Consider the following 203085-nt stretch of genomic DNA (forward strand, 5'->3'; position numbering starts at 1 on the left):
TTCTCCTACTATGGTGTTGGGCCTATATATCACATACCAGGTATCATGGATCAGTTTGGATATGTCAAAATACTTGAAGAGGTCATGTTGCCTTATGCTGAAGAGGACATGCCCTTGAAATGGGTGTTTCAACGACAATGACCCCAAGCACACTAGTAAATGAGCAAAATCTTGGTTCCAAACCAACAAAATGCCTCGCAGATGTGAAGAAATCATGAAAAACTGTGATTATACAACTAAATACTAGTTTAGTGATTCACAGGATTGCTAAAAAAGCAGTTTGAACATAATAGTTTTGAGTTCGTAGCGTCAACAGCAGATGCTACTATTATTGTGAACACCCCCTTTTCTACTTTTTTTTTTTTTTTTTTTTTACTAATAGCCCAATTTCATAGCTTTAAGAGTGTGCATATCATGAATGCTTGGTCTTGTTGGATTTGTGAGAATCTACTGGTACCTTGTTTCCCATGTAACAATAAGAAATATACTCAAAACGTGGATTAATCTTTTTGGTCACATAGCACTACTATTATTCTGAACACTACTGTACAGGTTGGATTTAATCATAGCAGCGCTTAAAGCTGAAGGGAAACCTTGGGTAACCTCCAGGAGCCACAGTAGCAGCCAGTCACTGAAGTTTTAATTGTTGATGCAGTTTTAAGGAAATGAGAACAGTTTTATCAGTACAAACGGTCTTCATTCCTGCCATTTGATAGTTTAAAAAAAATTGGGATAATGAGATTCGTTTGACATCCAAACTAAAAGCTGCACAACACTTGTGCAAAAAAACAATGGATGAAAACTTCCAATGTAACCAAAGATTATCAATAAAAATACTATACTCAACAAATATATAAATGCACGAGCAACAGCTCTGGTTGACATTCCTGCTATCAGCATGCCAATTGCACGCTCCCTCAAATCTTGCGACATCTGTGGCATTGTGCTGTGTGATAAAACTGCACCTTTCAGAGTGGCCTTTTATTGTGGGCAGTCTAAGGCACACCTGTGCACTAATCATGGTGTCTAATCAGCATCTTGATATGTCACACCTGTGAGATGGGATGGATTATCTCAGCAAAGGAGAAGTGCTCACTATCACAGATTTAGACTGGTTTGTGAACAATATTTGAGAGAAATGGTGATATTGTGTATGTGGAAAAAGTTTTAGATCTTTGAGTTCATCTCATACAAAATGGGAGCAAAACCAAAAGTGTTGCGTTTATATTTTTGTTGAGTGTAGATGGTAAAGGTGAAAATTCCCAACAGGAAAGGTACAGAACCAACAACATAACTGAGAAAGTTTCCAAGTGGAATAAATGGCAGCAAACATTCGTAAAGACCCTGACAGGTAATATTTTTACCTCTGCCAAAGAAGTTGGGCTTCTATTTTCGCCCATTTGTCTGCAAGGGAAAAACAACCCCGAATTTTAATGACCTTTCCCTGGTTTTATTTAGTTTAAATATGTTGTATTTTAATTTTGTAAAAATTGTAACTCTAACCACTAATTAATTTTGTTCAGAATTAAAGAGATAGTTCTTGTGTCCTGTGCAGTGTCAATTTTTCCAGGCTACATTTAACATTGAACAAACTTGTTAAAAATTTATAACTAAAAAAAAGATGAAATTTCTTTCATATTTGTAATGTAGGATGGTATCCTTTATCAACTGACAAAGCTTGATCCGGATCTAGTCCGAATTGTGGATTTTGTGGAGATAGATATATGGAATGTATGGGAATGTAAACATGAATTAAATACAGTTTAAAACATAACTAAACATTTAGGGCAGTGATTGTGAACACTGATTGTGAACACTGGGGGAACATGCCAGTGCTATTAAGGTATATGGGTTGTTTGTTGTCTGGGGAGGGAGGAGCTGTTTGTGGGAGTAGGTCTGTGGGTGAGTAGAGAAGCTTGAATCTTCAACTGGACTGGGTTGCTTGATGCGAGTACGTTTCGCCTCAAATCGCAGAGAAGAATGATTCTTCTCTACAAGAGTCAAGACAGAAGTCAGACTACCAGAGCAAGAATTTTAGCTGAGGAAGCTTCTGCTATTAGAAGCAAAACGTACTCGCGTCAAGCAACCCAGTCCAGTCGAAGATTCAAGCTTCTCTACTATTGAAAACCACCTGGACAACTGAGAGCCTACACAGAAACTTTGTGGGTGAGTGTGTGTCTGTATCCATGGGTGTTTGCAGTATGTATGGCCCAGGGGAAGAAGCTGTTTGCCAGCCTGCTGTGGGACTTTGTTGACCTGTAGCATCTCTCCCGAAATCCAACAGGTCAAACAGGAGGTAGGCAGGGTGTGAGGGGTTTCCTGTGATGGCACTGATTTTCCTGGAGCAGCGAGATGTGGCGATGTTTTCCAGGCTGGGAAAAGGGCTGCCAGTGATCTTTAGGGTAGTGTGTTGAGATTAGTTTATAATTTTAGTTGTGTGTGTGTGTTTTTTTTTTTTTTTTATTCTAGTTGATTCATAAATAAGTAAGTAGTTCTATTCATATGCATGTTTATAATTTTCATTGTATTTGTGGATGTTTTCATTAAGTTCTTTTATGGGTATAATCTTTAGTCCAAAATTGTGCAGGCATAGCCTCATTGCCATAACAATCAGTTTTCTCTTCGTATCTGTAAATTCTTCAGTGCACCAGTGTGAAAGCATTCTGTACAATATACAAAAGTGAAAAAACTCAAATTTTATGCTTCTTTTTAATTTTTTTATTTTTTATTTTTTTTTTTTTTAGAAGATCAGCTGTTTGCATCTAATATCACAGCTGCCTTGCAACCTGGCAATTTACTTTGTATTTAATCAGGCAAGGGTTAGGATTTATTTTTCTCTGAAATAGGTAACAAGTCTAGAAATTAAACTATAATTCCACATTGGAAAATGACTTTGCACACTTCTGGAATCCTGCCCAGCAGCAGAATTCTGTTGGGCCCCATAAAAAACAAACAAACAAAAACATTAGTTTATCATCCTTGGCATTATAAAAAAAAAAGTGATAAGGTAGATTTTTTTTTCGTAGAAATAGAAAACAAACAACACAGAAAAATTCTGAAGTTGGGAAATGAAACTTCCCCTTGTAATACGAATTAACATAAGTTTATGGCAGTCTGTTCATTTCATTCTCAAGGACGAGGAAGTGGACAAGGAAAAACTCACCTTGAAGCGGACAAGGAAAAACTCACCTTGAAGCGGACAAGGAAAAACTCACCTTGCAACCGTTGTACTTAGCGTCCAATCTACTGCCATTATCCAGCTTACCACATGCATACTGGCTGTAAATGTCGTTTATGGTTGCCTCGGGGGTACGCTCACCCCGTACCATGGCCTCAGCTTCTTGGCCTTATCACCAATCGTCCTCCTGTGTGTGGTTGTCAATGACAAGTGGCAACTTCCCGGCCCGACTCGGTAAACTTTGGCCGTCTTCGGCCAAAGCATGCTTGCCACCTAGCGGACGAGCTGATTTTTGTACCAGCTGTACTGCTGTCAATGACATTCACCAAAAAAAAAGAGAAAAAAAATTGATTTAGCCCAATTTCAGCATGCGGGGATGATAAACTAATGATTTTTTTTTTTTTTTAATGGGGCCTTATGGTCTGGGTAAAATTCTGTAATTTTCCACTTTAACATGGGGGGGGAGGGATTCTGGAAATAAATGCTACCTTTGAAAACTCGCGGGGGCTTTTTTCCCTTCAGCCCCCCTTGTTGCTACGCCCGTGTGTGTCGTTACTTTTTTTTTTTTTTTTTTTTGTCGGCTAAAGTCTGGCGCTGCTGTCTGGGATTCTTAAAGGCGACGCGCCGCTGGCTGCAGCAGACGAAGAGAACATTTAAAAAAGATGATTGTCCAAGTTGAGGCCGTGAGAAAAGCGGCAGGTCGAACTGCCACCTGCTCCCGCAGACGCTGGACTCCTCGGGGCTGCAGTGTCAACTGAAGTTGTGAGTCTGAATCGGCTTTTTGTTCGCGGCGCCTCGAAGCTAGCAGGTTAGCGTCGGGCTAACTGTGACGGCTTTTAAAATATGATTAAAAATGTTTTTCACGGCGAGGACGGGTTCTGTTTCAGTCAGCCGCTTTTGTAGCCTAAACGTGTTTGCTGTCCAGCTGTGGATTTTCTCTCGTGCCAGTGTAAACAAGTGGCGTGTCGTCGTGCTGCACGAGGACATTTTTAGTTTGTTTTCGTCATAGAGGTTGTGTGTGACGTAACAACTCTGACACGATCACCCGTCGTAACCTGTAACAACCAACCACATATAAATACGTTATGCTGCAGCTAAGATTTACAGACCTTATTGATTATATTTATTGATTAAATGATGGAGACTTTGATCATTTGATACTTACTTTGGACTTTATGTTAAAACATTTCAAATCCGCATCCTAATTAGTATATTTGCATGTATTGCTGTTTGTGTCACCATAATATGCATATATTTATGCTGTAAGGTGTAAATTATAAAGCATTCTTCAATAATAGCTGTTTAAAAAAAATCTCATAATCATTAATATGCAAATACTTGCCACAGACAATCTTCAAATCAAATCAGCTCATCTATTCTCCAGGGGCATCTATGGTGTACATCTCAAGTGTTTGTCATGTATTGTTAATGGGTTGTTGTGTTTACAAGAGATTGCTTCTTCCTCATTAATATGCAAATACAAATTTAGCATAATCCTCAAATCAAATCAGCTCATCTACTCGCCAGGGGTATTTATGGTGTAAGTGTCAAGTGTCTGTCATGTACTATTAATGAATTGTGTTTACAAGAGACATTACTTCTTCCTCATTAATATGCAGATATATTCATCAAACAGTCTTAAAATCGAATGAGCTCCTCTACTCCCCAGGAGGTACTTACACATTATTTATTCTCACACGGAGGTGGCAGCAGTTCAAAACTGAAATATAAATATTCAGAGAGTCCACAATGGAGCTGCACATTCATTTCGGACATGTTTGGCACCAGTTACACTTTCTAATGCAGCTTCAAATGTATGAGAAGGATGGGCTCGCTGGGCTTTGAACCACAGACCTTCTTGCTTGGAGGAGGTTTCTGCAGCACAGTGCTAATATGTGGCTTAATCTCATTCCGTGTGTTCTCAGACTATCTGGATTCATGTGCATATCCTCCGCAAGTTGCATTCGGTTTGGCTCTTGATTGGTAACCATGTACCAGACCTACAGTCCAGCCTCATCTCTAGAGAATAACCTCCTCTCTCTGCACCTTCTGGTGTTTTTTTTTTTTTTTAAAGTCCCCATCTGGTTTATTCTTGGTGTTGAAAAAATTTAAAAGCGAGGTAAAACAGATTGTCTCTCATTTAGCCAGAGTAAATTCAGAACTTTTTTTTTTTTTTTTTTACAAACATTTAGGGCCAGTTTAAAATGTACAATAAGAGAAGGCCTCGTTAAAGTTAGATAAACTAGTTTACATTATTGGTAATGGAATATAATAAATGAGTTGAAGCTGTTTTATACCAGTTAAAGCTGAAATGGAGCAAATCCTCATATTTGAGAAGATGCAATTAATGAAAATTCAGCATTTATTCTTGATACATGACACTTTGTTGTTATTCACAACTGTAATTTGTGTTTGTCAGGAGGAATTCACTCCTGACAAACCCTTGTATCTAAAAGCTCAAAGAACTGTAAAATTCTCAAAAGTGAAATTTTGATACATTAATACTGGGAGGTCAAAGTTCTGTGCCCCCCCCCCCCCCAAAAAAACTCCATTAATTTCTGACATTTATAAAAGCCTTTTATTTTTTTTATGAAATTTGAGTTTCAAGTAGGAAATGTACCACAAGCCCTGAAATGCTGCCATCGCCCATTAGATGGCGACAAAAATTGCTCAAATGTGCAGCAAGGTCTCGACTGTATTCATTTAAGTTAACTTGTAGTGAAAATAAGATGGGCTGACAACCAAAAATCGACTTAAAGTTGTGTTTTTTGCTCTTATGGCCAACTTTCTTACTTGTGGGGTCTTAAATTCAGAACAATTTCAAAGTTGTTATTTGCTGTTATGCTAATGTTTGTCCTTATAAATCAGTGATGCCTTTTAGGATTTAACCCACAAAAAAAACACACACAATCCAAGCAGCAGTGACATGGTGGAGTCATGTGATGATATTATTTGTTACCTCCGCCAAGGAGGTTATGTTTTTGGTCGGGTTTGTTTGTTTGTTTTTCTGTCTGTCTGTCTGTTTGTCAGCAGGATAACTCAAAAAGTTTTGAATGGATTTTGATGAAATTTTGTGGAGTGGTTGGAAATGACAAGAGGAACAAGTGATAAAATTTTAGTGGTGCTCCGGATCACGATCCGGATCCCGATGCCAATGCGTTAGCATGTCTATGGCATTTTCAATGTTAAAAGTTAGCATTAAGCAGTTGCAGCTGTTATGACGTTTGGGTGCATTTGTTTTCAAATTCTAATGTTTCTTAAATTTATTTTTACCTCTGCCAAGGAGGTTGGAAATGACAAGAGGAACAAGTGATTAAATTTTAGTGGTGATCCGGATCCCGATGCTAACGTGTTAGCATGTCTATGGCATTTTCAGTTTTAAAAGTTAGCATTAAGCAGTTGCAGCTGTCATCACTTTCGGGTGCATTTGTTTTCAAATTGTAATATTTCTTAAATTTATTTTTGTTTATATATTAATAATCTAATGCTTATTATATACAATTTTAGAGAAAGAGACAAAAAGAAATAGATCACTGTGCCAAGGAGGGAATCTCTTTAGGGTCAGTGACCCTATGGCCTTGTTTAGAGAAGTGTTTCATGAATGTTAAAAAAAAATTAATATATTTGCAGTTTAGTTGAATAATAAATTGAATTTTGTCTCATTTGTTTTTGTCTATAAGCACATGCAATATCAATATCAGTGCCTCCTCCAAGCGCTAAGGATACATGCTATCCAGTCACAGCAGATGAAACTTTTTTTACTATTGAGCAAACATCACTGTTAGACTTTTTTAGGTTCAATGATTCCACGGCGTGTAGATGTTATGGCGTCAGTGACCCCATGGCCTTGGCGGAGATTTGCACTCTCTGAGTGCTTCTAGTTTTATTTTATTTTTGGGGGGTGTGTCCAGATGCAGTCCCTGCCAGCAGAAGTGGGCAGCAGCTCAGCTCCCGGTGATGCAGGCGGCTCGGTGGTGCAGGTGTGCTTTCCCGGTGCTCAGGCCTCAGTCCTGGACAGCCTGAACCGGCAGAGAGAAGACGGCCAGCTCTGCGACCTCTCCATCCACGTCCAGGGACAAGTCTTCAAGGCGCACCGCTGCGTCCTAGCCGCCTCCTCACCGTACTTCCATGACCAGGTTATTTATTTGTGTCTTTTTTTTTTTTTTTCATTTTATATATAGCGCCAAATCACAACAAAGTTGCCTCAAGGCGCTTCACACAAGTAAGGTCCAACCTTACCAACCCCTGTCCTCATTTATTATTAAAGCTTGTGCAATTAAACAGTTTGCAAAACAAAAAAATTTATCAATCAATCAATCAATCAATTTTTTTATATAGCGCCAAAACACAACAAACAGTTGCCCCAAGGCGCTTTATATTGTAAGGCAAGGCCATACAATAATTATGTAAAACCCCAACGGTCAAAACAACCCCCTGTGAGCAAGCACTTGGCTACAGTGGGAAGGAAAAACTCCCTTTTAACAGGAAGAAACCTCCAGCAGAACCAGGCTCAGGGAGGGGCAGTCTTCTGCTGGGACTGGTTGGGCTGAGGGAGAGAATCAGGAAAAAGACATGCTGTGGAAGAGAGCAGAGATCGATCACTAATGATTAAATGCAGAGTGGTGCATACAGAGCAAAAAGAGAAAGAAACAGTGCATCAGCAGTCTACGTCTATAGCAGCATAACTAAGGGATGGTTCAGGGTCACCTGATCCAGCCCTAACTATAAGCTTTAGCAAAAAGGAAAGTTTTAAGCCTAATCTTAAAAGTAGAGAGGGTGTCTGTCTCCCTGATCTGAATTGGGAGCTGATTCCACAGGAGAGGAGCCTGAAAGCTGAAGGCTCTGCCTCCCATTCTACTCTTACAAACCCTAGGAACTACAAGTAAGCCTGCAGTCTGAGAGCGAAGCGCTCTATTGGGGTGATATGGTACTACGAGGTCCCTAAGATAAGATGGGACCTGATTATTCAAAACCTTATAAGTAAGAAGAAGAATTTTAAATTCTATTCTAGAATTAACAGGAAATAAATGCATGAATTAGTTTTTCAGCATCACTCTGAGACAAGACCTTTCTGATTTTAGAGATATTGCGTAAATGCAAAAAAGCAGTCCTACATATTTGTTTAATATCCGCTTTGAATGACATATCCTGATCAAAAATGACTCCAAGATTTCTCACAGTATTACTAGAGGTCAGGGTAATGCCATCCAGAGTAAGGATGGCATTGTTTCTAAGATTTGTGGGGCCAAGTACAATAACTTCAGTTTTATCTGAGTTTAAAAGCAGGAAATTAGAGGTCATCCATGTCTTTATGTCTGTAAGACAATCCTGCAGTTTAGCTAATTGGTGTGTGTCCTCTGGCTTCATGGATAGATAAAGCTGGGTATCATCTGCGTAACAATGAAAATTTAAGCAATACCGTCTAATAATACTGCCTAAGGGAAGCATGTATAAAGTGAATAAAATTGGTCCTAGCACAGAACCTTGTGCGACTCCATAATTAACTTTAGTCTGTGAAGAAGATTCCCCATTTACATGAACAAATTGTAATCTATTAGACAAATATGATTCAAACCACTGCAGCGCAGTGCCTTTAATACCTATGGCATGCTCTAATCTCTGTAATAAAATTTTATGGTCAACAGTATCAAAAGCAGCACTGAGGTCTAACAGAACAAGCACAGAGATGAGTCCACTGTCCGAGGCCATAAGAAGATCATTTGTAACCTTCACTAATGCTGTTTCTGTACTATGATGAATTCTAAAACCTGACTGAAACTCTTCAAATAGACCATTCCTCTGCAGATGATCAGTTAGCTGTTTTACAACTACCCTTTCAAGAATTTTTGAGAGAAAAGGAAGGTTGGAGATTGGCCTATAATTAGCTAAGATAGCTGGGTCAAGCGATGGCTTTTTAAGTAATGGTTTAATTACTGCCACCTTAAAAGCCTGTGGTACATAGCCAACTAACAAAGATAGATTGATCATTTGTTTATTATTATTATATCGAACAAAATCCGAGAGGTCTGTTTTTTTTATGCAACCTTGTACAAAATCCAAAACCACATTTGTGTCTTTTGATGAAGTGAACAATTGGCTATGTAATTAACGATTCAGCGTGCACTGTGATCATCTGCCATCTGCTGCTGCGGTTATCAGTTACTCTGCTGAAACGACCTGTAGGATTAGTCCCCATGGGGGCACCAGCAGCCCAATTAGTATGCAAATGTATGCACCAAACAACCCTAAAATCTGTTCAGCTCATCTGCAGCCTCATTGACATCCATATGTCAGCATATCTCAGAGTTTATCAGAAAATTTAAAATGCTCAAATGTTGTTGTTCGAACAATGAATGTTTTTTTTTCCATTTCTGTACAAAAGTAAGAAATTATAAAGTTACAAACTTAATTTCTGAAAACCTTTGAGTATTTGTTTTGCCAAAACAGTTTGTTATGACAACACAAAGAAAGGTGCTGATTTATTTTTCATCATATCAGGTGTTTGTAGCTATTTTAAAATAATTTTTTAGGTACATTTATTTAGGATCCTAATCTATCATATTAAGCAGGGCTGGAGTGGGGAAATTTTTCAGGCCAGGCATTTTTAACCAAGACCAGGCCACTACCAGGTATCGAAGGGGAAAAAAATTAAGCCTGCTGTGACAGTTTTTTTTTTTTTTTTTGGTCCCTTAACCGATCATTGTGCACCAGGAGACACATACATTTTAACACTATAAGAAGCATTATGAAAAGTTCTCCCGAAATACAGTTATCATAGGCTTATCAAAAGTACGATCTATTGACAGTAGGTCACATTACTTTTTAGACATAATAAGCCATCATTTCATTCAGCCTTGTTACTTAAATTTAGAAATAGAAATTATATAAAAACATTTGTTATAGAAATACTGTAGGCTATACTATAAATAATATATCATTACTTGTGTGATACAATTCATCATATAAAGCAAGAAATGACTGGATGACTGGATACAAAGGTTGAACTTTTGAAACTGCAATACACAAAAAGGCCACAAGATGGAGACGGTTGTCTATCACTACAAGCTACAAGTAACATCAAGGATTTCTTTTATTACCAATTTGTGTTGCTAATCAACTTAGAGAATGACTCTCACTTTAAAGTAAAATGTTAGGTATGTGAAATTATGCCAGGACTTGGGAAAATACATTTTAGACAGGGACGCCGTTACACCACGCCACCGCACCGCAGACTGTGCAAAACAGCATACTTCGTATGACCGATGCACGACCGTCACACAAATAGAATAAAGAATAAAGAAACAACCTGGCGGCGGCAGCATGGTAGCTAGCCATGCACACAATTTGCACAGGTTACATTGCTAGGCTAGGTTACGTGACTGGCAGAGTTAGCACGAACGAAAATAATATCCAACCTTAATTCATATCTGAGTGACCCAGTTAGACAGGACTTTACTTCTGATCAGAAGATCAGAATGTCTCTCTCACACACAGATGTCTGATTTATGAACAAGTTAGGTTGCTGTTCATCAATTAATAGCTGAAGTTAACCTTCACTTACCATCATGGCCATAGTGGTCCCCGCCTCGTCCACCTGTTGAACTTCTTTTCTGCCACTTGCTGAGGCTGCCTGCCGCAGATGGGGATGCTCCGCGTCTACGGCGCAAACATGTCTGTTATTTTAAGGCATTTTGCAGCATCTGCCTGAAGGGCTACTCTCTTCTGATCCCTGGCTCTTTCAGCGCCACCTTTTCTCTTCTTGCCACCATCCATATCGCTCATTATCGCTCTGTCCGGCACTGGCGCACTGTGTAGCCCAACCGAGGTCCGAGATGGAGGGGTAATTGGCCTGCCCCTCACCTCATTGGTCCACAGTCAATCATGACTAAAGGGCCAATCTACCAGTTTATGCACCAATAGGAGGGTTTATATACCGGTATCCAGTGTTGCCACAGTTACTTTGAAAAAGTAATCCAATTACTGATTACTCAATTGTAAAAGTAACTAAGTTAGATTACTAGTTACTTTTTAGTTACTTTCCCCAGCTGCCCACAACAACCCTCTGCCACCTCAACATGACAATGATACTTGTTTTGCCAAAACTCACTTTATAGTCACCTTTTCTTGACTTCAATGAAAATATATACTTGTTTTATAAAAAGTAAAATAAAGACCTCTTTCTTGACCTCATATTTAACTGTTGACAGCACTGTAACAGTAAAACTTGTCATTTCTAACCTACATTGTTAATAAATGTAACTATTAAATTCTTTCTAACATTTTTGTAACATTTAAATTTTCTCTAAACATTTTACTTGTCGAAATTATTATTATTTTAAGTAGTATTAGTAGTTGTAGTAAAAAAAAAAAAAAAAAAAGGCTTCAAAACTGGACCTTTAATCTAGGGGTGTTGTGGGGGAGGGGGGCACATCCTTGCCCCACGCCCCCATTCTATCTGGATTCGCCCCTGCTTTGGCGTTTGAGCACAAAGAATGGATAACATTTATTTATGCAGAAAACAGGACCAGATTTACAGGTAAAGTTTTATTGTGTTTTCACATCATGTGGTCCTCAGAAAGAGAGTTTAGGTGAATTTGAGTGGAAAATAGTGTTAGTTGTTGACGCGTCGCGGAGGATCAGCTGTTTTTAACGTGCAGATACGGAACGGCTCACAATTCTAAATAAAGGAGAAAAAAGCATAAAATGTCTTTGTAAAGCTCAGTGCAGGTGTGCTGTTATCACCGCGCTTTAAGAGGTGAGGACGAGTCGTAGCTGCTACAAAAAAAAAAAAAAAAACGCGGATGAAAAGCTCACAGCTCGCTAAAAAAAAAAAAAAATCCGCAGGCCAGTAGGCCATCAGGCCAGCGGGCAAATGCCCGGTGTGCAATACTATCAGTCCAGCGGTGATATTAAGGTACGCAATCCTCTTTGTGTTGCCGTAATTTAAACCCATTTAAATGCTTCACTTACAGCCTGAATCCAAAATGGATGAAATTTATTTTTTTCCTCAAAATTGTACACACAACACCCCATAATGACAGTATGAAAAAAGTTTTTATTTTTTTATTTTTGCAAATTTATATATAAAAAAAAAGAAATCACACGTCCATAAGTATTCACAGCCTTTGCCATGAAGCTTAAAATTGAGCTCATGTGCATTCTGTTTCCTCTGATCATCCTTGAGATGTTTCTACAGCTTAATTGGAGTCCACCTGGGGTAAATTCAGTTGATTGGACATGATTTGGAAAGACACACACACCTGTCTACATATAAGGTCCCGCAGTTGACAGTGCATGTTAGAGCACAAACCAAGCATGAAGTCAAAGAAATTGTCTGTAGACCTCCAAGACAGGATTGTCTCAAGGCACAAATCTGAGGAAGGGTACAGAAACATTTCTGCTGCTTTGATGGTCCCAATGAGCACAGTGGCCTCCATCATATGTAAATGGAAGAAGATCAGATCCACAAGGTCTTTTCTGAACTGAGCAGTCGGGGGAGAACGGCCTTACCTTAGTCAGGGAGGTGACCAAGAACCCGATGGTCACTCTATCAGAGTTCCAGCATTCCTCTGTGGAGAGAAGAAAACATTTCAGAAGGACAACAATCCACCATTCAATCAGCCAGTCTATATGGTAGAGTGGCCAGACAGAAGCCACTCCTTAGTAAAAGGCACATGGCAGCCCACCTGGAGTTTGCCAAAAGGCACCTGAAGGACTCTCAGACCATGAGAAACAAAATTCTCTGGTCTGCTGAGACAAAGGTTGAACTCTTTGCATGAATGTCAGGCATCATGTTTGGAGGAAACCAGGCACCATCCCTACAGTGAAGCGTGGTGGTGGCAGCATCATGCTGTGGGGATGTTTTTCAGCAGCAGGAACTGGGAGACTAGTCAGGATTGATGGAAAGATAAATGCAGCAATGTACAGAGACATCCTGGATGAAAACCTGCTCCAGAGCGCTCTTGACCTCAGACTGAGATGACGGTTCATTTTTCAGCAGGACAATGACCCTAAGCACACAGCCAAAATATCAAAGGAGTGGGTTCAGGACAACTCTGTGAGTGTCCTTGATTGGCCCAGTCAGAGTCCAGACCTGAATCTGATTGAACATCTCTGGAGTGAAAATGGCTGTGCACCGACGCTCCCCATCCAACCTGATGGAGCTTGAGAGGTGCTGCAAAGAGGAATGGACAAAACTGCCCAAAAATAGGTGCACCAAGCTTGTGGCACCATAATCAAGAAGCCCTGAGGCTGTAATTGTTGCCAAAGGTGCATCAGCAAAGTACTGAACAAAGGCTGTGAATACTTATGTACATGTGATTTCTTAGTTTTTTTCATTTTTATGAATTTGCAAATAAAAAACTTTTTTCATGTTGTCATTATGGAGTATTATATGTAGATTTTTTGGTGGAAAATTAATTTATTCCATTTTGGAACAAGGCTGTAACATAAAATGTGGCAAAAGTGAAGTGCAGTGAATACTTTCTGGATGTGCTTTATACAAGTATATATATTATGGGGCATTTCTGCATAATAGCTGTTAGAAAAAATGTTATGCTCATTAATATACAAATATATGAACCAACATAACCCTAAAATGTAATCATCTCATTTACTCTTCAAGAGTTTAACTTAAAGGTTATTATGGTTCTATGCAAAAGTCTGTTACCAATAAATGGCTTCACACAACCATTAACCATGAGCGAACAAAAAGGTTTTGTGTTTCAGTCACATTCTCTGAAAAATGGCCAAAAAATCAGAAATTTTGCCAGTGTATGTAAACCTATATTATTATTATTATTATTATTATTATTTTTTTTTTATTAACAGTAACATCTGTTCAGAATAAAAAACAGGTTCATGGCCCAATGCGTGATTTCACAAAGATGACAAGCGTGACAATAATCATATAACTGATCCACATGATGACACCCTAAAATTGTTCACCCAAAACAATCCTGTTTCAAAGATCGTTTGTTCTTTAGTACTTGGTGCCGTCATGTGTTCGTAATTACACTCAAAAATATAAACGCAACACTTTTGGTTTTGCTCCCATTTTGTATGAGATGAACTCAAAGATCTAAAGCTTTTTCTACATACACAATATCACCATTTCCCTCAAATATTGTTCACAAACCAGTCTAAATCTGTGATAGTGAGCACTTCTCCTTTGCTGAGATAATCCATCCCACCTCACAGGTGGGCCATATCAAGATGCTGATTAGACACCATGATTAGTGAACAGGTGTGCCTTAGACTGTCCACAATAAAAGGCCACTCTGAAAGGTGCAGTTTTGTTTTATTGGGGGGGGATACCAGTCAGTATCTGGTGTGACCACCATTTGCCTCATGCAGTGCAACACATCTCCTTCGCATCATCCATGAAGAGAACACCTCTCCAACGTGCCAAACGCCAGCGAATGTGAGCATTTGCCCACTCAAGTTGGTCAGTAGATTTACTGTCGAGGTTGCGCGCAACGGTGCAGTAAGATGCAGAAGAGAAGGTGATGAGGACGAGGAGTGAGGAAATTTGTCCTTACAGATGTTCTCTGTCCACCTCCAGGTCCTACTAAAGAACATGTCGACTGTCTCCATCCCGGCAGTGATGGACCCGCTGGCGTTTGAGAGCGTGCTGAGCTGCGCCTACACGGGTCAACTCCGAATGCTGCGCGATGACATCGTCAACTACCTCACAGTGGGCAGCGTCCTGCAGATGTGGCACATCGTGGATAAGTGTACGGAGCTGCTCAAAGAGAGCCGGGCTTCAGCGGGGGGCGGGGGAGGTGGCAGCGTGCTGGACGCTGCCAACGCTGGCGGAGGTTCAGCTAACCTGAGGTGTAGCAGCAGCAACAGTGATGGCGGCTCAGGTGACGCTGTGGCTGTCAGTGAAGGCAAAGATGGGGATCAAGCCCAGGTCGCGGAGTCCCAAGAACCTCATCGTGCCCCCCAGCCCCCCAGCCGGCCGTCAGTGAGCGAGAGTCAGTCTCCAAGCAGCACCAACTACTTCAGCCCCAGGGACGGGAGCGCTTTTGGAGGAAGAGGTGCCGCAGTGGCCGGGCCTTCTGCCGATGACGGAGGGCAGAGCAACACGCCCAGCTACTGCACGCCGTCCGGAGGAGAGGAGGCCTTTCTGGTGGAGGAAGAAGAGGAGGAAATAGAGGAAGAAGAAGAGGAGGAGGTGTTGTACCATCAAAGAAAAAGGGGAAGAGGAGAAGGAAGTGGAAGGAGGAAGAAAATTATGCCGGAGCAAGGAGTCGGCGTCAGCGATAGCTTTGGCGTGTCGTCGTATCAGGTGAGCGAAGAGCCGTGACACCTTTAAGAATGTTTTTTTTTTTTTTTTTTTTTTAAAGACAAAATGATCCATTTTTACACCCCGTTTACTAGTTCTTGTTTTTAGTTTGTGTGTTTTGTAAAATGAGTCAAAAATATTTTCAAACTAACACCTTCATCAAATCAGATCTGCTCGTTAGTCTGCATCTAAAAAGGAGTGATCACACCTTATGAGAGCTGTTGCACCAAGTGGACTGACATGAATCATGGCTCCAACATGAGAAATGTCAACTGAAACAAAGGAGAGGATTATCAAACTCTTAAAAGAGGGTAAATCATCACGCAATGTTGCAAAAGATGTTGGTTGTTCAGTTAGCTGTGTCTAAACTCTGGACCAAATACAAACAACATGGGAAGGTTGTTAAAGGCAAACATACTGGTAGACCAAGGAAGACATCAAAGCGTCAAGACAGAAAACTTAAAGCAATATGTCTCAAAAATCGAAAATGCATAACAAAACAAATGAGGAACGGATGGGAGGAAACTGGAGTCAACGTCTGTGACCGAACTGTAAGAAACCGCCTAAAGGAAATGGGATTTACATACAGAAAAGCTAAACAAAAGCCATCATTAACACCTAAACAGAAAAAAACAAGCTTGAAATGGGCTAAGGAAAAGCAATCGTGGACTGTGGATGACTCGATGAAAGTCATATTCAGTGATGAATCTCAAATCTGCATTGGGCAAGGTGATGATGCTGGAACTTTTGTTTGGTGCCGTTCCAATGACATTTATAAAGATGACTGCCTGAAGAGAACATGTAAATTTCCACAGTCATTGATGATATGGGGCTGCATGTCAGGTAAAGGCACTGGGGAGATGGCTGTCATTACATCATCAATAAATGCACAAGTTTACATTGATATTTTGGACACTTTGCTTATCCCATCAATTGAAAGGATGTTTGGGGATGATGAAATCATTTTTCAAGATGATAATGCATCTTGCCATAGAGCAAAAACTGTGAAAACATTCCTTGCAAAAAGACACATAGGGTCAATGTCATGGCCTGCAAATAGTCCGGATCTTAATCCAGTTGAAAATCTTTGGAAGTTGAAGAAAATGGTCCATGACAAGGCTCCAACCTGCAAAGCTGATCTGGCAACAGCAATCAGAGAAAGTTGGAGCCAGATTGATGAAGAGTACTCTTTGTCACTCATTAAGTCCATACCTCAGAGACTGCAAGCTGTTATAAAAGCCAGAGGTGGTGCAACAAAATACTAGTGATGTGTTGGAGCGTTCTTTTGTTTTTCATGATTCCATATTTTTTTCCTCAGAATTGAGTGATTCCATATTTTTTCCCTCTGCTTGGTGTAAAAAAGTAACCGTTACTGACTGCCACAATTTTTTTTCCTGATTTATTATAGTGTTTCTTAAAGCCAGAAAGTTGCCATTTGAAATGACTTTAGTTTTGTGTCATGTCTGTGATCTGCTTTTTTTTCTACAAAATTAAACAACTGAATGAACATCCTCCGAGGCCGGTGATTCCATAATTTTTGCCAGGGGTTGTAGTATGCAGACATGGTAATGTCATCTGTGATGGCATACAAAAGTGAATTGATCCTAAGCAGAATCTCGTCAGTATTATGTTGTTATGTATTTTTATCTAGTCTGAAAGAAATTATCTAGTCTCTAGTCTGAAAGCATTATGAAGTTAACTAGTTCTTTGAATGTTGAGATTTTAATTGCCTAGTCTTTGAGCCCAATCAAAAACAAACTAAATCAATAAAGTTTTTTGCATGAGTTAGCTATATTTGTAAACTATTGTGTTGTTATATTCTGTATATACTCCTACAGGATGGTACAACATGCCATACTGCATGAGATCACAAGAGAAATTTAACAGCTGTTTCAAGTCAAAATTTAATCCAAATAATGCACCAAAATGCACCACAGGGCACTTAAATTCTTAAAATTTCCTGAGGGGGGTCCCCCCCTTTTCCGCTTCACCATGAATAGTTGCTGTCTTTTAATTTACCAAGACTTTGGATTGCTGTCTTTTTTTTTTTCATCCTAAGCATCCATGTTACAGATACCTGATGAAATTTTCATGTGAATAGCACCTTTACAAATATATTTACTAAGAAAAATGGTGATGTGTTCAATACTTATTTTACACACTGTGTGTGTGTGTGTGTGTGTATGTGTATATATATATATATATATATATATATATCCCCAAAAATATGCAACATTTTATCAGCAAAGAAAATGGTCAAAGCATATGTCTAGGAAATAAATTTATGGCTGGATAGAAAGCTGAAAGGTTGAAGTTTTTCATACCAATGTCAACATTGGCCATGCATTTTGTCAGTCTCTTAGACAACATGTTCAATGTAGGCTCCGTGTTGGCCAATTACGGCCTGCACACGCTTTGGGGAAAGTGTCCTGAGGAATGTTTCGGATTTCTCGGCAGATGTTTTCCTTCAATGCATCGATGCTTGGCATCAACATAAACTTCAGGGTCTCTGCAAGTAAAAAAGAAACATAAGTGATTAAGTTTGTAGCATTTAATGGTCAAACCGAGTGTTTTAAATGTATATATTTTTTTGGGACACCCTATATATATATATATATATATATATATATATATATATATATATATATATATATATATATATATACAAACAATTCCGATGAAGTTATGAAGTTGGGACTTCGTGTAAAATGTAAATAAAAACAGAATACAATGATTTGCAAATCCTCTTCAACCTATATTCAGTTGAATACACCACAAAGACAAGATATTTAATCTTCAAACTGATAAACTTTATTGTTTTTGTGCAAATATTTGCTCATTTTGAAATGGATGCCTGCAACACATTTCAAAAAAGCTGGGACAGTGGTATGTTTACCACTGTGTTACATCACCTTTCCTTCTAACAACACTCAATAGCTTTTGGGTACTGAGGACACTAACTGTGAGTCTCAAGATTAGGTATAAAAGGAGCATCCCCAAAGGCTCAGCCGTTCATATGCAAAGATGGGGCGAGGATCACCACTTTGTGAACAACTGTGTGAAAAAATAGTCCAACAGTTTAAGAACAATATTTCTCAATGTTCAGTTGCAAGGAATTTATGGATTCCATCATCTACAGTCCATAATGTAATCAGAAGATTCAGAGAATCCGCCACCATGCTTCACTGTAGGGATGGTGCCTGGTTGCCTCCAAACATGACACCTGGCATTCACACCAAAGCGTTCAATCTTTGTCTCATCAGACCAGAGAATTTTGTTTCTCATGGTCTGAGAGTCCTTCAGGTGCCTTTTGGCAAACTGCAGGTGGGCTTCCATGTGCCTTTTAATAAGGAGTGGCTTCCATCTGGTCACTCTACCATATAAGCCTGATTGGTGGATTGCTGCAGAGATGGTTGTCCTTCTGGAAGGTTCTCCTCTCTTCAGAGGGATGCTGGAGGTCTGACACAGTGACCATCAGGTTCTTGGTCACCTCCCTGACTAAGGCCTTCTCCCACGATGGCTCAGTTCAGACGGGCGGCCAGCTCCAGGAAGAGTCCTGGTGGATCCGAACTTCTTCTATGTACGGATGATGGAGGCCACTGTGCTCATTGAGACTTTCAAAGCAGCAGAAATGTTTCTGTACCCTTCCCCAGATTTGTGCTTTGAGATAATCTTGTGTTAGTCTTCCTTTGACTTCATGCTTGGTTTGTGCTCTGACATGCACTGTCAGCTGTGGGAACTTATATGTAGACAGGTGTGTGTGTCTTTCTAAATCATGTCCACTCAACTGAAATTTACCCCAGGTGGACTCCAGTTAAGCTGTAGAAACATTTCAAGAATAATCAGTGGAAGCAGGATGCCCCTGAGCTCAATTTTTAGTTTCATGGCAAATGCTGTGAATACTCATGTACACGTGATGTCTTATTTATTTTTAATAAATTTTCAAAAATCTAAAAAAAACAAACAAAACAAAAAAACTTTTTTTCACATTGTAATTATGGGGTACTGTGTGTAGAATTTTGAGGGGGGGGGGGAAAGGAAAAAATTAATCCATTTTGTAATAAGGCTGTAACATAACAAAATGTGGAATAAGTGAAGCACTGTATGTATAATATGAATACTAGTTTATTCCAGTGACATTAAGGTGAAAATGAATGAAAGAGAAGAGCATAGAGCAGTGAAAGTGTGTTGTAACTGGACATTGTCTTGATCAACAGAGGGCAGTGAAATTGCATTTGTGGGTAAACTGCATTTATGTGTACAGGGGATAATGTAGTTGAGATGTGGAGAGGTGCTCTGTGTAATGTGTGTGTGTGTGTGGGGGGGGGGGGGGGGGGGAGTAATGATTTTTATTCAAAAACGGCATTTGTTCAACAAGCTTTGACTTTAACGGGTTCCTCTTCTTACACACAACCTCTCCATCCTTTGAAAACACACGCTCACAGGGAACAGACAACATAGAAGTACATAAAAACTGAAAGTATAAATGAGTTGGAGTAAAGTGTTCTGTGTGTATTCCAGTAACTGAGTGGATCCTCTGCTCTGTGTATGTGTGCTTCAGTCATGCATTTTTGGACTTCCACGATGCATTTGTTGTGCAATTATGCGTTTTCCTGCACTACTCTACAGTGACATCCAAGTGGCACCACAGTTACACTTTATGTAAAGAAATAATGAAATGCCAACAAAATCTACAGCACTTTGAGCATGCCAGCGGAGGTGGAAGGTCCCTGCCCTTCACTGGCTGCTGGAAGTCTTGCTGTTGGAGGTGATGGTGTCTGTACTCTTGAGGTAATAGATGGACACTCAGCAGTGAGACTCATCGGCCCTGGATGGACTCAGAAAGCCAAGTGATTTGAAGCGTTGTTCCAGGAGAGTGGGCACAGTTTATTATTGCTGGTACAGATTATGTTCTCCCTCAACTTTTGATATATTAGTTCTGCAAGTTTCTTGGCCCTATCAGATGTTTTTAAAGGGATTTTTTCTGCAATGGCAAACTCCAACATTTTCAACATGGGGAATTGCTTTTGAGGCAGACACCCTCTTTTCCTCAGATAGTTCATTAAATGGGGTAAGCATACCTACATGCTCCTCAACTAAGATCTCTGCAGAATTCAGCATAGTGACTTCTGTGTGGAGGGAAGCCATGGCTGCACTCACTGCCTCTCTTTCTGCATGCAGCCACTCCGACATGTGGAATGTGCCGTTCCAGCGTGGATCCACTTCTTTTATTAGCTTATGTGCAGGTCGTCCCAGGTGCACCTGCATCTGCAGAAGCCTTTACTTTACACAGAACATAGTTTGTCTCCCTAATATTTGAATTGTCAGTCACACATTAAACAGAATAAAAAGGTATCACATGCAACACCAATTATAACACAACATACCTTAGGGCCCCTTCACACATAGTACGAATAAATACAACTCAGGGCGACTCACGGCAAAACAGCTCGTATGAGCGAATCATGAGAACATCGTGCCGACGAGCAGGCATGCACGATCCTGGTGCAACGGTTCATACATGCAACGGTGTATTTCACGCATGAACACAGTGCGAGCAGCTGCATCACATCACGTTGCTGATGTGGAGAACAATAAAATAAAAACCAGCTGTATAATTAGTGAATATCACTGGGTTGATATAAATAATACATAAAAGGGGACGCAATACAGAACCCTGCGGTTAAATAACTCTGGATAAAAAAAGTCACTCACAGGATTCAAACCCATAAGCTCTGATTTCATACAGAAACTTTTCCACTGCCCTACTATCGCTGGCCTGTAATCAGTGTGGAAAAGTGCTTGAAATCAACAGAGACATGGAGGAGGTGCACTGTGAAAGATGTGTGCACCTCCTTTGTGCATATGAGGACAGGTGTCCTCATATATTTCCACATGAGGACAGCATGCAGAGACACACGCCTCACGGAGGAATGTTGTCAGTTCATGTCCTTCCAAACACGGAACGTGTACTCAAGCTGGGACGTCCAGGAGCAGAGATCTTTACAGCTGTGGCTGTGAGCGGACCCCCCCTCCGTTCAGTGCCCAGAGCAACGTGTCACTCTGTGTTATGTGGTCATTGATTTTCATTATTTGTTATGTAATTGCGTATGTAGGTATTGTCGTAATTATTTATATAACTGTCCTGGTGGTGGTTTCTGTGTTTGGAACGTGTGCACTGAGCCGTCATCCAGCTGGCAGTGTGCTGTGATCAGCTGACAGGCCCCTTCCTGTGCTGTGTGCGATCAGACGTCACTGTCTGGTCCCAGTGTGATCAGATCTGTACATACATATAAGCATTTTATGCAAGTGTGCTCCCCCCGAAACGCCAGATGTGTTGGGGCGAGCCGGGGGGGTGTGACACACACGCACAAGTGCGAGACTCGTGCATCACGTGTGTGGCTTTTTGCAACTCCACACTCGGAGGGACACTAAGACAAATTTCACATCCAGCTTGGCAGTGATCGTCTGCTGACTGTTGTCGTGTTAATAGTGCTGTTAGATATATTTCTGTGTTCAATTATGGTTTTCTTTATTTGTTTTCTGTACTTGTTTGGTATTAAGATAGTTATTTCTTTTAGGGTTACACTTTTAGTTTCATTCTTATTCTCATTTTCTTTTGTTCTCTCTTGGTATGTGCATGTAGAACTGGATTTAAGCAATTTGTACTACTTAGGATAAGGAGAGTTAGGTTACAATTATAAATCATATGTCGCCCATTATTGCACAGGCCTGGGGCAGGGGGATGGACCTCCCTTGAATGTCCACAGGGGCCAGTAAGAGAAGGATTTTGCAAAATAAGGTCCGCCTCTGTCATGCATATGTAATCCTGTATAAAAACTGCTTGTATCCATTGTTCTGGGTTCTGTAAGAGCGGATCTTGTCTGTAAGAGAAGTTCTTGCAGGGCCCAGGCCTGATTATTTTTGCTGTGACTTTGATTAAATTTAAAAGTGCAGAATAGTTTGAGTTTGTACTTTGTAAGGGTCAGTATTACAGAAAGAACTGGGGGAAGAATTAATAGTGCGAATGGCCACACATTTTCTAAGTGCCAAACGAGCAGTGTTAGATGTTCGTGTGTGTCAGCTGGAATTTGGCCGACACCTGACGCGAGAGGGTTCGATGGGCTCTCACAGTGCTCACTCTTTCAGCCACTGGTGTGCACAAATAGTTGTAGCAACAGGTGTACAAGGCGTTAGAGGCAGCTATGATTTTACATGTTTGCATATGATTCTTGCTTCATGCGCACTTCATGCGCAATTTGACTAAATTCGCACTATGTATGAAGGGGCCCTTAGCAGTGGTACTGCATTTGAAAACATTTACTGTTTTTCTTGCCCTTACCCACAGTCCTGAGGTTTCTTTCTTTACTATCAGGTTGATAAGGTGCAACGCACACAGCATGTCTCAAACTCAGCTTCTTGCCACAGTCATTTTTGGTGCTGCATCAGTTACCAGACACATGTGTCTGATTCCCCACTCCTCCACAATGGCACATTAGCTAACTTATAAATCATGGAGGGGTCTGACTTTTTCATCTTAGGTGCATTTCCACTGTGAGAGACATAATCTAAAAAAAATTCCAGAAATCACAATGTATAATTTTTTAATAATTTATTTGTATGTTACTGCTGCAAATAAATATTTGAACACCTGTGAAAATCAATGTTAATATTTGGTACAGTAGTCTTTGTTTGCAATTACAGAGGTCAAATGTTTCCTGTAGTTTTTCACCAGGTTTGCACATACTGCAGCAGGGATTTTGGTCCACTCTTCCATACAGATCTTCTCCAAATCTTTCAGGTTTGGAGTTTCAGCTCCCTCCAAGATTTTCTATTGAGTTCAGGTCTGGAGACTGGCCAGGCCACTCCAGGACCTTGAAATGCTTCTTACGGAGCCCCTCCTTAGTTGCCCTGGCTGTGTGTTTGGGGTCATTGTCATGCTGGAAGACCCAGCCATGACCCATCTTCAATGCTGTTAGTGAGGGAAGGAGGTTGTTTGCCAAGATCTCACAATACATGACCCCATCCATCCTCCCTTCAATACTATGCAGTCGTCCTGTCCCCTTTGCAGAAGAGCACCCCCAGAGTATGATGTTTCCACCCCCGTGCTTCACGGTTGGGATGGTTTTCTTGGGTTTGTTCTCATCCTCTAAACATGGTAAGTGGAGTTGATTCCAAAAAGCTCTATTTTGGTCTCATCTGACCACATGACCTCCCATGCCTCCTCTGGATCATCCAGATGGTCACTGGTGAACTTCACACGGGCCTGGACATGTGCTGGCTTGAGCAGGGGGACCTTGCTGCCCTGCAGGATTTTAAACCATGACAGCATCATGTGTTACTAATGTAATCTTTGTGACTGTGGTCCCAGCTCTCTTCAGGTCATTGACCAGGTCCTCCTGTGTAGTTCTGAGCTTTCTCAGACTCATCCTTACCCCACAAAGTGAGATCTTGCATGGAATGCCAGACCGAGGGAGATTGACAGTCATCTTGTGTTTCTTCCACTTTGTAATAAATAATCATAACAGTTGTTGTCTTCTACCAAGCTGCTTGCCTGTTGTCCTGTAGTCCATCCCAGCCTTGTGAGGGTCTACAGTTTTGTCCCTGGTGTCCTTAGACAGCTCTTTGGTCTTGGCTATGGTGGACAGGTTGGAGTGTGATTGATTGAGTGTGTGAACAGGTGTCTTTTATACAGGTAACAAGTTCAAACAGATGCAATTAATACAGGTAAAGAGTGCAGAATAAGAGGGCTTCTTAAAGAAAAATTAACAGGTCTGTGTGAGCCAGAATTCTTGATGGTTGGTAGGTGTTCAAATACTTATTTGCAGCAGTAACATACAAATAAATTATTAAAAAATCATACATTGTAATTTCCGGAATTTTTTTTTTTTTTTTTTTAAGATTATGTCTCTCACAGTGGACATGCACCTAAGATGAAAATTTCAGACCCCTCCATGATTTCTAAGTGGGAGAACTTGCAAAATCACAGGGTGTTCAAATACTTATTTTCCTCACTGTAATTGAGCTGTGTGGGAATCTGGGAAATGATGCACTCCTAGCGATCTGAGTGATTGCTTCAGAGGAAAAAGCAAGACATGCAGAGGAAATGTGGAATGTAGTCCAATGGTCCTGGGCTGGAACACCTGTTTACAGGTACCAGAAGGTGGTCGACTCCATGCAACACAGATGTGAAGCAGTTCTCAGAAACAGTGGTTATACAACTAAATATTAGAAGAACTCTAGCAGCCCCCTGACACCCTTGCTTGTGTGCCTGGAAGACGTCAAGGCTTGGTTGGCTCAAAATTTTCTTAGCTTAAATGAGAACAAAACCGAGGGATGGTGTTTGGGCCCAGTGTTGGTTCCACAGTTCGATTAGACCTGGGCCCTCTCAGTCAACACATGAAGCCCACAGCCACCAACCTTGGCGTCATTATGGACTCTGATCTTAAACTGGACAGGCAGGTCAAGGCGGTTGTTAAATCCAGCTTTTATCAGCTTCGTCTTTTAACCAAAATTAAATCAATTTATCCTTTTCTGACTTGGAGCGCGTCATGCATGCTTTTATTTCTTCACACCTGGACTACTGCAATTCACTTTTTTTATGGAATTAATCAAAATACACTGCTGCACTCCTCTTAACTGGGAGCAAAAAACATGAACATATTACACCTATTCTTGCGTCTTTGCACTGGCTCCCTGTTAATTTTAGAATTGATTTTAAAATTTTATTATTTGTTTTTTAAAGTTTTAAAGCTTTAAATGGACTGGCCCCACAATATATTGTAGACCTCCTCCAAATTTACTCCCCAGCGTGTGCTCTGAGGTCTGAGGGCCAGCTCCAACTTGTGGTGCCTAGGACGAGACTTAAGACCAGGGGGGACAGGGCCTTCTCTGTGGCTGGGCCCAGACTCTGGAACGCTCTGCCTCTCCACGTTCGAACAGCCCCCACAATGGAGTGTTTTAAGTCTCGTCTGAAGACCCACTTTTATTCTCTGGCTTTTAGCTCTGCATGAGTTGTATGGTCCTCTGTTGTCTTTGGCCTAGTGTTTTATTTATTTATTGTTTTCTTGTTTTTATGTTTATTTATTTATTAGTATCTGAGTGGGTTTATTGTTTTGTATAGTTGTATAATAATTTTTATGTGCAGCACTTTGGAAACTGTTCTGTTGTTTAAATGTGCTATATAAATAAAGTGGATTGATTGGATATTAGTTCAGTGATTCACAGGAAAGATAAATCTTCAAGCATTTTTCAGTTTATACAGTAAATGTTTGAGTTTGTACAGTGCATCTAGAAAGTATTCACAGTGCTTTACTTTTTCCACATACAGTTGTATGCAAAAATTTGGGCACCCCTGATCATTTTCATGATTTTCCTTTATAAATCATTGTCTAGATCAGACGTTTCAGTTAAACATAACATATATGCAGACGAACACACTGATATTTGAGAAGTGAAATTAAGTTTCTAGTATTTAAAGAAAGTGCAATAATTATTTAAATAAAAAAATTAGGCAGGTGCATAAATTTTGGCACCCTTGTCATTTTATGGATTTGAATACATTTAGCACTCATTATTGGATCACAAAATTTGTTTGGTAAGCTCATTGACCTTTGACCTCTTTACACAGGTGAATCCCATCATGAGAGGGTATTTAAGGTGGTCATTTACAAATGTTTCTCTGCTTTGCATCTCTTCTAATGAGTGGCAGCATGGGAGCCTCTAAACAACTCTCAGATGACCTGAAAACAAAGATTGTTCAACATCATGGTTTAGGGGAAGGATACAAAAAACTATCTGAGATTTCAGCTGTCAGTTTCCACTGTGAGGAACATAGTGAGGTAATGGAAGACCACAGGCACAGTACTAGTTAAGGTCCGAAGTGGCAGGCCAAGAAAAATCTCAGATAAGCTGAAGCGAAGGATGGTGAGAACAGTCATAGTCAACCCACAGACCTGCTCCAAAGACCTACAACATGATCTTGCTGCAGATAGTGTCTCGATGCATCGTCCAACTATACAGTGCACTTTGCACAAGGAGATGTTGTAATGCAGAGGAAGCCTTTTTTGTGTACATGCCACAAACAGAGATGCTTGAGGTATGCTAAAGCACATTTGGACAAGCCAGCTTCATTTTGGAATAAGGTGCTGTGGACTGATGAAACTAAAATTGAGTTATTTGGACATAACAAGGGGCAGTATACATGGCTGAAAAAGAACACAGCATTCGAAGAAAAACACTTGCTACCTACAGTAAAACTTAGAGGAGGTTCCATCATGCTGTGGGGCTGTGTGGCCAGTGCAGGTACTGGGAAGCTTGTTAAAGTTGACGGTCACATGGATTCCAGTCAATGTCAGCAGATTCTTGAGAACAATGTTCATGAATCAGTGACAAAGTTGAAGTTCCGCCGGGGCTGGAGCTTTCAACAACACAACGACCCTAAACACTACTCAAATCTACTAAGGCATTCATGCAGAGGAACAAGTACAACGTTCTGGAATGGCCATCTCAGTCCCCAGATATGAATATTATTGAAAATCTGTGGTGTGATTTTAAGCGGGCTGTCCGTGCTCGGAAACCAACAAACCTGAGATGTTTTGTAAAGAAGAATGGTTCAAAATACCTTCAACCAGAATCCAGACTCTCGTTGGAAGCTGTAGAAAGTGTTTAGAGGCTGTTATTTCTGCAAAAGGAGGATCTACTAATTATTGATGTATTTTTTCTGTTGGGGTGCCCAAATTTAGGCACCTGCCTAATTTTGTTTAAAGAATTATTGGACACTTTCTGTAAATCCTATAAATTTCATTTCACTTCTCAAATATCACTGTTTGTCTGCTATATGATATATTTAACTGAAATTTCTGATCCAAACAACCAATGATTTATAAAGGAAAATCATGAAAATTATCAAGGGTGCTTAAACATTTACATACCACTGTAGATGACTAAATAGCTACTACATCTTAACTAGTGACATTCCATAAACGATGCCCTGCATCATTGGTATGTCATCTCTGAAGTGCAAGTTTTTGTGATGTTTTTACATACTCTGTAACAGGAAACAATAAATGAGTGTACATGTTCCCATGCAACAAGCCCAAACTGAGCAATCAGGGGAGAAGGGCCTTAGTCAGGGAGGTGACCAAGAACCTGATGGTCACTCTGTCAGAGCTCCAGCATTCCTCTGTGGAGAGAAGAGAACCTTCCAAAAGAACAACCAACTCTGCAGCAATCCACCAATCAGGCCTGTACGGTAGAGTGGCCAGACAGAAGCCACTTCTTAGTAAAAGGCACATAGCAGCCCACCTGGAGTTTGCCAAAAGGCACCTGAAGGACTCTGACCATGAGAAACAAAATTCTCTGGACTGATGAGACAAAGATTGAACTCTTTGGCGTGAATGCCAGGTGTCATGTTTGGAGGAAACCAGGCACCATCCCTACAATGAAGCATGGTGGTGGCAGGAACTGGAAGACTAGTCAGGATTGAGGGAAAGATGAATACAGCAATGCACAGAGACATCCTGGATGAAAACCTGCTCCAGAACGCTTTTGACCTCAAACTGGGGTGAAGGTTCATCTTTCAACTGGGCAGTGACCCTAAGCACACAGCCAGGATATCAAAGAGTGGCTTCAGGACAACTCTGTAAATGCCCTTGAGTGACCCCGTCAGAGCCCAGTCCTGAATTTGAGTGAACATCTCTGGAGAGATCTGAAAATGGCTGTGCACTGACGCTCCCCATCCAACCTGATGGAGCTTGAGAGGTGCTGCAAAGAGGAATGGACAAACCTGCCCAAAGATAGGTGCACCAAGCTTGTGGCATCATATTGAAGAAGATTTGAGGCTATAATTGCTGCCAAAGGAGCATCAACAAAGTACTGAGCAAAGGATTTGAATACTTGTGATTTGAATACATGTGATTTCTTAGTATTTTACTTTCAATAGATTTCAAAAACCTTTTTTTCATGTTGTCATTATGGGGTGTTGTGAGTAGAATTTCGAGGAAAAAAGAAATTTATTCAATCTTGGAATAAGTCTGTAACATGACAAAATGTGGAAAAAGTGAAGCGCTGTGAATACTTAATGGATGCACTGTAAAAAAAAAAAAAAAAAAAAAAAACACAACAAAAACCCTTAAATACCCAATTTCACTTTTGGGATTAATAAAATATTTCTGATTTGAAATTTACCCCTAATTTTCGATTATTGTGATTCAGAAATAATTTTAGTTGTTTCTGTCTTTGTAATGTGAAATATCACAACATGCAGGATGGCGAGGACACCGCGGTGCCACTACAGAAGCGTCCCACCTACATCCAGCCCAGCATCATGCCGCGTAAACAGTGGGTGGTGGTGAAAAGTGAACGCATAGAGGACGATGACCTCATTGTAGTGTCTGGGGAGGAGGGAGGAGAAGAGGAGGAGGATGATGAAGAGAGGGAGCTGGAGCTGTCCAGGGAGAAGGACAGGACAGATTTTAACATCTCCAATGTCAGGAGCCTTTCAGCGGAGCTGGCAGGCCGCTCTGAAAGTGAGATGGATGCACAGGTGAGCCACAACATAAATAAAAGTCAAATTAAATTATGCTCTGAAGCCCAGCATCGGGTTTGCAAATTTTCTTTTTAAAATAATTGCCAAAATTACACCATTTATTATTGCTAGAAACTGTATAAAAAAATATCAGGTTTTCAATTTTCTTAGGCTTCTTGAATGAACCATGGTCACTGAAAGCTTCCGTATTTCACCAAATAACTTTATTCTACGAGTTTCATTTAATAATCCACCAAAAATAAACCTTATGCACGATCCAGATTCAGTCAAAAACCAAAAATTCTGTCCTCATCTGTTTAACATTGAAGCTCTGAATGACTCAGCTGAGACCAAAAGTAAAAAGTAAGTCCCTTCGGCTGCTCCCTTGTTTGCACGCGGAGTCGCCACAGCAAATCCAAGGTGGATCTGCATGTTGAATTGGCACAGGTTTTACGCCAGATGCCCTTCCTGACGCAACTCCACATTACATGGAGAAATGTGGCAGGGGTGGGATTTGAACCCAGAACCTTCTGCACTGAAACCAAGCGCATTAACCACTTGGCCACCACCCCTGCAGCTGAGACCAAAAGTCTCGGCACAAAACTTCAGTGAACCTTTGAGCTGCAGGCTGATGGAGAAGAGGGTAAGAATGGAGAGAAACCATCAAGAGAAAGTAGAGTAGAAAAAGAAACGTAGTACTATATAATATATGTACAGCGTGTGAGGACTTTTTTACTCCAATACCAGTAACAAGTGTGGTCATGGAGTGTGTTTAATTATTCATAATAAATTCTCAATTAAAATTTGTTATTATTATTAAAGATTGATGACATTATACCTGTTATTCTGCACAAAAGACGGTTTTGTATTCTGTCTCCTTGAAGCCACGGCTGCTGATTCCATAGAGGTGCAGGACTTGCATGTGTTGTGAAAAATTTGCTGTTTGGGGTTCAGAAGGTTAATTAGTGATGAAGATAATTAGTTTTACTCTGCATGTTTTTAAAGTCATACCCAAATGTTCCCTTTCTGTCTTCAGATGGACTACTGCCAATCCTCAGAAGACTACCTCAAGTACGAAGGAAACTTAATGGACCAGACTTTAGCTCAGCACCTCCACGACAGCGCCACAGGTCAAAGCCAGAGCGCTAACCGTGCCATGTCGGCACTGCTGGGTCAGGTTCAGTCTGCGGCGGCCGCCCGCGCTCAGCTCTTCCCTCTGGACATGCAGGGGAACCAGATCCTGCTCTACAGCCAGGCGTCTGGACTCGGCCTGGACGCCGCCTCAGCTCCTCTGGGAATGACGGGTGGGATGGTTGGAGGTGGATCTTTCAAAAGTCCCACCATGGAGCATGGCGCCGTGCACTTATCGGTGCAGAGTGGTTTGGCAGCAGATGGGATGGAAGCTGCAGGGATCAGCGGCAGTGCTGGCACCAGCAGCAGCAGCGGCGGCAACACGGGAGGTTCTGGGAAGGTGTTCATGTGCCACTGCGGCAAGACGTTCACCCACAAGAGCATGAGGGACCGCCACATTAACATGCACCTGGACCTGAGGCCGTTCCATTGTCCAGTGTGCGCCAAGAAGTTCAAAATGAAGCATCACCTCACCGAGCACATGAAGACGCACACGGGTCTGAAACCGTACGACTGCCCCGGCTGCGGCAAGAAGTTCATGTGGCGAGACAGCTTCATGAGGCACCGCTCGCACTGTGACAGGCGCAGCGGAGCGAGAGACGGCAGAGAGGGCGGGTGCAGCGGCGAGGGAGGGAGGAGAGGAGGCGAGGATGGATCTGATTTGATGGCTGCATCACACCTCCTGCTGTCTGCCAGCGAGGGAGGTCAGGGCGGCGTTCTGGGAGGAGCAGGAGGTGGGGGCGTTTCATCAACGCATCTGTCTGGCGCTGTTAGTGCACAGCATCCAGTTGCTGGAAGTAGCAGCAGCAGCTCTGTAGTGAGCGGCGGCGCCGGCAGCGTGCTCTTAGGGGTCATCTCTCAGAGTGCAGGTCAGGGGTCGGGGATGTTCGCTGATATGGGTTTGGGTCGGAGTGTGTGCGATGATGACGTCTGTGAAGTCGGTGACCACGACAGCGTGGCTTAAACGTGCGTTTGCAAAAGCGGGCGCCGCTTTTCAGAGAGCTGCCGTGTTTCTGGTTACTGCTGTTTGTCAAAATGTTGTAAATGTGGAAGAACAGCGGCGCGGCGTTAAAACACTGCCAACCATCTACACGAGATGCAAAAACCAATGATCGAAAAGTAATTGGAACTGTGACTGTGATTAATCTGCTGATTGGTTTTTGTGATCGTTTCTATTAATAATACTCGGCTAGTACCCATAAGGCACTAAGGGCTACGGTAAACTGACATTTGACCCCAGTGACGTCAACCTTCACCCATCTGATTGACCTCTGCATGACCTCGCGGAGGCAAATTCGGTTGAAATTGAGGAATTGGACAACAGACAGATAGAACCTTTGACTCCACGATTGACATTTGATGAATTTGACCAAGTCCAGTGTAACAGTATACCTCCCCCCCACTCCACCCCACCCTGGATATCTTACCCACTCCCACTGAAAGGCAGCATTCCTTCAGGGCAGCACTGATTAAAGCTTACCCAAACCTTGGCAAGGCCCAGTCAGGATAGAGCAACCTTTAAACTCTAGTTCTCACGGATTTCTTATGGTCCCAGATGAGGCAGATTGATCGATGTTGGTATTCTTTCTGTATCCATCTACAATAGTTATATGTATTTCCTATTCTGTAGTATCTTCTCTCCCTTCCAAATATACTCTACAAATATACGGACCTGATTGACACCCTGAAATATACATCATCTGTCTATGATGGGGTGGGGAGGTAAGATATCTTCACCTGGATATCTCCCCCCAAACAACATCAACAATTCTTATACAATAACATACTTTTGGAGGGTGGTATGCATTTTCTGAGGCCCCCCGTCCATGCCCAGTCGCCCGAAATGACAGATGTTTGCCCTCGTCTAATTCAAACATCTGTCATTTTGGGTGACTGGGCATGGACGGGGGGCCTCAGAAAATGCATACCACGCGACAACTGCATGTTATTTGCATTATTATCACTTACTGAGATACACAACACATGGAATCACATGAACAACATTTAATGTCATTTCAAAACACACGACATCCAGCAAACGCGCACATAAAAATTTGGCTCACTAACTTTTGTTATGTCGGCTGGCGTGCGCTGCTCTCCAAATTCGGCAGCGTCCTCATCAAGCTGGCTGTTTTGGCTGCTGTTCATTGTCGTACTATCCATGAGAAAATCATCAGAATATCCATACTGGGACCAACACACACTTCTCGCCTTTTCATATTATCGTCTGCGGACAGTTCTTGGCTTGCGCGGTGCTATGACATCATCACTTTATGCACAGCCCACTACTGCGATAAGATATTGTGACCTGGATCTCTCCCTCACCACCCCGATATGTAGAACTCTGTACTATATTGCCAAATTCAGCCCGCCATCACCTTGACATCATCAATAATGGCTACATCAGTGATGTCGGAACCTTAAAATTATATTTCTAATATAGTATCAGTATTTTTTCCCACTCTGTCAGCCATGTATAAATCTGGATAGGATGAAATAGGTGACAATATTGCAGCTGACTTCTTTTGCAGTGGGTGGGGGGGGAGTAAACTGGGACACCCGAACTTGCCTTCATCTGTGTCTCAAGTTTGGTGCAAATCAGTGAATAATAAACCTTTACCTTTGACCCCAGTAATTGATCTTCATGCCCCCCTTCACCTGAGCAGTTCCAGAACCCAGTAAGCTTGACCTTTGACGAAACAAGCCCTTTTACAACCAGTTCCGGGGTTAGTTTTCATCCACATGTAGAGTTTGGTGGAAATTGGCTGAAGGAAGTGGAAGGAGCCAGAGAACAAACAAATAAATAAACAAGCAAACATTGCTGCAATTAGTCTATTGTCCCAATCAGATGATTTTAAACAAGTTCTGAGCAAACAGGTCAGACTGGAGTTTTTTTTTTTGAAAGTCACTTTAGACTCCTGGAAATATTTTACGGTTGAAAATTTAAAAACTAATCAGACTAATCAATAGCAGGAATAAGCTTTAGCTGCAGCTGCTTTGGATTTGGGCTCCTGTTGGATAAACGGCCTGACGTCAGAGAACTCGGACTCTCGTAGGGCAGTTTATTTTTTTAAAAATCCACTTGTAGTTGTGCTGATGGTGTCTGATGTTACGATTTTCCCAGTCTTGGTTTGAGAAAAGTGGCCTCGTCTAAACAGATGATTTGTCTCAGTGATTAAGCTATTTTATATATCGAAGATATTATTTACTGTTCGTTAATGTTGGGAGGAAACCAAAAATCAAGACTGGCGGTGTGATCTCGTCTATGAAGTAGAAAATTGCTGGAACAGAGAACTGATTTTCTGCAGTATTGTCATGCATCGTTACAGATTAAAAATGTGCAAATTAAACCAGTTGTTTGATGATTATCAGACATTTACCATTGTTGCACTTTAATATTTTTAAATTCACTAATACCTCTGTATGCATATATATCACATATACTTTAGGAAATGGCTGTTTAAATCATGCAACCCCTGGCAAAAATTATGGAATCACCGGCCTCGGAGGATGTTCATTCAGTTGTTTGATTTTGTAGGGAAAAAAAGCAGATCGCAGACATGACACAAAACTAAAGTCATTTCAAATGGCAACTTTCTGGCTTTAAGAAACACTATAAGAAATCAGGGGGGAAAAAAAATTGTGGCAGTCAGTAACAGTTACTTTTTTAGACCAAACAGAGGGAAAAAAATATGGAATCACTCAATTCTGAGGAAAAAATTATGGAATCATGAAAAACAAAAGAACGCTCCAACACATCACTAGTATTTTGTTGCACCACCTCTGGCTTTTATAACAGCTTGCAGTCTCTGAGGCATGGACTTAATGAGTGACAAACAGCACTCTTCATCAGTCTGGCTCCAACTTTCTCTGATTGCTGTTGCCAGATCAGCTTTGCAGGTTGGTGCCTTATCATGGACCATTTTCTTCAACTTCCACCAAAGATTCTCAATTGGATTAAGATCCGGACTATTTGAAGGCCATGACATTGACCCTATGTGTCTTTTTGCAAGGAATGTTTTCAGTTTTTGCTCTATGACAAGATGCATTATCATCTTGAAAAATGATTTCATCATCCCCAAACATCCTTTCAATTGATGGGATAAGAAAAGTGTCCAAAATATCAACGTAAACTTGTGCATTTATTGATGATGTATTGACAGCCATCTCCCCAGTGCCTTTACCTGACATGCAGCCCCATATCATCAATGACTGTGGAAATTTACATGTTCTCTTCAGGCAGTCATCTTTATAAATCTCATTGGAACGGTACCAAACAAAAGTTCCAGCATCATCACCTTGCCCAATGCAGATTTGAGATTCATCACTGAATATGACTTTCATCCAGTCATCCACAGTCCACGATTGCTTTTTCCTTAGCCCATTGTAACCTTGTTTTTTCTGTTTAGGTGTTAATGATGGCTTTCGTTTAGCTTTTCTGTATGTAAATCCCATTTCCTTTAGGCGGTTTCTTACAGTTCGGTCACAGACGTTGACTCGAGTTTCCTCCCATTCGTTCCTCATTTGTTTTGTTGTGCATTTTTGAGACATACTGCTTTAAGTTTTCTGTCTTGACACTTTGATGTCTTCCTTGGTCTACCAGTATGTTTGCCTTTAACAACTTTCCCATGTTGTTTGTATTTGGTCCAGAGTTTAGACACAGCTGACTGTGAACAACCAACATCTTTTGCAACATTGCGTGATTTACCCTCTTTTAAGAGTTTGATAATCCTCTCCTTTGTTTCAATTGACATCTCTCGTGTTGGAGCCATGATTCATGTCAGTCCACTTGGTGCAACAGCTCTCCAAGGTGTGATCACTTTTTTTTGATGCAGACTAACGAGCAGATCTGATTTGATGCAGGTGTTAGTTTTGAAAATTTACAGGGATGAAAATGTACAGGGTGATTCCATAATTTATTCCTCAGAATTGAGTGATTCCATATTTTTTTTCCCTCTGCTTGGTCTAAAAAAAGTAACCGTTACTGCCACAATTTTTTTTCTTGATTTCTTAAAACCAGTAAGTTGCCATTTGAAATTACTTTAGTTTGTGTCATGTCTGTGATCTGCTTTTTTCTAGAAAATTAAACAACTGAATGAACATCCTCCGAGGCCGGTGATTCCATAATTATTGCCAGGGGCTGTATAAATCAAGCAGCTCCCCAGGCCACAGCTTGGAAGTTTGCCGAGGTCAAAGTTCATCAATAAAAGTGGATCTTTAACTAAATTCCTTGAAATATTGTAAATATCCCCCCCCCCCCCCCCAACCATCCCAAGTTTGATCCACATTGGATAAAAAAAATTTTGTTGTTCCCAAACACAACACGGCTGCGTGTAAACGTGTAATTATTACTGATTGTAATACTAATCATCCCAGCACACACACACACACACAAAAAAAACTCAATTAAAATGTGTTCCTATAGAATGTGTTTTGGCGCAAAGCAAACTGCAAATCTATTCATTTGATCTTATGTTTTTGTTTGTTTATTCCAAAAACGAAGTATTTAAGTCAGTATTTCAGGCATCAATGGTGCTGTGCTCGCCCTGTAGTGAACTGTAAAGGTAGTAACACTGCAGGTGATGCGCACACACACACCCGTCTTCACTTTAAATGCTACAGTAAAATTCAGATTCCTTTTTAAACTGTATCAAAGTGTTTCAATTCCAGATTAGCCCAAACCTTTTCAATTTATTATTTGGAGTTCCAAGCTTATGTTCCATTATTACCTTTTCAATTCATGTGTGTCTACAGCAACACTGAATCTTAACTTTAAAAGAAAATGAAAAGCTTCAGCTATTTGAACTTGGTTGCTTGAAGCTGTGACTGGCTACATTCACATTACTGGCTGAAGTGACTCACTTCAGATTCTGTGATAAGCAGATCAAACAAAACACAAATCCAGTCTGATGTCAACCTCTCAGATGAAAATTTTCTTTTCCCCTCGTATTTGAGTCACTCGCACCTGTAATACCTGATCTAGATTGAATCTGATGACACGTCTGCTGTGAGAAAGGTCAGCTCAGTCCACTCAGCCGGTCATGTAAACACAGCTTAATGGATGTTTAGTCACTGCATGAAAACCAAATGACTGCAACAAAGACAGAATGGAACCACTTTTATTATAAAAAGATTCACAGTGAAAGATGGAACACCCCTCAGCAGAAATGAAGCTGTCAGCAGCCATTCCAAATTAACATCAGAAGAACTGAAAAGAAAGATGTTCCCTTCAAATATTAATTCACTTGCATCATGGTAAAATAGAATAAAAAACACAAAAATGTGACAATGTGAGATGCTTCATCCACCTCCAGAAAACTGTGCAGACCGACCAGAAACAAAGAACCCCAGATGCAATCCATGTGAAGGGGGACACTTTCCAGTGCTGCATATTTAATATATAAATGGGGGGGGGGTGTAATAATAAAACTCATTTGGAAAACTGATATGACAAATTCAGCACAATTCCTGACTTACTCAAAACAGTGATTTAGCTTCACTTTTCACTTGAGCCTAAACGTCTAGTGTAAATTGGCTCTGGGTTTTTCCCAGTGTCATCTCCACTTAAACCTTTGACATTTGTCAAAGTGCTACTTTCAAAAAACAAAACTAAGTACTAAACATTCAATGTACAGGTGTGAGGAAAATAAGTCAGGTTTGAAAAAGCTAGTTAAGAGAAATCTAAAAAAAAATAAAAAAAAATTGGAGGGGGCACCGCTGCTCACTGATCAAAGGATTTTAAAATTCCTGAGAATCAGAACAGGATGTTGTCATCGTACACGGCAGCAGCCAAGCAGTCTGACAGGAAGAAGAAGAAAAGGAGCAACACTGACACCAGGGAAAACCCCAAGGTCCAGATTTCAGTATTTGCCAAACTTAAAAATGAGTGCTGCAAGCCTCACCTCGAATAAAGTACAAACATCTGCACAACCCACTCAATGTGCATGATTTACAAAAGTCACCTCAAATAGGAGCCTATCTGCCTTCCTAGAAAAGTGTAAACAAAGCGACGGTGAGCTGAGAAACAGCTCTGATGCCGAACATGTCTGAAACAAGTTCAGCATCAGTTATTTATACCCCCCCCCCCCCAAAAAAAAGTTCAGTGTTTACACCGTATAAGATAGAGATGACTTATTACAATGCACCAGTAAAAAAAAAAAAAAAGAAAAAGTCAAAAATCAAGTGGAGAAGAAGAGTGAGTCCTCCTGCGCAGAAGGTCAAAGGTCATTCAGAGTCCGACAGAATAATGACCTCGTGAGGGTCATACTGTGTGGCCACATTGACCTGCACAGAAAAACAAACAAACCGTAAAACAAAGTTATACACTGTCAAAAACCCCTGACTCATTAGTCCATAAGCATCCCAATAACATACACAGAATTAATTATAAATTCAGCTCTGTAGCTCCACCCACCTTGTTTATTTTTGGTGGTGGCGTGGACTGTGAGCTGCTGACCATGTTCTCGATGGGAGTGTTGACTCGTGTGGACTCCACGGACAGGGGAGAACTGCAGCTAAACACACCCATGTCCAGGGGGATTTCTGTCTCGCTGTGGGGGCGGGGGGGCAAAGTAAAAATATATATAAATAAATAAAAATTATTATTATTAATGAAAATGAATTAATGTTTCACTAACTTTATTTGTGGCAGCACGGTAATTTACAATTTACTTTGAAATATAAATTACAACACATTGACATTATTTTGGCCAAAATACTGTTCAAAAGATGTTTTTTTTTTTTTTTTTTTTAATTAACACCTGATTGTGGGTGACAAACCTCACCTCTCACAAATGACAACATGCTGCTTATGCTGCGATTTTTCTGACACCATTTCCTCCCTCTTCCTCTTGTGGCTCCGCGTGATTCTGGGGCTGGGCGGCGGCGACCTGCTGAGAGCCGTTGGCGTGTTGCCATTTTCCTCTGACAGATCCTTAACCTCCATGACCCCTGCTGATGGTGACGGAAGTGAAGAAAGCCCATTGGCCGTGTCTGGAGAGAGCCCTGTGGGCTGCAGAGAGGCGTGGCTTGCAGTTATGGCCACAAGTGGCACCTGACTGGAGGAATCTGCAGGCTCCTCCCCTCCTGCCATCACCAACAGCTGCTTGTCATCAGTTGGGACGGGCTCTGATTGGCTGGGGCTGTTGGACGAGGGGGAGACTCTGGATGTGTTCTCACCAGAAAGGGGACTGAGTCCACTGGTGACCGCCGCTTTGTCGTCTTCGTCCTTCACACTATCCTGCTCGTCTGCGGTGATGCTTGAGTCTGTCTCCTCTTTTTGCTCGTCGCCGTTGCTGCTGTCGCACGTTTGCTCCGCCTCATTGCCGCCATCAGCTTCATCATCTAAAAGTTAAAGAAAAGGGAACACTGTTTTCTCAAAGTGTTCATTAAATTCAAAGATGATATGTCATCACAGAATGGTAAAGGAGCGTGCACACGCACCGTGCAATCAGAAACTTCTCATTCCTGACATATTGTGCAAATGTCCGACATCAGCGTGACCTCGGCAGACCGATCATTACAAAAACAGGCACTGCACGCTGTACGTGCGTCGCACATGCAGGGATTAAAGCAATAATAATCTTCTGACTTTTTTTTTTTCCCCACTTCCTAATCATAAACTGTTAACCATCTACCTTTTCACAGAAACCATTTTGTTCTCGTGCTGAACACGATTATATTAAACTCACTAACCACTGCTGCTCTTGTCTAATGGAGCATCATAAAGACTTTTACCTCCACATTCTTTAAATACTTCAGGATAAACAATTTAAGACAGATTTTCTAGCGCTTTTACATCATTCAATAGCCATTAAAATCTCAGTGGTGCATTCTGGAGGGTTTTATGATGACTATTTTCTCACCTCGATCCCCCCAATTTAGTTGTACGGTTTAATATGTGTTGTATTTTCTTTTGCACTTTTTTTTTTTTTTTTGCCTTTAACCAAAATTGATCACAACCTACATGTTTTTGATAAGACTACTAACCACGAGAAGTGTAATCATTTTCATTTTTTGGCTTCCCTCATCTTAACTAGTCTGCCTAGACAGAGTAGCAACATGATGAGCTGGAGAGGGAAAAAAAAAAAAGGTCACATGACTCATGGTGCCATCTTGGGTTCAAAATAGCGTTCGCTGTTAATCTATCAGCTTGTAAATCCAGCTATTTTATATATTAATTCACTGAAAATGCCGGGTTGTTGTGCATTTGGATGCACAAATAGACACAGCGAGGGCTTCAAGATGTACAGATTCCCTTCAGATCTGAACAGAAGAAAATTTGGGAAAATAAGATCAGCTGTGTGGGATGGAAGCGACTTCATCGTCAAAGCTTTGAGAGGTAAATTTATTGTTCAGTCTCTTGTACAGTAAAACTCACCTAAACCGTCATCGTATAAACCAGATAGTTACAGTCACCAGACAAAAAAGTCCCAATGTTTTTGTATTGTTTTCCATGTAATAAACACCATAATTAATGGATTTTTGTACAACGGATTTTCGCTCACATCGGATAAAATGTCCCGCCCGATCGCAATGTATTTCTATTAAACCCCTCACATCTGGGACCGGAGTCATTTACATGATTAAAAGCCCGACCGTTTATTTTTTTGACAGCAGCAAACACGTTGCTGCTTTCACTGCTTCTGCAGTGCGCACGCTGATGACATTTTCTCAGAGTGATGCTGAAAAACTAATTCATGCATTTATTTCCTCTAGGCTGGACTATTGTAATTCATTATTATCAGCCCACAGCGTCTGAGAGCGCGGCGCACTCCGACAGGCTGACACCCCGCTGAAACAACCAGATCATTTCCAACGTGAAGGCTTTGTTGATCCGGGATGTCGTCTGACTCTCACAAAAAAGGCATAAGGCGTCGACATCAGCACTTTTTGGGCACATTCCACTGTTACAGGAGTTTTTTTCATGGAAAGAAAAGTGGAGGGACGCGGCACGGAGCCGTTCATTACGCGGCACAAAACCACCTCCGTGTTGGTCTCACAGGACGGCTTTGAGATGGATTTCAGACGGCTGTCGGTGGCTTTTTAGTCGTGTGACTATCCGAGAAATTGTGCATGAGCTGGACATGCCCCAACATGTCCTGTGAGGCTTCATCACAGCGTTGCTTTGTGCCATGCGGCTCCGCCGCGACGCGCAGAATTCCTCCGCATGTCTGTCTCAATGTGCCGAAAAAGTGCTGATGTCCACGTCTTCCGCAATTCCTGTGCTAGTCAGAGGACGTCCCGGATAAAACACAGCGTCCAGTTTAGAAATGAACGGCACATTCCACTGTTACAGGAGTTTCTGTCATGGAAAGAGGAGCGGAGGAATTCCGCGCGTCGCGGCGGAGCTGCATAGTGCAAAGCAACGCCGTGATGAAGCCTCAAAGGACATGTTGGGGCATGTCCAGCTCATGCACAATTTCTCGGATAGTCACACGACTAAAAAGCCACCGACAGCCATCTGAAATCCATCTCAAAGCCGTCCTGTGAGACCAACACGGAGGTGGTTTTGTCCTGCGCAATGAGCGGCATGGTGGCGCATTCGTCCGCTTCTTTTTACATGAAAAAAACTCCTGTAACAGTAGAATGTGCCAAAAAAGTGCTGATGTCCACACCTTATGCCTTTTTTGTGGAAGTCAGACGACGTCCCGGATCAACAAAGCCTTCACGTTGGAAGTGATCTGGTTGTTTCAGCAGGGTGTCAGCCTGTCGGAGTGCGCCGCACTCTCAGACGCTGTGGGCGGTCTTTAAACCGGCTGGAGTACTCCTTAATCTGTGTAATCCCCATAAAATGGTCCCCGAAAGTCATCTGAATTTTCTGAATGGTGTCCACCTGGAGGTCTCTCACAGATTCTGGAAAAATTTGATGCAGCAAAGCTACAAATCGTTCAGACATTTATTCGCAATAAAAATCCGACAAGAGGGGTGGACCACTGCTCACTCAAAGCCTACTCACAGGCGAATGACACAACTGACATGCGTGGAAAAACTCACGCATGCGCATGAAGGTTCAAGCTTGGCTGATGCAATCACACGTGATTCAAATCCATATGGTTTTTGCAAAAAATAAAAAGGTCCGATACTTTTTGGACAGACCTCGTACTCCTACAGGATGGTACAACATGCCATACTGCATGAGATCACAAGAGAAATTTAACAGCTGTTTCAAGTCCAAATTTAATCCAAATAATGCACCAAAATGCACCACAGGGCACTTAAATTCTTAAAATTTCCAGGGGTGGCAACCCCCCCCCCCCCTTTCCACTTTGCCGCGAATAGTTGCTGTCTTTTAATTTACCAAGACTTTGGATTGCTGTCTTTTTTTTTATCCTAAGCATCCATGGCTTAACTATTTTTATATTTATTCTGATAGCACCTGTACCTGGATGTGTTGCTTTATGTGGTTAAATGATTTAAAAAAAAAAATGCTGAAAACACTGAAGGTTCATTCAGTAGTTCAGTGCAATTGGAACCAAAATGGCGCCATGTTCTGAGTTGACACCACTCTATCTAGGTACACTAATCCTAACTGACCTGATTTTAAAACTAGAATCCCAAACAGACTGACCTGATTTTAAAACTAGAATCCAAAACAGACCTTACTTCACATTAAATATAAGTTCTGCAGAAAAGTTAAATTAACTATATGGCTCATCAATTAAACTTAGTCCAGAACTACAGTAAAACTTAAGCCCAGAGAAATACAGATATAAACATTTTAGTTGTTAAAATTATTATTATTATTAAGTAGTAGTAGTATGAAAAATGTCTTCAAAAGTGGGCCTTTAATCAAAGGGTGCTGGGGAGGGAACCCCCCCGTAGCACCCTCTTTCCACCTTGACTCGCCTCTGGTTTGGCAATGAGTAGGAACAATCAAGAATGCGGAAAGCGCGACCTGATTGAGAGATAATAAGGTTTTATGAGAGTATTTTATGTCATGTCATCCCCAGAAAGTGATTTTAACTGTTTTTTGGGTGGGGTGGATCTGCAGCTGTTTTAGTTTAACCACAGCGAGGACACTCACAGAGACACTCAGAGCAGAGTTTGAACGAAGAGAAAAGTTTAAAAATATGTTTGTAAAAGTGTGTTCTTTGTTAATCTGTGTCATCGCCGAGGCGCTGTGACACATGCAAACATACTAAATACGAAAACTGCTGCATCCCAGTAAGAGCAGAATACTACTGGAATGAATTTGAATAAGGAAAGTTGTTTTTTTTTTTCCTCACTAAATGGATGCTGCACTCACTGCATCATCTGGAATAGTCCCAGATTGTATTTCAGAGCTTCTAGAATTGAAACATTTTCGTGCAGGTGGTGTTGGGGGGTAATTTTGGGTTTCAGCTTTTTTTGTTTTTCACCACTTTCATCCCTGATTATGAGTCGTGATTCACTTTTGTACAGATTAAAGTTAGTAACTGGGACTCCTGTCTTGTTGCGAGAAAGAAATGAGAATCGTCCTCCGTTCTGTTCACACAGCTCCAAACGTTGCGCGGCTCTCTGACGAGTCAAGTTAGAACGATAGAATCCAGTCTGAATTAATAACTTCAAAGCGAAACACCGTTTTGTTTATTTTTATTTATGTCCAGAGATCAAGGGTACAGTGACTAATTTCATATTTATTTACTTTAAGACTCAATGAAATACATAGAAAACCTGTAAAGCCTACTTTTAGCACAAAATTCACGAGGTATCGATAAGGAATCGGATCGATAAGCAGAATCGATAATGGCATCGATAGATAAAATCTTATCAATACCCATCCCTAGTCATGACCCAACCCTCATAACCATAGGTGAAAGTAGGAACAAAGACTGACCAATAGATCGAGAGCTTCGCCTTTTGGTTCAGCTCCCTTTTTGTCACAACAGTACGGCAGAACGAATGCAATACTGCCCCTGCTACACCGATTCTCCGGCCAATCTCACACTCCATTGTTCCCTCACTCGTGAACAAGACCCCGAGATACTTGAACTCCTTCACTAGGGGGAAGACCTCTTCCCTACCCTGTGTAGGCAATCCATCAGTTTCCTGCTGAAAACTGGATTTAGAGGTGATGATCCTCATCCAAGCCGCTTCACACTTGGCCATGAACAGATCCAGTGAGTGCTGGAAGCAGAGGCCAATGAAACCAACAGGACCACATCATCTGTAGAAAGCAGTGATGAGAACCCTGAGCCCACCAAACTGAAGACCCTCCTCCCCCTGACTACGTCTCGATATTCTGGCCATGAATATCACAAACAGGATTGGTGACAAGGCACAGCCCTGGCAGAGGCCAACCCCCACCGGAAACTAGTTTGACACTGCCAAGAACCTGAACACAGCTCTTGCTTCATGGGTACAAAGATTGGATGGCCCTGAGAAGGGACCCCCTCACTCCATACTCCCATAGCACCTCCCACAGTACCCAATCATATGCCTTTGCCAAGTTCACAAAACACACAGACTGGATGGGCATATTCCCAGGTGCCCTCCAGAATCCCTGTGAGAGTGAAGAGCTGGTTGGTTGTTCCACAACCAGGATGGAACCCGCATTCCTCTTTTATCTGACGTTCAACTATCGGCCAAACCCTCCAGCAGTCTACTCCAGCACCATGGAATAGACTTGACCAGGGAAGCCGAGTAGTGTGATGCCCCTGTAATTGGCACAGACTCTCTGGTCCACCCCCCCTTTTCTTTTCTTCTTTTTTTTTTTAATTTTTTTAAATATGGCGACCACCACCACAGTTTTCCACTCCTCAGGCACTGTCCCAGACCTCAACGCAATGCTGAAGAGACGTTTCATCTAAGACATTCCCTCCACACCCAGAGCCTTCAGCATTTCTGGGCAGATCTCATCAACCCCCAGGGCCTTGCCACTGCAGAGTTGTTTGACTACCTCAGTGTCTTCCAACATGGAAACTGATGAAAATCCTCCATCAGCTTCCAGCTCTGTCCCTACTATAGAGGGCGTTCCAGTCTGACGCAAAAGTTCCTCAAAGTGTTCCTGCCAGCGTTCGATTACCTCCTCAGTTGAGGTTAACAGAGTCCTATCCTTACTGCAGACAGCTTGGATAGTTCCCAATTTTCTTCTCCTGAGGTGCCTCACGGTCTGCCAGAAGCACCTTGGTGCCGACCGAAACTCCGAACTCCTCCCACAACCGTTGCTTTGCTTCCATCACAACAGAGGCTGCCGCCCTTCGGGCGTCCTCGGAGATGACATATCCCGGAAAAACTCCTTCAGTCAGATGGCTTCCCCTACTACCAGTGTCCACCACAGTGTTCGAAGATTGCCAACCCTTGAGGCACCTAAGACCTTCAGGCCACAGTTGCCTGCTGCAGCTTCAGCAGTGGAAGCTTTGAACATTGCCCATTTTGGTTCACAACATGGAAAGTCCATGTTGCCTTTTTGGGCTGTGACTGACCGTGCTCTGTGGTAAGCATAGCTATAAGGCGCTTGCTGACGGGCCCTCTGTCCAGGCCTGGCTCTAGACGGGGGCCCCGGACTTCCTCCAGGCCGGGTCACATTTCCTCTTTTCGTTTTTCCATGTAGTCTTTTGGCAGCAATCCATTGTAGCGATGGAGAACTTTAATCCCTGCACATGTGAGCCGAGCTTACGCAGTCTGTGGAGGGATATTTGACTCCTGCCATAGCTTTGCCAATTGATCGCTCCGTCACACTATACAAACAAGGAACTGACCTTAAGTTTATTGTACATGGACACAATAAGGTAACACGAGTGGGATTCAAACCCAGGTCCATCTATATTAGCAGGTCAGCACCTTATCACCAGTGATATTTACATATTAAATAAATCTGTTCTAACCAGATCCATTCTGCTGGACGCTGGCTTGAATCTCCTCTTCTATATCTGGGTCTGATGATTCATCGTCATCATCATCATCATCTTCATCCTCCTCCTCCTCTTCCAGACCATTCACCTCTTTGGTTTTTTGGACCTAAAAATAAGAATTGCACATGAGAGGAACAAAGACAGCAGAAGTGAGTGAGTGTGTGAGTGTGTGTGTGTGCGTGCGTGCGTGTGTGTGGGGGGGTGTCCCCTTACTTTTTTTTTGAGGAAGACAATTTGTAGCTTGGGAACGCCATCAATGGCTGAATGACTGCATATACAGTTCTTATGCATTTGTTCAATGTGAAATACAACAAAAATCAAAAACTAAGGAAGGAAAACTTTGGGCTAAATAAGTGTACTGCGCAAAAGTCTTAAACTACAATGGATTCCGATAAATAAATCATCGGATTTTTTTTTCTTTTCAAGTAAATATGTCAGATGACACTGCTGAGATAGGCTCCAGCCCCTGTGACCTTTAACTGGAGTAAGCGGGGATAGAAACTGAATGAATGTTAAGAGCATTCTGTCAATTAACTAAAAGTATATCAAAGGACAGGGTTCTCCCCAGAAGTTTTTCATATAGCGGTGCTGTTGGCAATTATTGCCAGAGGTGGCGCAATGCTGATAAGCTATAGGGTTTTATACCTCTAAAATTTTATTGGCAAACCCTATTTTAACTAATTTTGAGTGGTTTCAGATGCACTGAAAGCAAGAATAAGACAAAAAAGATATTTATGTTGTAATATCAAACATTTTTGCATGTTTCTGCCTAAGTTAATAAAATAAATAACGTTGAAATTGTCATAAATAATGTTGAAATGGTTAAAAATCATTCATATTTGATGGATATATCATTTGGTCTCTTCTTCAAAAATGACACACAGCACCTTTAATCTAGTCAGGAAGAGAGCTGTGTCTCCCAATCTAACACCCTGACACTGACTGTAAATGTAAATTTACATGCGGTAGCTTAGTATATCTGTCATCTTGACAGTTATTTTTTCAACATTTTTCAGTGGGATTGCATTGCGTTTTTCTTTACAGTGTATATATATATATATATATATATATATATATATATATATATATATATAATATGAAACAATGAACAAGAGCTGAACCTGGACTGATTTGACAAACATGCTCTTTTAAAGTTGAAACCTGGATGAAAAACTTTCTGAATTACTTTTTCACACTTTCCTGTTTCACTGAGGCTGTATGGGGAAGATGATCGTTTATGACTGATAAGTTGCTTAACAGTTGTTTAACAGCATTTAGTGCTGTTCAAGCCTGGTTCACACAGCAAGATTTGAAAATTGTCTGTAGGTTTCCAATACCTGAGAGACCACACATATGGAGATAAAAAAAAAAAAAAAAAATCATAGATCTAATAGTTTTGGTCGTACAGTGTGTGGTATGCAGCCATACGGGAAAGACAACACACCACACACAAACAGATTTCACACATGAACCAGGGCTGTGAAATGAAAATTGTGAAATCCGAGGAAAATTTGCAGGGGGTCGCAGCCCACCCAGGAGCCAGAGTCTAGGGCCCGTGGGGCCCCAGAAACCAAATTAATTTTTTTATCTAATGATACATTTTCAGCATCTCCTGGGAGAAAAAAAAATGATCTTATATTCAACCTTTCATTTGAACTGTCAATGATAATGTTGAAATAACAGAATATGACATGGAAGTAGGACCTAGAAAGGTTTTCCTTTTAATTGTAAACCAATTTATGTACTAACTCAGAACAGTTAAACTACACAAAATGACTGAAAAAAAAAAAAGACTGAAAAGACTGTTAAAGCATTTCAAAAACCACAGCTAAAGCTTGTAGAATATTTTGAAAATCATGGTAAAATATTAATAACATACCTTATTGTAAAAAGCCACATATTCTTGTGTAAATTTCTGCAAATCCACTCAAAGCCATAGTCTTTCTCCCATGAAAAAAAATCTACATTAATAAAAACTCATTTGCATTCTTGTGTAAATTCATGTAAATCCATTATTCAAAGCCACAATGTCTTTTTTCCAATGAAAAAAAGTCTAGATAGACTTATGGGGGGGGGGGGGGGGGGGGGTGTGTGAAAAAAAAAAATCATGTAATCTTGTTTGATGGGCACAGTTCACTTTTCCCGCTTCTTTTAGCTTTCAGGTATGTTCATGAAGCCAGCGACAATTCCACGGATTCTTGTCCTTAGACTTTTTCACACAGTCTTTCTAGCCATCTTCTCTCTGTCTAATGTCGGTCCGTGACACAGATATGCTGCAAAATTATTTTTAAAACTTGAGAGCTCTAAAAGTTAGCGATGTCTACATGCTGCGTTTATCTTAAGCGTCGCGCAGGAGCCACAGTGTCACTGCAGCAGCCAACCAGTCCCGCTTTACGACAACTGTCGCAACAGCCAGGCTTTGAGTGGCATTTATCCTCCGCGAAGTTCAGCGGATCCGAGGAAAGTGATATGTATCTGTAACACACAGATCAGCGTCCGCGGACTTATAAAACTTGCACGATGTTGTAAAAAAGAACACTTTGCGACAGACATTTTAAAAACTCAGTGACAATCATGATTACAGAGTAAAACACTAACACCCACCCCCCTCCTCCCCATGATGAAATCCACGTTATTTCGCAAAACTTCTCGAGATTAAATGTGACTTCAGAGTAAACAAACACGGTGAACAAAGAAGACGCAATGGAGATAGTTTGTGGACTATTTCTAACAGAGAAAAAAAAAGGATACAAAAAGAAAAAGTGTTGTTTAAAGGAGTGGAGACAGCGCGGTCACCGGACTTTCTGGTAAGCCATAACAGCCATTTTGATTTTAAATTCCACTCTGTGCGTCCATCATCTTGCTTTCTGATTAACTGCATGTCACATTCAACAGGCTGTGTGCTCGTTTGTGGTCGGGGGACACAACACTCTGGGATATCGGGCCAAGACAATCCAACATGTTGAATATCCCCGATTTGTGGTCTGAGTGCACCTGACATCCTGACCAGACTATAGTGCTCTTAATGCACCACACGATAGGAATATTTGAGATCATCTTTAGTGCCATAACAATAGTCGGAGCATCCTTAAGATTGTCGAAGGGGAAGATCAGGTGCGAAATCGGCCTAATTACCCTGCAGTGTGAACCAGGCATTACACAAATGATCATGGGATCGTTTGTAAATAATAAACAGTTTGTAAACAGTTCCAATGAAAACTATTTTTTCATGTGAAAATGAGTTAAGCCCTACTCCCCCCCTCATTTACACAGTCTTGTTTTTCCTTGGAGCTTTTTGGAAACACAAAGCCTTTCAACTCAGACTGCGGGCTTACTTGTAGTTCCTAGGGTTTGTAAGAGTAGAATGGGAGGCAGAGCCTTCAGCTTTCAGGCTCCTCTCCTGTGGAACCAGCTCCCAATTCAGATCAGGGAGACAGATACCCTCTCTACTTTTAAGATTAGGCTTAAAACTTTCCTTTTCGCTAAGGCTTATAGTTAGGGCTGGATCGGGTGACCCTGGACCATCCCTTGGTTATGTTGCTTTAGATGTAGACTGTGTTTCGTGGTTATTGTATGGCCTTGCCTTGCAGTGTGGAGCGCCTTGGGGCAACTGTTTGTTGTGATTTGGCGCTATACAAGAAAAAAGTTGATTGATTGATTGATTGATTGAACTCTAAAATAAACCTGTGCTCTGAGCTGCTCTTGTCTGTCTGTCTGCTCTTGTCTGTTGTTGCGCAACAACAGACAAGAATGCCGTTTAGCGAGTTTAATCAGCAGAGTCATGATTGATATCTTTAAATGGCTTTGACAAAGGTTCATGAATAAATTGTCAAATCAAAAAAACATCACAAGATAACGCCACAACAGTGCCATGATGAGACTATAATGGCACAGTGCCATTATTCCATTGTCTGGGAGAACCCTGAAGGAGGAAGCAGGCTTTTTCACATTAAGAAAACTCTGAATTTTGATTCACAGTTCAACATATTCTCCCCCACAAACCTGAGGAAGAAAAATCAATGAACTACTCAATATGATGTTCTCATAAAATCATGAGACAATTAACCATAAAAGAAAACCATTTAAAAAGGAAATCACACTAAGAACATCTTTGGTGTTCACTGCCGTCTGAACAACTTCATAATAAACTACTGAGTGCTATTTTTGAAAAAATGTATTAATTTAAGATTAAAAAAAAAAAAAAAAAAAATCATACCAAGGATTTGTTTTAGTGTAATATAGCACAATTACAACTGCACAGAAGACACATGGAAAAGGCTTTGAAGTGAGGACACTTTCAAAAAATAAAAACAAACCAGATACTTTTCACTTATTAAACAACAGGAGAAAAAAAAGATAAAAAAAAACAAACAAGAGCAATCAGAGATTTCTGATGTCCACCAATCCGGATCACCTCCAAAGTTCAGTGTAGTCTCTTCCATTCCCAAAATATCTAACTGTGGTGCAAATTTGGTGAGAATCTGTGAAGTAGTTTTGACATAATCCTTCAAAGCCTATATAAAGGGAAATCTTGATCCAGAATGCGGATTCGGTGTCGCAGACCAAATGGTCCCCCCTAAAAATTGGTCCGCCCTGCCTCCATTGCGCATGTGTCATTTCGGAGCGTTAACAGCTCATCTGAGAAAGAGTCTCTTCACTCAAAGTGATCAAATGGATTAATGTCATTAAACATTCGTTCTAAAGTCAGTTTTAAGCAGAAACGAGGCAATATTTGGTGATGCTTTGAAATGATGGATGCACAGTGAACGCAGCAGCAAGCAGCTTGTGTAGCTGCAGCGCTCTGATCGCTTCCTTCGTCTTTTATGATGAAATAATGCTGAATTTATGTGCAGTCTGAAGCAGAAACAAGATGATAATCCGCGGCTGATGACGCATGCGCAGTGGAGGCAGGGCGGACCAATCTTTAGGGGGGACCGTTTGGTCTGCGAAACCAGATCACCTCCAAAATTTAACAAAGTCTTCCATGCCCTAATATTTATCTGTGGTGCAAATTTGGTGAGAATCCATGAAATAGTTTTGAAGAAATACATCAAAGCCTATGTAAAGGGAAATCCTGATCCAGAATCTGATTCTGGATCCATATCACCTCCAAAATTCAATGGAGTCTTCCATGCCCTAATATCTATCTGTAGTGCAAATGTAGTGAGAATCCATTAAGTAGTTTTGACATAATCCTTTAAAATGTATATAAAGATAAATCTTGATCCAGATCAGCTCCAAAATTTAGTAGAGTCTTCCATGGCCTAATGCAGGGGTCACCAACCCTGTTCCTGCCCATCATGCTTTTTAACTCTCCCTGTTCCACTCCTGGTCAATTAACTATGTCAAGTGTGCTCATCCAATCAAGAGATGAAAAACACCAATTTAAAGAAACAGGTGTGACTTGAGTAGGTAGATGTGTGTGTGTGTGTGTATGTATATATATATATATATATATATATATATATATATATATATATATATATATATATATATATATATATATATATATATATATATATATATATATATATATATATATATATATATATACATACATACACACACACATACACACACGCTAGTGTTCAGAATAATAGTAGTGCTATGTGACTAAAAAGATTAATCCAGGTTTTGAGTACATTTCTTATTGTTACATGGGAAACAAGTAGATTCAGTCTCAAACCGGTTCCAGAAAGGACCAAGAGGGTGCAGGCTTTCTGTGCAACCACCCACTGCAGCGGGTGATTTCACTGATTAACATCACTTTGAGCAGGTGAAATCAGTTAATCAGTGAAATCACCTGGTGGAGTGGGCGGTTGCACAGAAAGCTTGCACCCTCTTGGCCCTTTCTGGAACCGGTTTGGGACCTCTGCAGTAGATTCTCACAAATCCAACAAGACCAAGCATTCATGATATGCACACTCTTAAGGCTATGAAATTGGGCTATTAGTAAAAAAATAAAAGTAGAAAAGGGGGTGTTCACAATAATAGTAGCATCTGCTGTTGATGCTACAAACTCAAAACTATTATGTTCAAACTGCTTTTTTAGCTATCCTGTGAATCACTAAACTAGTATTTAGTTGTATAACCACAGTTTTTCATGATTTCTTCACAACTGCGAGGCATGGAGTCAACCAACTTGTAGCACCTTTCAGCTGTTATTCCACTCCAAGACTCTTTAACAACATTCCACAATTCATTCACATTTCTTGGTTTTGCTTCAGAAACAGCTTTTTTGATGTCACCCCACAAGTTCTTAATTGGATTTAGGTCCGGGGATTGGGCAGGCCACTCCAAAAAATTAATTTTGTTGGTTTGGAACCAAGATTTTGCTTGTTTACTAGTGTGCTTGGGGTCATTGTCTTGTTGAAACACCCATTTCAAGGGCATGCCCTCTTCAGCATAAGGCAACATGACCTCTTCAAGTATTTTGACATATCCAAACTGATCCATGATATCTGGTATGCGATATATAGGCTCAACACCATAGTAGGAGAAACATGCCCATATCATGATGCTTGCACCACCATGCTTCACTGTCTTCACTGTGAACTGTGGCTTGAATTCAGAGTTTGGGGGTCGTCTCACAAGCTGTCTGTGACCCTTGGACCCAAAAAGAACAATTTTACTCTCATCAGTCCACAAAATATTCCTCCATTTCTCTTTAGAGAGGATTTTAACCCGAGTGAACATGTAAAAAAAAAAAAAAACAACAACCGTGGAGCTGCCTTTACTTCTCTCTGCACTTTCTCTACTCGTGCGGTTCTGATGGCACCATCCTGTTCACACCATGTGCGCATCGTATACTGATTTTATGAGATCATGAGATGAAATAAACAGCTAAATATCCTTAAAAATGAGAATAAATAAATGAATGGAGCATACACGGGTTAAAAAAACCCTGCTGTGGAGAAGCTGATGTTCAGACGCACAGATCCCATAAAGCAGGCGAGAACTCTGAACTAACAGCTGTTATTTTCCAAAGGTATTTATTTGTTCAATCTTAAGCTTAATGTAGTGTTCAAGCACAAAACATGACTGATAAGGAGAGAGAGAGAGAGAGAGAGAAAAAAAAAGACTTTTAAAAAGGACTTCATCACACTAAAATGAACTGGAGTCAGAATAAAAATACAAGCTGCTGATTTTTATTTTTCAAAGTTATAAGCTGCAGCTATATGTTTTATTCATTTCAAAGTGAGTTACCTCTTATTTTATTCTGATTTATTTATACAAAAAATATGGGGAGTCAAATCAGCCTGCATTGTTCTGATCAGTTTATATCAAAGTTTTCCTGCACGTCTGTGTATTTTTTCCTTCTTTCTAAGAGTTTGGTGTTTGCATTTGCTCCACAGAGTTTTAAAACACAATAAAATGTTCACACTTTTCTTTATAGCAGTTCTGTAATTTTAGAAATGCAACAGAAACAACCATAAATCAGAAAAAGTTGGGACTATATGTAAAATGAAGATAAAATAAAAACGTTGCACTCAGTTTCTCCACTCACAGAAGCCAAAAGTTCTTCCACAGTTGTGTCTTGGTGGCTTCCCTCACTTGTCTCCTTCCAGAATGGACATTTACTTTTTGAGAACTGCCTACCTGACACATATTTACTATAAAGTACCACACTGTTTGTATTTCTGAATGGTTGATGTAAATGAAGTCTAAGAAAGTCATTGATTTGGAAATGTTCATATTTTCATCCCCTGATGTTTCTCGGAAAATGCGGCAGACCTTAATTTAGGAAATTACGTATGATCCGACTAGTCGACTAATCGCAAAATTAATCGTTGACTAGTCGACTATCAAAATAGTCGTTTGTGGCAGCCCTACTTCACAGGCGTCTTCTAACTGTCACAGCATTTACAGGTAACTCCAGACTGTCTTTGATCATCCTGGAGCTGATCAATGGGTGAGCCTTTGCCATTCTGGTTATTCTTCTATCCATTTTGATGGTTGTTTTCCGTTTTCTTCCATGCGTCTGTTTTTTTTTTGTCCATTTTAAAGCATTGGAGATCATTGTAGATGAACAGCCTACAGTTTTTTTGCACCTGCGTATAAGTTTTCCCCTCTCCCATCAACTTTTTAATCAAACTACGCTGTTCTTCTGAACAATGTCTTGAATGTCCCATTTTCCTCAGGCTTTCAAAGAGAAAAGCATGTTCAACAGGTGTTGGCTTCATCCTTAAATAGGGGACACCTGATTCACACCTGTTTGTTCCACAAAATTGACGAACTCACTGACTGAATGCCACACTACTATTATTGTGAACACCCCCTTTTCTACTTTTTTTTTTTTACTAATAGCCCAATTTCATAGCCTTAAGAGTGTGCATATCATGAATGCTTGGTCTTGTTGGATTTGTGAGAATCTACTGAATCTACTGGTACCTTGTTTCCCATGTGACAAACAGAAATGTATTCAAAACCTGGATTAATCTTTTTAGTCACATAGCACTACTATTATTCCGAACACTACTGTATATATATTGGATTCTATTATATCCCGGGTAGGAAGGCACTTCATGTGACCAAGTCAACATACAAGCTGTGCAAAATAAAGGTCACGCACTTTGGAAACACAACAAATGCTCCGGCACATTTAGCGCATCATCACCCTGAGCTGAAAAAAGTAGAAATGCTGCAGCGGCAACACCAGCAGGCAACCAGTGCACACTGCATCACTTTAACAAACTTTTTTAAACAAATATTGATTTTTTTAAACGATTTGTGATGCCATCCGATAAGAGCTCAGACTTTGCCGCTTGCAGTTATGTGTTCATGAAAATTCAGTTAGGTATATCTTATATATTATATTCCAATTCTAAGGTAGAACTGTGCTATTATACTAAGGTATATCTAAGTATCTAAAAAGGAAGAGTAAAACAGAAGAGCAGAGTAGAGTCACTTAGGTGCCTGGTCTTGAGAACCAGGGATGGTAGGCTGAAAAGCTTTGTTATCCCATGGGAACTCTCCCTAACCACCCAAGCAGCTCAAGAAAAAAGTATATATTATAATAATAAATAATAAGACATAAGAAAGATAAGACATCATATATATAACTATATTTAAATATTAAGGGTAATAAACAACATATACAAGAAATATGGTACTATGTAATATACAGGAGTAGGTATTAAAATCTAAATATGAATACAGGAGAAGATTTGGTCATGGTATTTTAATTATAGAAACAGAAGCTATGATGTAATGTGTATTTATCTAAAGTAACTCTGCTAGCATACTATAGGAAAATAAAAAGCACAATCTATATGCTATCAAATGGAAACCTAAGAACTAAGGTACTATTTGTTGATATCTTTAAAAAGAACACATAAACTGATGAATCATTAAAAATCTACACCATGTAAAATAAAATTGTAAATAACGAAAATAAGCTAGTTCGAGTTAGAAGAGCTAAATTAGCCATTAATAAGCCAACCGTACCTAGCAAGCTAACAAGATAAACAAAAACAGTAATTAGTGTATAAAGTATAATAGCGTCGTTAAACCTACAATAACGGTATTAACAAATACATCTAAAAATAAATGTGGACAAAAGTATGAATTAATGTGGGTTATCAAACAGAAAAGAACCAATTATTTTGTAAGCTATGATAAACGGTGCTACAGCCGGCTAGATAAGCTAACATTCGCTGTTAGGTATAACTAATTGTACCCCACTCCTCCAGTATTTCCATAAATATAATAATATTAAAAAGGGGGAACAAGAAAAAGTAAAGCGTGTTGAAATGTATATGGAGACATGATATAAGTACCTTAGTGAAAGGATAAAAAGGTGGAATATTCCTGGTTAAAGAGAGCTCGAGGCTCATGGCTGCAGCAACATGTAGGCAAGGTTAGCCTATAACTAACATGACGGAGAGGCATAAATTCCAGGTAAGCTAACGAACATATATGTAGCTAACGTAAACAGTAGTAGGTGGAAAAGAGGATGGAGAAGAAGAAGAAGAAAAACAAACCCCACAATCCTCTGTGAAATGCTGCGGCACCTCTTTATCCTGATTGTCCTTCTTCATCCGCTTGCACCTGTCCTGCTCCTCAGTGTTCTCCTGCTTGACAGCATACTTGGTGATGACGTCCTCCAGGTGGGACAAAGACATCTCTCTGTTGGACCGCAGTTGTCGCTGCAGGGCCGCGTCTGACAGGGCTGGATCTGATGCTTTAATAAGAGGTGGGGCAGGGGGAGACAGGAAGAGGGAGAACCAAGGACACGGATAGAAACATTAAGTCATGAACCGGTAAGGACAAAAACAAACAAACAAACAAGCAGAGAACCATATCAGTTTTTTTTTTCCCCCTCGCTGGAAGTGAATAGTTTTACACTATTCCAAAATGCAACTAATTTAGTGGCCAAAGTGTCACTCTGCAACAATCAGATTTACATTCAAGGATCACTAGACTTGGGCACCTGCTTAAAACCTTACTGGTCTTGTAGCTGTCAGTCAGCCAGGAGCCAAAGTTGTAGACCATGTCCAGGTGGCGTCTCTCCTGCAGGCGGCTCCCCGTCTCTGTGAAGGCCTCCTGGGCGATCTGGTTCAGCTGCTTTCGGCTCAGGGACAAGTTGTGGCGCTCATTGGCTCGCAGCACCTGTTGGAGGATGTCCTGGTAATCTGGAGGGTTCCTTTGAGCTTCGGGACTGTTGATGAAACGCTCAATCTGACAGAAAGGAGGAACACAGGAAGGGATCATATCTCCAGTAAAATCATCATAATCCCGCTCTGAACAGATGCCGTTAAATGCTGCAGTCTGTCTCCAAAACATACTGTATGATTGATTTTTTTTTTTTTTTTTTGTAACTTTGCTCCTGTGTCTTATTGTCGTTGAGAAATGCTCCACAAATAATAAAAAACAAATTTCTACTGCCAAGACAACTGCCGTTAAAAAGAGAATTCAATATTTAAGTGATGTGGTTTAAGAGATTTGGGTTAATTTATTTAATATTCAGAATACATGAAGATCAGTCCAGGTTTGGGCTGTAATCGTTAGAAGTACTGATATAACGAATCAGAATTGATCAGTACAGGATAGTGTGCCTTAATGGGGGATTTTCAAGTTCCGCCGCCCCCTTGAAACTGAGACTTCCGGTTAGTGTATTGTATTGTATCACTTCCTGTTCCGGAGCACAGCGGTGTTTTTCTGTATCTGTTAGCTGTTTAATCTGCTCAGTTAGATTGATCTAGTTATCTAGATTACGATTTGTTTCCCAGTGTAATCTTTACGTGCCTTAACTAAAGCACTCCTTCTGCTGAATCACCTCTAAATTATTTACACATTATTCACTTTGCGTGTTTTTAGGAATCCGCTAGCTTAGCGCAGATACTAGCTCTTAGCCGATTTAGCATGGCGGCTTCTCCTGTCTCTCCCGCACTTTTCTGCTCTGGGTGTGAAATGTTTAGTTATTCCTCGGCCTCCTTTAGCAGTAATGGTACTTGTAATAAGTGTAGCTTATTCGTAGCTTTGGAGGCCAGGCTGGGCGAATTGCAGACTCGGCTCCGCACCGTGGAAAATTCTACAGCTAGCCAGGCCCCTGTAGTCGGTGCGGACCAAGGTAGCTTAGCCGCCGTTAGTTCCCCTCCAGCAGATCCCGAGCAGCCGGGAAAGCAGGCTGACTGGGTGACTGTGAGGAGGAAGCGTAGTTCTAAACAGAAGCCCCGTGTACACCGCCAACCCGTTCACATTTCTAACCGTTTTTCCCCACTCGGCGACACACCCGCCGAGGAACAAACTCTGGTTATTGGCGACTCTGTTTTGAGAAATGTGAAGTTAGCGACACCAGCAACCATAGTCAATTGTCTTCCGGGGGCCAGAGCAGGCGACATTGAAGGAAATTTGAAACTGCTGGCTAAGGCTAAGCGTAAATTTGGTAAGATTGTAATTCACGTCGGCAGTAATGACACCCGGTTACGCCAATCGGAGGTCACTAAAATTAACATTAAATCGGTGTGTAACTTTGCAAAAACAATGTCGGACTCTGTAGTTTTCTCTGGGCCCCTCCACAATCGGACCGGGAGTGACATGTTTAGCCGCATGTTCTCCTTGAATTGCTGGCTGTCTGAGTGGTGTCCAAAAAATGAGGTGGGCTTCATAGATAATTGGCAAAGCTTCTGGGGAAAACCTGGTCTTGTTAGGAGAGACGGCATCCATCCCACTTTGGATGGAGCAGCTCTCATTTCTAGAAATCTGGCCAATTTTCTTAAATCCTCCAAACCGTGACTATCCAGGGTTGGGACCAGGAAGCAGAGTTGTAGTCTTACACACCTCTCTGCAGCTTCTCTCCCCCTGCCATCCCCTCATTACCCCATCCCTGTAGAGACGGTGCCTGCTCCCAGACCACCAACAACCAGCAAAAATCTATTTAAGCATAACAATTCAAAAAGAAAAAATAATATAGCACCTTCAACTGCACCACAGACTAAAACAGTTAAATGTGGTCTATTAAACATTAGGTCTCTCTCTTCTAAGTCCCTGTTGGTAAATGACATAATAATTGATCAACATATTGATTTATTCTGCCTTACAGAAACCTGGTTACAGCAGGATGAATATGTTAGTTTAAATGAGTCAACACCCCCGAGTCACACTAACTGTCAGAATGCTCGTAGCACGGGCCGGGGCGGAGAATTAGCAGCAATCTTCCATTCCAGCTTATTAATTAATCAAAAATCCAGACAGAGCTTTAATTCATTTGAAAGCTTGACTCTTAGTCTTGTCCATCCAAATTGGAAGTCCCAAAAACCAGTTTTATTTGTTATTATCTATCGTCCACCTGGTCGTTACTGTGAGTTTCTCTGTGAATTTTCAGACCTTTTGTCTGACTTAGTGCTTAGCTCAGATAAGATAATTATAGTGGGCGATTTTAACATCCACACAGATGCTGAGAATGACAGCCTCAACACTGCATTTAATCCATTATTAGACTCTATTGGCTTTGCTTAAAAAGTAAATGAGTCCACCCACCACTTTAATCATATCTTAGATCTTGTACTGACTTATGGTATGGAAATAGAAGACTTAACAGTATTCCCTGAAAACTTCCTGCTGTCTGATCATTTCTTAATAACATTTACATTTACTCTGATGGACTACCCAGCAGTGGGGAATAAGTTTCATTACACTAGAAGTCTTTCAGAAAGCGCTGTAACTAGGTTTAAGGATATGATTCCTTCTTTATGTTCTCTAATGCCATATACCAACACAGTGCAGAGTAGCTACCTAAACTCTGTAAGTGAGATAGAGTATCTCGTCAATAGTTTTACATCCTCATTGAAGACAACTTTGGATGCTGTAGCTCCTCTGAAAAAGAGAGCTTTAAATCAGAAGTGCCTGACTCCGTGGTATAACTCACAAACTCGTAGCTTAAAGCAGATAACCCGTAAGTTGGAGAGGAAATGGCGTCTCACTAATTTAGAAGATCTTCACTTAGCCTGGAAAAAGAGTCTGTTGCTCTATAAAAAAGCCCTCCGTAAAGCTAGGACATCTTTCTACTCATCACTAATTGAAGAAAATAAGAACCCCAGGTTTCTTTTCAGCACTGTAGCCAGGCTGACAAAGAGTCAGAGCTCTATTGAGCTGAGTATTCCATTAACTTTAACTAGTAATGACTTCATGACTTTCTTTGCTAACAAAATTTTAACTATTAGAGAAAAAATTACTCATAACCATCCCAAAGACGTATCGTTATCTTTGGCTGCTTTCAGTGATGCCGGTATTTGGTTAGACTCATTCTCTCCGATTGTTCTGTCTGAGTTATTTTCATTAGTTACTTCATCCAAACCATCAACATGTTTATTAGACCCCATTCCTACCAGGCTGCTCAAGGAAGCCCTACCATTATTTAATGCTTCGATCTTAAATATGATCAATCTATCTTTGTTAGTTGGCTATGTACCACAGGCTTTTAAGGTGGCAGTAATTAAACCATTACTTAAAAAGCCATCACTTGACCCAGCTATCTTAGCTAATTATAGGCCAATCTCCAACCTTCCTTTTCTCTCAAAAAATCTTGAAAGGGTAGTTGTAAAACAGCTAACTGATCATCTGCAGAGGAATGGTCTATTTGAAGAGTTTCAGTCAGGTTTTAGAATTCATCATAGTACAGAAACAGCATTAGTGAAGGTTACAAATGATCTTCTTATGGCCTTGGACAGTGGACTCATCTCTGTGCTTGTTCTGTTAGACCTCAGTGCTGCTTTTGATACTGTTGACCATAAAATTTTATTACAGAGATTAGAGCATGCCATAGGTATTAAAGGCACTGCGCTGCAGTGGTTTGAATCATATTTGTCTAATAGATTACAATTTGTTCATGTACATGGGGAGTCTTCTTCACAGACTAGGGTTAATTATGGAGTTCCACAAGGTTCTGTGCTAGGACCAATTTTATTCACTTTATACATGCTTCCCTTAGGTAGTATTATTAGACGGTATTGCTTAAATTTTCATTGTTACGCAGATGATACCCAGCTTTATCTATCCATGAAGCCAGAGGACACACACCAATTAGCTAAACTGCAGGATTGTCTTACAGACATAAAGACATGGATGACCTCTAATTTCCTGCTTTTAAACTCAGATAAAACTGAAGTTATTGTACTTGGCCCCACAAATCTTAGAAACATGGTGTCTAACCAGATCCTTACTCTGGATGGCATTGCCCTGGCCTCTAGTAATACTGTGAGAAATCTTGGAGTCATTTTTGATCAGGATATGTCATTCAAAGCGCATATTAAACAAATATGTAGGACTGCTTTTTTGCATTTACGCAATATCTCTAAAATCAGAAAGGTCTTGTCTCAGAGTGATGCTGAAAAACTAATTCATGCATTTATTTCCTCTAGGCTGGACTATTGTAATTCATTATTATCAGATTGTCCTAAAAGTTCCCTAAAAAGACTTCAGTTAATTCAAAATGCTGCAGCTAGAGTACTGACGGGGACTAGAAGGAGAGAGCATATCTCACCCATATTAGCCTCTCTTCATTGGCTTCCTGTTAATTCTAGAATAGAATTTAAAATTCTTCTTCTTACTTATAAGGTTTTGAATAATCAGGTCCCATCTTATCTTAGGGACCTCGTAGTACCATATCACCCCAATAGAGCGCTTCGCTGTCAGACTGCAGGCTTACTTGTAGTTCCTAGGGTTTGTAAGAGTAGAATGGGAGGCAGAGCCTTCAGCTTTCAGGCTCCTCTCCTGTGGAACCAGCTCCCAATTCAGATCAGGGAGACAGACACCCTCTTTACTTTTAAGATTAGGCTTAAAACTTTCCTTTTTGCTAAAGCTTATAGTTAGGGCTGGATCGGGTGACCCTGAACCATCCCTTAGTTATGCTGCTATAGACGTAGACTGCTGGGGGTTCCCATGATGCACTGTTTCTTTCTCTTTTTGCTCTGTATGGACCACTCTGCATTTAATCATTAGTGATCGATCTCTGCTCCCCTCCACAGCATGTCTTTTTCCTGGTTCTCTCCCTCAGCCCCAACCAGTCCCAGCAGAAGACTGCCCCTCCTTGAGCCTGGTTCTGCTGGAGGTTTCTTCCTGTTAAAAGGGAGTTTTTCCTTCCCATTGTAGCCAAGTGCTTGCTCACAGGGGGTCGTTTTGACCGTTGGGGTTTTACATAATTATTGTATGGCCTTGCCTTACAATATAAAGCGCCTTGGGGCAACTGTTTGTTGTGATTTGGCGCTATATAAAAAAAAATTTGATTGATTGATGTTTGGCTTCATTAGAAACAACAGGTTGTTATGACCCCTCACGGAGCGGCTGACCGAACGGATGTTATGACCCCTCACGGAGCGGCTGACCGATCGAAACTGGATGGCAGTTAAACGATGTCTCCGAAAGTCAACTTAAGTTCAGATTTCTTGTTTCTTTTTGGCTTCAGTGTCCTTCGTTAGTGCTGTGTGATCAGGGTTTTACATTCGTTGCTAGGAAAGTTCAATGACCAAAATACCAACATTCTGGGCGCAATGAACACGTTTTCACTATTATTTGATTTGTTTGTGTGACTGACATCGTTATTCAAGCATTCAAAAGGCTGTTCCTACCTCTACACAACTCCAAACAGCGATGAGAAAGTTTCTTGACAGTTCTTGTTGTGGAACAAAACCACGTCTCACTAACCAGACAGAGTTGTGACGTCATCACACATAGGCGCTGCTCTACCGCAATTTGAAAAACCCCCATTGAGAGAGTGGCGTCAACTCAGAACATGGCACCATTTTGGTTCCAACTACGCTGAACTACTTAATGAACCTTTAATGTTTTCAACATTTTTAAAAATCATTTAACCACATACAGCAACACATCCAGGTACAGGTGCTATCAAAATAGATATAAAAATAGTTAAGCTATCAAATTTGCAATTTATGATGACTCATTTAAAGCCTGATTTATGCAGCTGCACAGCTGTAATTCCGTGTCGTGCAATGATGACGTGACAGTTTTAAAGTTCTCCGTAGCTGGATTATACTTTATTCTGGACTAATTTGACCCTCAACAAGTTTTTCTTTCTACAATCATCACCTCCAATTCAAAGGTAAGCTGAACAATTTCCTCTTTTACCGGCTTCGTGCTGTAAAGTTGCGAACTTTTCTGATCCATTTTTAATCAGCGTGCGCACTGTAAAAACTATTATAATATGATGGCAGACGAAGGAGCAAAAGCAGAAAAATGTCAAATCACAGCCTTTTGTGTCTGATTTAACAGGTGCACGTCAGGCTTCAGGTCCCAGGCTGAACGGGTGGTCCATAAAAATGGTCAAAAATTTTTTTTCAAAAAACTTCGTCTCACCCTCTAAATTTGTTGTACCTAACATAAAAACACATCATGTACAATTTCATAAAACTAATCATTTTTACTGGTAGCACACAGCCCTTAAAGATTTTGCTGGCAATAACTTTGTCATATAGTATGGTCATTTCCAGATATTTCCAAATTATTTCTGTCAGTTTAATATTGATATGTCACGACAGAAATTATTGCAATACATTGGAAAATCAAATCTTTTCATATCCCATAAAATAGTTAACACTAAAACATGAATTGTGAGATGCAGTTCTTCTCGTACATGTATCATGCTCCTACAATACCTACATACTGGGGTAGCGAAGATTTTGTAACAATCAAACATTGCATTTTCATTTTATTGATGAAATACTGTTTCATTATTGATAAATTTAAATAAGTCTATGCTTTATATATTTCCACATATTTTGATCTGAACATCCTTTACATAATAATGATATTTAAGTTGCTTGCATCATGACCAAGACTTGCTCCCGTTTCAGTCAGAATATAGGTGGCACTTCTGTCTGTTGTTTTGGTCCTATCCAATGCTGCTGCAAGTCCTGGTGTTACAACAGCTTTAATTTTACTGGCTTTTTGTGGCACTGGCATAACAAATTCTTCATCTGGACTTTCTGTGTTCTCTTCACTCTGGCTGGAGACAGTGTCAGGTAGTGAGACATTAGATGGTCCAGGCTCCTCCAGTTTCTCTTTGTATTTTGCTTCTGCAGCTTTCCTTTTTTCTGCTCTTTGTTCTTTGGCAGTTTGTATTTTATCCATGCCTGTCATGCATCCTCTACCTTTCTCTCGCTGAGCAAGTAGGAACTGTCTGTCATCTTCAAACTTTATCACTGTTAGGACATCCTGATGTGCCATGTCAAACAAGTCCTCCAAAGATTCACAAAACACTTTCATCTTTCTTCTGCTTGTCTGTATTGCGATTCTTGGTCTTTTTCAATGTTTTCCATTTTCCGAACACCTTTTCTAACTTTGTGATCAGATGCTGCTTTGCCCTCAGTGGGATTCTAGCTCTCTCCCAAAAAGGAATTGCCATGTCTATAGAGTTCACAGCAGCATCATGGACAGTTTTCTTCAAATCAGTGTGTTTGAAGAAAAATACCTTGAGTATTTTCCCATTTGAGGGCAATTTGTTTCCCTTTATTTCAGTCGGTGGAACCAATAAGGTATACAAATGTTCTACTTCTAGTAGCTGACATGTTTTACTGAAGTTTCCAGTTAATGGTTAAGCATGTTAAGTCAGCAAGTGTCTCTTTTTACATTTATCTCATGTTAGATTCACCATCACCAAAGATCTGAAAGAAAAGAAGCTGTGAATTGAAGCAAAATTTTCAGCTTGTAGCCTAAAATAACATTTTTGAAAGTATGTTGTTTTGAGAAATATTTAAACAAAGGTATAGTTTTAAATTGAATATAAAATTATACTTTAATTACACTCAGGTGGTTAACTTCTATCCTCTTTATAAGTGATGTGATTAGATACTGGATAATGGATAACCTATTGCACGGGCACTCGGGCAGCGATAACTGATATATTTACAACCTTCAGCTATGATGTGCTACCTCTAAATATTAATGTATGACAAAAATATTTGGCAGGCTTTCTTTTTTCCCAAAGCATCATAAAATGAAGGGGTGAGAGTAATGAATTTCCAACAGATACTGGATAATGGATAACCTATTGCACGGGCACTCGGGCAGCAATAATTAATATATTTACAACCTTCAGCTATGATGTGCTACCTCTAAATATTAATGTATGACAGAAATATTTGGCAGGCTTTCTTTTTTCCCAAAGCATCATAAAATGAAGGGGTGAGAGTAATGAATTTCCAACTTTTATTTTTTTGAACCACCCTACTGAACACGGTTTGAAAAAATAAACGGTCGGACTATTAATCAGGGAAATTACTCCGGTCCCACTTTCCTCAAATTGGCGAGTGTCAGAGCACTCAACATTAATTTGTTCCTCTGAGCATGTTCACAATGCTGGGCATCAAAACCAGATACCTTCAATTCAAGTTTCAGAAACGGACAAAACTAATTTTTCAAAGACGTTATTGGCCTTATTGTTTTGCCATTGTTCCTACGAATCTGTCAAGACAAATTCAGGTGGCTGGTGTGTTTAATAGTCCCACAGTGAGTATTAATTGACCCAAAAATATGATGTGTTTTCCAAAAATAATGTAACATCTTTGATATAATGCAAATTCAGCTGGACAGAAAAAAGATGTACACCTATTAATCATTAAGAAACATCATATTTACAGCATCCTTATTGTTTCTAGTTTCCATTGATATATGACGTGGTACTTTTGGGGCAATTACAGCTGGTCCGTCCTGTTTTTATTCAATGAAGCATAATGCAAAAATACCAAAATTTACCATACACACAGGTCACCTTGCATTTAGTGGATAAAAACACGTTAAAACTTCTGGAAGTACCCAAAACACCTATTGAGAGTCGAAAGAGTTTGGGAAAAAACAAAAAAACAAACAAAAAAAACCCTTTTCATTAGGTTTTTGGAATTTCATACTGTAGTCCTTTTATTTTGGGCATTTTTTTTCTGTCCCACAGTGTCCGTCCATAACGCTACATGTTGCTCCTCACTGTGGGAAGATTAAAAAAAAAAAATGTTGACCTAAGTGTGATGAAGACTTACCCACAAGCATACTCTATAATGACATCGATGAAAAAAATTCAAGTGGCCAAATCCCCACAACCGATGAACCATTTCTGTCCCACAAAATGTCCGCCTGTCACATGTGACGGACAAACATGTTGTGGGACATTTTTCCTTTGGTACTGTACATTATTTGTATGGAAAAGGTATCATTTGTATGTATAATTTTTGCATAGTCACAGTGTTTACAACAGATATTTGTGCATTTTTCACAAATTACATTTACTTTTGCATGACAACAGATCTGTTAAGGCTCATTGATTTTGTTCTTTTTATGATACTGGAGATATAAAAACTCACACATATATAACTTTGGGATATTGAAGGTTTCAGAGATGGAAATCATCATTTTGGTCCCACTGTGTCCATCTGTCACATGTACAGTCGGGAGCTCAGTCTAATATTATTAGTCATTATAAGTAACCTGTCTTTTAAAGATGAAATTGGTCAAGTACTGATTACATGTTTATGCTTCACTGAATTTAGGGCCCTCAGATCAATTACTTACAATATATCACTTTAGAATTCGGCAGCAATGCAAGTGCAGAAGCACCAAGTGCAGTTCAAAGAGTGCATGCTAATTGAAATCAGTGTCACAGGGTGCAAGTTGTTAACAACATGTTCATTTTGATCGGTGACTTCAGAATCCTCATTTGGACTGGAAATCTTGAACTGTACAGATATCGCCCTACTCTATAAAGCTTTCTGAAGGTGAGTCACCATGAGTTTCCTGACTTTCCATCAATTCACATTCTTTCAAAAGCTGTTTGTCAAATTCGACTTTTGATAAGTAAAGAAATGCATGCGTCAATTATTCTAGGGTGTGCTGAGGTTGGTTTTAGGATGATTCCTTTTTATGCACATCCTGCTAATTTCCCTTTAAATTCACATCCCACTCTGATAAATCAAGATGGCTACTACATGCATGACGGCCATATTGATTTTATTTTCTGCCTTATAAATTTTAAAAATGCCCGGTCCTTTTGTTTCCATTTTCTCAGGGTACTAAAAGTATGTTAGGGTGGTAATGGTAAGGATGTTTCATACAGATTTGTGGCATGCTCCAATAATCAAGATGCCCCCATGGCAGCCACCTTGATTTTGGTTTCCACTAAATAACACGTTAATATCTTGTCAATTTGTTTTCATTTCAAGGTATGTTTGGGTGCTTAAAGGGACACTTTACTCATCAATGTTAACCCCTATATATACTTAAATAGTGGCATCTTAAATAAAAACAAGATTTGCAATAGATTAGCTTAATTTTTATGATTTTTAAAAAACTGATCAGCCTTCCATGTGCTGCATGTATGAAGTAACAAGTGCTGATTTTGCACAGCCTGGTGTACATACATGTATAGATACTGCAGTAAAACACCTGAAAATCTTACACTTAAATTCTAATGTGACATCAGAAAGTAGTAAATTATATTTCTTGCTCTTATTTATGAATATGAGTCAAATCATTAGCCTATTTTTGAGATTTTGTAAGGAGTGTTACTGATATCTCTATACATGTGTTTACATTTAACAGTGTGTTAAGAGCACTTGTGATGTCATAGCACAGGCAACTGGAGGAAACTTCATTTGAAAAATTCTCAAAAAAAATAAATTCCAATAATTATCAGAAACTGTATTTCAAGGTTGATATGATCATTATCTTTATCTTTTATAAATTGCTATTTTAATATGAGTGGAGTGTCCCTTTAATAAGGCCTTTTCAATTGCATGTAAATCCTTAAAGCTATGGTCCATTCCGTGTAAAATCAGGCTTTTGTTTCCTTTTAGTAAATTATTCTTACAAAACCTTGCCCTTTAATTTGATGTTGTATCAGCAACCTGGCTAAAAATTCTCTATATAAAACTATACCCCTTCCAGCAAAACCTCTTGCATGAGGCTTGGGTAAAACAGAAGGCATGTTTCAAACAGTTTTGTTTTGTTTTTTTTTTCTTCTGGTTTTGTTTTTACAGCAAGTGAAATAATGGACCTATAAAAAAAAAAAAAATTGAACTTAACACATTGTTTCCCATGCTGCTGCATGGTGCAACAACTGGCATCAATGAAACTGTGTAGGACGTTAGCATAGTTCCATACCTATTTGGAAATTTGTCTTTTGATCATCTGTGAATAAAGACACTTTTGTGGGGCAGGGCACATTATTTTGGCAAAATATTCCAGTTTTTGGGCCTGTTCATGCAAAAGAGCGACCAGGATTTTATTCAGAGAATAAAGATTGTATTAAAAAAAAAGAGCAACATTCTCAAGACTGTAGTCGTCCACACTTAAAAACAATACATGTTCTACTTGTTTTGAAGATTTTTTTTTTTTTCCCCCCCACTGTTGCCGTTACATTTTGATGCCCAGCTTGGTGAACACACTCCCCTGTTACTGTGCACGTACAGACTGCTTGGGATTTTTAATGGAAATACATTGCGATCAGATGGGACATTTTATCTGATGTGAGCGAAAACCCACTGTACAAAAATCCATCATATATGGTGTTTATTGCATGGTAAACAATACAAAAACCTTGGGACTTTTTGTCTGGTGAAGGCGAATATCTAGTTTATACAATGACAGTTTAGGTGAGTTTTACTGTACATGGGACTGAACAATAAATTTACCTCTCAAAACTTTGATGATGATGAAGTTGATTCCAGCCCACATGGCTGACTTTATTTTCCCAAATTTTTCTTCTGTTTGGATCGGAAGGGAATCTGTACAACTTGAAGCCCTTGCTGTGTCTATTTGTGCCTCCAAATGCACAAAAACCCATAATTTTCAGTGAATTAAAAAAAAAAAAAAAAAAAAAAAAAGATGGATTTCCATGCAAATACGTAGATTAGGAAGGCACCATGAGTCACATGACTTTTTTTTTTTCCTCGACTCCTCATGTCATCACTCTCTTAATTAAGGCACACGCGTACAGGACACCCTCCCAACAGTTCAGCACACGTCAATAAAGATTATTCACAAAGTTCATGTCATTGGGACTTGTTTTTAAAAGTGATAACTTAATTTTGACACAGCTGTGATGAAATCAGTCTGGGTGGAGGTTAATGCAGCTGCGTGCTCATATTGTGAAGTTGTGAACACATCTTCATTAACAACACCCTCGTGCTCTGCTCAAGACAACCTGCTGCAGGCTCAGTGCACCCCTGGGTCCAAACACAGAAAGACTTTCAAAGACCTTGGGAGTTGAGGGCTGAAGTGTCTGCTGTCCCAGCGAAGTTGTGAGGCCAGTGAACCCAGCACTGCGCTTCATTTTCATTTATTTATACAGCACCAAATCACAACAAGGTTGCCTCAAGGCGCTTGGAGCACATGTATGAAGGGTCAAAGTGACCAAAATTAATTGAAATATTGAATGTGGTAAATATGAACGCAGTAAAACATAGATTGTGGTAAAAATGAAAGCAGTAAAACTTTGAATGTGGTGAAAACGAAAGCAGTAAATATTGAATGTGGTTTAAAAAAATCAAAAGGGTAAAACTGGACTTGATAAAAATGGAAGGTGTGAAGTACTAAACATGAAAATGAGTGACATAAAAATATAACATTGGCTAATTTAATTCACTGCCTCGATTTTAGTCCCTCTGCTTTACCCATTTCAATTGTATCATTTGCTGTACTCAATTTAATGTTGAATGTTTTCCTTCACTGCCTCAATTTTAGCAGGTCCAATTTACATGCTTCAGTTTTATCATTCACCGCGTCAAATGTGCAATTTTGCTCACTTCCGCTGGATCAAAATATGGCAGCAGCCACTGTTGCGACAGCGGAAATCTGTAGTCCAGAGCCACTGCGCATGTCACTGACCGAGGGGTGGCGCCATTGGGAGTCGCAGACGAAGAGTGACCAAATGACGTTTTATACGCGACACAAAAATAAACAATGGCGGACTCTGTGTGTTTGCTGCTCTATGAGTTTTTAAGAAAAAGTTGATGGCGACGAGACGAGGACGATTGAAAAGTACAGAAGACTTTGGGAATACGAGCTGCTAGAGACGAAGAGACAAAGTTCTGTTTTTATAGGCATTCTTTATAATACAGCCTTTTATTGTCATTGTACACATAAATACAATGAAATTTGTCTGCATTTAACCCATCCAAATTAGACACTTCTCCCAATTTAAGATCAATATGCGGCTTAATACCTGCTTGATGTGTAACAGAAATAATCCACACCGTTTACCAGATTAAATGCCCCAAACACATTTTTTTTTAAATATACCTGCAATTAAATGATTCATTTAGATTAACTAATCACAAACCCTGTAATCAATTACATTATTTTTTTTAATAACCTGACAGCACTAATTAAAATATGTATGCTGTATGTGTGTGTTTCAGATGGTTTTCTCAGAGACACCGCTGCAAAGGTTCATGCCATGGAATGGGACACCTGTCATCATTTGCCTACACGTCATACACCGGTTATGTTTCACAGTGAATTTTGAATAAACTTTTGTACTTTTTGCTAAAATTTCTCCACTTTTGTGTAACATCAATTTGATTTGTAAGTTACCAAGCAGTGGCGGATGCTGGTCTTTCAAGGAGGGGAAGCTCAATTTCGGCCTACATCATAAAATGTGTTGGTTTATTTATACGTAAATTCTACCCTCCGTTCCTTTTCAAGAAAATGATCTGTGACCCTGTCGTACCAACAAGGCATCTTTTCCAGGGACTTGACTAGTGTCCTCTCAATGGCCAGCAGAGCTAGGCTGCTTAAACGGCCTTGGCCCATGGTGTTGCTGGTGTAAGACTTGAGCCGCTTTAAACAGTTCGTTTGCCACTATTGCCACTAATGACAATAGTTTGTACACCTGAGGCATTGCACCGTCCAACTCCATGTCTTTCAGAAACAGCAAGAAATCACAGTTTTCCCCTGTTGCCCTGCAAGTCCTGGTTTGAATATAGGACTTGAAGTTCAGACCTCAGTTTCCCTGAATCAAAGAACTGGCCAAAACTTTTCAGGACACTCTGAAATGCCTCCTCTGGAAACACTTGTCTCATCTCATCAAATTTCCCTCAATTGACCAATTCCAAGAAGCGCAGACTTTCCAAATTTGCAAAACGCCGAGGTAGCTGCTCTGTGAGATTGTCTAGGATGGCCATGTACAGATTTCTGTAGCGCTCCTTGGGATCCTGTAGTTGTGACAGATGGCATTTTCTCATGGGCTCAGTTTGTGGGTCTGATGTGAGATCTGCTGCTTTGGCATAAACAGCTTGGAAAGCCCCCTCTGACCTCTTCTTTGACAAAAGCAAGAAGAGACTCAATTCTTTTCTTGCAGTACAGAACATCCATAGCTCTCTGCTGGACAATGTCAAACACCACATCAGTCTCAGAGAAGATTTGTCCGTATGTGTACAACAAGAACACAAACTCAAAATCCTCCAGTTTCATCAGAAGGCCTTTGGCACAGTCTAATGTGTCATCATCCATGGACTTATCTGCAATGATCATCTCAAAAGTTTGCAGGAGGGCATCATAATTGTTTGCCACAGTACTCACTATCCGTGATGTGAAATTCCATCGAGTAGGAGCATTTCTGGGCAACCTTGAGCAGCCTGCAGACTCAAGAAAAGACATCCTCTTTGTGGATTTTGAGAAAAATGTGGCAAACCCAGAGAGTGATGCAAAAAAAATTCTGCACTCAGATAAGCATTTAGCCACCTGAGAGAACCAGATTCAGTCTGTGTGCATAGCAATGCACAAACATTACATTGGAGGCTATTGCTTTAACTTTGGCCTGCAAACCATTGAGAGCTGAAGCCATGACAGCAGCCCCATCATAGGTTTGCGCCACAAGTTTCTCCCTGAAATTGTAGCCCTGCATGTTCTCATTCAAGACTTCAAAAACAGACTGAGCATCTCTCCCCCCAGAAACATCAAAAAAATCCAATAAAGCGCTCCTGAATTTTACCTGCCCTATCCACATAGCAACAATGACAGAGAGTTGAGCATGGCAAGCTATATCAGTTGTTTCATCCACCTGCCATGCAAAAAAGGGAGCAGCCTGGATTTCATCCTTGATCTCATCAGAAACAGTGGCTGAAAGAGCAGAGATCAAGTCATTTTGGATTGCATGGGACATACCAGAAAACACAGCTGATGACTGGAATTGTGTGGCCAGGACAGAGTCATATTTAGCTAATGTTTCATTAAACCCCCTGTAATTCCCCTTGTTGGATGATTCAACACTCTCATCATGCCCCCTAAATGACAGCTCCTGAAGGCCAAGCAAGGAAGTCACATCAATAAGGCAGTTTAGGAAAGCTCTGTTTTGTTTAACTGCTTCATTATGTTTTGCCACTTGAATGCGAGCGCCTTCATTGATTGCATGCTCAACCCTGACTCTGCCCAGGCAACTTAACCTTGCACATGCACTCACATGTTCATTGCTTTTTTCATGCCTTTTGTATGCCCTGTCAAAGTTGGACAGATCCCCAAAACCCACTTTTGACCAGACAACACATCCCTGAGATGGTTTCATCAAGAGGCATGGCCAACAGTACATTTGATTTGTTACAGCACTTCCAGTCAGCCAACACACTTTGTCATACCACGACAGCTGAAAAGACCTGTTACTTTTCCCCACCTTTTGCACCAAATTAATCTGAGGAGTTGATCTGCCCTGCTGTTTAACTCTAAGTTTTTCTTCGTAAGGAAGACTATCAAATGGCTTTGCCAAAATCCGGTCCACAACATTCAAATTGTCTAACATATCAAATGGCTTTGCCAAAATCCGGTCCACAACATTCAAATTGTCTGCCATTATGTGCAGCTTGCTACCTAGCTAGCTCGCTAGCTGGGACTGGCGCGAGGCTAATGTGAAGTGTGTCCGCCTGTGAGTGCTTTGTGACGGTGGAGGAGCTCAGCAGCACCCGCTGCTCGGTAGGGACAGAAACTGTGATAGAAGTCAGAAAGAGTGATAGAAGTCAGTCTCCAAACACAAGCAGCTACAAAAAAACAACAACAAAAAAACCCCACCAGAAATAGAAGCTCGATTTGTCGCTAGTCGTTTTTAATAAAGAAAATGCCGCTAAAAGGATTAGGAAAGTCTCCAGTTCAACTCAGAACAGAATGAAAATTAAAAAATGCTCCCACGGATGTTTACACCAAAAGATCGCTGATTCGCTCATTTTGCTGTCAATCAAAAAGGGATTCAGCCTCAGACAGATCATCCAATCATCATGCAGAAGCTGAGCATCGGGGCCAGCCGAGACCCGCCCACTGCCCCATAGACCCCCAGAGACGCTGAGCGTCCGAAGGGCGGGACAAAGCCCAGCATTTATCCAATGACTCGTCTCGTTTCGCTGCACTCTTTGCTTCGCTATTGAACTCTGTGGACGCTCAGCATCCACACTGTTTAAAGCACTGTGAAGCTGCGGGAATGAATGACAGGAAAGCCGCATCATTACCAGTGATAAGAAGCTGATTCTGAACAAAAGTTGAGCGCACTTTAGCGCATATTTAGTCAATGACATGTACACACAACAGTATATATTTGATCACTTATTTTTTGACATTTTAGGGGAAGCTGAGCTTCCCTTGCAGTCTTAGAGCAATCGCCTCTGCTACCAAGGTTTACTGAATTAAATTAAATGCTAACAGTTTGAAAAGCCGTTTAAGCAAAATCCAGCAGTAAAATAAGTTTTACATTTAATGGGGTCATAAATGTAAATGGAAGTAAACAGACAGTAAACCTGGTTCTAAATTGCACTAAAATGATATTAAAAACTACTATAAATGCCAGGTGTTCATATCTATAATTCAAACTGTAAACCCTTACTAAGACCATCTACTGTACATGTGTATTTTTGTGACCAAAATATTTTTTCATTACTAGACGTACTTGATTTTCAGCATTCTCCACTTTCAGCATGGCACACTTGTCAACAAACATACATGTATATCCTCAAATACATGTACATGTATAATCCAATGTTCTATGTCCATTGAACTGTCAGACCATATAAGGTTTATATTTAGTTGATGTGATCTCCACGTATAACACTGTCATCACGTGTATACATGTATATAATATACACACATACATGTATATATAATTACAATGTTCTAGCACACTACAATAACGTCAATGTTTACATAATCCCCTGACTGTGTGTGTGTGTGTGTGTGTGTAACACCGAAGAAAGGGCGGGAGAAACGCATATATAACCTTTGTGCTGATTGGTCAAAAGCTTTGTAATAACCAATGAAAATGTGCGTAAGTAATAGCTTCGACTGTGCTTCGATACCGTCTCGGTTTTTATGATTTGTTGGAGGGAAAACTACCAAATATTGGAAGCTGAAAGACTACACAGTTGCCTCCCTTACACTACATGCTCATTGTGCACCTACTTCATACTGGTCACTGTCAGCACAGCATTACTTCCGCGTTCGGCTGACTGACAGACTGATCGAACTTGCTGCGTCTGCGATAACAAACAAAGACCACTCAGTGTTCTGAATAGACGACAATTTTATTAAACAAAAGGGCCTGTCACAGAGGCGTATTCTATCAGACTCCTTAAAATAAAATAAAACAACTCTCTTGCAAGCGCTCCCTCCCTCTCTCTCTCTCTCTCTCTCTAATCAGAGCTGTGACTCTTTAACCCCTTAACGCCTGAATTTATATAGCTGTATATAAAAAAATGTTTTGTGTGTGTTTTTGCCTTTAAGTAGATGGTAAATAATGTTGAGATTATTAATTACACTTTTGCACAAAAAATAAATAGTAATTTTGGTATTTTGGTAATAATTTATGTTATAATGTTATAATAATAGTAATGGTATGTTGCAAATTTGCAACAACAGGCATACTGGTCAATTTGGTATGTTGCATATTTGAGTCAAATATTGTAGCATATACGTATGCAACAATAGGCGTTAAAATAAACGCGCACTCGCTACATGTCGGTGCGCTTATCAAACGCCCTGATTGATCAGTCTGATCAAAGCTGAAAAGAGGTGTGACTCTAAAATAAACGCGCACTCGCTGCATAAAAAAAAAAAAAAAATAATAATAATAATAATAATGTTAAATGACTGTTTTTGAGCCGCACCACACCATGCAGCAGAGCGCACTTCCACAGAGGCAGAAAATAGCACTGAAACTGGTGCAGCATGGCACACGCGACTGTGTTCACACATTAAAAAGCGAACACATGCAGCTGCAAGTATGAACATACACTGTTAAAGGCTGAGTACGCGCGTATTTCGGCCGTATTTAAATGAAACACAACGCTGTAATGAGCAGCTCTACGAATACACCACTGTGAAAGCCCCTAAAGGTACTCCTGGCATTCTTTTTTTTTTGCAATCTTACCCCCCCCCTAAAATTTTCTCAACAGATTTGGACGTTTCACAAAATCGACCCCCGGGACTGTCAAATCCGCGGAAAAATGTCATCCCTGAAAAACGTCAATAAAAAAATGTTTTTTACTGTTGACTCAGCCAGAAATTACAAATTATGATACAATCACATAAGTGAAAATGTTTACTGCAACTAAAAGAAGAGAAAACACCCCCCCCCCCCCCCCCCAAATAAATAAATAAATACATAAATCTGTGCAAAACAAACTATACAAAAGTTCCATGTGTCTATAGTCCTGGGGTGGGGGCACAGGACACACGCCCCGGTCATGCATCGCGTGGATAAGCTCACCCAACACGTCAAGGATTGCCCGATTAAACGCAGCTTCCACCTCCGTTGCAGAATTCGGGGATCAGTCGGATGCGTCGATCACACTGAACCCAGTTCAGCTTCAACCTCAACATCGCTGAATGGACAGATTCTCCTGCTGGAACAGTCTCCTTTTACTCTTGCCTGGACAATAATGAAGGCAGAAATGGGAAGTGATTAACAAAAGCAAGTTTTAAAAAATTATATATATACATACACACACACACACACACGTACATACATACAGAGTGACCCCCCCCCCCAAAAAAAACAAGAATGGTAATTTCTATATGATCATTCTCCAGACTTTCAGTTATCTTGGTCACATTGCATAAAACTAATGTTTTTTCAAAATTTTGCTCCAACAAATCAGACCATTTGGAGTATAATTTCAAAGAACCTGACTTTTATGCAAAGCAACTAAGATAACTGAAATTTTGGAAAAGGTTCATATATATACACATACACACACACACACACACACACACACACACACACACACACACACCACACACACACACACACACACACACACACCGTATTTGGGAATACATTTTGGAGCAAAAAGCTACATGATGTGAGACATTATTCTTACCAGTGATGACACGCTGCTGTGTGGTGCTGGACGTTGATGTCAAACCCTCCTCGCTTATGGAACTGGATTCTTCAACAAAAACACAATCACGACATGTTAAAAAAAAAAATACAGTACTGACACTAAATTAGATGTAAACTTTTGTTGTCATGCTGACTTGAGGTGTTTTTCTGTCAGAAGTTAATAGTACCTTAAAGCTGAGCACAGCGTTAGCTAGCTCGCTAGTTAGTAGTCAGCTATTTGACATATTTTTCAATTTGGCATATTTTTCAATAAAAATTATATATATATATATATATATATATATATATATAAAATAGTCAGCTAGCTCACTGTGTCTGCATACACGAGACAACGATGTTACTTTAACAAGTTTAGACTCAAAATCTTCGTTTGTTAAAGTGGGCTTCCCACCAATGGGATAAGTAACATTAAACGGTGCTTTCAAGCAGACAACAGACAAAGTCATAAAAACACTTACCATCCGTCTCTTCCAACAAAGCCATGACCGAGTCGCGGTCATCCTGCCTCCGGGTGCTCTTCGGTCGGTGTCCGTAAACAGTGTTCCTTCGGTCAAACCGTTTCCAGCCCTTACAGTCCGACCTACTCCGGTCTTGTGGCCCTGTAATCACTTTTAAGCTTTTTCAGCTGTGTCGCTATAATGTCCGGTGAGCCGGGCGCGGCCAAAGACTGGGAGATTTTCTCATTTCGGGTCACTTCATCCACCTCTCTGTATTCTCTCCTCCGCCATTAAACACAAACGTCTGCAACTCATCCACGGACCAGTGCGAGTAAAAAAAAAAAAAAAAAAAAATCGCCGTGAAACGAAAGAAAAACCTGGTTTCTGTAATGACGCAGTGATTATTTAAAAATGGCGGGTTTGATTCTCGTCTCGGACGGAGCGCTCATGACTCGTCGAGTGACGACATTCTCTGACCAATCAGTGGCCGACAGCCTGTTGACGTCACATTTTAGTATCGGCTCGGCTCGCTTGGAACCGCTCCTGAGCAGGTACTAAAAAAAAGCACTCGGTACCAGGTACTAACCCTAATAGAAAAGCAAAAAAAAAAAACAAAAACGAGTAGAGTCGAGCCGAGTAGTGCTACTTTTGTGAAGTAGAAAAACGCTTTTCTTCGCCTGCGACTCCCAATGGCGCCACCCCGCGGTCAGTGACATGCACAGTGGCTCTGGACTACAAATTTCCACTGTCGCAACAGTGGCTGCTGCCGTATTCTGATCCAGCGGAAGTGAGCAAAACTGCACAATTGACGCGGTGAATGATAAAACTGAAGCGTGTAAATTGGACCTGCTAAAATCGAGGCAGTGAATGAAACATTCAACATTAAATCAAATACAGCAAATGATACAATTGAAATGGGTAAAGCAGAGGTACTAAAATCAAGACAGTGAATTAAATTAGCCAATGTTATATTTTTAAGACATAATATTTATAAGATTAATATTTACCATAATGTGATTTTAATGGCATCCAAATTTAACGATTCTAATTTTCAAAGGGGCAATATTAACCAGATCTTGTTTTTTTACGTCACTCATTTTCATGTTTAGTACTTCACATCTTCCATTTTTATCAAGTCCAGTTTTACCCTTTTGATTTTTTTAACCACATTCAATATTTACTGCTTTCACTTTTAACCACATTGTTTTACTGCTTTCATTTTTACCACAATCTATGTTTTACTGTGTTCATATTTACCACATTCAATATTTAAATTAATTTTCATCACTTTGACCCTTCATACACATGTGCAGCCACAGAGTCTAAAAGTCCAGAACGCAAAAAAAAAAAGAGAGCATTCTTAATTCTTTTCTAAGCATCTGCTCCGCTGGAACATTGATCTGAATTCATTCAGATTAGTTGGTAGTACAAATGTATTTATCCTGAAACAATTAAAAATTATTATCCCCCCCCCCCAAAAAAAAACAGACAATATAGGTATCCTCATCGTTTTGAAAAAATAATTTGAAGTTATAAACTTAGATCAGCTTTGCTCCATTACTGTTTTATTATTCATGATTCTGATTAGGGATGGTATGATAAGATTTATTGATAGATATCATTATCGATTCCGCTTATCGATACCTCTTGTGAATTTTCTGTGTACTACAAGTAGGCTTTAAAGGTTTTCCTATGTCAAAAACATTTTATTGAGTCTTAAAGTAAATAAATATGAAACCTGGACTCTGGACATAAATAAACTCTACAATGGTGGATCCTTGATCGCTGGATATAAATAGAAATAAACAAAATCTGTAGTTTTTGTCAAAAGCATTTCCTTTCAGACATTACTGGCATGAATGTCTTTCCATATGTCTGAGCTGAGCTCTTGCAGCTGGTTGTGCTGCATGTCAGGATGTAATTCATAAGAATGCAGGATGTCTCATTTTGGGAGGGAAAAAAAAAACGTTTTAGTCTATTGTAATTTCTTGTCTGTGTCATTTATTTAAAGCGGCAATTCGTTTAGAAGTTATTAATTCCGAATGGATTCTGTCTTGGCAGAGAGCCATGCACCGTTTGGAGCAGTGCCAATGGAACAGAGGACAATTCTCATTTCTTGACTGCAACAAGACAAGAGTCCCAGTTAGTCACTTTAATCGCCACAAAAGTGACTCACGATTAACATATTTTAATGGCTTGAGAGGGGTTAAGAAGCGGAACTTACCGCTTGTGTAGAGATGCGAATCAAAGAACCAATGAGCCAGTGGATCGAAGCCTTGCTTCACTGGTTCACGCTTCAAATGGAGTCGCGCTGCAGAAACGTTGATTACAGAGCCGCTGCAGGTTCCTGTAATCAATGTAAAGGAGTGATCATTTTCCCGACAAACACCCTCAAAACAATGGCTCCTCTGAAGGATCATTAAGCAAAAGACAATTGATATCGGGTGGATCGAATAATTTATTAACGATACCCGAAAAGAACCGTTCTCGATACCCAACCCTAATGCTGACAGAAGCTATTTTTTTGTTTTTAATTCACAGATAATGTCATAATGCAATTTAATCCAAGCACAATCAGAGATTTCTGACGTCCGCCAATCCGGATCCGGATCACCTCCAAAATTCAGGGGAGTCTTCCATGCCCTAATATCTACATGTGGTGCAACTTTGGTCAGAATCTGTGAAGAAGTTTTGACATACTCCTTTAAAAGCCTATATAAAGTGAAATCTTGATCCAGAATCTGGATCTCCTCCCAAATTCAGTGAAGTCTTCAATGCCCTATATCTATCTGTGATGCAAATTTGGTCAGAATCTGTTAAGTAGTTTTGCATAATCCCTCAAAGCCTATATAATATGAAACTTGATCCAGAATCCAGCTCCTTTATTTTAAAATACTATGCAAAATACTGTTTTCTTTGCTCACCAAGTTCTTGCAAAAGGAACTAAGTAGTAAAAGCAATGTAGAGTTTCTACCTCTCATTTTTCTTTTTTTTTTGGCTGATCTGTTCAGTTACTTAAAAAGCAGTGATCCACTTGAAGGATTTATGATCTGTGACACCCATAGGTAGAAGCCATGACAAATATCTGCACCTCAACTGAGACCACCAACGAGGCGCCGCTAACTTTTATAAGCCGCCGCTCACCTTCCTGTTGATCTCGGGATAACGTGTGCTCTTGTAGATGATCATCTCTCGATGACCCTGCCCGTTAGCGTGTTGCAGCCCTTTATTTCACACAGCTTTTCATAAATCTTCATCATCTGGAAGAACACAGCGTGTGAGGAGGTAGAGGACAAAGAAAGGAGACAAGAGGCCAGCCTGGACATTAAACAACTTCACAGCTGTTTTTTTTTTTTTTTAATTCATTTCTGAAAGCTAAACTCCAGCCTGACCTTGCGTTTGAGTTTGTGTTCCTGGATGTATGAGGAGTGCTCCATGCCGAGTTCGTCCAAACTCAACTCAGCCTGCTGCAGCCGGTGGATTTCATCATTGTACACTTTCAGCAGGTTCTCCAGGTAAGCTATCTGAGAAAAAAAACAGATAAGGACAATATGAGGAAAAAAACAAACACCACCTATTGAGAGTCGAAAGAGTTTGGGAAAAAACAAAAAACAAACAAAAAAACCCTTTTCATTAGATTTCTGGAATTTTAAACTGTAGTCCTTTTATTTTGGGCATATTTTTTTTCTGTCCCACAGTGTCCGTCCATAACGCTTCATGTTGCTCCCCACTGTGGGAGGATAAAAAAAAAAAATGTTAACCTAAGTTGATGAAGACCTACCCAGAAGCATACATGTAATTTCATGTAATCCATGAAAAAAATTCAAGTGGCCAAATCCCCACAACCAATGAACCATTTCTGTCCAACAAAATGTCCATCCGTCACACATGTGACTGACAAACATGTTGTGGGACATTTTTTCCTTTGGTACTGTACATTATTTGTATGGAAAAGGTATCATTTGTATGTATAATTTTTGCATAGTCACAGTGTTTACAACAGATATTTGTGCATTTTTCACAAATTACATTTACTTTTGCATGACAACAGATCTGTTAAGGCTCATTGATTTGTTCTTTTTATGATACTGGAGATATAAAAACTCACACATATATAACTTTGGGATATTGAAGGTTTCAGAGATGGAAATCATCATTTTGGTCCCACTGTGTCCATCTGTCACATGTACAGTCGGGAGCTCAGTCTAATATTATTAGTCATTATAAGTAACCTGTCTTTTAAAGATGAAATTGGTCAAGTACTGATTACATGTTTATGCTTCACTGAATTTAGGGCCCTCAGATCAATTACTTACAATATATCACTTTAGAATTCGGCAGCAATGCAAGTGCAGAAGCACCAAGTGCAGTTCAAAGAGTGCATGCTAATTGAAATCAGTGTCACAGGGTGCAAGTTGTTAACAACATGTTCATTTTGATCGGTGACTTCAGAATCCTCATTTGGACTGGAAATCTTGAACTGTACAGATATCGCCCTACTCTATAAAGCTTTCTGAAGGTGAGTCACCATGAGTTTCCTGACTTTCCATCAATTCACATTCTTTCAAAAGCTGTTTGTCAAATTCGACTTTTGATAAGTAAAGAAATGCATGCGTCAATTATTCTAGGGTGTGCTGAGGTTGGTTTTAGGATGATTCCTTTTTATGCACATCCTGCTAATTTCCCTTTAAATTCCAATCCCACTCTGATAATCAAGATGGCTACTACATGCATGACGGCCATATTGATTATTTTCTGCCTTATAAATTTTAAAAATGCCCGGTCCTTTTGTTCCATTTTCTCAGGTACTAAAGTAGGTTAGGGTGGTAATGGTAAGGATGTTTCTACAGATTTGTGGCATGCTCCAATAATCAAGAGCCCCCTGGCAGCCACCTTGATTTTGGTTTCCACTAAATAACACGTTAATATCTTGTCAATTTGTTTTCATTTCAGGTATGTTTGGGTGCTTAAAGGGACACTTTACTCATCAATGTTAACCCCTATATATACTTAAATAGTGGCATCTTAAATAAAAACAAGATTTGCAATAGATTAGCTTAATTTTTATGATTTTTAAAAAACTGATCAGCCTTCCATGTGCTTGCATGTATGAAGTAACAAGTGCTGATTTTGCACAGCCTGGTGTACATACATGTATAGATACTGCAGTAAAACACCTGAAATCTTACACTTAAATTCTAATGTGACATCAGAAAGTAGTAAATTATATTTTCTGCTCTTATTTATGAATATGAGTCAAATCATTAGCTATTTTTGAGATTTTGTAAGGAGTGTTACTGATATCTCTATACATGTGTTTACATTTAACAGTGTGTTAAGAGCACTTGTGATGTCATAGCACAGGCAACTGGAGGAAACTTCATTTGAAAAATTCTCAAAAAAAATAAATTCAATAATTATCAGAAACTGTATTTCAAGGTTGATATGATCATTATCTTTATCTTTTATAAATTGCTATTTTAATATGAGTGGAGTGTCCCTTTAATAAGGCTTTTCAATTGCATGTAAATCCTTAAAGCTATGGTCCATTCCGTGTAAAATCAGGCTTTTGTTTCCTTTTAGTAAATATTCTTACAAAACCTTGCCTTTAATTTGATGTTGTATCAGCAACCTGGCTAAAATTCTCTATATAAAACTATACCCCTTCCAGCAAAACCTCTTGCATGAGGCTTGGGTATAAACAGAAGGCATGTTTCAAACAGTTTTGTTTGTTTTTTTTTTTCTTCTGGTTTGTTTTTACAGCAAGTGAAATAATGGACCTATAAAAAAAAAAAAAATTGAACTTAACACATTGTTTCCCATGCTGCTGCATGGTGCAACACTGGCATCAATGAAACTGTGTAGGACGTTAGCATAGTTCCATACCTATTTGGAAATTTGTCTTTTGATCATCTGTGAATAAAGACACTTTTGTGGGGCAGGGCACATTATTTTGGCAAAATATTCCAGTTTTTGGGCCTGTTCATGCAAAAGAGCGACCAGGATTTTATTCAGAGAATAAAGATTGTATTAAAAAAAAGAGCAACATTCTCAAGACTGTAGTCGTCCACACTTAAAAACAATACATGTTCTACTTGTTTTTGAAGATTTTTTTTTTTTTTCCCCCCCCACTGTTGCCGTTACATTTTGATGCCCAGCTTGGTGAACACACTCCCCTGTTACTGTGCACGTACAGACTGCTTGGATTTTAATGGACATACATTGCGATCAGATGGGACATTTTATCTGATGTGAGCGAAAACCCACTGTACAAAAATCCATCATATATGGTGTTATTGCATGGTAAACAATACAAAAACCTTGGGACTTTTTGTCTGGTGAAGGCGAATATCTAGTTTATACAATGACAGTTTAGGTGAGTTTTACTGTACATGGGACTCGAACAATAAATTTACCTCTCAAAACTTTGATGATGATGAAGTTGATTCCAGCCCACATGGCTGACTTTATTTTCCCAAATTTTCTTCTGTTTGGATCGGAAGGGAATCTGTACAACTTGACGCCCTTGCTGTGTCTATTTGTGCCTCCAAATGCACAAAAACCCATAATTTTCAGTGAATTAAAAAAAAAAAAAAAAAAAAAAAAAGATGGATTTCCATGCAAATACGTAGATTAGGAAGGCACCATGAGTCACATGACTTTTTTTTTTTCCTCGACTCCTCATGTCATCACTCTCTTAATTAAGGCACACGCGTACAGGGACACCTCCCAACAGTTCAGCACACGTCAATTAAAGATTATTCACAAAGTTCATGTCATTGGGACTTGTTTTTAAAAGTGATAACTTAATTTGACACAGCTGTGATGAAATCAGTCTGGGTGGAGGTTAATGCAGGCTGCGTGCTCATATTGTGAAGTTGTGAACACATCTTCATTAACAACACCCTCGTGCTCTGCTCAAGACAACCTGCTGCAGGGCTCAGTGCACCCCTGGGTCCAAACACAGAAAGACTTTCAAAGACCTTGGGAGTTGAGGGCTGAAGTGTCTGCTGTCCCAGCGAAGTTGTGAGGCCAGTGAACCCAGCACTGCGCTTCATTTTCATTTATTTATACAGCACCAAATCACAACAAGGTTGCCTCAAGGCGCTTGGAGCACATGTATGAAGGGTCAAAGTGACCAAATTAATTGAAATATTGAATGTGGTAATATGAACGCAGTAAAACATAGATTGTGGTAAAAATGAAAGCAGTTAAAACTTTGAATGTGGTTGAAAACGAAAGCAGTAAATATTGAATGTGGTTTTAAAAAAATCAAAAGGGTTAAAACTGGACTTGATAAAAATGGAAGGTGTGAAGTACTAAACATGAAAATGAGTGACATAAAAATATAACATTGGCTAATTTAATTCACTGCCTCGATTTTAGTCCCTCTGCTTTACCCATTTCAATTGTATCATTTGCTGTACTCAATTTAATGTTGAATGTTTTCCTTCACTGCCTCAATTTTAGCAGGTCCAATTTACATGCTTCAGTTTATCATTCACCGCGTCAAATGTGCAATTTGCTCACTTCCGCTGGATCAAATATGGCAGCAGCCACTGTTGCGACAGCGGAAATCTGTAGTCCAGAGCCACTGCTGCATGTCACTGACCGAGGGGTGGCGCCATTGGAGTCGCAGACGAAGAGTGACCAAATGACGTTTTATACGCGACACAAAAATAAACAATGGCGGGACTCTGGTGTTTGCTGCTCTATGAGTTTTAAGAAAAAGTTGATGGCGACGAGACGAGGACGATTGAAAAGTACAGAAGACTTTGGGAATACGAGCTGCTAGAGACGAAGAGACAAAGTTCTGTTTTTATAGGCATTCTTTATAATACAGCCTTTTATTGTCATTGTACACATAATACAATGAAATTTGTCTGCATTTAACCCATCCAAATTAGACACTTCTCCCAATTTAAGATCAATATGCGGCTTAATACTGCTTGATGTGTAACAGAATAATCCACACCGTTTTACCAGATTAAATTGCCCCAAACACATTTTTTTTTTAAATATACCTGCAATTAAATGATTCATTTAGATTAACTAATCACAAACCCTGTAATCAATTACATTTATTTTTTTTAATAACCTGACAGCACTAATTAAAATATGTATGCTGTATGTGTGTGTTTCAGATGGTTTTCTCAGAGACACCGCTGCAAAGGTTCATGCCATGGAATGGGACACCTGTCATCATTTGCCTACACGTCATACACGGTTATGTTTCACAGTGAATTTTGAATAAACTTTTGTACTTTTTGCTAAATTTCTCCACTTTTTGTGTAACATCAATTTGATTTGTAAGTTACCAAGCAGTGGCGGATGCTGGTCTTTCAAGGAGGGGAAGCTCAATTTCGGCCTACAATCATAAAATGTGTTGGTTTATTTATACGTAAATTCTACCCTCCGTTCCTTTTCAAGGAAAATGATCTGTGACCCTGTCGTACCAACAAGGCATCTTTTCCAGGGACTTGACTAGTGTCCTCTCAATGGCCAGCAGAGCTAGGCTGCTTAAACGGCCTTGGCCCATGGTGTTGCTGGTGTAAGACTTTGAGCCGCTTTTTAAACAGTTCGTTTGCCACTATTGCCACTAATGACAATAGTTTGTACACCTGAGGCATTGCACCGTCCAACTCCATGTCTTTCAGAAACAGCAAGAAATCACAGTTTTCCCTGTTGCCCTGCAAGTCCTGGTTTGAATATAGGACTTGAAGTTCAGACCTCAGTTTCCCTGAATCAAAGAACTGGCCAAAACTTTTCAGGACACTCTGAAATGCCTCCTCTGGAAACACTTGTCTCATCTCATCAAATTTCCCTCAATTGACCAATTCCAAGAAGCGCAGACTTTCCAAATTTGCAAAACGCCGAGGTAGCTGCTCTGTGAGATTGTCTAGGATGGCCATGTACAGATTTCTGTAGCGCTCCTTGGGATCCTGTAGTTGGACAGATGGCATTTTCTCATGGGCCTCAGTTTGTGGGTCTGATGTGAGATCTGCTGCTTTGGCATAAACAGCTTGGAAAGCCCCCTCTGACCTCTTCTTTGACAAAAGCAAGAAGAGACTCAATTCTTTTCTTGCAGTACAGAACATCCATAGCTCTCTGCTGGACAATGTCAAACACCACATCAGTCTCAGAGAAGATTTGTCCGTATGTGTACAACAAGAACACAAACTCAAAATCCTCCAGTTTCATCAGAAGGCCTTTGGCACAGTCTAATGTGTCATCATCCATGGACTTATCTGCAATGATCATCTCAAAAGTTTGCAGGAGGGCATCATAATTGTTTGCCACAGTACTCACTATCCGTGATGTGAAATTCCATCGAGTAGGAGCATTTCTGGGCAACCTTGAGCAGCCTGCAGACTCAAGAAAGACATCCTCTTTGTGGATTTTGAGAAAAATGTGGCAAACCCAGAGAGTGATGCAAAAAAAAATTCTGCACTCAGATAAGCATTTAGCCACCTGAGAGAACCAGATTCAGTCTGTGTGCATAGCAATGCACAAACATTACATTGGAGGCTATTGCTTTAACTTTGGCCTGCAAACCATTGAGAGCTGGAAGCCATGACAGCAGCCCCATCATAGGTTTGCGCCACAAGTTTCTCCCTGAAATTGTAGCCCTGCATGTCTCATTCAAGACTTCAAAAACAGACTGAGCATCTCTCCCCCAGAAACATCAAAAAAATCCAATAAAGCGCTCCTGAATTTTACCTGCCCTATCCACATAGCAACAATGACAGAGAGTTGAGCATGGCAAGCTATATCAGTTGTTTCATCCACCTGCCATGCAAAAAAGGGAGCAGCCTGGATTTCATCCTTGATCTCATCAGAAACAGTGGCTGAAAGAGCAGAGATCAAGTCATTTGGATTGCATGGGACATACCAGAAAACACAGCTGATGACTGGAATTGTGTGGCCAGGACAGAGTCATATTTAGCTAATGTTTCATTAAACCCCCTGTAATTCCCCTTGTTGGATGATTCAACACTCTCATCATGCCCCCTAAATGACAGCTCCTGAAGGCCAAGCAAGGAAGTCACATCAATAAGGCAGTTAGGAAAGCTCTGTTTTGTTTAACTGCTTCATTATGTTTTGCCACTTGAATGCGAGCGCCTTCATTGATTGCATGCTCAACCCTGACTCTGCCCAGGCAACTTAACCTTGCACATGCACTCACATGTTCATTGCTTTTTTCATGCCTTTTTGTATGCCCTGTCAAAGTTGGACAGATCCCCAAAACCCACTTTTGACCAGACAACACATCCCTGAGATGGTTTCATCAAGAGGCATGGCCAACAGTACATTTGATTTGTTACAGCACTTCCAGTCAGCCAACACACTTTGTCATACCACGACAGCTGAAAAGACCTGTTACTTTTCCCCACCTTTTGCACCAAATTAATCTGAGGAGTTGATCTGCCCTGCTGTTTAACTCTAAGTTTTTCTTCGTAAGGAAGACTATCAAATGGCTTTGCCAAAATCCGGTCCACAACATTCAAATTGTCTAACATATCAAATGGCTTTGCCAAAATCCGGTCCACAACATTCAAATTGTCTGCCATTATGTGCAGCTTGCTACCTAGCTAGCTCGCTAGCTGGGACTGGCGCGAGGCTAATGTGAAGTGTGTCCGCCTGTGAGTGCTTTGTGACGGTGGAGGAGCTCAGCAGCACCCGCTGCTCGGTAGGGACAGAAACTGTGATAGAAGTCAGAAAGAGTGATAGAAGTCAGTCTCCAAACACAAGCAGCTACAAAAAAACAACAACAAAAAAACCCCACCAGAAATAGAAGCTCGATTTGTCGCTAGTCGTTTTTAATAAAGAAAATGCCGCTAAAAGGATTAGGAAAGTCTCCAGTTCAACTCAGAACAGAATGAAAATTAAAAAATGCTCCCACGGATGTTTACACCAAAAGATCGCTGATTCGCTCATTTGCTGTCAATCAAAAAGGGATTCAGCCTCAGACAGATCATCCAATCATCATGCAGAAGCTGAGCATCGGGGCCAGCCGAGACCCGCCCACTGCCCATAGACCCCAGAGACGCTGAGCGTCCGAAGGGCGGGACAAAGCCCAGCATTTATCCAATGACTCGTCTCGTTTCGCTGCACTCTTTGCTTCGCTATTGAACTCTGTGGACGCTCAGCATCCACACTGTTTAAGCACTGTGAAGCTGCGGGAATGAATGACAGGAAAGCCGCATCATTACCAGTGATAAGAAGCTGATTCTGAACAAAAGTTGAGCGCACTTTAGCGCATATTTAGTCAATGACATGTACACACAACAGTATATATTTGATCACTTATTTTTGACATTTTAGGGGAAGCTGAGCTTCCCTTGCAGTCTTAGAGCAATCGCCTCTGCTACCAAGGTTTACTGAATTAAATTAAATGCTAACAGTTGAAAAGCCGTTTAAGCAAAATCCAGCAGTAAAATAAGTTTTACATTTAATGGGGTCATAAATGTAAATGGAAGTAAACAGACAGTAAACCTGGTTCTAAATTGCACTAAAATGATATTAAAAAACTACTATAATGCCAGTGTTCATATCTATAATTCAAACTGTAAACCCTTACTAAGACCATCTACTGTACATGTGTATTTTTGTGACCAAAATATTTTTTTCATTACTAGACGTACTTGATTTTCAGCATTCTCCACTTTCAGCATGGCACACTTGTCAACAAACATACATGTATATCCTCAATACATGTACATGTATAATCCAATGTTCTATGTCCATTGAACTGTCAGACCATATAAGGTTTATATTAGTTGATGTGATCTCCACGTATAACACTCGTCATCACGTGTATACATGTATATAATATACACACATACATGTATATATAATTACAATGTTCTAGCACACTACAATACGTCAATGTTTACATAATCCCCTGACTGTGTGTGTGTGTGTGTGTGTGTAACACCGAAGAAAGGGCGGGAGAAACGCATATATAACCTTTGTGCTGATTGGTCAAAAGCTTTGTAATAACCAATGAAAATGTGCGTAAGTAATAGCTTCGACTGTGCTTCGATACCGGTCTCGGTTTTTATGATTTGTTGGAGGGAAAACTACCAAATATTGGAAGCTGAAAGACTACACAGTTGCCTCCCTTACACTACATGCTCATTGTGCACCTACTTCATACTGGTCACTGTCAGCACAGCATTACTTCCGCGTTCGGCTGACTGACAGACTGACGAACTTGCTGCGTCTGCGATAACAAACAAAGACCACTCAGTGTTCTGAATAGACGACAATTTTATTAAACAAAAGGGCCTGTCACAGAGGCGTATTCTATCAGACTCCTTAAAATAAAATAAAACAACTCTCTTGCAAGCGCTCCCTCCCTCTCTCTCTCTCTCTCTCTCTATCAGAGCTGTGACTCTTTAACCCCTTAACGCCTGAATTTATATAGCTGTATATAAAAAATGTTTTGTGTGTGTTTTTGCCTTTAAGTAGATGGTAAATAATGTTGAGATTATTAATTACACTTTTGCACAAAAAATAAATAGTAATTTTGGTATTTTGGTAATAATTTATGTTATAATGTTATAATAATAGTAATGGTATGTTGCAAATTTGCAACAACAGGCATACTGGTCAATTTGGTATGTTGCATATTTGAGTCAAATATTGTAGCATATACGTATGCAACAATAGGCGTTAAAATAAACGCGCACTCGCTACATGTCGGTGCGCTTATCAAACGCCCTGATTGATCAGTCTGATCAAAGCTGAAAAGAGGTGTGACTCTAAAATAAACGCGCACCTCGCTGCATAAAAAAAAAAAAAAAATAATAATAATAATAATAATGTTAAATGACTGTTTTTGAGCCGCACCACACCATGCAGCAGAGCGCACTTCCACAGAGGCAGAAAATAGCACTGAAACTGGTGCAGCATGGCACACGCGACTGTGTTCACACATTAAAAAGCGAACACACGCAGCTGCAAGTATGAACATACACTGTTAAAGGCTGAGTACGCGCGTATTTCGGCCGTATTTAAATGAAACACAACGCTGTAATGAGCAGCTCTACGAATACACCACTGTGAAAGCCCCTAAAGGTACTCCTGGCATTCTTTTTTTTTTGCAATCTTACCCCCCCCCTAAAATTCAACAGATTTGGACGTTTCACAAAATCGACCCCCGGGACTGTCAAATCCGCGGAAAAATGTCATCCCTGAAAAACGTCAATAAAAAAATGTTTTTTACTGTTGACTCAGCCAGAAATTACAAATTATGATACAATCACATAAGTGAAAATGTTTACTGCAACTAAAAGAAGAGAAAACACGCCCCCCCCCCCCCCCCCCCCCAAATAAATAAATAAATACATAAATCTGTGCAAAACAAACTATACAAAAGTTCCATGTGTCTATAGTCCTGGGGTGGGGGCACAGGACACACGCCCCGGTCATGCATCGCGTGGATAAGCTCACCCAACACGTCAAGGATTGCCCGATTAAACGCAGCTTCCACCTCCGTTGCAGAATTCGGGGATCAGTCGGATGCGTCGATCACACTGAACCCAGTTCAGCTTCAACCTCAACATCGCTGAATGGACAGATTCTCCTGCTGGAACAGTCTCCTTTTACTCTTGCCTGGACAATAATGAAGGCAGAAATGGGAAGTGATTAACAAAAGCAAGTTTTAAAAAATTATATATATACATACACACACACACACACACGTACATACATACAGAGTGACCCCCCCCCCCAAAAAAACAAGAATGGTAATTTCTATATGATCATTCTCCAGACTTTCAGTTATCTTGGTCACATTGCATAAAACTAATGTTTTTTTCAAAATTTTGCTCCAACAATCAGACCATTTGGAGTATAATTTCAAAGAACCTGACTTTTATGCAAAGCAACTAAGATAACTGAAATTTTGGAAAAGGTTCATATATATACACATACACACACACACACACACACACACACACACACACACACACACACACACACACACACACACACACACACACACACCGTATTTGGGAATACATTTTGGAGCAAAAAGCTACATGATGTGAGACATTATTCTTACCAGTGATGACACGCTGCTGTGTGGTGCTGGACGTTGATGTCAAACCCTCCTCGCTTATGGAACTGGATTCTTCAACAAAAACACAATCACGACATGTTAAAAAAAAAAATACAGTACTGACACTAAATTAGATGTAAACTTTTGTTGTCATGCTGACTTGAGGTGTTTTTCTGTCAGAAGTTAATAGTACCTTAAAGCTGAGCACAGCGTTAGCTAGCTCGCTAGTTAGTAGTCAGCTATTTGACATATTTTTCAATTTGGCATATTTTTCAATAAAAATTATATATATATATATATATATATATATATATAAAATAGTCAGCTAGCTCACTGTGTCTGCATACACGAGACAACGATGTTACTTTAACAAGTTTAGACTCAAAATCTTCGTTTGTTAAAGTGGGCTTCCCACCAATGGGATAAGTAACATTAAACGGTGCTTTCAAGCAGACAACAGACAAAGTCATAAAAACACTTACCATCCGTCTCTTCCAACAAAGCCATGACCGAGTCGCGGTCATCCTGCCTCCGGGTGCTCTTCGGTCGGTGTCCGTAAACAGTGTTCCTTCGGTCAAACCGTTTCCAGCCCTTACAGTCCGACCTACTCCGGTCAGTGTGGCCCTGTAATCACTTTTAAGCTTTTTCAGCTGTGTCGCTATAATGTCCGGTGAGCCGGGCGCGGCCAAAGACTGGGAGATTTTCTCATTTCGGGTCACTTCATCCACCTCTCTGTATTCTCTCCTCCGCCATTAAACACAAACGTCTGCAACTCATCCACGGACCAGTGCGAGTAAAAAAAAAAAAAAAAATCGCCGTGAAACGAAAGAAAAACCTGGTTTCTGTAATGACGCAGTGATTATTTAAAAATGGCGGGTTTGATTCTCGTCTCGGACGGAGCGCTCATGACTCGTCGAGTGACGACATTCTCTGACCAATCAGTGGCCAACAGCCTGTTGACGTCACATTTTAGTATCGGCTCGGCTCGCTTGGAACCGCTCCTGAGCAGGTACAAAAAAAAGCACTCGGTACCAGGTACTAACCCTAATAGAAAAGCAAAAAAAAAAAACAAAAACGAGTAGAGTCGAGCCGAGTAGTGCTACTTTTGTGAAGTAGAAAAACGCTTTTCTTCGCCTGCGACTCCCAATGGCGCCACCCCGCGGTCAGTGACATGCACAGTGGCTCTGGACTACAAATTTCCACTGTCGCAACAGTGGCTGCTGCCGTATTCTGATCCAGCGGAAGTGAGCAAAACTGCACAATTGACGCGGTGAATGATAAAACTGAAGCGTGTAAATTGGACCTGCTAAAATCGAGGCAGTGAATGAAAACATTCAACATTAAATCAAATACAGCAAATGATACAATTGAAATGGGTAAAGCAGAGGTACTAAAATCAAGACAGTGAATTAAATTAGCCAATGTTATATTTTTAAGACATAATATTTATAAGATTAATATTTACCATAATGTGATTTTAATGGCATCCAAATTTAACGATTCTAATTTTCAAAGGGGCAATATTAACCAGATCTTGTTTTTTACGTCACTCATTTTCATGTTTAGTACTTCACATCTTCCATTTTTATCAAGTCCAGTTTTACCCTTTTGATTTTTTTAACCACATTCAATATTTACTGCTTTCACTTTTAACCACATTGTTTTACTGCTTTCATTTTTACCACAATCTATGTTTTACTGTGTTCATATTTACCACATTCAATATTTAAATTAATTTTCATCACTTTGACCCTTCATACACATGTGCAGCCACAGAGTCTAAAAGTCCAGAACGCAAAAAAAAAAAAGAGAGCATTCTTAATTCTTTTCTAAGCATCTGCTCCGCTGGAACATTGATCTGAATTCATTCAGATTAGTTGGTAGTACAAATGTATTTATCCTGAAACAATTAAAAATTATTATCCCCCCCCCCCCAAAAAAAACAGACAATATAGGTATCCTCATCGTTTTGAAAAAATAATTTGAAGTTATAAACTTAGATCAGCTTTGCTCCATTACTGTTTTATTATTCATGATTCTGATTAGGGATGGGTATGATAAGATTTATTGATAGATATCATTATCGATTCCGCTTATCGATACCTCTTGTGAATTTTCTGTGTACTACAAGTAGGCTTTAAAGGTTTTCTATGTCAAAAACATTTTATTGAGTCTTAAAGTAAATAAATATGAAACTGGACTCTGGACATAAATAAACTCTACAATGGTGGATCCTTGATCGCTGGATATAAATAGAAATAAACAAAATCTGTAGTTTTTGTCAAAAGCATTTCCTTTCAGACATTACTGGCATGAATGTCTTTCCATATGTCTGAGCTGAGCTCTTGCAGCTGGTTGTGCTGCATGTCAGGATGTAATTCATAAAGAATGCAGGATGTCTCATTTTGGGAGGGAAAAAAAAAAACGTTTTAGTCTATTGTAATTTCTTGTCTGTGTCATTTTATTTAAAGCGGCAATTCGTTTAGAAGTTATTAATTCCGAATGGATTCTGTCTTGGCAGAGAGCCATGCACCGTTTGGAGCAGTGCCAATGGAACAGAGGACAATTCTCATTTCTTGACTGCAACAAGACAAGAGTCCCAGTTAGTCACTTTAATCCGCACAAAAGTGACTCACGATTAACATATTTTAATGGCTTTGAGAGGGGTTAAGAAGCGGACTTACCGCTTGTGTAGAGATGCGAATCAAAGAACCAATGAGCCAGTGGATCGAAGCCTTGCTTCACTGGTTCACGCTTCAAAATGGAGTCGCGCTGCAGAAACGGTTGATTACAGAGCCGCTGCAGGGTCTGTAATCAATGTAAAGGAGTGATCATTTTCCCGACAAACACCCTCAAAAACAATGGCTCCTCTGAAGGATCATTAAGCAAAAAGACAATTGATATCGGTGGATCGAATAATTTATTAACGATACCCGAAAAAGAACCGGTTCTCGATACCCAACCCTAATTCTGACAGAAGCTATTTTTTTGTTTTTAATTCACAGATAATGTCATAATGCAATTTAATCCAAGCACAATCAGAGATTTCTGACGTCCGCCAATCCGGATCCGGATCACCTCCAAAATTCAGGGGAGTCTTCCATGCCCTAATATCTACATGTGGTGCAACTTTGGTCAGAATCTGTGAAGAAGTTTTGACATAATCCTTTAAAGCCTATATAAAGTGAAATCTTGATCCAGAATCTGGATCTCCTCCCAAATTCAGTGAAGTCTTCAATGCCCTAATATCTATCTGTGATGCAAATTTGGTCAGAATCTGTTAAGTAGTTTTGCATAATCCCTCAAAGCCTATATAATATGAAACTTGATCCAGAATCCAGCTCCTTTATTTTAAAATACTATGCAAAATACTGTTTTCTTTGCTCACCAAGTTCTTGCAAAAGGAACTAAGTAGTAAAAGCAATGTAGTTTCTACCTCTCATTTTTCTTTTTTTTTTTGGCTGATCTGTTCAGTTACTTAAAAACAGTGATCCAACTTGAAGGATTTATGATCTGTGACACCCATAGGTAGAAGCCATGACAAATATCTGCACCTCAACTGAGACCACCAACGAGGCGCCGCTAAACTTTTATAAGCCGCCGCTCACCTTCCTGTTGATCTCGGGATAACGTGTGCTCTTGTAGATGATCCTCTGCTCGATGACCCTGCCCGTTAGCGTGTTGCAGCCCTTTATTTCACACAGCTTTTCATAAATCTTCATCATCTGGAAGAACACAGCGTGTGAGGAGGTAGAGGACAAAGAAAGGAGACAAGAGGCCAGCCTGGACATTAAACAACTTCACAGCTGTTTTTTTTTTTTTTTTAATTCATTTCTGAAAGCTAAACTCCAGCCTGACCTTGCGTTTGAGTTTGTGTTCCTGGATGTATGAGGAGTGCTCCATGCCGAGTTCGTCCAAACTCAACTCAGCCTGCTGCAGCCGGTGGATTTCATCATTGTACACTTTCAGCAGGTTCTCCAGGTAAGCTATCTGAGAAAAAGGAACAGATAAGGACAATATGAGGAAAAAAACAACAGCTGTTAAGGCTTTGTGAACCTAACGTCATATAGGGAAATTGAAAACTGGTGTGTCTGTGTGTGTTTACTCTGCGGTTAATTTTTTAATGTGAATGCAAAGTCTCAAATGAATTAATGCAATCAGTATGTTGACTATATAATAGCGAAACTCGTGTGCATAAAAAAAAAAAAAAAACCCACCCTTACTGAGGTTATTTACATGGAGCAGATAGACCTCATAGGTCGTGCCTGAATTACAGTGTTCCCACCAATGCAAATGAAAGGATAACTGTCTCAAGTCTTGCAGAGGTTTTAAGAGAATTGCAGTATTTTCGTAAAAAAAACAGTTTAGCATTAGTACTATATAATTTAATTGTTATTATCTGTCACTAACAACCCCAGATAAAATAAATAAATATACATCACTATCATGCCGACACTAACCTGTTTCCTTGAAGCCCTCTGTTGCTGTTTATCCACATCTGTGTCTCCTACTTTGACCTTCTTGTCTCCTTGCAGACCTGAGGTTGAAGGCTGCTCGTCAACATCTTCCATCTTTGCACTACCATCCTTTTTTTCTACCTTGACATTACCCTTGTCCTCTCTTTTGGCTGGCTTTGAGGTAGACTGGAAAGAATGTGAAGTTGAGGTAGAAGGTCCAGGCTCAACCTTGACAAAGGATGTCCTCTTTTTGATGGTGTGCTGCTTGAGGACAGTACACAGTTCATTGATATACACAAAGGTTTTGGAGCGAGTGGCCTGTGCACGAGTCAAACATCGCCCCAGGGTGTTCCTGAACTCTACCGATGACAGAAAGTCAGGGGAGGCCTTATCGTGCTTGGCACACAGGTAGTTCAAGACCTCGGGGCAGTCCTGGGTGAGGGGTGTGCAGTGATCCACAAACTGGGTGAAAGGACATAAGACAAGACACGGGGGGGGGGACACTTCATTTCAAGCTTGTCCAGATAATATTCTATTCAATGATTCTACATGGTCTAAAATTTCTTCACTGGACTATATTCTGCTTTGTACTGCATGCTCATGAACTTGATTTTCATTATTAGACAGTTTAACCAACAACTGTGCAGCTTTACCCCTGATTTCCATCTATACAATTAACAATGATTTTACCAAGATTGCATTTGATCCACATTTTAATTTTATTCTTTTTTTGCTCCTGAGATTTACTTTCTAAACTTGTTTAGGCCTCCACCTGCCATTTCACTACATACATACTATTAACATGCATCGAGTTCAGCATTTTTTGTTGTTGTTGCTGAATGTTTTACTAACTCATTACTGCAGCAGAGTATCTTGATTTGAAGGCACTCCTGGACTGAAATTAATCTTGAAAGCTTGAGTAATAGATGATCACCACAAATGGCAACGCACTGACCATGCTTTACTCACCTCAGCAAAGAGCTTTTTATTTTCTTCCTGCAGAACATGTTTATCTTTTTTTGCTGTGGCGAAAGGTGACTGGGTGATATGAGTGGGTACAGGCTGCTTGGCTTTGAGTGGAGAGACATATTTGGCCATGCGTTGGTTTGATGAGGTGGTTGTAGAGCAAAAGGTCTTTAGACTCTTCTCTTCATCATCATCATCAAGGACAACAATTTTATCAGCCATAGATGCAGGGGCCACAACCATCCAAGAAGCTGATCTCTTCTGATTCTAGAGGGACGGAAAAGAAGAAGAAAAAGCAGTGCTCATTAATGTCACACAAACAGCAGATTGCTGAACCCACCAGATAGAACATATGAAATTTGCACATGAGGCAAATATTAGCTTATGTTAAGGCCTGTATATACTAATAGTACGCATATATCCACATTGCATTTAATAATTACTAACTATTAATTGGTTGCTATTTGTATTCTGGCTCATCGCCACAGAGGTACAATGCAGTACAGATCCACATTGGCGGAACTAGGTATACACAAAGCAGAATGTCTGCTCATTTTTGTTCATAGAAGTGTTAATAAAATGTCCAAAAAGACAGAATTTTTTTTTCACCTAGCCAAGCGCAACTTGTTCACATCATATTTTTATTTAATCCATAAACATTTATCGATATTCCTCTAAATGCCATAAAAACACAACAAAATCATTACAATAAGTGAATTCCATGTCAGATAAACAGATTATGGGAAACTTTCCAGATTGACCATCTTGGATTTTGCATCATACTGTTAGATAATATCTGTGCTAATTCCTTATTTTATGTTAGTGATCAAGTATTTGCCTTTGTTATTTGATTGGAAGTCTCTGAGATCTGGTTTAAAGTTTAAACACGAGTTAAGTTTCACTTCCATCACACATGCAAGTTTTAGATACAGGGAGGGCTTCCCCTATCTGTGAGAGCCAGTAACATGTAGACTAAACCACACCCACAGGCCCTGTCCCAATACCCGCACTTCCACCCTTGTGCCCCTCAAATGCGCGTTCCCGCTGAGGGGTTCAAGTGTCCCAATTCTCCGGAGAGGAGTTCGCCCCGCCCCATTTCCGCACTTGGTCTGCACTTCGGCCAAGCCCGCATCGATGCGAACTTCGCCGAAGCCGAGTACCCACAATTCTTTGCTGCATGTGACGTATTTGAGCAAAACGGCTGAAAAATCTTGGAAAAAGATGGATGCGATCGAGCTCCTGTGCCCGTGCCGAAAAAATGTCTTTTCAAGTGTAAATATTTTATTCTTAACATGTGTAATTACAATGGACGTTTGCTCTGCCATGACATTTTGGTGTGTATTTACGGACATTCGTGCGAACAATTTTGTTACTTTTTGTAGTCATGTCATAAAACAACCAATTTAACAGCCAAATAAAAATATTAATATTTATTTAAAACATTTACTGGTTATTTACCCACTCCTTTAAATAAAAAAAATAAACAACTACCTTAAATAAATAACCAATCACTAATTTACATTTCTGAAGACATGTGTCAAGATGTCATTGCCTAAACACTTTTTTTTTTTTATTTCACAGGGACAGATGAAATGACATATAATTACATTCCGGTCTGAAAATGATCATCTTTTCACTGGGCACAGGAATGCTTCAACTCAAGGCTATGAGTAAGTTTACAGCTGTAAACAATATAAACAAGTTTAAGTAAGTAAAAAAAAAAGAAAAAAAAAGTATGTTTATTTAATGACTCTTGCAGCGAAATCATAAAAATTATGGACCTGGAGGGAAAGGTAACTCCTCAGCAATGCAAGAAAAAATGGGAAAACCTTAAGAAAAAGTATAAGGTAATTTGCTTGCCAAAATGCCTTTGCATCTGTGATATTTAAAAAATGTAAATTTAATTCTATGTTATATATAAATGTTGCGGAAATGACAGTGGCGCAGGTATATGACGTAACCCGCGCTGTCCCAATCCTGCAATTTTTGGCCACTTGTGACCTGCACACTCGAACCCTAATGCACACTTCTTCTGAGTGTACACGTCACACAGGGGTGTAGGGTGTAGTGTGGGTATTGGGACAGGGCCACAGTGTATAAAAGTGTTGTGCAAACTATGTTCGTGGTCCCTTCACGAGATGGACGCTGCCTGTGGGGACCCTGGTCTGGATTCAATGTGACTTTCAATAAATTCAAAATGATGAATATAATGTTTTGGTTCTTGGAAAGGAGCAGAATTTTACATAAAGAACCGGGGGAAAATTACAATACTTTACGTAAATAAAGTCATTGCACGCAACAACTAGTGTAAAAATTACTGCTGGATATAAAAACAACATTTATGAAGAAAACAGAAGATACACAGACTGTACATAATCCAGTTAACAAGATCACTGAAACAGAAACGTGACGTTTTGGTTTGATGCATATGAAATGAATCAATTTCTTAAATTTGTAATGATTAATTTCCAGTAACTTCAACATGTCATACTGTTAGGACACAGTGTGTCGTCCAACAGTGAAAGAAGGAATAAGGTTTATTTATGTTTATTCCGTGTAGTTTCATGACGTGGTGTGAAAAGAGGTGTCGCTGTCTGACAGGAGATCAAGGAAGTGAGGCTGAACTCACAACCGGACAAATAATAACAGTGACTTGTAAACAATGTACATTACTGGCATGAGACAGAAAAAAAGACGCATAACTTACATCCTTTTTCAGGAACCTGGGGAAATAACGGAGATAAAGGGTCTCACTCAGCGCATCTTTTAGACGACAAAATTCAGCAAGCTAACATTAGCCAAAGCTAGCGCGTCAACGTTTGGAAATTACCGTTTAGTTGTGCTTCAGCGACAAAAATCTAACCTTAAGTAAAAGCAAGATAATTATTTTATCACTCTGGCCTAGTGAAAAAGAACCTTGACTCCCACTTTAAAACCTATTTTTAACACATAAGTTTCTTTTTACCGAAAAAATGTACGTAAACTCACTGCCAACGCTGACCGCCAACGCTCTCAACGTATCCCAGTCAAGCCTTGCGATTGGTTGACACGCTGACAACAGTTAATAATGGCGGTTCCTATTGGCTTGTTTACCCTCATTGCTTTGGCGGCATTTAAGATCAAAGATACACATTGCTTGTTAAGATGACAATCTGAGGCAAGAGCCGATTTAAATTAACGCGGAACACTGAAGTGTATGGCAAAACAAAAGCAATTACTTTAAGTAATTTTTCTGTTTACAGTCAAACAGGAATTAATTAGTAGTACATGGCATATTATGTTTGTTAATATCGATATATCACTCATAATATGCCTAAGGCAAAGCCTTGGATCAAACATCAATGTAGGTTGATGTAAATATATCATGTTGATAGTGGGATGAAGGTCCCGGGTCCTGATTGAAAAGACGTTCCCACTAGCTTGGCTAACAGGGAATTCCCTTTTGGCTGACTTGGTACAGGAATGGTCTTTAGTGCGAGCCGTCCGGGTTCGATCCCACCACCGTCCCGGCCACAAAGGTTCTGCGGTCACAATCTGGCGTCACAAACAGGATGTGGGTAGTCACAGAACATGCTTAAATGCACCTGTGACTTCGGGACAAGGCAAAAATGGTGGAGAGATATGTAGCGGGATGAAGGTCCCGGGTCCTGATTGAAAAGACGTTCCTGCTAGCTTGGCTAACGGGGAATTCCCCTTTGGCTGACCTGGTAGAGGAATGGTCTTTATTGCAAGCCGTTTTGGTTCGATCCCACCGCCGTCCCGGCCACAAAGGCCCTGCGGCCCTGCGGTCACATATGTGATACTCCTAGTTCAAAATTGCTTAGGTTGATGATACATACATAAAGGTATTTGAAGCAGCAGGACCTTCGTGGCCGGGACGACGGTGGGGGATCGAATCCATGCGGCTCGCACCAAAAGACCGTTCCTCTACCAGGTCAGCCAAAGGGGAACTCCCCATTAGCCAAGCTAGCGGGAACGTCTTTTCAATTGGGACCCGGGACTTTCATCCCGCTACAGTATTCATGAAAATAATATGTTTCATGTTGCCAACATTAATAACCAGGTCATTTAGATCCTGTAGACATTTTTCAGTAAAATGGTTCAGGGGAGCATTAGCATAGATAGCACCAAGATAGCACCACAGTGGGCTGCAACAATGGAAATGGTGGTCCACTCTGTTCATCGACTGGGAAGAAAAGAGGAGGGCAAACATCCTTGGGTTATTGTGTAGTTTGTCATGAGATACCACAGGGATGCTTTCTGGAGGATGACCAAAAACTATAAGACCTGCAAAGACCTGGGTATTCTCTTCAAGCAAGACTTCTGTAAAGCTGGCCGGGAGGCTTGCACGGCGGTCTGGCCAAAGATGAAGCAAGCCCAGGCTGCAGGGAAGAAAGTCTTTTTCAGAGGACATGTGGGCTACAAAAGTGGTAACAAGGTTCTTTTGGATTAATCTGGTTAAAACTAGAGGTGGGTGGAGCGATCCTAATATCGATAATATCGATACCAACACTGGTATTGATACTGAACGATCCTCGTGTAAAAAGATCAAGCTTTTTTTCTCTCCCGCACGCACTGACTGCTGCACATGCAGATTCATCAAAGTCTACTCTCTGTCTGTAAGTGCAGCGCTGCGCTGTGTCACACAACACAGAGCAGCACACCCTCCCCCCTCTGGTCTTATGTTGTGCCGTCACGTGGCTTAGTGGTACCAGCCAACAGCCATGCAGGTAGACTCAGCCTGGCCCACCCACTCAGCGCTCTCCACGAGTCAGCCCTCTACCTCAGGAGATTTTAAGTTGTGTTGAGTGAGATTTATTTTTAAACAAAAATGTTGATTGTGATAATAAAGTATTTTGTTGTCATGTACAATGGTTGGCGAAATTCTATCTTAGGTCTTTTGGATCCTTTGGATCTATGAAGCTTAAATATGAAAAAGTATCTGTATCAATATCGGCGATACTGGGCCTGTATTTACTTGGTATCGGATCAATACCAAAATTCCCGGTATCGCCCACCTCTAGTTAAAACAGACTACACTTACTTTGCACTTTTAAGGTGTTTAAAATACTGCCTCATAATAGTTAGACTCATTCTTTAAAATGTTCTTTTTACAAAGAAAAGTTTAGTTGGAACTGACTCATGTTATCTCGAGTCTACTTAACCAATCTTATACCTGTGTACTACTTTAGAAAGATGTAAGGAAAATGTTACATTTTTTTTCATATCCTTTCATACCTGGATGTAATCTGGATTATGATGTTCTGTAGAGTTCTTATTCATACTATACACTGGTTATAAAAATTCTGATAAGCTATGCAAAAGATTTGCTACAATTTGTTGTTGTTTTTTTTGTAGAATTTCAGATAAAATCCTCAATTTTATAATAACTGGAAAATCTCAGGGGCTTTGTTAATATTTAGCTCAGTATACCAGCTCATTACCTTTTTTTTTCCTCCCCCTTTCATGTCTTTGTTATATTCTGTGTGCTCTTATGTTTCACTTAATGTTAGGGGTCTGAGAGATTCTCTTAAAAGAAAATCTGTCTTTCTCTTTTGTAAAAACCAAAAGGTTCAATGTTTTCTTCTTCAAGAAACTCATTCTAATGAAATGGATGAAAAATTATGGTGTAATCAGTGGGGTGACAAAATATATTTTAGTCATCATGGCAGCAACAGGTCAACAGGGGTTGCTATACTCATGAACAATTTTCCTGAGAAGATGTTTGTATTGATGACATTTTTTGTGTCCTGGGGAATGTATACAGGTACAATTCTGCAAAACTAAGAGATGTTATCTAGATTATCAAATTCTCTTAGAGAACTATGTCAGAACATTACAATTGGTAGCGATTTTAATATGGGGGTAAATGAATGGTTTGACAGATCTCCATCAGCATTTCAGAATAATTTCTATAAGTAGCAGTATTTTGAACCAATTGAAGGCCCCAAATGCTGGACTGTGGTAAACCAGAGAATAGAACAATGATCCACTGTGTCAAACGTAGCGCTAAGATCTAACAGTAACAAAACCGTGGTGTTGTCCAAATCCAGAGCGAGCAGTAGATCATTTACTACTTTAGTAAGAGCTGTCTCCATGGAGTGGTGTGTTCTAAATGCAGACTGCAGTGGCTCAAAGAGGTTATTCTCAGTAAGGTGGTCCACAAGTTGCTGCATAACTACTTTTTCAAGGATTTTAGAACAAAATGATAGATTTGATATTGGCCAATCATTTTTGAGGAAACTGGGTTCAAGGTTTAATTTCTTAAGTATTGCTTTAATTACTGTGGATTTAAAGTATTTTGGAACACATCCTGAGGTTGGTGACAGGTTAATAATTTCCAATACATTAGGCCCAAGTGTAGGCTACAGGTCCTTAAACAGTTTCGTTGGAATAGAGTCAAAAAGACCTTGTGTACAGTACTTAGTAGAAATTCCAAGTTTTATCATTGTACCCAATAAGGTGCTATCAAATCCAGTAAATTTAGGTGAGGTGTCAGCAATGGCACCCACATCAGTAACAGGGTGCAGTGGCGAGACTAAGGCATGCTGGGATATCAATGTCATCAATCTTATTTTGTGTATGTAAGCCAAGAAATCTTGAGCCGTAAATGGAGAGCGGCTTACCGGTGGTTGCCCTTGCATAAGTGTTGCCACCATGTCAAACAAGAACTTTGAATTATACTTGCTTTTGATTATCAAATCAGAGTAGTAGGCCCATTTTGTACCCAATAGTGAGACAAAATAGTCCAGAAGGTGGAATACTTCTAGTGTGGAGGTACGCCATTTTCGGTGTAGACCTCTAGACCTATGTTTGAGGCCATGAAAATAATCATTGCACCAAGCAGAGTGTTATTTATTTATTTTTGGAGGGGTGGGGGGGCTCTTTGGCCTGCTGTAGAGTCCTAATGTTACCCTCCCTGTAGAACTCTATGTTTGCAGATAAGATGGCGGCGCCTTCCTCAGTAGGGTGAAGGTCATCAGGCATCAGCAAACCCTGGCGACCCCAGAAAGAGGGCTAGTTATCAATAAAACTAAAACCTTGCTGGCTGCGAAACTGTGCCATCCACCAGTTCAAAGATACCAGCCTGTTGAACGCCTTGTCATTTCAGTAACAGTAAGGGTAGTGGCTATCTTAGTTGCTCTAGCTTCATTTTGTTTCCTCATACAACCACTTCTAGCAATAATGGACATCACAAATGTTTTACGCACTTGTACACACACGGTGCACATACTTGTGGTAAAACCACTGTGTTGCTCCATCTATCTTTATTATAGCAACAAAACAAAGAAGAAAACACACAGCACACAAAACATTCTGCCCCCTAGCGTCCATGCAGGGTATAAATAATTACAAACAAAATAAATTACCATAAGATGCAAAAAATGGCGCTTACAGTAACATTAGGTCCTTCTTAAACAAAACTCTAATATACACATTCATATTTTCACCAACGTTCTTGACAAAGTGGCCACCATGCAGCAAGTTTATGAAAAAAGTGAAGAATTAATTTCACACTGCATTGAATTCAGAGATTTATGAGATCATCACTGCAACCACAAACCGAACAACACACAAATACACACTGCAAAAACTGGCCCTCTCAAAATAAGCCAAATAATCCTAAATCTAGCCAAATTGTTTTGTATTAAGCAAAAAAATCTACCAATGGGGTAAGAAAAAATTGCTTGGTTAGAATTCTCAAAACAAGCAAACATTTTCCCAAAAAAGGACATTTTTTCTTATGTATAAAATGCTCAACAAGATTATTTTTCTATTTAGACAAAAAATAAGTCAAATTTTCTTTAAACAAGTCTTTTTTTACTTTCTTAGATATCAGTTTTTGCAGTGCATTAAAGCAAATTATAATGTGAGCTACTAACATTTAAACACATACATGGAAAAAGTAAAACAAAAACTTACTTAATACATCGTATCTTCTTTTAAAAAAGGACATCAGTTTGGACAGTTTTGTCCACATGTCAAATTTGAATTTACAGGAACGCTAAAGTATTGTAAAGTGCACCACAGCACACGCTGACATGGATCAGTGTTTGCAGAAATGCAGTTCCATTAAACTCTTTTTTTTTTTTTATTCCAGCCTTTACATCTCCATGTGGGTTCTACAAAAGCGTCAATATCTTCATCTGCATCGGTCTGACTGTTACCACGGCTACAAAAAAATAAATAAATAAATAAAACTGAATTTCAGAATTCTGATGTGGAAAAGCAGCCAAAAAACTGTAGAGTGGGAAATTTCAAGCATTTGGCAAGATGGAATATTTTCTGCTCCGGCACAAGTACACACTAATAACTTCCTATTTAGTCAAGGATTTTAATTAAATTTGACCACTTTTTTTTTTTTTTTGCATTATCCAGTGTTCCCTCCGGGTGCTCCGGCTTCCTCCCACATCCAACACATTCTGTGTTTGTTTGTTTATATGTGACCCTGTGACAGACTGGTGTCCTGTCCAGGGTGAACCCCGCCTCACACCCTATGACTGCTGGGATAGACTCCAGCCCCCCGTGAGCCTTAACTGGAGTAAGCAGGTATAGAAAATGGATTATCCAGTGTTCACAATAAAATACAGCATCATCTGATCAACATGACATGAAGACTGGATTGTTTTTACGCAGAAGTAGTAAGAAAATGTTACAAGAAACCTCTCCCTGGTACCCGGGCAGCCCAAACCCACTCTAGGTCTGGTGCATTATGACAGAAAATAATAATAATAATAATAAAAAAAGATTTGTGAGGAATCCAGAATATGAGCTCAAACAGGCCGATGATTTCTGGGGTTTAAATTCACTCTTCCACTGCAGTGAGGTTTTTCATCTTCACTTCTCTTTCTGAAAACGTAATAAGTGGAAAATCATTACAAACAAGCAGCCTGAAGGTCAATAAATGATATGAGCAAATAGATTAAAACTTACCTTCTCTTGTTTTTCAGCCTCATCTGCAGATTTAAACAACAATAATAAATAATAATAATCACATGGAGTCGTGGACTGAATGGAAACATGTTGCATGACAGACAGTTTGTTATTTTGTGCTACCTGAGCTGGAGAAGGTCCAGGAGACAAACTTGATCAGACCGTAGAGAACCAGCGCCACCCCAACCAGCGCCATGGAGTCCTCAATGGAGGGCACTCCGAAGCTTGCAGGAGAGAGAAAAAAGTCACGACTTCAACCGCTGCACAGTCAGTTTTACAGTGTCAAATTAACACTGCAGCCACACGCATGTGGTTCCATTCAACACTGTGACAAACAACTCCATCATAGAGTACTAAGTCCTACATTGGCCCAGTCATAGAGTTGGGTATCGAGAACTGGTTCTTTTCAGGTATCATTAAGAAATGATTTGATCCACCGATAGCAATAGTCTTTTTCCTTAACGATTCCCTTATCAGTCCGTCAAAGCTGCCGTTGTGTTTGAGGGTGTTTGTCGGGAAAATGATCACTCCTCTACATTGATTACAGACCCTGCAGCTGGTCCGTAATCAACCGTTTCTGCAGCGCAACTCCAGTTTGAAGCCTGTACCAATGAAGCAATGCTTCAAGCTGCTGGCTCGTTGGCTCTTTGATTGGCTGCTCTTCAGAAGCGGTAAGTCCGCTTCTTAACCCCTCTCAAAGCCATTAAAATATGTTAATCGTGAGTCACTTTTGTGTGGATTAAAGTGACTAACTGGGACTCTTGTCTTGTTGCAGTCAAGAAACGAGACTCGTCCTCTGTTCAGTTGGCATAGCTCTAAACGCTGCGTGGCTCTCTGCCGAGACAGAGTCCAGTCGGAATTAATAACTTCAAAACGAATTCCCGCTTTAAATAAAATGACACCTCTTTCCAAACGCTGTAATACAGACAATAAACTACAATTGACTAAAATGTTTTTTTGTCCTCCCAAAATGAGACGTCCTGCATTCTTTATGAATTACATCTTGACGTGCAGCACAACCAGCTGCAAGAGCTCAGCTCAGACGTATGGAGAGAGATTCATACCAGTAATGTCTGAAAGGAAATGCTTTTGACAAAAACTACAGATTTTGTTTATTTCTATTTATGTCCAGAGTTTAAGGATCCAGCAACCAATTTCATATTTATTTACTTTAAGACTCAATAAAATGTTGACATAGAAAACCTGTAAAGCCTACTTGTAGTACACAGAAAATTCACAGGAGATATCGATAAGGGAATCAATAAAGAACTGGATCGATAAGCGGAACTGATAATGGTATAGATATCGATAAAATCTTATCAATTCCCATCCCGAGGCCTAGAGGCCCACTGCTTCAGGTGCGCGTCCTCGGATTACTCCTCAACCTCTGCTATTGTGAAAAGTAACTCTATTAGTGTCAATTTAAAACTGAGTTATTATAACAGAGTTGATTTCACACTCTTTTCAGTGGGACCATGTGCACTTGTTACAGAGTTAATTTAACACTGCAGTGAGTGAATATCTGCACACACACACACACACACACACACACACACACACACACACACACACACACACACACACACACACACACACACACACACACACACACACACAACACTATATTTAGTGATACGTGTGGAGACCCCAAAAAGTTTCAACAAATGAAGAAGAGACTTTGGTTATTTGATTATTTTTGTCCTGTTTGTCTTGAGTGTGTCAAGTTTTCTATGTTGGGACATTTTTCAATCAAAAACCTGATCCTGATGCGTTACCGATCACGTTGAGGGTCATGGCGGCCCGTCCCGTCCCTGCCGGATGGACGGCCACGCAGCTGAGCTGGCCTCCTCTGCCCAGGTCCAGCTGTGACGGGTCCAGCTCCAGGTGGCTGCTCTGACTGCAGGTGCCGTCCCAGGCCTGCCTGTGGCCCGTCAGCCTTCCCGAACCCAGAACTCTGGACGTCTCGTCAGCACCTTTAAACTCCCAGCTCAGCTCCAGTGAGAGCGGGACGAATCCGGACGCATCACACTGGACCGTCAGCTTCTGGCCGGGAACGGCGAGCGGCAGCGGGAACGGGTGGATGGACACGGACGGTGATTCTGGGAATAGAGTTGAGTCGCGACCAAAATAAATGCAGACATTAAACATTCAAGGTCAAAGATGTGTTTTAACATGGTGATTTTTTTACTCACCTATGACCTCCAGCTGCATCACCATCTGAGCCATGACGTACGGCAGATATACCGAACAGATGTAAGTGCCCGAGTGCTGCACTTTGGCTTCCTGCAGGATCAGGGACACGTTTCTGTTCTTGAACAAACTCTCAAAGTCCAGTGTGGCCCCTTCCTCCTGTTCATCCGCCACCCGGTCCGTCTTCCCATTGTAAGCCAGAACCAATCGTCCGTCACCTCAGAACTGGTAGCGCCACTCGACGGCGAAACCTGACCTGGACAGAGGAGAAGACGGGTCCACCCAGAACCCACAGTCCAGCACCAGTGGTTCTCCAAGTCTGGACTTCAGCGACACGGTTTGACTGGACACAGTGAGGATCACTGAGGAGACAAACGGTAGTGAGGAGCACGAAACAGGTCAGGTGACGCGGATAAGTAGATTGTACAAGAAGGGCTACCGTCGTGCTGTTTGGCGGCTGTGGGAGCGCGCGTGATGCTGGAAACCACCAGCCGCTGGTTCAGCCCATGAATGGCAGTTGAAAACCAATCACCTTGCAGATATACAGGGCTGAAGGCGGAGTCAGTGAGCGAGGCAACCCATCTGAGGGACGACGGCTGCGGCAGGAAGGGGTTGACCTCACACTGGGGCTTATGGATCGAGCCTCTGCGAGGGTTGAGGGACGGGTGGCAGAGAGTGCCGTCTGGGTCTGCAGACAGTCCAAAAAAAAAAAAATTAACATTATTCAGGGAAGAAGTGGGTCATTTTAAGCAATTACTTTTTAATTTATGAGTCAACTGGCTGAAAAAAAAAAATCTAATTTTACACTAGTCCAAGATGATCAAATGTGAATATTTCCTTATTTTCTGTTTTAAACTAATTTATTGCTTTAAAGTGCTTTTTAAAATAATTTTTGAAGGCACTTTAAAATGCTTTTAAAATGTTTCAAAGTGATTAAATTATGATGTTTCTTCAATTTTCAGTGGTTTCTAAACATCTATGAACCAATAAAAATGGTTTAAACTTGATTTAACTTGTCAACATCAACTGTAATCTGGTTTGAACACTGAGGACAAACTGGTTTAAAGAGTTTCCAGCTCGTGTAAACTGGACTGCAAATAGTTTCAAACCTATTCATTGTTTTTTAACTTATTTTAAAGAACTCTAAATTAATATAAAACTGAACACTTGGAAATCTTGTCAATGCTGATGTGCACTTTTGCCATTTTCCATATTTGCTGCACAAACTGATTTATCAGTAAATGATGCAAAATAATTGAGAGATTTCACACAAACTCTAATAACTGGAAGTTTCAGCCTCAGATCGACTGCAAACTGTTTTCACTGCAACTGATTAACACCGAAATATGGACATGGACTCTGCAAAAACAAACTGCTGCTGGAGTGTTTTATTATCAGGTCACAGGTCACGTGCAGAAACACACCTCCAGTGCTCAGCAGTGTCCGTGCGCACACACACACACACGTTTCGTCCTCGTGCTGTGTCCTGACCTGTAACGTAGTAAACTCTATCGGGGTTGACATCGGACGGATGCTGCTGCTGGGACTCTGCACTGGGACCGAACGCGTCCCTCCTGACGTACAGCAGAGACGTTTCCTGAGTCGTACCTCCAGCTAAACCTCCTCCTCGACCCACTCTGTCATGCACAAACCAGCACTCCAGGACGGGACAGACGCTGCTGCTGCTGCTCACTTACAAACAACAAAGACACAAACAACAATATAATATCAGAAATTTATAAAACCCAGAAACTGAATCAACTTTATTTGGAAATAAGTGACTAAACACACACACACACACACACACACACACACACACACACACACACACACACACACACACACACACACACACACACACACACACACACACACACACACAAATCTTAAAATATAACTGCATAATTCTCAGATTCACCCGAAATGATTTGATAAATCAACATTTCTTCTATAATTAATGAATTCATATTTTAATGTAATTTATGAAACATAAACATCGATAATCATCATCATGGTGACAGTTTTGTAAATGTGATTATTTGCTGATTTGATCTCATTTTGTATCTTTGTCAAGCTAATATTCTCACTTTTTGAAATGTTGGCAACAAATCATTTACGAAGTGATAAATAGTTTAAATATCTTTATATCCAGTCAGTTGAACATTCAAACACTGCTAGAAAAAAAGCAGAGGTCAGATCAATGATGCTGACTGCAAACATCATTTCTATTTTCCACTAAATTCAACTTTTGAATGACGTAAAAATAATATGACGTCACATGCAAACGACCATGAATAATTCAAAATAGGCTTCATTTAAGAATAAGTCAACTATTGTTCAATAAGCGCATAAATGATTAAACCAGATGAACATGATGACAGTAAAATAACGTGTGTGTGTTTTTTTTTTTTTTACCTTGTACGAAGCAGAAAACTGCAGCAACCACAGACAGTTTATAAATGGTAGAAAAGTCGCTCATGTTGTCCTTCTTCTGTCCTGTGAAGAATTCGCTCTTCTACCCTGTTATCGCAGATGAAAGTCGTGTTTAAATCGGTGGATTTCCCCTGAAACTCAAAATATATTACATATATATATATATATTTAGTTTCACTTTCACCAACTCGGTCTGTCAAGTTAGCTAAAAGAAATTACGACGCATTCTGGTCGCGATTTCAAAATAAAACTACGTCACACAGCGGCGTAGAGTCAAGTTATGTGACTATTGCCAGTTAAACTACTAAAATTTAGAATAGCATGTATATCTAGACAGATAAAAAGCTTTTTTATGATGAAAAGTTAAACGCTCCATTCAGGGGCGTAGGTTTGCATATGGACCATAGTGACAAGTCACAACCAATATTTTGGGATGGCAAAATAGTCCCTACCAATATTTAGAATTTTTTTTATATAACAAAATCATTCACTATTTTTTTGCGAACTCGATACTATAATTTTAGTCGTCACGTATTGTGTTTTCGACGTGCCAGAGTGACAGGGTTACCCATGTTGCAATTTCATTAGCTCACGTTCTTCTCACATGGACGTAAACAAAGCGCATCTCGTGGCAGGCAGTGCTTCATTTGTAAAGTGGGAGGTCCCGGAGCGCAGAGGATGGGTGGCTCCGGTGCAGTGTTGCCAGATGTACGATAATTATCGTATTTGTACGATAGTTTTGCCCTCTGTACGATGTACGATCAATAATGGGAAAAAAAATCCAATATGTACGATAATTTCAGTTGGTTGCCCAAACACGCATCTCTCTCTGACACCCAAGAATCATTTTGCAGGTGTTGCACTCAGGCGGCATCAAATGCTGGCTCTGGGCGACCGTCATTTGAAAGCCCGCCCCCTCTCCATACAAAGTAATGAGTTCCCATCCAATCTCTGCCGTGACAGGAAGATTCCCCAACCAACATCTTTTTTTTTTTTTCGAAACTTTATTTCAACAAATGCAATAACAAACGAACAAAACACAAGAGCAAAGAGATATACAAGAAGAATAAAAAAAGTTAAAGTTCCTTATGGAGGTGTCAACATTTTTTTCTGTGTTCAACAAAATCTGCACAAGTGTCCATGGCATCGGATGACGACAGCGACCTCGAGGTTGAATTCGACTCTTTCTAGTCTGGTCATTAACACGTTTGTGTCCCTTCACAGAAAAAAAAAATCTTTCTAGTCTGGTAGTGCATTTGCTTGTGCATTTGCGTTCTTTTTGTGCCATAGTTTCCCCATTACTATAATTACTGTTTAAAAATGTGACATAAAATTCTTTGTAAATTAAAAAAAAAACGCTAAAATAGCTACGTTGTATGCGTTTTGTTTGTGTACGATAATTTCTCCGAAAATACGATAATTTTGAGGTTTTGGTACGATAGTTTCATATTTCATATCTGGCAACACTGCTCCGGTGCAGAAAAACAAGAAGGGCGGGGCTTGAGAACAATGCTGTGCACCACACTTAAAATAAACTGCACACCCACACAAACACGCACGCACACCTTCACAAATGACACTAACACCCTGCCTTTTCCTCAAAAATTACTACATTTATATTTGCTGTCTGTCTCTGTACTTTTCTGTCACTTTTGCGCTCTTTTTCATACTTTTCCCTCGTTTCAAAAGTCACCGAACGCACTTTACCGTAATATATGCAACATATAGCACGCTGTTGGAGAGCACGGGTTCTTGGCTTGCTGTCAGTGTTGAAATTTTTCAGCGTGAGGGCTTACATGAGAATTTACGGTAATGAGAATCAGCGGCGCACTAGTGTGAAACTTCCGTGTTTTTCCTCTGCGTTATGACATCACAGGCTTACGTTTACCGTAATACACCATATATATCATTGTAAACCCTTTTTTTTGTTGGCAAATTAGGTTGCCAGATACCTACAACTGCATTATTGATGAAGAGAATAGATTATACATCTTGGTTGCAAAAACTTTTTTTTTTTTTGTTAGCTCCACAAGTATTTTTTTTGTTGTTGTCTTGTTCTCTCAGGTGTAGGCCTATAGAATAGATTTGTGATTTTGGGTGCAATTTTGTTATTTAAGCTATTTGTTTGTCTGCCTACACACTTAATAATGTAAATAAAGTGTTAAATTATTCAGCATTATGTCGTCATATGTTATGTATTATGCTGTACTTGTGCGTCTAATGGTATGAGTGGGTTAGGGGGTGATGGTGGTGGGCAGGGGGGCTGGGGGTGGTATTGTCCCTACCAAAGCTGAGACCAAACCTACGCCCTTGGCTCCATTGAAACGATTTAACTGTGACCTCAGAAGTTCTCTAAATCGACCGGTAGATGGCGCACTTTGTCCAGTAAAAGCCGAGTTATTCTCGGTTTTGACGTTTTAAAGTTGTTTATTTATTTATTCATTACTTGTGCTCTGGTGTTCATAATTACAGTTTGTCACAACATATTAAATGAGACTTTAAATCTGGTGAAATCAGTGAGAAAAAGTGGACATGTGAAGTTTGACTCTGAGAGAACACAAGAAATTAAACAAATACATGAACTTGAAGGCCCTCGTTATGAGAAAAACACCAAAATATTAAATGTTATCTGTTCAGTAAACACGCAGAAAGAGGACATTGTTATTTTTTTTTTTAAACTGCATGCATTCTGACACCACACACGTTTAAACTTGTGGACTTGATGTGCATTCACTCATCTGCTAGACCTTATTCACTTATTTGACAGTTTTTTATTTATTTATTTATTTTTGGTTTGAATGACATCCAAGGGATCCACAGAGATGTACTTTTTGGTCAGAATGGCATTCATTTGGTCAAATAAGTGTCTGAATAAGTAACCAGTAACTGAATAAGTGTCTGGGCAGATATTCAGACAGATATTCACAATTTCTACCCAATTTGCAGCTGTAACCCTGTTTTTTCAGTCAAAACCTATATCAATCATTTCCTTGGACCAAATGAATGCCATTCTGACCAAAAAATAAACATAATTTTTTCTAACCAAATATGTGTCTGGACTGGACAGATATTCAGACAGATATTTGCAATTTCAGACCGATTTCCTATATTATGCATCTCTGTGGATCCATTTGGATGTTATTCATAACAAAAAAAAACTAGAAGCACTCAGAGTGCAAACCTCCGCCAAGGCCATGGGGTCACTGACGCCATAACATCTACACGCCGTGGAATCATTGAACCTAAAAAAGTCTAACAATGATGTCATCTGCTGTGACTGGATAGCATGTATCCTTAGCGCTTGGCATCACAGTTTACTGCAACTTGCACCTTTAACCAGAAGCTACTGTCATCTGAGCACTGATATTGATATTGCATGTGCTTATAGACAAAAACAAATAAGAGACAAAATTCAATTTATTATTCAACTAAACTGCAAATATATGAATTTTTTTTTAACATTTATGAAACACTTCTCTAAACAAGGCCATAGGGTCACTGACCCTAAAGAGATTCCCTCCTTGGCACAGTGATCTATTTCTTTTTGTCTCTTTCTCTAAAATTGTATATAATAATCATTAGATTATTAATATATAAACAAAAATAAATTTAAGAAATATTACAATTTGAAAACAAATACACCCGAACGTGATGACAGCTGCAACTGCTTAATGCTGACTTTTAACATTGAAAATGCCATAGACATGCTAACACGTTAGCATCGTGATCCGGATCACCACTAAAATTTAATCACTTGTTCCTCTTGTCATTTCCAACCACTCCACAAAATTTCAACAAATATAAATTTAAGAAATATTATAATTTGAAAACAAATGCACCCGAACGTGATGACAGCTGCAACTGCTTAATGCTAACTTTTAACATTGAAAATGCCATAGACATGCTAACGCATTAGCATCGTGATCCGGATCACCACTAAAATTTAATCACTTGTTCCTCTTGTCATTTCCAACCACTCCACAAAATTTCAACAAAAATAAATTTAAGAAATATTATAATTTGAAAACAAATGCACCCGAACGTGATGACAGCTGCAACTGCTTAATGCTAACTTTTAACATTGAAAATGCCATAGACATGCTAACGCATTAGCATCGGGATGCGTATCGCCACTAAAATTTAATCACTTGTTCCTCTTGTCATTTCCAACCACTCCACTAAATGTCAACAAAAATAAATTTAAGAAATATTACAATTTGAAAACAAATGCACCCAAACGTGATGACAGCTGCAACTGCTTAATGCTAACTTTTAACATTGAAAATGCCATAGACATGCTAACGCATTAGCATCGGGATCCGTATCGCCACTAAAATTGAATCACTTGTTCCTCTTGTCATTTCCAACCACTCCACAAAATTTCAACTAAAATAAATTTAAGAAATATTACAATTTGAAAACAAATGCACACAAACGTAACGGCAGCTGCAACTGCTTAATGTTAACTTTTAACATTGAAAATGCCATAGACAGTTGGCATTTAAGTTGACCGTAGTGTGAATATTTGTCTGTCTGTAACAAGGTGAAGTCCAGATTGTAAAGATAGGAGCTTGCCTAGGAGCTTGTCTAGCTGGGAATTCCCCTTTGGCTGACCTGGTAGAGCCTTGGTCTCAAGTACAAGCGATCTGGTGTTTGAACCCCACCCTGAAAACAAAGATATGTACCTGTCACATGTCTGTCTGTGGTCCTGTGACAGACTGACCTCCTGTTGTCTCACAGAGCTCAGATCTAAATTGCCTTATGACTGCTGGGATAGACTCCAGCCCCTTGTCTATATAGACAAGGGGTCTAGCAGATAGAGGGTAGATCTATCGATGCATAGATCTAGATAGATTGACAGATAAATGCATAAAATGTCACAGTCCAAACTGAAATCCAGGAAGATTTTAAATCAGCATAGGTGAGATTAAATTTTTGATGTTGCCTAGACCAGAGATCAGAATTTTAATATGGCCTAGGCAGAATCTGTCTAGACCATATTCAAATTTTGACATTAATCTCGCCAAGGCGGATTTAAAAATCTGTCTGGATTTCAGTTTGGATTGTGACATAAATTTAATTTATTTGATACTCGACAAACTGCACTGCACACTGAACACCAGGTGGCGCAGTTTACCACATTTAAAAAATTTAGTCATTGAATTATAGATTTTTTTTTTTACTACTTTTGTTTTTAAAACCATCAAATTGCAAAAAACTGTCTCATCCACACAGTCTGCACAGTGTTGATGACCTTTAACCTCCCAGAAAATGAACATATTTGGCCAAATTACATAAAAATATTAATATTACAAAAGTAGATTTTATCATCATCATCAATGTGTGAAATCTGGAAATGTGGAAAAAATGGCATGAAAAGATTCAAGTGTCTCATTTGCTTTGGTGCAGATTTTCAACTTGTGGGTTGGGACCCCTGAGTGGGTCACAGGTTACATTAGAGTGGACACAAATAAATGATTGTGACAGGAAAGAAAATTTAAAAGCAGTTTTTCAGCAGAAGATACTTGACCTTTGACCCAAAACTGAACATTCTCCGTGTGGATGTGCTAAAACAATATTTCTGCTCTTATAATTATAACACAGCACATAATCAGAACTGGAACTGCTTCAGATCCAGTTGGATCCACTCCTGAGTTCACACACAGATTTTGACCAGGATCCAAGTGGATCCACGAAGAACTCGACTGTTCTCAGCTCACAGACAAATCAAACTAGTGATGAAGAGTCGACACTGGTTTATTTGAAGGGGTCACAGGTCAAAAGAACCACTTTTGTGGGCTAAAAGTAGACAAAAACACACTTTCTCTTTCATTCACAACCTGTGTGGATCCGGTTGACCCAGATACAAGTGACGCGGGGCTCAGACTGAATTGTGATTGGCTCAGACGGAGGACAACGTCAGATCTTCTCTGTTTCCTTTGATCGTCGTCGGTTCTGCTGCAGATTCTGTTTCTGTTTAACTTCAAAATCCAAAACTCTCTTCGTCAGTCTGTTAAAGCTTCGTGTCAGAGCGAAAAAAATGAACATCTTCTTTGTTCTGTTTGTTCTCGGAGCACAAAGAGCTGCAGCTGGTGAGTTTAAACAACATTTAGATTATTTTAAATAATAATGATGTCGACATTTTGTGTTTTAGGTTTGATTTATAACTTTTACTGTTCATTATTCTATGTGTATTTTCACGAGGTACCTATTAAAAATACTGATAGTTGTATGTTTTTTGCCTTTATTTTTTCCTCCGTCAGTAACGAGTTTTTGATCGATCACATATTTATATTATTTTTAGTTTATTTGAGGTGTTTTAAATGATTTCAGACGTTTTATGTCTTTAAAGATGAAGTTTTATTTGAAGGGATCATTAATTATTCACTGTTTATTTTCGGGACGTTCTTACAAAGTAATAAAACTAATCCGCGTGTTGTGTGGGCCGCTGAAGAGGAGGTACTGCTGGCCCACCACCAGAGGGCGCAACCGCCTCACGGGAGCAGCCAGGAATGACAGCTGTCCCTCATCACCATCTCCACAAAAGCCGGACAGCATCTCCACCTGATCGCCGAGAAATCAGCTACCACTGAGGTAATCTTCTCTGCTGTACCTAACGGTATTATTATTATTCTGCTTTGCAGCCGTGTTCCTGCATCTCAGTCCCTGCTGGAGTGGTATACAGTGAGAGACAGCGACGTCTTCGCCTCTCACTCCTCCTAAGGAAGCGACTGACAGGAGCTGCACGTTTGTTCTTTATTGGAGGTGGAGGTGCTCCCTCCCGGAGGAACTTAGATTGAAGGATTACTGGGTGTGCGTTCTCACACCCACCATTAACTGTTTCTGTTTCTGCCAGCAGTACCAGGTCTGACAGCTGGAGACGGTGGCCACCTGGGGACCCAGGACTTTGGCGGCTCCGGTGACTCTTTTCCGGACAGGCGTCTCCTATCCTCGAGCCTGCCCACACGTCACCTATAGTAAAATTGACTGTAATTGAAAGTGGTATCTGTATTCCGTTGTGCACCTTTCACAACATTAAATTGTTACATTTTGGCATTTCCATTGTCCGTTCATTTACGCCCCCTGTTGTGGGTCCGTGTCACTACACTTTCATAACAGGATTTCTCGGCCATCGTCATGGATCCCGAGGGGCCTCAACCAACGACTGAACCACCAATAGAAACGCAGGGTGCACAGGCTCCAGCAGGAGGCGTGTTGGGTGAGCTGCAGCAAATCATAACCGCCTTCACTGCTCGGTTAGACTTGGTAGCCGAGCAGAATGTTATCCTCAATCGGAGGATGGAGGCTCTCACCGCTCAGGTGGAGGCGCCCGCGCAGGGCGCTGCTGCAGCACCTCCTCCTGCTGACCAAGTGCCACACACGGATATTCCAGTGGTCATTCAATGACCCCCCCCCGTCCCCTGAAGCATACATAAGCCCTCCGGAACCGTATGGGGGTTGTGTCGAGACGTGTGCAGACTTCTTGATGCAGTGTTCGCTCGTCTTTTCACAGTGCCCCATCATGTACGCGTCAGATGCCAGCCGGATGGCTTATGTTATAAATCTGCTTCGAGGTGAGGCACGCGCCTGGGCTACGGCGCTTTGGGAACAGAACTCACGGCTTCTATTAGCATATACTGAGTTCGTTAGGGAGTTCAGACTGGTGTTCGATCACCCTCATAGAGGCGAGACCGCTTCAAGCGTGCTGCTGTCGATAAGACAGGGGTGTCGGAGCGCAGCAGTATGCAGTCGACTTCCGCATCGCGGCAGCGAGAGCCGGCTGGAATACTGTTGCTCTCCGCGCCGCCTTCGTAAACGGACTGTCTCTGGTCCTTAAGGAGCACCTGGTGGCTAAGGACGAGCCGCGGGATTTAGACGGGCTTATCGACCTGGTGATCCGGTTAGACAACCGATTAGCAGAATGCCGACGGGAGCGAGACGAAGGGCGTGGTCAGGCACAAGCTGTCCCTCTTCCTCCCGGGTCCGAAAGGGAGCCGTCTTCCCCACGCTCCACAGCCAGGGCACTCCATGCCACGACAGCTCCCCCTGCTGGCGTTGTTAGGGAAACGAGCAGGGCTAAAAGGAGATCAGAGCAGAGATAAAAGAGGCTGGCCTGTGGGGAGTGTTTTTTCTGCAGCTCAACCAAGCACATGCAGAAAGACTGCCCCAAACGATCAAAACAGCAGCACTCACCCTTAGAGACTGGGCTAAGGGTGGGTCATAACACTCACGCTGGGAAACCCCGCAAATCTGCATGCATCCCGGTAACGATCCTGAGTGGGGATCTAACCCTTCACGCCCCAGCACTGGTGGACACGGGGTCGGAAGGGAATCTGCTGAACAGCAGATGGGCTAAGGAGGTGGGGCTCCCTATAGTGGCCCTTCCCTCACCATTGAGGCTACGGGCACTAGATGGCACCCTTCTCCCACTAATCACACACCAGACACAGCCCGTGACATTGGTTGTGTCTGGTAATCACAGGGAGGAGATCGTGTTTTATGTAACACCTTCTACCTCCTGAGTGATTTTGGGCTTTCCATGGATGGTGAAGCACAGTCCCCAGATTGATTGGCCGTCTGGGGTTGTGGCTCAATGGAGCGAAACCTGCCACTGGGAGTGTCTAGGATCCTCGGTTCCACCCGGTGTGACAGCTAAAGAGGAGGTTCAAGTCCCCCCCAATCTGGCAGCGGTGCTGGCTGAGTACCACGATCTCGCTGACGTCTTCAGCAAAGATCTGGCACTCACGCTGCCCCCGCACCGTCCGTACGATTGTGCCATCGATTTGGTCCCGGGCGCTGAGTACCAGTCCAGCAGGCTGTACAACCTCTCACGTCCTGAACGCGAATCGATGGAGACCTACATCCGGGACTCTTTAGCTGCCGGGTTGATCCGGAACTCCACCTCCCCGATGGGTGCTGGTTTCTTTTTTGTGGGCAAGAAAGACAGCGGACTCCGTCCATGCATTGACTACAGAGGGCTGAACGAAATCACGGTTCGCAACCGATACCCGTTACCTCTGTTGGATTCAGTGTTCACGCCCTTGCATGGAGCCCAAATCTTCACAAAGCTGGATCTTAGGAATGCATATCACCTGGTTTGGATCCGGAAGGGAGACGAGTGGAAGACGGCATTTAACACCCCGTTAGGTCATTTTGAGTACCTGGTCATGCCGTTCGGCCTCACCAATGCGCCTGCGACATTCCAAGCCTTGGTTAATGACGTCTTGCGGGATTTCCTGCATTGGTTCGTCTTCGTATACCTAGACGATATTCTCATCTTCTCCCCGGACCCTGAGACTCATGTGCAGCATGTACGTCAGGTCCTGCAGCGGTTGTTGGAGAACCGGCTGTTTGTGAAGGGCGAGAAGTGCGAGTTCCACCGCACTTCTTTGTCCTTCTTGGGGTTCATAATCTCCTCCAACTCCGTCGCCCCTGATCCGGCCAAGGTTGCGGCGGTGAGAGATTGGCCCCAACCAACAAGCCGTAGGGAACTACAACAGTTCCTCGGCTTTGCGAATTTCTACCGGAGGTTCATAAAGGGCTATAGTCAGGTAGTTAGCCCCCTGACAGCCCTAACCTCCACTAAAGTCCCCTTCACTTGGTCGGATCGGTGCAAAGCCGCGTTTAGGGAGTTGAAACGCCGGTTCTCGACTGCACCAGTTCTGGTGCAGCCCAATCCTAACCGCCAGTTCATTGTTGAAGTGGATGCCTCTGACTCAGAGATAGGAGCCGTGCTATCCCAGAACGGGGAGTCCGATAAGGTTCTCCACCCTTGTGCCTATTTTTCCCGCAGGTTGACCCCAGCTGAAAGGAACTATGACGTCGGCAATCGGGAGCTTCTGGCGGTGAAAGAGGCCCTTGAGGAGTGGAGACACCTGTTGGAGGGAGCTTCGGTGCCTCTCACGGTTTCCACGGACCATCGGAACCTGGAATACATTCGGACCGCGAAGTGTCTGAACCCCAGGCAAGCCCATTGGTCACTGTTCTTCGGTCGGTTTGACTTCCAAATTACGTATCGCCCCGGGACCAAGAACCAACAGTCTGATGCTCTGTCCCAGGTGCATGAAGAGGAGGTCAAACCAGAGCTGTCAGATCCACCGGACACAATCATCCCCGAGTCCACTGTCGTCGCAACCTTCACCTGGGACGTGGAGAATACCGTCTGGGAGGCCCTGACACGACACCCGGACCCTGGCGATGGACCTAAGAACAGACTGTATGTCCCACCAGGCCAGAGCTGCAGTATTGGACAGCTGGAGACAGTGGCCACCTGGGGACCCAGGACTTTGGCGGCTCCGGTGTTCTTCAGATCCGTTGGCAGTGGAAGGCGTGTGGGCCCGACTCTTTTCTGGACAGGCGTCTGCTATCCTCGAGCCTGCCCACACGTCACCTATAGTAAAATTGACTGTAATTGAAAGTGGTATCTGTATTCCGTTGTTCACCTTTCACAACATAAATTGTTACATTTTGGCATTTCCATTGTCTGTTCATTTACGCCCCCTGTTGTGGGTCCATGTCACTACACTTTCACAACACCGCATGTTTTCTAAAGTATCGTCGATATTTATTTATTTTTTCTGTATCGAGTTTATTGATCCGTCAAATGTGAAATTATTCTTCCTCGATTTAGATTTGAGTTAAATCTTCATATTATCTTCATGAAGTTTCTGATGTCTTAAATTTACGGCAGGAGTTTGTCACATTTTTATTAAACATGACATTTGTTTTCTTTTTTTAACAGTGACTCACACAATGAAGTATTTCTTCACCTCCTCCTCTGGAGTCACAAATCTTCCAGAGTTTGTGGCTGTTGGTTATGTTAATGATGTTTTAATAAGTCATTATGACAGTAACACCAAGAGAGCAAAACCAAAACAGGACTGGATGGAAAAAGTCACAACTGATGATCCTCAGTACTGGAAGAGAGAAACTCAGACCAATAAGGGAAACCAGCAGCTCGGAAAACACAACATTGAAACAGTAAAAAGTCGATTCAACCAAACTGGAGGTGAGTTTGTTTCACTTTTACTGACAAAATGTTTTTTCATTATGTAGCTGCTAAAACACACACACACGCGTGTGTGTGTTCTTGACTGTGTTCTTAATATTCATCAATCTTCACTCATTAACACCTGAAACAAACAGATAAACTAAACTTTTCTCTTTTTATCTGCAGAATCTCTCGTAGTTTCATTCAGTTTATTAATTTTGTCCAGATTCCACTTGAGGAAAATATAAATGTTGTGTTTGTGAGTTTATGGAGGATCAATTTAAAATGTGAGATAAAGTCGTGAGCTGTAAATATTGATGATAATAAATCTGAGTTCTTGTCGTATTTAAAAATGTAAAGTGTGTGAATCTCAGAGTAAAGTCACTAAACTGGACCACAAGTGTTCTAAGTGTCAGCAGGAAGAATCCATGATTTGAAATCAAGGCAAGAAATCAGTGCTGGAGGCTTTTGATGATTCCTGAAGTTTGACTCTGATGGACTGTTTCAACACTTTGTTTTTTTTTTCTTCCAGTGTGACTGAGGCCGTGTTCTGCCCGGATACAGTGTTTGTGTCCATCCCATAATAACCAGCAGAGATTATTAACAGTTTATCTCCATTAGATCAGATCAGAAGGACTCGACTGAACGGCCCACGGTCACTTTATCCAGAATAACTTTAGTCCACAAACCAGTTTATCAGCACACAGCTGAGAGAGGAACAGGACTGGACGGGTTCTCAAAGCACGGGGCAGGGCTGTAAATGGGACGCAGGCTGCTTCTGCTGGGTCCACATGTGACAGTAAGAACGGTGTGTTTAAATCAACCTGACTGACAGGACGACACGGTAAATGTCTCATTTAGATCAGACCATGAAACAGTGTCACAGCTCAGATCCACTGGACTGAAGCCAAACTGTCAATCAAACATCACGAGTCGTTATTCTGCTCTCATGTGTTCATCCATCAGCAGACCATCAGAACATCTTCATTAAACTAATAAAAGACATTTTCCACTTTCCTCAATGAGATATTTGACTGAAGCAGAAGATCATCTGACTGACAACCATCCAGGTGTCGACCTGCAGGTTTTCTACTAAAATATGAATCAATGAATCAAAAACTCCTGAATCCTCACTAAAGTCTCAGATAGAAAGTAGAAGTCCAGATTAGATGAAGTCTGCTGACCACAGCGTGTTGCTTCATCCAGCAGGCAGCATCAAACCAACATCTGTGTGCTGTGATTGGCTGACGGACAGACCAATCAGGACACACAGACGCCTCCTGGTCTCCATGAAGGTCCTGCTGGTCTCCGTCTCATTGGACCAGTTGTAGTCAGACTCTGCTGAACATCACTGAGCAGGTGGAGTCCAGTGACTGATCCAGGACTCAAAGCGTCCTTCAGTGGAAGCTTCTAGAACAGCTTCAGGACGCTCTGCTTTGGTTCTCTGGTTCCTTCCTGGTCCTCTGTCTGCAGGGCTTCAGTGGACGTGATGTGAAGTCCAGGATCAGGTTTCATGTGCGTCTGATGGTCAGGACGGGTCTTCAGTGTGTGACAGTGACTGTGTCAGGACGTCTCACTGTTTGGTCCACTGTGTCCACGTGATGTTTGGCTGTGAGTGTCTTCAGTGGGGACAATCACAACAGGAGATGTGGATCCTGTGATCTGGGGTCTGAGGATCAGTGTGTCTCTGTGGTCAAGATGTGACATCAGCTGATAACAGCTGACTGTGCTGAGGTCTCACTCTGCTTCACTCACGTCTCTGTGTCTCTCTCAGGTGTCCACATTGTCCAGAGGATGCTTGGCTGTGAATGGGACGATGAGACTGGACACGTTAATGCTTTTAAACAGTATGGTTATGATGGAGAAGACTTCATATCACTGGACATGAAGACGTTGACATGGATCGCTCCAAATCCACAGGCTGTCATCACCAAACACAAGTGGGACAATGATCATGCTTTCACGGCAGGACAGAATCACTACTACACCCAGGAGTGTCCTGAGTGGCTGAAGAAGTACCTGAACTATGGGAGGAGCCAACTGCTGAGAACAGGTGGAGTCACATGACCTGATGAGGTTTCATTGACACACGGTTCATGAAGCTCTTCTGTGTCAGATTCACAGGAACATGTTTCTGAACATGAACCAACACGTAGAGACTCACTGTCCATCAAACTGTCCTCTTTTTATTTTCAGTGTCACTTTTTCTTTCTCTTCATTTCTTTTTCTCTTCATCTCACTTTCTTTCCTCCTCACTTGTCCATCTCTTTCTTCACCTTTGACCTCTTTTAAAACGTGAATGATAATATGAGCGAAGTCAATAAAACAATAAAATGACGATTCAACAATTAACAGAAAACAAATGAAACAACTGATAATTAATTCTATGATTTAACAGAAAATATCAAATTTTTAATTTTTTTCAGCTTCATAAATGTGAAATTTTCCTTTGTTGTATTAGATAAGCTGGTTTTTGATTTCAGTTTTTAACTGTTTTTAAACTGTTCTGTTTAATACATTTTAACCATTTAAATTGCTCTAAATTCATTTTAAAAAGTGAAGTTGGATTCACATTGACTGAATTTGTTAAACTGGTTTTGACTGGTTTCTATAAACTGATTAAATATGTTTGAATTTTGGAACAAGATGTGATTTTTTTTTTTTTTACATTTATTTTACATTTTATACACTAAATGACTGATTAATAAATTCAATCTCTCTCTCTCTCTCTCTGTATCTCTCTCTCTCTCTGTATCTCTCTCTCTGTATCTCTCTGTCTCTCTCTCTCTGTATCTCTCTCTCTGTCTCTCTCTCTCTGTATCTCTCTCTCTCTCTGTATCTCTCTCTCTCTCTGTATCTCTCTCTCTCTCTGTATCTCTCTCTCTGTCTCTCTCTGTCTCTCTCTCTCTGTATCTCTCTGTGTCTCTCTCTCTGTATCTCTCTCTCTCTCTGTCTCTCTCTCTCTGTATCTCTCTCTCTCTCTGTATCTCTCTCTCTCTCTGTCTCTCTCTCTGTATCTCTCTCTGTCTCTCTCTGTGTCTCTCTCTCTCTCTCTCTCTCTCTCTCTCTCTCTCTCTCTCTCTCTCTCCAGACCTCCCCTCTGTGTTTCTCCTCCAGAAGTCTCCGTCCTCTCCAGTCTGCTGTCATGCTACAGGTTTCTATCCTGATAAAGCCGACATATTCTGGAGAAAAGACGGACAGCAGCTTTTTGAGGACGTGGATCACGGAGAGCTGCTCCCAAACAACGACGGAACCTTCCAGATGAGTGTGGACCTGAACTTTCCATCAGTCAAACCTGAAGACTGGGACAAGTACGAGTGTGTGTTTCAGCTGGCTGGTGTCAAAGACGACATCATCACCAAACTGGACAAAGACGCCATCTGGACCAACCACGGTGAGACAACAGTCTCAGTTCATTTGCTTGAGAGTCAAACTGCTAAATGCATATTTACAGTCACTCAGTTCAAAGTCAGAGATGATCCTGTTTGATCTGGAACACTTATTTTGGTGGACAGCAGGAAACCAGTTCCTCACTAACTGGACGTGTTTGTCTAAAAATGGACAGATGGGACATGTTGATTCTGTGCATGTTTGAATTGTTGTTTTTTGGACAGAGACGCCCAGTGACGTCCTCGTCCCCGTCATTGTTACAGTGGTTCTTCTTGCACTTGTTCTGGCTGCAGTCGTTGGATTCATAGTTTACAAGAAGAAGAAAGGTGAGCGAATAAAACAAAGTTTTTCTCATTTCAGTTTCCAACACTTTGATTTGATTGTTTTTCAGAGTTCATCTGATCAGTTTATAATTTCTGTTTTAGTGACGTCACAGTCGTCTTCAATCAATCAATCAATCAATCAACTTTTTTCTTGTATAGCGCCAAATCACAACAAACAGTTGCCCCAAGGCGCTCCACATTGCAAGGCAAGGCCATACAATAATTATGAAACACAGTCTACGTCTAAAGCAACATAACCAAGGGATGGTCCAGGGTCACCCGATCCAGCCCTAACTATAAGCCTTAGCGAAAAGGAAAGTTTTAAGCCTAATCTTAAAAGTAGAGAGGGTATCTGTCTCCCTGATCTGAATTGGGAGCTGGTTCCACAGGAGAGGAGCCTGAAAGCTGAAGGCTCTGCCTCCCATTCTACTCTTACAAACCCTAGGAACTACAAGTAAGCCCGCAGTCTGAGAGCGAAGCGCTCTAATGGGGTAATATGGTACTACGAGGTCCCTAAGATAAGATGGGACCTGATTATTCAAAACCTTATAAGTAAGAAGAAGAATTTTAAATTCTATTCTAGCATTAACAGGAAGCCAATGAAGGGAGGCCAACACGGGTGAGATATGCTCTCTCCTGCTAGTCCCCGTCAGTACTCTAGCTGCAGCATTCTGAACCAACTGAAGGCTTTTTAGGGAACTTTTAGGACAACCTGATAATAATGAATTACAATAGTCCAGCCTAGAGGAAACAAATGCATGAATTAGTTTTTCAGCATCACTCTGAGACAAGACCTTTCTGATTTTAGAGATATTGCGTAAATGCAAAAAGGCAGTCCTACATATTTGTTTAATATGCGCTTTGAATGACATATCCTGATCAAAAATAACTCCAAGATTTCTCACAGTATTACTAGAGATCAGGGAAATGCCATCCAGAGTAACGATCTGGTTAGACACCATGCTTCTAAGATTTGTTGGGCCAAGTACAATAACTTCAGTTTTATCTGAGTTTAAAAGCAGGAAATTAGAGGTCATCCATGTCTTTATGTCTGTAAGACAATCCTGCAGTTTAGCTAATTGGTGCGTATCCTCTGGCTTCATGGATAGATAAAGCTGGGTATCATCTGCGTAACAATGAAAATTTAAGCAATACCGTCTAATAATACTGCCCAAGGGAAGCATGTATAAAGTGAATAAAATTGGTCCTAGCACAGAACCTTGTGGAACTCCATAATTAACTTTAGTCTGTGAAGAAGATTCCCCATTTACATGAACAAACTGTAATCTATTAGACAAATATGATTCAAACCACCGCAGCGCAATGCCTTTAATACCTATGACATGCTCTAATCTCTGTAATAAAATTTTATGGTCAACAGTATCAAAAGCAGCACTGAGGTCCAACAGAACAAGCACAGAGATAAGTCCACTGTCCGAAGCCATAAGAAGATCATTTGTAACCTTCACTAATGCTGTTTCTGTACTATGATGAATTCTAAAACCTGACTGAAACTCTTCAAATAGACCATTCCTCTGCAGGTGATCAGTTAGCTGTTTTACAACTACCCTCTCAAGAATCTTTGAGAGAAAAGGAAGGTTGGAGATTGGCCTATAATTAGCTAAGATAGCTGGGTCAAGTGATGGCTTTTTAAGTAATGGTTTAATTACTGCCACCTTAAAGGCCTGTGGTACATAACCAACTAACAAAGATAGATTGATCATATTTAAGATTGAAGCATTAAATAATGGTAGGACTTCCTTGAGCAGCCTGGCAGGAATGGGGTCTAATAAGCATGTTGATGGTTTGGATGAAGTAACTAATGAAAATAACTCAGACAGAACAATCGGAGAGAAAGAGTCTAACCAAATACCGGCATCACTGAAAGCAGCCAAAGATAACGATACATCTTTGGGATGGTTATGAGTAATTTTTTCTCTAATAGTCAAAATTTTGTTAGCAAAGAAAGTCATAAAGTCATTACTAGTTAAAGTTAATGGAATACTCAGCTCAATAGAGCTCTGACTCTTTGTCAGCCTGGCTACAGTGCTGAAAAGAAACCTGGGGTTGTTCTTATTTTCTTCAATTAGTGATGAGTAGAAAGATGTCCTAGCTTCACGAAGGGCTTTCTTATAGAGCAACAAACTCTTTTTCCAGGCTAAGTGAAGATCTTCTAAATTAGTGAGACGCCATTTCCTCTCCAACTTACGGGTTATCTGCTTTAAGCTACGAGTTTGTGAGTTATACCACGGAGTCAGACACTTCTGATTTAAAGCTCTCTTTTTCAGAGGAGCTACAGCATCCAAAGTTGTCTTCAATGAGGATGTAAAACTATTGACAAGATACTCTAACTCCCTTACAGAGTTTAGGTAGCTACTCTGCTCTGTGTTGGTATATGACATTAGAGAACATAAAGAAGGAATCATATCCTTAAACCTAGTTACAGCGCTTTCTGAAAGACTTCTAGTGTAATGAAACTTATTCCCCACTGCAGGGTAGTCCATCAGGGTAAATGTAAATGTTATTAAAAAATGATCAGACAAAAGGGAGTTTTCAGGGAATACTGTTAAGTCTTCTATTTCCATACCATAAGTCAGAACAAGATCTAAAATATGATTAAAGTGGTGGGTGGACTCATTTACTTTTTGAGCAAAGCCGATAGAGTCTAATAATAGATTAAATGCAGTGTTGAGGCTGTCATTCTCAGCATCTGTGTGGATGTTAAAATCGCCCACTATAATTATCTTATCTGAGCTAAGCACTAAGTCAGACAAAAGGTCTGAAAATTCACAGAGAAACTCACAGTAACGACCAGGTGGACGATAGATAATAACAAATAAAACTGGTTTTTGGGACTTCCAATTTGGATGGACAAGACTAAGAGACAAGCTTTCAAATGAATTAAAGCTCTGTCTAGGTTTTTGATTAATTAATAAGCTGGAATGGAAGATTGCTGCTAATCCTCCGCCCCGGCCCGTGCTACGAGCATTCTGACAGTTAGTGTGACTCGGGGGTGTTGACTCATTTAAACTAACATATTCATCCTGCTGTAACCAAGTTTCTGTTAGGCAGAATAAATCAATACGTTGATCAATTATTATATCATTTACCAACAGGGACTTAGAAGAAAGAGACCTAATGTTTAATAGACCACATTTAACTGTTTTAGTCTGTGGTGCAATTGAAGGTGCTATATTATTTTTTCTTTTTGAATTTTTATGCTTAAATAGATTTTGCTAGTTATTGGTGGTCTGGGAGCAGGCACCGTCTCTACGGGGATGGGGTAATAGGGGGATGGCAGGGGGAGAGAAGCTGCAGAGAGGTGTATAAGACCACAGCTCTGCCTCCTGGTCCCAACGCTAGACAGTCACAGTTTGGAGGATCCCAAAAAATTGGCCAGATTTCTAGAAATGAGAGCTGCTCCCTCTAAAGTGGGATGGATGCCGTCTCTCCTAACAAGACCAGGTTTTCCCCAGAAGCTTTGCCAATTATCAATGAAGCCCACCTCATTTTTTGGACACCACTCAGACAGCCAGCAATTCAAGGAGAACATGCGGCTAAACATGTCACTCCCGGTCTGATTGGGGAGGGGCCCAGAGAAAACAACAGAGTCCGACATTGTTTTTGCAAAGTTACACACCGATTCAATGTTAATTTTAGTGACCTCCGATTGGCGTAACCGAGTGTCATTACTGCCGACGTGAATTACAATCTTACCAAATTTACGCTTAGCCTTAGCCAGCAATTTCAAATGTCCTTCGATGTCGCCTGCTCTGGCCCCCGGAAGACAATTGACAATGGTTGCTGGTGTCGCTAACTTCACATTTCTCAAAACAGAGTCGCCAATAACCAGAGTTTGATCCTCGGCGAGTGTATCGTCGAGTGGGGAAAAACGGTTAGAGATGTGAACGGGTTGACGGTGTACACGGGGCTTCTGTTTAGGGCTACGCTTCCTCCTCACAGTCACCCAGTCAGCCTGCCTTCCCGACTGCACGGGGTCTGCCAGGGGGGAACTAACGGCGGCTAAGCTACCTTGGTCCGCACCGACTACAGGGGCCTGGCTAGCTGTAGAATTTTCCACGGTGCGGAGCCGAGCCTCCAATTCGCCCAGCCTGGCCTCCAAAGCTACGAATAAGCTGCACTTATTACATGTACCGTTACTGCTAAAAGAGGCCGAGGAATAACTAAACATTTCACACCCAGAGCAGAAAAGTACGGGAGAGACAGGAGAAGCCACCATGCTAAAACGGCTAAGAGCTAGTAGCTACGCTAAGCTAGCGGATTCCCAAACAGGGAATCCGACACTAGACAGGCTGTGGAGCAGCACAGGTAACGCACGACAACAGTGCTAAAATAAAATAAAAATCCACTAGACAGGCTGTGGAGCAGCACAGGTAACGCACAACAACAGTGCTAAAAAATAAAATAAAATAAAAATAAAAATCCACTGGACAGGCTGTGGAGCAGCACAGGCAACGCACGACAACAGTGCTAAAACAAAATAAAAATCCACTAGACAGGCTGTGGAGCAGCACAGGTAACGCACGACAACAGTGCTAAAATAAAATAAAAATCCACTAGACAGGCTGTGGAGCAGCACAGGTAACGCACAACAACAGTGCTAAAAAATAAAATAAAAATAAAATCCACTGGACAGGCTGTGGAGCAGCACAGGTAACGCACAACAACAGTGCTAAAAATAAAATAAAAATAAAAATCCACTGGACAGGCTGTGGAGCAGCACAGGCAACGCACGACAACAGTGCTAAAACAAAATAAAAATCCACTAGACAGGCTGTGGAGCAGCACAGGTAACGCACGACAACAGTGCTAAAACAAAATAAAAATCCACTAGACAGGCTGTGGAGCAGCACAGGTAACGCACGACAACAGTGCTAAAATAAAATAAAAATCCACTAGACAGGCTGTGGAGCAGCACAGGTAACGCACAACAACAGTGCTAAAAAATAAAATAAAAATAAAAATCCACTGGACAGGCTGTGGAGCAGCACAGGTAACGCACAACAACAGTGCTAAAAAATAAAATAAAAATAAAAATCCACTGGACAGGCTGTGGAGCAGCACAGGCAACGCACGACAACAGTGCTAAAACAAAATAAAAATCCACTAGACAGGCTGTGGAGCAGCACAGGTAACGCACGACAACAGTGCTAAAACAAAATAGAAATCCACTAGACAGGCTGTGGAGCAGCACAGGTAACGCACAACAACAGTGCTAAAACAAAATAAAAATCCACTAGACAGGCTGTGGAGCAGCACAGGTAACGCACGACAACAGTGCTAAAACAAAATAAAAATCCACTAGACAGGCTGTGGAGCAGCACAGGTAACGCACGACAACAGTGCTAAAACAAAATAAAAATCCACTAGACAGGCTGTGGAGCAGCACAGGTAACGCACGACAACAGTGCTAAAACAAAATAAAAATCCACTAGACAGGCTGTGGAGCAGCACAGGTAACGCACAACAACAGTGCTAAAACAAAATAAAAATCCACTGGACAGGCTGTGGAGCAGCACAGGTAACGCACAACAACAGTGCTAAAACAAAATAAAAATCCACTAGACAGGCTGTGGAGCAGCACAGGTAACGCACAACAACAGTGCTAAAAAATAAAATAAAAATAAAAATCCACTGGACAGGCTGTGGAGCAGCACAGGCAACGCACGACAACAGTGCTAAAACAAAATAAAAATCCACTAGACAGGCTGTGGAGCAGCACAGGTAACGCACGACAACAGCGCTAAATAAAAATCCACTGGACAGGCTGTGGAGCAGCACAGGTAACGCTGTGGAGCAGCACAGTCTTCATATCATCTCTATTATTTTATGTCATTTCACCATCAATAAAATAATATTTCTACAGCAACTTCAACTATTTCTGTCATCAGTACTGTATTTATACTACGAGGTAATAGTACCCGTGAGTATGAAGACAGTAAGAACTACAGCAATCTGACATTTGACCCCAGTGACCTTCACCCTAATGATTGACCTCTGGCTGACCTTTGCCTGGCTCTTCTGGAATCCACCTCAGTGTGCGACACATTTGGTCCAAATCTGGTTAAAAATCTATTTCTTTGACCTTTGACCAAATTAATTCTTGAAGGTCAGTTTCAGGATCAAACTTCATTAAAATATGAAGTTTGTTAAAAATCAGTAAAAAGGACTTGGGAGGAGTCACATATGACCTTTGACCCAATGATCAACCTTTGGCAAATTTTACCTCAGTCAATTCCAGAACTCACCCACCTAAAGTTTGACCTTTGACCCCAATGACCTTTTCCAAAGGTGAACTTGTCGGTCAGCAGTAGAAACTAAAGATCTTCAGATTTTTAACACTGACACTGAACTTGTCTTTTTGTTTCAGGAGCTAAATGTCCTCCGTCTCGTAAGTGCAATTTTTTTTATTCAGTTGTATTTTGTTGAAGGTTTGTAGCTGCAGATGTTTGCTGCTCTGTCGACTGTTTCTTAAAGGCTGTTCAGAATAAACGGACTGACTGTTTTTCTGATTTTCCAGCTGACAGCAGCTGAGGCCTCACAGCACCTGAATCCAGACGCCACGACAACATGAACACTGAGTCACTTTATATGGATTAAAAACACGACTCAAACTCTACAAATCAACAATAAAATTTGTTTGATTTGGTCAAAGGAATGACTTTTTTTATGGTTTAATTTGCTGTTACATGAGAATATTTCTGAAATAAAATCAAATGTGCTTCAGGTTTATTTGTTTATTTTGTTAAAATGTGGTCATGGGATTATTACAAGATAATAAAACAGACATATTAAACATTTTCAGGGACTTGTCCTGTAGGAGAAGTAGAACGAGAAACCCACTTGTCCTGTTGCTATCCTGACTTGTCCCGTGTCGGCGGGTTTGGTAACGGTAGCTTGCATGGAGTGAGGTGAATAAGGACAGAGGCGATGGTGTGGTGGTTAATAAGGTTTGAGCTTCTCTGTCTAGAATCACAATGTAGTGTTTTGTTAAACTATATTTACCGTGTAGCAAGATGAAGTGTTAGGTTAGAAATTTATTGGGAATAGGAAATTGGTAGAGTAAGTTATGTATTTTTGTTAAAAGGTGTTGGAACAAAGGGAGTTTCTTCAGAAGTATGATAAGGGGGAGGCAAATTATTTAGTCATTCTATGTTAGTAGATGTAAATTCTACAGCTAGTACTTTTCATTTGGAAGAAAAGGCTTCTGAAATAATAAATAGGAGTATAAAGACTGCAATTAATGAGTTGGTAGAGCCTGAGTATCGTTGTGGTATTCTGGCAAGGCCTAAAAAATGTTTGGGGAAGAATGTAAAGTTTACTCCTAAAAAATATAGTGTAAAATTGTGCTTTTGAAAATAGGTTATTAAGGGTATAACTTGTAAAAAGAGGGAATCACAATCAGTGTGTGAATCCTGCTATAACAGTGAATGTGGTTCCTATAGAGAGCACGTAGTGAAAGTGGGCTACTGCATAGTATGTGTCATGGAGAACAATATCTAATGATGAGTTTGCTAAAATAATGCCAGTTAGGCCACCCACCCACCTATGAGCCAAGTGCTCATAGGTGAGGAGGTTGTCATGAAATAGCACCTCCGTGGAGGGTAGTCAGCGAAAGACTTTGACTCCTGTTGGGAAAGCAATTACTATAGTTGCAGAGTTAAATAGGTACGAGTATCAACATCTGTGCTGACAGTAAATAGTGCAGTAAACCAAAATTAACATACAGATCCATCTTGGGTCTGCTGTGGTGACCCTGAGTGAAAAAAACAAGTGAGCAGCTGAAGGAACTGACATATTAAATGAACGACATTTATATAGCACTTTTCCATCTGAATCAAAGCACTTCACAATGATGCTTCACATTCACCCATTCACACACACTGATGTCAGGGTGCTGCCATGCAAGAAGCTCATCACACACCAGGAGCAGAGGGTTTGAACTGAGGATCCTCTGGTCTCAAACCCACCACTTAACCACTAGATCATCACCTCCCAGTGAAGAACAAAACTAGATGGCCACCAACTTACAGTGGTGGTTCTGTGTCTGCAGCATCATTTCCTGTTCTAACTACAAAAGGATCCAATAATTATCCAGAATCAGAAACAGATCAGAATTTTTCCTTCTGTCAGACTGGATGAAATAAATATTCCAAATCAGATGCTCATTATTGGCATTTATTTATTTAAACCTACAACAACATCATCAATGGAATGTTTCATATGAAATGAGCTTGATAATAAATCCATTGTTGTCATGTTCAGCGTGTTCTGATTCAGAACATTCCCTTCCTGTAGCGGTGGATCAGCTCTGATACGTCTTCCTTACACACCTTTATCCAGCCGTCCTCCCTCATGTGGTACACTAGAACACAGACACACAAACAGGTCAACACACAATAAACCACAGACAGAAAATACAAAATCAAACAAAACAGAAACAGACGTGAATTAAAAACAGTAGGACAGAAACCCTCTTTTTTTCACTAGTCAGTTTTTGTTTAATCATCTTTTATTTGATGTTAAGCTTCTCTAATAAAAACTCAAGATAATTTAAGAACATCTTTTCAGTAAAAATTAAGTCCTTTCAGCTGTTCCCTTGTTTTGCACTCGGGGTCACCACAGCAGATCTGAGGTGGATCTGCATGTTGATTTGGCACAAGCTTTACATCGGATGTCCTTCCTGGCACAACTCCACATTACATAGATTAATGTGGCAGGTGTGGGGTTTGAACACATGAACCCTTGGCCACCACCCCGGCCTAAGAACATCTTTTCAGTAGTTATTGGTTTTCATTACCTCTGCCAAGGAGGTTATGTTGTCGGTCACGTTTGTTTGTTTGTCTGTCTCTTTGTCAGCAGGGTAACTCTAAAAGTTTTGAACGGATTTTGATGAAATTTTGTGGAGTGGTTGGAAATGACAAGAGGAACAAGTGATTAAATTTTAGTGGTGATCCGGATCCCGATGCTAACGCGATAGCATGTCTATGGCATTTTCAATGTTAAAAGTTAGCATTAAGCAGTTGCAGCCGTCATCACGTTCAGGTGATTCGTTTTCAAATTGTAATATTTCGTAAATTTATTTTGTTTATATATTAATAATCTAATGATTACCTCTGCCAAGGAGGTTATGTTTTCGGTCACGTTTGTTTGTTTGTCTGTTTGTCAGCAGGATAACTCAAAAACGTTTGAACGGATTTTGATGAAATTTTGTGGAGTGGTTGGAAATGACAAGAGGAAAAGTGATTAAATTTTAGTGGTGATCCGGATCACGATCCGGATCCCGATGCTAACGCGATAGCATGTCTAAGGCATTTTCAATGTTAAAAGTTAGCATTAAGCAGTTGCAGCTGTCATGTTCAGGTGATTTGTTTTCAAATTGTAATATTTCTTAAATTTATTTTGTTTATATATTAATAATCTAATGATTACCTCTGCCAAGGAGGTTATGTTTTCGGTCACGTTTGTTTGTTTGTCTGTTTGTCAGCAGCATAACTCAAAAATTTTTGAACAGATTTTGATGAAATTTTGTGGAGTGGTTGGAAATGACAAGAGGAAAAAGTGATTAAATTTTAGTGGTGATCCGGATCACGATCCGAATCCAGGAATTTTTTAAAGGATTCTTCACCATTGCGGGATAGGGGGAATTTTGACATTCTAGTTTCTAACTCCACAAAAACAAGGCAGAAAGGCTTGAAAAGAATTAGGGTGTAACATAGTCAAATGTTCTATCAAACAACAACGTTTGGTGATGATTCCGGATCTGGTGATCCGGAATATGCAAAAATATAGGGAAAATAGAAAATGTGTCAGTGTGAGGTGACAAATGAAGCTAGAGATGCACAACTAACACCAAATTGTAGCTGAATCTGTACTGATTCAGTAAGGTGTCATCAGATTTGATGTAGCTTCAACTGTTATGGAACTAGAGCCAGAAGAAAACCGCCATTACCGAAAAATCGTTTTTATACAGTAACTTTTGAACTAATAAAAACATAAAAGTGATTCCAAGTTCTAGTGGTATGTTTTCATGGTCAAGGACGTGAAATATAAAGGAAAGAAAAGTGTATGTATCATAGTTTTGGTTGTGACACTGAATTGTTGAATAGATCACTGTGCCAAGGAGGGAATCGCTTTAGGGTCAGTGACCCTATGGCCTTGTTTAGAGAAGTGTTTCATAAATGTTAAAAAAAATCATATTTGCAGTTTAGTTGAATAATAAATTGAATTTTGTCTCTTATTTGTTTTTGTCTATAAGCACATGCAATATCAATATCAGTGCCTCCTCCAAGCGCTAAGGATACATGCTATCCAGTCACAGCAGATGAAACTTTTTTACTACTGAGCAAACATCATTGACTTTTTTAGGTTCAATGATTCCACGGCGTGTAGATGTTATGGCGTCAGTGACCCCATGGCCTTGGCGGAGGCTTGCACTCTGAGTGCTTCTACAACTCCTGGCAAAAATTATGGAATCACCGGCCTCGGAGGATGTTCATTCAGTTGTTTAATTTTGTAGAAAAAAAAGCAGATCACAGACATGACACAAAACTAAAGTCATTTCAAATGGCAACTTTCTGGCTTTAAGAAACACTATAAGAAATCAAGAAAAAAGATTGTGGCAGTCAGTAACGGTTACTTTTTTAGACCAAGCAGAGGAAAAAAAAATATGGAATCACTCAATTCTGAGGAATAAGTTATGGAATCACCCTGTAAATTTTAATCCCCAAAACTAACACCTGCATCATATCAGATCTGCTCATTAGTCTGCATCTAAAAAGGAGGGTTCACACCTTGGAGAGCTGTTGCACCAAGTGGACTGACATGAATCATGGCTCCAACACGAGAGATATCAATTGAAACAAAGGAGAGGATTATCAAACTCTTAAAAGAGGGTAAATCATCACGCAGTGTTGCAAAAGATGTTTGTTATTCACAGTCAGCTGTGTCTAAACTCTGGACCAAATACAAACAACATGGGAAGGTTGTTAAAGGCAAACATACTGGTAGACCAAGGAAGACATCAAAGCATCAAGACAGAAAACTTAAAGCAATATGTCTCAAAAATCGAAAAATGCACAACAAAACAAATGAGGAACGAATGGGAGGAAACTTGAGTCAACGTCTGTGACTGAACTGTAAAAAACCGCCTAAAGGAAATGGGATTTACATACAAAAAAGCTAAACAAAAGCCATCATTAACACCTAAACAGAAAAAAAAACAAGGTTACAATGGGCTAAGGAAAAGCAATCGTGGACTGTGGATGACTGGATGAAAGTCATATTCAGTGATGAATCTCGAATCTGCATTGGGCAAGGTGATGATGCTGGAACTTTTGTTTGGTGCCGTTCCAATGAGATTTATAAAGATGACTGCCTGAAGAGAACATGTAAATTTCCAGTCATTGATGATATGGGGCTGCATGTCAGGTAAAGGCACTGGGGAGATGGCTGTCATTACATCATCAATAAATGCACAAGTTTACGTTGATATTTTGGACACTTTTCTTATCCCATCAATTGAAAGGATGTTTGGGGATGATAATTTGGGGATAATGCATCTTGCCATAGAGCAAAAAACTGTGAAAACATTCCTTGCAAAAAGAAACATAGGGTCAATGTCATGGCATAGGGTCAATGTCAACGAGCAGATCTGATTTGATGCAGGTGTTAGTTTGGGGGATGGAAATTTACAGGGTGATTCCATAATTTATTCCTCAGAATTCTGCTTTTTTTTCTACAAAATTAAACAACTGAATGAACATCCTCCGAGGCCGGTGATTCCATAATTTTTGCCAGGGGTTGTAGTTAACAGTAGTTTAACTATATACAAAATAACTTCATTGATAAAGTAAAACTGAGTGGATTTGGAAATAAAAGTCTGTATCTAATCCAGTACAGTATTTGATCATTTACACATTTTTCCATAAACAGGAAAAACTTTCAGTCTGAACCCACAATTTCATGAATGATCTCAAAAATCCTGCAAAGACTCGGCTTCAGGAGAATCTGATTGTCTTGAGGCACCGTGAGAAACGGTCTCAGCTCATACTCACTGTTGACGACCCCACCGGAGTACGCGTCCCGGTGCGTGGCGTGAGTGATGCCCCGACGTCCCAGTTCATACGCCTCCTCCACTGTCATGTCTTCTCGGTAGCCGCTGTCCACCACGCCGTATGCGTAGCTGTTTCCACAGCCGGTGGAGAACATGCGGCCAGACAGACGCGTCCCGTTATCATCCACGTAGTACAGACCAGGACCCTGAACACAACACAGTCTCCGCCACAGATAAGAACCTGTTTGTGGCGGAATAAACACGTTACGAGAACAAAAGGTGTAAACTGCTCTTCTTAAATCAGACTGATGTGTAGAAAGCAGCATTTCTGGAATAATTTTCAGAATATTTCTGTTCTCGCTGTAAATTCAATGTTTCTTCCCAGGCTGACTGCAGAAAATCGATATTTTATAGAACATTTCACTGTGGGCAGCAACAGCTCCCTGTGCTGTGCCATAAAAATACAAACAAACACTACAATTCCTTTATTCAGTTTATTTTCTCAGCACCTTTAAGCAGCTCTCCTGTATCTACAGTGGGGAAAATAAGTATTTGACCCCCTGTCAGTTTTGCAGGTTTTCCCACCTACAAAGAATGAAGAGGTCTGCAATTTTTATCGTAGGTACACTTCAACTGTAGGAGACAGAATCTAAAAAAAAAAAAAAAAATCCAGAAAATCACATTGTATGATTTTTAAATAATTAATTTGCATTTTGTTGCATGAAATAAGTATTTGCCCCTTTACCAACCAGCAAGATTTCTGGCTCACACAGACCTGTTAATTTTTCTTTAAGGCCTGGTGCAAATTTTTGTGTTTTTCAGGTGAAGCCATACTTTTATCTGCTACAAAAACATACACAATAAGTGTGTTTAATCCTTTTGTGCTATGTTTTGTTGTAAACTGCTATGTCAATACCTGTTTCAAATTTCAGGGCAATCTGAGCACCGGTTCAAAAGATACACACTTCTGAACAACTAGAAAATCGTCATTTTTTAGCACTTTAGCGTGACATGCATTTTTTGATCAGTGTAAAGGTCTCCACTTTAAAATAATGTGTAATAATTTGCCATGGGAAAGTGTGCTCAGATGCAGCCACGGCCGTTCTGATTCATTCCCTACCACTTGTATGTTGATACTCCGTGTACATGTCAAACAGTGCCAATGTGACTCCAAAGTGGCAAATGAAGCCAAAAATACAAATTTTAGCCATTTCTGTCTGACAGCTTTGTGTACCTGTTGGTTCTAGGTATTGTATGTAGTTTTAGCTCTCCTAGCTCAGGTAGAGGGTACCTCTATTGCATTTTATGCCTAATTTCCCTGTATGCATGTCATAGCTACTTGCTTGTATCCTTTTTTCTTGCTGTAAAAAAGTTGTCCCAACCCTAATGCTAAGTTTATTGCTGCACCCAGTCTTGCTCAGGCATGCTACTAACACTTCTCTACAACAATATTTTTCCTTAACAGTAACTCAGTTTTTTACCACGAAAAGGGATGCCCCTGCCTTTTTGTATTTACAGCTAACATTGAAATTGGTTGCATGTCCCGACCCTAACATTCTGTCCCAATCCCAACGCCTTCTGTTTTGCGCCCATGTTTACCACCTGCAGCTTTCTGGCTTTAAACCAATAGTTCTTTTCACTGCTTACTAGTTATATGTGGCTTTGATTGTTCATTTCTCAAGATAGTTCTATTTGTAGATTGATTATATATGAATATTCAGAATGCATTTTTCAAGAGGCCACACAACTCCATATCTAAAAATATGGTACCTAATGTTAAATTCATGTTGTAATAGCCCTGTATGCATAGGAGCACTTGACAGTGGAGTCAGAGAATGCTGCAATGAAGCAGGATGTGTTCAAGCAATGTGATGAGGTGCCTTGTATACAAGGAAATGAACTGTTAGGGTCGGGACACAATCTAGAAAAGCAGAGTTTGACCAGCAATGGTGTTTCATTTCAAAAGTATGGAGAAGCTCACAGTGAAGATACCATTCCCTAAACCTCAGACAAAGAGAAATGCTAGACAGTCAGTGCACAAAGCCCCACAGACTACTCCTGTCTCTGCTGGTGTGGCCAGGCAACGCAGATTTTGGCAAGCTCACAAGTCTGACGCAGTGTATGCACAAAAGAACAAGGAAAAATGCCTACAGTACAGAGCTCAACTGAAGAAGAAATGTAAGAACAACCCCAAGTTGGTTGCAGAGATGAAGGAGAAGGAGAGGCTGCGTAAAGCTGCTTACAGAAAAAGAAAGAGGAGGAAGTAGCTGCTAAAGTAGATGAAGGAAAGCGCAAACCACGCCGATCCAACAGACCCATTTCCTCAAGCTCAGATGATGATTCCGATGATGGACAAGATGAAACCAGAGTGCTGAGGTCTAAAGTGAAGACACTGCAGCAGAAACTCAGAAGACAGTGTTCAGAAGGCTCCCAGCTCCACAGATGCAGTTAGGAAGCGAGCTCAGAGAGCACGCACGGCCATTCCACAGTCCCCAAACAAATGGGCAGAAACCATGAGCCACCTTCTGAAAAATGCAAGTCCTAACAAGGCTGCAGCCTTTTAGAGACAGAAAAAGAGGGCAAAGACTGTTCACAGAAGAAATGTAGAGCAGCGACAGAGATGGAGATCTGCGATTGAGGACTTGATGAGAAGAGATGATGTAACACGCCAAATGCCAAACAAGCGTGATGTCACCACAGATGGTGTACAGGTTGCTTAACGACATCTTCTGCTACATTTACACATAACGACGACAAGTCACGAATGCCACGAAGTACACATTCTTGGCCGCTGATCACGAATGTGATGATTCGGGGCAGAGGCGTCAGGTGTCCTCAGGAACTGCTGCAACCTGTTACCACACGTTACGATTAATGGCACGTGTTGCTGGAGAATTATCAGGAACCATTACGCACGGTCAAGAATAGTGCTCCGTGTTGTTGCGCGCTATTGCGCCTAACAGCGCATCGTTAAGTTCTGTCACGTTGTGAACGAGGTGAATTGTCTACACACACACACACACACACCCACCCACCCATATTCATCCAACCGAATTCAGATCGCTTCAGTTTTTCAGAAGAACTTGTGACTGCATGCGTATTTGTGCTCTGTGCCATGGAGTGGCGCAGAGAGGAGGAGGAGGAGGAGGACAGAGCCAGATGTGTGGCTTCATGCGGCTCTCGTTTCACGCATTTCCCCAAACATCAGGCACATGCAGCAGGTGGAACACCTGCAGGAGCACTGAAATGAGGCTTTTAGCCGACTTGGTGTCAGCAATCAAACTGATTGTGGTGCAGCAGGGTTTAATTGTGCGCGCGCTTCTTCCTGTGTCGGACTGGAGGAGGTGCAGAGATGTCTGGCTGCACGTGAGTCTCACGCTTCTCTGGTTCAGACTCGTTCTCCCGCTCAGGTGGAACACCTGCATGGACGTCCTGAGGAGCTTCAGCAGGAACTGTGGAACGACATTTGGAGCCGAGTTTAATTGTGCGCATGTGACCGAAAACTGATTCATCGTGGCGCGCAGTGAAATGTGACGCTGCGTTACAAGTCGTGTCAAAACTTGACAGTTTCCGTGTCACTTCCTAATAACGCGTGACAGTTTGGGCTCCAAGAACCATCACAGGACCCACTACGAATGTTGTCACGTTCTATTAAGGATCAATACTCATCAAGACGGATCAATACGCTCAGTTGCGACCTCCACGACGTGAGACGAAATGAGGGTGGTGTGTGACATTCGTGGAAGATTTTTTGACAGGCAAAAACATGCTCCACGAATATCAAGAATATCACGCACCAACACGCACTATTAAGAAACCTATTCAAATGCGTTAAGTCACATTAAGAATGTCAGGAATGTGTCACGAATGACAGAAAAATGACATTTGTAATGCGTCTTGGTTATGTGTAAACGCACCTTTCTGATGCCAAAGAAACAGGCCTACATGATGTTTGTACAAGAGACCCCGACCTACCCTTACCGCTACACAACTTTCAGGAAGTCAATTCCTCGCTTCATCAAGAAGATGAATGATCAAAGAGTCTGTGTCTGCTTTGGTTTGTCATCACAAATGAAATATTCTCCTCTTTGGTGATTCTAGTAAGCCATTTGTAATATCAGCTAAGTTCCTCTCTGTTATGTAAAGAAATCAAAGTCAATAAAAGTCTGAGTTATTCTGTCTGAGTTATTCTCATTAGTTACTTCATCCAAACCATCAACATGTTTATTAGACCCCATTCCTACCAGGCTGCTCAAGGAAGCCCTACCATTATTTAATGCTTCGATCTTAAATATGATCAATCTATCTTTGTTAGTTGGCTATGTACCACAGGCTTTTAAGGTGGCAGTAATTAAACCATTACTTAAAAAGCCATCACTTGACCCAGCTATCTTAGCTAATTATAGGCCAATCTCCAACCTTCCTTTTCTCTCAAAAATTTTCTCTCAAAAATTCTCTCAAAAATTCTTGAAAGGGTAGTTGTAAAACAGCTAACTGATCATCTGCAGAGGAATGGTCTATTTGAAGAGTTTCAGTCAGGTTTTAGAATTCATCATAGTACAGAAAACAGCATTAGTGAAGGTTACAAATGATCTTCTTATGGCCTCGGACAGTGGACTCATCTCTGTGCTTGTTCTGTTAGACCTCAGTGCTGCTTTTGATACTGTTGACCATAAAATTTTATTACAGAGATTAGAGCATGCCATAGGTATTAAAGGCACTGCGCTGCGGTGGTTTGAATCATATTTGTCTAATAGATTACAATTTGTTCATGTAAATGGGGAATCTTCTTCACAGACTAAAGTTAATTATGGAGTTCCACAAGGTTCTGTGCTAGGACCAATTTTATTTACTTTATACATGCTTCCCTTAGGCAGTATTATTAGACGGTATTGCTTAAATTTTCATTGTTACGCAGATGATACCCAGCTTTATCTATCCATGAAGCCAGAGGACACACACCAATTAGCTAAACTGCAGGATTGTCTTACAGACATAAAGACATGTCCAGTCTTACATCTAGTAATACTGTGAGAAATCTTGGAGTCATTTTTGATCAGGATATGTCATTCAAAGTGCATATTAAACAAATATGTAGGACTGCTTTTTTGCATTTACGCAATATCTCTAAAATCAGAAAGGTCTTGTCTCAGAGTGATGCTGAAAAACTAATTCATGCATTTATTTCCTCTAGGCTGGACTATTGTAATTCATTATTATCAGGTTGTCCTAAAAGTTCCCTAAAAAGCCTTCAGTTAATTCAAAATGCTGCAGCTAGAGTACTGACGGGGACTAGAAGGAGAGAGCATATCTCACCCATATTGGCCTCTCTTCATTGGCTTCCTGTTAATTCTAGAATAGAATTTAAAATTCTTCTTCTTACTTATAAGGTTTTGAATAATCAGGTCCCATCTTATCTTAGGGACCTCGTAGTACCATATCACCCCAATAGAGCGCTTCGCTCTCAGACTGCAGGCTTACTTGTAGTTCCTAGGGTTTGTAAGAGTAGAATGGGAGGCAGAGCCTTCAGCTTTCAGGCTCCTCTCCTGTGGAACCAGCTCCCAATTCAGATCAGGGAGACAGACACCCTCTCTACTTTTAAGATTAGGCTTAAAACTTTCCTTTTTGCTAAAGCTTATAGTTAGGGCTGGATCAGGTGACCCTGAACCATCCCTTAGTTATGCTGCTATAGACGTAGACTGCTGGGGGGTTCCCATGATGCACTGTTTCTTTCTCTTTTTGCTCTGTATGCACCACTCTGCATTTAATCATTAGTGATCGATCTCTGCTCCCCTCCACAGCATGTCTTTTTCTTGGTTCTCTCCCTCAGCCCCAACCAGTCCCAGCAGAAGACTGCCCCTCCCTGAGCCTGGTTCTGCTGGAGGTTTCTTCCTGTTAAAAGGGAGTTTTTCCTTCCCACTGTAGCCAAGTGCTTGCTCACAGGGGGTCGTTTTGACCGTTGGGGTTTTACATAATTATTGTATGGCCTTGCCTACAATATAAAGCGCCTTGGGGCAACTGTTTGTTGTGATTTGGCGCTATATAAAAAAATTGATTGATTGATTGATTGAAATCAGATGTTAAACTATGCTTTTAGACAAGTCTCATCTAGTGTCCCGACCCTAACATTTCACAATAAATTGTAAGTGCTTTTCTAGCATCTAATATCTCAAAGACTAATAAATGTATCAATTCGAAATTTGAACTGTAAATTCAGTTTTGCATTAAGAACAACATATATGATAGTTTGTCTGTTTTGACCTTTGTTTAAGAAATGTTTCATTCAATGTTGTTTTCAAACTGTGCTAATCTTCGAGAAAAATGACTTTTTTAATAAATTCTCCACAATTTAGACAAACCTGTGGGCCAATATGGTATACTTGTATGTGATGCATTGCCAAATGTGTTAGAATAATGATTCAATATTACTTCTACAATGCTTAGAACTGAATTTAATCATACTCAATTTTACAGTTGTTCTTACTTATTTTTTGAAAACTTGAAAAAAATATGTTGAAAGTCACTTCTTAGCCTTGCTTTTGTTATTTTTTTGTTGCTATATATACAGACTTCCTGTTGCAGCAAGGTTCCAGGCAAAAACACCTTTATTTTTTACCCTCTTGTCACACTCTTATTTGCACCAGGCCTTAAGAAGTCCTCTTATTCTGCACTCTTTACCTGTATTAACTGCACCTGTTTGAACTTGTTACCTGTATAAAAGACACCACGGGCCTGTACTACGAAGCGGGGTTACTGGCTTATCAGGGTAACTTCGGGAGTAAGTTGATGACGTGTGGAGTAACTTCCCGGTTAACCCGTACTACGAAAGGTGGATAGGTTTTGATTGAGGTATGCTGCCATGGCAATTTACGCTGCGTGCCAAACCTGCTCCGAGCAGGTTATGTTCTAGGTTAGCTTGAGGTTTTCGCTTAACCACTCCCTTTATAAGTACCGCCCATCCACTGTCAATCACTCCGAAGACAATGCCGGCCTACCTGGATGATCCGTTTGATATTGGGGCACAAATTGTGAGGGGCTCTCGTCGCAGGGCGAGGGTTTTTAAAGACCGCCAGAATCCGCTGACATACCCGGACAATATTCTCTATGAAAGATATAGATTCTCAGCTGAGGGAATTCGTTATCTTTGTCAGCTGATTGGGCCAGACGTCTGTAACGTCAACCATCGTAGCAATGCCCTGACGATCGAGCAGATAATGTGCCTTGCGCATAGATATTTTGCCAGTGGACAATATATGTATTCCATCGGTGATGCAGAACATCTGAGCAAGAATACTGTATGTCGTATGATTCGCAAGGTAGTACTTGCTCTATCTAAACTGTTGGATGTATTTGTCGTTTTCCCTGGCCATTTATCCGCAATGCAAATCAAAGAAGGGTTTTATGCAATCGCGGGTAATTACTAATATCAAAATACGTCTAATGCATGTTCATTAATTAGGTGAAGTGGGGCTTATCAATAACAATTTCTCCTAGGTTTCCCAAGAGTAATAGGAGCCATTGATTGCACGCAAATCCCAATCAGTGCACCCCTGGGAGAGTACGAGGGTGATTATGTCAATTGCAAATCTTTTCACAGTATCAATGTGCAGGTATAGCCGTTCTATTCGGCCTATTTCATATACCCATTATCGTGTAGTCCACTCTAAGCTCACCTTATTTTCACTTATTTCAGCCACATGAGGGTTGCTTTGGTTTGGGTGATTTCTCTAAATATTCTAATATACAATTACGATAATTACATATTTCACATTCTTTTTCTCCCCACATGGGGCTGTCCTGTTGGATAACCTTCATGCCAAAGTGATATATATGTAACTATGTTAACAGAATGACCATTAATGGCTTTAAATCCTTAGATAGGTAGTCTATTTAGGAAACATTAAATTAACCTAACATCTATTAGTAGGCCTATGCCCACTTCTGAATCGTGTTGCATCTGGGCGTAATTAATGAAAGAAGGTCATTATTTTACACGTATCAGACATTCCACAGGTTAATCATCTGTAACAGATTTAGAGAACAATTGAATTGTACTTACGCATTTACCCGATCAGCAATACGTTGCCAACAAGCCTGTCTTGCTTTATTGGCAGACGATGTGTTCGATTTCCCCCTTAACGTTAATTTAAATTCCTCATAGCTCCGCATAATAATCGTGCATTCTTCTTCGGTAAAGTAAGGTGACTGCGCCATCATTGAAAAATGGTGACGTGCACTGCAACCTGCCCCTTTTATGTGAACGCTCACAAACTCCAATTAGGTTAACACAGGTTCAACAAATCAACATCTTATTCAGCGTCATAGTACCGATTAACACCACTTGAGAACACCAGGTTTTGTCAACCCCGGTTTAAGAAGTTAACCTTGGGTTACATCTGAGTAAGTTAACCCCGCTTCGTAGTACAGGCCCCAGTTCACACAATCAATCACACTCCAACCTGTCCACCATAGCCAAGACCAAAGAGCTGTCTAAGGACACCAGGGACAAAACTGTAGACCTGCACAAGGCTGGGATGGACTACAGGACAACAGGCAAGCAGCTTGGTAGAAGACAACAACTATTATGATTATTTATTAGAAAGTGGAAGAAACACAAGATGACTGTCAGTCTCCCTCGATCTGGGATTCCATGCAAGATCTCACTTTGTGGGGTAAGGATGATTCTGAGAAAGCTCAGAACTACACAGGAGGACCTGGTCAATGACCTGAAGAGAGCTGGGACCACAGTCACAAAGGTTACATTAGTAACACATGATGCTGTCATGGTTTAAAATCCTGCAGGGCACCAAGGTCCCCCTGCTCAAGCCAGCACATGTCCAGGCCAGTTTGACGTTCACCAGTGACCATCTGGATGATCCAGAGGAGGCATGGGACAAGGTCATGTGGTCAGATGAGACCAGAATAGAGCTTTTTGGAATCAACTCCACTTACCATGTTTAGAGGATGAGAACAACCCCAAGAACACTGGCACAACCGTGAAGCATGGGGGTGGAAACATTATACTCTGGGGGTGCTCTTCTGCAAAGGGGACAGGACGACTGCACCGTATTGAAGGGAGGATGGATGTGGTCATGTATTGCGAGATTTTGGCAAACAACCTTCTTCCCTCAGTAAGAACATTGAAGATGGGTCATGGCTGGGTCTTCCAGCATGACAATGACCCCAAACACACAGTCAGGGCAACTAAGGAGGGGCTCCGTAAGAAGCATTTCAAGGTCTTGGAGTGGCCTGGCCAGTCTCCAGACCTGAACTCAATAGAAAATCTTTGGAGGGAGCGGAAACTCCAAACCTGAAAGATTTGGAGAAGATCTGTATGGAGGTGTGGACCAAAATCCCTGTTGCAGTGTGTGAAAACTTTGTCAAAAACTATGTCCTTCCCCTCGGCCAGTTGATTCAGGACTTCAGGGATATTTCCTACCACCTGTTTGCGGACGACTTACAACTGTACTGTTCCTTTAAGATTTCAGAAGTCCACAAATTGAACTCTTTATTTGACTGCCTGTCACAGGTGAAGAAGTGGCTTAATGGAAACCGTCTGCAACTGAACTCTGACAAAACTGAGACACTTATTGTTGCCCCTGACAGTGCTGTTCCTGTTATCAGGAGCCTCCTTGGTGACTTGGGCTTAACGGCAAAAACAAGCCTTAGAAACCTTGGCATTATTTTTGATGAAGGAATGTCTCTTGCTCAGCACGCAAGCAAGCTTGTGAAGAATTGCTTCTTTCAACTGCGAAATATTGCCAAACTTAAACAGTTGGTGTCACAGAAAGAATTAGAGGAAATTATCCATGCCTTTGTCTCCACGCAGTTGGATTATTGCAACAGCCTGTTCACTTGCCTGGGTAAGGAGATAAATCGGTTGCAGTATGTCCAGAACTCTGCTGCGAGGCTTCTGACCCACACCAACAGGAGAGCCCACATCACGCCTATCTTGGAATCCCTCCACTGGCTCCCTGTTGCCTCCAGAATTAATTTTAAAATCTTGGTTTTGACTTTCAGAGCACTACATGGTCAGGCTCCTGATTACATCGCTGACTTGATTCAGCCTTACACCTCAGCCCGCAGCCTCAGATCTTTAGGTCAGAACCTGTTGATGGTTCCTCGAACCTCCTTAAAAACTCGAGGAGACCGATCTTTTAAAGCCGTAGCGCCTCGTCTCTGGAACGAACTCCCTCTGTCCCTGCGATCCCTGGACTCTGTTGAGATGTTCAAAAAGCAACTAAAGACTCTACTTTTTAAACAGGCTTTTCATGGCCAATAATCTTTTAGTACTGAGTGTTTTACTGTATATTTTTATTGTTTTACCTTGTAAAGCGCTTTGTGACCCCTGTCTGTGAAAGGCGCTATATAAATAAAGTTTAGTTACTTACTTACTTACTAGAACTACAGGAAAAGTCTGGCCTCTGTAATGGCAGACAAATGTTTCTGTACCAATTGTTAAGCTCTGTTTTTCTAGGGGATCAAATACTTATTTTATGCAACAAAATGCAAATTAATGATTTAAAAATAATACAATGTGATTTTCTGGATTTTTTTCTTAGATTCTGTCTCTCACAGTTGAAGTGTACCTACGATAAAAATTACAGACCTCTCCATTCTTTGTAGGTGGGAAAACCTGCAAAACTGACAGGGGGTGAAATATTTATTTTCCCCACTGTATACTGTGGAGGTGCTAAAGTCAGCAGTGTCTTTAGGGCACCACCTCGTTCACCTGTTCACACCTGTTTGTCCCATCCACAGATCATACTGCCCATAGACAGACCCATGCCTCTGTAGCCCAGCATCATGTTGGACAGCAGTTTGGATGCAGCAGACACAGAAATCCTCTGGTTGTTCCTCAGCCTGTACAGCCTGCAGATAAAAAAAACAAACAAACAACAACTCAAGCAATTGATCAATCAGTCATTGTCTGTACTCAGTCTGTCAACCATGAACTTCATATAATACACAATGTCTTGTCCGGCAAAGTTCAAGAAAGTGTGAACTAATCCCAGCATCACCATCCTCATCAAAATTTAATACACACTATAATTTAATAATTAAGGCAGAAACAATTGAAGTAAAGCTAAAAATGATCTCCGTCTTGATGCAGGTAACAAGATAAAAGTAAATCCGTTAAAGACACTCGGTGCTGACCAACCTGCACTCTTTGACCAGGAGTCTCTCCCAGTACTGACAGTCGGCTGCGCTGCCCGACATCGTGCCCAGCAGGTACGAGTTGATCTCAATCACCTTGTTGGCATCTTTGGAAGCTACAAAGATGTAACACCCAACAAGGAGTTAAAAACTGACATTAAAACAGCAGGTGGAAACTTTCAAAACTACATTTTATCCACGACTAGACAAAATTTAGTCATCACTTAAAATTTGGGATGTAATCTTCTTGTAAATTAGCATCTCTGTCACAGCACGGATAATTATAGGTTCACTGATTATATCTTAGTACTAATGAGCAGTAATATGCAGCGTCGCTTTCCTTTAGCTTCCTTTAAGTCCTTGTATCTTAAGTTTGTTTTTTCATGTCCTGGTGCATCATTGAGACATTTAATTGACCTTGACCTGATTAAAAATTCAGTTTAGTAGAACAATCTACAATTAATGGTAATTACTAGGCATGCCAGTGGCCGTGCAGATTGTAATCACTCATCTTCACTTTTTTACAGAATAACTTGAAAATGGATCAGCAGACTTTTACCAGACTTAGTACGAATTTTCCTTATGTGAGCGTCTCCAAATTATTACATTTTGGAATTGCTTGGTCAAAGACCAATGGTAAACTTTACAAACAAATAACCAAAAATCACATTTTCCAGGATATCTCCACAATCAATGTGGCTACAGAAGCAGAAGAGTGATCTAAAGCTTATATGGATCAGCTAATCATTTATCATTACATGGTATATGTGACATCATTATGACATCAACAATAAGCCATGAAATGACATCATTACAGTCTGAAAACTTGTATATTTGGCTCACACAGGATATCCATCGCCATGCAGTCTCTTTCCGAATGAAAGCTGGGATTGCTTGTATGTAACAGTCTCTATGAATGGATGGACAGATGCCTGGATGGATGAATAAATGGATGTACGCAGCAAACGTTGTGGTGTTAATTTAACTTTTTCCCTGACTATATTTGATCCTGCTTAAAATAGTGTTAAACCAAATCTGATGGAGTTTCATTCATCCTCCAGCCCTTTACATAACCCTCAGAGGTCCATGGACTCGCCCTCCAATCCAAATCTATGGGTGTTTAATAGCAGTGGTGGCGCCAAGGGGGGGCGTAAGCCCCCCCAATAATGAGCCAACCCCCCCACCCCCCAGCTCCCCCCAATAATTCTACCAATAATGTGAATAACGACTGACATATTTGTGGACCTCAACTGCAGTTTTGTGCTGAGAATGTCTCAATATTGCATAACTGATCAAAGTGATGATTGTGTGTGTTTGGTGATCCACCAGTGCTGAATCACCGTTCACAAATAGAATTTTCAGTTTTGCAAATAAACATTTATTTGTAAAAACCCACACACAAGTTACAAATCAGAAATTTGTGTTTGTGGATCACAAACCACGTGATTCTAAGTGATGGGTGTGCATTGATACCACATTTTAGAGGAGCACGGGTAACTAAAACATATACCTTGGTATTTATAAAGCAAATTACTATATATTGTTCATTGCGACGACATTTTGTGGATAGATTTGGACCCAAGTAGTGCACTGACAGCTAACTAGGACTTTGTTGACTTATAAGGCACTCAAAATCTTCAAACTACACTGCCCAACTATTTGCAAACGTGCCACATGCTGTGTAATATCCAGATTAGTTTCTATAATTTAGTGTTTAAAGCTACATCAAATCAGCAAAGCCAACGCAACCTAGCTTAAGCAGCACCACTGAACATTAAGTAATCAAAATAATTTAAACCTTTAACACGTACTTACCAGCAAGGGATGCACGGGCATCATCTTTTTGTTTCTTTTTCCTCCGTTTTTCAGCTCCAGACTCCTGCTGTTTAATTGTGGCATAGTGGCAACTTGTCATCTCGTGTCAGAATCGAATGTGGGCTAGCAGTGCTACTTCAGTTAGGCGCAGGGTTGCCAGATTGGGTGTTTTCCCATCCAATTGGTTTGTTTAGGATAAAATATGGCACTGGACGGGTTTTTTGTATAGAATTACCACACACATTTTAAAAATCAGTTCAAGTTGCGCAGGATTTAGTGCCTCCATGCATTTTTGAGCATTTATTGGACTGGAAATCGTCACATCTGGCCAGTGTTGTATAAAGTACCGGAAAATTACACTTAAGTAAAAGTACAGATACCCATTTAAAAAAATGACTTTGGTAGAAGTTCAAGTAACTGATTGAAATGCTACCCAAGTAAGTCTTAAAGTATCTAGTATTTATTGTACTTAAGTATGACAAGTAATGTACAACTAAATGTACTCAAGTATTGAAAGTAAAAGTACACGTAAAGAGTAGGCTACTCACTAGGTGTTCACAGGAAACAGTTATTTATTTCTATATGTATTTATTTATTTATTTTCATTGTTACATGGTTTTATCTTTTCTGTTGTGTTTTGTTTCATTAGGTTCTTTTCGTCTCTTTCTCTAAAATTGTATTGTAACATTATTAGTCTAATTATTACTATTATTGTCTATTATGTAGACTATTATTGTTGCTGCTATAATATATGAATAAAAATAAATTTAAAAAATTACAATTTGATCTTTTACAACGAACGCTGAGCCATTAATTATACAGAAAACAAAACACCACAAACGTGCTGATGCGAACAGCTTAATGCTAACTTTAACATCGAAAGCGCCACAGACATGCTAATGCGTTAGCGTCGGTCCCGTTTTTAAGTTATAAAATACATCTATCAACTGTTTCAGAAGACCATAACAGGTTGGTTTAACATAAAAATATTAAATATTACTCAGACATATGCTCTTCAGGGTTTTAGCGGGGAAAAAAATTAGGATAAAGCAACAGTGAATCCACGAATCGTAGATCGAAGCATTGCTCCGATCTGAGAATCACTGCTTCGATTGGTTCAAGGTTCAAAGCAAAGCCGCGCTGCAGAAAAGTTGATTACAGAACCGCTGCAGGTCTGTAATCAATGCAGAGAAATGATCATTTTCCTGACAAACAAGTGCGAAACTGCAAAAAAGCCTACTGGACATGCCTCATGACGAATCGGCCTGACTTCGTTGCAGTCACGAGTAATCAGTGGTGTTTGTGGTTGAAAACACGACTTTTTTCGTGTTTTTTTTTTTTTTTGTAATGAGTAACGGCATGGCGCAAAGAAAATGTATCGGAGTAGAAGTATGCAATTAAGGTCGGAAATGTAGTGTAGTAAAAGTGAAAGTAAGCTGAATTTAAAAAACTCAAGTAAAGTACAAAGTCTCCCAAAACGTACTTAAGTACAGTAGTGAAGTATTTTTACTTCATTACTATACAACACTGCATCTGGCAACCCTGGTTAGGCGACACAGCGAACAGAGAAAGACGCAAACAGGGCTGTACCATTTCAGGGAATCGGGTTGGGGATGGATGGGGGCTTTATATTAGGCAAAAAAAAAAAAAAAACTGTTAATTTGCCCCAATTAAGTAATGGGGTCGGGGCCTACACAGTGTTTAAAGACAAAAATGAATGAACACACACACTCAACAAAAATATAAAAACAACACTTTTGGTTTTGCTCTCATACTGTATGAGATGAACTCAAAGTTCTAAAACTTTTTCCACATACACAATATCACCATTTCCCGCAAACATTGTTCACAAACCAGTCTAAATCTGTGATAGTGAGCACTTCTCCTTTGCTGAGATAATCCATCCCACCTCACAGGTGTGCCATATCAAGATGCTGATTAGACACCATGATTAGTGCACAGGTGTGCCTTAGACTGCCCACAATAAAAGGCCACTCTGAAAGGTGCAGTTTTATCACACAGCACAATGCCACAGATGTCACAAGATTTGAGGGAGCGTGCAATTGGCATGCTGACAGCAGGAATGTCAACCAGAGCTGTTGCTCGTGTATTGAATGTTCATCTCTCTACCATAAGCCGTTTCCAAAGGCGTTTCAGAGAATTTGGCAGTACATCCAACCAGCCTCACAACCGCAGACCACGTGTAACCACACCAGCCCAGGACCTCCACATCCAGCATGTTCACCTCTAAGATCGTCTGAGACCAGCCACTCGGACAGCTGCTGAAACAATCGGTTTGCATAACCAAAGAATTTCTGCACAAACTGTCAGAAACCGTCTCAGGGAAGCTCATCTGCATGCTCGTCGTCCTCATCGGGGTCTCGACCTGACTCCAGTTCGTCGTCGTAACCGACTTGTGTGGGCAAATGCTCACATTCGCTGGCGTTTGGCACGGAGAGGTGTACTCTTCACGGATGAATCCCGGTTCACACTGTTCAGGGCAGATGGCAGACAGCGTGCGTGGCATCGTGTGGGTGAGCGGTTTTCTGATGTCAATGTTGTGGATCGAGTGGCCCATGGTGGCGGTGGGGTTATGGTATGGTCAGGCGTCTGTTATGGACGAAGAACACAGGTGCATTTTATTGATGGCATTTTGAATGCACAGAGATACTGTGACGAGATCCTGAGGCCCATTGTTGTGCCACATCCAAGAACATCACCTCATGTTGCAGCAGGATAATGCACGGCCCCATGTTGCAAGGATCTGTACACAATTCTTGGAAGCTGAAAATGTCTCAGTTCTTGCATGGCCGGCATACTCACCGGACATGTCACCCATTGAGCATGTTTGGGATGCTCTGGACCGGCGTATACGACAGCGTGTACCAGTTCCTGCCAATATCCAGCAACTTCGCACAGCCATTGAAGAGGAGTGGACCAACATTCCACAGGCCACAATTGACAACCTGATCAACTCTATGCGAAGGAGATGTGTTGCACTGCATGAGGCAAATGGTGGTCACACCAGATACTGACTGGTATCCCCCCCAATAAAACAAAACTGCACCTTTCAGAGTGGCCTTTTATTGTGGACAGTCTAAGGCACACCTGTGCACTAATCATGGTGTCTAATCAGCATCTTGATATGGCACACCTGTGAGGTGGGATGGATTATCTCAGCAAAGGAGAAGTGCTCACTATCACAGATTTAGACTGGTTTGTGAACAATATTTGAGGGAAATGGTGATATTGTGTATGTGGAAAAAGTTTTAGATCTTTGAGTTCATCTCATACAAAATGGGAGCAAAACCAAAAGTGTTGCGTTTATATTTTTGTCGAGTGTATATATATGAAACAATGTTTGAACAAGAGCTGAACCTGGACTGATTTGTCAAACATGCTCTTTTAAAGTTGAAACCTGGATGAAAAACTTTCTGAATCACTTTTTCACACTTTCCTGTTTCACTGAGGCTGTATGGGGAAGATGATCGTTTATGACCGATAAGTTGCTTAACAGTTTAACAGCATTTAGTGCTGTTCAAGCCTGGTTCACACAGCAAGATTTGAAAATTGTCTGTAGGTTTCCAATACCCGAGAGGCCACACATACGGAGATTAAAAAAAAAAAAAAAAATCATAGATCTAAGAGTTTTGGTCGTACAGTGTGTGGTGTGCAGCCATACGGGAAAGACAACACACCACACACAAACAGATTTCACACATGAACCAGGGCTGTGAAATGAAAATTGTGAAATCCGAGGAAAATTTGCAGGGGGTCGCAGCCCACCCAGGAGCTGGAGTCTAGGGCCCGTGGGGCCCCAGAAACCAAATTAATTTTTTTATCTAATGATAAATTTTCAGCATCTCCTGGGAGAAAAAAAAATCTCAAAATTAGTGCATATTTAAATGATCTTATATTCAACCTTTCATTTGAACTGTCAATGATAATGTTGAAATAACAGAATATGACATGGAAGTAGGACCTAGAAAGGTTTTCCTTTTAATTGTAAACCAAATTATGTACTAACTCAGAACAGTTAAACTACACAAAATGACTGAAAAAAAAACAGACTGAAAAGACTGTTAAAGCATTTCAAAAACCACAGCTAAAGCTTGTAGAATATTTTGAAAATCATGGTAAAATATTAATAACATACCTTATTGTAAAAAGTCACATATTCTTGTGTAAATTTCTGCAAATCCACTCAAAGCCATAGACTTTCTCCCATGAAAAAAAACTACATTAATAAAAACTCATTTGCATTCTTGTGTAAATTCATGTAAATCCATTATTCAAAGCCACAATGTCTTTTTTCCAATGAAAAAAAGTCTAGATAGACTTATGGGGAAAAAAAAAAAAATCATGTAATCTTGTCTAAAATCCTGTTTGATGGGCACAGTTCACTTTTCCCGCTTCTTTTAGCTTTCAGGTATGTTCATGAAGCCAGCGACAATTCCACGGATTCTTGTCCTTATTAGACTTTTTCACACAGTCTTTCTAGCCATCTTCTCTCTGTCTAACGTCGGTCCGTGACACAGATATGCTGCAAAATTCTTTTTAAAACTTGAGAGCTCTAAAAGTTAGCGATGTCTACATGCTGCGTTTATCTTAAGCGTCGTGCAGGAGCCACAGTGTCACCGCAGCAGCCAACCAGTCCCGCTTTACGACAACTGTCGCAACAGCCAGGCTTTGAGTGGCATTTATCCTCCGCGAAGTTCAGTGGATCTGAGGAAACTGATATGTATCTGTAACACACAGATCAGCGTCCGCGGACTTATAAAACTTGCACGATGTCATAAAAAAAAGAACACTTTGCGACAGACATTTTAAAAACTCAGTGACAATCATGATTACAGAGTACAACACTAACACCCACCCCCCTCCTCCCCATGATGAAATCCACGTAAATGTGACTTCAGAGTAAACAAACACAGTGAACAAAGAAGACGTAATGGAGATAGTTTGTGGACTATTTCTAACAGAGAGAGAGAAAAAAAAAAGATACAAAAAGAAAAAGTGTTGTTTAAAGGAGTGGAGACAGCGCGGTCACCGGACTTTCTGGTAAGCCATAAAAACCGTTTTGATTTTAAATTCCACTCTGTGCGTCCATCATCTCTCTTTCTGATTAGCTGCATGTCACATTCAACAGGCTGTGTGCTCGTTTGTAGTCGGGGGACACAACACTCTGGGATATCGGGCCAAGACAATCCAACATGTTGAATATCCCCGATTTGTGGTCTGAGTGCACCTAACGTCCTGAGCAGACTATAGTGCTCTTAATGCACCACACATGGTAGGAATATTTGAGATCATCTTTAGTGCCATAACAATAGTCGGAGCATCCTTAAGATTGTCGGAAGGGGAAGATCGGGTGCGAAATCGGCCTAATTACCCTGCAGTGTGAACCAGGCATTACGCAAATGATCATGGGATCGTTTGTAAATAATAAACAGTTTGTAAACAGTTCCAATGAAAACTATTTTTTCATGTGAAAATGAGTTGTGGTGCAAATTTGGTGAGAATCTGTGATGTAGTTTTCACATGATCCTTTAAAGCCTATATAAAGGGAAATCTTGATCCAGAATGCGGATTCGGTGTCGCAGACCAAATGGTCCCCCCTAAAAATTGGTCCACCCTGCCTCCATTGCGCATGTGTCATTTCGGAGCGTTAACAGCTCATCTGAGAAAGAGTCTCTTCACTCAAAGTGATCAAATGGATTAATGTCATTAAACATTCATTCTAAAGTCAGTTTTAAGCAGAAACGAGGCAATATTTGGTGGTGCTTTGAAATGATGGATGCACAGTGAACGCAGCAGCAAGCAGCCTGTGTAGCTGCAGCGCTCTGATTGCTTCCTTCGTCTTTTATGATGAAATAATACTGAATTTATGTGCAGTTTGAAGCAGAAACAATGAACCGCAGCTGATGACGCATGCGCAGTGGAGGCAGGGCAGACCAATCTTTAGGGGGGAACGTTCGGTCTGCGAAACTGGATCACCTCCAAAATTTAACAAAGTCTTCCATGCCCTAATATTTATCTGTGGTGCAAATTTGGTGAAAATCCATGAAGTAGTTTTGAAGAAATACATCAAAGCCTATGTAAAGGGAAATCTTGATCCAGAATCCAATTCTGGATCCATATCACCTCCAAAATTCAATGGAGTCTTCCATGCCCTAATATCTATCTGTAGTGCAAATGTAGTGAGAATCCATAAAGTACTAAAATAAAAAAATTGAATAAAATATATTTTATTCATAAAATATGAATAAAAAATTATTCATAACCATCCCAAAGACATATCTTTATGTTCGGCTGCCTTCAGTAATGCTGGTATTTGGTTAGACTCTTTCTCTCCGATTGTTCTGTCTGAGTTATTTTTATTAGTCACTTCCTCCAAACCATCAACATGTCTATTAGACCCCATTCCTACCAGGCTGCTCAAGGAAGCCCTACCATTAATTAATGCTTCGATCTTAAATATGATCAATCTATCTTTATTAGTTGGCTATGTACCACAGGCTTTTAAGGTGGCAGTAATTAAACCATTACTTAAAGCCATCACATGACCCAGCTATCTTAGCTAATTATAGGCCAATCTCCAACCTTCCTTTTCTCTCAAAAATTCTTGAAAGGGTAGTTGTAAAACAGCTAAGTGATCATCTGCAGAGGAATGGTCTATTTGAAGAGTTTCAGTCAGGTTTCAGAATTCATCATAGTACAGAAACAGCATTACTGAAGGTTACAAATGATCTTCTTATGGCCTCAGACAGTGGACTCATCTCTGTGCTCGTCCTGTTAGACCTCAGTGCAGCTTTTGATACTGGTGACCATAAAATTTTATTACAGAGATTAGAGCATCACAAAGGGCTCTTGGGCAAGGTCTTTAATCCCCTATTGCTCCCGGTGTGTAGTGAGCGCCTTGTATGGCAGCACCCTGACATCGGGGTGAATGTGAGGCATAATCGTAAAGCGCTTTGAGCGTCTGATGCAGATGGAAAAGCGCTATATAAATGCAGTCCATTTACCATAGGTATTAAAGGCACTGCGCTGCAGTGGTTTGAATCATATTTATCTAATAGATTACAATTTGTTCATGTAAATGGGGAGTCTTCTTCACAGACTAAGGTTAATTATGGAGTTCCACAAGGTTCTGTGCTAGGACCAATTTTATTCACTTTATACATGCTTCCCTTAGGCAGTATTATTAGAAAGCATTGCTTAAATTTTCATTGTTACGCAGATGATACCCAGCTTTATCTATCCGTGAAGCCAGAGGACACACACCAATTAGTTAAACTGCAGGAATGTCTTTCAGACATAAAGACACGGATGACCTCTAATTTCCTGCTTTTAAATTCAGATAAAACTAAAGTTATTGTACTTGGCCCCACAAATCTTAGAAACATGGTGTCTAACCAGATCCTTACTCTGGATGGCATTACCCTGACCTCCAGTAATACTGTGAGAACTCTGGGAGTTATTTTTGATCAGGATATGTCCTTCAATGTGCATATTAAGCAAATATGTAGGACTGCTTTTTTGCATTTGCGCAATATCTCTAAAATTAGAAAGGTCTTGTCTCAGAGTGATGCTGAAAAGCTAATTCATGCATTTATTTCTTCTAGGCTGGACTACTGTAATTCATTATTATCAGGTTGTCCTAAAAGTTCTCTGAAAAGCCTTCAGTTAATTCAAAATGCTGCAGCTAGAGTGCTGACAGGGACTAGAAGGAGAGAGCATATTTCACCCATATCGGCCTCTCTTCATTGGCTCCCTGTTAATTCCAGAATAGAATTTAAAATTCTTCTTACTTATAAGGTTCCGAATAATCAGGTCCCATCTTATCTTAGGGACCTCATAGTACCATATCACCCCAATAGAGCACTTCGCTCTCACACTGCAGGCTTACTTGTAGTTCCTAGGGTTTGTAAGAGTAGAATGGGAGACAGAGCCTTCAGCTTTCAGGCTCCTCTCCTGTGGAACCAGCTCCCAATTCGGATTAGGGAGACAGACACCCTCTCTACTTTTAAGATTAGGCTTAAAACTTTCCTTTTTGCTAAAGCTTATAGTTAGGGCTGGATCAGGTGACCCTGAACCATCCCTTAGTTATGCTGCTATAGACTTAGACTGCTGGGGGGTTCCCATGATGCACTGAGTGTTTCTTTCTCTTTCTGCTCTGTATGCACCACTCTGCATTTAATCATTAGTGATTGATCTCTGCTCTCTTCCACAGCATGTCTTTTTCCTGATTCTCTCCCCTCAGCCCCAACCAGTCCCAGCAGAAGACTGCCCCTCCCTGAGCCTGGTTCTGCTGGAGGTTTCTTCCTGTTAAAAGGGAGTTTTTCCTTACCACTGTCGCCAAGTGCTTGCTCATAGGGGGTCGTTTTGACCGTTGGGGTTTTTCTGTGATTATTGTATGGCTTTTGCCTTACAATATAAAGCGCCTTGGGGCAACTGTTGTGATTTGGCGCTATATAAATAAAATTGATTTGATTTGTTGGATTTGTGAGAATCTACTGAATCTACTGGTACCTTGTTTTCCATGTAACAATAAGAAATATACTCAAAACCTGGATTAATCTTTTTAGTCACATAGCACTACTATTATTCTGAACACTACTGTATATATATTGGAATCTATTATATCCCGGGTAGGAAGGCACTTCATATGACCAAGTCAACATGCAAGCTGTGCAAAATAAAGGTCACGCACTTTGGAAACAACAAATGCTCCGGCACATTTAGTGCATCATCACCCTGAGCTGAAAAAAGTAGAAATGCTGCAGCGGCAACACCAGCAGGCAACCAGCGCACACTGCATCACTTTAACAAACTTTTTTAAACGAATATTGATTTTTTTTTAATCGATTTGTGATGCCATCCGATAAGAGCTCAGACAACGCCGCTTGCAGTTAAGTGTTCATGAAAATTCAGTAAGGTATATCTTATATATTATATTCCAATTCTAAGGTAGAACTGTGCTATTATACTACGGTATATCTAAGTATCTAAAAAGGAAGAGTAAAACAGAGTAAAACAGAAGAGTAGAGTAGAGTCGCTTAGGTGCCTGGTCTTGAGAACCAGGGATGGTAGGTTGAAAAGCTTTTTTATCCCATGGGAACTCTCCCTACCCACCCAAGCGGCTCAAGAAAAAAAGTATATATTATAACAATAAATAATAAGACATAAGAAAGGTAAGACATCATATATATAACTATATTTAAATATTAAGGGTAATAAACAACATATACAAGAAATATGGTACTATGTAATATACAGGAGTAGATATTAAAATCTAAATATGAATACAGGAGAAGATTTGGTCATGGTATTTTAATTATAGAAACAGAAGCTATGACGTAATGTGTATTATCTATTTAAAGTAACTCTGCTAGCATACTATAGGAAAATAAAAAGCATAATGTATATGCTATCAAATGGAAACCTAAGAACTAAGGTACTATATGTTGATATCTTTAAAAAGAAGACAAACTGATGAATCATTAAAAATCTACACCATGTAAAACAAAATTGTAAATAATGAAAATAAGCTAGTTCTAGTTAGAAGAGCTAAATTAGCCATTAATAAGCGAACCGTACCTAGCAAGCTAACAAGATAAACAAAAACAGTAATTAGTGTATAAAGTATAATAGCGTAGTTAAACCTACAATAACGGTATTAACAAATACATATAAAAATAAATGTGGACAAAAGTATGAATTAATGTGGGTTATCAAACAGAAAAGAACCAATTATTTTGTAAGCTATGATAAACGGTGCTACAGCCGGCTAGATAAGCTAACATTCGCTGTTAGGTATAACTAATTGTACCCCACTCCTCCAGTATTTCCATAAATATAATAATAATATTAAAAAGGGGGAACAAGAAAAAGTAAAGCGTGTTTATGGAGAAGAAGAAGAAGAAAAACAAACCCCACAATCCTCTGTGAAATGCTGCGGCACCTCTATCCTGATTGTCCTCCTTCATCCGCTTGCACCTGTCCTGCTCCTCAGTGTTCTCCTGCTTGACAGCATACTTGGTGATGACGTTCTCCAGGCGGGACAAAGACATCTCTCTGTTGGACCGCAGTTGTCGCTGCAGGGCCGCGTCTGACAGGGCTGGATCAGAGCAGAGAACCATATCAGTTTTTTTTTTCCCCCCTCGCTGGAAGTGAATAGTTTTACACTATTCCAAAATGCAACTAATTTAGTGGCCAAAGTGTCACTCTGCAACAATCAGATTTACATTCAGGGATCACTAGACTTGGTCACCTGCTTAAAACCTTACTGGTCTTGTAGCTGTCAGTCAGCCAGGAGCCAAAGTTGTAGACCATGTCCAGGTGGCGTCTCTCCTGCAGGCGGCTCCCCGTCTCTGTGAAGGCCTCCTGGGCGATCTGGTTCAGCTGCTTTCGGCTCAGGGACAAGTTGTGGCGCTCATTGGCTCGCAGCACCTGTTGGAGGATGTCCTGGTAATCTGGAGGGTTCCTTTGAGCTTCGGGAATGTTGATGAAACGCTCAATCTGACAGAAAGGAGGAACACAGGAAGGGATCATATCTCCAGTAAAATCATCATAATCCCGCTCTGAACAGATGCCATTAACAAATGCTGCAGTCTGTCTCCAAAACATACTGTATGATTGATTTTTTTTTTTTTTTTGTAACTTTGCTCCTGTGTCTTATTGTCGTTGAGAAATGCTCCACAAATAATAAAAAACGAATTTCTACTGCCACGACAACTGCCATTAAAAAGCGAATTCAATATTTAAGTGATGTGGTTTAAGAGATTTGGGTTAATTTATTTAATATTCAGAATACATGAAGATCAGTCCAGGTTTGGGCTGTAATCGTTAGAAGTACTGATATAACGGATCAGAATTGATCAGTACAGGATAGTGTGCCTTAATGGGGGATTTTCAAGTTCCGCCGCCCCCTTGAAACTGAGACTTCCGGTTAGTGAGCCTCTCGCTCACATGTTTGGCTTCATTAGAAACAACAGGTTGTTATGACCCCTCACGGAGCGGCTGACCGAACGGATGTTATGACCCCTCACAGAGTGGCTGACCGAACGGATGTTATGACCCCTCACAGAGTGGCTGACCGAACGGATGTTATGACCCCTCACGGAGCGGCTGACCGATCGAAACTGGATGCCGGTTAAACGATGTCTCCGAAAGTCAACTTAAGTTCAGATTTCTTGTTTCTTTTTGGCTTCAGTGTCCTTCGTTAGTGCTGTGTGATCAGGGTTTTACATTCGTTGCTAGGAAAGTTCAATGACCACAATACCAACATTCTGGGCGCAATGAACACGTTTTCACTATTATTTGATTTGTTTGTGTGACTGACATCGTTATTCAAGCATTCAAAAGGCTGTTCCTACCTCTACACAACTCCAAACAGCGACGAGAAAGTTTCTTGACAGTTCTTGTTGTGGAACAAAACCACATCTCACTAACCGGACAGAGTTGTGACGTCATCACACATAGGCACTGCTCTACCGCAATTTGAAAAACCCCCATTGAGAGAGTGGCGTCAACTCAGAACATGGCACCATTTTGGTTCCAACTACGCTGAACTACTTAATGAACCTTTAATGTTTTCAACATTTTTAAAAATCATTTAACCACATACAGCAACACATCCAGGTACAGGTGCTATCAAAATAGATATAAAAATAGTTAAGCTATCAAATTTGCAATTTATGATGACTTATTTAATCAATTTAAAGCATGATTTATGCAGCTGCACAGCTGTAATTCCGTGTCGTGCAATGATGACGTGACAGTTTTAAAGTTCTCCGTAGCTGGATTATACTTTATTCTGGACTAATTTGACCCTCAACAAGCTTTTCTTTCTACAATCATCACCTCCAATTCAAAGGTAAGCTGAACAATTTCCTCTTTTACCGGCTTCGTGCTGTAAAGTTGCGAACTTTTCTGATCCATTTTTAATCAGCGTGCGCACTGTAAAAACTATTATAATATGATGGCAGACGAAGGAGCAAAAGCAGAAAAGTGTCAAATCACAGCCTTTTGTGTCTGATTTAACAGGTGCACGTCAGGCTTCAGGTCCCAGTCTGAACGGGTGGTCCATAAAAATGGTCAAAAATTTTTTTCCAAAAAACTTCGTCTCACCCTCTAAATTTGTTGTACCTAACATAAAAACACATCATGTACAATTTCATAAAACTCTAATAATGTTTACTGGTAGCACACAGCCCTTAAAGATTTTGCTGGCAATAACTGTCATATAGTATGGTCATTTCCAGATATTTCCAAATTATTTCTGTCAGTTTAATATTGATATGTCACGACAGAAATTATTGCAATACATTGGAAAATCAAATCTTTTCATATCCCATAAAATAGTTAACACTAAAACATGAATTGTGAGATGCAGTTCTTCTCGTACATGTATCATGCTCTTACAATACCTACATACTGGGGTAGCGAAGATTTTGTAACAATCAAACATTGCATTTTCATTTTATTGATGAAATACTGTTTCATTATTGATAAATTTAAATAAGTCTATGCTTTATATATTTCCACATATATTTTGATCTAGCTCCAAACAACAATATTCTTTATGCCTTGCAGTACTTAATATTCAAAAATGTATGAATCAGCACAAGAACCAATTATACAGCTGTGTAACATAAGAGAACATCCTTTACATGATAATGATATTTAAGTTGCTTGCATCATGACCAAGACTTGCTGCCGTTTCAGTCAGAATATAGGTGGCACTTCTGTCTGTTGTTTTGGTCCTATCCAATGCTGCTGCAAGTCCTGGTGTTACAACAGCTTTAATTTTACTGGCTTTTTGTGGCACTGGCATAACAAATTCTTCATCTGGACTTTCTGTGTTCTCTTCACTCTGGCTGGAGACAGTGTCAGGTAGTGAGACATTAGATGGTCCAGGCTCCTCCAGTTTCTCTTTGTATTTTGCTTCTGCAGCTTTCCTTTTTCTGCTCTTTGTTCTTTGGCAGTTTGTATTTTATCTATGCCTGTCATGCATCCTCTACCTTTCTCTTGCTGAGCAAGTAGGAACTGTCTGTCATCTTCAAACTTTATCACTGTTAGGACATCCTGATGTGCCATGTCAAACAAGTCCTCCAAAGATTCACAAAACACTGTTTCATCTTTCTTCTGCTTGTCTGTATTGCGATTCTTGGTCTTTTTCAATGTTTTCCATTTTCCGAACACCTCTTCTAACTTTGTGATCAGATGCTGCTTTGCCCTCAGTGGGATTCTAGCTCTCTCCCAAAAAGGAATTGCCATGTCTATAGAGGTCACAGCAGCATCATGGACAGTTTTCTTCAAATCAGTGTGTTTGAAGAAAAATACCTTGAGTATTTTCCCATTTGAGGGCAATTTGTTTCCCTTTATTTCAGTCGGTGGAACCAATAAGGTATACAAATGTTCTACTTCTAGTAGCTGACATGTTTTACTGAAGTTTCCAGTTAATGGTTAAGCATGTTAAGTCAGCAAGTGTCTCTTTTTACATTTATCTCATGTTAGATTCACCATCACCAAAGATCTGAAAGAAAAGAAGCTGTGAATTGAAGCAAAATTTTCAGCTTGTAGCTTAAAATAACATTTTTGAAAGTATGATGTTTGTGAGAAATATTTAAACCCAGGTATAGTTTTAAATTGAATATAAAATTATACTTTAGTTACACTCAGGTGGTTAACTTCTATCCTCTTTATAAGTGATGTGATTAGATACTGGATAATGGATAACCTATTGCACGGGCACTCGGGCAGCGATAATTGATATATTTACAACCTTCAGCTATGATGTGCTACCTCTAAATATTAATGTATGACAAAAATATTTGGCAGGCTTTCTTTTTTCCCAAAGCATCATAAAATGAAGGGGTGAGAGTAATGAATTTCCAACTTTTATTTTTTTGAACCACCCTACTGAACACGGTTTGAAAAAAATAAACGGTCGGACTATTAATCAGGGAAATTACTCCGGTCCCACTTTCCTCAAATTGGCGAGTGTCAGAGCACTGAACATTAATTTGTTCCTCTGAGCATGTTCACGATGCTGGGCATCAAAACCAAATACCTTCAATTCAAGTTTCAGAAACGGACAAAACAAATTTTTCAAAGACGTTATTGGCCTTATTGTTTTGCCATTGCTCCTACGAATCTGTCAAGACAAATTCAGGTGGCTGGTGTGTTTAATAGTCCCACAGTGAGTATTAATTGACCCAAAAATATGATGTTTTTTCCAAAAATAATGTAACATCTTTGATATAATGCAAATTCAGCTGGACAGAAAAAGATGTACACCTATTAATCATTAAGAAACATCATATTTACAGCATCCTTATTGTTTCTAGTTTCCATTGATATATGACGTGGTACTTTTGGGGCAATTACAGCTGCTCCGTCCTGTTTTTCTTCAATGAAGCATAATGCAAAAATACCAAAATTTACCATACACACAGGTCACCTTGCATTTAGTGGATAAAAACACGTTAAAACTTCTGGAAGTACCCAAAACACCTATTGAGAGTCGAAAGAGTTGAAAGAAAAAAAACAAAAAAAAAACCTTTTCATTAGATTTTTGGAATTTCATACTGTAGTCCTTTTATTTTGGGCATTTTTTTTTTCTGTCCCACAGTGTCCGTCCATAACGCTACATGTTGCTCCTCACTGTGGGAAGATAAAAAAAACAAAAAAACAACAAAATGTTGACCTAAGTCAATCAATCAATCAATCAATTTTTTTTATAAGTGTATTTATTACCTAAGTGTGATGAAGACTTACCCACAAGCATACTCTATAAAGACATCGATGAAAAAAATTCAAGTGGCCAAATCCCCACAACCAATGAACCATTTCTGTCCCACAAAATGTCCGCCCGTCACATGTGACGGACAAACATGTTGTGGGACATTTTTCCTTTGGTACTGTACATTATTTGTATGGAAAAGGTATCATTTGTATGTATAATTTTTGCATAGTCACAGTGTTTACAACAGATATTTGTGCATTTTTCACAAATTACATTTACTTTTGCATGACGACAGATCTGTTAAGGCTCATTGATTATGTTCTTTTTATGATACTGGAGATATAAAAACTCACACATATATAACTTTGGGATATTGAAGGTTTCAGAGATGGAAATCATCATTTTGGTCCCACTGTGTCCATCTGTCACATGTACAGTCGGGAGCTCAGTCTAATATTATTAGTGATTATAAGTAACCTGTCTTTTAAAGATGAAATTGGTCAAGTACTAATTACATGTTTATGCTTCACTGAATTTAGGGCCCCTCAGATCAATTACTTACAATATATCACTTTAGAATTAGGCAGCAATGCAAGTGCAGAAGCACCAAGTGCAGTTCAAAGAGTGCATGCTAATTGCAAATCAGTGCAAGTTGTTAACATGTTCATTTTGATCGGTGGCTTCAGAATCCTCATTTGGACTGGAAATCTTGAACTGTACAGATATCGCCCTACTCTATAAAGCTTTCTGAAGGTGAGTCACCATGAGTTTCCTGATTTTCCATCAATTCACATTCTTTCAAAAGCTGTTTGTCAAATTCGACTTTTGATAAGTAAAGAAATGCATGTGTCAATTATTCTAGGGTGTGCTGAGGTTGGTTTTAGGATGATTCCTTTTTATGCACATCCTGCTGATTTCCCTTTAAATTCACATCCCACTCTGATAAATCAAGATGGCTACTACATGCATGACGGCCATATTGATTTTATTTTCTGCCTTGTAAATCTTAAAAATGCCCGGTCCTTTTGTTTTCATTGTCTCAGGGTACTAAAAGTATGTTAGGGTGGTAATGGTAAGGATGTTTCATACAGATTTGTGGCATGCTCCAATAATCAAGATGCCCCCATGGCAGCCACCTTGATTTTGGTTTCCACTAAATAACACGTTAATAACACGTTAATATCTTGTCAATTTGTTTTCATTTCAAGGTATGTTTGGGTGCTTAAAGGGACACTTTACTCATCAATGTTAACCCCTATATATACTTAAATAGTGGCATCTTAAATAAAAACAAGATTTGCAATAGATTAGCTTAATTTTTATGATTTTTAAAAAACTGATCAGCCTTCCATGTGCTGCATGTATGAAGTAACAAGTGCTGATTTTGCACAGCCTGGTGTACATACATGTATAGATACTGCAGTAAAACACCTGAAAATCTTACACTTAAATTCTAATGTGACATCAGAAAGTAGTAAATTATATTTCTTGCTCTTATTTATGAATATGAGTCAAATCATTAGCCTATTTTTGAGATTTTGTAAGGAGTTTTACTGATATCTCTATACATGTGTTTACATTTAACAGTGTAAGAGCACTTGTGATGTCATAGCACAGGCAACTGGAGGAAACTTCATTTGAAAAATTCTCAAAAAAATAAATTCCAATAATTATCAGAAACTGTATTTCAAGGTTGATATGATCATTATCTTTATCTTTTATAAATTGCTATTTTAATACGAGTGGAGTGTCCCTTTAATAAGGCCTTTTCAATTGCATGTAAATCCTTAAAGCTATGGTCCATTCCATGTAAAATCAGGCTTTTGTTTGCTTTTAGTAAATTACTCTTACAAAACCTTGTCCTTTAATTTGATGTTGTATCAGCAGCCTGGCTAAAAATTCTCTATATAAAACTATACCCCTTCCAGCAAAACCTCTTGCATGAGGCTTGGGCACAACAGAAGGCATGTTTCAAACACAGTTTTTTTTTCTTTTGGTTTTGTTTTTACAGCAAGTGAAATAATGGACCTATAAAAAAAAAAAAAAAAAAAAAATTGAACTTAACACATTGTTTCCCATGCTGCTGCATGGTGCAACAACTGGCATCAATAAAACTGTGTAGGACGTTAGCATAGTTCCATACCTATTTGGAAATTTGTCTTTTGATCATCTGTGAATAAAGACACTTTTGTGGGGCAGGGAACATTATTTTGGCAAAATATTCCAGTTTTTGGGCCTGTTCATGCAAAAGAGTGACCAGGATTTTATTCAGAGAATAAAGATTGTATTAAAAAAAAAAAGAGCAACATTCTCAAGACCGTAGTTGTCCACACTTAAAAACAATACATGTTCTACTTGTTTTGAAGATTTTTTTTTTCCACTGTTGCTGTTACATTTTGATGCCCAGCTTGGTGAACACACTCCTCTGTTACTGTGCACGTACAGACTGCTTGGGATTTTTAATGGAAATGCATTGTGATCAGACGGGACAGTTTATCTGATGCGAGCGAAAACCCATTGTACAAAAAATCCGTCATATATGGTGTTTATTACATGGTAAACAATACAAAAACCTTGGGACTTTTTGTCTGGTGAAGGCGACTATCTAGTTTATACAATGACAGTTTAGGTGAGTTTTACTGTACATGGGACTGAACAATAAATTTACCTCTCAAAACTTTGATGATGATGAAGTTGATTCCAGCCCACATGGCTGACTTTATTTTCCCAAATTTTTCTTCTGTTTGGATCTGAAGGGAATCTGTACAACTTGAAGCCCTTGCTGTGTCTATTTGTGCCTCCAAATGCACAAAAACCCATAATTTTCAGTGAATAAAAAAGAAAAAAAGATGGATTTCCATGCAAATACGTAGATTAGGAGGGCACCATGAGTCACATGACTTTTTTTTTTTTTTTCTCGACTCCTCATGTCACCACTCTCTTAATTAAGGCACACGCGTACAGGACACCCTCCCAACAGTTCAGCACACGTCAAAGATTATTCACAAAGTTCATGTCATTGGGACTTGTTTTTAAAGTGATAACTTAATTTTGACACAGTTGTGATGAAATCAGTCTGGGTGGAGGTTAATGCAGTTGCGTGCTCATATTGTGAAGTTGTGAACACATCTTCATTAACAACACCCTCGTGCTCTGCTCAAGACAGCCTGCTGCAGGCTCAGTGCACCCCTGGGTCCAAACACAGGAAGACTTTCAAAGACCTCGGGAGTTGAGGGCTGAAGTGTCTGCTGTCCCAGCGAAGTTGTGAGGCCAGTGAACCCAGCACTGTGCTTCATTTTCATTTATTTATACAGCACCAAATCACAACAAGGTTGCCTCAAGGCGCTTGGAGCACATGTATGACGGGTCAAAGTGATCAAAATTAATTGAAATATTGAATGTGGTAAATATGAACGCAGTAAAACATAGATTGTGGTAAAAATGAAAGCAGTAAAACTTTGAATGTGGTGAAAATGAAAGCAGTAAAACAATTAATGTGGTTAAAAGTGAAAGCAGTAAATATTGAATGTGGTTAAAAAAAATCAAAAGGGTAAAACTGGACTTGATAAAAATGGAAGGTGTGAAGTACTAAACATGAAAATGAGTGACATAAAAATATAACATTGGCTAATTTAATTCACTGCCTCGATTTTAGTCCCTCTGCTTTACCCATTTCAATTGTATCATTTGCTGTACTCAATTTAATGTTGAATGTTTTCATTCACTGCCTCAATTTTAGCAGGTCCAATTTACACGCTTCAGTTTTATCATTCACCGTGTCAACTGTGCAATTTTGCTCACTTCCGCTGGATCAGAATATGGCAGCAGCCACTGTTGCGACAGCGGAAATTTGTAGTCCAGAGCCACTGCGCATGTCACTGACCGCGGGGTGGTGCCATTGGGAGTCGCAGACGAAGAGTGCCCAAATAACGTTTTATACGCGACACAAAAATAAACAATGGTGGACTCTGTGTGTTTGCTGCTCTATGAGTTTTTAAGAGAAAGTTGCTGGCGACGAGACGAGCACGCTTGAAAAGTACAGAAGACTTTGGGAATACGAGCTGCTAGAGACTAAGAGACAAAAGTTCTGTTTTTATAGGCATTCTTTATAATACAGCCTTTTATTGTCATTGTACACATAAATACAATGAAATTTGTCTGCATTTAACCCATCCAAATTAGACACTTAAGATCAATTTAAGATCAATATGCAGCTTAATACCTGCTTGATGTGTAACAGAAATAACCCACACCGTTTACCAGATTAAATGCCCAAAACACAGATTTTTTTTAAATATACCTGCAATTAAATGATTCATTTAGATTAATCACAAACCCTGTAATCAATTACATTATTTTTTTAACCTGACAGCACTAATTAAAATATGTATGCTGTATGTGTGTGTTTCAGATGGTTTTCTCAGAGACACCGCTGCAAAGGTTCATGCCATGGAATGGGACACCTGTCATCATTTGCCTACACGTCATACACCGGTTATGTTTCACAGTGAATTTTGAATAAACTTTTGTACTTTTTGCTAAAAGTTCTCCACTTTTGTGTAACATCAATTTGATTTGTAAGTTACCAAGCAGTGGCGGATGCTGGTCTTTCAAGGAGGGGAAGCTCAATTTCGGCCTACATCATAAAATGTGTCGGTTTATAAATACGTAAATTCTACCCTCCGTTCCTTTTCAAGAAAATGATCTGTGACCCTGTCGTACCAACAAGGCATCTTTTCCAGGTTCTTGACTAGTGTCCTCTCAATGGCCAGCAGAGCTAGGCTGCTTAAACGGCCTTGGCCCATGGTGTTGCTGGTGTAAGACTTGAGCCGCTTTAAACAGTTCGTTTGCCACTATTGCCACTAATGACAATAGTTTGTACACCTGAGGCATTGCACCGTCCAACTCCATGTCTTTCAGAAACAGCAAGAAATCACATAGCTTTCCCCTGTTGCCCTGCAAGTCCTGGTTTGAATATAGGACTTGAAGTTCAGACCTCAGTTTCCCTGAATCAAAGAACTGGCCAAAACTTTTCAGGACACTGTGAAATGCCTCCTCTGGAAACACTTGTCTCATCTCATCAAATTTCCCTGGATTGACCAATTCCAAGAAGCGCAGACTTTCCAAATTTGCAAAACGCCGAGGTAGCTGCTCTGTGAGATTGTCTAGGATGGCCATGTACAGATTTCTGTAGCGCTCCTTGGGATCCTGTAGTTGTGACAGACGGCATTTTCTCATGGGCTCAGTTTGTGGGTCTGATGTGAGATCTGCTGCTTTGGCATAAACAGCTTGGAAAGCCCCCTCTGACCTCTTCTCTTTGACAAAAGCAAGAAGAGACTCAATTCTTTTCTTGCAGTACAGAACATCCATAGCTCTCTGCTGGACAATGTCAAACACCACATCAGTCTCAGAGAAGATTTGTTCATATGTGTACAACATTAACACAAACTCAAAATCCTCCAGTTTCATCAGAAGGCCTTTGGCACAGTCTAATGTGTCATCATCCATGGACTTATCTACAATGATCATCTCAAAAGTTTGCAGGAGGGCATCATAATTGTTTGCCACAGTACTCACTATCCGTGATGTGAAATTCCATCGAGTAGGAGCATTTCTGGGCAACCTTGAGCAGCCTGCAGACTCAAGAAAAGACATCCTCTTTGTGGATTTTGAGAAAAATGTGGCAAACCCAGAGAGTGATGCAAAAAAAATTCTGCACTCAGATAAGCATTTAGCCACCTGAGAGAACCAGATTCAGTCTGTGTGCATAGCAATGCACAAACACTGCACTGGAGGCTATTGCTTTAACTTTGGCCTGCAAACCATTGAGAGCTGAAGCCATGACAGCAGCCCCATCATAGGTTTGCGCCACAAGTTTCTCCCTGAAATTGTAGCCCTGCATGTTCTCATTCAAGACTTCAAAAACAGACTGAGCATCTCTCCCCCCAGAAACATCAAAAAAATCCAATAAAGCGCTCCTGAATTTTACCTGCCCTATCCACATAGCAACAATGACAGAGAGTTGAGCATGGCAAGCTATATCAGTTGTTTCATCCACCTGCCATGCAAAAAAGGGAGCAGCCTGGATTTCATCCTTGATCTCATCAGAAACAGTGGCTGAAAGAGCAGAGATCAAGTCATTTTGGATTGCATGGGACATACCAGAAAACACAGCTGATGACTGGAATTGTGTGGCCAGGACAGAGTCATATTTAGCTAATGTTTCATTAAACTCCCTGTAATTCCCCTTGTTGAATGATTCAACACTCTCATCATGCCCCCTAAATGACAGCTCCTGAAGGCCAAGCAAGGAAGTCACATCAATAAGGCGGTTTAGGAAAGCTCTGTTTTGTTTAACTGCTTCATTATGTTTTGCCACTTGAATGCGAGCGCCTTCATTGATTGCATGCTCAACCCTGACTCTGCCCAGGCAACTTAACCTTGCACATGCACTCACATGTTCATTGCTTTTTTCATGCCTTTTGTATGCCCTGTCAAAGTTGGACAGATCCCCAAAACCCACTTTTGACCAGACAACACATCCCTGAGATGGTTTCATCAAGAGGCATGGCCAACAGTACATTTTATTTGTTACAGCACTTCCAGTCAGCCAGCTCACTGTCATACCAGGACAGCTGAAAAGACCTGTTACTTTTCCCCACCTTTTGCACCAAATTAATCTGAGGAGTTGATCTGCCCTGCTGTTTAACTCTAAGTTTTTCTTCGTAAGGAAGACTATCAAATGGCTTTGCCAAAATCCGGTCCACAACATTCAAATTGTCTGCCATTATGTGCAGCTTGCTACCTAGCTAGCTGGGACTGGAGCGAGGCTAATGTGAAGTGTGTCCGCCTGTGAGTGCTTTGTGACGGTGGAGGAGCTCAGCAGCACCCGCTGCTCGGTAGGGACAGAAACTGCGATAGAAGTCAGAAAGAGTGATAGAAGTCAGTCTCCAAACACAAGCAGCCACAAAACAACAACAACAAAAAACACCAGAAATAGAAGCTCGATTTGTCGCTAGTCATTTTTAATAAAGAAAATGCCGCTAAGATGATTAGGAAAGTCTCCAGTTCAACTCAGAACAGAATGAAAATTAAAAAATGCTCCCACGGATGTTTACACCAAAAGATCGCTGATTCGCTCATTTTGCTGTCAATCAAAAAGGGATTCAGCCTCAGACAGATCATCCAATCATCATGCAGAAGCTGAGCATCGGGGCCAGCCGAGACCCGCCCACTGCCCCATAGACCCCCAGAGACGCTGAGCGTCCGATGGACGGGACAAAGCCCAGCATTTATCCAATGACTCGTCTCGTTTCGCTGCACTCTTTGCTTCGCTATTGAACTCTGTGGACGCTCAGCGTCCACACTGTTTAAAGCACTGTGAAGCTGTGGGTTTGAGTGAGAGGAAAGCCGCGTTGTTACCAGTGATAAGAAGCTGATTCTGAACAAAAGTTGAGCGCGCTTTAGCACATATTTAGTCAATGACATGTACACACAACAGTATATATTTGATCACTTATTTTTTGACATTTTAGGGGAAGCTGAGCTTCCCTTGCAGTCTTAGAGCAATCGCCTCTGCTACCAAGGTTTACTGATTTAAATTAAATGCTAACAGTTTGAAAAGCCGTTTAAGTAAAATCCAGCAGTAAAATAAGTTTTACATTTAATGGGGTCATAAATGTAAATGGAAGTAAACAGACAGTAAACCTGGTTGTTCAAAATATCTGAATAAATTACTTCTGGTTTGGTATAAGTCATCCAGCAGAATTATACACCATAGTACAATAGTTTGTGGTGTAAATGTTACATCACATCAAACCCTAAACCTAGTATAGCCAGAATTCCTTGATGTAATGGTGCTATCACTGAAGTGACTAAACCTTTTCATGTTGAATACCATTTGCTAAAATCTCAGTTTAGACATGATTATTCCAGCATCTTTGTAAAGATTTAGCCAGGTGTAATGTGCAGTGTCTTCTGGAGTAGCAAATCCTAAATTAAAATTCTTAGAAATGAACCATCATCGTACAAAAACCAGGGATGAGATTGGTCAATTCGATTTTCAGAGGAAAATAAGCCAGGGTCCAGGGCGGAGCCCTGGCCAGGGGGTCTGAAGCCAAAGTATTTTTGCTGTTTTAAAACATGTAAATTGCACTAAAATATTAAAAACTACTATAAATGCCAGGTGTTCATATCTATAATTCAAACTGTAAACCCTTACTAAGACCATCTACTGTACATGTGTATTTTTGTGACCAAAATATTTTTTCATAACTAGACTTGCTTGATTTTCAGCATTCTCCACTTTCAGCATGGCACACTTGTCAACAAACATACATGTATATCCTCAAATACATGTACATGTATAATCCAATGTTCTATGTCCATTGAACTGTCAGACCATATAAGGTTTATATTTAGTTGATGTGATGTCCACCTATAACACTGTCATCACGTGTATACATGTATATAATATACACACATACATGTATATATATATAATTACAATGTTCTAGCACACTACAATAACGTCAAAATATCTGTTTACATAATCCACTGACTGTGTGTGTGTGTGTGTCTGTCTGTGTGTGTGTGTGTGCAACACCGAAGAAAGGGCGGGAGAAACGCATATATAACCTTTGCGCTGATTGGTCAAAAGCTTTGTAATAACCAATGAAAACGTGCGTAAGTAATAGCTTCGACTGCGCTTCGATACCGTCTCGGTTTTTATGATTTGTTGGAGGGAAAACTACCGAATATTGGAAGTTGAAAGACTACACAGTTGCCTCCCTTACACTACATGCTCATTGTGCACCTACTTCATACTGGTCACTGTCAGCACAGCGTTACTTCCGCGTTCGGCTGACTGACAGACTTGCTGCGTCTGCAATAACAAACAAAGACCACTCAGTGTTCTGAATAGACAACAATTTTATTAAACAAAAGGGCCTGTCACAGTGGCGTATTCTATCAGACTCCTTAAAATAAAAAAAACGCTCTCTTGCGCGCGCTCCCTCTCCCTCTCTCTCTCTCTAATCAGAGCTGCGACTCTTTAACCCCTTAACGCCTGTATTTATATAGCTGTATATAAAAAAATGTTTTGTGTGTGTTTTTGCCTTTAAGTAGATGGTAAATAATGTTGAGATTATTAATTACACTTTTGCACAAAAAATAAATAGTAATTTTGGTATTTTGGTAATAATTTATGTTATAATGTTATAATAATAGTAATGGTATGTTGCAAATTTGCGACAACAGGCATACTGGTCAATTTGGTATGTTGCATATTTGAGTCAAATATTGTAGCATATATGCGACAATAGGCGTTAAGGGGTTAAAATAAACGCGCACTCGCTACATGTCGGTGCGCTTATCAAACGCCCTGATTGATCAGTCTGATCAAAGCTGAAAAGAGGTGTGACTCTAAAATAAACGCGCACTCGCTGCATTTAAAAAAATAAAAAAATAAAATTATAATAATAATAATGTTAAATGACTGTTTTTGAGCCGCACCACACCATGCAGCAGAGCGCACTTCCACAGAGGCAGAAAATAGCACTGAAACTGGTGCAGCATGGCACACGCGACTGTGTTCACACATTAAAACGCAAACACACGCAGCTGCAAGTATGAACGAACACTGTTAAAGGCTGAGTACGCGCGTATTTTGGCCGTATTTAAATGAAACAACGCTGTAATGAGCAGCTCTATGAATACGCCACTGTGAAAGCCCCTAAAGGTACTCCTGGCATTCTTTTTTTTTTTGCAATCTTAACCCCCTAAAATTTTCTCAACAGATTTGGACGTTTCACAAAATCGACCCCCGGGACTGTCAAATCCCCGGAAAAATGTCATCCCTGAAAAACGTCAATGAAAAAATGTTTTTTTTACTGTTGACTCAGCCAGAAATGACAAATTATGATACAATCACATAAGTGAAAATGTTTACTGCAACTAAAAGAAGAGAAAACACCCCCCCCCCCCAAAAAATAAAAAAAATAAATACATAAATCTGTGCAACACAAACAATACAAAAGTTCCATGTGTCTATAGTCCTGGGGTGGGGGCACAGGACACGCCCCGGTCATGCATCGCATGGATAAGCTCACCCAACACGTCAAGGATTGCCCGATTAAACGCAGCTTCCACCTCCGTTGCTTCTTCGGGGATCAGTCGGATGTGTCGATCACACTGAACCCAGTTCAGCTTCAACCTCAACATCGCTGAATGGACAGATTCTCCTGCTGGAACAGGCTCCTTTTACTCTTGCCTGGACAATAATGAAGGCAGAAATGGGAAGTGATTAACAAAAGCAAGTTTTAAAAAATTATATATATATACATACACATACGTGCGTACATAACCCCCCCCCCCCAAAAAAAAAACAAGAATGGTAATTTCTATATGATCATTCTCCAGACTTTCAGTTATCTTGGTCACATTGCATAAAAGTAATGTTTTTTTCAAAATTTTGCTCCAACAAATCAGACCATTTGGAGTATAATTTCAAAGAACCTGACTTTTATGCAAAGCAACTAAGATAACTGAAATTTTGGAAAAGGTTCATATATATATATATATATACACACACATATATATACACACACACACACCGTATTTCTGAATACATTTTGGAGCAAAAAGCTACATGATGTGAGACATTCTTACCAGTGATGACATGCTGCTGTGTGGTGCTGGACGTTGATGTCAAACCCTCCTCGCTTATGGAACTGGATTCTTCAACAAAAACACAAAATCACATGTTAAAAAAAAAAAAAAAAAATACAGTACTGGCACTAAATTAGATGTAAACTTTTGTTGTCATGCTGACTTGAGGTGTTTTTCTGTCAGAAGTTAATAGTACCTTAAATCTGAGCACAGCGTTAGCTAGCTCGCTAGTTAGTAGTCAGCTATTTGACATATTTTTCAATAAAAATTATATATATATAAAAAATAGTCAGCTAGCTCACTGTGTCTGCATACACGAGACAACGATGTTACTTTAACAAGTTTAGACTCAAAATCTTTGTTTGTTAAAGTGGGCTTCCCACCAATGGGATAAGTAACATTAAACGGTGCTTTCAAGCAGACAACAGACAAAGTCATAAAAACACTTACCATCCGTCTCTTCCAACAAAGCCATGACCGAGTCGCGGTCATCCTGCCTCCGGGTGCTCTTCGGTCGGTGTCCGTAAACAGTGTTCCTTCGGTCAAACCGTTTCCAGCCCTTACAGTCCGACCTACTCCGGTCAGTGTGGCCCTGTAATCACTTTTAAGCTTTTTCAGCTGTGTCGCTATAATGTCCGGTGAGCCGGGCGCGGCCAAAGACTGGGAGATTTTCTCATTTCGGGTCACTTCATCCACCTCTCTGTATTCTCTCCTCCGCCATTAAACACAAACGTCTGCAACTCATCCACGGACCAGTGCGAGTAAAAAAAAAAAAAAAAAAAAAAAATCGCCGTGAAACGAAAGAAAAACCTGGTTTCTGTAATGACGCAGTGATTATTTAAAAATGGCGGGTTTGATTCTCGTCTCGGACGGAGCGCTCATGACTCGTCGAGTGACGACATTCTCTGACCAATCAGTGGCCGACAGCCTGTTGACGTCACATTTTAGTATCGGCTCGGCTCGCTTGGAACCGCTCCTGAGCAGGTACTAAAAAAAGCACTCAGTACCAGGTACTAACCCTAATAGAAAAGCAAAAAAAAACAAAAACGAGTAGAGTCGAGCCGAGTAGTGCTACTTTTGTGAAGTAGAAAAACGCTTTTCTTCGCCTGCGACTCCCAATGGCGCCACCCCGCGGTCAGTGACATGCACAGTGGCTCTGGACTACAAATTTCCACTGTCGCAACAGTGGCTGCTGCCGTATTCTGATCCAGCGGAAGTGAGCAAAACTGCACAATTGACGCGGTGAATGATAAAACTGAAGCGTGTAAATTGGACCTGCTAAAATCGAGGCAGTGAATGAAAACATTCAACATTAAATCAAATACAGCAAATGATACAATTGAAATGGGTAAAGCAGAGGTACTAAAATCGAGACAGTGAATTAAATTAGCCAATGTTATATTTTTAAGACATAATATTTATAAGATTAATATTTACCATAATGTGATTTTAATGGCATCCAAATTTAACGATTTTAATTTTCAAAGGGGCAATATTAATCAGATGTTTTTTACGTCACTCATTTTCATGTTTAGTACTTCACACCTTCCATTTTTATCAAGTCCAGTTTTACCCTTTTGATTTTTTAACCACATTCAATATTTACTGCTTTCACTTTTAACCACATTAATTGTTTTACTGCTTTCATTTTCACCACATTCAAAGTTTTACTGCTTTCATTTTTACCACAATCTATGTTTTACTGCGTTCATATTTACCACATTCAATATTTAAATTAATTTTCATCACTTTGACCCTTCATACACATGTGCAGCCACAGAGTCTAAAAGTCCAGAACGCAAAAAAAAAAAAAAAGAGCATTCTTAATTATTTTCTAAGCATCTGCTCCGCTGGAACATTGATCTGAATTCATTCAGAGTAGTTGGTAGTACAAATTTAAAATTTTACAAATTTATCCGGAAACAATTAAAAATTATTATTCCCCCCCCCCCCCAAAAAAAAACAGACAATATAGGTACCCTCAACGTTTTGAAAAAATAATTTGAAGTTATAAACTTAGATCAGCTTTGTTCCATTACTGTTTTATTATTCATGATTCTGATTAGGGATGGGTATGATAAGATTTATTGATAGATATCATTATCGATTCCGCTTATCGATACCTCTTGTGAATTTTCTGTGTACTACAAGTAGGCTTTAAAGGTTTTCTATGTCAAAAACATTTTATTGAGTCTTAAAGTAAATAAATATGAAATTGGTCACTGGACTCTGGACATAAATAAACTCTACAATGGTGGATCCTTGATCGCTGGATATAAATAGAAATAAACAAAATCTGTAGTTTTTGTCAAAAGCATTTCCTTTCAGACATTACTGGCATGAATGTCTTTCCATATGTCTGAGCTGAGCTCTTGCAGCTGGTTGTGCTGCATGTCAGGATGTAATTCATAAAGAATGCAGGATGTCTCATTTTGGGAGGGAAAAAAAAACGTTTTAGTCTATTGTAGTTTCTTGTCTGTATTACAACATTTGTAAGAGGTGTCATTTTATTTAAAGCAGCAATTCGTTTAGAAGTTATTAATTCCCAATGGACTCTGTCTTGGCAGAGAGCCATGCACCGTTTGGAGCAGTGCCAATGGAACAGAGGACAATTCTCGTTTCTTGACTGCAACAAGACAAGAGTCCCAGTTAGTCACTTTAATCCGCACAAAAGTGACTCACGATTAACATATTTTAATGGCTTTGAGAGGGGTTAAGAGGCGGACTTACTGCTTGTGTAGAGAAGCGAATCAAAGAACCAATGAGCCAGTGGATCGAAGCCTTGCTTCATTGGTTCACGCTTCAAAATGGAGTCGCGCTGCAGAAACGGTTGATTACAGAGCCGCTGCAGGGTCTGTAATCAATGTAAAGGAGTGATCATTTTCCCGACAAACACCCTCAAAAACAATGGCTCCTCTGAAGGATCATTAAGCAAAAAGACAATTGATATCGGTGGATCGAATCATTTATTAACGATACCCGAAAAAGAACCGGTTCTCGATACCCAACCCTAATTCTGACAGAAGCTATTTTTTTGTTTTTAATTCACAGATAATGTCATAATGCAATTTAATCCAAGCACAATCAGAGATTTCTGACGTCCGCCAATCCGGATCACCTCCAAAATTCAGTGGAGTCTTCCATGCCCTAATATCTACCTGTGGTGCAACTTTGGTCAGAATCTGTGAAGAAGTTTTGACGTAATCCTTTAAAGCCTATATAAAGTGAAATCTTGATCCAGAATCTGGATCTCCTCCAAAATTCAGTGAAGTCTTCAATGCCCTAATATCTATCTGTGATGCAAATTTGGTCAGAATCTGTGAAGTAGTTTTACATAATCCCTCAAAGCCTATATAATATGAAACTTGATCCAGAATCCAGCTCCTTTATTTTAAAATACTATGCAAAATACTGTTTTCTTTGCTCACCAAGTTCTTGCAAAAGGAACTAAGTAGTAAAAATGGAAAGCAATGTAGTTTCTACCTCTCATTTTTCTACCATGGCTTCATAGGTAGAAGCCATGACAAATATCTGCACCTCAACTGAGACCACCAACGAGGCGCCGCTAAACTTTTATAAGCCGCCGCTCACCTTCCTGTTGATCTCGGGATAACGTGTGCTCTTGTAGACGATCCTCTGCTCGATGACCCTGCCTGTTAGCGTGTTGCAGCCCTTTATTTCACACAGCTTTTCATAAATCTTCATCATCTGGAAGAACACAGCGTGTGAGGAGGTAGAGGACAAAGAAAGGAGACAAGAGGCCAGCCTGGACATTAAACAACTTCACAGCTGTTTTTTTTTTTTTTTAATTCATTTCTGAAAGCTAAACTCCAGCCTGACCTTGCGTTTGAGTTTGTGTTCCTGGATGTATGAGGAGTGCTCCATGCCGAGTTCGTCCAAACTCAACTCAGCCTGCTGCAGCCGGTGGATTTCATCATTGTACACTTTCAGCAGGTTCTCCAGGTAAGCTATCTGAGAAAAAGGAACAGATAAGGACAATATGAGGAAAAAAACAACAGCTGTTAAGGCTTTGTGAACCTAACGTCATATAGGGAAATTGAAAACTGGTGTGTCTGTGTGTGTTTACTCTGCGGTTAATTTTTTAATGTGAATGCAAAGTCTCAAATGAATTAATGCAATCAGTATGTTGACTATATAATAGCGAAACTCGTGTGCATAAAAAAAAAAAAAAACAACCCACCCTTACTGAGGTTATTTACATGGAGCAGATAGACCTCATAGGTGGTGCCTGAATTACAGTGTTCCCACCAATGCAAATGAAAGGATAACTGTCTCAAGTCTTGCAGAGGTTTTAAGAGAATTGCAGTATTTTCGTAATAAAACAGTTTAGCATTAGTACTATATAATTGTTATTATCTGTCACTAACAACCCCAGATAAAATAAATAAATATACATCACTATCATGCCGACACTAACCTGTTTCCTTGAAGCCCTCTGTTGCTGTTTATCCACATCTGTGTCTCCTACTTTGACCTTCTTGTCTCCTTGCAGACCTGAGGTTGAAGGCTGCTCGTCAACATCTTCCATCTTTGCACTACCATCCTTTTTTTCTACCTTGACATTACCCTTGTCCTCTCTTTTGGCTGGCTTTGAGGTAGACTGGGAAGAATGTGAAGTTGAGGTAGAAGGTCCAGGCTCAACCTTGACAAAGTACACAGTTCATTGATATACACAAAGGTTTTGGAGCGAGTGGCCTGTGCACGAGTCAAGCATCGCCCCAGGGTGTTCCTGAACTCTACCGATGACAGAAAGTCAGGGGAGGCCTTATCGTGCTTGGCACGCAGGTAGTTCAAGACCTCGGAGCAGTCCTGGGTGAGGGGTGTGCAGTGATCCACAAACTGGGTGAAAGGACATAAGACACGGGGGGGGGGGGGACACTTCATTTCAAGCTTGTCCAGATAATATTCTGTTCAATGATTCTACATGGTCTAAAATTTCTTCACTGGACTATATTCTGCTTTGTACTGCATGCTCATGAACTTGATTTTCATTATTAGACAGTTTAACCAACAACTGTGCAGCTTTACCCCTGATTTCCATCTATACAATTAACAATGATCTTACCAAGATTGCATTTGATCCACATTTTAATTTTATTCTTTTTTTGCTCCTGAGATTTACTTTCTAAACTTGTTTAGGCCTCCACCTGCCATTTCACCACATACATACTATTAACATGCATCGAGTTCAGCATTTTTTGTTGTTGTTGCTGAATGTTTTACTAACTCATTACTGCAGCAGAGTATCTTGATTTGAAGGCACTCCTGGATTGAAATTAATCTTGAAAGCTTGAGTAATAGATGATCACCACAAATGGCAACGCACTGACCATGCTTTACTCACCTCAGCAAAGAGCTTTTTATTTTCTTCCTGCAGAACATGTTTATCTTTTTTTGCTGTGGCGAAAGGTGACTGGGTGATATGAGTGGGTACAGGCTGCTTGGCTTTGAGTGGAGAGACATATTTGGCCATGCGTTGGTTTGATGAGGTGGTTGTAGAGCAAAAGGTCTTTAGACTCTTCTCTTCATCATCATCATCAAGGACAACAATTTTATCAGCCATAGATGCAGGGGCCACAACCATCCAAGAAGCTGATCTCTTCTGATTCTAGAGGGACGGAAAAGAAGAAGAAAAAGCAGTGCTCATTAATGTCACACAAACAGCAGATTGCTGAACCCACCAGATAGAACATATGAAATTTGCACATGAGGCAAATATTAGCTTATGTTAAGGCCTGTATATACTAATAGTACGCATATATCCACATTGCATTTAATAATTACTAACTATTAATTGGTTGCTATTTGCATTCTGGCTCATCGCCACAGAGGTACAATGCAGTACAGATCCACATTGGCGGAACTAGGTACACACAAAGCAGAATGTCTGCTCATTTTTGTTCATAGAAGTGTTAATAAAATGTCCAAAAAGACAGAATTTTTTTTTCACCTAACCAACTTGTTCACATCATATTTTTATTTAATCCATAAACATTTATCGATATTCCTCTAAATGCCATAAAAACACAACAAAATCATTACAATAAGTGAATTCCATGTCAGATAAACAGATTATGGGAAACTTTCCAGATTGACCATCTTGGATTTTGCATCATACTGTTAGATAATATCTGTGCTATTTCCTTATTTTATGTTAGTGATCAAGTATTTGCCTTTGTTATTTGATTGGAAGTCTCTGAGATCTGGTTTAAAGTTTAAACACGAGTTAAGTTTCACTTCCATCACACATGCAAGTTTTAGATACAGGGAGGGCTTCCCCTATCTGTGAGAGCCAGTAACATGTAGACTAAACCACACCCACAGGCCCTGTCCCAATACCCGCACTTCCACCCTTGTGCCCCTCAAATGCGCGTTCCCGCTGAGGGGTTCAAGTGTCCCAATTCTCCGGAGAGGAGTTCGCCCCGCCCCATTTCCGCACTTGGTCTGCACTTCGGCCAAGCCCGCATCGATGCGAACTTCGCCGAAGCCGATTACCCACAATTCTTTGCTGCATGTGACGTATTTGAGCAAAACGGCGGAAAAATCTTGGAAAAAGATGGATGGCGATCGAGCTCCTGTGCCCGTGCCGAAAAAATGTCTTTTCAAGTGTAAATATTTTATTCTTAACATGTGTAATTACAATGGACGTTTGCTCTGCCATGACATTTTGGTGTGTATTTACGGACATTCGTGCGAACAATTTTGTTACTTTTTGTAGTCATGTCATAAAACAACCAATTTAACAGCCAAATAAAAATATTAATATTTATTTAAAACATTTACCGGTTATTTACCCACTCCTTTAAATAAAAAAAAAATTTAAACAACTACCTTAAATAAATGACCAATCACTAATTTAAATTTCTGAAGACAAACTCTAATAACTGGAAGTTTCAGCCTCAGATCGACTGCAGACTGTTTTCACTGCAACTGATTAACACTGAAATATGGACGTGGACTCTGCAAAAACAAACTGCTGCTGGAGTATTTTTATTGTCAGGTCACAGGTCACGTGCAGAAACACACCTCCAGTGCTCAGCAGTGTCCGTGCGCACACACACACACACACACAAATCTTAAAATATAACTGCATATATTCAATTCTCAGATTCACCTGAAATGATTTGATAAATCAACATTTCTTCGATAATGAATGAATTCATCTTTTAATGTAATTTATGAAACATATACATCGATAATCATCATCATGGTGACAGTTTTGTAAATGTGATTATTTGCTGATTTCATCTCATTTTGTATCTTTGTCAAGCTAATATTCTCACTTTTTGAAATGTTGGCAACAAATCATTTACGAAGTGATAAATAGTTTAAATATCTTTATATCCAGTCAGCTGAACATTCAAACACTGCTAGAAAAAAAAAGCAGAGGTCAGATCAATGATGCTGACTGCAAACATCATTTCTATTTTCCACTAAATTCAACTTTTGAATGACGTAAAAATAATATGACGTCACATGCAAACGACCATGAATAATTCAAAATAGGCTTCATTTAAGAATAAGTCAACTATTGTTCAATAAGCGCATAAATGATTAAACCAGATGAACATGATGACAGTAAAATAACTACCAGTTTATAAATGGTAGAAAAGTCGTTCATGTTGTCCTTCTTCTGTCCTGTGAAGAATTCGCTCTTCTACCCTGTTATCGCAGAAGAAAGTCGTGTTTAAATCGGTATATATATATATATATATATATATATATATATATATATATATATATATATATATATATATATATATATATATATATATATATATATATATATATATATATATATATATATATATATATATATATATATATATATATATATATATATATATATATATATATATATATATATATATATATATATATATATATATATATATATATATATATATATATATATATATATATATATATATTTAGTTTCACTTTCACCAACTCGGTCTGTCAAGTTAGCCAAAAGAAATTACGACGCATTCTGGTCGCGATTTCAAAATAAAACTACGTCACACATCGGCGTAAAGAGTAAAGTTATGTGACTATTGCCAGTTAAATTACTAACATTTAGAATAGCATGTATATCGAGACAGATAAAAAGCTTTTTTATGATGAAAAGTTAAACGCTCCATTGCAACGATTTAACTGTGACCTCAGAAGTTCTCTAAATCGACCGGTAGATGGCGCACTTTGTCCAGTAAAAGCCGAATTATTCTCGGTTTGGACGTTTTAAAGTTGTTTATTTATTTATTCATTACTTGTGCTCTGGTGTTCATAATTACACTTTGTCACAACATATTAAATGAGACTTTAAATCTGGTGAAATCAGTGAGAAAAAGTGGACATGTGAGGTTTGACTCTGAGAGAACACAAGAAATTAAACAAATACATGAACTTGAAGGCCCTCGTTATGAGAAAAACACCAAAATATTAAATGTTATCTGTTCAGTAAACACGCAGAAAGAGGACATTGTTATTTTTTTTTAAACTGCATGCATTCTGACACCACACACATTTAAACTTGTGGACTTGATGTGCATTCACTCATCTGCTAGACCTTATTCACTTATTTGACAATTTTTTATTTATTTATTTATTTTTGGTTTGAATGACATCCAAGGGATCCACAGAGATGTACTTTTTGGTCAGAATGGCATTCATTTGGTCAAATAAGTGTCTGAATAAGTAACCAATAACTGAATAAGTGTCTGGGCAGATATTCAATCAATCAATCAATCAATTTTTTTTATATAGCGCCAAATCACAACAAACAGTTGCCCCAAGGCGCTTTATATTGTAAGGCAAGGCCATACAATAATTATGTAAAACCCCAACGGTCAAAACGACCCCCTGTGAGCAAGCACTTGGCTACAGTGGGAAGGAAAAACTCCCTTTTAACAGGAAGAAACCTCCAGCAGAACCAGGCTCAGGGAGGGGCAGTCTTCTGCTGGGACTGGTTGGGGCTGAGGGAGAGAACCAGGAACAAGACATGCTGTGGAGGGGAGCAGAGATCGATCACTAATGATTAAATGCAGAGTGGTGCATACAGAGCAAAAAGAGAAAGAAACAGTGCATCATGGGAACCCCCCAGCAGTCTACGTCTATAGCAGCATAACTAAGGGATGGTTCAGGGTCACCCGATCCAGCCCTAACTATAAGCTTTAGCAAAAAGGAAAGTTTTAAGCCTAATCTTAAAAGTAGAGAGGGTGTCTGTCTCCCTGATCTGAATTGGGAGCTGGTTCCACAGGAGAGGAGCCTGAAAGCTGAAGGCTCTGCCTCCCATTCTACTCTTACAAACCCTAGGAACTACAAGTAAGCCTGCAGTCTGAGAGCGAAGCGCTCTATTGGGGTGATATGGTACTACGAGGTCCCTAAGATAAGATGGGACCTGATTATTCAAAACCTTATAAGTAAGAAGAAGAATTTTAAATTCTATTCTAGAATTAACAGGAAGCCAATGAAGAGAGGCCAATATGGGTGAGATATGCTCTCTCCTTCTAGTCCCTGTCAGTACTCTAGCTGCAGCATTTTGAATTAACTGAAGGCTTCAGACAGATATTCACAATTTCTACCCAATTTGCAGCTGTAACCCAATTTTTTTCAGTCAAAACCTATATCAATCATTTCCTTGGACCAAATTAATGCCATTCTGACCAAAAATAAACATAATTTTTTCTAACCAAATATGTGTCTGGACTGGACAGATATTCAGACAGATATCTGAATATGACGGTGCCTGCTCCCAGACCACCAATAACCAGTAAAAATCTATTTAAGCAAAACAATTCAAAAAGAAAAAATAATATAGCACCTTCAACTGCACCACAGACTAAAACCGTTAAATGTGGTCTATTAAACATTAGGTCTCTCTCTTCTAAGTCCCTGTTGGTAAATGATATAATAATTGATCAACATATTGATTTACAGAAACCTGGTTACAGCAGGATGAATATGTTAGTTTAAATGAGTCAACACCCCCGAGTCACACTAACTGTCAGAATGCTCGTAGCATGGGCCGAGGCGGAGGATTAGCAGCAATCTTCCATTCCAGCTTATTAATTAATCAAAAACCCAGACAGAGCTTTAATTCATTTGAAAGCTTGACTCTTAGTCTTGTCCATCCAAATTGGAAGTCCCAAAAACCAGTTTTATTTGTTATTATCTATCGTCCACCTGGTCGTTACTGTGAGTTTCTCTGTGAATTTTCAGACCTTTTGTCTGACTTAGTGCTTGGCACAGATAAGATAATTATAGTGGGCGATTTTAACATCCACACAGATGCTGAGAATGACAGCCTCAGCACTGCATTTAATCTATTATTAGACTCAATTGGCTTTGCTCAAAATGTAAATGAGTCCACCCACCACTTTAATCATATCTTAGATCTTGTTCTGACTTGTGGTATGGAAATAGAAGACTTAACAGTATTCCCTGAAAACTCCCTTCTGTCTGATCATTTCTTAATAACATTTACATTTACTCTGATGGACTACCCAGCAGTGGGGAATAAGTTTCATTACACTAGAAGTCTTTCAGAAAGCGCTGTAACTAGGTTTAAGGATATGATTCCTTCTTTATGTTCTCTAATGCCATATACCAACACAGTGCAGAGTAGCTACCTAAACTCTGTAAGTGAGATAGAGTATCTCGTCAATAGTTTTACATCCTCATTGAAGACAACTTTGGATGCTGTAGCTCCTCTGAAAAAGAGAGCTTTAAATCAGAAGTGCCTGACTCCGTGGTATAACTCACAAACTCGTAGCTTAAAGCAGATAACCCGTACGTTGGAGAGGAAATGGCGTCTCACTAATTTAGAAGATCTTCATTTAGCCTGGAATAAGAGTCTGTTGCTCTATAAAAAAGCCCTCCGTAAAGCTAGGACATCTTACTACTCATCGCTAATTGAAGAAAATAAGAACAACCCCAGGTTTCTTTTCAGCACTGTAGCCAGGCTGACAGTCAGAGCTCTATTGAGCTGAGTATTCCATTAAGTTTAACTAGTAATGACTTCATGACTTTCTTTGCTAATAAAATTTTAACTATTAGAGAAAAAATTACTCATAACCATTCCAAAGACGTATCGTTATCTTTGGCTGCTTTCAGTGATGCCGGTATTTGGTTAGACTCTTTCTCTCAGATTGTTCTGTCTGAGTTATTTTCATTAGTTACTTCATCCAAACCATCAACATGTCTATTAGACCCCATTCCTACCAGGCTGCTCAAGGAAGCCCTACCATTATTTAATGCTTCGATCTTAAATATGATCAATCTATCTTTATTAGTTGGCTATGTACCACAGGCTTTTAAGGTGGCAGTAATTAAACCATTACTTAAAAAGCCATCACTTGACCCAGCTATCTTAGCTAATTATAGGCCAATCTCCAACCTTCCTTTTCTCTCAAAAATTCTTGAAAGGGTAGTTGTAAAACAGCTAACTGATCATCTGCAGAGGAATGGTCTATTTGAAGAGTTTCAGTCAGGTTTTAGAATTCATCATAGTACAGAAACAGCATTAGTGAAGGTTACAAATGATCTTCTTATGGCCTCAGACAGTGGACTCATCTCTGTGCTTGTTCTGTTAGACCTCAGTGCTGCTTTTGATACTGTTGACCATAAAATTTTATTACAGAGATTAGAGCATGCCATAGGTATTAAAGGCACTGCGCTGCGGTGGTTTGAATCATATTTGTCTAATAGATTACAATTTGTTCATGTAAATGGGGAATCTTCTTCACAGACTAAGGTTAATTATGGAGTTCCACAAGGTTCTGTGCTAGGACCAATTTTATTCACTTTATACATGCTTCCCTTAGGCAGTATTATTAGACGGCATTGCTTAAATTTTCATTGTTACGCAGATGATACCCAGCTTTATCTATCCATGAAGCCAGAGGACACACACCAATTAGCTAAACTGCAGGATTGTCTTACAGACATAAAGACATGGATGACCTCTAATTTCCTGCTTTTAAACTCAAATAAAACTGAAGTTATTGTACTTGGCCCTACAAATCTTAGAAACATGGTGTCATTCAATGCACATATTAAACAAATATGTAGGACTGCTTTTTTGCATTTACGCAATATCTCTAAAATTAGAAAGGTCTTGTCTCAGAGTGATGCTGAAAAACTAATTCATGCATTTATTTCCTCTAGGCTGGACTATTGTAATTCATTATTATCAGGTTGTCCTAAAAGTTCCCTGAAAAGCCTTCAGTTAATTCAAAATGCTGCAGCTAGAGTACTAACGGGGACTAGGAGAGAGCATATCTCACCCATGTTGACCTCTCTTCATTGGCTTCCTGTTAATTCTAGAATAGAATTTAAAATTCTTCTTCTTACTTATAAGGTTTTGAACAATCAGGTCCCATCTTATCTTATGGACCTCATAGTACCATATAACCCCAATAGAGCGCTTCGCTCTCAGACTGCAGGCTTACTTGTAGTTCCTAGGGTTTGTAAGAGTAGAATGGGAGGCAGAGCCTTCAGCTTTCAGGCTCCTCTCCTCTGGAACCAGCTCCCAATTCAGATCAGGGAGACAGACACCCTCTCTACTTTTAAGATTAGGCTTAAAACTTTCCTTTTTGCTAAAGCTTATAGTTAGGGCTGGATCAGGTGACCCTGAACCATCCCTTAGTTATGCTGTTATAGACTTAGACTGCTGGGGGGTTCCCATGATGCACTGAGTGTTTCTTTCTCTTTTTACTCTGTATGCACCAATCTGCATTTAATCATTAGTGATTGATCTCTGCTCCCCTCCACAGCATGTCTTTTTCCTGGTTCTCTCCCTCAGCCCCAACCAGTCCCAGCAGAATACTGCCCCTCCCTGAGCCTGGTTCTGCTGGAGGTTTCTTCCTGTTAAAAGGGAGTTTTTCCTTCCCACTGTAGCCAAGTGCTTGCTCACAGGGGGTCGTTTTGACCGTTGGGGTTTTACGTAATTATTGTATGGCCTTGCCTTACAATAAAAAGCGCCTTGGGGCAACTGTTTGTTGTGATTTGGCGCTATATAAATAAAATTGATTGATTGATTGATATTTGCAATTTCAGACCGATTTCCTATATTATGCATCTCTGTGGATCCATTTGGATGTCATTCATAACAAAAAAAAACTAGAAGCACTCAGAGTGTTGTGGGCTGGGGTGTTTGGCTGGTTTGGTTTTTGTTTTCTGTTTCTCCCTCCAGGTGGTATGCATTCAGGACTGAGTGGCTGAGCATCAGGACCTCACCCTGAACACCTGAGGCTTGTTATCACATGCAGGTCATCAGGACTCACAGCTGTGGTGTATTTTGTCTTAATCAGAGATTGCTGCATTTAAACCTTGAATGCACAGTGTGTGATTGCCAGAGACTCGACCTTGTGAGCAGATGTGTGAGATCGACGTCAGGAGAACAATCTCACCATCACGGATGCAGAGACCGCTCCAGGTTTGACGCCACAGTCTGTGAAGGAGGATTGGGTGAGGTCTCACGCTCTTCAGCACACTTCCTGAGGTAATTGGGTTTCGGTGACTTTTATGAAGTAATGACAGTGGATTCGGTGTCCCTCACACCTTGTGTTAGTGAGCTGTCACGTTATGCTAATTGTCTAATCAGCTTCTGCTGCAGTGGAGATTTGAACTGAGTTGTTCCGTGCCTGCAGGGTAAGAAGCTGATGTATAGCTTTAAGCCAGGAAGTGTTTGCTGATTGCGTGCACCTTTGAGTTGTGTCTCTCTGTGTGGAGTTGGACTCACCTCATGTTTTCTTTCTTCACAGACTTGGTTTGTCGCTGCCACCTGGGGGGTGTCGGCGGGGTCCCTGGGTCCGAACTGCTGTGGCTCCGGACCGTTTGCGCTGCTGAGAGCGCGCCGTGTTTTCACCTCACCAGACCGCGGACTGTTTAGTTGTTTAGCATCACTCACTGTTATGTTTATTAAATTCTGTTATCCTTTGAACCGTGCTCTGCTTATTTCATGCTTGGTCCTTCAAACGCTGGGTCGGTTCTCCGACCGCGTCCGAAACATAACAGTAGTCTCTGGCCACACACTGGACCAGCGGAAGCAGAGACGGTATTTTTGCCGGGAAGGCTGCAGCAGATGTTGGAGCTGATCCGGGATCAGTTGCGGGTGCACTCCGCCCGGGTTATGCGCGTTGGTGCGCGCATGGCGGAGTTTACAGCTTGGGTCGCATCGCACCCCGCTGTTACAGCTGTAGCCCCGTCTCCTCCCGTGCAGCGGGCTCCGACGCCTGTTGTAGCAGCCCCGGTGGTATTTAGTTTGCACGTTAAGTTGTTTGGTATAACCTGCTGTCGTTTGCAGCAGTGTGTATTGGTTTTTACTCTGTTACCACAGAGATTTTCTTATTTGGCACTTTGGCTCCCTCTGTTAGAGTCACATTACCGTCTAGGTTCAAAGGATGGAAAATACGTTTTTCCATTCTTTGCACTTGATGATGTAGGCCAATGGTAGTTTTTTTATTGGTCTATTATCTGTTTCTTGTTTTAGCATGAGGTGTTTTTATCAGGGGTTAATTTGTTGTTTTTGTGGGTTTTAAAGTACTGTCTGTGGTCTGGTGGAGTTGAAAATGCAGGCTGTCTGGGCATAGTTTGACCCAGGTGACTTAGTTTAGTCTGTTAGTCTTTCTTTTTTATTTCTTTTGGTTTCACGTCCCAGGGTTTGATGGGACGGTCCTCTGGGGGGTGATGGGGGGGTAATTGGGTTGTTTTTTCTTTTTTTTGTGTGTTTTTGTTGTGCCCTCTCTTCTCCTCTGGCCCCAGCCGTTTGAGCCATACGTTGTCGGCGTTGCTGGGGTGGTGCAGTTCGGTTATGCTGGGCGTTTCCCAGGTAACCTCTGCACCCGGGGGGGGGGCTTGGGGTATTTTTTTTAATTCCCTTTGCAACCTCCAGCCTTGGCGCGCCTCTGTGCCGTTTGCCATTGGCGTTGCTGGGGTGGTGCAGTTCGGTTATGCTGGGTGTTTCCCAGGTAACCTCTGCACCCGGGTGGGGGGGTTTAGGTTTTTTTTTTTTTGTTGCTTCCCTGTTCCACCTCCGGCTTCAGCGCGCCTTTGAGCCGTAAGCCATCGGTGTTGCTGAGGTTTGGGGCGGTGGGATATACCCGCAGCTGGTGGCTGGTTTAAAAGTCGGAGGGGTGGCGCCGTTTTGTGCCGTCTGCCATTACCGCTGTTCCACTCCTCCCGGTTGACTTTTGGGGTATAATCGTGGTTAGTGACACTGGACGTACTTCCAGTTTCCACTGCGCTGAGGGGGTGGGGTTGGGGTTGTTGTTTTGTTTGTATGTTTTTTTTTGTTTTTCCCCCAGTTTCCGCCCTCAGGGTGTGACTGTGGTGTCCTCTGGGGGGGAAAGGACTGTGGGTCCATCTAGCTGTAGACGGCCGGGGCTGGGTCTGTTAGTCATGAGGGGGGGCGTCTCCTGGGGTTTGATGGAACGGTCCTCTGGGAGGCACTGGGAGTCCCCGTGGGTGACTTTGGGTCCCAGAGGGACCTCGGCTGTGGTTATTACTCCTGGAGCTGGCGGGATGTCCTCTGGGGGGTGTTGGTCCCTACATGTTGTCCGGGGGGGGGGGGGGGGGGGGGTGTTAGCGTTTTTTTTTTTTGTTTGCAAGCTTAATTTTGGGTTGTGTTTTTTCTTTTCTCCTCTTCCCGGGGTTTGATGGAACGGTCCTCTGGGGAGGGGGGGTTGGTATGGTTGTTTGTGTTTGTCTTTTTTTTGTTTATGACTAAGCAGACTTTAACACATAGTCGGAAGAAGGCTGAGTGCACAGGTTTAAGAACTCCTGGCCAAACTTATGCAAAGTGAACTAAAGCAAGAGTCGACAGGAATGAACGCAAAGGTGGAGACTCTAACAGGTTTGCTAAACGAAACAGAGGGCAAGACCATTCAAGTCAACAAGGAATGTCTCTGCACTGGAATGTCAGCTGCGGAGCAGTCTGCTGCAGACAGGCTCAGGATGGGAAAGGACGGGCTCCAGGATGAGAGTGATGGTCTCGGCACGGAGTTCCCTGTTGACAGAGAAGAGGCGGCTGGGAGCGTGCGTTATCCAGCTGAGGGAAGAGCTGGAGAGGCTCAACATTGAGATGATCAATGACTGCATGAAGAGATTAACGTTGCAGGTGGAGCAGCTGATGATGGAGCTGTCATCAGAGCACAGTAACGCACAGCTCCTGGAGACGGGCCTTTCCCAGCTGGATCGTCAGCACAAGGAGCTGAAGCTGCAGGAGGTGTTTTTTGTTCCCAGCCAACATTCCAGCCATGGTCCCTGGAGAGGGGCTTTGTTTTTCCTGGCCCAGGTCCGTGTGGTCGCCGGGAGGCTTCCCGTGAGGGTGGGGTACTGTTGTGGGCTGGGGTGTTTGGAATACAGAGTGTGTGATTGCCAGAGACTCGACCTTGTGAGCAGACGTGTGAGATCGACGTCAGGAGAACAATCTCACCATCAGGGACGCAGAGACCGCTCCAGGTTTGATGCCACAGTCTGTGAAGGAGGATTGGGTGAGGTCTCACGCTCTTCAGCACACTTCCTGAGGTAATTGGGTTTCAGTGACTTTTATGAAGTAATGACAGTGGATTCGGTGTCCCTCACACCTTGTGTTAGTGAGCTGTCACGTTATGCTAATTGTCTAATCAGCTTCTGCTGCAGTGGAGATTTGAACTGAGTTGTTCCGTGCCTGCAGGATAAGAAGCTGATGTATAGCTTTAAGCCAGGAAGTGTTTGCTGATTGCGTGCACCTTTGAGTTGTGTCTCTCTGTGTGGAGTTGGACTCACCTCATGTTTTCTTTCTTCACAGACTTGGTTTGTCGCGACCACCTGGGGGGTGTCGGCGGGGTCCCTGGGTCTGAACTGCTGTGGCTCCGGACCGTTTGCGCTGCTGAGAGCGCGCCGTGTTTTCACCTCACCAGACCACGGACTGTTTAGTTGTTTAGCATCACTCACTGTTATGTTTATTAAATTCTGTTATCCTTTGAACCGTGCTCTGCTTATTTTATGCTTGGTCCTTCAAACGCTGGGTCGGTTCTCCGCCCGCGTCCGAAACATAACACAGAGAGTGCAAACCTCCGCCAAGGCCATGGGGTCACTGACGCCATAACATCTACACGCCGTGGAATCATTGAACCTAAAAAAGTCTAACAATGATGTCATCTGCTGTGACTGGATAGCATGTATCCTTAGCGCTTGGCATCACAGTTTATTGCAACTTGCACCTTTAACCAGAAGCTACTGTCATCTGAGCACTGATATTGATATTGCATGTGCTTATAGACAAAAACAAATAAGAGACAAAATTCAATTTATTATTCAACTAAACTGCAAATATATGATTTTTTTTTTTAACATTTATGAAACACTTCTCTAAACAAGGCCATAGGGTCACTGACCCTAAAGAGATTCCCTCCTTGACACAGTGATCTATTTCTTTTTGTCTCTTTCTCTAAAATTTGTATATAATAATAATTAGATTATTAATATATAAACAAAAATAAATTTAAGAAATATTATAATTTGAAAACAAATGCACCCGAACGTGATGACAGCTGCAACTGCTTAATGCTAACTTTTAACATTGAAAAAGCCATAGACATGCTAACGCATTAGCATCGGGATGCGTATCGCCACTAAAATTTAATCACTTGTTCCTCTTGTCATTTCCAACCACTCCACAAAATGTCAACAAAAATAAATTTAAGAAATATTACAATTTGAAAACAAATGCACCCGAACGTGATGACAGCTGCAACTGCTTAATGCTAACTTTTAACATTGAAAATGCCATAGACATGCTAACGCGTTAGCATCGTTATCCGGACCACTAAAATTTAATCACTTGTTCCTCTTGTCATTTCCAACCACTCCACAAAATTTCAACAAAAATAAATTTAAGAAATATGACAATTTGAAAACAAATGCACCCGAACATGATAACAGCTGCAACTGCTTAATGCTAATTTTTAACATTGAAAATGCCATAGACATGCTAACGCATTAGCATCGGGATCTGTATCGTGACTAAAATTTAATCACTTGTTCCTCTTGTCATTTCCAACCACTCCACAAAATTTCAACAAAAATAAATTTAAGAAATACTACAATTTGAAAACAAATGCACCCGAACGTGATGACAGCTGCAACTGCTTAATGCTAACTTTTAACATTGAAAATGCCATAGACATGCTAATGCGTTAGCATCGGGATCCGGATCGCCACTAAAATTTAATCACTTGTTCCTCTTGTCATTTCCAACTACTCCACAAAATTTCAACAAAATAAATTTAAGAAATACTACAATTTGAAAACACATGCACCCGAACGTGATGACAGCTGCAACTGCTTAATGCTAACTTTTAACATTGAAAATGCCATAGACATGCTAACGCGTTAGCATCGTGATCCGGACCACTAAAATTTAATCACTTGTTCCTCTTGTCATTTCCAACCACCCCACAAAATTTCAACAAAAATAAATTCAAGAAATACTACAATTTGAAAACAAATGCACCCAAACATGATGACAGCTGCAACTGCTTAATGCTAATTTTTAACATTGAAAATGCCATAGACATGCTAACGCATTAGCATCGGGATCTGTATCGTGACTAAAATTTAATCACTTGTTCCTCTTGTCATTTCCAACCACTCCACAAAATTTCAACAAAAATAAATTTAAGAAATACTACAATTTGAAAACAAATGCACCCGAATGTGATGACAGCTGCAACTGCTTAATGCTAATTTTTAACATTGAAAATGCCATAGACATGCTAACGCATTAGCATCGGGATCTGTATCGTGACTAAAATTTAATCACTTGTTCCTCTTGTCATTTCCAACGACTCCACAAAATTTCAACAAAAATAAATTTAAGAAATATTACAATTTGAAAACAAATGCACACAAACGTGATGACAGCTGCAACTGCTTAATGCTAACTTTTAACATTGAAAATGCCATAGACATGCTAACGTGTTAGCATCGGGATCCGGATCGCCACTTAAATTTAATCACTTGTTCCTCTTGTCATTTCCAACCACTCCACAAAATTTCAACAAAAATAAATTTAAGAAATACTACAATTTGAAAACAAATGCACCCGAACGTGATGACAGCTGCAACTGCTTAATGCTAACATTTAACATTGAAAATGCCATAGACATGCTAACGCGTTAGCATCGTGATCCGGACCACTAAAATTTAATCACTTGTTCCTCTTGTCATTTCCAACCACTCCACAGAATTTCAACAAAAATAAATTTAAGAAATACTACCATTTGAAAACAAATGCACCCGAACGTGATGACAGCTGCAACTGCTTAATGCTAACTTTTAACATTGAAAATGCCATAGACATGCTAATACGTTAGCATCGGGATCCGGATCGCCACTAAAATTTAATCACTTGTTCCTCTTGTCATTTCCAACTACTCCACAAAATTTCAACAAAAATAAATTTAAGAAATATTACAATTTGAAAAGAAATGCACACGAACGTAATGGCAGCTGCAACTGCTTAATGTTAACTTTTAACATTGAAAATGCCATAGACATGCTAACGCGTTAGCATCAGGATCCGTATAACCACTAAAATTTAATCACTTGTTCCCCTTGTCATTTCCAACCACTCCACAAAATTTCAACAAAAATAAATTTAAGAAATATTACAATTTGAAAACAAATGCACCCAAACATGATGACAGCTGCAACTGCTTAATGCTAATTTTTAACATTGAAAATGCCATAGACATGCTAACGCATTAGCATCGGGATCTGTATCGTGACTAAAATTTAATCACTTGTTCCTCTTGTCATTTCCAACCACTCCACAAAATTTCATCAAAATCCGTTCAAAACTTTTTGAGTTATCCTGCTGACAAACAGACAAACAAACAAACGCGACCGAAAACATATCCTCCTTGGCGGAGGTAATAAAAATGGTCAAATAAGTGTCTGAATAAGTAACTGGTAACCAACTTCACTCTGGTGTCTTAGTACACAGTGTGCTGCCAGATTATGATTTCAGTGGTATTAGTACCTGTCATTAAGGACAAAGGAGGTAATATCATGTCCAAGGACAACTATCGGCCCATAGTATCATCTAGCACTGTTAGCAACGTTTTGGAAATGATATTATTAAATTGCATGTTTGAATACAGGGTAACCAACCCCAAACAGTTGCTCATCACGGCACAGATCAGTGTAGAGAGCTTAACGGCAGTATGTTTACATATTTCCTCGATGGTAGTGGAGCAAAGGTGAAGTCTAGATTGAAAAGATGTTCCTGCTAGCTTGCTAGCTTGCTAGCAGGGAATTCCCCTTTGGCTGACCTAGTAGAGTTTTGGTCTTCGGTTTGAGCAGTCTGGTGTTCGAATCCCACTGCCGTCCCGGCCACAAAGTTAGGTCCTCCGGTCACAGCAGTAAAGCTTTTGATAGGCTAAATCACTCAGTATTATATAAAGCTCTCACGAGAGGAGTTCCTGATTATATTGTTAGCTTACTGGTGGTACGGTATGCTAACCAGAAAATGTGTATCAGGTGGGGGATGATCTTTGGAGTATTTAATGGTGTCAGACAGGGTGGCATTTTGTCCCCTCATTTATTTAATATCTACATGATGACCTGAGCCACAGGCTAAATATACTCAACAAAAATATAAACGCAACACTTTTGGTTTTGCTCCCATTTTGTATGAGATGAACTCAAAGATCTAAAACTTTTTCCACATACACAATATCACCATTTCCCTCAAATATTGTTCACAAACCAGTCTAAATCTGTGATAGTGAGCACTTCTCCTTTGCTGAGATAATCCATCCCACCTCACAGGTGTGCCATATCAAGATGCTGATTAGACACCATGAATAGTGCACAGGTGTGCCTTAGACTGTCCACAATAAAAGTCCACTCTGAAAGGTGCAGTTTTGTTTTATTGGGGGGGTACCAGTCAGTATCTGGTGTGACCACCATTTGCTTCATGCAGTGCAACACATCTCCTTCGCATAGAGTTGATCAGGTTGTCAATTGTGGCCTGTGGAATGTTGGTCCACTCCTCTTCAATGGCTGTGCGAAGTTGCTGGATATTGGCAGGAACTGGTACACGCTGTCGTATACGCCGGTCCAGAGCATCCCAAACATGCTCAATGGGTGACATGTCCGGTGAGTATGCCGGCCATGCAAGAACTGGGACATTTTTAGCTTCCAAGAATTGTGTACAGATCCTTGCAACATGGGGCCGTGCATTATCCTGCTGCAACATGAGGTGATGTTCTTGGATGTATGGCACAACAATGGGCCTCAGGATCTCGTCACAGTATCTCTGTGCATTCAAAATGCCATCAATAAAATGCACTTGTGTTCTTCGTCCATAACAGACGCCTGCTCATACCATAACCCCACCGACACCATGGGCCACTCGATCCACAACATTGACATCAGAAAACCGCTCACCCACACGACGCCACACACGCTGTCTGCCATCTGCCCTGGACAGTGTGAACCGGGTTTCATCCGTGAAGAGAACATCTCTCCAACGTGCCAAACGCCAGTGAATGTGAGCATTTGCCCACTCAAGGTGGTTACGACGACGAACTGGAGTCATGTCGAGACCCCGATGAGGACGACAAGCATGCAGATGAGCTTCCCTGAGGTGGTTTCTGACAGTTTGTGCAGAAATTCTTTGGTTATGCAAACCGATTGTTTCAGCAGCTGTCCGAGTGGCTGGTCTCAGACGATCTTGGAGGTGAACGTGCTGGATGTGGAGGTCCTGGGCTGGTGTGGTTACACGTGGTCTGCGGTTGTGAGGCTGGTTGGATGTACTGCCAAATTCTCTGAAACGCCTTTGGAAACGGCTTATGGTAGAGAAATGAATATTCAATACACAAGCAACAGCTCTGGTTGACATTCCTGCTGTCAGCATGCCAATTGCACGCTCCCTCAAATCTTGCGACATCTGTGGCATTGTGCTGTGTGATAAAACTGCACCTTTCAGAGTGGCCTTTTATTGTGGACAGTCTAAGGCACACCTGTGCACTAATCATGGTGTCTAATCAGCATCTTGGTATGGCACACCTGTGAGGTGGGATGGATTATCTCAGCAAAGGAGAAGTGCTCACTATCACAGATTTAGACTGGTTTGTGAACAATACTTGAGGGAAATGGTGATATTGTGTATGTGGAAAAAGTTTTAGATCTTTGAGTTCATCTCATACAAAATGGGAGCAAAACCAAAAGTGTTGCATTTATATTTTTGTTGAGTATATTTGTCATGTTAGTTGCTATTATAGTGTCATATACTAATGAACCTAATTTATGTACTGTATGCAGATGACTTGATGCTAATTGCGCCCTCAGTGGCAGAACTCATCAAACTGTTGAAAGTATGTGAGCTGTTTGGTGACAACCACTGTGTACTATACAACCCCAAGAAGAGTGCTGTAATGTCCTTTAGGGCCAGCTGTCTAAACAGGGTAGATTTAACAGTGTGACGGTGAAGGACTGAAAGAAGCTGACTCATGACTATGCTCAAAGGAATATGATCCTACACAAATTTCATATGTTCAATCTTGATGTTAAATTAACCTTGTTTTGTTCATACTGCTCTCCTCTGTACACAGCTCAACTTTAGTGGAACAACAAGAAATCATCTATAAACAAACTGTATGTGTCCTATCATAACATTTTAAATTATTCATTGGATTCTCCAGATATGAGAGTACAGGTACACTCTGCACACTAACATACAGTGTTGTCTGGTTGTAATCAGGAATTTGGTCTATCGGTTCATTTAGACTAGTCTGTGACTAGTCATGTGTGCTATTCTTAACATCTTAAAATATAGGTCCAGGATCAGGACCCACTGGTTATGGATGTTACATACAAACTTCACTGTATAACTTTGTAACTGCCCACAGATGGACCTATGGACTTATAATTTATCTATGTGCTCTTGAGTCTGGAATAAAGTTATTATTATTATTATTGTTGTTGTTGTTGTTACTATGTTTGTCTTTTTTTGCTCATTAGAAAATAACTGCATTTGTAACATAATTAAATAGTCCAGAGAAATATGCAGAATGAATTGAATTAATTTACAATAAACGTCATTAGCCTGAGAACTTGTTTCTTCTTCATGTTTGTGCCAAAAACAACAAACGTTTGTCTCGTGTATAAATCACGTGATTTCCCAGAACCAGGACAGGGACTTGAGTATTTTAGACCAGTAGGGGGCGCTGTAACACTCACTTCTGTTTTTGTCACATTGTGTTTGCATGAAAGACATTAACAGGACAAATTTCACTAAATTTCATTTATGATATGTGTGTTTTTTTTGACTACGTCGTTTAAAGTAATGTTCCAGATTTCCGTTTACTTATCATGATTTTTGTGTTTGACGTTTGGCACAATTAAACACAAACATTTTTCTTGTCTTTTTGTTCTTTCTGGAAGAGTCAAAGGTCTCGGCTGAGGACAGGGAAATGTGGGATGAGCTGCCACCACAACTCGGACTTGAATAAGCAGCAGAAAAATGAATCAATTTGTTTTTCTTACAGGTTTATGAATTATTTTATTTTGTCAAATGATCTCTTTGAACAATTAAAGTCATTATCAATACTATTAATTTTGTTTTTGAAAGCAGATCATCAGTTTTCAGCATGTTTTCATGAGATAAGTCACAGGGGGTGAATAGAGGAACATTTCCATGACACTGAATATGTTTTGGATTTAATAATTCTTCCTTCATTGAGATTGTGACATTGAGAGGTTTTGGTGATTTTCATGAAATTTTTCAGTGCTGAGATGAAACTTTCATTAAAAAAAAAAAAAATCATGGATCATATTGTCCAACAAGTCAGAAAGAGTAGCTTATTTAAATAATGCTTTTTTTATTGTGATACACATAATGACTAATTGCTTTTATATAATATATAAAATAAGTGAGAATTTAAAGTGGGTATGAACAGACAGATCAGTGTGAAGCTCCTTAAAAGTGTGTTTTCTTCTGAGGAATAGTGATTGCTCTATGTACGTTGTGTGGGGTGCGGTGACTTAGTGGTTAACACTGATTTCTTGCAGAAAAAAATAGGTCGTGGAATCGCTTCCCGCCCTTTCTGTGTGGAGTTTGCATGTTCTCCCTGTGGGTTCCCTCCGTGTGCTCCCGCTTCCTCCGACATCCCAAAACAAGCAGGTTAAATGAAGTGGAAACTTTAAGTTGACCGTAGTGTGAATATTTGTCTGTCTGTAACAAGGTGAAGTCCAGATTGTAAAGATAGGAGCTTGCCTAGGAGCTTGTCTAGCTGGGAATTCCCCTTTGGCTGACCTGGTAGAGCCTTGGTCTCAAGTACAAGCGATCTGGTGTTTGAACCCCACCCTGAAAACAAAGATATGTACCTGTCACATGTCTGTCTGTGGTCCTGTGACAGACTGACCTCCTGTTGTCTCACAGAGCTCAGATCTAAATTGCCTTATGACTGCTGGGATAGACTCCAGCCCCTTGTCTATAGACTATCTATAGATAGACAAGGGGTCTAGCAGATAGAGGGTAGATCTATCGATGCATAGATCTAGATAGATTGACAGATAAATGCATAAAATGTCACAGTCCAAACTGAAATCCAGGAAGATTTTAAATCAGCATAGGTGAGATTAAATTTTTGATGTTGCCTAGACCAGAGATCAGAATTTTAATATGGCCTAGGCAGAATCTGTCTAGACCATATTCAAATTTTGACATTAATTTCGCCAAGGCGGATTTAAAATCTGTCTGGATTTCAGTTTGGATTGTGACATAAATTTAATTTATTTGATACTCGACAAACTGTACTGCACACTGAACACCAGGTGGCGCAGTTTACCACATTTTAATAAATTTAGTCATTGAATTATAGATTTTTTTTTTTTTTACTACTTTTGTTTTTAAAACCATCAAATTGCAAAAAACTGTCTCATCCACACAGTCTGCACAGTGTTGATGACCTTTAACCTCCCAGAAAATGAACATATTTGGCAAAATTTCATAAAAAATATTAATATTACAAAAGTAGATTTTATCATCATCATCATCAATGTGTGAAATCTGGAAATGTGGAAAAAATGGCATGAAAAGATTCAAGTGTCTCATTTGCTTTGGTGCAGATTTTCAACTTGTGGGTTGGGACCCCTGAGTGGGTCACAGGTTACATTAGAGTGGACACAAATAAATGATTGTGACAGGAAAGAAAATTTAAAAGCAGTTTTTCAGCAGAAGATACTTGACCTTTGACCCAAAACTGAACATTCTCCGTGTGGATGTGCTAAAACAATATTTCTGCTCTTATAATTATAACACAGCACATAATCAGAACTGGAAGTGCTTCAGATCCAGTTGGATCCACTCCTGAGTTCACACACAGATTTTGACCAGGATCCAAGTGGATCCACGAAGAACTCGACTGTTCTCAGCTCACAGACAAATCAAACTAGTGATGAAGAGTCGACACTGGTTTATTTGAAGGGGTCACAGGTCAAAAGAACCACTTTTGTGGGCTAAAAGTAGACAAAAACACACTTTCTCTTTCATTCACAACCTGTGTGGATCCGGTTGACCCAGATACAAGTGACGCGGGGCTCAGACTGAATTGTGATTGGCTCAGACGGAGGACAAAGTCGGATCTTCTCTGACTGTTTCCTCAGATCGTCGTCGGTTCTGCTGCAGATTCTGTTTCTGTTTAACTTCAAAATCCAAATCTCTCTTCGTCAGTCTGTTAAAGCTTCGTGTCAGAGCGAAAAAAATGAACATCTTCTTTGTTCTGTTTGTTCTCGGAGCACAAAGAGCTGCAGCTGGTGAGTTTAAACAACATTTAGATTATTTTAAAATAATAATGATGTCGACATTTTGTGTTTTAGGTTTGATTTATAACTTTTACTGTTCATTATTCTGTCTGTATTTTCAGGAGCTACTTGTTAAAAAAAATACCGATAGTTGTATGTTTTCTGCTTTGTCAGTAACGAGTTTTTGATCGATCACATATTTATATTATTTTTAGTTTATTTGAGGTGTTTTAAATGATTTCAGACGTTTTGTGTTTTTAAAGATGAAGTTTTATTTGAAGGGATCATTAATTATTCACTGTTTATTTTCGGGACGTTCTTACAAAGTAATAAAACTAATCTGCCTGTTTTCTAAAGTATCGTCGATATTTTTTTTTTTTTTTTTTCTGTATCGAGTTTATTGATCCGTCAAATATGAAATTATTCTTCTTTGATTTAGATCTGAGTTAAATCTTCATGGAATCATCATGAAGTTTTGTCTGAAATTTACTGCAGGAGTTTGTCACGTTTTTATTAAACATTAATTTGTTTTTTTGTTTTTTTCAGTGACTCACAGTCTGAAGTATTTCTTCACCTCCTCCTCTGGAGTCACAAATCTTCCAGAGTTTGTGTCCGTCGGTTATGTTGATGATGTTCTGATGGTTCATTATGACAGTAACACAGAGAGAGTAAAACCCAAACAGGACTGGATGGAAAAAGTCACAACTGATGATCCTCAGTACTGGAAGACAGAAACTGGGAACTTTGTGGGCTTCCAGCAGGTCAACAAAGTCAACATTGAAATAATAAAAGTCGCTTCAACCAAACTGTAGGTGAGTTTGTTTCACTTTTACTGACAAATATTTTTTCATTATGTAGCTGCTAAAACACACACACACACACACACACACACACACACACACACACACACACACACACACACACACACACACACACACACACACACACACACACACACACACACACACACACACACACACACACACGACTGTGTTCTTAATATTCATCAGTCTTCACTCATTAACACCTGAAACAAACAGATAAACTAAACTTTTCTCTTTTTATCTGCAGAATCTCTCGTAGTTTCATTCAGTTTATTAATTTTGTCCAGATTCCACTTGAGGAAAATATAAATGTTGTGTTTGTGAGTTTATGGAGGATCAATTTAAAATGTGAGATAAAGTTGTGAGCTGTAAATATTGATGATAATAAATCTGAGTTCTTGTCAGAGTATTTAAAAATGTAAAGTGTGTGAATCTCAGAGTAAAGTCACTAAACTGGACCACAAGTGTTCTAAGTGTCAGCAGGAAGAATCCATGATTTGAAATCAAGGCAAGAAATCAGTGCTGGAGGCTTTAGATGATTCCTGAAGTTTGACTCTGATGGACTGTTTCAACACTTTGTTTTTTTTTTTTCTTCCACTGTGACTGAGGCCGTGTTCTGCCCGGATACAGTGTTTGTGTCCATCCCATAATAACCAGCAGAGATTATTAACAGTTTATCTCCACTAGATCAGATCAGAAGGACTCGACTGAACGGCCCACGGTCACTTTATCCAGAATAACTTTAGTCCACAAACCAGTTTATCAGCACACAGCTGAGAGAGGAACAGGACTGGACGGGTTCTCAAAGCACGGGGCAGGGCTGTAAATGGGACGCAGGCTGCTTCTGCTGGGTCCACATGTGACAGTAAGAACGGTGTGTTTAAATCAACCTGACTGACAGGACGACACGGTAAATGTCTCATTTAGATCAGACCATGAAACAGTGTCACAGCTCAGATCCACTGGACTGAAGCCAAACTGTCAATCAAACATCACGAGTCGTTATTCTGCTCTCATGTGTTCATCCATCAGCAGACCATCAGAACATCTTCATTAAACTAATAAAAGACATTTTCCACTTTCCTCTGTTTGACTGAAGCAGAAGATCATCTGACTGACAACCATCCAGGTGTCGACCTGCAGGTTTTCTACTAAAATATGAATCAATGAATCAAAAACTCCTGAATCCTCACTAAAGTCTCAGATAGAAAGTAGAAGTCCAGATTAGATGAAGTCTGCTGACCACAGCGTGTTGCTTCATCCAGCAGGCAGCATCAAACCAACATCTGTGTGCTGTGATTGGCTGACGGACAGACCAATCAGGACACACAGACGCCTCCTGGTCTCCATGAAGGTCCTGCTGGTCTCCGTCTCATTGGACCAGTTGTAGTCAGACTCTGCTGAACATCACTGAGCAGGTGGAGTCCAGTGACTGATCCAGGACTCAAAGCGTCCTTCAGTGGAAGCTTCTAGAACAGCTTCAGGACGCTCTGCTTTGGTTCTGTGGTTCCTTCCTGGTCTTCTGTCTGCAGGGCTTCAGTGGACGTGATGTGAAGTCCAGGATCAGGTTTCATGTGCGTCTGATGGTCAGGACAGGTCTTCAGTGTGTGACAGTGACTGTGTCAGGACGTCTCACTGTTTGGTCCACTGTGTCCACGTGATGTTTGTCTGTGAGTGTCTTCAGTGGGGACAATCACAGCAGGAGATGTGGATCCTGTGATCTGGGGTCTGTGGATCAGTGTGTCTCTGTGGTCAAGATGTGACATCAGCTGATAACAGCTGACTGTGCTGAGGTCTCACTCTGCTTCACTCACGTCTCTGTGTCTCTCTCAGGTGTCCACATTGTCCAGGTCATGCTTGGCTGTGAATGGGACGATGAGACTGGACACGTTAATGGTTATATGCAGTTTGGTTATGATGGAGAAGACTTCATATCACTGGACATGAAGACGATGACATGGATCGCTCCAAATCCACAGGCTGTCATCACCAAACACAAGTGGGACAATAACGAAGGTTTACTGGCACAAAATAAACACTACTACACCCAGATTTGTCCTGAGTGGCTGAAGAAGTACCTGAACTATGGGAGGAGCCAACTGCTGAGAACAGGTGGAGTCACATGACCTGATGAGGTTTGATTGACACACGGTTCATGAAGCTCTTCTGTGTCAGATTCACAGGAACATGTTTCTGAACATGAACCAACACGTAGAGACTCACTGTCCATCAAACTGTCCTCTTTTTATTTTCAGTGTCCACACATCAGTTTTTTTTCTCTGTCTCACTTTTTCTTTGTCTCTCACTTACGTTTCTCTCCTCTTTTCTTTCTCTTCATTTCTTTTTCTCTTCATCTTTCTTTCCTCCTCACTTCTGTCCATCTCTTTCTTCACCTTTGACCTCTTTTCAAACGTGAATGATAATATGAGCGAACAGTCAATAAAACAATAAAATGAAGCTCAAAAGATTCAGCAATTAACAGAAAACAAATGAAACAACTTTGATAATTAATTCTGTGATTTAACATGAAGTAACATCAATTTTTACCTTTTTTTTTTTTTTTTTTAGCTTTTTTTAGCTTCATAAATGTGACATTTTCCTTTTTTTGTTTAGATAAGCTGGTTTTTGATTTCAGTTTTTAAACTGTTCTGTTTGTTAAAATGTTGTAACTTTAAATTGCTCTAAATTCTATAAAAATGAAACTGGATTCACACTGATTGAATTTGTTAAACTGGTTTTGACTGGTTTCTATAAACTGATTAAATATGTGACTTTTTTGTAATTTTTAAGGGTTAATTAAAAACACAACATTTTATACACTAAATAACTGATTAATAATAAATTCCTCAATTATTTTCCTTTAAATTTTTTTTATTTTTGTGAATAAATAATAGCAAAACATTATTGGCAGTTTTGTCAATATGGATAATGATCAGTAATAACATCTGTCTCTCTGTCTGTCTCTGTCTGTCTCTGTCTGTCTCTGTCTGTCTCTGTCTGTCTTCTGTC

At 40.3% G+C, this 203085-nt stretch overlaps 6 protein-coding genes across 9 annotated transcripts; 3 read left to right on the forward strand and 3 right to left on the reverse strand.

Annotated features, from left to right (window-relative positions):
- The first annotated feature begins 3762 nt into the window (after nucleotides 1-3762).
- On the forward strand, nucleotides 3763-31733 carry zbtb22b (zinc finger and BTB domain containing 22b). 2 transcript variants are annotated; one of them, XM_034160945.1, is made up of 5 exons: nucleotides 3763-3986; nucleotides 7090-7314; nucleotides 14742-15470; nucleotides 28735-29013; nucleotides 30032-31733. In XM_034160945.1, the coding sequence occupies exons 2-5, from the start codon at nucleotides 7090-7092 to the stop codon at nucleotides 31088-31090; spliced, it is 2292 nt and encodes a 763-aa protein (XP_034016836.1). In that variant the 5' UTR covers nucleotides 3763-3986; the 3' UTR covers nucleotides 31091-31733. The 2 variants fall into 2 exon arrangements, with proteins under 2 accessions (XP_034016836.1, XP_034016835.1); XM_034160944.1 differs by having other exon boundaries at nucleotides 3763-3940.
- A 4496-nt stretch (nucleotides 31734-36229) lies between these two features.
- daxx (death-domain associated protein) lies at nucleotides 36230-97712 on the reverse strand. Of its 3 annotated transcripts, none has more exons than XM_034160987.1 (11): nucleotides 97695-97712; nucleotides 94710-94973; nucleotides 93744-94202; nucleotides 93142-93273; nucleotides 92892-93008; nucleotides 55409-55640; nucleotides 54944-55143; nucleotides 44934-45066; nucleotides 37911-38469; nucleotides 37541-37676; nucleotides 36230-37410 (listed from the first exon to the last, which is right to left on the reverse strand). In XM_034160987.1, exons 2-11 carry the CDS (start codon nucleotides 94947-94949, stop codon nucleotides 37351-37353), a joined length of 2268 nt encoding a protein of 755 aa, XP_034016878.1. In that variant the 5' UTR covers nucleotides 94950-94973; nucleotides 97695-97712; the 3' UTR covers nucleotides 36230-37350. The 3 variants fall into 3 exon arrangements, with proteins under 3 accessions (XP_034016878.1, XP_034016879.1, XP_034016877.1); XM_034160988.1 differs by lacking the exon at nucleotides 97695-97712 and adding an exon at nucleotides 97414-97688 and having other exon boundaries at nucleotides 54974-55143; nucleotides 94710-94967; XM_034160986.1 differs by lacking the exon at nucleotides 97695-97712 and adding an exon at nucleotides 97414-97688.
- Nucleotides 97713-103376: 5664 nt separating this feature from the next.
- Nucleotides 103377-108432, reverse strand: LOC117502171 (tapasin-like). Its single transcript, XM_034161203.1, is given in 8 exon segments — nucleotides 103377-103556; nucleotides 103641-103663; nucleotides 103764-103865; nucleotides 105416-105739; nucleotides 105833-106192; nucleotides 106270-106518; nucleotides 107322-107522; nucleotides 108246-108432. Coding segments are annotated over 8 exon segments (1335 nt in total). The 5' UTR covers nucleotides 108310-108432; the 3' UTR covers nucleotides 103377-103544.
- Nucleotides 108433-114183: 5751 nt separating this feature from the next.
- On the forward strand, nucleotides 114184-129552 carry LOC117501365 (class I histocompatibility antigen, F10 alpha chain-like). The gene is made up of 7 exons (XM_034160226.1): nucleotides 114184-114355; nucleotides 119005-119271; nucleotides 121028-121306; nucleotides 122345-122647; nucleotides 122868-122969; nucleotides 129358-129378; nucleotides 129508-129552. The coding sequence occupies exons 1-7, from the start codon at nucleotides 114304-114306 to the stop codon at nucleotides 129519-129521; spliced, it is 1038 nt and encodes a 345-aa protein (XP_034016117.1). The 5' UTR covers nucleotides 114184-114303; the 3' UTR covers nucleotides 129522-129552.
- A 1663-nt stretch (nucleotides 129553-131215) lies between these two features.
- Nucleotides 131216-181127, reverse strand: LOC117501364 (death domain-associated protein 6-like). The gene is given in 12 exon segments (XM_034160225.1): nucleotides 131216-131352; nucleotides 135044-135248; nucleotides 145785-145914; nucleotides 146204-146315; nucleotides 157949-158134; nucleotides 158304-158535; nucleotides 177026-177142; nucleotides 177275-177406; nucleotides 177873-178105; nucleotides 178108-178294; nucleotides 178800-179063; nucleotides 181047-181127. Coding segments are annotated over 12 exon segments (1917 nt in total). The 5' UTR covers nucleotides 181077-181127; the 3' UTR covers nucleotides 131216-131263.
- Nucleotides 181128-199079: 17952 nt separating this feature from the next.
- On the forward strand, nucleotides 199080-202423 carry LOC117501369 (class I histocompatibility antigen, F10 alpha chain-like). Its single transcript, XM_034160230.1, is given in 4 exon segments — nucleotides 199080-199264; nucleotides 199799-200041; nucleotides 200044-200064; nucleotides 201910-202423. Coding segments are annotated over 4 exon segments (609 nt in total). The 5' UTR covers nucleotides 199080-199212; the 3' UTR covers nucleotides 202203-202423.
- Nucleotides 202424-203085: the final 662 nt, after the last annotated feature.

This window comes from Thalassophryne amazonica, chromosome 20 (genome assembly GCF_902500255.1).
Source record: "Thalassophryne amazonica chromosome 20, fThaAma1.1, whole genome shotgun sequence".
In the NCBI taxonomy this organism is placed as follows: Eukaryota; Metazoa; Chordata; class Actinopteri; order Batrachoidiformes; family Batrachoididae; genus Thalassophryne; species Thalassophryne amazonica.

Bases quoted from the DNA above. Each gene is read 5' to 3' on its own strand.
- zbtb22b (XM_034160945.1), top strand. From the start codon at position 7,090: ATGCAGTCCCTGCCAGCAGAAGTGGGCAGCAGCTCAGCTCCCGGTGAT. The intron at 7,315-14,741 runs GTTATTTATTTG...GTCCACCTCCAG, and splicing joins CACCGTACTTCCATGACCAG to GTCCTACTAAAGAACATGTC. The intron at 29,014-30,031 runs GTGAGCCACAAC...TTCTGTCTTCAG, and splicing joins AAAGTGAGATGGATGCACAG to ATGGACTACTGCCAATCCTC.
- daxx (XM_034160987.1), bottom strand. From the start codon at position 94,949: ATGGTTGTGGCCCCTGCATCTATGGCTGATAAAATTGTTGTCCTTGAT. The intron at 55,144-55,408 runs GTAAGGTTTTAA...CTCTTATTAAAG, and splicing joins GACTGACAGCTACAAGACCA to CATCAGATCCAGCCCTGTCA. The intron at 38,470-44,933 runs GTTAGAACAGAT...TTTAACTTTTAG, and splicing joins CGTCCAGCAGAATGGATCTG to ATGATGAAGCTGATGGCGGC.
- LOC117501365 (XM_034160226.1), top strand. From the start codon at position 114,304: ATGAACATCTTCTTTGTTCTGTTTGTTCTCGGAGCACAAAGAGCTGCA. The intron at 114,356-119,004 runs GTGAGTTTAAAC...TTTTTTTAACAG, and splicing joins AGCACAAAGAGCTGCAGCTG to TGACTCACACAATGAAGTAT. The intron at 119,272-121,027 runs GTGAGTTTGTTT...TGTCTCTCTCAG, and splicing joins TCGATTCAACCAAACTGGAG to GTGTCCACATTGTCCAGAGG.